Consider the following 263913-nt stretch of genomic DNA (forward strand, 5'->3'; position numbering starts at 1 on the left):
GTTCCTTTTTTCCATATGGAACTAGCTAGCTCATATATATGCATAATGCATGTGAAGCTAAGCTGATTCATTGCTCTCACATCCTCAGAAACTAATGCAGTATTTGCCAGTATATATATCATCATCATGGAAGTGAAGTCGATCATGTGTATGGGGTGAAATGTGAATTGATCTTTTCTGTGGCATGCATGATTTGAAACTTAAAAGTGGATGATCAAGTCATGCCTACTCAGTCATCACATCTAGAGAGATAACTCGATGCTCATCATTAGTTAAGTAACCACACAACCATGCATTGATGCATATATGCTGTATGTGTGACTGATGTGAGTCAAGTGACACTCTTAACTCTATCAGAAATAAGTATGCTTTAGGAAAATTAATTAGATAGATCGAAATTAGTTATAAATTAGGGGAAACATAATATATTTTTTCATATAATTAAGGGGAAGAATACAGCAATCAATAACTTACATCATGGTAACTTTACAGGGAGTTACCACAATAATCATCAAGAAGGTACTTAAATTCCACATCCTACATTATTCCAAACAGAAAGGATGAGAAGGGAGGAATTAGTACAGAGGTACATACTGATCGATCAGAGATATTGACGGTGTTAAAATTCATTTTGAGTACTATTGTTGTAGACCTCCCATGGTTTTCCAAAAAACTGAGAGCTCGAGTCCGCAAACTGATGTTGCTGCAAATTATTATGATGTTTGTCAGAACCGATCAATAGCAGCAGTGTGTAATACATAATTGTACGATTTGTACCTTATCTTGGACACAAGTAATTACAGGTTTGATTATACATGCATTTTTATTACACAGCACAAAAGAGTAATTGGGTAGTAGTACTACGTATATACCTCTTGTGAAATTGATCCAGAAGTGTTTTGCAGAGAATTGAAAAAGGAACAGGGGATCCACTTTCCCACTGTCACCAAGTTAGCTGCAGCATCATGACCATCAATTTCAATCAAGTCTTGATGAATTACTGTTGTAGTTCCAGCTGCTTGGAAGCTGCTTATTGGCTCTTCAACCTCAACAAGTGCTTCCAATGTACAATGATTGTTCAAGTTGTTGTGGCTTTGTGTCCCCCCAGATTGTTCTCCGGTTTCAAATGTACTCCAAGAACTTAATCGGCTCAGGTCCAGCTTTATCTTCTTTGCCTGATTAACGTCATCGCATGCCTGTAACTGTCTCCCCATCTTTTCTCTAGTTCTTTCTCTTGCTCTTGCTCTTGCCTTTTCCCTTGACACCTTTGCGAGAGGGTTAAACAATGCACTCTTCTTTGGTTTCCTGACAGTGCTTTTGGTCCGATTTTTAGCACAAGAAGAAGAGGGTTTCCGGCTTACCTTATCAATAATATCATCAGTTGCAGCCTCATCTATGCCGGATAAAACTTCACACTCGGAAATGGAAGATGTGGTTCTGGCTCCGACACCTGCACCTGCACCTGCGGCAGTAGTAGTGCTAGAGCTTTGGTTTTCGTTTTTCTGACTGTTCATTTCTCTTGTTACTCTCTTGATTTCAGCCGCTGACTGATTGAGCAACCACTCCACAGTCTTGCTCGCCTTGTCAAAGCCAAGCACGTCTTGCAAACCAAAGAACTTTCTGGCAACATCAAGAGACAGTCTCATTCTCCTGTCCCTCAGCCCTCGGGCAGTGCTAATTTTGCTGTGCCGGTCCTTCTTGCAAGACCTTCTCATCATGGGGATCTGTTTCTGGTGTTGTTGTTGCTCACCTTCCTTACTGATCACCGCCTGATTATCTTTGTTGGAATCCCACTCCACCATAGCAGTGAAAGGCGTAACGGTCTGATGATGGTGATTAAGATGGGCTGATAAAGTACTTTCATGAAGCGACAAGAGGTCATGGTGGTGGTGGAGTAAAACATCGTCATCTTCCGAGGAGGGGAAGTAGAAGAAAGGCAAAGGAGGATGAACATGATGATGGGCCTCTTGTAGATCTTGATCTTGTTTGGGATTAGAATTAACTGAAGCGAAATTGCAGCTCGGGTTGCTAGTTATTTCACTAAGAAAAGGCCTACTGTTGATCAAAAAGGACTGGTCATGAGGTAAAGCGGCTGGTTCGTAGTAATTGCCGGTAGAACCAGTGCTAATAACGTTTGAGCTATAAGGATACATCGAGTAATGTATATAGCTAATATCTGGTTGTGGTTTTCAAGTTGAAGCTCAACCCTAGTTAGCTGCTCGCTGCTAGTAGCGAGCTAGCTAGGTCGTCTCGGTCGGCTTGAAGTTGACGGATCTAATTGGGTAGGTCAAGTGCACCATTGTGTGGGAGGAATTTACTAGCTATCTTCAACAGCCAAGACCCGGGAAGAGGAGTAGCTTTGAGAAAGACAGCCATGTGTGTTTTGTAGCAAATGACGTTTTTACCAGCTGAGAAAGCTTGCTGCTAGCTTGAGAAAGACAGCTGCCTCCTCCTGCACATATACATAATACGACTGTCAATACTACTGCACCTAATTTCTGTGTGAACACTAATTCGTGTCTTATTGACTGTAAGCTTGCGTCAGAGAGTGAGCTAGAGATGGAGAGAGAGAGAGAGAGAGAGAGAGAGAGAGAGAGAGAGAGAGAGAGAGAGAGAGAGAGAGAGTGAGTGAGTGAGTGAGTGAGTGAGTGAGTGAGAGGAAGTACATGTTCATTAACCTTGGTTGAAGACCAGAAGGACTGAGAAAGACGCATGTTAGTGTGAGAGTTGAATGCAGCTCATATGATATGAGACACAGCAGAGATCGAGCTAGAGGAAGAAGGAGAAGGGAAGGGTAAAGAAGGTAGCAATGAGTAAGGAGGCAATTTATTGAAGACAAGGAGCTTTCTTTTTCTACATCTTTTCTTCATGATTAAAGGTTGGTTCCTCTTTAGAGAGAGATATTGTAGGAAGTGAGTGGATAAGAAAAAACACCCTAGTATTTGTATTGTACCACTTCACGTGGTTACCAGGTGGGAGAGAGTTTTCAATTATGAAATTCCAACATCTATAATTTTCCCAATCACGCTCTCGCTGCTCAACGAAGTCGACCTTGAATTCCATGGACTCCACAAAGAGGAGCATAATTTGTGTCTATGTTTGGTGAAGTATATGATTTTGTTTCTGAAAGATCCAAAAGTAGGTTCCATGCCTTGTCTTGTTTCTCATTTATACTTGTGTTTCGAAAAGATTAGAACTTCCTAGTTAGGTTAATATAATATCCAGCTGAATCGTAGAGCTTTCTTCCAACTGTAGACTTTTTCCATCGAAAAAACTGTAATCGACTTTCTAAATTGTTCATACTCGAATCATTTACTGTCGCAAACAGCTGATCTTAATGAGGAAAATGAAGAAACAGACTTAGGATCCAAGAATGCTTCATCAATATGTATCATAAATTTCAGTACTTTAACATCATAATCTGTTTGTATATACATATTCAATTCAACTAGCTCAAAAATAATACGAGCATGTACAATATCGCGTTCGCCATCTTTTCTTCTCTATGGAGTCTTTCCTCCAAGTTATAATAACCCAATCCCTCCACGTGGCCGTGTCTAACCCTAAATTATGAAGGACAATTATTTTCACACGGATGGGCAACACTGTGATGACTGCTCTCTCAATCTCTCATAGGGCAATACCTTTGACTGGGGAGGGCATCTAAAATTATGTCACTGTCACAGAAAAGGTTGAAAACCAACGAAAATTCTTCTATACATCAAGGCATCATGCCAAAGTGAGTAAAGTGACTCGGATTCCATATATACATTACGATTATTAATTTATTATGTAATCTCAACTATAATTACATATTAATTATTGATTATGTTTGATTAATCCAACCGTCCATTCGATCATGTTGGTGCAAGTGTATGTTGGATTGTTAAATCCTCTCTAAAAACTAACCGATCTCTACTAATTTTTTTTTTTCCAAAAGAGTGGAAATTTTTGCATTTGATGGTTTTATTAATTAAATAAGGAAAGAATGTACTTGCCTCCCATGCGTTCTTATCGGGTTAGCTTTTTCTACTTCGATTATTTCCTCGAAATGAAAGCTGAGAGATAGAGCTCTCTCTCTCTAGGTCGCTCACTCATTGTTGCTTATGCTTGATGCTTGTACTTGCCACTAACTAAACTGAAAACCCTATCTCATCTTACATGTAAATGGCAATAGTTCTGGTCCTTGGGCACTTGAAGGCCCTCTTTGATTTTATTCCGTTTTTGCTTTCTTTCTTCATCGACTTCTTCTTTCTATTTTTACAAGCCGTTCTTCTCCCCTCCCCCACTTATATGATTTAACATACATATTAACTAATATACCAGTGATGACACCCAATCTGGCCCTCTCTGTCTTTCTCTTTCTAGAGCTTAGCCTGACCTCTTTAAACTGGCATAATTACAAGGACCACAATACCACATGCATGATATATACTTATGTGTGTGAATATACATATAACATATGTATTATCCCAACTGTAAACTTTCATATGCCATGGATTGGTCTGGGGTTGCTTTCAATAGGAGGAGATAACTACGAAAGAAAAACAGAAAAAGAGTGATGAATCGAGTAGTGCCATTTTAAGAGTGGGTGATAGTGAAGGTGTGTACAACAAACCCTAAAAAGTGCTTAGTTAAGTGCTTTCATATCCTTGACTGAGTACTCTGTCTGTGTGTCTGTACCATATTCAATTTCTGTGGTAGACATTTGATAATACAAGCTGCCTGGCTAGCTTTCATCACACACATCTATGCATGAGTTCACTATTTTCTTTGTTCATCACCCCTTGCCCAGATCCATGAACGAGTTTCTTAGGGGATGGATCAATTTCCTCTAATAGCAAAGGACTTTGGACAAGCATGCTTTATTTGGCAATTTCGTATTGCCAAGTTTCACGTACACCCCAAATAAGCTTGATAGTTAGGTATCCATCTTTTGGTACTTTGTTGTTCGGATGGAAAATTAAGTTGCAAGGAATCGACCATGATTCTTTTATGCTTATTATGTCACTGATTGCTAATAGATTTTGAACCGAACATGTATTATTATGAAACCAATTTAACTAGACAGTCCATGTGTTTATTCATTCTTCAAACAATCAGTTGGATCATATATAAGCGCGCCGATTATCACTTGATGACTACAATCAAACAATTAATGAACGTACATTATGTTTCTTAGCAATTTCAATAATGTAATATGAATTATTAATGGTCCCGGAAAATCCCCAACAGAAACTAATTTCTTCGAAGTGTCACTATATATACAAACTACATGGTTTCTCATTACAACTCATGCACACCATGATTGATCGAGGTATTGACGTACTGTAATTACAACATAATACAAGCCAATGATGATGGTTGGATATGATTATGGATTGGTGTAATTTCATACATGCACGAGTTGTGCAATATAAATTGCTTAAGTTTTAGTCAATCTTATTTTTAAGAATGTATAGTGGTCGATCACAATTTTATTTAATTAAGAGTATATGCATCCAGATATAGAAGGATAACAAAATAGCAAGCGTAATTAATATTGAACAGTTACTTATCTCTGAGCTCAAGACTCATCAAAATTTACCCATGTGTGATAATGTAAGCATACGCTCTATGCTTCTAGCTAAGATTCTTCGAGCAATGCTTTAAATTAGCTTCTTTGATTACAGCTAGCTGATCCTCACAATTACGACTCAATCGATCTTATTTCAGAAGTGCCTTCTGATATTCTGAAAAAAAAAACCCAAAAAGCTTATTAGCCCATTAATTTTGAGATCGATACTGTCGAATCGGTAGGTCGATCTCTTTGTGTGTACGAGTGTGTGTATGAGCTACCTTGGGTTTATTTTCTAGGTTTCGTGAAATCATTGATATCAAATTTAAAAGTTTTCGATCACTTAGGGTTGCAGAATAACTATCAAAACGGTACGTATCGACGAGATCGACATGGACCTTTCCATAATTTAAGTTTCTTATCCAGAGTGATAGTAATTCTACTGTATATGCTTTTCGATCTGAATTGATGTCCAGATAGAGTTACCTCGATATCGTTAATGTACTAGAGGCACACTATTTTAATCACCTTTGTTTTGATTAGGACACTTTAACATTTTAGAAACTGGAGAACAAATTTTTTTTTTTAAGAACAAATTAATTTGATTGACGTGATATTGGCAACTTGCTATCTTAAAAGACCGGCATGACAAAGCAAACAAAAAGATAGAAAGCATCCGCCAAAAATCTTTCAAAGAAGTGAGACAACAGAGACAAGAATACATTTCTGTTTATATGTTTCTATGAACGTTGTCTTTTCCTTTGAGTTTTTGTGTTCCGATCTGATTCTTGCGGAATAGGAGAATCGAGCTATTCAGAAAAACAAATATTCGTCGCTTGTATCCGGCCTTCTTTATGAGATTTCTGTACCACTTAAATTGTCTAATCATAGAGAAATAATACAAGAGTCTTCAGTTTGCAGTGTTGATAACCCGCAATGTGAGGAATCTCGATCAGTAGTCAGTACATATTAATTAGCTAGGTAGCTGAATTATTTTTCAGCGCTCTTGTTATCTAGCCTAGTCAAAACTGTTAAGGGTATATCGTATATTGGATTCAGCATCTTCAACAACTTCTCTATATTTTCTCTAAAATAGAGAAGTAAAATTTAAAATATCTACAAAAAATTATGATCAAATTTTCAACAACTTCTTTATTTTACAAATTTTTACATTTATTACAATAATAAAATAGTCTATGTTCTTTTTTATTATAACCATAAAGTATCTCATATATTTATATTGTTGACTTTGAATAAATTAATTAGTTGTAATTTAAGTGAGAGTTGTTTTTTTTAAGTAAAAATAAGTGCATTAGATAATTACCTACAAGAGGCAAGAACTAATTTCACCAACGATAAGAGAAAAGTCTTGATCACCTAGGTGTTGTTCATTACAAACCAATTAATAAGAAGCTTGCATTAAGCGGAACACTATCTAGATCTAAACTTATAGAACTATACTTCCTAAGACTACATTACGACGTTTCTATACTAATTGTCATAAACACGTAATTGTGGCACAATTAGTACATAAACTATCATAAGAAATACAAAGCGTTACATTAGTAAATATACTAGACTCTACAAAGGTAAAAAATAAAGACTAAAGTAAAACTACCTCTGGCCCAAAGTTGAGCCCAGGCCCAAAGACCCAAACCCAACCCAAACTACGGGGAGAAGAAACCCTAGTCTTCATCACAGCTGTAACGACCCTAAAATTTCGAGCATAAAAACTCAAAATTTCAAAGTCGTTAAACACCGCACAATCTCAACGAATCGAAATCATTTAAAATGCCACAGCGGATCATCTCTGAGTTTAAAATACAACTCAGTCAAACCGATTATTACAAACCAAATTATAATTCAACATTATAACAAATGGAAATGTATAATTCTCACAACAACCTCACAAAATAGTCACACAATATCCTCGCACCAGCTGGAAATATATAACTTCAAGTTCTCTGAGCAGTCCGTCAATTCCCGCTAATCCACACATGCAGAATTATCCACTACACCATCGAATTGGTGCACCGGGATTGTAAACACAAACCCGGTAAGCTTTACAGCTCGTATGAGTAAAATAAAAACATAACTCGCATATCAATATATACGGGAATCCACAAATCAACAAATATAAATGCACCCATGAGTAAATGGACGGCCCATCTGGTTGTCCCAAAAATATGAAAATGAAAGTACTCATGAGCAATTGGGTAACCCCTATGTTTACCCAAATGCATTTATAATACGGGTACTAATGAGCGCTGGTACACCTCTGTTACCCCTCACGTAGTACACCGCCGGCATTGGGCAACCTCCTCGCTACCCAACGCCCGACATTGGGTAACCTCCTCGCTACCCAACGTTCGACTTCAGGCAACCTCCTCGCTACCCTAAGTCCGACTTCAGGCAACCTCCTCGCTACCCGAAGTCTGACATCGGGCAACCTCCTCGCTACCTGATGTCCGGCAGACAGACTAGAGCTCTAACTGTATCGTAACTTTCGCCCGACCAAAGGCTAGGTTCCGACATACCACACACGTCCGAAGACTGGTCCGAAGACATAAACACGTACAATAATCTACTCATTATTGTACAAATTTCATCACACACTCAATATATAATTCTCATCACCACTGTGATCATAATTCACAACCGAAATCCTAATAGTATATAATATAGCAAACTACATATATATATATATACATATATACATATTTACCATTTATACAATATATATATATAATCCACTTTATTATATACATGTCATATTTCATAAACACGTCCGAAGACAAAACGTTTTAACAATTCTCCACGTCAAAACCACGTACAATAATCTACTCATTATTGTACCAATCGCATCAATATGCTCAACATATAATCCTCATCACCACCGTGATCATTTTCACAAATGAAATCCTAACAGCATATAATATAACAAACTATATATATATATACTTATTTACCATTTATACAATATATATATAATCCATTATATCATATACATGTCAAATTTCATAAACACGTCTGAAGACAAAACGTTTTAACAATTCTCAACGTCACACCACGTACAATAATCTACTCATTATTTGTACAAATCACATCAACATGCTCAATTCGTAAATAAGTGAGATTTTACTCATCTTCTTTCCTGCGTGCAACTTCCACGACCCTGAAAGTAATTTCCTCACTCGTTTCGTCAGTCACCTAATAGCACGATAAATGCTTAGAAAATGATACTTAAAATATCAGGTGACGAGTTCAGTACAGCTAACTGTTGTTCATAAAACATTGTTCACGGAACACTGTTCATGTTTACTAATTACTGTTCACAGGTACGGTTTTTACCACAACACTGTTCACAGTTACTGTTTTTACCATGACACTGTTTACTAATCATTGTTTTTACTAAACCACTGTTCATAGTAACTGTTTTTACCACAACACTGTTCACATGTACTGTTTTACCATGACACGGTTCACATTTACTGTTACAGATCACTATTCACTGTTACTATTCACACGGCGTTACTATTCACATCCACTGTTCCTGCGGTGTTACTGTTCACCACCACCACCAATCATCACCAAATTTCACCACCACAATCTTAACAATATTTCCAACAACTTCCTAGTTGACACCAAGGTCTAAATCCGAGCCTAAACAGTCCAAACAACGAAGAACATAAATTCGGCACTATTCACAAACCCTAGAAATTGAAATTTTGATTCGGGTACTTATACTTCGATTTGGCTCGATTCCTTTTGTGGAAATGTTGCTGGGACTGAGACAAGCAAAACCCCCCAAGAATCTCGAGCTATGGTGGCCGGAGGAGGCGGCGCCACCACATCAGTAACTTCTGGCGGTTGGTGCACCGTGTGTGGATGTCGCCGGAGTGCAAGGCGTAGCCCAAAAGATGGAGATCGTCGAGCCCGTCAGTTTGATAGGTGGCACGACACGAGGCGACGTCGGATGATGGAGAAATCGGCCGGAGAAGATTTTTGGGTCGGGTGAATAGTATCCGAGCTGATTTTCTGGTTTTTAATCTCCTCTCCTTCCTTTTATACTATTTCCAAAATCGGAAACGAACTTCCAACGTTAATAACTTTCACGTACGACGTCCGATTCGAACGCGTGACATGTCCACGAACTCGTATCGATGAGCTCTACGACTTTTGTGAAGGAAGTTTTCGCAACCGAGGGACGGAATAAAAGTCGATCTATACGTTGCGGTAATGTTACGTTTTCTAATTAAACGATCCGAGAACGTTTCCGTTTTCGTTTCGAAATGTCGCAAACCTCCAATTGTCGTCTTGAATTAATTTCACAAGTTTAACACTTTGAAAATATTCGACATTTAGTTTCTAAAAATTCGGGTTATTACAACAGCCACCACCTCCGCGGGCACAATTTTCAGCGGTCGTTACTTCCAACACCACATCTTCATTGTGCCACCGAGTTCAAAGACCATATCTCAGCGCTAGGCTCTTTACGACAAGTCCACTACCCTGTCGACTTCCTCAAATTCCTTTAGATTATGCCAACCTAGCAAATCTTGTATTTCCACCGCTGATAACCGCCACACTTGACCTGTTCACTTCATATCCCGCCGGCCTAATAAGTCCTTTGTTTTTTCGATCTTCAAACTTCGCATGCGAGAGCTCCCAGCCCACGAACCACTACCCAGTGTTTAGCGTTGATGGTATCAGGCCACCCAAAGAAGGTGCAACCTTGCTAGAGACGAGGACAAAGAGAAAACTTTTGATGTCGTTTCTCTGCTTGAAACCTAAGGTTTCGCTCTTAGCATGTAGCTATTGCATTTTATTTTTAAGTGTGAGTTGTTGGAGAAAGTGTAAAAATTTAGTATTTGGTTATGCAAAATTTTACTAAATTATGTAAATATAGAGAATCATATACTCTTTCATCTATTTCTCTATTTTAGAGAATGAGACGGAAAAACTATTAGATTGAAAGTTGGGAATTTTTTCTCCAAAATGCATAATCTGTTAGAGATGTTCTAATACACTGCTTAAACATGCGTCTTTATAGATATATTTTTTAATCCTCCCGTAGTACCACGTGGCAATCTCTAGTGACCTACCATTGCAATCACAATTTGACACACAATATTTAATTATAAATATTATATATCAACTATTTTGTCAAATACTATTTTGGCTTTCTTTCTAAAACTTTATACCCTACACTCTCATACCCTAAACTCTAAAACCCTACACCTTAAACCATAAACCCTAAACTCCAAAAAACCCGAAATCCTAATTCATCATCAATACACATGAAAGTTATTTAACTAATTATAAAAATATGTTAAATTATAATTTTGTAATAAACTCACGTGTCGAAATATAACATGTAAGGATGACCACTAGGTATTGTCATGTGGTATTATGGGAGGATTGAAAAAATTATCGTCTTTATATGCATATAAATTAGAATTACATTGTCATTTAGTCATTCATTTATGTCGAGCGTATATATATGAATTGTGTGCCGATAATTATCCAATTTGGACACAAAATGGGTGACCATAGTATCACATATGGTCCCTAGTTGTTTGGATGACTTTTGCAGTGATGATTGTTGACATAGCTTATACCCAACCATAATCAACACACAATAAAACTAATATAATGTACTTAAAAGTAAGGACTAACCAATGACTAAAATGACACTAACACTAGCACTGTTGACATTTGGAATATATGATGCGCTATTACTATTTTGTCAACATAAATACGTTGATTAATTATGAATTAGAGTATTGAAAACAACCAAGGATATGTCTCTTCTTTTGACGCCGTTTTGTATTTTACTTGACAAGTAGTAGACTCTAAGCGGTGATTGCCAAAACCATTATTCACTCATATAAGCTAGCCATGTGGGATTAAGTGTTCATTAACATGCAACATTAACTAATTAGAGATATGCTCTAAAATAATAGTTTTGGTTTTAAAAGTGTGTATATAATATTTAGAAAGTCCAACTAAATTGTATTTCAACAAACAAAACCATGATAATCCATCATAGGGCGGACAATAAGAGCTATCTCTTCTTACTAAATAAATTAGTTATCCCCAAGTAAAAGTAGCCAATAACTAGCTATGCCTATGTAAAACTAGCTAAGAAAGCCAAAATTCACCCACTTTTTCATAGTTATGTGTAGAAGACAAGATCAATATTTCACAACCACAACATTGTAAGACTGCGGCGCGATTCAATTTATGTATGGTCAGTAGAGAGAGCCCACTCCTGCTCTACTGAGACAAGCACTTGAGGAACTGCCACTGGTTCCCTAGTTTTTGTCACCCTGAAAATCCAAACAAACCAGATCCAGGACAAGAGGGAAGCCCACACAAGGCCAATCACACCAAATCCCAAGAGAGAGTCTTGGAGCACAGAGAGCAGTTGTAACGCTGTTGTCAGCCTCAGGCAGGCCACTCCATCAGCCAAAGACCTCGCGCTCCAACTTGCCAATTCGTCGTTGGTAATAAGGATTGGCAATATACTCGCCGCCGCCACAAATGTCACCCCAATGCCATCGATCAAAGACTGACCTTCAAACATGCTTCCAAGCACAAATTCAATAGCCATGTCGCCCTTTGGCCACAAACCCGGCTTCCAATCCATTGTCAAAACCCATCGATTCATGAAGGAATATACTCTTCCCTACTAGCAAGAACAACAAGCCTTGACACCACCTTGAAGCCAAAAGATTGGCTCACAAGAACCCGACAATCAATTAGGCCAACATGGTTGAATCCACGATGTGCCGAAGTAACTTGCTAAAATTGAGACCCAAACAAATCTGGATCATTAAGGCCACCACCAGACTTGCCATCATTAGATCCATAAAAATAAAAAACAAAGATATCCTTGTAGCCCGATGGAAGAAACCATAAGGGGAAAGAAGTTTTTTATGGCTGACACCGTATATTTTGGTGTGTCGCCACCAACTTCCCACACGACTTCAAGAAAATAAACCAAATCGGCATCACAAAACCATCTTTGATCAAGTTAAGAGAGAGGGTCTTCCCCCAACATAAGACCCTCACAAGATCTCTGATCTTAACCCGGATCCAAGAGATTGTCCTTGACAAAGACACCATCGCCGATATCAAAGGTAGAGAGGATTAGCAGCACAGAGCCTGTTGTAATCTCCAAAGAATAGAGCAGATTTTGTCGATCTTGAAACCCTAGCCGGAGAGAGAGAGAGAGAGAGAGAGAGAGAGAGAGAGAGAGAGAGAGAGAGAGAGAGAGAGAGAGAGAGAGAGAGAGAGAGAGAGAGAGAGAGAGAGAGAGAGAGAGAGAGAGAGAGGGGTTTTAGTATTGCTCAACTTTTTGTTTTCCCCAAGTATATGATATTTATTAACCAAATGTAATATGAACCTAACTAAGAAGAATCATTTATCAGTCTAACTAGCTAAATGCATTCGATCTCTTGCTCATAAAAAGAAACTAAGACTTCGTAGTTCATAAGCAACTAGTATGTGACATATTCCAAGTTTATGAGACATGTTCACTCCATACATAACGTTATGGAAATGATTGGATATACCAAAATAATCCTTTCTTTTTCCGTGACCGTGTGAAAATGAGGACCAATTTGAATATAGTTACCTCTGTTTATTAGACCGGCCCAACTCCACCATCCATTACTCCACGCGCCCACGCCACGCGGATTTTCACACGAACCAATGTGGCATGCACGCGCCCCTAATATGCCCCATGCTCTGTTTCCCGCCAATCTGAAACCCAATTCGGCGCCACAAATTCACTTGACTCTATAAAACCCACTTCCCCCAATTCCATTTTCAGAGAAAACAAAGAAAACCCTAACTGCAAATCAGCCATGGATCCCAATTTCGAGGACCAGAGCAAGCTTCCCGAGCTTAAATTAGGTCAAGCCGGCAAAACCTAAAAACCCTAGCTTTACTTCTGATGTTCCATTTTTGATTTAATTGCATAACAATCTGAGATTCGCTCTTCCCTATTTTGCAGATGCGAAGCAATCTCAAGGGTTTTTGTCATTCTTCAAAACCCTCTCCCGTGTAAGTTTTCTGTTTTTGAAACCCTAGCGGTGTGTTTGGGTCTTCTTATTTAATTGCTTATTTACACATATCTGTTTAAGAAATGAGAGACTATTTACAAGTTGGAGATTAAATGTGATGGAAATAGGAGTGTTAATTGAAACATTTGGATATGAGATGATAGCCCGGTCATGATTTTGAGATAATGAGCACTGTAAAATGACTTGTATACTTGTATAGAATGTGTTAGGGGATGTTTATTCTTATTGTTGGCTTTGTTTTTCTGTTGCAGGACCCAAGAGCTATTCGCTTGTTTGATCGTCGGGTCAGTTTCACTTCTTGGTTCTATTTCCTTATGTGGGGTGCTGTAATTCTTACTTATTTGTATCGTCGAGGATTTCGTATAAGTTATGGCTATAATTCCTCAACAGGAATATCGTATTTCGCCTTTAACTATCTTGTATAATGTCGTTGTTTCACCAAATTACTCTCATGTCCTGAACCCTATTCCACAGGTATGCTTGAAAGGAAACACGCACACTGCGTATGTTGAGTTTAAACATGCACATATCTGGCTGTATCTGTATAATCGTATCATTTACAAATAGGCACGGTATCTTTTATCTGGTTATTATGACTAATTTTTAGCAATGTAACTCTTGTATCCTCTGCTAGCTACCTAACAATCTGTACTGGATACAATTCATATGATGTATTCTATCCCTTGGTCTTTGCTAGTGGCTAGAGTATTTGTGATGATTTTTCTCTCCATTTCAGGTCTTTGTTAAGTTTTGTTTTATGTTCTGTGAATATGTCACTTGATGTTTGTTCCTAATATATGTAACATTCCAGGACTACTATACTGCCCATGGTGAAAATGCTACTTTCATTGCAAAGACCTATTATCGGACCACCACTGCCATGCGACAATTGGGTAGTGGATCTGATGGTCTTTCGAGTGTGAGTGTTAGTAAGAACATGTTTGAAACAATTGCCCGTGATCTTCTACTGGAAAGAACAGATCATACTCTTGAGATCTATGAGGGCAGTGGCTCAAATTGGAGACTTGCGAAAAGTGGAACGCCTGGAAATCTTGGAAGTTTTGAAGATGTTTTATTTGCAAACAATGAAATGCAGGATACTCCAGTGGTTGTTGCACTATTACCCAACTTTCGTGAAAATGGTTGCACAGTGGGGCTAGGATACGTTGATCTAACTAAACGAGCACTTGGATTAGTTGAATTTCTCGATGATAGCCACTTTACAAATTTGGAATCAGCTTTAGTTGCACTTGGTTGCAAGGAATGCCTTCTGCCTATAGAGAGCGGAAAAACTGGTGAAATCAGAGCGCTACATGATGCATTGACTCGATGTGGTGTGATGTCGACTGAGAGGAAAAGGAGTGAATTTAAGATGAGGGATTTGGTTCAGGATCTCAGTCGGCTTGTTAAGGGATCTATTGAACCAGTTCGAGATTTAGTTTCTGGATTTGAGTTTGCACCTGGTGCATTGGGGGCATTGCTCTCTTATGCAGACCTACTCGCGGACGAGAGTAATTATGGGAACTATAACATCCAAAGATATAATCTTGACAACTATATGAGGCTGGATTCAGCTGCGATGAGGGCACTTAACATCCTGGAAAGCAAAACTGACGCAAACAAAAATTTCAGTTTGTTTGGTCTTTTGAATAGAACCTGTACTGCTGGAATGGGTAAACGATTACTACACATGTGGCTAAAACAGCCTTTATTAAATGTAGATGAAATCAATTCCAGGTTAAATTTGGTACAAGCATTCGTGGAGGATCCATCACTACGCCAAGATTTGAGGCAGCATTTGAAACGAATCTCAGACATTGAACGCCTAGTGCACAATCTGGAAAAGAAAAGAGCCGGTTTACAGCATGTTGTAAAACTTTATCAGGTAGAATCGATTACAGCTTTATTATTTTTTCACATTTTGTATATTAGTGATGTTGGTTTAACCTGATAACTGACTTCTTTTGCTTCACCGAGCAACCATAAGAGACCATCGAGCTGGCTAACATTGTTCCTTAGTTTTGGTTTCCTGTGCATGATAGGAGCTTGCATGTATACATAAAGTAATGATTGATAAAAAGAAATTTAATTTTACTAGTGGAGAATTATGCTTTGTTTAGAAGCCAAATATTGGTGCATAATTTAAACTTATTTAGCTTATAGTTGGATGCATCTGTCATTTGACTCGTATTTTCTGAATGCAGTCATGTATAAGGCTTCCATACATCAAAAGTTCCCTAGAACGGTACGATGGGGAGTTTTCCTCGCTGATCAAGGAAAAATATCTGGATGATCTTGAATTATGGACTGATGATGGCCACTTAAATAAGTTTCTTGCTCTAGTGGAAGCTGCTGTTGACCTTGATCAACTCGAGAATGGAGAGTACATGATAGCATCTAGTTATGATCCTGCTCTTTCTGCACTGAAGAATGAGCAAGAGTTGCTGGCTCAGCAGATACACAATCTGCATAAGCAAACTGCTAAGGATCTTGATCTCTCTGTAGATAAGGCCTTAAAGTTAGATAAAGGCACACAATTCGGACATGTCTTTAGAATCACAAAAAAGGAAGAGCCAAAAATACGGAAAAAGCTTACAACACAATTCATTGTCCTGGAAACCCGAAAAGATGGAGTAAAGTTTACTAATACCAAGCTAAAAAAGTTAGGGGATCAATATCAGAGAATCCTTGAGGAATACAAAAATTGCCAGAAAGAACTGGTCAACCGAGTTGTTCACACTGTATCCACTTTCTCAGAGGTAGACATGCTTTGATATCATTGTGCATAATGCAGTCTCTTGCTGCGTTTGATTAATGGATATATTATTTGCAGGTGTTCTGTTCTGTAGCGGGTGTGTTGTCTGAATTGGACGTCTTAGTTTTGCTGATTTGGCTTCTAGTTGTCCTACTCCTTACACGAGGCCACATATCACTTCATCAGTAATCAATTTTTTTTCTATCTCTTATTTGTATCTTTTCCATTATTAATCTGTATTTATTCATAAATTGATTATAAACTCATTGGCTATAATAGGATGTGGGGGATATTATACTAGAAGGGAGTAGACATCCTTGTGTGGAGGCTCAGGACTGGGTTAATTTCATACCCAATGATTGTAAACTCGTAAGTGTTCATGACACCCAATGATTGAATAACAATAATAATAAAGAGTTATTTGCATTTATTCTTGTTGGAGTGACTCATGGTATGCTTTTAAATTCTGCTGATCAGGTAAGAGGAAAGAGTTGGTTCCAAATCATTACAGGGCCTAATATGGGTGGAAAATCCACGTTTATCCGGCAGGTATGATTTTAGTGACATTGTCGATGCTCTTTTCTACTACTTTCATCGGCTTAGCATTTCAAGTAACTATGACAGTCACTTTTGATATACTACCCTTATAGTAGGATCTATAACACTACTCTTACCATTTTCAAGAATGCCTCATCACATCATTGCACAATACCAAAAACAGTTCTTGTTATTGTTTTATGAAATCCAATTCTAGTTTAATCACAACGAAATTCACTGGATTTTGTTTGCACTGGCAGGTTGGTGTGATTATTCTAATGGCACAAGTTGGTTCTTTTGTTCCTTGTGAGAAGGCTAGCATTTCTATACGTGATTGCATTTTTGCTCGAGTGGGTGCTGGTGATTGCCAAGTGAGTTCCATATCCGGTGAAGTCTGAACCTCATTTAAAATAGAAGTTAGTTATATAAACTGATTTTACATGAGTTGAATGCTATGCTACTTGACTGACATATAAATAGAAAAAGAACTAAGATGTAGAAGCACCAGCACCTTACTAAAGATAGGGATTAGTTAGCCTGTTTTCAATGTTTAAGCTACCATTATAACTTCTAATTAACAATAATGGTGGGTCAACATCAGAACAAATGTAAATGCACCTGTCTATCATCGCCAGTTATTTATCTGCATGTGCGATTTTAATATTCTTTGAACCAAAATTTAGATTTCTTAAACAACTTGGATGAAAACTAGTTAAGCAGGACATTTCTGCCAATTTTGTCTATCTTCGTCTTATGATATAATCTCTGTGCTTAGAATTATCTTGAGAAATGCATCACACTGAAATTTCAGTAAATGTTTTTTGTTTTCAGAAAATTAACTTTCCCTTATATAGGGAAATTATTTGTTCAAATCAATGAGAATTATTCACTGAAAATTCACAAAGCATTTCAGAAAGATTTTACAGGTATTTAGAATCTTGCCATTATATACATGCAGCTTCTAACAAGTCTTAAAGCCGATCAACTTGTCCAGGTGATGGCGTGGTACATACATCACTAGTTACCTCAGTTTAACCTGTGTTGACCCAAAATTAATTTTTGTTGGATTGTTGTCTTGCATGTGTTTAGTCACACAGTCATATACATTATCTTGTATATATTGCTATGGAAATGGTCTGTGATTGCCTTGTTAGGAGAACAGGGACCCCCTTCTTATTTTTATCTCGATTATGCATATTTAATTCTTTGTGTTCTTTATTCTTTCTAGCTACGTGGAGTTTCTACCTTCATGCAAGAAATGCTCGAGACTGCATCTATACTGAAAGGATCTACAGATAAGTCACTGATTATCATCGACGAGTTAGGCCGAGGGACATCAACTTATGATGGATTTGGTAGGTTTTACTCTTAAAAGTTTTTCTGGTGCATTGATGCTGTCATGTTTCAGTACTTCATTTAAAATTGTGGGCCAAATGGATATCTTCATTATTGCTTTTACACAATTCAATGGTTTATTAAGATAAGATAACCTGACTTCTACTCTCCTTATTGCTTACTTTGACCACTGATCACTAGTTTCAATTCTAACAAAACTACCAGAGTTCCGTTTAGGTTGTGTTTATGTAGGTTGTTTTCAAGTCATGTTCGTAAGCAAAGTCACAGTTTTGCCGACAATTTTATCAGAACTAAGAAATAGTTAAATACTTTATATTATCTCAATTCGGGAGCGTGTTATGTATGCTGTGAGGTATATACATGAATCAAGAACTAAAGGCATACTAGCAGGAACAGACCAATGAGCAGTGTTCAGGGAGGATCTATGATATCCGTGTTGAATTTCTGGTGGAAATTGTCTTCCTGTTTTAGAGTTGGCATTTTATAAGATATTATGATTTATGATCTAGTTTGTGCTTTTTAGAGGTTATCGATGCCTCATTTAGTTTAGTTACACTTATGAAGGTGTACACATTGATCTTATCAATATTTATTTTGGTGGTCAGGTTTGGCTTGGGCGATTTGCGAGCATCTTGTTGAAGTGATAAATGCACCTACTTTGTTTGCAACCCACTTTCATGAATTGACCGCGTTAGCTCAAGAAAATGCCATTCATGAGCCTAATATGAAGCAAGTTACTGGTGTTGCTAACTATCATGTTAGTGCACATATTGACTCATCAAGCCGCAAGTTGACTATGCTGTACAAGGTAGATGTATTCTCTTGTGGATTTCCGAGTTAATAATGATGTTTTCACAATTTATACGTGATGTATTTTTAAACTTGATCTTAATCTGTAATCTTTCTCCCATCTTCTCCTTTACTTTTATGCTTGTACACATGTATCTCGGTTAAGCAATTCACTGAACCCACACTCATTTCTTGTTGTGTTTGTTCTTTCCAGGTTGAGCCAGGGGCTTGTGATCAAAGTTTTGGTATCCAGGTTGCAGAGTTTGCTAACTTTCCTGAAACTGTTGTATCCCTTGCTAGAGAAAAGGCTGCTGAATTGGAGGATTTCTCTCCCACTGCCATCATTCCAAATGATGACAGACAAGAGGTACTTCAAATATAATCTTGCTTTCTGAATTAATTTATTTTCTTGTAATAAAAAGTACATGGCATCCCAGAAAACAATTATGGTTGGTAGGCAAATAGCCAGTTTCAGTACTTGTTTGGTCGGCATTTCTGAAACCTATGATAATCCTATAAATCTTCTAATCGAGATCCGATAGCCTTGAAAATGAATATAGAATTGATAATATATGATGAAGCATGCAACTAGGCTGGAAACCATTTCCTAATTTATAAACTATGATGTACAGGTTGGATCCAAGCGCAAGAGAGAATATGATTCTGATGACATGTCCAGAGGAGCTGCTCTTGCGCCCAAGTTTCTGAAAGAGTTCTCTGAAATGCCATTAGATACAATGGATGTACAGCAGACTTTGCAAATAGTTAGCAAGATGAAGGATGGCTTGCAAACGGAGGCAGTGAACAGCCAATGGCTACAGCAGTTTTTCTAGTCGGTCATCTTCAAGGAGGTAACTTATATTTTGGGAAGTATGTAAAGCTCGTCTCTGTAGATAGGTTGTTTCTCAGTTAGTTCCCCACCAATTTTGTGCCTCTATCAATGTCTCAAGTGCTACTGCACCAGACATCCGATGTGATGTTGGGGTTACTTTTCAAGACTCTTTTTTACGTCCGATTTCTTAATGACAGTAAGTTTCTCAGAACTGTTAACAGTGTTGATTACGTGAAGTTCACTTGCGTGTGCTATGAAGAACTATATTCATTCAGGTTTGAAGAATGAAGGCAAAGTGAGAACTCACAAGCAAACTGGGCCTTTTGAGTTGGACCTGGCTGGGCCCAATGGCCAATTACAGGTGCGATTATACCTACCTTCATATCGACAAACTAGTCCACTGTCCAGCTCTTTGATCTCGTCGTCAGTAGGACCACCAGACCCACAAGACAAGCATCTATGTTGTTCTTTGAGTCTTTGACTCATTCCCCTTCCTTATCCATTCGTTAACTGATCATACGACGTGCCGTATATTGAAGCAGACAACTTTGTCCCTGGATAATACCACCGTTGTCCAATTACAACCGGGCAACACTCGAATAGCATGTTGGCCCAATTTCCTCTTTGTGCCATGTTTTGGATTATGGTCGTTACGCTAGAAATTTAGCCAAAAAAGAAGAAACTAAATCAATCACACCACTTTCTGGTCATTCTGATAAGTGAGAACCGAGAACTGAGAAGCCTCAAGTTTTAGCGGAGAGTGCTATCTGTCCTTTTCAGTTTCGTGATATCATGGGATTCCCTTGTCTGCAAAGTACGTTCAGACAGACTCCCATGGAATCTAGTTTGTCATTTCAGCACTCCATATTGTGATTGGAGCACTCTCGTTCACAAATTTTGTGACCAGAACATTCTAGCTTCATAACATGTAACATGTAGAAATATAGTTGCTTGTCGTTCGAACCCTGTCTAGTGTCTTTACTTTAGTTTGTAAATCCAAATGGAGGACAAACTGGTCATTTCAAACAAAACATGAGGAACAAGTGAACAACCCAGAGAGTCAGAGGTGGGTGCCCGAATCAGCTTACTGTGTGTTACTTTAGCCGTGGAGTGAAAGCCAAAGGAGATAAGAGAGGAAGGAAACAAAGCTTTGTTGTTTGAGAGAGATTGAGAGTAAATGCGTTTTGTTTTATATTCATGAAAGCAGCAAGGAGCGAAAGCGAGAGCAGGCACCCAATTGCTTCACTGTAAAAAAAAAAAATCCCACCTTTTTCTCTTAGGACTTGATTCCCCAGAAAAGAAAGCTCATACCTTTATGCATATAGTTAATTAGATTCAGAAGAAGAAGAAGAAGAGTAGGTTTGGGGTTGCGATGATGAACTGGCGGAGAGTGTTGAATTCGGTGCAGGCCTTAGCAGCCCACAGCCTGCTATTCACCTTTACCCTCCTCCTCCTTCTCAAGCTCGACCACATCGTCTCCTACTCTTGGTGGTCCGTCTCCTCTCTCTCTCTCTCTCTCTCTGGGTTTTCATTCATGTGCTTCTGTGTTTGTTTTGATTTCAATGTAGAATTTGGGTTTTGGAGTTTGGAAAGTTTGGGAATTTATTGAATTTGGTGATGGGTTTTCTGTTTTGGGTTTAATCACTTTAATGGGAAGTTGGTTTGCATGTGAGTGTTGCTATCATTTAGTCATTAGTTATAAAAAGATTGAATTTTTAGACTGATGGTGAAAGGAATAGGTGAGAGTTCTAATCATTTGGAGAAGCAATTTGATTGGGAAATGAGTTCACTGCTGCCTTGTGTGGTACAATACGGATCAAGAAGTGTTGTTTAACTACCAGCTTAATTACATGGGATTGAGTGTACCTGTACAATTCAGTTCAGCATTATCAACTTTTAACTAAATAGTTGAACATGTGATAGAGAACAGGTTACTTTCATATTTGTTTGAATCACTACCTTGGGGAACTTGTTGAATTTAGTTTGTCAGTACTTTTGATTGGATGCAACTCTCTGGTTACTCAGGGCAGTAGTTGTTTAAAACAGGACCATGAAAGTTTGAACCATTTCCTTTAAGTTGTGATCTTTATGGTGAGTTACGATTCTGTCAGAGTAAAAAAAATTCAATCTTCATAATCTTCTTACTATTACCACGAGCACAGTAGGACTAGGATAATATCTCAATGGGTAAGCTCATTCCTTATGGTCGGATAATGCTTCTAGACACAATATCTTCAAGCAATTGATTAAATGTTGCCAGTAGCTCCAAGCATAAAATTGTGTTCTCTTATATGGTGTGAGTTGTTGGTTGGACAAACTTTACACACTTTTCTAACTAATTGAGTCATGATTATGGTCTGCTGGTGCTGGTAAATACAGGTTAAGACCCCTTTTTTATTGATTTTTTTGGCTTAGTTCGTTCCAATCTATATTCATCAACTATTGGATTTGATTTTGATGCTTTGAAAAGCTGATGTTGTAGCCGCTAAAATATTGATATAAATGCATGGTGTGACACACACACACACACAGCAAATAGACATACAGACTTCTTAATGTTATATAATCAGATACCTCTCTGAGTATGTTTTGCTTGGCATGCAGGGCAATTTTTTTTCCACTTTGGATATTTCATGCAGTTGTTGCCCGAGGAAGATTCTCACTACCTGCTCCATCAGTTCCGCACAGTCGTCATGTAAATCATCACGTTTCTTTATAACTTCGGTTATGTATTTAATGAAATCTGATACTCTACTGATGCTAAATTTTCTCTGTTGGCCAGTGGGCGCCATGTCATGCTGTTGTGGCCACACCATTGCTTATTTCATTTGAATTGCTTCTCTGTATATATCTTGAAACTCTTTATGGTATGCACCCTTCTCATGTTTTAACTTCACTTCAATTTCCAAAGAAAATAAGCATTTCATGTAGAAGAGGTAGAGCTGAATGAGGTTGAGTGTTTGGTTTGTCTTCCCTTTTCATTTCTTCTTTTTTAAGCACCAGAAAAATTTATATAGCCAGTATGGCTTGTAGTCCCTAGTGTAAGTGCTGATAGTTTATATCCTTACAGCTCAGGGTTTTGCAGCTGTCAACTTAAGGGTTGTCTTTCTTCCCTTACTGGCATTCGAATTCATTATTCTAATTGACAATTTCAGGTATCTCCTTTAACATTCTACCCTTTCGTATTATCTTTCAGTAATAGACTATAGGTTACTTGTCACTCTTGTAGTTGGTTCTAGGATATAAAAAATAATGTAAAGATTGTTTGGCCTTCATCCAATTCGCCTTTGATACCGTTTGGTTCTATGTGCAAGTATCATTGGCTGCCTTTCTATGTCTCACCCCATCCTTATGTTGTCGTTTTAAATTGTCTTGTCTGGTGGAAAATTGTTTCCACTCTGAGCTAATAAGAATAAAGCTATGGAAAAGAATAATAAGCAAGGTCATTGGTTCCCCTTCGATACATTTTTTTAATACCTATTTCTTTAACAGAATGTGTAGGGCTCTGATGCCAGGCGATGATGAAACCTTGAATGATGAGGCAATATGGGAGACACTTCCTGTAAGTTTCATTTCATCGGTTGACTATCTGTCCAATTTTTTTTTTACCACATGAGGTTATATGTGAATGGGGATTTGATATAGTTTTTTCTGTACACACAAGATTTTTAATGTGAATGCTTAATCTGTTATGTACCACCATTGTATGAAGAAGATATGTCTTCTACAATGGATAAGAGTGATTAAGTCTAAATGAGTTTTTTAAAACGTTTTTAGTGATGATTGATACCAAAGTTTCCAGTCTGCTCGCAGCATCAACTTTGTTAGCACATTGCAGTACTAGTTGTTACAGGATACCATGTGTGTTTATATTGTCCTTATTGTCATCTGTAATTGTCAGATAATTCAGCATTTCAAGTGTGGTTTTTAATTAAAATGTTTGATGTAAATATAATTAGTAACTTTCAAAATGGAGTTGATTGTCATCCCTGAAGGCCTGTTTTATTTTCAAATTTAAATTTCATTTACACATAACTAGAAAGTATTGTTATGGTTTGTCATTCTGTTTCGTGTAGCATTTCTGGGTTGCAATCTCCATGGTTTTCTTTGTGGCTGGCACGGTATTCACCTTGCTTAAGTTATCTGGTAATTTCTCTTACTCCCAGTTGTAAATGGTAACAGTTGAAGGCATCTTCCTTCATTGCTTTTCTTTAAAACCCTTTCTGTGCATGCTAATTAAGAAATAATAACTAAAACTCAATTAACAATCTTTACACAATTGCTACTTATGTGTTTCCTTGCATCAAATTATGCAGGTGATGTAGATTCTCTCGGTTGGTGGGATTTATTTATAAACTTTAGGTACTGTTTCTGTGCCGATTGTGCAATATTTCCTCTTTAAAATCTGCTTCGGGGACTGAAATGCGCATATATTTAACAGTATTGCAGAGTGCTTTTCCTTCCTTGTCTGTACAAAGTGGTCCAATCCAGTAATTCATAGAAATTCTCCCACAAGAGGAGCTAGTTCATCTTCCACAACTATCAGATATCTTGACTGGAACAGCGTTCTAGTAGTTTCTGCAGAAGAGGATCAGAATCAAGATAGAATGTGTGGTTTGCAAGACATTGGTGGGCATCTTATGAAAATTCCTGTGATTGGTTTTCAAGTTCTTCTTTGTATGCATCTTCAGGTATGTGACGGTTGTGTTGTATCATGAGTCTGATAACTACTATTCTTATTTATTGACCTACCTAATTTAAAATTACAGGGAACCCCTGATCGTGCTAGACATATCCCACTTCCGGTACTGTTCTCTCCTCTTTTCTTGCTACAAGGTGTTGGTGTATTATTTGCTGCATCTAGATTGGTGGAGAAAATTGTACTTGTACTGCGTACTGGAGCTGGCACAGGATTATATTTTAGATTTTCTTCTAGAGCGCACGATTGCTTGGGTTTTTTGCACCATGGCTCCAGGTAACAAATTTGTTTACTTAAGAAGATCTTGGGGTACGTATTAAATGCCAGATTGTCAACCTATTAAATGCTAGAGGTACGTATGGTGAGTACTCTGGAATGATTCTTATTTGATAGTTTATTTCTGCAGGCTACTTGGCTGGTGGTCAATAGATGAAGGAAGTTGTGAGGAACATGCCCGCCTGTTTCATGATGGGGCTTCCGGGTTAGTACCTTAGTATTGATCTTTACTTCATTTGTGGTTATTGAACTATTAGACTCCAGGAGGTTTCATAGTTTTAGTTCAAGAAATAAAAGAAAATCGCTGCTTGCTATTAAAGACTTACAGATTTTCATTCTCATTTCACCTTTAAGACACTTAAGAAATGTGATAAATTTCCTATGTTTAGGTAACATTGTTAGTTATGTTCACATGCTTGTCGATATGTCAGTATTTATTTGTACAACTATGGATCTGTTGCACCCAGCCATGGTTTTGTATGATAAAAAATTTGCTATCTATAGATTAACCTAACTTGAAGCATTTTGAAAGCACAGCTGAAGAAATTTTTCTCCTAACTGGGTCATATTAAGGAGTTAGTGCTGCATCATATCTTAAGGGATTTTGACAATTTTATAGCGTTACAGACTTACAGCTGTACAACATCACACAATTTTCTCATTTATGTATATTTCTTCAATGTGCAGATACAACACTTTCTGTGGTTATCCACCTGAGATAGTGAAGAAAATGCCTAAAAAGGATCTCACTGAGGAGGTGATCATCATTTTCATTGCTTATGTGTTTGTTAGAGTTATGATTTGTCCGTTTGTTAGAGTTATGATTCCTTTCTTCCTCCCTGATGTGAGATATTCTACATATAGTTCTTCTTTTGCCACTGCCAAATCTATGTAATCTTAATCTATGTTTTGTTTTTCATCATTGATATATCAGGTATGGAGACTTCAAGCAGCTCTTGGTGAACAGACAGAAATCACAAAATACAGTCGGCAGGAGTATGAAAGACTTCAAAATGTAATGTATCTTACCCTTAATCAATTGTATTATAGTACTGTGAGTGTGGTGTAAATTTCTGCTGACTATTTATGAAAGGAGGCTTTCTTTTACCACTCCTTGTTCTTGTCATTATGTCAATTTTTGTGTTCTGCTGCTTGCTATATGTGGCAATATTGTAATATATTGACGCCAAGTATTTCACCAGGAGTTCAATAAACTTGACTTCTATCAAATTTCCTTATAGATTGACAGGCCCGACTGTCTTATTTTAAACACACCAACATTTTCTTGTATAGGTTAAATCATCAGCACTCGGTACATGCATATATATTTGTATGTGATTGAACTTTTCTATGATGCTACTGTCAGGAAAAAGTGTTATGTCGTGTTTGCTTCGAGGGAGATATCAGTGTGGTCTTGCTACCATGTAGGCATCGTGTCCTGTGCAGGTATAACCACATATCATCGTGCTTGTAAATTTGCCAATGTCCTTTGGATGGAATATAATGCTCATTTTTTTGCCAATTTGTGCAGTACCTGCTGTGATAAGTGTAAAAAATGCCCAATATGCCGTGTTTCTATTGAGGAGCGCTTACCTGTGTATGATGTCTAGCTTGGTTTTGAGTTTACCCCACAGAAGACTTTATGGGTGGCATGCAATTGGAGTACATAGGGCTGGACGGTAACCTCACTTGAGAACGAATTTAACACTAATTATACCCCATGATGGTGACTGGTCATTGCAGCTGTTTCTAATTTAGCAATGCTACGATTAGGAGATAAACGAGATGCAGTTCCTTTGAATATAATTTGGTAGCTACTTTCTCTTATATTTTCAGCTTTCAGATTGTAAATGTACAGGGACAGTTTGCTATTTAACAAACTAGAAGTTTTCAGATGAGTTGAATAGAGAAATGTGGTATATCGAAGACTAACAGTTCGGAGTTTTCGGATGAGGTCATGAGGTCATATGCCAAGCGTGGTTAACAACGCTCATGAAGGCACTAACTGCAGCATGTCTACTCATATGCAAGCAAAGCTAATGATGAATTGATGATGTCCATGATCACTTGCTAGTTGCTACAAGAGAGGTCAAATTAAGGGCTAGTTTGGTATAAATCTACTTATATTGTAATGTAAAAAAAAATCAACTTTGAATTAAAATAAGTTTGTGTTTTGTAAATATTACTTTTACAAGTACTGTTGATAAATAAATTATTTGTTAAATTCTATACAAAATTGTTGCAAAAAATGACATGATTTTGTTTTAAATATTAAGAATGATTATAGATAAGGGTGTTATTTGAGAATTCATCGAAAAATATTAATATTTATCGAGCTTTGAGTAAAAGCAGCTTCTGAAAATAACTTTTGTGTTGTTTCTAAAAGCTGTTGTGAGTGATTTATAAATTCTAAAAAAATTTTTTTGAAGTTATCAAAATTTAAAAAATCGACTTAGAAGATTTCTTTAGAAGTGAAGTTGTAATAAACTAGGTCTAAATCAAAAGACACTTGTATGCTTTCTCAATCAATTACAAATATTCTCCAACCAATACCTTGATTTTCACTTCATTTTTGGAAATTGTATGAAGTTTATATAAAAAGATGGGAGGGCGTTGCATCCATTAATGTAAGAAGAGTAGGTTACATTACATGAATCACAAACTGGGATATCCTGGTTATGTTAAATTGTATCAATATTTGGATTATAAATTTTCAATTTATGAGTTATTTTAACATAATCAGTTAAAACATCAGCGCGTATTAAATAGGTGATCAGAATTAGATGGTAGTCATGGTACTTGTCTTTCTAAATATGTAATCAGAAATAGATGGAAGTCATGATACTAGTCTTTCTCTGTTACTTGGTCATTGACTTGCGCCACAAACATAAACAACTAATACTACGCCGTTTTAACTTCAATGTAGATCAATTTGTTTGTCAAACAAACTTTCAACCAGAGTATTTACCAAAAAAGTAAAAAAACTTTTCAACCTAATTTTTAAATAAAATGTAGACGCGAAAATTACAGTAGGTAACCACAGTAGATGTGGATGAGGCATTATCATCTATTAAACATTTCCCCAATTAGGGTATAGTGCTCTGCTTTTGAAAGAGAGGACCTTAAAATCTCAGTTTCTGGAAATTTTGCTGTAATAATCAAGACATTGGTATATTTGGGATACCCTACTTTCTCAGGAGCAGCCCACCCACCTAAAGCACAGACCTTTATGCCCTTCAAGGCCAACCCAAACCCTTCCAAACCCTTCTTCTTCTTTCAGTTTTGGACACCGACCCATTTGTTTCTGGCCAATTGGGTGTCTATATCTCGCTGATCTGAATTGGTTCTGCGCAAATTGGGTTCTGGGTTTTCTAATCCAGGTAAGGTTCCAGCTACCCTTTTGTTTTCTGGATCGTTTTTTCTGAATTTGGTATTTTGATTTGTGTCTAGCATTTCAATGTGCATTGCTATTATGTTTGAATGCTGAGAAATGAAAGAAAAGATAGATTCTGGGATTCATAAGGTGCTGTAATTTCACCTGAAGTAAGAAAGAAACTAACTTTAGATTTATGTGCTGAAGTGATTTCAGGGGAAACTGTGATTAGTTTGTCGAATAGATTCCTTATTTTGATTAGTATATTATCTGGAAATTAATGAACCCTTGTTGGATTTATTGGTTAGGCTATGGTTTACTGTTCAAGGGAAGAAAAACCCACAAATTGAAGTGGAACAGTCTGGGATTAGCTCTTTGAAGAATGACTAGTACTGAAGAATCTTTGTAGGGGGAATGGTTGCCGAAGATGATAGGCAGTGGGATTTGTAGGATTGGAATTGAGCTTTGATTTTATTGGAAATGAGTCGTTCCCCTTCATTTTCAGTGAGGTCCGAATTTAGTCCAAAGCTTGATCCGGAATCTTTGCAGCAGTGGGTTGTGGCTTTTTGTATCATCAGGTTTGATCTCGAACAGGGTCAGCTTATCGAAGAGTGTTACCCACCTGGTGTTCTTACACAAGATGAGGAGCTTGAAATTGCTTTTAGTTCATTCCCAGATTCTGTTTCCCAGCATCAGAATCGCTCAAGCATTCATGACTGTATATTCTTTTTCCGGTTTCGAAGGCGGGAAGGTCCTCAAATGGACAATGTGCCTTCCACTGAGAAGTTACCTACAAACCTAAAATCCCCTAGAAGTTCAAAAAGTAACAGTAGTTCTGTTACTTCGAGATACATGTATGGTTATGTCTTTAATCGACAGAGACATGATGAGAGGCTAAAGCGAGGCGGTGAGCAGAAGTCTGTGGTAATTTTGTCACATAGTCCTTTCTCTAGTGTGTTTAGGCCTCTGTTACAAATTATGGGTCCTCTATATTTTGACATTGGAAGGAAGGCTCTTGAGCATATTGCTGCTTATGTTTCAATGTGGCCATGTCCTGTACCTGGTAAGCTAATGGAGCTTCCTATTGGCAATGCTGCTTTGAAGGTGAACTTGCCACCTGCGCATAGCTTGCCCTCAGGAAGTGGGATGTTGTTTGAGGAATCTGCATCCTCTATGGCCCCTTTTCTTCCTAATAATCAGTCAGTCCCACAGGGTCTTTTTCATGACTCAGATATATTTGCTATCTTCAGGGGTTTGTTGTTACAGCTCTGGGTTTTGTGGGAGTTGTTACTTATCGGTGAGCCCATTCTTATCATAGCTCCAACTCCTCCCCAATGTTCTGAGGCTGTTGCTGGTCTTGTGAGTTTGGTTGCGCCTCTACTTTTTAGTGTTGATTTTAGACCTTATTTCACCATCCATGACCCTGAATTTGCCCAGCTTAACTCGCTTCGTGATGGAGACACTTTTCCTCCTATGATTTTTGGTGTTACTAACCTCTTTTTCCTAAAATCTCTCCGTAATATGCCCCACATTGTTTCAGTTGGAAGCCCTGCTCCTAATACAAATCGGCTTGGTCTTGCTAGTAGGTCCTCTACAGGAAGACTTTCTGGTAAACCAGAAGGGTTTGGTCTTCAACAGCTTTCCCTTAAGAGATTTTCTCCTTCAAACTTGTTGAATGCTATCAAGTTAAGGAGAGATGGTCCTCTTTGTCTCATGACAGAGCATAAGGAAGCCGTTTGGAGCACTTACACCGCAACAACTAAGCCAGACACTTCTATCCTAAATAGGCTTATCGATGCTGGGATGTCACCACGGGTTGAGGAGTCAATGTCAGTTGTTAACAACGAGATACTGAGGCGTCATTTCTTGGAGCTCACCACCAACTTTTTGGCGCCTTTTGGCCCATATTTTAAGACTAGAACACCTTCAGAAGGATCTTCTCCGTTTGTAGACCCTCCTCCTCTCATTCCATTTAATGATGATGAGTTTCTGGCAAGTTTATCAGCAAGAGGACCTGGGAAGTTTTTATCAAAAAGGATGAGATCAAACTGGCTGGACTTATACAGGTAATAATTGCTAGACTATGTATAGTTAACTACCACAACTTTCACATCTCATTTCTATACTTGGTTCCCTTAACTTATGATAAGCATATATTATGTGTTATCTGTCTGCATAGGCGGTTCCTGGAAGGACCCAACTTCGCACCATGGTTTCAAAGAAGGCGTACTGTTGCTGAACAAGAGCAACATAGACTCTGGAAGCAGGCCAGAATTAACACCGACATACATCAGTTAATATTTAAGATGTCGGAATTGGAAGTTGTTGATTCCTTTGATGCTATTGAGAGACATATTCTTGGAGAAACACAGGTAAGCTGCCTTGCTAGGTATGTTATCTTGTATTAATACCTTTCCAAGTCCAACCAAAAATAAATATTCAGAAGCTATCTCTACAGATGGTCCACTTCAATGTTTTTTTCTTTATTAATTTTAATAAATTCAGGATAATTGGTCATCGTTATGTGAGATTTCAAAAGGCAGAATTGGTCTAGTGTCGTGGATATTTGGTTGACATATCTGCTAGGTTTTGTTTATCTTGTGATGTGGTTTCTTTTGTAGGAAATCTGGTAGGATCTGTTTCAAAGAATCCATGGTGTGGGTTAGTTTATACTTCCAATTGTGTTTGTTTTTATTAAAAGGAATTATAAAAAGTCCATTCTGATTCAACTGCGAACCCACACACAGACCCAAAATGGAGTTCAAAGGAAAGAAATATCTAACTACCTGAGAAGTATGCATAAGCTTATTTATCATTGGAACATACAAATCTGCATATATTGTCCCCATTTGGCGATATGTTGATGCCTCGTGATGCTTTCAGCTTACAAATTCTTTTCTCAAGTCTCAAACCATTTGCTTCATGTTTCTGTTACTTGTGTTAATGGATTGTTGTGTGTGATTTATGTATATTCCTTATTCCAATCTTATTCCCCTCATCAGCTGCAGCAATCTGGAAGCAATGGCTCTGATAGCACAGGCTCTGCTGCGACTTGCCAAAAGCTAAAGGGAGATCTGCAGGTAGTTTTTAATGTGCTTCCCAAGGATGTGCAACAACTCCTACTTCTTAACCCAGAAAGGGCAGCTCTTCTGAAAGGAACCTCTGAAGACACAAAACTTCCTGGGCCCCCGCATATACAAATTGGATCACCAACTTCACCTAGGTAGTGTGCGAAAATGTCTGGGAATCTGTTTCTTCTGATATCGATGGCCTGCTGTTGAAGAACAGGGCTTTTGATTAATTTGAAGCTTCCTTGTATTACTGAGCTGAGAGCATATTCCCCGACTTAAAGCACCATTTTAACCAGGTTGGTGATACTTGAGTCTTATTTCCCTGGTAATGATATGTACTGTTACAGCTTTGCATTCCTTTTCTTACTCCTTTTCCTAAAACAGCCATGCTGTCACACTTCTCCGGTACTAAAAAGGAATTCTCTATTTTCCGACCCAGAAGCAGCTTTGGGTGCTTATAATTCATGGGAAGTGAATTCCAGTGGGAGTTGAAGATTCGTGTTGTTGCAACTGTTGTAATCTAGTAATTTGTAGAATTGAAGGGGGAAATAACCTCTAACTTGTTATGTAGCACACAACAATTCAATATTGTCCAATCTCTCCCTCACAGAAAGAGAGAACGATATTTATTGTTTTGTTCAGGGTTAAAAAGATAAGGCGTTGCTTATAAATTGGTCTTGTAACCTTTTTTTCTCCAGCAATATCAATCATATGAACTTGATTCAAGCTGTACACAAACAACAGAACAAGTACTCTAATTTGTGTTTAATATCAGGGAAGAAACGTTTACCTAAACCCATTTCTGTTTAGAGCTCGTCTCTCCAGTTTCAACAGTAGTAACTTTTCTATACAACAAAAGTGAATCTGAGTAAGTCCAACTGAACAATCATCACTAGGTTTTTGGGACACAGACTTTGTGAAAAAGAAACAAAAAAGTATATATTATTGCAGTAAATTGGACCACAGATCAATTTTAACCCGTTAATTATATGTCACAATTCATCGCCGAATGTGACACCCTTCGTACTTGTCTGCCCTTAAAATCAAATATATCTTTAGATTCTATAACAGTCTCAACTCCACAATATTTTGTTGACCCACATTATCGCTCAGGTCTAAAATCAAATTGATGCTTCAGTTTTGAGGAATTCATATTTCCATACCATCATTACGGTTTATGTATGTTTCTGCATAAATATAACCCACAAACCCTTCCTCATTTATCAAGTGGTTAAGCTGATTGACATGATAGTTAGGATAACACCTCTTTTCTTATCCATATTCCCACTTCAACTTAATCTCAATCATAATCCCAACAAAGTTCTAAATTCAAAATCTTCTTCTAACTATCTACATGTCTTGTTGAAAATACTTTTTTTTTTCATGACATTATACAAAATGTTATCGCGAGTCTTAGTGAAGATTATCGGATTATCAAATGATTAAAGAACCATAAATTTATCAATATCTAAAGTTAAAATATCAACTTCATCACTGACGTGTATTGGTATATAAAAGAAGATGGTGCATTTGCTAATTTGCATTATACATGCAACCGTGTAGCACATTTGCAAATAATGCAGGACTAAATATTTGAAGAACTTTTTGGGGTTTTTGGACTTATACTAGGGCGCATTTTAGCGCACAACTTGAAATGCAGAATTGGCCACGTCTCAGTGATAGAAAGAGAATCTTTTCCCTCTCGAATTTTACCAATTCATAAGAGAAAAGGAAAAAGTCTGTACCCTTTTCAGAATTAAATTCAGAAAGGTTTGTTAGACCAGTCCAGTCAGTTTTACCACGATCAAGTTTAAAACCAAGATATGCAGCAGCGTCAAAACAGTTCACCCTCCAAGTCAGAAATACGCTTTTGAGGTAAATGTTTGGAGTTGTTTTATCATACTTTCTACTCATCAATAATCCGGCGACTCTTATTTACATCCCGACTATGTGAACTTTGAAATCACGTAATATAGAACTATATATCATTTTACCTAGTTCGATTCCAGGAATGATGATCAAATATTTCTGATTCTTCAACGACTCTCCTTGCATTCGACGATTGACGCGGTATAAAGCATAAAGTGGCAGATGTTTCTGCAACACCAATGAAATTGCAGCAGCCTTGTGAGATTGTTGGTAGTTGGATAAAAAATTCTCTGGGCCAATGTTGCAGTTCCTAGAATTCACCCCCCTCCTCTATGATTGCCATTGTCTTCACTTCACTAGCAGTAACTGATACACAAAGAAAGAAAGAGACTTTTCCTATATGACAAACCACACATCCCAAGTGGTCCTCCTCCATAATTTGACAAGCTCCTCCTCTCTTCTTACCCTACACACCACCCTCTCTAATCCTGCGCAACCCCTTCTTCTTCTTCTTCTTCTTCTTCTTCCTAAATAACCCAACAAAACACAAACCCTGAATCTCCAAACTTCCAAACCCAACTTCACCATTTCCAAACTGAGACATCATTAATTGCCGACAGAACACAAAGCAGTTGGAGTTATGCCGAGCAGCGCTGCAGGTTGGAGCCGGGAAGAAGACAAGGCCTTCGAGAACGCAATCGCCTTGCATTGGATCGACGACGATGAGGGAGCTTCCTGGGACAAGATTGCGTCTTTGGTTCCGACCAAGAGCATGGAGGAGTTGAAACGACACTACCAAATGCTAGTTGATGACGTCAGTGCAATTGAGTCTGGGAATGTTCCTGTTCCTACTTATGGTGGGGAAGAAGCTTCCACATCTCTGAGCAGTAGTACTGCTCGGGCTTCTTCTTCTTCTGGTGGAGCTTCAGCTTCGGATAAGAGATTGAGTCATGGAAATGGAGGTGGGTTTGCGGCTTTGGGTCATGAATCTTCTGGCCATGGAAGTAAAGGAGCGTCCAGGTCAGAACAAGAAAGGAAGAAAGGGATTCCATGGACAGAAGAAGAGCACAGGTATATATGAGTTTCTTCACTTTTTGATATGAGAAACAGAGAAAGATTGAAACTTGAAGCTTATTAAGTACAAAGCTTTTTGGGTCGAGTCAGATTCATTAACACAAACCCATCATCTTTTTTTTATGCAAAAATCATGAATTGATTAACTTGTATTGTGGGACGGACAAGAATTTGATTCATTCAATGTGGAGGGTTTACTATAAAAAGTGTATGCAATTTTTTGACATTATTGAATTGTAAGTTTCCTATTGATGGGAATATAGTTGATTAAAGAATGAAGGCTCTCACTAATAATGAATGTGGAGCAAGCTAATTATTATGCAGCACTTGCTGACTTGTTTGTTATTGCTTGTTTTTCAGGTTGTTTCTACTTGGTCTTGACAAGTTTGGCAAGGGAGACTGGAGAAGCATTTCAAGGAACTTTGTCATTTCCAGGACCCCTACACAAGTGGCAAGCCATGCGCAGAAGTACTTCATCCGCTTGAACTCGATGAATCGAGACAGGAGGAGATCCAGTATCCATGACATTACCAGTGTCAACAATGGTGGGGATGTCCCAACCCATCAGGCACCAATTACAGGGCAACAGAGCAATGCATATGCCCCAACTGCAGCCGCGATAGGACCTCCATCGGTGAAGCATAGGCCTCAGCCGCATATGGCGGGTTTAGGCATGTATGGAGCGCCGATGGGGCACCCAGTTTCTGCTCCTCCAGGGCATATGGCGTCCGCAGTTGGCACTCCAGTCATGCTTCCTCCAGGACACCATCCCCATCACGCCCATCCTCCCCCATTTGTTGTCCCAGTTGCTTACCCAATGGCACATCCCACAATGCACCAATAACAACAGTTCTTTTAGGATTTCAGATTTTAGTGGTTTTGAAAGGAATAATATTACGTAGCAGAGCAGAATCAAGAGAACTGGATTCACTTTCCTGCAGCATTGATTTATATTCTAATCATGTTTTTCGTAGAACATTTTCGAATTCAAAGTTGAAATCATTTTGTAAATATGAAAGCAGACATGATGTTGGATTGTTCATAATGCAATCCATGTTTTTTTGTAGGCAACTGGAAACCATACACGCCCTAGTAGTGTAAGCTCTCCTATCTCCTTTTAGTAAGAACAATTGACTGCCGCTAAAGAAAGGTTTGCAAGTATGTAGAGCACAAACTTCAACTCTTTCAACTTCGAAGGACATAAGCTGAAGATCTCATTCTATTGATTGTTCCAAAACGAAGTAGAAAGTTGTACTCGACTCTCAAAATATAAAGACATCATGGACAAGCCATAATAGCTTTCATCCTATTCTAGGGACTAGCTAGGATACAAAAATGCATTGAAGCATGGGTGTTTATCTAACGAGTCCATCAAACACCCTTTCGTTTCATATGAACATGCCGATTTTGCCCATTTAGAAAATGATACAGTAGACCTTTCCGTCCCCATTTCCACCACATCGGAGCCACAGCCCGGCGTTTCTTTTCTATTTGTTTTCCTGCAAGCATAGATGCAAATTAGTTAATTGAGGATCACTCCATTAACAAAGTCAAGATCTAGGGCCTCTCGGCCAAAGTGTATAGACTAAAAAAAGAAGACAGTTCCTCACTTTTGTTTCCAATAGAGTGCATCCTAGCTTGTGACTGCAATGTTGTAAAGTTGGACGCTAAAACAGGCCAGTACTTGCTTTGAATTTTAAGGACCTCTAGAACAGTTTGCAGACCAGATCTGGAAGGTGGAGTGCTGTCCAATTCACATCCAGGACCTTCACCCAGTAATACCTATCTCACAGAAGCAGAAGTCAGAAAGATCTCACATAATCAATATAATATTTTAAGAAAGCAAAACTCGATTGATTGTAAGCAAGTAAAACGGGAAGTACTGGCTCTCTTATGATGTAAGATCATGTGCTGTTCCAATGAAGACACATAACCAAATCACTTTATAAATAAATCAAATGATTACCTTGATTACTGAAGTAGCAGAAGATGATATTGACCGTAAATTATACCTGCCAAAAGAAAAATGTCAGCGAAAACAAGTTCTGCCAAATATGTAGAATGTAAAAGAGCAACAAACTTCAAGATGAGCAACAAACCCGCCCTCAAGAATGACCAACAACTTCCCTCCAGACAAGTCAGTCAACATGTCAGTCATCTTTGCATAGCCGGCAGGAGTAACCTACAGTAATAAAATCACTATAGTATAAGACATACTACAGGCAAAGATGCTGCACAACAAGCATTTTAATCAAATGACAGGGTATGCCATCATATAACACCAGCCGTAAGCTTATTAAAAGTCATCAGAGAATATACAAAATCCTTACATCACAGCATCCTAGAGGATCACCCCTCGCTGCATCAAATCCTGCTGATATGATGGTGATATCAGGAGCAAATGCAGATGCTGCAAAACAATAATGTGTTTCATAAGCCATTACTTGAATATTAAAGAATCAAACCATAACTGTAGATAAACACTTTAAATTTTTTGGTGTGAATCCTAAAAAAACCTCAAGAGTTCATGCAAACAGTGAAGATGACTATTATCAATATCATAATACTCCTTTTTAAAAGAAGATAATAACCTATAGGAAGCACAACATGTTGAAATGCAAAAAGATAGTCATTATCACCCACTCCACCACGACTCCATGGAACATTCACACAGTGTCCTTCAGCTCCCATGGTACCAACCTGATGTAACCATCACTCAAATAGCTCAGTTATATTCCAACACATAACCTGTCCAATAAATGAAAATGAAAACAAACATTAATAACAAAACTATGAGAAATTATGTTACCTCATCAGCAGCTCCAGTACCAGGATAGAACTTTCCCCCCTCATGTCTATGTAAAGATATATACAAGACCTAAATAAGGGGCCAGACTAATCAGCACTAAAAACATCATAAACCAGAGAGATGAAACCAAAAACTTAATCACTATGTTTCTCACCGATTTGTTCTGATCAAATATTTCCTGGGTGCCATTCCCATGATGAACATCCTGCAAATATTATTGAACATCCAGAGTCGAACATTAAACCAAAATTGTTTCAAGAGAAACATAACAATGAGATAATTAAGTTAGAGGAGTAACTTACCCAATCAACAATTAGCACTTTTTTAGCCCCAGAAACTTGAGCTGCTAATGCAGCAACTGCTGCATTATTATGGAGGCAAAACCCCATAGCCTGCTTTATACCAGCATGATGACCAGGAGGACGAACCTGAGACATTTTGAAAGGTAACTATCAAAATCTGGAACTCTAAAACAAACGACATATGAGTACATAAGTAACCGATCTTTGGGTAACTTGAAATAAAGTATGCTAAGCTGTAGCCTATGCAATAATCTACTATAATCTACGCCTTGTCAATTTAACAATGAGAATTCTGAAAAGTTCGGGGTAGTGGTTTGTCAAAATTAAAACCATAGGTAGTAAATTGTCCTCGAGGCTACAGTACAGAATAGTTTCATACCAGGGCAAAGCCGTTCTTGGTACGTCCAGAAACTATTGCTAAAGCAAGATCAGCACATAAACCTGCTGCAAGCCTAGCGGCACGTGCTGAATGTTCATTGGCATATGTGTCGGGAGTGAAATAACTGCCAATCATACATAACTTAGCAATCAGCAGAAATACAGAACAATTAATGCAAGCTGACGTAGCTCGCTAACGATAACAAACTAACACATTTTAACATAGGTCTAGGTCTAAAAAATTAATCGAATCTAAAGCACCCTTTCTTCTATTTATGCTCAGAATCATGATGTTACTTCTTTTATATATATATATATATATATATATATTGAGAGAGAGAGAGAGAGAGAGAGAGAGAGAGAATTGGAAAAAAGATTTACCTAGAAAACATATGGCCTGTAAGATCAACAGCTTCAACATGCTCCAAGGAATGGACCTTTACTTGCAAAAAGTAACCCCACAATTAAAATCAAAGGCGGAAAAAAAAAATCCAGTACAATTTACTTACTCTTAGAGGATAAACTACCCCACCAAATTCCAGTACAATTTACTTACTCTTAGCCTCCCAAGCCAAGATATAGGTTGGGTACTTACCATCTGAAGTTCTTCACGCGTAATTTCTCTAGCAGGAATCGGATAACATCGTCCTGGAAATATACCTGCAACAGTTAAGATTATACATCGCTATTAGCTTAAAACAAGATAAAAGTAGCATTCAGTTCTAGACAAACGAGCGCCAGTCCACAGTACAATCAAAATTAATCAGCAGCAATTGAAGTGCACAACATTTAGAAAAACTTTAATGAGGTAATCACCAGCTGTGGCAAGACTGGCAGCAATTGCTCGAATACGATCCGGTCTTTCTGGGTGTGGATGCGACTGCAATTGAATCTGCTCTAGCCAGGAATCACCAGAAAATAGGAACAAAAATTGTTAAGATTACGTAAACATAAATGAATAGTTATTAATTTGCCACATTAACGTCACAGAATAAGATTATATACATAATGCCAAAAAAAAAACTTTACGATGCATAAAAAGTAACTGGATATCAAATGCTCAGATAACTATTGATTGATATGTGAATTCTAGTAAAACTTCATTTATCTTGACTTGGAAGAATGACATGTATTACAGTAACACCATACTTCTGAATGTAGCAACATTCTCTCATCAAAACCCACAGCAGTGGAACTGCTTGATGCTGAATCTTGTGACCCTGTGTTGAGCAAAAAAAAAAAGAGATTGTATAAGAAAGTCACCAACATCACTGAGGAGTAATTTTGGCAGTTATTCTACCAAAACTGGATACCAATATACTTTACTGGAAACACACCCTTCCTTTTCAACATACAATGAACTCTTATAAAGGACGGTAAGTCGCTTGGTCTTAGTTTCAGTTCTGCTACAAATAAGTGCCTAAAAGCAATACTGACCACCAAATAAGGCAGCAAGACACATAATGGTTGCATCAATATGATTTCTTAAGAGAAATAATAGCAGATTGGCAAACCATGCAACATAAAATAAAAAATCCATAACCAATTGAGTACCCACCTTTATGTCTTTCCCTAATACCAGGATCAATCTCATTAAGGCTTGAATCTGGTAACAGGGGAGATGCCAAAAACCCATGCCTAAGAATCCCAGACTCCCTATGTTCCCCACATATCTGCAAGGAACAACAGCACCAAATTATCCTTGCACAACCATGTCTACCTAACAAAAAACAATGAGAACATATCAAAGGCAGAATCGTAACCCAGAGTAACTTACATCGCAATTGACATCATCACCGAGGTTGACCATTGTGCAATTGGTGCAGAACCACTTAACGAGTTCAACATTCCTTTGCAGGGGCTCCCAATCACTGTCATCTTCCTCGTCATCGAGGTCTTGGTTGTACACATCTTGAAAAGTCATTTCTTTATGCTGTCCTGGCTTTTTCTGCAGATGAATAATGTTAAGTAGAGAAGTACAGAAGGCCAACGGTCAATGCATGAACTTTTCCCAACCAACTATAATTCTTGAATGTCATATATCAACATGCCACTTACACTCTTTACTCTTTTGTAAAAGATGACTTACACTTGAATCAGGCAGGGTATCTCCATTCACATCATCTGTCGATGCACCTCTACCACAGACTTCATTGTTCGATTTGTGATGAGTTTTCTCTGCCTCCCCATTAGCTAAACGAGTCATTTGAAGAGTTTATGATCCTAAGTTCTGTTCAGTACTTGCATGTGGATTTTCAGCCACAATCATTCCTTCAACATATTCCAACCATCAACAACAATGCTCGAAATTTGTCCCAAAAAAAAAAATTAAACATTGCTCAAACATACCTCACACACTCATACATAAAACTAAAAAACAAAAACATACTATATTCAAGAAAAGTTCCATACTTTCACCAATGTACTTCCCTTTTCACAATCTGTCATCTTTTACAGTTCAACCAGACCTTTCTACAAAGAAGACCAAGAAAGATTCGACCTTGACATTCCCGCCAAAAAAAAAAAGCCAAAACCAATCACTTCAACAGTTCAACTATATACAGAACCCCAACAAAAACCTTGAACTTTAACACATAAACAAATGTACGCAGCAGAAACCATCAACAAGAAACTTCTCAAATTCTTTACTTTTTAATTTTACAGTACACTGAGCCTAAATAAAGTCTTATTTGGGTCTAAGATTTAACCTTTTTACACCCCAAGAACACAATTCTTGAATCTCTGTAAAACCCAGAACCAGAGAATGAAGAACCCTAACATGTAGGGAGTGTATAGATACAGTGGATGTAAATAAATATCTGTGAAGATACTTATGAGTATATGAAAGATTCAATAAGAAGGAGAAAAAAAGAGTGAGTGAGAGTGAGTGTTACCAGGTAGGAGAGGACAAAGGGGTGTCGCATCTAAAGCAGAGCTACAATTTCTGGGGAAAGCAGAAGAGACTGTTCGACCTATCAACTATCGTTTTTGACTCCAGTTTTTGCAGTGATAACCTTGTTGGTTTTTCTGTTTTGGTTCTTTGCCCATTTTGTGTTGAAGGTCGTGCCTTTGGTTTTTGCGGGTTGGCCCTTCTACTTCCTAAAGTTTTGCTGCAGATACCTCTTTATATGGTTGTAAATAGGCTCGAGCCGTTAATTTTCGGCTCGATTTTAGTCCGTTCGGTTTGAGTCGAGTTTAAACTCAATATTAAATCTGACTTTGAAAATGAGTCGAGTTTAAACAACAAGTATTCATCTCGTTCGACTCATTTAGCTCGTGAGCTATCTCAAACTCGTTTATTAATTAAGGTTGACTTATTAAATTTTATAGTATATATAATATATATATAATATTAAAAATATAATATTAGTTCAAAAGAGTTGAAAGATATTTTTCTATAATAAGTTAATAACTAATTAAAGGCTTTAAGTTTAATAACGAGTTTAATTTGTTTTTTTTACTATTACAAATAAAATGGATATTGTGTGATGTTTATGACTTCAGGTTTTGAATTTTCTTTTGAATTTCTTAATTCTAACATTTTTATTTCATATGATTCAAGCCGGCTCGATTCGAGTTTGATCTCGTCTAATAAAATGACCCGACCCGAGCTTGAACATGAAGCACTAAAATTAATTGTTAACCCGGCTCGAACTCGATCGAATAAAAATGAGTCAAACGTGAACAACCTACTATTCGGCTCGGCTCATTTACACCCCTACCTCTTTGCACCCTCACTAGTCACTACTCACTATCACTATTGGGAGTAATAGAGAACTCTAATTAAGTTTTTGGTTTACCTATAACTAGAAGAAAGAGGAAAATGGATGCCATCCAAAATCAATTTTGTGACACAATTAATGTAGGATGATTTAACTAGATTTGGGTGGCTTGTAGTATTGGCTCGCGCTACGTGTGATTCGATGGATTTTACTTAAAACATGTGACACGTGTGGTATAATGTGAGAGCTGTCATTACAACGTGATTAAAAAAAATTAATATGTGAATAAATTCAGATGTAGTAGTTTGCAAATTGGAAGTGATTCAGCATTTGATGGATAGTGAGATTACATCAAAAGGGTTCGAGGATTTAAATTTTCTTCCTCTCCAAACATCTAATTTGCGGATGTGTATTGTTCCTTAAGCATATGCAAACATCTTAAGGTTGAGTAACGATGTTTCTCTATCATCGAAAGTTGGAAGAGATAGGGACAGAAAGCTTGCAAGATGCAAATCATTTTAGTGATTATTCTCCTAGTAACAGGAGAGGTCTTGGTTCAACCCCAGCTTGGGAATGTTGATTAAAGAGGATTGAATAGAAAATTCAGTAAGGAGAAGTATGAGGAAAATAATTGTTTAGTTTCAATGAAGAATACATTAGTTTTTCGACAAAGAAAACAAAATACAACAGCAACTAAAGTTAAAATCCTAACACTAGAATTATCAAAACTTATGAATAATAGCTTATAACAAGTATATATAAATATATATGCCTTGTACATTGATTAAAAAAAAATCCTAAGTGACAAAAACTAAATAGGATCAGCTGCCTCCACGGCCCCACATGCGTCTGCCCCTGAGTAGTAGCTCACTCGGTCATTATTGTAAAAAGTCTTCCTATACTTAAACAATATCCTAATCTTCAGTTTTCCACACTTGTGTAGAGACCGCATTGCTTGATTAGGGATGACATATGTCACTTCTCAAGTTCCCTCTTCTATATTCCTCGATCAAGAGCTTTTATAGCGTCCATGATTCTCTTATATGTTATTTATCTTGATTATCTCTAATGTTATATATGCATCTTTCATAATTTCGATTTCTAGCTTCGGCGTAGAATATAAACTTCTGCATGATGTTTCTATGAGCAGCAAGAAGAGGGAAGATCTAAGAGTGCTTATTAATCATAAATCCAATCCCACCATGTTCAGATCTGATATTGAACCGCATCTGATTAAGCTAATCACTTGCTTTGGTTTGATAATGGGTGGCACAACTTACTACTACATACAGAGCTAATTCCTTATCTTATCCCGGATATAATTACATAGATTTGCTGTTAGCCTTATCATTCTTCATACTAAGCCTGCAAATCAACAAAAGGATAGGTATTGGTTTTGTTTATCTTATTTGATGCAGGGACAAAAATAAAGACGACCATGCTTCTCCCACCTGAGAACACAAAATCCATCCTGGGAATATTACACAGCTGTGGTTTGAGGGGCCAGACAGATGTGATCAGTCCCACAGAAAAGAGATCAAGATGTGAACATCTTCCCCGATTCTCATCTGTACTGTCACATTCCTTATTGGCCTTTTTTTCTGGACCAAAACCAAGATAGCACATACATGATACACCAAACAAGCACATATACTGTATATTCTCCATAACCAGACAAAGCTCATGTTCTTCATCTGTTTTAGGAAACCAGTGTTGAGCAACAATCCCACCCACCCACCATGATGATTGATTGGACCATACATGGTGAGCCCTATGGGGCATGGAAACCTCCCAAAAATGGACGAAACAGTAGGAAGAAGAAAAAGGCTTTGCAGATTTCAAGGGCTAAATAGTGCTTTTACTTCTGAAGTATGAAAACTCACCGTATCACACTTGTTAACTTCATTATATGCAAAACAGAAACAGTTTAAAAAGGATTAGGCTAAGATGGCCAGAAGATGGTAACTTGCTGCTGATCCATATATAATGCTATATTTAACATTGTGTTAAGCAAGAAACTAGTGGCTGATAACACAAAAAGAACCCATACAAAGGCCTTAGTAGCAAAGAGAGGTCCATAAATTCTAGCAAACTACTGCGCCAAAATTTAAACATCAAACCTCAAAAGGAGAAAGAACAAAAGGAGTCATTAACTCATAACAAAGAGTAGATTACTGTACATAATTGATAGTTCTACTACAGTACTACATATAAAGCATTGAAACGTGAAGGAGGAAACAAGAAAAGAAACAGTTTCAGGAGCTGAACAGCTAACTCAATTTAGTACACCAGCAACCGCAACATCCTAATCATGCCAGCAGAGAAGCATAACAATACATCTTCTCAAGATATACAGCCTTCCTTTTCCTTCTTTAAGAAACCCGCAGAATCCTTTACACGAAAACCTTCTCTTCGAGGCTTCATCACCAGTATTGCTCTCCATCTTCATATCCTAGCTACTTGAATGATCTGACTCTCTCTCTCTCTCTCTCTCTCTCTCTCTTCTGGTTCTGGGTGCAATCACCCCTCTGTGAACACCATTTTTGGCTATGGGGCGTTAGGCTCGCTTTGATTAAGTAGCATGAGTGAAAAAGAGCATGAAGAAACTGTGTTCTTATAGGAAAGAAAGATAGGGTGCGATCCAGCCAGCCTCAGTTGGGCCCCAATAAACTATATATGAAGCATCATCAAGGGAATAATGAAAAACGTAGTTAATGCCTGAGTACAACCTCACTAGCTAGTCACTGGTCAATCGTCATACAAACTTTGGCCCCCCACTCTACTCTCTTACTCTTTCGCACCCAAAATTCCCCTTCCTTCATAAAAAACAAAACTTAGCAAATCAAACAGGGACGAAATGAATTATGGTTCAGTTCAGTTCAACTAATAATCTGGGACCAACGAAGGAGAGGGAGTAGTCCAATAGTCCCATGGATAAGTGGGAACTACAATCACCTCTAGGTAGGGTGTCAAAACTTTCAATGCAAATAAGGGATTAAAGATTATCGACTACGAAAGCTAGAAGAAGATATGCTTTGCTTTCGAAAACCTTGTGTTAATGACCAAAACCATAACACTAATACGAGTCTAAATCGATAATGTGTAGCACCTAGTGTTCGACTGTTCACGCCAGTAAAGCTTGGGTCAAATTTATATGGTGTTGCATGATTAGGAAAGACTTGGACCAAAGATAATAACAACTATCAATATAGCAAAAGAGATAGCTGTATGGTACGATCTGGGCCAGGGATGCACGTGATATTTCACCGAAGGACATGGTCGTTGTCCTTGGCAAGGAAGACAAACTAGTTTCATTAGAAGGTTTTGAACCACAATTTTTGTTCTGGCCTTCTGGGGTTGAACTATATCCCCCTATAGGCCTCTACAGCTCTACTTCTGTGCGTGTCTTCTATTCCATATGGGAGCTTCGCAGTGATTTCCATTTTAGTGTATTGTATCATTATTCCTCGACTTCTCTACGTTGGTTGTTGTACCTGCTTGTCTGTACTTATTAGCTTCATAATCAATAATGGAAATCAAGAAAGAACGGAGAAACTGAGATGCTCATATTATGGCGGTGTTTCTATTTTGCTTCGGAATCGGGCAACTTCAGAGTGTTGGTGTAGAAGTCGAGTGCTGTTAGATTAGCTCATCGGGCGGAAACAGACTATTCTAAACTGTTACTTTCGTGCATTACGATTTACGAATCTTGACCGTTTAAAATGTGCATTACTTGCTGTTTCAGAAGCGTACTGCTGAAGATGGACCCCCGATCCTATCAAATTATGAAAGTGACAAAACAAGAACAGGTTTTTACTTGGCTGTTACTGTGAAATAGAAGGGCCGGAGTTGGACCCCTACCAGTAATGGGAAACCTTGATAGAACCCCTAAGAAACAAGCTTCTACCTTAAAGCAAATGACACGAAGAGATGAGAATCATGAGATGAATAAAAATCTAGAGCTTAATGATGCCACTCGAGATCTTTTTCCTGAAAGAGAAAATTTGACGTACACCCAACAAACCCAAAATCCATGCTGCAAAGATGGTCAAAATTTTGACTAGCTTTCTTTCTTTCAAGTTCTAATAATCCAAGTGTACTGTTCTCAAATAGCAAATGCTGCATGCATGACTGAAAAAGCCTGAAACCAGAAAACATTTATGAAGAAAAGCTTTAAACAATAAGAACAGGCCTACCAATTTGTTGGTACCTTTTCATCTTTGGCAGAAATGGCTGGAGGAACACCTCACACTCTTCAACTTACTGTAAGGTCCACGACCTTGCTCCTGTTACGTACATATCAAACTGCTCAGAATCTCTGTAGATCGAGATAGAAATACGTACATTGACGTGTGGGGTGCAAAACTACAAACATCAAGTTCTTGTAAGCCACAGAAATGGTGAGCAGAGAGGGATGTATAATGTAAGGTTTAGCAAAAAAAGAGAACATGCTTCTCCATTCATTCATAGTTCATACGGTACATATAAACAGAAGCGCGAGAACATAAACATGAAGCAGACAGACAGGCACGCATCTCTGCTCCCAGATATAATCTATTGTTTTGCAAACTTCAACTTCTTAGATCACAAAACACTAGGTTCGGAAACAACTGTTATGCTTGCTTATATCTGGGAGAGAGAATTAATAATTTCAGGACTTAATAACAATGGTTTCATCACTACTTTTAAATAGGGACTTTATTGAATGTAGGACATGCTTTTGTCATTTCATGAATTTATATAGAATAAAAGAGAATTCTGATTGGAAAAGATGGTTAATCGTCTCAAGCATACATATCAGGACAAAAAGCTTACCACTGTTATCTTCATATGCAAAACTTGAGAGCAATGAAGTTTTTATGTTATCAATATCCTTCAGCAATTTCTCATTCTCCTGATTCCTGTTCTGTATCTCAGGCTGCAAAGCTGCAATTCCATGATTTCCATCAATTTGCCAGAAATGACTGATTAGTAAAGATGATTCATCGATCTATAGATGGTTACACATAATCTCTTATATGCTGAATTGTACTGCGCTGAATACCAGCATAACTTGGCATAGCTTCACATAATTGCTTGTTATAAGTAAGGTCTTTCATGAAAATTTGCAATCTTGACTATAATTCGACAACATAATTAATAAAGATGATATTATGCAAAGGCAAAACTTTAAATGAGTTTCTATTGATTTTATTCAAAGGACAGATTTCTATATTTGAACTCTTTCCACTAGATAACTGCCATATTTTCCTGACCTTTTGATATCTTAATCGAAGGCAAAGCAGCAGACATGATAATAATAAACAAGTAGTTGATCCAACCAAAAGGTCCAAAACAGAAAGAAAGAAAAGAGAATCTTCAAAGCTAGGAGTGAATTTAATGCAGCAATGCCTTGATTAGTGAATCAGATACATACTTGACCTCAATAAAGACCTAAGACCATTCCATATAGTTTTGCAAGACATGAACTCAAACCTGGAATCACTACAGTTATCTACGCATTCAATCAAGCATTTAATACAAATAATTGACCGAAGACATGTTAACAGTTGACATGGTAAATAGTATATATAAAAAAAATAAACTGCATCTTTGAATGTGCAAAGATAAACTCACAAGAGTTGCCACTATTAAGATCTTCAAGAATCCCCTCAATAAATGCCATCATCGAGTTCTTCAAAGCTTTGTAGGGTATCTCATTTTGAAGGTACTCTCTCTCTCCGACAGTTGAGCCCTCAGTCGTACACTGTCACTACCCTTATCAATATCCTTCCGGAACTCCACCATGCATAATGCCATAAACCTTTCCCTACACACCAAAACCAGCAACCTTAACCACATATAGCCATCACAATTTTACATCTATGCAATCATTGAAATGATTGAATCACTACACACCGATTTTCATGGATTCCCTTAACTGTCTCATCCCGCTTTAACCTCTTGAATCCAATTGCCTCTCCAAATTATCCACAGAGCTTCTTAAATCCTCTAATCATAGTTTTAAAAAAAAAAAATCTGAATTAGGCAAAGTTCAAGTATGTGACAACAAAAATAGTAGAAATTTTGAGGTGTGAGTATCTGACTGGTGACGGAGACGAGTCTGATGAGCTCAAACTGCGACACGTAGAGCGTCTTGGTGAGATCGGAGTATTTCGCCGCCAGAGCGTTCTCGAACTCGGAGCATTTCACGATCTCCGACTCGATCTCCCACGTTATCTGAATGTTGGCCTCAATTTCTTCGTTCACCTGAAGCAAATCGATCGAAAATTGAGCTTCAATTACTCCGATTTGGATCGAAAAAAAAGAAGCTCTTTTACCTGATCGAGCATGGCCTTTAGGGATGAGATTTGACACAGTATCGCTCCCGAATCCTCCATTTCCCCCAATCTCTCTCTGTGTTTTTCAATTTTCGCGCTTTTATTAATGTAACGGGGTGTTCGTTTTGATCCATAGAGGGGTATAATTGTCTTTTCAATTATTTTACAGAAACGGATCGGCTCGTATTCGGCCATCTCCAGTGCGTTTCCAGTTGTATCTTGGGTAAAAAAAATATTATAAGCTCAAATTTACTTAGAATGCACGTCAAATGGAATATCTAACCTATACGCGGATGTATACGATACGCAGGGAATCCAACCGCATAATCTCATTACCACCACATTGTGCAAAATTTGACAACCCTAGTCAGCCGTTCAACACCTACAATATCAATATGGTATACAAACAAATGTACCCCAGCTGAACCCCCACGTCGAATAGGCTCTTCCGGTGCATTTTGACTGCCAGTTATGCTTGCGCAAAGACTCTTATACCCCTGAGTTTTATATGTTTGTAAAATAGCGCCCGGGCGAGCCAAAACGCAGCGTTTTAGTTATCCCCAACCCTACTATAAGGCCCTAAAACGCAGCGTTTTTGTTAAACCCTCCCTCTCTTCTTCTTCTTCCTCCTCCTTTTGTTTGGAGGCAGCGGCATCATACTGAATGAGAGCGGCTGCCTGTGTAGCATGAAATAGGTAAAACCTCTCTCTTCTCATCTCTTCTCTTCTCTACTCAGCTGTGCTGCTTCTCCCCTTTTTTATATTGACCATATTGCCCTCGCCGACTTCTTCCAGTGGTTCTCTCTCTGCAACTTTGGCCATGGGAGGTTCGCGGAACCAAGTGAACAAGGCTCACAAGACGCGCTTCTCGTCCAAGTCGTCTCGGAATCTGCATAAGACTTCAGGTTCCGTCCCTATATATATATATATATATATATATATATATATATATATTCAGCCTTCTCCTTCTCCTTCGTCCTCCCTTTTTTGTTTTGATATTTTCCATAGCGATTGAGGTTGTGATTCCGAGTGTTGTTGTGGTGGTTCAGATAAGGGCAGGATCGGAAAATCAAACCAGAATGTTGCCAAGGGAGCTCGCGCGGCTCGAATTCAGAGAAATAAGATGGTAATTTTGATTCTCTAAGCTAATTAATTTGATTCTTTGAGCTTTGTAAGCTTCGTAGTTGATGATTTAGAGTGATCAATGATGTAGGTAATGGAGCAGAAGCGTGCAGCTCTTTTGAAAGAGAAGAGAGCTTCAAGTGGATCGCATAGTCCTCCACGTGTCATTGTGAGTAGTTTACTCTTCTGTTTTGTCAGCTGGAATTGAATTGGTAGAGGAAATGTAGCTTCAGGATATAGGAATTGTAGCTGAATTGGTTTCCGATTTGATTTTGGTTAATGGCAGGTTCTGTTTGGGCTCTCGGCTGATGTGAAGCTAAATTCGCTTTCCGAGGATATTCTTTCCTTGCTGTCTCCACAAGGTTATGGAGGTGCTTTGCCGACAGTGGCGTCTTCGGAGTACAGGCTGAGAGCAACGGTTTCAAGCCTCTACTACTATCACTGTTATCTAAATGTGTTGTCTTTATATGTAGCTGACACAGTTTGTTATTTAGGTACTGCAAGCACCTCATGGGGATTTGCAATCATGTCTGGAAATGGCTAAGGTAGGCAATAATGCCACTTTGGGTATTTGTTCCCGGTCTTATTATGTTTTTCTGATGGGTTTACAATTTGTCTTGTAGGTCGCTGATCTCATTGCTTTTGTGGCTTCAGCAACTTCTTCACGGGAAGGAGAGTCTGACTACATTGACTCATTTGGTCATCAATGTCTTTCTGTGTTTAGATCTCTTGGTTTACCGAGCACTGTCGTGCTAATACGTGTATGTTGTTATTATGTTCTTTGCCTATTCAAAAAGTCTTTTTCTAACTAAAAGAAGTAGGAATGCAAAACTTGACATAGTATATATATTTCATGCATGTAGGATCTTCCTACTGAGGTGAAAAGAAAACATGAGTCAAATAAAACATGTACTTCTAGTCTTGCTTCTGAATTTCCTGAAGATTGTAAATTTTATCAAGCTGATACAAAGGACGAGTTGCACAAGGTAATCTCTAGAGCCTAGATTTATCTTAGACGATATTTATTAGTATATAGGATTCAGATGATATTTATTTCATGACGTGTTTAGATACTTCTAAGTGTCTAATGGGTCATTTTCCTTTTATTGTAGTTCATGCGGCTTTTTAAGGAGCAAAGGCTCTCAGTTCCTCACTGGCGAAGTCAGCGGCCTTACCTGATGGCTCAGAAGGTGGTAGCTTTGGATCTATTATTTTATTCTTGTATTTAGAAACATGAGTCTTTGTAATCACAAATTTCCTTGATTGTATGTAGGTTGAAATGGTAGTAGATGATATGAATCCAGGAACCTGTACCCTTCTCCTCACTGGATACGTGCGAGCTCGCAGTCTTTCTGTAAATCAACTGGTAACTAGCTGACCCATTGACTTGCCTTTGGTCACATGATTTGGAAGTTGTCTTATTTTCGTTTGTTTCAGGTTCATGTTTCTGGTGCCGGGGATTTCCAGTTGTGCAAAATGGAAATTCTGAAGGATCCTTGTCCTTTAAATGTAAGAAAAGAGCAGGATGTCATGGATGCAGATGAAGTGAATGATACAGTGGTATGGGCTGTTCCATGTTCTTATTAGCAGTAGATGCTTATATACAATTTTGAATTTTCTCTTTTTGTCATTGAAAGGGGAATTAATCCATTCAAGTTCTTTTGCTGTATTATTTATGTATTTCCAGGTTCTTTCTGTGGTTCCTGATCCGCTGAAGCAGGAGGCTTTACTTGTTGAGAATGTTCCTGATTGCCTTGAAAATGAACAGGTAATTATTACCTCAATTTTTGATTAAGTATTTATTTTACTTATCATCATAAGCTTGAATTATATGTAAAAGAATATAATTGTATGTCACTTATCTGAGTGTAATAAAGGGGAATTAATGGTGGTATATGAGGGAGTTTATATACATGACTAATGAAGAAGAATGTCATACTGGTGCTTAATTAGTCATGTATATAAACTCCCTCATATATATGATGCTATGTTCACTATTGCAAGTAAATTACAGGACTTTTTACTTACAGCATAGTTCTTTTTTGTCAGACATGGCCAACGGAGGCAGAAATAGCGGATGCTGAAAAACAACAAAAACAAAAAAAGAAGAGGAAAAGGATTCTTCCTCGAGGCACTTCAGAATACCAGGTCTGCATTTGTTAGTTTCAATGTTTCCTCATGTTGATTGGTAATGTTCAATTATGTTGGTGACAGAGTGAGTTTATCTTGCAGGCTGCTTGGATTATCAATGATACAGATGATGAGGAGTCTGGTACTGATGACGAAGTTGATGATATGGTAATGGACGAAACAGAGAGTGGTCATCCTGGCGAAGAGGGTAATCATTCAGATCTCAGTGATGATCAAGCTTCTTTAGACTTGAGGGACTCTGACGGAGAAACTGATGCTGATTCAGTGATGATGGTGAGTGTTAACCTTTATAAACAAGTAGTGAGTGAATTTTATTGTGTTACACTCTGGTCTCAGTCTAAATCATTGATAAACATGACTGATGTTATTATGTACCATCATTTGTATATGTGTACAGTAAGGACACCATATTCTAACCATGAAATTGCAGAACTCCATGGATGTGGTTAAGCTATTAACACACTATTTACCCAACAGTTTTTATAAAAAGATTGAACCACACCATAAAAATTTAGATTAGAATGTGAATAACATTGGTTCACCTGCGATTCGATCTATTCATCAGTGTTTTATGTATTGGCTTTTGTATGAATATAAACAGGTCCCTCTTTCAGTTTACACTTGGATATTGCACAGCAACACTCTTTAAAACTATACTAGGGATTGCTTTTGTCTGCAATAATACAATTTACGTCATACATGTATACTTGCAATTTTTTCTCCAATTGATCCCAGACTTACGTTTGGTTGTTCTGTAGGATGGCGAAAATTTGACCAAGGAACAGTTGGCGGATGAGATCAAAAAAATTAAGCAAGCCCATGCTGATGATGAGGGTACGAATCTTATAAAAAGATTTCAAGTGTTGTTTTTCTTTTTGAGGTTTATACCCTTTTCCTGCTAAATATGGTTCACATAGTAAGCTGTTAGCATACTGTAAGTTAGTGTAATCATTGACACTAGCTTATTGCATTCAGTGCATGTTAGTGATGTTATTGCTGTAATCTGTTGGCTGTTAATGGTTATTTGTTATGTTTCAGAATTTCCAGATGAAGTGGATACACCATTAGACTTCCCAGCTAGAAAACGTTTTGCAAAGTATAGAGGTCTCAAGTCCTTTAGGACCTCTTCATGGGATCCCAAAGTAAAATTCTTGTATTTCTGGATAGTAATTCTTATTATCTCTGGTTATTCAGTCCCTAACTGATGTACATCTCTAATGAACTCCAGGAGTCTCTACCTCCAGAATATGCTAGAATCTTTGCCTTTGACAATTTCAACAGGACCCAGAAAAGCATCCTTGCTAAAGCCCTAGCTTTGGAGCAGGAAAACAATGATGAGTGTGCAACAGCTGGCACATATGCAAGGTTGTACATCAAAGAAGTGCCAACTGCTGTTGCTTCTAAATTATGTATGCGCGCAAATACTTTGCCTATCATAGCATGTGGCCTTTTGCAGCATGAGTCCAAGATGTCTGTACTCCATTTCAGGTATTGATATTTTCACTATCATGTATATTATGTGGCATGCGTTCTCTTTCTTGCTTGTACTAATATTGTTTGCCTAGTTAGTTTTACGAGTGACAGTTGTCTCATGGTTCTTAATTGTCTTTGATTGCAGCTTAAAAAAGCATGACACTTATTGTGACCCCATCAAAACCAAAGATGAATTAATCTTTCATGTTGGCTTTCGCCAATTTGTTGCTAGGTAGTTTTTCTAACACAAATCAAGTGAACTTCTCATTGAATTCCTGCAAAGTTTTTTTATTTTGTTGCTCATCACTCAACAGGCCAATATTCTCTACTGATAACATGAATTCAGACAAGCACAAAATGGAGAGGTTCCTTCATCCAGGACGCTTTTCCATGGCGTCAATTTATGCTCCGATAACTTTTCCAGCTCTCCCTATGATAGCTTTCAAGAGCTCTAAAGGGGAGGCCACTGCACCTACAGTTGCTGCTGTTGGTACTCTCAGAAGCATTGATCCTGACAGAATTATTCTAAAGAAGATCATTTTAACAGGGTATGATCTCCGCAAGTGTTTATTCAAACAGATTGATGATATTACTTCCGTCCACCCCTACGTTCTTTCTCCTGTCTTGGAACTCTGTATTGTGAAGCTCCTGGTGAAATATATGTCTAGAACTCTATTCCTGTACTCAAGCTCGTATCATAGCTTGTGTATATGTTTTATTAGTTCATAGGAGATGACCTCTACGATTCATCTGTTTTACCTTGAAGTTTTGATTTAAGTTGAGTGCACATTGATGCAGGTATCCTCAACGAGTTTCGAAAAAGAAGGCTGCTGTTAGGTATATGTTCCATAATCCAGAGGATGTTAGATGGTTCAAGGTGAGGGAATCTCTTAACATGCCTTTCATTGTATAATTTGTGGTGCATCCTATCAATGGAATCCTTACGATTATGTTCCTTGACGTGGTGATGATGGCAGCCTGTAGAAGTTTGGTCCAAATGTGGCCGTCGAGGTCGCATCAAGGAGCCTGTTGGTACACATGGTAAGACAACAAACTTCCATCTCTTTTGATCTTCCTCCCATTGTGAAAATGCCCGAATAGTTCAAGATTAAGGTGGTATCTCTAATGCACACTTCTGTATCAGGGGCAATGAAATGTATCCTGAACGGCACCCTCCAGCAGAATGACACCATATGCATGAGCTTGTACAAGCGCGCCTACCCCAAGTGGCCAGACCACCGCTTTCCGCTTGATGCTTGATAAGTTGGTGTGTCGTGTGTGGACGTCGTCGACACTTCCTTACAGTGCTTCCCAATTCTTGATGTTTGATGGGAAAGTGTCCGGACTGTGACATTTCTTTCTTACAGTGATTGGTTTCAAGCACGGAAGAAGGTCAACACTTCATGGGAATGAAGCTCCGGTTCAGATTACTGATTACAGATTTCAATTTTGCTGCTAGGATTAGTGTAAACCCGTCATTTCAATAGAACAACAACAGTGTTATAGTAGAGAGTAGCCATTTTTGTTTGCCGTTTGTTACTGACTTACTGTTACATCTATTGAAAGCTTTGGTCTATTAGTTTGTTCTTCTTCAACTCCAGTCACTGATACATTTCTCCATATTTATGATCTCAAATGCAAACGAAACAACAAAGCTGATCACATTCAGGTATTCACGGGAGGTAAGAACATAGTGATTCGAAATTTCATTTTCTTTTCAGCTCCAGTTACGTTTTCTCAAAAGTGAAAAACCAGACAAAGCAGGAAAAACAAAAACATGGTAAAAAGACATTACAGAACTACAGAGACTCTTCTGCAAACTCATTCACCTTCTCCTCTTTCATCTTCAAATCATTTTGGTACTTCCTAAATCTCTCCTGCATCTTCTCCTGTAAATACCAAAACCCCAACAATCCGCAACGAAAATCAGATTCAACCACCAAATTTAGAAATCGGAAAACTCGATCAGTTCTGCAATCATTTGACTATTTTGCAACTGAGGACCCCAGAAGTTTCATAGTTGCAATTGAAATTTGCAGGATCCAGAGAGAAATTATAAAGAGAAAGAGAAATGAGAAATGACCTTGTAACTTTTTTCGAGGCGGTCCATGACGTAGAAGCCGAGAACGCCACCGAGAATGGTGCCGGAAATGATTCTGACGTAGGCCCATGTCGTTGAACGCCCCACCACCATGTTTCTTGCTCTCTGATTTTATCAAGCGGCGGCAGACTCTGCTTCAGTGCTTCTCACTTGTATACTCAACAAATATGGGTGGGTTATGCCAGTCCGGTCGGGTCACTGACCCGAAGTGCAGCTTCGGCCCAGTAAGACGAAAGCCATGGTGGGCTTTGTGGAAAGGTTTCCAAAGTGGACTTTGGCTCGAGGGCGTGACAAACAAGGAATGATGTATACTATCAATTATAAAACATGTGTTAGCAATTAACGAATCAAAATCACAAAATGTACGTAGTATGCCATAAGCGCACAAAATTTAATCTTGATTTTCCTCTTTAAAATATGCTTCAAAATTATAATCACTTTGACCTGGATCATTTCCCTTACTAAAGTTAATACTGCACTGTGCACACGTACACTCAAAGGAAGAAGAAGGTAATTAAGATCCATGCCTGTACTATATTTTGTGTAAGTTCTCTTTTCTTTTATGTGGATAAACTTAGTTTGCAGATTTGTTCCTTCCTGAGAAAATGAATGTGTGTCCACTTGGCGAAGTTCTTCTGCTATTCTCACGTACCTCCCCCGAAATACTCGTTTTCTTGTTATATACTCAGATACTTCCATTCATTCTCTTCAATTCCCACTGGCAAATTTATGACTATCATTTCTCTAGCTTTTATATTCTTCCTGAACCAATTCACAATTATATCCATGTATCAGGTAAAAGAATAACATATATATATATATATATATATATATATATATATATCAATATATCATGCATGCATCCTAACTCTAGAAGAATATATAACATATAATCGAAATTGTTCAGTACAACTCAGCATATATTCTTAATGTATATGGGATAAAATTTAATCTTTAGATATGACATCTAATTAAATGGAAAGGCGTGCATACACTGAATCGAGTGAATTAGATTCGGTAATATTTGTTAGCTAGGTATTGAGATGACCAAACAAGTTACTATTTTTTTTTCATATTTTCCAAATTTGAGGGCATCCTCGTCAAATTTTCCATAGTAAACTAGTGTAGAAGGAAAGGTGACAGCAAAGGAAAATACGTTTCACGACCACCCGGCCTGCACCACCTACAGACTTGTGAGTAATGTGAGTCTGAGATTTAGATTGTAACAAACTACAACCAAAACGGCACCCAGCTTTTCCAATTTTCAGCGAGCTCTTTATAGTTCATATCGATTCATCAAGCAGAAGCAACTTTTGTTTTAGTGATCGGAATCAATGGCTGCAGAAAAGTGGCTTACGGTGGTCGTCGACGGAACAACAGCTATGGGGCCGTACTGGAAGTCTATTCTTTCAGATTACCTCGAAAAGATCATCAGGTAGATTTTTGAGTTGTTCTCGACATTTGTGGTTTTTGATGTGTTTTTACTATGCATGTGGTCGTGTTTGTCTGAATTATCCGGTAGCTAGCTCCGGTATAGCGCTTGAATGAGAAGTCCACGTTTCGGTGCTTCAAGGTTTTTCCTAGCTAGGTGTACTGACCTGTTGAATTATACATGTTTTAGAGCAGAGATATGTATCTGAATTCTTTGATTTGCAAAATTTCTACCTATAGTTGTGACTTTTTCTCGTGTCCTTGAAAGTAGGCGTGTAAAGTAAATCAATTTCATTTTGCAAAATTAAGTGAAAATAGTGTTTTCTCTTTGGTTCAACGCAGAAATTTGTGGATTTTCATTTTGCATATTAATTAGTGGACGACGACTGCAAGAAAGGTCTGCTAAATTGCTAATCAGAACACAGTAGACCATATATAGTTGATAAGATTCTCAATTCACCAGATTTCATTCAGGTCTCTAATGTACGTATTAGCTATGATTTGAGTACGTTGGCAAGTTAATTGAGATCTTATCCTTTTACTGTAGTTGCATTTAGTGAGTGATATAATGAAGTGCATGAATTTGACATTTTTTTCGCAGTAAATGTACTTTGAAAACGAATAAATTTAGGGAATTATTAACTGTTTTATTGAAATATATATTGAACCAATACAATGGTACGTGTGTTTTCTCTGGTAACGTCTACAAGCAAGTAATAGTACGTATATGAAAAAGAAAAAAAAACAGTTGTTCTTGACACTTTAGAAGTGACAAGATAATATTCTGGGAAACTTGCTTAAGAATATAATTTTGAACTTCAATTGCATGAGTTAATTAATTCCATATATTTTCTTCATTTCCTTACATATTTTTGGCTAATTAGTTTTATTTACACAGGCACACATGTGGCCAATTGTCAGCTGATCAGGTAAATATCTTTATTTGAACCGATCGTGCACTTGCCCTACTGCCTTAGTCTCTTGTTAGCTCGGTGATAATCTTATAAATTATAATTATAATCAACTTCCTACTAATTTGATGAATCATGCTCCATCCATCTATAATGATATGTTTTTTAATTTATATCTAATTTAATAGGCTGCTTCAGCTGGTACAGCAGTATACCTCGCCATGGTTCAGTATAATTCTCACGGACTTGGTAACACTGGTATAAATGACCATATATACAGACCTTGATTTGGTAGATTGTGTGTGTGTGTGTGTGTGTCTGTTTTATTTTTTAAACAAGTAATGGTAATTAAACTTTTGAGCAAGCAGGCTGCTTAATGCAAGCAAGTCCTTGGACGAGAAATGTGGAAGGGTTTCTTGAATGGCTCTCGGCTTTACAATTTTCTGGTGGGGGTGGTCCTAATGAAGCTGCTATTGCTGAGGGCCTAGCAGAAGCACTTGTGGTACGTTTCTCTAAATCCATACGAACTTCCCGAAAGAAGGTTAAAATGCTTCATATTATGAAACTAACTATAGCTAGTTATATATGTAGAGCGTTCTTGTTTAATAAACTTTTCATTTCTACTGATCGATAACCTTATCTCTCAATTGGCGCTGTAATGGACAGATGTTTCCGAAGCCAACTCCGACTGGAACAGAAACTGAAACTGAAACTGCAACCTATCCAACTCAAGAATATTGTGCCAGAGAAAGGCATTGTATTCTTGTGGCTGCAAGCAATCCTCTGTTGATTCCAACGTACATTCAGATACCGATGATAAGTAATGGCCAATTTTCTCATGGTACAGAGACTCGATTGACTCTTGCAGATGCTCAAGATGTTGCCAAATTATATGCTGAGGTAAATATCAAACAGTATATGCAAGTAATGTATATTTCATCCTCACTTCCAATCCATGCATGAAGTTATCAAAGCTCTAACAACGTTCTTTAATTATTTCATTTGCAGTGCTCCATATCTCTTTCTGTCATCTCACCAAAACAGTTTCCAAAACTCAGAGAGATATACAATGCGGTAAAGATACTCTACACCTTAATTATTTGTTCTTCTTTTTCTTGGATTGAATTGAGTTTAACTGAATTGAATATATATAACCGGGAGCCTTCTCTTACACAAAGTAGAACTTTTAATTAGATATTATTTATAAGCAGCAGGAACGTCTGTTTTTTTTTTTTTTCACTTTGAGTAGTGAATAGAAACTGTTTGCTAAATTTCAATTATTACATGGCTCTGAAAATGTAGGGAGGAAATGGTCCTGAATCTGAAGGAATAGTATCTTCCTTCATAAATGTTAAGTACCCACATTTTCTTGTACTATTATCAAACAAGTTCTCAGAGGCTCGTGCTGCCCTCGATCACCCTCAGACTGTGATCAAATCTGAATACAATGTCTTTCACAGCTCACCATGTATTGCTTTCTCCAGAATTTTCCAGAGAGATTAAAGCGACCAACCATTTAGCAATAGCTAGTAGCTACTAATATTACTCAAAGTTTAGAATTCAATCATCTTGTCCTTCATATCAGATACAGCTTATGATTGTTGATTAGTTCTGCGGGTCTGCCAACACTGATTTATGCTTTATTCATATAATAATTGTCACAGATTCATCCTTTTTCTAATAATAGTTTAGTAATTACTGCTGACATTCTATATAATGAGTAATTAAGGATTTATTGTATACATACATGCACTGTGTTTGGTGTGTTTTTTTTTTTCCAATGGAGTCCTTTGATGAGTTGGTGCGATTGTACGTTACTATTTATTTTTATTTTTGTTGGATAAATAACTCAAAATTTCATGAGTCGAACACACACATTAGTCGGTGGAGACTAATTAAGAACTTGTATAGAGTAGTTGACTTGCATATTGTTGGAAATGAAGAGCATTTATCTGTATAAAATTAGTGAATTTAGACAATCGCATCAAGCTTAACTAATTTTTTTAGGGAAAAAAAAGCTTAACAACATCAACATCATTTCGGGGAACTAATTAAGAGATTTCAGGGAACTAATTATCTTTAATCTATTTTAGAAAGCCTGAAACTTTCAAAACAACACCGTTCTAAAATATTAAAACTTAGTGCTCGATCGAAAACGACATTGTTTTGAAGAACTACGATCTATAATGGTGATCTTGTAATGATGTTCAAAATAACTTAGTGCTCCAAAACGACATCGATTGTTTTGAAACCCAAAACTTAATGCTCTAAAATGACACATTTAAAAAAAACTACGATCTATATTCTAACTCACTAGAAAATAAAACTCTACATTGCACTATGCCACAGTTTTCTTCTCAAGCCTCTCTTGGTGTCGCTTTCAAATGGTTAAGGCTAGTACATGCGGATTCTCTCTGCTATGGTCTCCAATTTATATTGCTATTGCCATCACATTGTTTTCTCTTTTATTATTTCTTTTCTTTAAGAGAGCTTTTGGTTTATGTCTTCATGTCTTTGTATTTTTTCTCTATTTATTTTCAATAAAGTTTTAAATAAGAGTGACAGGCGGTGGGTTAGGGTATAGTGGTCCCCTCCCCCTTTGGGGAGGGTAGGCGCCTGGACGTTACCGAGGGACTAATATCGCATAATCTTCTTTTTTAATAATAGAGTTTTTATTGTAATCTTGTTGTGATGTCCAAAACGGAGTTCTCCAAAACGACTGGTTTCTGAAAAACTAAAGCTTAGTACTCCAAAACAGTTGTTTTGAAAAAACTACGATCTGTTCTAACTTGTAGTTGTAGTAACGTTCAAAACCACTTCTTTCCAGGTTCATATTTGCAAATCATTAAGAACCTTTTTCACCAACTGTTTGCCAAGTACATGTTGAGCGACCCTATGAGTTGAATAAGACATGATGAGTTGAATAAGGCATGAGGTCGCTTAACATGTAGCCTGACTTGAAGGGTATTTTAGTATGGTCGGTGTTGAGCATAATTACTTAATTAGATCATTTTAGATCGTCGAGGATTTGGGCCCGTCACTAGCTAGACTGGGAATATGGTAGGAGAAGGTGAACAATACAACTAAAATGTAATCCATTTTCAGTTCTTATTATTAAAATATTGCATTTTATATCTTAAACAAGATCAAGCTTGCTTCGCCACTAGTTCTAGTTAACTGGTTGTTAGCTTGATTAGTGTAATTAGCATGATTGAAGGTTGTGGGTAGGCTAAATTGATTATATATAGATTACTGATTAAGTGTAATATAGCAATTAAGATACAATTTGAATTGGTATCAAATCTCTTTTTTTGGAGCTCTGTTTTTCTGGGTTTCCACTGCGTGCTTGCGTGGAACTACACCTTCTCCATTTTTCACAGACGACGTCCTCTGCCCTTCACTGGTTGCCATGCATCAGCTAATCCAGTGAGCAAAGTCGTGCTCAGCATACGATTCATCGTCGTGCGGCCACCAATCACCCTCATTCTCATCAAAGCTCATTCCTTTACCCCGCTTCTTATCCTTCTTCTTTTTCTTGTTACTCAGCTCATCACAATACTCCTCCTTCCACCATTCCCTCGCCGGCCTCCTCATCGTTGCTCGGAACCTCCGCGACCCGCCCGCCGCTGCTCGGAACCTCCGCAAACGATGACAGCCCCGGGTTGCCCCGCAACGACGCCGACCCGTCCTTTCCGACGTCGAACCCGCCGTCAACTTCATACCCGAAGACGTGTCGCCGTCGATGACAACCCCTTGAAGTTCCGGTGAAGAAGAGGAGGTAGCAAAAAAGGAGTGCGACAACGAAATTATGACCCGAGTTTCGGCGAAAATCCGACCGACCCGACCCTTATTCACCCAACCCGACCCGACCCTTATCCACCGACCCGACTCGGCCCGAATTCGACCCGACCCGACAACCCAGATTCGATCCAATCCAACCTGATCCGGTCTGAATTTTGTTGTCTTGGTTGTCAGTGTAGGTTCACCGATAATGCAAGTGCACCCAAGACAGGTTCAACTCCGTTTTTTATTCTATTGTGTTTCCGCTACATCAATCCTGATTTTTCATTTTCAATGGGTTTTGGAGACGACACAGAGAGTTCTCAGATCAATAATGTTCCGCAATTTGAAGTATCTGTCAAGAATTCTGAAAGTGGTTCCTTTGGGGGCGCCAAACTCAATGGAACCAATTTCCGTAAATAGAAGAGAATTATGGCCGCTCATCTTCGAGGCATGCACAAGATGGGGCACGTAACCAGAATAACTACGACTCCTAGTGAAGATGATATTGTTGCCTACACTAAGTGGGACGACGATGATGGTCTTGTCATGTCAGTCTTGTAGAAAGTTATGAATGACGAGATCGTTGATCTGGTCGAGACATGTACCACTGCGCAGGCAATATGGCAAACATTGGAAGGCTTATATACTAATGACTCTGATTTCAAACAGGTTCATGAGTTAATGTGCACAGTTTTGGCGATGCAACAGGATGGGCAACCGGTGGTGCAATATTTCACCTAACTGAAAAATATTTGGGCGGAGATTGATATGAAACGTCCTTGCATGATCAAGCTCATAAGGATATTGTTTGGTACCAAAAAAGAAGGAATTTGAGCGAGTTCACCATTTCCTAAAAGGTCTTGATGCAAAGCATAATAGTGCGAAAGGAGAATTGCTCAGAAAGATCGAACCCCCTAGCCTAATCACCGCTTTCACATATATCCGTAAGGATGAGTCTCAGCAGGAAAGTCTTCATCAGGCACAAGTTGTAGTTTATAGCCTTACTGTTCATACTAGATCTCCAGCACCATCCCTTCCGCTAGCCACTTCGGTCCTACTTCATCAGAAAGGCCCACCACCAGGCTTCGGGAATCAACCCCGCCCTCCTTGCTCTTATTGTCATGATACCAACCACGCTCGGGCAACATGTTGGAAGCTGTATCCATACCTTAGGCCTAAGCAGCCTAATTATCATCCCAAGGTGAAAGCAGCCATTCAATTCGTCCACGAACTAGATATTTATGGTCTAGTTGGACATGATCATCACACAGCAGGAGAAGCAATACCTACAACATCCATAGATGTTCATAGTAAAATTGGTATGGTTTTAAAAATTTCTAACTTTGTTGGTTTTGATACATGGATTATTGATTCTGGTGCATCTGATTATATGACTTATGACAAATCTTATTTTACTGTATTGTCTCCTCTACCAGTACCTTATGTTATTAATGTTAATGGTGAGGTCTTCCCCGTATTAGGGAAAGGGTCAGTTCGTATTACTCCCACAATAGAGATTCACAATGTGCTCTATGTACCTGCTTTATCTCATCATTTAATATATGTTCCCCAATTGAACACTAACGCTAAGTGTTCTGTGACATTTTTTTCCTATGTATGTGATATTTTAGGATCTTCTCACCGGGGAGTTAATTGGTCAGGGGTATTTGAGGGGCCGGTTGTTTCATCTGGATCCAACATATGCGGGGGAGAAACCAGGGGCACAGTCTCGAACCGCTTTCATCTCTACTTCTGACAAGCTAAGTGAAGTTTGGTTATGACATCATCGCTTAGGGCATCCATCGTTTAGTGTCATGAAAAAGTCTATGCCTACTTTGTTTATTAATGTGGATGAGTTACTTTTACGCTATGTAGCATGGACACGGACACGAGTGTCTGTATTGGACACGATTTGATACGTAGACACGGCATATAGAAATTTTTTTGGACACGGACACGTGGTGGACACGTCAATTAAAATTATTTTAATATATGTTTATTTAGTAATTAAAAAATTAATTTAAAAATTTGAAAGTATTTAGATGTATATATATTAAAGTGTGCATAAATATAACAAAAACTGAATCTGTTGGAATGGTTGAGGATTTGTTGGGTCCTTTGGATGACCAAGGTTCGAATCCCACCACAAACATTTTTATTTTTATCATGAGTTTCTCTCCTTATATATATTAAAGTGTGCATAAATATAACAAAAACTGAATCTGTTGGAATGGTTGAGGAGTTGTTGGGTGCCTTGGATGACCAAGGTTCGATTCTCACCATAAGCACTTTCACTTTTATTATGAGTTGGTGCGTGTCCGCGTGTCCAATTCGGACACTCGCGTGTCCGATTCCGACACTCGCGTGTCCGGGCCGTGTCCAAATTGAGTTCGCGTGTCCGAGCGTGTCCGTGTCCGTGTCGGACACGCAATACAGACCATTGTCCGCGTGTCCGTGCTTCATAGCTTTTACGTTATGAGACATGTGTTTTGGACAAGAGTCATTGATCTACCTATTCCCCTAGTAATTCTAATAAACGTCTTATTCCTTTTGAACTAATTCATTCTGATGTTTGGGGACCCTCCAAAGAGTCTATTGTGTCATGAATGCGGTATTATGTGTCATTTATTGATGATTGCACCCGTCTTTCGTGGGTTGTTGTCCTCAAAACTAAAGATGAGGTTTTTCCGGCTTTTCAAGCCTTCTATACCACTGTTCAAACACAATATAATGCCACAATTAGAGTTCTTCGGTCTGATAATGGAGGGAATATGTGAATCATGTCTTTCAGGAGTTCTTTAACACGCACGGAATTGTTCATCAAACAACGTGTCCTTACACACCTGAGCAGAATGGAGTTTCTGAAAGGAAAAATTGTCATTTACTTGATATGGCTCAGTGTATTCTTTTTAGTGCTCATATGCCTAAGTACCTTTGGGGTGAAGCTGTCATAACTTCCGCCCACCTCATTAACCGTTTTCTTTCTTGTGTCCTTCAGGGAAAAGTTCCATATAAGGTCCTTGCATCTCATGTATCATTACCCTCTTTTCATAATCATCCTGCCCGTGTTTTCAGTTGCGTTACTTTTGTCCATCTTCCAAAATATCAGCGGTTTAAATTAGATGCCCGGGCAGTTAAATGTGTCTTTGTTGAGTATGGAAGACATCAAAAAGGGTACCGGTGCTATCATTCACCTACCAAGAAGTACTATGTCACTATAGATGTTACTTTCTTTGAGGACATGAGTTATTTTGCTTATTCTGATACTTCTCTTCAGGGGAGAATTCGTATTTTGAAGAATTGTATCTTGGAGAGGGGGAGACAAGTAAACCAGTAGATATGGTGGGTGGTTCAATTGAGATTACCAATGTGTCAGCTACACAGGCACCACCGGATGATTCCGGCGGTATAGTCACTCCAGAGATTCAGGTACCAGAAGATGACAACACAACTGCCCTCATGTCTCCCGTACTACTAATTCTACACCTGACCAATGCTCTCCTGGTACAGAAGATCACTCATATGAGGTTAGTCATCATATTGAGGCTAATACTAGTGAGGGTAATAGTAAACAATATGTCTTGCCAAATAGGTCTACTCGGGGTCAGCCAACAAAAAAGTATGAACCCACCCTTTAGGCTAAATCTAAGTATCATGTGGCAAATTTTATGTCTACCAAAAGGTTGTCTAAGTCATATGAATCATTTGTGAATCAAATATCTACTGTATCAGTACCTAACAAAGTGCATGATGCATTGGGAGATCCAAAATGGAGGAAAGCCATAGAGGAAGAGATGGAAGCATTACAAAACAACAATACTTGGGAGCTTGTATCTCCATTATATGGCAAGAAGACTGTGGGATGTCGTTGGGTGTTTACAGTGAAGCATAATCCAGATGGGTCAGTGAGCCGGTATAAAGCACGTCTAGTAGCAAAAGGGTTCACCCAGACATATGGCATAGACTATGATGAGACACTTGCACCTGTTGCAAAAATAAACATTATTCGAGTATTGCTCTCTTTTGCTGCTAGCTTAAATTGGCCACTCAGACAGTTTGATGTTAAGAATGCATTCCTTCATGGAAAACTTACAGAGGAAGTGTACATGGATCTTCCACTTGGATATGTGGCCGCTTCTCCAAGTAACTTTGTTTGCAGATTGAGAAAGTTTTTGTATGGTCTTAAACAGTCACCTCATGCTTGGTTCGGAAGATTCTCACAATTCATGAGGAAAATTGGCTACATACAGAGTAATTCAGACCACACATTATTTCTCAGACATCAACAAGGGAAGCTAACAACCCTACTTATATATGTTGATGATATGGTAGTTACTAGGAATGATACTGTTGAGGTGGATAGATTACAGAAACAGCTAGCCACATAGTTTGAGATGAATGACCTAGGTACACTCAAGTACTTCTTGGGCATTGAGGTAGCCTAGGGAAGTGATGGTATCTATCTGTGTTAAAGGAAATACATCCTTGATCTACTGACAGAGACAAGTATGTTGGATTGCACTCCCATTGATACTCCTATTGAGCAGAACCATCGGTTAGCAGAGTATCCCGATCAAGTGCCTACTGACAAACTCCGTTATCAAAGACTAGTTGGACGGCTGATTTATTTATCACATACCAGAACAAATGTTGCGTATGCAGTAAGTGTAGTGAGTTAGTTTATGCATAATCTCAGTGTGGACCACATGGATGCTAATGTAAGGATTTTGAGGTACTTGAAGTCAGCTCCAGGGAGAGAAATAATGTTCTCTAATCACAATAATATTCTTGAGATTTGTGGCTTCACAGATGCAGACTGGGCTGTTACAGATTAGAGATCCACATCAGGGTACTTTACCTTTGTTTGGGGTAATCTTGTTACATGGAAGAGTAAGAAACAAAAAGTGGTAGCTCGATCTAGTGCTGAGGCAGAATACAGAGGTATGGCTCAGGGAGTTAGCGAATTATTATGGCTTAGAAATTTGCTACAAGATTTGGGCATTAAGCCTAAGTGTGCTATGTAGCTGTACTATGACAACAAGGCGGCTATTGATATTTCACATAATCCTGTGCAACATGATCGTACAAAACATGTGGAGGTTGATCGTCACTTTATAAATGAGAAGCTAGATGCGAAGATCATCAGTTTTTCTTTTGTTTCTACAGAAGAGCAACTTGCCGATATGCTCACAAAAGGAGTGTCTAAGAAGTTTTTTTTATGACTCACTTAGCAAGTTGGGCATGTTTGATTTGTATGCGCCAATTTAAGCGAGAGTATTAGCGTGATTGAAGGAGGAAATCACGTCCGTGATTTCCTCCGTGTTTTGTGGGGGTAGACTAAGTTGATTATATATAGATTAGTGATCAAGTGTAATATAGCAATTAAGATACAATTTGAGTCTTTTACAGTTTTTCGGCAACACTTCAAACTGATTATTACTTGTTTCTGATACAGAGACACATCAACGATCTTGAAGGAACACCTTGCTACAGTGATGCAAACAATCGAGACGTGCTTCTTCTTCTTCTATCAAAAGACTTCTTAGATGCTCATGCTGCCCTCATTCAGTATGCTGAAGCGAGCAGACAATCAGCTCTGGACATAACATACTGTGAACTCGAATATATTGCTTCAGGTTTGTCTTTACATTGATTAAGCACCACCAGTTCATTTCACGGTTGATTCTTTCCTTCAGTACTAAATAAGTAAATATGAAATGTCTGACCTCATTCAGAACTACGCTACTGATAAAATTTTCTAATTTACCAGAATTCTTCAAAGAGCAAGATCACAATGCAACCAGGCAACCAGCAGAGAAATGGTACATATTCCCCTACAACTAGGAAATCTTACTCTAATATGCATGTTTCTAGAAAATCTATGAACGTACAATTGTCGTCTGTCGATTTTTACAACAGCTTTTTGAACATGTTGCAAAAGATGAGTCTTCCGCAAGCACCACCACCTTCTTTCACAAGTAACATCCTGTCGGCCGCCAGCCTTGTCTCGGATGCTTCACTTCCCTGTTGTGCTAATAAAATTACCGGTATTAATCAAAGACAACAGCGACTTTGATTCTGTTAGACATGTTAAATCTACTCGAGACATATGAGCAAGATAATCATGCGGGAAACACTCCCGATGAAACAAGAGAAATGGTAGGTATCTTTTTGTTCTCCCTAGCTACAGCTAGAAAAACATACCTCAATCTCAGGAAACCAAATAAAACCATTGTCTGTGGATTTTTACAGCTTCTTGTTGAACATGTTGCACAAGATGACTGTCTTTTGTCCACACCACTACCCCCCTTCACAAGTGAGATTCTTACCAATGCACAATATGCTGCTTCATGTGCTTCGATTCTGATATGTTACAGCCTTATTACTGCTGGATGGCCGCGATTGCTAGCTGATGATGGGAAATATTATACCACAAGCCACAGTCAGCAGGTTGTAATTGTATATCAAGACAAACTGCATATTCGATCCTTTCTTCATTCTCAGCTACTTTCTATATCATCATAATGATGTAACTATCTTTATTCAATTGTACAGATCACACCAAGGACAAACACATGATCTGATCTTTGAGGTTATGGATGACACCAAAATTTATAGCCTACTGCATGACGACGAGCTGGTGAGATATCGCAGCTCATTTCATTAAGATGTACTTCTTTTGGCTAATTGAAGTTTATGCTAATAAGGATGAGATGGAAGCAATAAATTAGCCACATATGTATGCATGATAAGACACCCAAGATTATGCACTACTAGACTGACTGATTCATTGCCTGGGTTTCAGTGTATAATTTACAGCATGCCTACTCAGTCGCTGATAATCACCCCTACTGAACACAACCACTTCACTGGGGAAGTGTATGCAGGTGAGTTAAGCTTCACTATGAACTATCCAGAACAAAACAACCACATAAATAAGCTCAAACTGAACTGACCTTTCTGTAGAGGGAGGACACCCAGTACAAAGCGGCACAACATCTCGATAAACAAGAGAATCAACAAACCATAAGCAGAAGCAATATGCCGCAACTGGGACAGGACTGCGCAGTGAGCTCTCAAGTATAAGAACAGCCAGCAAATCCTACATATCAGCTATTTATTTCTGCTTGGAAAGAGAAGACGCATAGAACCTGTAATTCCTGTGATTGATTTCCGGCCTTCTGGGCCTCTGGTTGCTACTTCACACAGTCCTTCCTTTGGGAAGCTGACCCAAGCGAATGGGTTTATGCCAATTTATCCCGACCTTAAAAGTAAAAATTAATTCCAGCAGTATCCTGTCATAACTGCAATGTACTGAAGAAATCATACTCCAACGATAGACACAGCTCTTTCATAATATAAAGATCAACAATCAGAAACAGATGGAATTCCCCCAAGCATTAAGATATGTTAATGACAGGAAATGACAGGTTAAATAACAGTCATGTTTAATTACAAACTATACAAAGGGGTTTTTGTACAAAGCTCCGCCCCGGCAACCCAGACAATTCGCTCCCCACAGAAAAAGTGGTGGGAAAGCAAAAAGTGGCAGTAACTGTAATCACTGGTTGCTCTGTGAGTAAGATACACTGGCATATTCAATCATCTATAACAATAATCTGCATCTGAAGATACATATGCTACATCGCACACAAAAACTACGAACAGCATGGTTTTTTCTCGAATTAACTATTAACCTGCTGTCCTTTCTTCTTTAGCTTCAGACCCTTCGGGCTGGACTGTTTTGACGGTGGCTCCACAAGCAAGCAGCGTGACATGACATAAGCCAGGAGTTCTTCTCGGTGGGAAAATGTGAAGTCCAAATGTGCATACTCAAACTCATTGTATGATACATTTACGCCTAAATTCTTCATCACCTTATAATGCTTCTTCACCATTGATGGCCTGATAACCTTGTCCTTCCGTCCAGCAACAAGATCAACAGGAATATCAATGAGCCCATAGTACTCTCCCAAGTCTAATGGCTCCGGCGATCCATAAAACTTGATATTACCAGATTTTCCATAATCAAACATCCTAAACCTTTTTGCACGCTTCATTTGTGCAAGATGAAGAGCCACTTGGAATGATACCCCCGGCATATCATTCATATTATAATGCGGTATCCCCAACACACCAACCCAATTTGAACTATCTCCCCCAACAAAATAACTCATCAGTGTCTGGACCAATCCTCCAACAGCAGGGTAATTATGGAAGTCCCGTGCCAACTTGTTTAGAAGCATGCGAAAAAATCTGGTTGGTATATAGATGCCGGGAACAAGGGGTTGCAAAAGAGGAGCCAATAGAAGAAAGGAGTATTGCACGACAGAAAACATGAAGGATGAATCTTCATGAAAGCCAGCAGGTGATAATAAAACCAATCTTGATAGTCTGTGGGGTTTCTCTTCTATCCTCTGTGTCACAACATACATTAATATAGCTGCACCTCCCAAGCTATGACAAACTGCACAGAGCTTATAAGGTTGATCACCATTGGTTTCTTCCTCGATATCAGGTTGACTAAGCTTCAACTCCGCAGTTTTAACTTGGTGGATCTTCTCAATCATTGCAGGAATATCCTGAGTCCCATGCTCATTGATCGAGTAGTGCCAGTACCTGCATAAGTAGATATATTTTAGTGATACTTGACGAGACCTGGTTTGTAGGCTTTAGGCTTTAAAGTGTGTGCGGGGCGAACATGTGGGCATGTGGAAAGAAATTTTAGAGGAATAATGTTCCACAAACAATAAAGCAGATATCATATGTCAACTTGAACTTACTGTCGTGAGGAAATGCTTTTGTCAATGTGTTCCCTAGAAACCAAGCCACGAAAGTTCCCAAGGAAGACATCATATCCTGAAACAGTAAGGTGTATTAGCAAAACTGTAAACCACTCAACCCAAAGATGCATCTGCTTTCAAATTAAAACATGACAAACCTTGATCATATGCGGCAAACGCAGGAGAACCAACAACCCCATTGGACACCCAACTGGACAAGGAAACAACCGTAAGCACATGAAGGTAGTATCACACAGTTGTCAGTGTGCTTGCAACACGAGAACATAAAACATATGTAGAGATGATAAAATGGCCCCTCAGAGGAAAGCTAGCATATTTTATATGGAGGTACGAATCAGCTTAGGTTAAGCATAGGCAAATAACATAGAAAGGTGCATTTCAAACTCTTTCCCCTTCTATTAGAAATAACACCAGCTCAATGTGGCCAATGCAAGACGTATTTCTGTATAGAGTGGATTTTAAGTTACCGAAAATACTGCAGTTGATCAATGGCAGGTGGTTATGCCACCTGAGCTTTACAATTTTTTGAAAACTACCCTTTTGTTATTCTTATTAAACAATGGGCCTCCTACTGAGAAACAAAACCTAGATAGAACACATAAAAGTAACTTACCCCATAGATGAATCTAGAATTCCATGTTGTAGATAAACAGCTTTCCGTGAATCACGTCTGCAGCATCACACTAACAGATATTATACACCATATATCATAGCAAACTTATCACTTTATGAGGGGAGAGTAGTATGGTATACCTTGGGATTCTTTCCAAAAGAAGAACATATCCATCACTAGTGACCACATGAATAGCTTCATATGGGTACCTAATACAGAAACATAAGTAAGAAAATTGTGCAACATAATGAATTTAAGGATTTTGCAACCAATACTTCAAGAAGAAGAAAAAAAGGTTCTGCAATCAAGTATATAGCTCACCCAAGCTCTGTAATCACATCCTGACATGTACGAGCATCAGTATTGAGCGCCTGAAATGAAGTGTTCCGTTCTGTAGGAGCTGCATCATCATCCCCAAGTGTAGCTGTGGGAACAGTAGCTTCCGAAGCATCATCATAAGCATCTTCTCTGTTGCTATTCGACGAGAACAACCCAAATAGAGTTCTCAGAGCAACAAATGGGTGAAGAACAAAATGAGCTGCCTTATGAACGACATCAAATACGGCTTCTATGAATATCTCAATCGCCAGATGAAGATCCTGTTCAGCATCAGATAAACATAAGAATTCATCTTGGATGTAGTTCCCGAAACAGACGGATAAAAGTCTATCAAACCTCAATGACTCCACGCCTCCTATCAGTAGTGCGCTGGACAATGTGATCCTTGAGAAACTGCACCTTGTTCAGAGAGCTACTCCGATGCTTCAGCTGATTGCTTCCTGGTGCAGTCGTGCCTCCAGAACGGTAAAGAATAGCTGGAAGGCCGAGCAGGAACCTTGCAGGTAACAAAATCCAATAGAACACGTAACTGATCCACATCCATCCTGTCTTCTTCCTAGGGGTACTGGAAGACCTGGAGAGTCTCGAACTTTGAGAACATGGCGACGAAGGACTCATGTCATCATCACTATATTCTTCCTCATAATCTAAACTCGAACCGTCCGTGTCGGAATCCACAGAAAGCTCATGAATTAGCTGATTGAAAGAGGACACCCCGCTGCAAAACAAACCACCATAACCGAATTTTCATTCACAAACTGAATGTGATTACAAATTGACAACACATTTCACAATTACAATAACTAAATGTGTCGAATTAAGGCAAAATCATGCACGCAAGCTAAATAGAGCAGATGAATCAATCATAAAACACACGAAATTAAAGCCGAGCGATAGAGGAACCCTAAAGCTTACTTCTCCATCCAGCGAGGGAATCGAGGTCCACGAAAGGTAGGCCTGAGCTCCCAGCCATGGATTCCTTCGAGAATATTCGCCTTCCCTGGCAAAAGCGCTAACAGCAAAGCCGAAACTCCATTGATGAATCTCACTATGTTATTCAGCGATTCATACGTGAACGTCTTCACTGACCTGAACAACGAACCACCCACACATAATCAACAAACTGAACCAAATAATAATAAGGATCAGAATCTAATCAAGTCAAACATTTTAAAAGAACGAATCAATCATCAGATGAATGAAGAAATGAAGCAAATTAGGGAGGGGACTCACTCTTTGGTGACAGCGATGGCGTTGTCGACGAGTCGCTGCATCATTTCACATCCAAGGCCAACAAAAAATCAGGCGGAAAATCTCTGAACAAATGGGAGATTGAAATCGGAAAAATCTAATCGGAGTGGGTGGGGATTAATTAGGATCGTCGGCGAGAGAAAAGCGAGGGAGATTTTGGGGGCTCCGATATTTGCGGGCACTGGAAATAGGCAAATGAGGATTCGTCGGGGGTTAAACAAAACGGCGATACGCTGGGTCGCCGTGATTGGTTGATACCCGCACGTGTCGCATTGTGGTGCCTCTGGGCTGCGGTTCACGAGTGTAAGGGCAGAGGATATAAATATTTTAAAGGTGACTTAACTATAAGGGAAAGCGCGTGGCGCGTGGGAGTAGTGGGGACGCTAGATTTCAGGCGGCGGTATCTATCTGAAGTCCGAACACCAAAATAGAAGCCGTGAAGGAGGGCGGAAGTGGGACCCAATTGTGTCTCGGTGGAGGGATGCTGCCACTGCCACCGCGACCTTACATGCTGTATAGCCACGCAGCCACACAAGCGTGTGATGCCATTTCTTTAAGTTAAATTTTCTTATTTTTTACCTTTGGTGAAAACTTCAAGTTAAAATTTATTTTTCTCTTCCTTCCCTGTTTAGGTTAATTTTTCTTCAAGTTTGGAGAATGAGATTGGAGTGTTGCGCATCCAAGGAAACCATGGTAGCTGTTAGTTTATAATGAATTTTATAAATTCTACTATATTTGGAAGTATCTAATATTATTACCATGGTATACTTGGATTTGTAGAATCAATGCTGGATAAAACATTAGTGCTTATAGATCTCAACACCTTACGGATTACAGAACGGAAGTGCATTTGCATACAGGTCTTTCAAGAACTTTACACTAAGGAAACCTATAATATTTTGTTGGAAAAAATTTGCGTACAAACTAGTATGTACGCGTGCGTCCAAACTCTCGTTTATTTGCACACTTTGGGAATATAAATATATGATTTTAACCGTTCAAAAGTTTAGTTTATTACTAAAGATCATTTATGTAAAAGATCAACATAAACAAAAATCATCTTCATAGTCGATTGCATCAAACAAATTAACGGTTATGGTGAAAGTTAGTAGTCTCATAATCAACCGTCAATTTATTTGATGCAATCGACTATGAAGACGATTTTTGTTTATGTTGATCTTTTACATAAATGATCTTTAGTAATAAACTAAACTTTTGAACGGTTAAAATCATGTATTTATATTCCCAAAGTGTCCAAATAAACGAGAGTTTGGACGCACACGTACATACTAGTTTGTACGCAAGTTTTTCTCTATTTTGCTCGCTGCCACACTTGGTATTATTTTTTCAACTTGCTGATCAATCTATGAATCTCTTTTTAATGAATTTGAGGTAAAATTCCAGACTACGCAAGCTGTTCAGAATCTGAAAATGGGTTGTGTATTTGGCGTGGCCGTGGGATCTGCTTCACAAGGATTTTACGCCGGAGAAACTTGCATGGTGTGCCAGCAAAATTTTGCCCTCCGTAAATGTTTGGACAATGCTGGTAAGAATCTTCAGATTGCTGATGCAGTTGTGTTGTTGCCTTCCTGTGTGCCTGGTGTGAAGGCAAACTCGGAAACTAAAGCCAGGTGGTCGCTGCCCACTTTCTATTTACAAAATACAAACACAGGAGAAAGAGAATTAGAGTGGAAGATAACATCTGTAAGTTATCAACAGCATTTCACAACCACAAAAGCTCATAAATCTTCAAGCCAACAGCAAAATCCAAACACTAGGCCAGGCTATATTGCAAGCTAGACCTTGTGGATGGGAGGGAAACACTTATCCATTAGGTAGAAGAATCCAATGTTTTCATACCTTGCAAGGAAGGCTACCAATCCTCTGGAGAGTGTCAAGTGGAACTGTATCCATAACTCCAGTGGGCACAAGACCATCCGAGTACCTATAATGAACACAAGCACTCCATAAGTTTTGTGTTGCATTGTGACAATCACCCCCACCAACATTAGAATCATCATTGTATTATTTAAGAGAAGGAATTCACCATAAGTAATCAACGGTTCCAAGAAACTTTGAGTGGTAGGAAGTAGCTATAGGCTCACCACTGGATCCCCGTGTTGCTGTAGAACCCTGAAAATATGATAGTAACCAGGAAATTCCTTACAATGCATGCAACAGGAAATTGAACAGAGCAGCCAATTGGAAAAGGACTAAACACTAGACCTGCACCATGGCATAAGAACTGTTAAGCTGCAAAGGATGCACAACTGAATGACTACCAGAATTTCCAGTTGCAACTCTAATCTCTTCATCTGTCCAGTCATGTTTCAACAACCTGATACAGAACATTTGACACATTAAGCTTTAAGATTTGTATTTTTTATACTTTCTATACGATACCATATCTAGCGAAACAGAAACGAAGTCAGTGTCACTGATATGAGGCATACCCATCTATCAAGCTCAATGGACTGCTATTTCGTTGTTTGACACCTAAAACTTGAGCAGGATGACAGCTCCTCTGCCCAGATAACTCTGTTCTGTCATATGACATTATATTTAGCTGTAAATAAGAGGCAAATATCAGATTTCAAAAATCTTGCATTTTAGATATGTACTCAGATTCTTGACATGACAGCGATCGCGCATCAGCTATGCATTCAAAATATTATTCACGTAGTAAACACCAGGCATGTAATCACCTCAGATGTTGACAAGAACTTGTATATTGCACTCTGCCAATAAGAATTAAAGCTAGTTAAGCGTCACTCAAATAAGCTGAAGGAAATACTGGAAAAAATATGTAAGCCATTTTCGTTAGAACATCACACCTCAGGAGTGCTATTGAAATCACCACAGAGGACAACAGGGGCATTGCCCCATCTCTCCGAGAGAATCTGCGCCTTTGATATAAGAAAACGGATCTGAAAAGGAAAAAGAAAAGAAAACAGTTCAAAAAATTGCCCAAAATATAGCATTTTCCTTTTAAAACAACAACATCCGAGATCCCATTAGTTTTTGGATATGTTAAGAATGTTATCCTAGAAATATCAGTCTGGGGGAAGAAAGCAAAGGCAGACAATTTGGACTTCAATGTAATAGAAATTACCTGGCCCAATTTAACTTCTCCTCGTTTAGGGTTGTAAAGCACATGGATGTTACCAATGACTAACTTTCTTGATTTTTCTTTATGCATCTGCCTGTATGGAATGAAATTAGATACGGAAAGGTCCAATTAATCAAATCACTACATTTATATCAATTCTATCCAAAGTGAAGTAGATCTCAGAAGTGAAGAAGCCTACAGAAGAAACCCAGAAGTGTGACTGGCATGTAACAAATTCGAAGCAATTTTGTTACCAGAGAAAGTTCCTCTTATAATAATAACTAGGAAATTGAAATAAGAAGAAGCAGTTATAGTCCAAAATGTTCTTATTGTTGAGCAATCCATTATTGTGATTACAATCTCAGGAAGTCTTTTCATATTGGCCAATGAAACTCTACTTGGTTGTTGATGCAACATTAGATTGGATACCAATCATGCCACCTACTACCTCAGAATCCATATTCTATTTAGCAAAGAAACATGCAAAGATAAACCCAAAGCTAATCATCTCTTGGACACATCTCAGAAGTATTGACTGATTTCCAAAAGTTTTACCTCAAAAACTGAGAGTTGGGCGACATTGTCACGAAGTCCGTATCCCTTGAATTCAATGCTCTCCTCTTCTAACATCCGAAAACTGGCAGAATAAGTGCCAAGGTTATTCAACTTCATGTTACATAAGAACATCACAAACACTATCAACTAGTAAAAAACACAAAAGTTGTGACGTCTTACTTATGAGATTTCCAGTAAGTAGCGCAACCATCTACAGTATTACCTGTGCGTCTCTACCATTATGAAATAAATGATTTAGAAATCCTCACTTTTAGCAAGTAGAACAAAGTCCAAATCAGAAGAAAAAATTATCTACATTTGAAAAAAACTCAAAAAGCTGCATTTGAATGTATTTTATAAGTTATCATTTCAAACTCATCATGTAATTCTCAAACTAGTAACACACAATAAGAATCAATCTGGTGCGAATTGCATAACATGAAATTATTGACCTTATAAGAGCCAGCATATCCCAGTTTCGCCAAATTGCCCGAAAGCTCTAAATACTTATCCACCTCCTAATCACACCACACAAAGAGCCACTTTTCAGTACATTACAAATCTACAGCTCAACTCAACTCAACTCAATGAACAAGAACAAGAACAAGTTTAAGAGCTTTACTTGCAAGCAAACAATATCAGAATTCCAGGCCGCAATTTCATCGCAGATGGCCCTTTTCCGGTGGTCCCACTTCAGATACATAGAAGGCACATTCCCGTACATGTCTCTATGAGCATAAGCATTTCTAACCCCCAATATGTTGTACGAAGCGGCCGTGAACCTATCTGCTTACATAATCAACCAATCAGAACTGATGCAAGCGTAAGAATACGGTGACGTGTGAAAAGAGAAGCAGACCTTGAGAAGCTAGCGGATGATCGGACTGGATCCAACGGCGGACGACGTCCGGAGCATGGTTGCCGGAGTACCGGCGCTTCAGTGGGTTGGGAGCGTTGGTGCAGCATGAGACGGTGGACCTGCAGAGGAAGAGGAACGATGTTCCGGCGGTGGGGACGGACAGGTGGCGGCCGCAGAGCCAGGAGGAAGCAGCGTCGCAGCGCATTGTGTGGAGAGTGAGGTGGGATTCAGGTGAAATAAAATGGAGGGATTGGGTTGTTTGTTTAAGCTGAGAGCCTGAGAGGAAGAGTTACCGAGTTACTGCGGTGGGCGAGTTTAACTGTGTATCCATCACTCTCGGAGCAAGTCCACCCGTCGGTCATCGTGGGTGAAGACCGGCTCACTCTAGGTCACTGTGACTGGGCACCAGTTTCCACCCGTTTGGTTGATGATCTGGTTCACACATTTATAAATTATTAAAAAAATTATTACTTTTTTTCTTGTTACTAATAAGGGATTATAAATAAATTATGATACATAATAAATAGTAAGTTTAAATTTTTTATATATAGAGAATACTCTAAAATTGTCTATAATCTTATTTTTAGCCCTTAGTAAAATTTAGAAAAAAATTCTCATTGTTTCATATTTTTTCTATGTATTTCATTACCATTATTATTAAATTTATTATTAATTCATGGCATTTGAATTTAAATATGAGTTAAATTGAATGGTCCAAATTAAAGACATTTATGGGCTCGGGCCGCATATGGCTGATGTCATCTCCAATTGTAGACTCGGGCTGACATGGCAGAAAAGAGCTGGGTCACAAAAAATGGTGGCATGGGTCCTAAGTCTGACCTAAGAAAAGCCCTAGCAAGAGCCATGTCCTTTTTTTAGTGGGTGGAAATTTAATTTTCCTACTTGGGTCTTGGGATGATACCCAGACCTAAAAAATGGAACGGGTGGACTTACTGGGGTGAGTACACTATATAGAGTAGACCTGACATTAGGGCGGGTTATGGGCAGGTTCGCGGGCGTAACGGGTTCAACCTGTTACAACCCGTTAAGTTTAGCATGTTATAATGGGCTCAACCCGTTGAGTTTACGGGTTGCTCGTTAATATTATTTTTTTACAAAATTATTTTATTATAATTTCTCATATATTTTTTCAAATTTGTAAATTTATTCTTTTCTCATTTAGGTTTTCTTTTTAAACAAGTACCTTAAACTCTAATATTATTTGGAACCCGTTAAGCAAGATAAGCTCGGAATCTCGACTCTCGAGGGAATAAGAATTTTACAGACAATGAGACTACAATAGTTCTAACCGAGACGACGTGTCGTCTAGTTCACCAATGAGCAATTACCTTCGACTAGAACATCGCGCGAGTTGGAGCCTTCCGTAATGACATATCACATACTCATGGAACTAGCAAAATGAGCTAAACAATGAACTAATTACATTATCTGCTCTAAAAACATGTGTCAAACTCTAATGGAATCAAAAGCTTGCATCAGTTCAGTTGCATGTAAGATTTGCAATCTGCAAGAACTCCACATCACACTGAGTATGATTTAGAAAAATCTTTGTAAAACAAATTTATTTTATCAATTTCGCAACGAGACTTCGAGCTATACCATTATTTAGTGAAATTACATCTTTTTCCATTGTAAAAAAAGATGATTAAATAATTTCACACATCTCTTATTATCGTGATTCGAACTCATAACCTAATAATCTATTTACGAGAAAATACATTAATTTAGATGGAAGTGTTATTTTATAACAAACATATAAGTGCTATTTTACAATAATCAACATCCGGCAATGTATTAGAACATGATTCATGATATGCATCTCTCTCTCTCACTCACTGGTAGTCTGCCTTTGATTTGGAGCGTCATGGACAACAAATGTGTCGGACACGTACCTTTATATTCCATGTGGAACTCAAACCTCTCAACAACAGAGGTTGTGATGGCTTTCATCTGAATAAACGCCAAGTCTGATCTTTCCCCAAACACATTCTTGGTTCGGCGTGAAACACTGGATACCGAAAGGCACGTTCCAGCTGACATGTTCCGTCTTCGCCGAGCCACCTCTCCGGCACATACTCACGTCACCATTCACTAACCACCCTTCCTTTAACAATGTCCATCCGTCATGGTGTCATCGTTCATGTACTGTTTTCACAAGAGGGTAAAGTCTTATGTCATCTAGAATCGCTACTTGCAAATAGTGCATATCTTTGAGCTCATCAAAGTCGTACAGTATTGGTCTTTTCACTAGGTATGGTAGCCGCGCGCTGTCGCAGTTACACTATTTCTTAACAATAGTTTATCAGTAACAACATAATTTTATGAAAAATTTACGTAGTGGTCTTTAGTTGATAGTTTTGAACATAGAAAAAACTCGCAAATAGCTCATAAAAAGTTGTTGTAGATGGTGTCTCAAGGAGTTTCACAGTAAAATCATTGTACCACTAACAAACTTGCTACATTTTATTGTACCATTAATCTCATTAATATGAACCACGAAATTTCATTAAGCAACCGTAAACGTAGTAATATCCATAAAACCACAATGGACGGTGCTTGTATATAATTCAGTTAGACACCTGATATAAAGCTCTAGAAAAAATAAATTATATAGTACGTAGATCTTAGATGTTCAAGAATGGTATTGTCTAATACATATATGGTCATCCTTCGTAAATTGAAAGTCAACAGCACCCTAATCCAAAAATAGGTACAAATGTACAATTGGTTAATTACTATCTTGATGAGTATCTTGAGCTAAATACACCATCAACATTTAAAATTTATGTCAATGAATTATGTAAAAACCTAATTGATACAACTGAACGTGGGCTGAGCCTCCCAGTTAGGCTGGATTCCAAACCTCTTTCAAAAGAAAAAAAAAACCTAATTGATACAATTGTACATTCTTAGATCAGCTCCAACTATTACTCTTAAAATTCTCTATTATAAATGATGAAAACACTAAATCTCTAAAAAAAAAGTCTCAACTCTAAGAGTTCCTTTATTTTATTGTATAAAATTAAATGCAAATGTGTATAATTAAATGAAAATCAAATTGAATCTCATAATGTCATAATTTATACAAAGACTAGAGAATGAATAATTTTTTTTGTTATTTTTTATGATAAAGAGTGAATTTATTTTGGTAAAAATAAAATTTATAAATTGTTTTAAAAATTATACAAATTTAGAGATTTTGTTTATCTCTTCTCATTTTCTTTATTATGAAAGATGGTTTAAAAGAGCTGTTAGAGCTAAAAATTAATATTTTTATTTCATAATATATATTATTTACATGAATTATTTGAGATGCTTTTAAAATAAACAATCTCACCGGTGGTAGCATGAGTCAACACAGTAGTGACAGTACCAAATAGTTGAAAGTGGTTTAAGAGGAGAGAGAGAAATTATAGCCAGATTTATAAGCAGTGGTAGTCTTGTAAATAAGTCAAACAATAGGGTATTTCCCGCATGATCCTATGAACAATGGACCACCAAATAATTAGTAGATAAATTTCGACATTGGATTGCTTCAAGCTCATTGAGAATGCTGAGTCGGATATCTGGTTTAGAGAATAGGATCCAGAAGAAACGAGATAGTATCTCGACCAGTAAGGATCATGCTTATGATGATATCACGGAGAAACTCAGGCGAATTATTGTTGTCATTTTCGGTGAACCTAGATAACAAATCTTCTTGTTGATTGTAGTTATGGTTCTCCAATTTCGACCTAATTATCGTGAACGGTTGCAATTTACTCCCGTAATTTTCTTTCTGATCCAATGTTGAAAAACTTTTTGAAGGCAAGGATAAATTGAGAAGCGTAAAACTGTAAAAGAACCTTCTGAAGCAAAGTGTGGCAGCATCATCGAAGGCTCGCATAAATTCCACAGTGGATTTCCCATCGCCTCCGAGACAAGCCGGGTCGACGTTGAAAGCCATCTTACAAATATTATCCAACGCAAACCGCTTCAAGACGTCTTGAAGGTCCAAACGACTCCTCGTTTCGGAGGCTCGCACAAATAGCGGAACCAACCTTGTCTCAATCTCGAAACTAACATTATCGATAACGAAGTTTCTTAAGGATTTGATATTGAATGCATAGCTGGTAGTCTTTCTCTGCACTTTCCAGAGCTCATGATTTCCGTCGCCGAGAAAATCCTTGAACATAGAGATGACTCGCTCTCCTTTCGGATAGTTTTCAAAATTTGTCCTGAGTATGTGCTCCACGTTTAACGGGTTGGCCGTGATGATGCCTTGGACTTTTCCCGGGTGGAAGAAGGCAGATGTGTTGTTGGGAGTTGGGGCTGTTGCGGAGAATTTATGTGGTCCAGTCAAGGAACTGGTCCTGGTTCATTAGAAACTCCGGTAGGGATCCGAGAATCGGGTAGTTTTTGAGGCCGATTTGTGTGGATTTTTTAAGTCGACTATTATAGAAATGAAGGTAGGCATAGATGGAGAGGAAAACTAGACAAAAGGAAGAAAGTAAATAGAATAATAGATCCATGGTAAATGGGATTTAACAGTACGTAATGATACTTATATAGTTATATAGACAATGTTACGACTATTAGACATGTATATCAACTCTCAACACTGTGTAGCCTTAGTAAAGAAAGAGTAAACCAAGAAAGGGTAACTGAAGCTAAAATCTGGAAAAAGCTTGTATTGATAATTATGGAAATCACATCCATCAACACACAGTAGAGGCTTTAAATACTAGTGTAGGGATTTGAAAGAACATGGCATATATGTCTAGTCTGTAATGAGATGAAGCCACGTCGATGATGAAGGAAATGAACGCTTAAGATTCAGTGTTCTGGAGCATAAGAAAGGATGTGAAATGCTGAGCCAAATTGTGGAGATAAGAACAAGTATTGGCTTCTTGTATAGGCATGGTACGGAGGCAGGTAGAGATATTTTCAGTTTGTGCCCGAGTTACGATTAGAAAAATTTGAGTTTGCTGATTTAGGGTTTAGCAGTAGTTTCTAAAAAATTTATTTTACAGTAGTTTCTAAAATTTCTATTTTATTGTAGTTTCTAAAAACTCTATTTTACCGTTTTTATAATTTGTTTAAGAGTTACATTGAAATTCGTGAACTTACGAAATAAACGGATTCACCAAACACTTTAGTCAGATTATTTGAGAATTTAAGCATATAATTTAGGCGAAACTCAGCCACAGTAGCCTTATTTGACGCATCAGTCTTTACACACCATTTGCTGTGAGCTCGTTTTGAATGATACCCTCTTCAATTTCTGTTTTAGCTATATTGCATTGTGTGACACTAACTGTACTAGTAGCACCTCCATTACCTTCAACAACGACTACATAAGCGTGAAGAGGGTGTAGGATTGTGGTTGTTGTGCTGTTTTCATGGATGATTTGAAAGGTCATGCGTTTCGTGTTTTTGCTTCCAACATTAACATTCTTAACTTTATAGTGACATAAATTAGGTTTAGAGCGACATAAATTATGGCAGTTGTAAGAAATGATTATGGCGTTACGAATCAAACTATTTCATTCGTCTATGGAAATATAAACCTCAAACGAATGCAACAGGTACGTAAATGCATGCAACTTCTCAGTCCTCGATCACTACTAGTGTTAGAATCGTCCGATATTCATACACTTGGGGTTTTATTTCTAGAGACGTCTAGTAATTTCCACAATCATACTTAAATTTAGCAAAACTGCGTTTGTACGTACGTTAATTAAACACTTTTTTACATAGCGATGTCTCTGTAATGATACAGACGAGAGGAATTACAGAGGAACAATACAACACTGTTGTCCGAATAAGCTAAGAAAATTGCAAAAGGGAGGTGAAAAACTAGGTCTAAATAGAAATGGTAGATCAAACACAGCCTTCACAAAACAACAAACTAGGTTGTTAAAGGTTAATCTATTATACATCAATATAAGTTATATTTTGAAATCTGACGGTTGATAATAAATATTATTTTTCTGATTCCAATCACAAAACAATATCGACCGTCAGATATAAAATATATAACCTACATTATATAAATATATTAGAATTTTCAACCTCACGTCAAACAAATAGGAAAACAGTAAAACACGATCATCGATCATATATTCATATTTGTCTCTTACTCACACTCACGAGTAGTCCCCCTTTGATTCGCAGTGTCATGGACAGCAATTGCTCCGGTCACGTGTTTTTATCTTCGACGGCGACCTCAAACCTCTCGATCACAGAGGCTGCAATGGACTTCATCTGAATCATCGCCAAGTCTTTTCCTAGACACATTCTCGGCCCGGCGTGAAACACCAGATACTTAAACGCACTCTCCTGCTGACACGAGCCGTCCTCACCTATCCACCTTTCCGGCAAGTACTCATCGCAGTCCTTCCCCCAAATCGTCTCCATCCTCCCCATCGCATAAGCATGGTACGTTACCAACCACCCTTTCTTTAACGCTGTTCCGTCCGGCATGACGTCATTGTTCTGGCAGGCCTTTGTGTCAACCGGCACAGGAGGGTAGAGTCGCATGGCCTCGGTAATCGCCGCTTGTAAATAGTGCATGTCTCTGAGCTCATCAAAGCCATAAGTATCGCCTATGCTTTTGCAGCTTTGTCCTCGAACCATTTCAAGCTCATTCAGAATGTTGAGCTGGACGTTTGGTCTGGATGACAGGAGCCAGAAGAACCAAGACAGTGCAGACGACGTCGTGTCTCGACCGGCGAGTATCATGCTTATGATGATGTCACGGAGAAACTCCGGCGAGTTATTGTTGTCATTTCCTATGAACCGGGACAACAAGTCATCTTGTCGTTTGTGGCAACTGTTCTCCAGTCTTGACCTTATTATGTCATCAGCGAAGTTATGAACGGTTGTGATTGAATCCTTCAATCTCCTCTCTGATCCAATGTTGAAGAACCTGTTGAAGTTGCGGATAAAATCAAAGGCGTACATGAACCTTCCGGAGCAAAGCGTGGCGGCATCATCAAACGCCCGCATAAACTCCGCGGCGGATTTCCCATCGCCGCCGAGACAAGCCGGGTCGACGTTGAAAGCCATCTTGCAAATGTTGTCGAAAGCAAACCGCTCCAACACGTCTTGGAGGTCCAAATGACATCCGGTATCGGCTGCTCGCGCCAAAAGTGGAAATAACCTCGTCTGAATCTCGAAGCTGACGTTATCCATGACGAAGTTCCTGAGGGACTTGGTGTTAAAGGCGTAGCTGGCCGTCTTTCTCTGGACCTTCCAGAGCTCACCGTCAGCGTTGAAGATTCCGCCGCCGATAAAGTCCTGGAGGAGAAAGATGAACCGCTCGCCTTTCGGGTAGTTTTCGAAGTTGGTTTTCAGAATGTGTTCTACGTTGGCCGGGTTGGCAGTGATGACGTGGTGGATATTTACCGGGCGGCGGAAGACGACGGTGTTGGTTGGACAGTGGCGGAGAACTTCGGTCGTCCAGTCGAGGAACCGGTGCCTGTTCTTGAGGAATTCCGGTAGGGATCCGACAATTGGGTAGAGTGTGTGGGTTTCTTTGGTCGACGTGTGCGAAAATGAAGGTAGACATAGATGGAAAGGAAAACGAGAAAGAGGAAAGATTGCAGAGATGAGTACAATAGATCCATTGCTAACTGGACATCACAGTACGAAGTGAATTATTCTGGCAAATTTGTATATAGAACTAACTAGGATTAATACAGTTCTGTATGGTGATCTACGAGTATTTTTGCCGACATAGTTTTCTTTTTTCATTTCCTTATACATGGTTAATGTTATCTTTATCCATATTTTGTCGTCTACTAATCATGTTCTTCGTTCTTGTTAGGTAGAATAGGTAGAAAATATCACTTTGCTCATCAAAATTTGCTTTTATTGACACTTTGTTCATCCACTTCTGAAAATTTCACTTTGGTTATCCAACTATGCTACTCGTATGTCATATTAATTATTTTATCAATCTTCTCTGTTAATTCAATATTATATTCTCATATGTAGGGTCATATTTGTCATTCAAATTAGAAAAGAATTAAACTGTTGTGCTAGAGGAAAAAAAAATTGTCGTTTGATTGCCTTAATCTGTGAACTACCATTCGAGTTAACAAAGAAAATGGTGAAAATAAACGGAATGACCAATGTGACATATATATAGTATAGTTAGATGACCAAAGTGAAGTTTGAGTGGATCTCTTATTGAGATTGGCGGCGAGTAAGGTATCGACTATTTCTGGATTTAGGTTTGATTGGTTCAGGATTTGGCTTTCTTAGCTCATGTGTATTGCTTATTGCGATAGTCATGTGACTAGTAATATTAGTCGACCAGAATGTAGGGAATCTAGTTATACTACTGAGTGTTCATTTGTTTTTTTATGGGAACCGAATATTCATTTGTTGTAATCTTTCTTTTGGTGAAATATATATTTCATTTTCTAAACAAAAAAATTATCGAGCGAAATATACTTTAATAATCAAAGTGATATTTCTTTCCGTAGAATATCATGGATCGCAAAGGCTTGTATGATTCTATATCATATCGCACTAATTGTTAGTTTGATCGATTGGTATTTACGTAATGTAACAATGGACTGCTTTACTAACTATTGTATACGGTTTAAAGTTGTGTGAAGTTTTACTTAAAAATCATTGGCATCCTTAATTATCTCCAACACCCAAAAAAGAAGCTATGACAAAAAGTACGTTCATGATTAAATAACTTAATAGAGACCACTATTACAGTGGTGGACCCAAGATCATGTATGAGTGGGACAGATTACTTATATAAAGTTATGAACCAAAGAAGGGGAAAAATAGTATATTTTGAAGAAAAATTGGCTAAAAAGGGTGCTTTTTACTAGAAAACATGGTAGGTAAGACATTTAAGTGTGGGCATCAGCACCCAATGCATGTCCGCCAGTGATTACATTGACAATTGTACGTGCAATGTCATATTACATGCTAACTAGTGAGAACAGTATAAATATAGTACACGCCCATAGATGTTCATACCTAATTTTTATACTTAATTATTAATTAATTAAATAAACAATATAAACAACGAATATAAGCAATGAATGCCAATGAAACAAGTAGTAAAATTGGAACAGAGATGGTAACGTACTTAGTTGTTTTTAATCTCGTCTAAAATTTCTTTCGAGTTCATTGCCTATTTCAGTCAAACAATGACTGAAAACTTTGATTTCAAAGATATGTTTATTGTAGCAACATGTACATGAACAGCAAAGACCAACCAAATGAACAAACTAATCGTATGAATCAGGACAATCTTTGTGTCATAATTCCATTTTGTTAGGTACATTTCAACCAAACCTGGCATGAAACGACTAAAACATCTCTTTCGTTTCAACAGTCACATATGGGCCAGAAGGCCCGGAAGGAATCGTATCTCCCACAAACAAAGATCCTCATACGACGTGTCGTCCACCAACACCATTAGCAAAATGAAAGGCGTTGGTCCCGAACCCAAAAACATGTATATGCCACACAATTCCCTTCGCAGCTAGCTATTGTGGCTCACAAGCACATAGAGAGTCGCGAGGCCCATGGCTGCCCTCTGCGGTCGAGTCCCTCTTTCACCCACCCAAGTTTTCAATCTCACTAAATCAGGTAAACTTTCTTCAATTTTCCATTCGAAATCTTCACCCATTGACCCAGCTTTGTGTCATCATAGAATGATGATTGTTTGGAACTGTATTGACGATCGGAATTATCGTTTGGGGTTAGTTATTGGTGGGATTGATGAGCGATTTAGGACATGGTAGATTTGCTGAATGTGTCTTGGTTGTGATTTGTGTAGGAGGAGATAAACCCTATTTTCATAAACGATGCCCGAATCGGAGCACGGTCATGACTGCAACAACCACTGTGCTTGGGAAAGGAGGTGGGTTGTTGGAGAAGCCTACCATAGAGAAGACCACACCTGGTCGTGATTCTGAGTTTGACTTGAGGTCTGTATATTCAAAACTTAGGATTCTGTTTCTGTTGCATGAATTTTCAATAAAAGATTCAATTGTCTCAGGATAGGTTTTTTGAGGTGTGTTAAGAACTGTATGCTATTCTGTGTTTCAGATAGAACTCAAAACCAGATATCTTTTTTTTTTGATTATTGAAAAGAGATTAGATATCTTAAATTTAAAGGTGAAACAATTGCGAACATATCCAGTAGTAAGTCCTAAGTAATCTGGCGGATAGTTTAATAGCAGAAGAGCTTATTCACGTTCATAATTGGCTAATTGCCTGGACACTAGAAGCTATGATTAGTACTATCCGACGCTTTAGTAGTTTATGCTTTTTTCCAATTTTAAGCGTATGGCCGAAAGTCTGAGACTAGAGTTTGGCTATGTTTCTATATTTCCCAGTCGCTGCGCTTTGTTTTTCTTTTTTGGTTGAACAGCAGCTTCTGCGCGAGTAGGGGAAACTGTAGACTGGGAAAGTCCTTAGAGAAATTTAGTTTACTTCTCAAATTTCTAAGAAATAAACAACTTCAAGGGGAGGTGGAGCATTTCTGCAGAGATTCTAAATGCTACTCGAAAGATTTCTGTACTACTTGAATACAGTTCAAGTGGTTGCATTCTGAAGATGGTAAAGTATAACTGTATAAAGCTAGTGTTTAGAAGAGCTGAAATTTGATTAATATAATTTTCCTATAGATTAGTGGATGGTAGAGATCTTGTAAGCCTAATCTGATAAGCAAATTTTGCAGATCTTTTGGAAGAGCTGTTTCAGTAAGCCTTAATGTTAGAATGTATATGTGATCCACACACACACACACACACTAGACCAGCATTGTGGTAGAAAAGCTTTAGATAACTAAGAAACATTGGTTTGCAGGAAATCAAAGAAAATGTCTCCACCTTATCGAGTGATGCTGCATAATGACAACTTCAACAAGCGGGAGTATGTTGTACAAGTTTTGATGAAGGTTATCCCTGGAATGACAGTTGACATTGCAGTCAACGTGATGCAGGAGGCACATCACAACGGCCTGGCAGTGGTGATTGTGTGTGCCCAAGTGGATGCAGAGGACCACTGCATGCAGCTGAGAGGCAATGGTCTTTTAAGTTCGGTTGAGCCTGCAAGTGATGGATGCTGATCATTGTTGACTAGTACCATCATCACCAAAAATCCAAATAAATAAAATAAATTATAAAAGGAATTGCAATGTCTTAGCTAGATCATATCTTTGGTTATATATCGGTTTGAGTAGTGCGAATGTGCATGTATGTAGTACCCTAGTAGTATGTACATAAACTTGCCCCTATTAACACGAACTGCTTTTAGGGCATGTTGAGTACTGTTTTCATCTTCTGTTCGTTTCATTAATTCGATTAGAGATAGCAGATGAGATGAAAATCAGAAGGAGAAATGGATTGCAAGATGGGAACATGAACGTATATACAATTGATTTGAAAGTAACAATAAAACAGCTCAGAGTATTTCTCATTTCCACTGTTATATGATCATATTTTCCGCAGTTACTAACAAATAATGGACTGGAACTTCCGGTCTGGAAGTGCAATTTAATTAGCCTTCAAAGAGAAGAAAGAAAGAACACCCAAAATATAAAAATTGAAAAAAACAAATTTGAAATTCACAAAGATGGAGACGCGGGGAATCGAACCCCGTGCCTCTCGCATGCGAAGCGAGCGCTCTACCATATGAGCTACGTCCCCTTGTTGCTCTCTGTGCACGCTTTGAGTTACTTCTACTAAAGCCAAAGTACCAGAACAACTCTTTAGAACAACTCAGAGAGTATATTACTCGGGATTAGTCAGAAAACCACAATGAAAATTGAAGTTGCAAGTCGTGCACATTAGAGACTGCAGAAAATTCATTGCTTTACATATCCATTTATTAGCACATTACATCCACAGTTTACTGCATCGTCAAAGTATCTATGAGCTCAAAGACATCTGAAGACATCTCCCTACGAAGCGTAGAAATGACCACCCTCCAGGTACCATCATCGAGAACATTTGCTTTTTGCAGACTACTCAAAACTGTCGCTAACAACTCCATATTACCTTCCTCACACAAACCCTCAACAAGTTTATGCGTTCGTGCATAATGGGGCGCATAGCCCTTAAAGATCATCTCGTCCAAGACAAATGCTGCTTCCTGAAACTGACCACAGTCACAAAGTCCACTAAATAGCATCCGATATGAAAGCAAGTCCGGATGGCACCCACGCCTCGGTAAATCTTGAAAGAACTGATGTGCTTCACTCCATTTCCCTTCTTTGCACAATGCATCGATAATCACATTGTAACTAACAGCATCTGGTCTACACTCTTTCTCCACCATCTCATCCAAAACTCCATATGCTGCTTCAAAATCCTTCTCCATACAACACCCATGAATCATTGCATTGTACGTCACAGTGTTCGGCTTGCACCCATGCTTACTCATCTCCTCCAATAGCCCCGGAACTTCTCCTCTCCTGCCGGCCTTAGCAAGCGCGCTGATCAAAGTAGAATAAACCGGCGCATCCAACCGAATGTTCTTCCTCACCATCTCATCCTTAAGCCCAAAAGCCAATGCCATTTCACCAACCCCACATAGTCCTTTCATCAACGACGCATACACGAACGCACTAGGCAGAACCCCATGAACGCGCTCCCAATCCTCTTTCAACTCCAAAGCCTGTTTCACCCTATGGTCAGAACAGAGCTTGTAAATCAAAGTCCCCAATGTGACATCCGTCGGCTCGACCCCCTTGCTGCGCATTTCATCGAGCACCTTCCGTGCATTCTCCAAATCCTCACTCCCACAAAACGCCTTGATCAATATATTGTAAGTACAAGCATCCGGGGTCCCATAATCCTCAATCCTCTCCAACACCTCCTTCATCTTATCAAAATGCCCACACTTGTAAAGCGCATCGAGCAAGGAATTGAATGATTTGATAGTCCGCTCGCAACGGAACGAAGGCATTTCATCGAACAGGTGGAGGGCACGGTCAGGGAGACGAGCCCGGCCGTAATACGACATGACGTTGCAGAAGATGATTTCGGTCGGTGCGAAGCGGGTTTCTTGCTTCATTCGGTGGAGGATTTGCTCCATTTGGTCGAACATTTTGGCGCGGCCGAGCTTGGAGATGATGATGTCGTAGGAAAGGAGGGAATGGCGAAAGGGCTTTTGGGGGTTCGCATCAGGGTTTGGGTTATGGAAGAGTTGGAGGGCGAGAGTTGGGTCATTTTGGCTTCGTAGAAGAGAGGAGAGCCTGAAGGGAGAGATGGATTTTGAAGCTTTCATTGTGTGTGCTCTCTTCTGTCACAAGTGCTTATCATATACGCGCGCGTTTGTGCCCGCCAAAATAACGGTAACGCTTTTGATCCGCTAAAGACTTAAACCATTAGAGCTTAAACACTATCTATCACTTCAAATGTTCTATTTACTATATGCTTGTCATAGCCATGAAATATTTGAGTTACTTAGAGAAATACGAACCGTAGTTCAACTGCTTGACTCGATCAATCTCTCATCAATTCGTACTATGAATTGAGTTCGTGACAAAATGATATGCACCTCTTCAAATCATCCATATTTTAAAAAATTAACCTTCGATGGTACATGAAGTATTGAAGGTGACCCAACATCAAATAAGGTCACCAAATTCAATATCTTATATCAACTTACATCGATGATGTTAATTGTTATCGAGCAAATAAAATTGACCGGCTAGTTTGAGTTTTTTTTTTACAGTTTTGTAGCTGCTATGAAGATATAGATGTTGGGTTCTTACACTTCCATTTCGCTGGGTGACATCCTTTTCATATCCAGCTGATAATAAGATTAAGATTTGAAAATGAAAACAAAACACGAGATCAGTATCTCATTCCTTTTTGGGCTGAAATATGGATCTCATTCTAGTGTTACGAATCAAGAGGGAAAAGATAAGGGATTAACTAATGAATGAAAAGACGTGGCTGCTGTCTTCCACTTCATATGTTTCTGTCGAGCTAATTATATATGCTATCTACCACCAACCACTTGTATGATGCCTCTGCACATCTAATCACCGAGTTCGACAATTTGATTTTCAATTCATACACAGTCTCTCTAAAACAGTTAAAAATTCAAGTTATGAAATAATGTCACCTTAGATACTGGTAAATGTGCTTGTCCAAAAAAGGACACCGGCAGATGTGGTGGATGCATGCCCAGCTTCTTGAACTTCTTGCCATGCAGTGATGCAGAATTAACAACGCTACTGAAGGGTGTTTTCTGCTGGGTCAGGTCAGCAAATCCAGATCACTTATAACATTTTACAAATCTAGTTGAAATTTTACTCACAACCTTCCGAGAGTAAGCTCTATATATGCTCGTACCACTCGTACGGATTAAAGAAAGAAGCAGAAAGTGACTGCTAAAAAAAAAGCCTGAAGAAAGAACCCACCTCACGAGATTCTTACCTTTACTTACCTATCCCCTGATCTGGTCAAAAACCTTTACTAAAGCGGAAGCAGCCGAGATTTCTGACCCAGAAAATTAGACAAGCGTTACCTCATTATTTTATATGCATCCGGAAAAGACTTGAACCCAGAGAACTAGAAAAGCGTTACTTCAACATAATTATGTATGTATATATATCTTGTTCTTCCTCCTTGCCCGAAACAATAAACTCTCCCTGGGCACCCAAATCAAGTAAAACAATGACGAATCCGGCTACGTACATACTACCACACCAACCATCTTAGATTTTCCACAAAAACGTAAACCCCAACCCCCTCCCCCTCTGGGTCCCTCCCTTACCCCACTTTCCACTTCAATGCTCTCTTCTTCTTCTTCCTCCTCCTTAATAAAAAGCCCAACCCTCACTTCCCACCCCACTTCCTCACTCTCCTCCGAGATCTCATCTCCAATGGCTCCCTCCTCCTTCTTCCTCTTCCTCTTCACCTTCACCTTCTCATCTCTCATCCTCACCACTCTCTCCCGCACCACCCTACTATCAGACCCCTCCACCACTACCCTCGACGTCGCCGATTCTCTCTCCCAGGCCCATGACGTCATCTCCTTCGACCCCAAAACCCTCGAGCCTCTGGACCTCCAAGAGGCCCAAGAAGCGCCGCTCAACTCCTCCTCGGTTTCGCCGCTTATCACTCTCCAGCTCCACCCCCGTGAGTCCATCTCCAACTCCCACCACAGCGACTACAAGTCGTTAGTCCTCTCCCGCCTCGCCCGCGACTCAGCCCGAGTCAACTCGCTCAATATTAAGCTCCAGCTCGCGTTGCAGGGAGTGGACCGGGCGGATCTGGAGCCCATGCAGACTTCTGAGATCCGACCCGAGGCCCTGTCCACTCCGGTCACCTCCGGCATCAGCTTGGGAAGCGGCGAGTATTTCACGCGCGTCGGCGTCGGCAGCCCGGCGAGGCAGTTCTACATGGTGCTCGACACCGGGAGTGACGTCAACTGGCTCCAATGCCAGCCTTGCACCGACTGTTACCAGCAGTCCGACCCGGTTTTCAACCCGACCGGATCCTCCACCTTCCGCCAGCTCACCTGCGACGCCCCGCAATGCGCCGCTCTCCACGTCTCCGCCTGCCGCAACGACAAGTGCCTCTACCAGGTCGCCTACGGCGACGGCTCCTACACCGTCGGCGACTTCGTCTCTGAAACTATGTCGTTCGGGAGCGCGATCAAGACCGTCGCGCTGGGATGCGGCCACGATAACGAGGGACTGTTCGTCGGGGCGGCCGGGCTTCTCGGACTCGGCGGAGGAACTCTCTCGCTTCCCTCGCAAGTTAAGGCCACGTCGATTTCGTACTGCCTCGTCAACCGCGACTCCAGCGCGTCGTCCACACTCGAGTTCAACTCCCCTGCGCCCGGCGACTCCGTCATTGCGCCGCTGCTGAAGAACAGGAAGGTCGATACTTTTTACTACGTCGGGCTCACCGGGTTCAGCGTCGGCGGCCGGCCAGTGTCGATTCCTCCGTCGATTTTTCAGATGGACGAGGCCGGAAACGGCGGAATCATCGTTGACTCCGGCACCGCCATCACTCGGCTGCAGACGGCGGCGTACAACGGTTTACGCGACGCGTTCAAGAGGCTCACTCCGGACTTGCCCTCGGCCGCTAATTTCGCGCTGTTCGACACGTGTTACAATCTCGCGGGAAGAACCAGCGTGCGGGTCCCAACGGTGTCGTTTTTGTTTTCAGGAGGAAAAAGCTTGGCTCTCCCCGCCAAAAACTACTTGATTCCGGTGGATAAGTCCGGCACTTTCTGCTTCGCCTTCGCTCCGACATCGTCGGCTCTGTCTATCATCGGAAATGTCCAGCAGCAGGGGACACGTGTCAGCTACGACATTGCAAACAACCGTGTCGGCTTCTCTCCAAATAAGTGTTAAAAACTACTGTAGTTAAAGTAAGAACACAGGTGAAAAGTAGTAGGAATTAAGCTTGGAATATGGTTTAGGTCATATCTTTTGAATAGGGTTTGAAAGCTTGGGTCCTAATATGTACCTATTTATTCCTCATAAACTGAAATGAAGAAGGTACATTTATTATTTACGTATCTAGTTGCATTCTACATACATAACATAGGTTTATAAAATAATATTGATGTTTATCTATAACTGAAATGGATAAGAGAATGAATGTGGCCTATCCATTAACTCTATACATTTTCACCGCAATTCAGGTTAGTGGTACGTAGTAAAATAGTCAGATCACTTTATTAATCTGAATATCTACTGTTTCACTGTAAAACTCAACCATGTTAGTCGAGCTATCTAACCAAGAACAGGACTTGCGGACAAACTCATACGACATGTGACACGACCGCTCCACTCATAACTTTATGGGTTTCTGGTGGATCATAAATGTAACTCGTAACTGTAATCAGAATAATTATTGTGTACCAAGTTTATTATATCATTTTATAGTATAGTAAATATACGTAAGGTAAAAATTAGACTAATAATATTAACTAGATATGTCATAGCCTATGTACCCATACATATAATAATTTTTTTCTGTAATCACATAGCACACAGCAAGTCCAAAATTGAGGGCGGGGTGAGGCTAATAAGTTAACGAAAATACGTTACAAAACAAAGGGTTGCATGTGTGACTCGTGCCATGGTATTTGTTTCTGTGTGGGTGTTTCATGTTTGCATGTGAGGTTTTTCAAACTTTGGGCGGGGGTAAATTACGAAATAGGCCGCTGTCTTTCATTTTCGCCGGTGGAGCAGAGATCACATGGAGAGTAGGGGCCACTCTGAGAGTGAACAACAACCTAAGTAAGTAGGAGCTAAAAGTTAGACTTGTGGGCCCAGGCCCGTGATTGTCGGCACATCTTGCTTCTTCTTATTGGGCCGTTGCGCTACTTCTCTGCTTCCCAGCCCAGCTTTGAGGTTCCCACAAACTTATCGATAGCTTTCAAGAGCATGTGTGACCAAAGAAAAAAAATGGAGGGGTGTGGAATCAGATAACTAGTAGATGTCACGTCACAATGTTAATGTATAGTAGTTTAGATGTTTGTACTAAAATATCATTACAACTTTGAATGGGATCGTAATTACTCTGATATCACTGCAGTTTGGAAGCACGTCTACACAAGATGAGCAGTGCGCAACAATTGAATGCCACAAAATTTGGGTCAATCATTAACTTGAGCTACCTTCTGCACTTATGAGAGGGTCGCAAAGTCGACGCAGAAATGTTATAGCACCCCTAGTCCTTTATCGATCTATGCCCATGTTCCTTCAATTTTGGTGCACAATAATTTGTATATAAACTCATCCAACCACAAAACCTAAACTGTAGACCAATTACGATTCAGAAGATTCTTTGACATGGTTAAATTTAAAATAGTTGAGTATTGCTTTGATTTAAATCACCGAGAAATAGGTCAACCTATTTATATATTACGAAGGCCAAGCAGTAGGAAGGTTTCTTTACCGAATGATCTGGTAAATGTGGTGAGTTGTAACTTGCAAGTCAAGAACATTTAAAATTCAAATTTTGGAATAAAACGGGGTAAAACAGAGAAGCTAAAATCTGTGACTAGAATAACATTTGCAACTTGTATTAACAGCCCTGACTTTCCTCCCTTCTCGGTAACACTAATAAGGCTCACTTTGACTTAGATAACACCATGTAAAATGAAATACTTGCATCAAAGATTCAAAATGCACTCTAAAACAGTCGGGATTTCTGGTTGTTGCTACAGATCAATCAATCACGCATGGAGACGACCCAAATGATTTGATGAGCCAACTAAAATGTCACTCTCATATTAATCAATTTAGTTCAAAGTTAAATGAAAAGGGATTGCCATAATTCATTGCAACCACTCTGCTTAATATACTTCACATCCCGTGGAGAGCTACAAACGATAGAGCAATACTCGGGTAATTTCCTGATACAATGATATGAGGTCTATAATGTTACAAAGATAAATGTTATACATGTTCATAAAGATGATATAAATTGCTGAAGCCAGTAAGGTAAGGCAAAAATATGAAGAGAACCTGTCATAGGGTTTCTGTTGTTCTAACATATTATTAAGTATAGCTGCAGCTTCTTTCAAAGAATCTAAAAGCTTGCAGATACCCAAATGGTATACGTATAAACAGATAAACTTGAGTGTAGCATGGTGGAGATAAATACTCCTAAACGAATGATGAAATGGATGATGATTTACTAAACAGAGAAGTATAAATGTAAAATTCTGCTTCTCATGGTAACCAAAGCTTGCAACCTGAAAGGAAATTAACCACATTGCTCCAAGGGTTTGGCTGTGTTAACAAATGTTGCCGCTTTGTTAAACCCTTCAAGCAAAAGAATCCGCACCGCGTCTGTGCCATGTTGAAATGTAAAATCTAACTGAAAATCATATACGAAGAACTGTCAGGCTCCAATTATTGTCAAGCCATGATTCTTCCAAATGATGCATCAGAAAGTTTATTTACAAACCTCTTCGCGTTCTTGCTTATTAAAGGGACGAAGAACAAAGTTGGACGGGTTCATTTTCCCAGGAGGCCGGCCAATACCTACACAGATTTCACCATTTTTTTTATAAAAAAAAATTATAAAGAGATTACCAACTCGGTAAGAAAACAAAAAAGTATTTTGGAAAGACATTCTAGTGCTCTAGGTAGGTACCGATTCTCAAACGTGGGAAGTCACGGCTTCCTTTAAAATGATCAATTATACTCCTCATCCTGCCACAAAAAGCAAATAAGGAAATCAATTGATGTTAAGGGCTCATTCTGACTCTCTCAAATATTGATGATAACAGAGGATCTCTTAGCCTGGCACTCGGAATATCTGAAAATCAACAAGATAAACAAAAAATAGATAAGCAAATACATGCAACGCAGCATGTCATTTAAACACAGGGATTCAACATCCACCATCCAGACTACAGGATCTTTCTAGTCACAAAAGTTGTTCTGGAGACAAAAAGTTTTAAAGTTTTTACATTATCTACCACATTTTAGTCCTGACAGGACGATGATCATAGTCTAGAAAATTTTCTGTTGTGTGCAAGAGACTTATATGTATCTGGCATTGCAGCAGAGATCAAAGTAGTCATTCATTAAGTGAGTGGTCTGTGGTGGATTTGCTTCCATTTGATTAGATTTCATCTAAGATATTTGAGTCAAATTTAATACAATTAGACTATAACAGGAATAAGTATGTGTTAATTACCCATTTTGTCCTCCATGTCCTCCTTTTGGCAACAGCCGCAATTTCGCAAAAGGAAGATCCAGATCATCAAAGATCTGAACATTATAATGAAACAGAAGCACATTATGGCTCAAAAGAAGATGAGGGAAGAAGAAAGAGTACGATAGAAGATACTGTAATGTAAAGATCAAGTCAACAAGGAAGAGAAGATATACCACAAGTACTTGCTGCAATGGTATTTTGTAATACGACACAATGGCTCCAACCTTCAGGAAAGAGTTCAAGCATCAAAAATCCATCAAAAAAACATGTTCACGAATCAAGACAACTCATGAGATAGCTTACTTACAGACTCACCACTTTTATTCATGTAAGTTTGCGGTTTCGCAAATATAACCGGGGCATCCCCAATAAAGCCTGCAATCAGAAACAAGCAAAACTATAATTTGCATAACAGATAGGTATGAGGTAAAAGTGGAACATGTAACATTATTTTTAAGTTGTAATCCATAAGATCTTATGAAGGATTGAAGGGCAATATCTGTTGTAAAAAGATATGTCGATGTATACTTTAGATTGGATAATAGGTTGTTAGTATTCAAAACAGTAGACACGTTTCTCTTGCAAATTTATCCCAAGCCTATTATAATTCCTCCGATACAACATACCTATCTGAGTAACTACATCCACAGAAGCTAGCTTTCAGAACAAAGGCAATAGAAATGGGCAATTCTTAGATCCTACATGGTGTTGTAAAAAACAAAATGATGTGAATTTGATAATAAAATATGAACCTTTTCCAATAAGGGCTCTGAAGTTAACACTGCTCAAAGCTATCCCTTCAGATTCAGCTATAGCATCCACCATCGCAAAACCCACCTGAAGAACAAAACGGCACCGTTTACTAAAATAGTCAACAACACAATCAATTACAGCAGATGAGAAAAAAATGAGGCGTCGTACGGACATTGTGGCGGGTGCTGCTGTACATCTTGCCGGGATTTCCGAGTCCGACTATGAGCCAGGGCAGCTTGGGCGGTTTCTTGGCTTCGACGGGAGCCGCGCCGGAGGTCGAAGGCAGCGGAGAAGTGGCGGAGGAGGAGGAGGAGAATTGAGCCATTATTCGAAGCGAGAGAGATGGTGAGGCGCGAAAGCAGCGGCGGCGGCGGCAACCGGGGAAGCGAACGGTGGCGATGGAGGATATAGAAGCGGCGACGCTCATACCCATATTTGATTGGTTTGTAAAGAAGAGTTATAAGAAGCAAAAGAGTTGCTTGAGTGTTTGAAAAGTATAGACATAAAGACTTTTCGAGGAAGATGACGACTGGGGATAGCCTCTCAGTTGCACTTTGAGGTTTCAAAGTACAGAAGGTGAGGCCTTCAGCTCAACAAACGACAAGTCGTGGGCTAAAGAATTGGTCCAGTTTCGTGACAATTATTATTGGTCCAGTTTCTTTCATGTTTGCTTATAATTTTCTAGGGTCTTAAACGCAGAATAGTTATCAAGCCAGAAGCAGGAAAATTGACCCAAAGATTGAAAGCAGCAGGCCGATATAAGGTTGAGAACTCAACCATTCCAACAGAAAATATGGCCATCTGAATGGGATCGACTTGATATGTCCCTATATATCTCTAATTTTACACGACAGGCTTTACAGCTAATGAGTGACGGGAAAATTTAAAAAAGAAGCCAAAACGCTGCCTGAATCGGTCTTTTATGATGTATATACATTCTGCAGAGCTTCAGAATGTCACAAAGCTTAGAGAGCGTGTGCATGTGGGAGATTCTGAGTTGTGTCCCCCACGAGGATATCCTCCTGACCATTGCTGCAAAACAGAGGAAACCAAAATGATATAAGCAAAAAGACTAACAAGTAATGTCATGGTTAACACATCAGAACAGAGCATACCTGAGATAACTCAGAGCTGACATTCGGTAGAGACAGGTGAACACCAGTATATGCAATCCAATGGTGTAGAAAAATGCGAAACCCCGAGCGTACCTGCAACCATATATAACACTCTTAAATTATAGAAGTGGAGTATGTTTCTTCTGAGTTCAAGAGAGTTCAAGAAAAGGCAATTAGTAGATACTAGACGAGAGACACTCTTTCAGCCTTAACAGATTCAGGCACAAATAAACCTGACGACTAAAATCATTGTCAAGCTTACATTTTTAGCGTCCAGAGACAAATTCACACTATGAAATGAAGAAATAAAAACGGAACAGCGACTACAAAAGATCGAGTAGTTGAAGCTAAGACTATGTATTCTTACTTGTTGCCAAGAAGAAAACGTCCACTGCTAAGAGTAATTCTGTCCCTGAAACCCAATTCCTTGTACCTTTGATCCCTTTCCTGAGTACAGAAATAGATTAATTCATGATTGCTAACAAACAAAAGAAAGCAGAAGGAAAATACTACTGAAACGAATATTTGCTAAGAAACTTCAAAGTTTCACCAGGAAGTAAACATTGCAAAACCTTTTTCGAGAATGCTGCGAAAGGATTTATGTCGTCCTCATAGATCTTCTTGTACTTAGATTCAACATCCGAGGAGAAGCCACTTTCAAGATCCTCCGCTTGCTGAAATATACCACAAAAAGAAACAAGTATTAGCAAAATTGCCATTTCACATATTTTTCTTGATGAAAAACAAACATATACAACACACAGGACAAAAGTCTGTTGGACTAAGAAAATAGCTAGCTAGAAAATATCTTAACAAGCTAAATGCACATTTTGAAAAGAATAAAGTGCCATATGTATCACCTTCCTTGATCCCCTCGACACTACTTTTTCAAGACTGTAGTCCTGAACATAGCGAATCTTTCCATACAGCTTGACATTATCAGCTTTTGTCCTTTCCAGTTCCCCAGTTAGAGCTCCTATTTTTTCCTTCAACTGTCTGATTTCCTAGTACATACAATAACAGTCAGCAAATTGAATTGATTAGATATAAGTAAAGATGATAAAAAATCAAAGCAATTTTGAGTGTTTCAAAATAAAAGACAAACTTCTTCCGTCTCTCTCAAGCGTGCCCTGAATCGATCTCGCTGATTGCAGATAACCTTGAGCATTGAGCTTTGGTCTTGGTCTGAGGAAACCTGCTTTTGTTCTGCATTCTGATTCAGAAAGGCTATTATGAATGAAACATAATTTGGAGCCAAATTGCAAAACCAAGAAGAGTAAGAAGCCGTGCAGTATCTATGCCTAGAAATTGCATCATTGCAGCCACAAAATATGGATTCATATAACTCTTTGGCTCTTAATTCCAACACTGCTTGTTGAATAAAAGAAAGGGAAAAGTTGTGATAGAAAAAGAATGAAAGATAGATATCATGAATGAGAAAGAGATGCAAGAGAGAAGGAGTACCTCTGATAGCTCTGTGCTCCTACCCTCAGACAGATCCCAGTCCTCAAATAAATTTCCTTTTTTATCCTTGGAGCTATAGCCCTGCAGCAGACAAGATTCAAATTTTAAGAATAATGGTAGGTGAACCTAGAAGTTTTGTTGTCTGTGCAAGTACATCCTTAGAATGTTGATTTGCATGTTTATGAAATCAAGGGCAACTCCACTTGTCATTGTTGCAAACACTAAATATGTCAGATACACAATGATGCTAAACACGTTAAATCAATATGCCTCTATTTGTGGAAGGCAAAAATAAACACTTATTTTGATGCTCACCTTCAGTATATCATCCTCTAGCTTCTGTATTAACCTTTTTTGTTCATTAACCTTCTCTGCAAGTTCTGATATTTCTCCATCAGCCTTTTCCAATAGAGATGACTTTTCTGAGAGTTGCACCTGAAAGCAGCACAAAACAAAAGTACATCAGGCTCAGTGAAATATTCAATAACCTAATCACAGACCCCCCACCAAGACATTATCTTCTCTATATAAAGTTCATTACAAAATCCTGAAGAGCCAGACTTATTAGGGCACGTGCATGTGCATGTAACCAGAAGTTTTTTGAAAAAGAAAAAAAATACAGAACTAAAATAAGAACAGGCTTCACTGGACAAGCTTCATACCTTCAATTGTGTGAGTTGGTGCTCCATTTTTCGATTCTTATCAAGAAGAAGAGACTCCATTTTGCTCATCTCTTCCCCACTTGTAGCAACTTCCCAATCTTCAGCCTCAATTGAATTATAACCCACTGCCTATAAATTCATCACATTGTTTAGTTCTGACGCAAAATTGTTTGGGCCAAAGAAATGAAGATAATGTTTACAGAATAGTTAGGAGTTCAATGAAAGCAAACAAGATGCAAGAGAGCAGCAGAAAGACAAGAGATAAAAAGAAAGATACAAGTAATGAAGTAATTACAACCAATATGGATGGGACGTAAAAAGTAGAACCAGGTAATATTATAATAAATAATTTAGCCATGGATGAGTTTATGATAGATGAAGTTTTAGTTGCCTTATATAATTATAAAATGAATAAAAAATTTAAGTGGTTATTCATTCATTGACATTGTCCACAGTATACAGTATTTTTAATAATTCTAAACAGCATCAACGAAAAGTCTAAATTTAACTAAATAGTCACCAAAGATTTCATAGCTTTTGATGACACTCTAAACATGCAACTAGAAATGAACTAAGCATAGCATTCAACTTCTCAGCTAAATATGTAGAGAAAATATTGTATTACCTGCAAAATCTTCACTTTTTTACGCAAATCATCAACCAGTTTTGTTGTTGGCCTTGCTTGAAGCTCTTTCTTCATCTCCTCAAGAGAAGCTTCCTGAATTTACAAGGCAGATAGAGAAGTAAATTATAGAAGTTACAAAGCCTTGGTATATAAGATACTGAACATATGAGACAAGCTTGCCAATTGTACCAGCACTGTTTTTCTTTACCCTTTCTATTTGTCTATGGTATCACATCGCTAAAAACCAAGCCTATGTATTAAAGGAAAAGGACACAAGGAGCGGAATTCCACCTACCCTAACAGTAGGTTCAGCTGAAGAACAAGTATGCAAGAAGGTAAATTTACCTTTTCACTGAGCAGTATATTTAACTTCTTGATCTCATTCAAGTGCTCCTCTCTTTCATTTGATAGGGTGGTTTCAATATTGTGAAGTTCCATGTTGAGTTCAGCTATGATCTTCTCTTTGGCACTTAAAGAATTCTCAAGGATGCTATTTGAATCTAAGTTATCACTGTGCAGATGAAACAATATAAAATAAATAATAGATCCCAATCAAAACAAAAATAATCTGTATGGACCTCTAAAAAATCACTGCGCAGAGCAAATTGAAAAATAAATTAAATTAAACAACAAAACTAATCTGTCTACAGCTCCAATAGAGGAGAAGAACATTATCAAAATTATCATAAACATATAACCCAGGTATAGATCCAGGGAAAAACCCAAACAAGAATAGCAGAGATACTCATTTATTTAGTTACTTCCACAACGCTCTTGTCCATTGTTTTAATTCCAGATGAGTTCTAAATTCAGCATATTACAATAGCATTACGACTCTAACACCACAGCTGTAAGTAACATACTCAGGTGACAATTCCGTAAACATGGTTTCTCCCTATTTAAATGGTTCATGGTATAAAGCAATTACCAATTCCAAGAAAAGTAAAGTAAATTGAACCAAAATTTCTAGGATCATGCACGAAGTATGATTTTTGAAGGCTGTCACCTTTTCTTATTATCAGTTTCTACATTAGCGGACTGCAACTTGGATCGCAAATGTCCCTGCAAAATTGTTCAATGAAAAAAAAAGTCATATTGCAGAATTGACTGATACAGGACCGTAAATCGGAAAACCAATACCAGTACCATGAAAATTTACAAGCAATAAAAAACTAGAAAGTATGATCCAATCTTGCCTCACTATCACTGAAAACTATACCCTCATAAAAGGTGAACTGTGAACAGAGAAAAATCTTTGTCATTGAAAAGCATTGGACGCACCTTCTCCATCTCAAGACTAAGAAGCCGTGTCTGAGCCCGTTCAACTTCATCCATAAGAAGATTGACCTCAGATTGCTTGGTGGCCTTCTCTTCCTCTGAAAATTTTAGGAAGAATGTGAGATGCCACATGAAAAGTGGCGGAGAAAGATAAGCCATAAAGTTCATACCATTGGACCTTCTCAATAAACATGTATAGAAGCATACACGCTCGTGGTTGCGCATACACGCGCACTAAAGAAGCTTTAGAGAAAATATGTGGGAACAATGGACTGACCTGACTGAGCACGAAGCTCAAACAATTGGCTTTGAGCAAGCTCGTGCAATTTCTGCATATTGAAAACACTGTCTTTAGCCTGTCGCAATTGATCCTGCAACATTTGTTCTCTGTATAGAGTGGAGAGATCATAGATCAAGATACACAAGAAAAGACATAAATTTCATTTCCAAATAGAGAAATGAAAAGAAGAAAATACATTCAATATGGCGTCAACAGGCACACACAAAATCCATTCAGAAAGATTATATGCAGCATCATAACATAGTTTTGTAGATTTAAATATGTGCAGAAAATTACCTCTCAGTCAGGACCTCAAGTACTTTCTGGTTCTCTTCTGCGAAACTCCGTTGCTTTATCTCCACAATTTCTTTAACTTTATCCTCCATCTAACCACATCGAAAATTGCACCAAAAAAAAAGCCATATTGAGAGACTGTAAAACTTCAAATCAATATGAGCGTATAGTATTGCTTTTCTGAATTTAAAAAGATACTAAAAACTGCTCACCTGCTGCTCTAACTGACGGTTACGCTCTTCCAGTCTTCTTATTGTTGCCTGCTGATTCTTTAGATGAGTTGCTTCTGTCCTGAATTCCTCAAGCTCAACTTTCATCTTTCTATTCTCAGATTCTAGCTCAGACAATTTAAGAACTTGCTCCTGCGGGAGATGAATAAAATTCACTACTAAATCATAGACACAGCATACTGCCACAATAAGGAGTGCACAGGAGGCAACCAGACAATATACAACGTGCATTCAAAAATGAAGTCTATAATTTGATCCTTCCTGTTTTCAGTTTATCATTACGTATCGAGACCCCTAATGTATTATATGATAAAAACATTTAGAATTTGATGTCATGGAACTCTAAATTAAGAATGCTGGTACTTACAGCAATTGAAGCAAGAGCAAGATACGGATCTGGAGCCTCGTAAAGCTTTTGATAGATGTTAAGAAAAGCATTTTCTCCAAATTTGGCTCTCTTGGTAAGATTATCAACTTCCTCCTGGTAACCCTTGAGTAAAGAATTGAAGAGACTTAGCTTATCCTCCGGTGAAGCTTTCTTGAAATCTGTTTGGCAACCCAAATTCTTGATTTAGAAACATGTTTTTCATGATGTAATGTGGAATGCAGGTTATAAAATCGGACGTAGCCCTTCCAACCGAATACAAATCAAACAATTATAGAAGATAAAATGGCAAACCTCTAGTGCTCTCTGCAAGCTTCCGCCTATTTTTCTGGCTGTTCTCCTGATTCTCAGCTATCCTAAGCCCTTGCTCATCCAGTACACTTTTCTCCTTCTCCAAATCAAACTCTGTAAGCAAAAAACACCATTAACAAAAAGCACTCACAATGATATCCCTCATTTTGCTAGTTTAAACAATACGACATCATTCGAGTTCAACAAACCAAAACTAATCCTGAATACTTTTAAAGCTTCGTCCCCAATGCTCCATTAGTTTCCACACTCACTACTAGCTTACAAACACTACCTCTGCAGTTTCTACAAACATCATCAAAATAAAGCGCGCATACGTAGATTTCTACGTGTATACATAATCAAACTACGCAAGCTAAAAATTCACTTCAACAATCAGAATGAAAATGTGACAGTAACAACAGCAATACGCAATGAACAGAAGTAAAAGCTAACGATTTCTCATACAAATTGAGCTATCAAACACTCGTTTTCCTAGAACCGCAAACAATTTACAGCCATACCTTTCCAGAAATTGGAGACGACGGGGATGGGAGACGACGACGAGTTCGATTTGTCTCTATCGGATCCACCTTCCATTTTCGCGACTTCGGATCTTTCTCTCTAAGGCGAGTCGTTTCAGCGATCGGAGCCGCCGAGAGAGGTGGTGGCGTTCCCTGAGAATTTCAGCACCGGAGAAAATGAGAAACGGATCTGAGCTTTTGATTTGGGAGAGTTTATAGTCTGTGCTGAGCTTTCTTCATGTTTAATTCATCAAAAACTTCGAGTTGAAAGTTACCGAATGACTCTAGCGAAAAAAAGAGATATATATATATACATATATATACATTTAATTTATTACGTTTTTGCCCCATTATTTCTAGGTGTTTGCAATTTTTACACTCAACTTTAAGGAACTCGCAATTTACCCCAATGTCTCCTTGAAGAAGAATTTTATCCTGAAAAGTGGAAACAGACGCACTGTTTTTACCCAAATCAAGAATGTTTAGGTCTTTGAAGATGGGTATGTAATATGAATTTCACAAGAGAACTTGCTAAAATATGATTATGAATGGTGCTAATGTTCCTTCAATCCCTTTTTTTTTTTCACTCTCTTCAATTTCTGACCGGAATGGGGAGCTTATAGGTACTTGGCCCTGCAAAATATTCAGTGAAAATGAAAGCAATAGTGGTGACTTGCAATATAAACTCTGACAACAGAAGATGAACCATTGAACCATGCACTGCAAGTAGATTAAAGAATAGACTTTCTCCTCTGGAAATTAAGCCCGATGAAATTAAGCCCTACATGTCCGGGTCTTTCTCACTTGATGTTTGCGGATGACACAATCTTGTTTACTAAGGCCACGGCTGATGATTGTAGAGTCCTGAAAAAGATTCTTGACTCGTATTGTGCTGCCTCTGGACAAGCCATAAATTTTCAGAAGTCCTCAATCTTCTTCTCTAAGAACACTCTGATGGAGATCCGATGTATGGTTGGGGAAGTTCTTCAGATCCCAATAGCAACACAACCTGGGATTTACCTCGGCTTGCCTACAATCTGGGGTAACTCAAAACATAATGCCATAGCCTATATTAGGGAGAGGGTTGGACAAAAGCTGGGGGGGGGGGGGGATGAAGAGCTAATGTCTTATCTCAAACTGGTAGAGAAGTGTTGATCAAAGCGGTTGCTATGGCCATCCCTGCTTATCCGATGTCGATCTTTCTCCTTCCAATTTCCTTGTGTAGGGCTCTTGATTCGGATATCTCAAACTTCTGGTGGGGATTCAATGATTCAAAGACTAAGGTGCATTGGAAGAATTGAAATCCTCTATGCAAAAGCAAGTTTGATGGTGGCATGGGGTTTAAGAATCAGCAAGCTTACAACAAGGCACTTCTTGGTAAACAGTGTTGGCGTTTGACTCGGAATCCAAATGCGTTGTGGTGCAAAATTTTAAAAGTAAGATATTTTCCTCATTCCAGCTTCTTAAGGGCAAAAAAGAGATCTAGACCTTCATGGATTTGGAATCCTCTTCTTGCAGGAAGAGAAACTATTGACAAGAATGCAATGTGGAGAGTTGGTAATGGCAAGAGCATCGAGGTTTGGTCGGATAGGTGGGTTCTGAATGATTGTGGTGGATTAATCATCCTTATCAACACCTCCAATAGATTCACTCCGCTAGCGGTGGAAGAGATTATTGATGATAATAAAAACTGGATTATTGAGCATCTTGTGCCGTTTGTAAATGCGAGTGATATTTAGGCCATCAAAGCTATTCCAATAGGTGGTGAAAAGGATAATGATGTACTTGTGTGGCCAAAAAGCAAAAAGGCTCATTCTCTGTTAAGAGTGGGTATAGACAAATCTACTCCGAGCAGATTAGGACGGTTGATAATTCGAAGGCCCCATCTTCTCACTCCATCAACACACAGGCCTGGAAGTTGACTTGGTTGCCTAAAATTACCCTAAAAGTCTCAAATTTTCTTTGGAAAGCTTTAAGTAATAGCCTCGCAACTGGTTGAAATATTTACAGGAGAAAGATTGTCTCAGTGCCTACTTGTAGTATTTGTGGTGAACATGAGGAATTGGTGGAGTATAGTTTATTGCTCTGCCCTTGGACTTCTAATGTGTGGTTTGGAGGTCTCATGGGGTAATTGTCAGCAAACGAAAAAATCGCAACTCTTGATGAGTGGCTCTTGGCGGTTCATAAGTGTACCTCTTCTCTTTATAGTGATCATGAAGATATTTTCATGATGATTTTGTTTTCATCTTCTTGAAATTTGGAACCAAAGATGCATCATTGTTATGAGAAAGGTGGTGCCAAATCCGATAGCAATAATCTGCAACATTAAGAGGAATTTTACAAGTTGGACTGAGTCTCATGAAAACAGAGGGGCATTCGGGTGAAATTAGGCTCATTACTGATGCTATCAAGAATTGGAGGCCACACTCCCCCCCTTTTTTGGCAAAAGTAAATGTTGATGTTGCTTGGAAGAAGGGTAACAGTAATAGTGGGATGAAGATTATAATCAGAGATCAAAGTGGTGAGTCAATTGTTGATGCTAGCCTTCTTAGATCTCACAATTCGGTGGTGGAGGTTGAAGCACAGCCTCAGGTCAGAGGCCTTCAATTGGCTACTCATGCTAAGTTGTCTTCGATTGTGGTGAAGGGTGATTGTCTTGAGGTCATGGACGCTTTAATGAACCCTTCCTTAGACTGTAATTGGAGATTTAGCTTGATAATTAGGAAGACTAGGCAGTTGACAACATGTTTTTCACTGGTAGAGTGGAACTGGGTTCCAAGGGAAGCAGCAAAGCTTGCGATGACGAGATTGAGTTCTTCGGACTGGGTTGGCAGACCCCTTACCTCTCTTGTTCATGTTCTCATAAGTGATGGTCTCAAAGAGCCTCTATTATTCTAGACTTTTGTTTTTGTTATCTTCTTTTTTTTACTCTCGTTCTTCGGTTGTTGTTATTTCTTGATTGGTTTATCCAGGCTTTAATGAAGTTTATCCATTAACTAAGAAAAAAAGATGTCCTACTGAAGATTGTCAACAAAATCTAATAATTGAAAGCTCTATTGAAGAAACTAATTGGGAAATTTGGAATCAAACTGACTTGTGCATCTCATGTAATTTTTGCATTACAGAAACAGATTATGATGAGTACATATATATTCACTTTGGATACTTCTATATGTCATACTGGCCCTGAAAATTATCAAAGATATATGAAAGCAATTCAAAAATGCAGAAACATAAACAAAACAGCAACAGACCTATCTGCCACAACATGATCGATCATCTCCCTGGGTGAGCAGGGCAGGCCGTCACTGAGTGGTGCATTGATTAATATATGACCTTTCCAAAAGATACATCTTACTCTTCTCAAGAGAACAAGAAATGATGATCTTCAATTGTTCTTACGTACTTACACCAACAACACACTGTAAGCTTATTCAACCATCAGAAGTAGAAATTTTTTGTCTATTTCAGAAGGTTTTACAAGACTTGGTCATGATACAAAAAGCTAGGCACTGCACTATAACTTCTCAAAATGGTAAAGCAAATCAATACTAGTCATAATTTATCCACAGAAATATGTGATTTCACTATTAGATGGCCACAGACTAACAACATCCAATAGCAAAAGTATTTGATTTTCATACAGTAAATTCTAGCTGATGTCACAACTGATTCCAATGATAATATTCAACAGCCTAACAGGTAATCAGCTATAATACTTACACCACCAATATTCCAGAAGATATACTAGCTAGGCTTCCCATAGCAAAAACATACCACGTATCCTAAATTCCTAATCAAATTCACTCAACCATTATCAGATACCATCTTGAGCTAAAGAAATCCCATTCCATATATGCTTTTTCTACAACTTCTCATTGCATGAGCTGAATCATAAGGTGGTGAAATACAGGATTAAAAAAGCAAAACCATTTAAGATCAACTACAGTTTTACGTAATAAGGTACGTCTCTTTTACCCTATTCGGTCAATGGAATAATCAAAACTCTAGGGACTAACAGTGGAGGACAATCAGCATATAACAATGATGATCAGAAAGCATACAGATCGCACTAGAGCACAGACTGTTGGTAATGAAAAGTAATATTCATTCTAATACTTATGGAAACAATACATGCAAAATTTCAGTTTGAGTTGAGGTGTAACCTTTCCATGAGGCACATTAGAAGCATCGATCCCTATGATACAGCAGATCACAGTGCTATCAGAAGCCCTGCAGAATCAACCAAACGAGAAAACAAAAACAAAATCATATATCCAGAACCTTAATAGCAAGTACTACTGTAAAGAACATACATGTGCTGTAGCTATATATGATATGACTACTGTAGATTATCATTCCTGTTAACGAAGAGTTATGATCATTCACAAGATAGAGCAAATTGAAGATGCAAACAAAGCCAAATTGCAGAAACAAGGGATAAAAAAAAAGAAAAAAGATATTTTTCATTGCACTTTCAATTTTCTTCAAATGAAACTACAGTACTGCTACTAGCTACACTACTTCTGCTACTTTTTTTTGGGCCTAAAAGATGGTGATCATCCGACTACTCAATCCAGCACAACCAACTTCTGATATTCAGGTCCCGAGATTGCTGCTTGCATGGTTGTGTCAGGGCGAATCTCCCCATCATTATCCAAGAACAGCTTGAGCAAATTCTTGGAGAAGCCACTCAGTAGCGCCACTCCTGGTTGAGTCCCAGGCACCGGGGTCGCCTTCGAGTCCCTCAGATTCCAAAAAACTATCTGTGGTACTGCATCGCCATACCCTTTCTCCCTGTACTTCCTTTGAATCACCTCATAGTCCGTCTCCCAACCCCTTGGAACATCATTCCTTCCGTACCCTCCATACCCTCCATACATTCCATATCCTCCATACATTCCATGACCATAACCTGAAGCCTGATCAAACTCCATGTCACTGAAAACAAACACCCTCTTGATCATTTGCTCCGGCTTCAAATTCCCCTTCACAGCAACTTGGAGGATCAGATCAAACACTTTCTGAAAATCAGTGTTGCCTCCCCAATCCATTTGCTTCACAAACTCAGACTTGGAGCTCAAATCATTTCCTTGTATCAAGTGAAGCTGAGGATTGGCACTGAATGTGATCACCTTCCCTTTCCACGGCTCCTCATTCAATTCAGCCACCAACATCCCCAAAGCAACACACACCTCCATAGGAATCCCATTCATACTTCCCGACACATCACACACAGCCAAGCAGTTCTTCATCTTCCCCTCCTTCAACAAATCCTCCACCACTCTCTTCCATTGAAGCTCGGCGACCTCCCCACCATCCCCATCCCCATCATTCAGTGAGGCAATGATCTCATGCGGAAGCAGCGCGCCGGCCGCAATGGTAGTCTTCCCAGCCTTCACATCCTCCAAATACTTCTTAAACCTCTCCTCATCATGCTTCAAGAACTTGTCCTTATACAGCTTCATCGCGACAGACGCCACTCTATTGTAAGGAATCGCCCCCCACAGATTAGCCCCCATGTAAACCTCCGGCAGATCCAACACTATCCTCAGCGGCACCAACACCTCCTTCCTCAACCGGTCTCGTACTCTATAAGCATAATGCGCGTCCTCAACTCCTTCATACTCCGGGTACGATTCTTTAGCGAAAACCTTCCTTGCAATGCTCTCACACAGCAGAGTAGCGCGATCGAAAGACGAGTCCAAGGAAGGACACCATTTCGCCGCAAGAGTGATCTTCTTGGTCTGATTAGCCTTCAGATTCTCCATATCAGACTTCAAACACTCTGCGAAAAGATCCGAAACCCTTTCGTGCAAGAATCTGTAGTCCGGGTCACGCTGGTACCTCTCCACTGCCTTCTTGGCCATGGCTGCGAACTTCTCCTTCCTCAAAACAGAGGCCTTTTCCTTTTCCGATTTTGCCCTCTCCATCGAATTCAACACCCTAACCTCCCTAGGCACACGGCTCTTGTTGTTATTGCCTCCCCTGGGGCCGGTACCCCTGAGCCTCTTCCCGCCGCCGCGGCCTCGCCTGAAAAACGGAAGCGCCGCCGTGCGGTGAGTTTTTCCCCCGCCGGACTTCCTCATCGTCCAATCGGACTTCTGCCTCTTCCTCACGTCTTCGCCTTCGAGAAGGCGGTACAGAATCTCCGGCAGGTCCTTGAAGTAGCCGAAGTCGGCGAGGGACGCGACGTTGCAGGCTAGGGTTTTGGGGTGGTGCTTGTGGAGCCAGAACGCCGCCGTGTAGAACCCTTCTTTGTCGGACTTTCCGGTGCCGCGTACGCCGCGGAGGTTACAGATCAGCTTGAGGGTGGTGAGGGCGTCGTGGGCCCAGGCCTTTGGGAGCTGCTGGTTCAGATACGACGCCGGAGTGTCGGGGACGACGTGGAAGAAGAGGTCGAGGCAAGGATCGCCGGTGGTGACGAATGTGGCGGAGCCGTTCTCGGTGAAGCCCATTTGGGGCCTGGGCGGTGGAGCCTGAGCCAGGTTGTTGAAATCGGCGACCAAGAGGTCGACGAATGGGTCGCCGGAGGGGGTTTGGGCCGATGGGGTTGGGGATTGCCTGAGAGATGGAGGTCCGATGAGAAAAGCCATTGTGATTTTGGGGGTTAGGGTTTTGGGATTTGATTTCGATTGATTTGAGGTTTGGAGTGAGTAGTTGAGGAGGAGAGCGACGTCGTCTGGGTTTATATACGAGTGTGCGTTACTTGGCGCTCAAGAAGTGGGCCCACTGTTACTTGCTTTCCAAGTCGGTTTATTTTGCTCGAGTCGGTCTGATTTCTTTTTCTTTAGCCTTTTCTTTTTTCTTTTTCTTTTCTCAATCGACTATTCTATGGCAATTGACTTGTCTAGCCAACTGGAATTGCAATTAAATCTTAAGGACTTCTATCTATATTATCAATGACCGTTTCATGAAAGAACAAGGCCGGAATTAGGTTGATTATTAGAAATACTGGTGCAATCCGGCGACTTGATTTCAGTTCACGTCAATTTATTCAACAAAAGATTTTACTGAGAATTCATCTCAGTATCGTATTTGATTTGCGATAACAATCTTGTTGTGGATCGGAGTAATCTGAATTGAATTCGATCTTTCTTTCATCCACTGTATAATTGGTAGTGGAATTGTATTGTCAAGTTATTAGCAATCTAGCTAGCTAGATGATTATAGGCTTGGAACTCATGGTTTCCTATGGTACTATGAATCTATAATAGACCAGAGTTGATTATAGGATTGGAATCAGGATTGCCTCTATAGTACTCTATAATTAATATATCAGAATTGATGGCTAACCCAAGTGAACGAAATGATATCGATCAGTCTCAGTCCTAGTTCTCTTTTGATTTTGTTATGGAAAGAACTGTTGATGATTAAGTGCATTTGCAAGCTCTAACTCTGCAACGATCAATTTGCTGAAATGTGTGCGTCGATCAGTCTGTTGCTTAGTATCCCATCAATTCGTTCTTCCTGGATAAGTAATTAGGAAAAGAGGAGGGGTGAATAAGAAGATCGATGAATTACATCGATCTATGCATAGATTGAGGGCATACATCATGTCAAAATAATTTCCAACTTCAAAAACCAAAGTTGATCCATTCTTTACCAATCTTCAGAAATTATGTACATGCAAGCATGTTATTGGCCGGGTGGGAGCCAAACTTAGAGAGTTCATGAAGAGTAATCTGTCAAACAAAGCACTTGAAATATGTGCAAGATATCTGAAATTATCTGTGTCCATTCGAGCATATGTATCAATTATCAAAAGCAACTCTTAAATAAATCTTCACAAGCCGTCGGTTAATAAAGTCATCAATGAAAAAAGTATCAAACAAAAGCAATTATAGATCCAACACAGGTAACTAAACACCCTTCTTCCTTCCAAGCTAATTATAGATCCATCAATAGCAAATTACCAAGATAAATTTGTCAAATGTCATCAACTTACATGCAGAATTCACATTAGAAACACAGAAGTGAGTCGCACAAACCCTAAAAAACAGAACAACAGAGAAAAAAAAAGCAGAGCATTACATACCAAACCCTTTTAAAAAGTCTAAGAAGAGCAGTTCAGTCTATCTTAATGACTCTAAAAATGATGTCTGAAGTCTACAAATGAACAAAAACAACGAAATCGGTAATTTAAGAAACATGAAACTAGATCATAAATGATAATTACGATGACAAATTAATCCACAACAACTAGATACTGATACTCTTTCCCAGAGATAGCTTTTTCCATGACACGGTCCGGCTGAATTTGGCCATCATCATCCAAAAACAACTTGAGGGCATTCTTAGAGAAGCCACTCAGCAGCGCCACCCCCGGTTGTGTTGCCACCACTGGCGTCGATGTCGAGTCTCTCAGATTCCAAAACACTATCTGAGGCACCGCATCCCCATACCCTCTCTCCCTAAACTTCCTCTGTATCACCTCATAGTCAGTCTCCCATCGTCGTGGAACATCATTCCTTCCGAACCGCCCAGCTGGATATGGATATTCATTCCGTCCATAATTTCCATACCCATACATTTCATGGCCATAACCTGAAGCCTGATCAAACTCCATGTCGCTGAACACATACACCCGCCTTATCATCTGCTCCGGCTTCAAGTTCCCATCTACAGCCACTTGGAGAATCTGATCAAACACCTTTTGGAAATCAGTGTTCATCCCCCAATCCCTATTCTCCACAAACTCACACTTGGAGCGAAGATCCTCCCCTTGAATCAAATGCATCAGAGGGTCCTGGCTGAAAGTGATCACCTTTCCTTTCCAGGGTTCTTCACTCAATTCTGACATGCACCAACAGCCCCAAAGCCACACACACCTCCATAGGAGGCCCACTCGTACTACCGGACACGTCAAACACTGCCACGCAATTCCTCAGCTTGCCAAGCTCCACCAAGCTCCGCCAAGTCCTCTACCATTCTCTTCCACTGAAGCTCACCCACTTCCCCACCATCTTCATCTTTCAGAGAGGCTATGATCTCATGTGAAAGCAAAGCACCAGCCGCAATCTTGGCCTTCCCTCCATTCACATCCTCTAAATATTTCTTAAACCTCTCAGAGTCCTTTTCGAAGAACCTTTCTTTGTAGAGATTCATTGCCACGGAGGCCACCCTATTGTAAGGAAGTGAATTCCACTCTTTATCAGTCATATATAGTTCCGGTAACTCCAATGCCCTCCTCAACGGCACATAAACCTCCTTCCTCAGCCTATCTCTCACTCTGTAAGCATAGTGTGCTTCCTCTAGTCCTTCATATTCAGGGTACAATTCTCGCGGAAAAACCTTCCTGGCCGGCGATGCTTTCGCATAGCAAAGTGGCCTTGTCAAAGGAGGAGTCAAGGGAAGGACACCATTTTGCCGCGAGGCTTATCTTGTTTCTCCGATGCTGCTTCAAGCATTCCATGTCTGATCTCAAGCACTCGGCGAAAACATCAGAAATCTGATCGTGAAGTGACTGAAAATTAGAGTCCTGCTGGTACCGGGAAACCACCTTCCTGGCCTTGTAATATATTTTTTTCATACCTCCATTCCCTGAATTTTTCTTTTTTTTGATCGGATCATCTTGTTCCTCGCGGCCTCCGCATCTGCTTCCATGGACTTCAAGCAGTCCCCAAACACATCCAAATATGTTCGTATAGGAAACTCAAATCCGAGTCTTGCTCATGTAGGGGTGGAGGAGGGCGAGGAAACTTGCAGGGTTCTAGACAAAAGAGAAAGGGACGTTTGATATCGTCATACCAGTACGTCATTACAACAGAATACAGCCAAACTAAGTGATTGGGCCAGATGGGCCGTGCAAAAGAGATTAGGGTAGGATTAAGGTGGACTTGTCCTAACAGCCTAGCCGTCTAGGGCTTAAGTAATTTTAGTCTTCATGTAGAGCTTCGCTGTCTTGATTTGGAAAACGGATTATTGGCCAGAAAACCAAAATGGAGAATTGGAATATACCCATTAATGATCACATATTATCACATACACTCGTATATATTTGAAAGTATATAGTAACTTATTACCATCAGGAGAAATTATATGTTAGTAACTTATATGTTCATGACAAGTGAGTGCACTGGAGTCATCAAATTCAATTACTTTGATCAAAATTCTCTATTACTTATTTTGATTATATTTTCCGGTATTCCAATATTTAGATGTCTAAAGTCAAAACCCTAGATAATTTTACAGATAAATCATATACAAGACGCCCATGTATATGCATGGCAGCTTCCGATTGACTTAATTTCAATAAATTAAGGACAATTTGTCATATTTAAAAAAAAAACTTCCAATACTAACTAACGACTTGAGATGAGTTGAATTGGCACATGTATGTCCTCTGATCCAACGTATAAAATGGGGTGAGATCATCTAATAGATTCAAGCGCAGATGACATACATGAAATTCGTTTTTTTACTCCAAGTCAGGTACGTACATATAGGGGATCAAGGCTTAATTATGGGGCACGCGTTAGATTCAGAAACAGAGCTACTGAACGCGCAAATATACAAGCTAGCTAGAGACCTTATATATCAGCTGCTAACTCTAAACTGAATCAATCGCGCGTCTCTCTCTGCGAGAGTGCGAGATGATGATCAAGTCAACAAAATTACAACTTTTACAAGAGATGTCATCTCTCTCGATCTGTTGATAACTGCCATTCTATCGCCTCCTGGTAATTAACCGTACGTATGCTGCTTCTAAATGGAGCTGATCGATACTCTAGAGATATACGTATATACTTGTGCTGAAAGTAACAAGACCTAGCTGGCATGCATGCAAAAAGGTTCGTGATCTATGAAAAATTGAAAATATGAAGACTGGTAAGTAAGTAGTTGTAAGCTAGTTATATATAATTTCAAGTGGCATATGGGTTTAGTTTCTTAATTAGCAATGCTCGAGTTGACTTACACCAGAGGTAGGTGGCTCAGCAATTAGATAATGAAACATACGCCAATTTGATGTATATAATTCTAACAATAACTAAGCAATTAAGTTCAGAGAAGTTGTTGGGTAGGTTAATATTATTAGCTAGCGCATCAAAATATCTCTGTATTGCAATGACAAAAACCCGTGGAGAAATTATTATATATATCTTATGTGGCATATCTCTTTTATGTTATTGGTCAATTTTTTACTGTTGTTTCTGATTGGTTCTTATATGTAAATAAATTTTTGTCATTTTCACCGCGTATATGTTAATTATATCATGACGTAATATAATTAATTATGTACACCACATGACAGTACCCGTAGTGTGGCGGATACACATAATAATTACTCAACCGGGTATGTACGTACTCCTCGTAATATTATTCCCTACACCTATGCTCCGACTCTTGCGGAGTACCATGGCAACACGAAAACTTTTCCTATATCGGCGGCGCGCTCCATGCTTGCCCAACCTAGCAACAAAGAGATGGCAACACCATGGTCTCAGAGGAGTGCTTTCCTAGGCTGTGGTGGTGCAAGCAAGACCTCTTGGGTGGTCAAACCCAGATCGGGTTGTATCGATTTGGAATTCATGGAGATGGCGGCTACTCTGCCTTCTAAAAAAAAGATCAAGCAAACGACGTTAGTTAGGCCGTGACCAATCGGAGGAGGATGATGGCATCTTGCGATTGAGATGGTTGGAATCAGCTGTCGGCGGTGACATCTACTAGGGTGCCAACATGAAGGCTTGCTCGAATTTGGACTTGGGCCAAGGTCTTAAGTCCTGGGTATGAGTATGGATTTGGAGTAAATAAGGTTTGGGCTTGAGTTTTCGAACCTCAGTTCAAGATGAAGATAGCTGCTGTAGATTTGGTTTGTCGTGCTAAGGGCAATAAGGTCGCTTAGATCTTAGTGTCCCTCACTTAAATTATGCTGGGGTAAATCCTGTTTGTTTTACTCTGTATGAAATTTGTTGCACACCATTTGAGGTCCTAGGTAACGGTAGTATTTTCTATAGGGGTTTAATAGACTGTTTGGTTCATCATTGATAGTTTAGGTTTATTTAGTTATTTGTCGTAGGTTGTTACTTGTACCAGGTGGTTTTGTTATCATATTTTTTATCTAGGTTCAAGATAATTTATGATGTACGTGTTTTGTGACCGGTTAATATAACTATCATTTGCTTTAAAAAAATACCGGGTACGTCCGAGTGCTTTTTTTAGCCTCGATGATTATAAGTCACACCCTTTTCCCTGTATTAGTTAACAAATAAATTATTTGGATCTTCTAGTATCCTTGACCATGGTTAACAAGCTTCACATATATAAGTCTGACATTATAGAATATGGAAATAGTAGATCAGAAATGAACCCAAAAAAAAAAAAGTAATGTCAAAGACATATCGATCTGTACAGTCCTTATATAAGATAAAATCATACAAGTGGCCAATATTGAAGGCAGCAATTGCTGAAAATGGGCATGAACGGTTCATCACGTTCTCATCACTACTTTCTTTCAATGAACTAATAAATCCAAAACTTCACCCCTAACCTATCAGATAGTCCAGGTCATAAGCACCTCAAATTTCATTGATAGAAACGACGAAGAATATATATGTCGACAATTGAGTTTGAAATGAGCTAGTCAACTATATTATATTTCCAAATCCAAATTGGGAAGGGTGGGGAACTACAAATGATTGTTTGATTTAATAATTCTAAGTCACTGGCTGGTAAGCCGCTTGTTGAGCCTAATTGATTTAACTAATACAGAATCAGCTAAACTAGATAAACTTCTACACGGGAAGCTTAAATCCAAAACATAACTGATCACCCAAATTTATTAATTAATAAGTTTCATATGCATGTCAAGAGCCAGAGTACTCTCATACATCAAGAGCCTGGAGCATATTACTAACACATCAAACCAAGTACAGAATTCGTATCGCTGCTAGCTAGCCAGCTAGGTCAAGTTCCAATTTCCCGGCCGTCCTAAACAAGCTAGTACTCTGCATTAAGCAAAATATCACAATCAAGGGAACTAGGTAGGTGCCTGGAAAGAATATATCTAATGATCGACATTCTGGTCAAAGTAAACCCCTTCCCATCTGCAATACATTCGATGAACATAGTTATCAACTTATCATACACTCTAGCTACCACTAACCACGACTTGCCCTGCTCTTCAGATATTGAACCAGTCAAACAATTGATTACATCCTCTCGATCAGACAGATATACATGTATATAGTTTTTGTCAAGTGCGTACTGTTACTTAAGATTCCATAGATTTTGACTAGCCTGTAAATGACAGATGTATATTTGACATTTTGCCTACAATAATTTCCTAAAAAAAAAAAAACAAGAAAAGAAATCGTAACCACAGTTGATAATCACTTGCTTGCTCAATCACATAACCCTAGTATTAGTACGTACGCGTAGTATATAAGAGTATTGCGTGCATTAGTTATTTCATCCCCCAGCTAGCCAGCTCTATATTCCTCTTTCGAGTTTTCTCTATCTCTGAACATACAAAGAGTACGGTAGAGGGCAATGGAGGAGGATCATCGTACTCCGGATTACGAAGAGCACCACCACGATGTTCAATCAGACGCTCCTAATGTGGAAGTACAAGTCGAACAGTATCAATATCAACAAGTAGTGATTGAAACCGCAGATGTTAGTGGAAACTACGATCCAAACCAACAGCAGCAGCAGCAACAACAACAGCAGCAGCAGCCACCTCAATATCAGCCACAACCTCCGCCTCAACAACAACAGTTCTTCCAGCAGCAGCAGCAGCCGCGTCAACCACCTGTACAATTTCCACCACAACAACCACCACAAGGACCGCGGCCGATCCAATACTTAGCTCCACAGCCGCCTCGGCCTGTGCCATTCCCTCCTCAGAGCCCACAAAACCAAAACTACGCAAACCAGCCTCCTCCTCCACAACAGTTTCCACCACAAAACCCTCAGTTTCAACCTCAACAGCCGCCTTATCAGCCACAGCCACCTCAACAGTTTCCACCACAGAATGGGGCGTCTAACCAACAAAACCACCCTTTTGGACAACCACCTGCTTCTCCTGCAAAGTTTCCTCCGCAACCACCTTCTCCGGTGAAATATCCTCCACAATCACCATCTCCGGCACAATATCCACCTGCAGCAGGCTACAATGACATTCCCCAAGCTTCAAAGCAGCAGCAGGCGCCGCCACCGGTGCAAGTTGGTTATAATAAGCCTCAGCCACCCCAACAGTACCAGTACCAGCAGCAGCAATACCAACCACAACAACCAAAGCATAATAATTATGCTGCTTCTCCTGCTCCGGCTCAAGGAGTTCCAATGCCGGGCCCTTACGGTCCGCAGGGAACGCAAATGACTATGAATATGATGAACCCCATTGGCACTGAGGCTTGGAGAACTGGGCTCTTTGATTGCATGGATGATCCAAATAATGGTAAGTATATTAGATTCTTAATTCCTCTAACTCTTTCGTCCATTAATCATCTAATCACTACTTCCTCATGATCACTCACAAAATATATGAAAATGAGGTTTATGACTCCAAATGTGTTGTGACATTTCAGCTCTCATAACGTTATTCGTACCATGCCTGACTTTCGGCCAGATAGCAGAAGTTGTGGATAATGGCACTACCTGTAAGTGATAATCCATCAAGTATAGTTATGAATTCTTCTTTACTCACAACATTAAGGTCTTGTTGTATCATTGCAAAAGATTTTTAGTGATCTATGTATAGACTAATTATAATTAATCAATTACTGGCTGAACTCACTAATTATGTGACGTAATGCAGCATGTGGTACGAGTGCATTGCTGTATGGCTTGGTTGGAGCCTTCATCGGAGTGCCATTCATAATGTCATGCACATACCGCACCAAGATACGAAGCAAGTATGGATTAGTTGAGACTCCTGCACCTGACTGGGTCACCCATTTGTTTTGTGAGCCATGTTCTCTTTGCCAAGAGTACAGAGAACTTAATCTGAGAGGGCTAGACCCTTCAATTGGATGGCAAGGTAATGTGGCAAGGGCCATGCAGCAGCAACAACCTAATATGATGGCTCCTCCGATGAACCAAATGATGAGGTGATCAATTGGTTGACTGATCGCGTGATCCGTCAAGATATTGATTAATTTCAGCAAATGTTCATGCCTCAATTAAGGCTATTGCAAAGATATATACTTTTTTCCTTTTTCATGTGATGTTTTCAGTTACTAATAATAAGATGGAAGCCATGTATGAAATTGTAGTGGTTCATCCTTGTAATGATATTCTGAACAGTTTGCCATTTTCATTTACTTGAATATTATGAAGTGAAGCTTTTGTTTTGGTAATGTATGATTAATTAGTCTTGATAGACAAGTTCATTGAACAATTCAAATTGCAAGGCTGGATACATTAGTATTTCTCTTTGGGAAACAGGTTGGACATATTGCTAAACTTTTTTCCTAACAAAATCATTAGTCTTCGTTGGAGTCTTAATTTGCACTAGTTCTTACCGCACAAATTAGTTAAGATTGTGGGTTAGCTTTACGTTGTACAAAGTGAAAGGCTATCCTTAGATCTCTCTTTGGTATATAAAAGAGGTGTGGGGGTTGTTGATCATTTGGGTCTATTGATGCTGTAACCCCCTCTTCCATCCACAGCATAGGACGTCCTGAGGTACGGTTGACCTCATGGGACGTCCTGAGGCAAATCAAGAACATCAAGCGTCGAGTTCCAATGACCAGGCATTGCATCAAACACATTGCGAACAACAATCCGAGAAGCCTGAACACCAAGTTTTGCCTCCAAACCCCACTCATTGCCGGACCTATGTCTTAGGGCGTCTGCCCCGGACAGAAAATGATGAGCATCATAAACAAGAAGAACAAGCCCATCACATTACACCCCGAGCCTCTTCGGCTAGTTCGCAAGAAATTCAAGCAATTCAAACACCTCCACAATCACCGCTGCTGCCTTATGACCACAATGTGCACTACTATTTCCCAACGCCTAATCCCCATCATTGTAATAATTTGTCAATGCATAATTTTCCTAACCAATATGCACCACCGTTACCCCAATTCCAGCCAATGCCTCCAGGTCTACGTCCACATCCGACCTTATATCCTACACCTCCCCCTCCTCCTCCTCCTCTTTGTCATTCTCAAACTTTAAACAACTATAGGCATCCTCAACCTTTGCACAATTATAGTGGACAACAGCACGTAGTACTATATCCTCCTCCCGCTGCCTACAGTTCTAGTTCTAGAAACCCCTATGTAAATTACAATAATGTTGCAGCAACTGGTATACCCATGATGCAAAATATACAGTACGTGCCGGTGCTCATGCCTCACTCCGGTAGCAGCGGCGAGGGTACTACTTGGAAAACAGGGCTCTTCGATTGTTTGCTTGACCCCCCAAATGGTAAGTTTCTATCAAGAGATTCCTTCATTATGGTTTCTTTTTTCTTCTTCTCTATCTACATATGCAGGAATAAGATTCATGAATGTTTAATACTGTATATTCCAGCTATCATGACGATGTTATGCCCGTGCTGGACGTTCGGTCAGATAGCAGAGATTGTCGATAACGGTCAAACCTGTAAGTCTTTCATTGCTTAAGTAGTGCAATTACAACGAGTAACATTCAGTTTGATCTAGTTCAATGGCTAACGTTCATCTATTTTGCCATGTACACAGCCTGTAGTTGCAATGCTCTCATATACATGATCATCTGGTGTTTCATCATGGTGCCATGTTTGTTGTCGTGCACATACCGAAGGAAACTACGGAACAAGCTTGACCTGCCGGAGAGCCCCGGTCCCGACTGCATAATCCACGTCTTATGCGAGCCCTGCGCTCTCTGCCAAGAACACAGGGAGCTTGAGCTCAGAGGCCTCGACCCTTCTTTAGGATGGGTAGGAAACATGGAGCAACTTCAGAGGTCGCAACGAAAGAGGCAAGGTACAGTAGTGGTTCCTCCGATGCCTCAAAGAATGATGGGCAATTGAGGAAGGAAAATTTTGTGATACGTCCCTGCTCATATCAGCATTATACATGGTTTTGTCGGATATAATTTGTATGCTTTATGTTTATGGGATGCGTTTTTTGGTAATCCATGCACTTGATTTCTTAGGAGTGGTAGTGAAATGGGATAGTCATTTCATATTAACGAAGAATGTGAATACAATATATTTTGTTCGGGTATAATTTCAGTTACTTCCTGTTCTATTTTAATTTTTCAGTCATAGCTTGCCATTGGCAAATTATATGAGAAATTAAAACGAATTACAGTAACCAAACAGAAACATACTGACAAGAAAGAAACAAACAGAAACACTGTCGACATCATACTGACATGAAAATACAGTAATACACTAATCAACCAGGAATGTAGCATTCGTATACCATATACTACAATGACCAGACAACTTTGATCTATTTCCACATTGTTTTCTGTTCTTTAAACTTTAAAGTACCATGACATTTACTATTTATATTCAAATATAATACACAAATGCAAGACTCAGATGTTTATGGTGGCTTCCCACAGCCTAAGCTGGCCCTTGCGATCACCACTGCATATCCTTTTCCTCTCGAGGTCTGTAGCGACGCATCTTACCTGGATAACAAAAGTTGGGAAACTAATTATCCACCAATTGATACATGAAGAGACTAGTATGTGCAGAAAGAAATAAATACAAATCGTGCTTCTAAGTGCAGCAAAAGCAAAGCGCTGAGGATATTGCATACCACAGCAGCTGTTCTTTGTGGTGTTCGGTATAGTTGCCACCCCGCCATTTTTGATCCCGTATTAGAGAAGCCGCCAAGCTTCTCTTGAGGCCGATGAAAAAGAGACATGGAATTATCAGCTGCTCCAATTCCTAACCAGTGTTCCGCAGCATTGATGGACAATATAGCAGCAGTGTGGACAGTAACATTTTTTACACATTTTATGCCTCCTGCATATCAATAACAGTTAGTTGCACACAGAACAATAAAACAAAATAAAAAATAATGTTCAAGTGAAGGACCCCATTTAAGGGTTTCAAAATAGAAAGTCGAATACCCAGATAGACTATAGTTATTAGTTCACTAATCCAAATCAACCTATTGCAGTGAATATTAACTTTTCAGTGAAGTGTCTGCTTCCAGTTATAGAAAAGTGAATATCTAATCTTTTTGTGGGAGAAAAGATATATCTAGAGTTCTAGACTAAACCAAAAGAATGAAAAAATTCAAAGGTTCAAAACATTGGTAATGTACCTTCCACATTTTCCCAAAAGCGAAGTAAGCCATCTGTGGAACCTGGAACCAGAGATCAGATAATACAGTTATTCATAAATGTGAAGAGTGAGGTACCAGAACAAATTTTGATATTATGAAAAACCAGAGTAGTGTGTATAATAGAGTACTGCATAAAATTGAAAAAAAAGAGGAGTATTGCAGAAAATACATACCTGTGATTATTCCTCTGTCAAGTTGGGAGTACTCAACAGATAATATTGGACCAGCATGGCATGCAAGAACAGCATCACATGTTCCTCTGGAGATGGACCACATTCTTGCCGTCCAATCGTCACTACCAGTAACCACTGTATCCCCCACCATTCTAATCGACCTGCATGATTGGCAATAATATTTGGCTTAATTAAGGCTATTTAAGTAAATATAGGAAATCAGGGAAAAAGAGAGTATGCTTCTTTAGCTCACCGGATCCATTTTGTGTGCCCTAGAAGCTTGTGCATTTGCCTACCGGCACGAATGTCCCAGATGTTAGCAATGCTGATCAAACAAGAACTCAATGGATTAGCGACAAGGATTTAGAATTCTAGAGAGATAAAATAATTTTATTTTGAAACTTAAAACGTCGAGATCATTATGATTTTCGATGTACATACGCATCTCTACCACCAGCTGCTAGGATTCCAGTAGAATCATCATATTCCATGCATAGGACGGCACTAGAGCAACGACCAACAGTTGCCACACAAGTATCAGTTCTGACATCCCACATTTTAACAGTTCCATCATGAGCAGCAGTAAGAACACGTTCCCCTGACAGCATGCGAGCACAGCTAATCTACAAGGACAAACAGCATATATTGAGTTTTCATGTATTCGTAGTGTGAAATATTAATGCTGATGGAAATAATGGTCAAATTTCTGGTGACGTAGATTAAATTGCACCTAGGAAACAGGTTGCCTACTGTTGATTATACTGTCTGCTATGCATATACTTCTGTGTTTTGACAACTAGTAATGTAAGAGGCAAATAAGTAGGCTAACCTGTGCATCATGGCCTTTTAACTCTTCCAGAAGCTGTGTAGTTTGCTTATCCCATACTAAAACGGATTGGTCATCTGATCCAGATACCACTTTTCCTCGATCTGAACTTATTGCACGGATGGTTCTGCAATAAGGCCAAAACCAAAAGCATATGAGAGGAAGGACACAAAAGCTATAACTTTGATTAGTCATTACAGAAAATGATACAGCCGTTAGGAAGAAAATGTAGACTAGCACCCACTTATATTGACAAATGCACACGCATGTGCTCGCAAATGAAATAACCAAATTAATGATAATTGTATAAAAATTAAACATGACAATAATGATAGCAATAACAATGAAAGTTGTACAAAGACTAACCTTGTGTGTCCTTTCAAAGTTGCCCGAAGTTCGTTACCACGAAAACTAGGATCCCAGATCTTAACCTGAATGGTTGTTAAAAGAATTAATATTACTATTTACAAGAGGGACTCTTGTGAAATTGTTGTGTGGTAGAAGAAACTAAAGATGTGAAGCTCACAGTGCAGTCTGTGCTCCCACTGATGAAGAAACCTGCATCTTCACGGTCACCCACAAGATCCCAAACTTCCCTCCTTGTTACACAATGTAAAGCAGTAATAGGGCCAGTATGACCTCTGAGTACTCGAACATTGGTTTGGGCTTTCTTCTGTCCAGTTGCTGACAACTCTCGCTTATGGGATGTTCCATTTTCATTTGTAGCTTAATGAAAAGATATAATGGTGATCCAGATGTAGACAACTGAATCAAACATAAAACACAAGCAACTGAGTTTGGCAACTAAAATACCTGAAGATCCACCATCAGAAGTCCATTTGCGAACACGACTGAAAGAGTTGAGTCTGGTTGAATTATCCCTGCTGAACATGCTCTGAACCCAGCTCCGCCCAACACCGGAGGCCTCGGCAGGTTGCTGACTCTCAACTGTAGCATCTTTTGAACGTGGAGATGTTAATCCATGAGACATCGATTGAGCCTTGAAAGAATTGATTCCCCAGTAACCAATTCGTAGTTGTTGAACGTGTGACAATAACCCCCTCAGCTTTATCTGAAAACCAGGAGAAAAGTCAAGGAACATCATCAGGAAAAGTGAAAGAAGAAGGAGCAATAAAAAAAATTACAAGGATATTAGTCATATTAAGTAGAAACCAAAAGAAAACTATTAATTTACTTACAAATTGTGTGTATCCAATGTTGTTCTTCTCAGCTAGTGTTTCAATTATGTACCATGCATCAAGATCAGGAAGTCCCAGTCCAGCCTTCAAATGATACAAACCACATTCTTTCTATTAGTCATAGTCATGCTTATATTACTAAAAAGCAAAGGAAATAATTATGAGGTGCAAAAAAGACATAAATAGAAGAAATACAGAACCATGTGTAATTCCATCAAAGATAGCTGATCAGTCACCAAAGATGCATAGTTGGCCGATCTGTTACAAGTAACAATAGATGACAAACAATTAAGCAAATAGAAGTTACTTGTTTTTTCTGCACTAAGCAGGAACGTAAATTATACTGTAGCATGGTGATCTAATTGAAAACATATAAAAGGAAATACTCAATCGGCACTCATTTCCATTGGTACATTTTATGTCAGAACTTACTAATCATACTTTTGGTGTTTGCAAATAAATGGTATTTTTCATGACATAATGGTAGAACACAAAATTTCATTGAATAATTCAAACATGACAAACCACTCAGTGGGCAAGACCACCTATAAGGCTATGAATATCTTATTGCTATAATTTGCATTCTGTGCACGCAAAAGCCCATCCAAAATATAATTTTGTTTTACTTGCACAAGTGTACATTTATATAATCAGATAGATCATAGGGCAGGACACAGAAAATATAAAAGCTCTCCAATTCTTACTTGTTTGCAGAACGTTCCATTAGATAGTCAAAGTAGCTGTCCCAAAAACTGCAATGATAAAAAAAAATAAACACGTTAAAGAATCATTTTTTGTCAGTAAGAGGGGGAGAGGAACTCATAAAACATCAGAAGAAAGTTCCCTAACATTAAAGGTGAACTGTCAGTCCACTTCGTCATTAACGAAGAAGACAAATAAACTGCAGGGCAATCAGATAGGATGAGATGGCAACCTTTAGAGAAGTTTGGGTTCAATGTGCTGCTAGTGTGTTGCTTATCAATAATATAACATTCATTTCTTCCTCTCACAATTCTCATATATCTCTGCCCTAATGATGAATTCCTCCAAAGCCATTTGTTTACTTACTAAACCTGATGGTATTATGTATAATTCTGCAGCTCTGAACACCTACGGAGATTGAAACTAAAGGAATTTTTCCATGTTTTGCATCTAATTGTCAGATGTAAAGACCTATCTCTTTAATTTGAGAATTAGCCTGAGCATTAATATTGATGATGTGATGGTCTAACAATAAAAATTAGCAACTAGCTTTTGAAATGGATAGGCAAATCTTATAGGCCTAGTGATGAAGAATACTAGCAGCATATCTAAGTCCAGTTTTGGGAAAGTTTTATGATATCTTCCTTATTATAATTTGCTTTATTATTAGACAAAATTTGCTGTATTATAGGAAGTCTTATGGATTACTTGATCCTAAGAGTTCTAGGGTTTTAGCCTCTTTATATATAAAGGCCTTTGTAGTCTTTTGCTGGCAGGTTCCAGTATGTGAAAATTGAAAGCTTTTGCTTCCTTCCAGGTTTGTGTGTTGCAACTTATCATTAGCTGTGATGCCTAAAACCTCTGGGTGTGATGCCTAGAACCCCTACAGGGTGATAGTAGCACCATCCTCTTTTTAATAACCTTATCTTAATCGCCCTTTCGTATGAGTACTTAAACAAACCCTATAGCAGGTTGTCCTGCATCACCAGCAATCAGTTGTTGGAAAAATTGGGGGCCATACCGTAATTCCTCCCAGATGGACAAAGATAAAAGATGGCGCTGAACATAATCTGAAACATTATTTCCATCCTTCTTGAACATTTCAGCAGACACTTCAAGGGCATCTCTGATGGTCTTCCAATCATTTCTGGAGGTTGCACGACTGATAGCTATTTTCAGCTGAACTTAAACAAAGTTAGTGTCTAGATAAGAATGACATGGTAACAAAAGATACAGTTTATACTTAAAACTCTGTGGAGGACAGAATTGTTATCTAGCTTGAATGGAAAACAAGACATGTTTTTTTTTAACTAAAAATTATCAACACTAATAAAAAGTCATGATGAAATCAGTGAAGAACAATTGTCAATACTATGGCTTTTCATTTTGCAGTCTCAAACTGTAACTATGCATTAATCAGATCACGGAGATATTCAGTAAGATTTGTACCAGTTCCTTCACAGCAATAAATTGTTCTTCAGTCAACTGACAGTGCCATCCCTGAGTGCATATAAAACCAGTATTACTAACTGCTTTATGAATCCTTCTGGATTGTGGAGAAAACTACAAATTCTTTCAAGAGCAACCTACCGAATTTATGTGCTCCCTTATACATTCAACAAACCCACTGCCACCAATTCCCTCCGCATCAGATTCAATTAAAGCTGCAGAACCAATATATTAATGGACAGGTCGTTGGAAAAGTCAAGCAAAATATACTTTTAAGAGATAGACATCAGAAGTTTGCCACATCATAAGAAATGTGAGAGTTCATTATTCAAAGAAGCATACCAAGGATTGTTCCATATTCAAATGAAGAAAGAGGATCATCAGTAGGTCCCAGTTTTAGAAGGCGCAGCCACAGACCCTGCACATCAAACATAATTTATCACAATATACCAAATATTGCAACTGTCAAAAGGACAACCATTAGCATTTAGCAACAACAGTTGACTAAAAATGCACACAAGTATGTAAATTTGACCCAAAAAAGTCAAAAACGACAAGGAAAATGTACCTGCAGCTTAACTTGTATGTCCAAGACCATACATTCCCTTTCAGCCTGAATGAACAATTTTAAGTCAGTTCACGAATGCTCTAAAGTACAAATACTCCCTACTCGATATTATGTAGAAAGAATCTAAGACTTACAGCGCGCTCCAATGGAGTTAGAGTTTCCGATTTGGGGTCTTTACCAGTATGGACAGAAGGTGAGCTGAGAGAACCAGGGAATTAGAAACAGCAATAAGTAGTACTTTACTCAGCTGCAATTCTATATTATATATAAATATTATATTATATATAAATGAAATTATAGTGTAACCGTTATACCACACAGAAAACTACTTGAGTGGCATGTGATTGCCTTTATTCTACAGTAGGAATCGGTAGCTAAGGTTTCAAACAATTCTGAACTGTCTAAATCCAACTACAATCTGTCGCCTATGGTTTTCAGATATTTCAAAAAGTACAGCATATGTTACAGGTCTAAAGCAGATTTATTTCAAGATTGACTAAAAACAACAGTAATGAGCAAAATTTGATATTCATCTACAATAATGTGCAATTTATACCTGGCAGATAAACCACTTGCTGCAGCGAGAATTTGCTTCCTCTTTTCTTCTTCCTCTTCTGTTCTAATGTTTGAGGGAAACCTGTCATAAGTGTATGTCCCACCTGAACCTAAGAATTCAGATAAAAGGAGATAAAAATAAGCACCTATAGCACACTTTAACTCTCTATGCTTCTCCTCGTATCTCTTCGAATCTTAAATCAACAGTAACATCGAATCTACCTGATGTTCCCACATCAGTATCCGCTATTGTCATAATCTCAGGCTCAACTATATTTGAAGGCAGAATTGAAATAGGATTCTGGCCCCTTCCCAGTGCATCTTGTAACTTGTCAAGTAGGTTATTGTTGTTTTCATCAGAACCTAAACCTCTTTCCAGATAATCCATGAAACCATGTGATTCCAAAAATTGTGTCAACTGTAAATTTTAACAAAGATATAAGCATACCACTAGCAGTGGAAATTCATAATTCAAGTTTAAAAAATTAAAGTTAATTAACAAATTAATTAGGCAGACCCATATTTTCCTTCTGGCAGTAAGAATAGTAATTAATTACAATTACAACTACAGTAATAAGGCCAGTTACTAGATTAATGAGTATAGCTGTTATATGCAATCCATAATCAAAAATCAAAGACCACAACAGGTGTGAAGAAGCATACCATGGGTTCAGGGGGTTGCTGAGTTGACCGAGAGCGCATCTTCAAGAATGCTTGAACGTTGAAGACGTGTGTAGCAGAAAGTTCCTTTGGGTAAAAAATTAACAATTCAATTAACTAATGTACAAATATGAACCAAAAGCAGATAATCAACATCAGATATAAGATGAAGAGTTGCATACTATGAAGTTCCGATAGCCACTTAAAAGTGAAGCAAAGAACTTTAAGAACACTAACCTGCACAAGAAATCAAATGCAAGGAATAAGAGTCCAAACTTTAATGTTGTATACAAAGTGCGATATATATATATATATATATATATATATGTGGAGAGGATCGAGAGCGGACGTCCACATTGCGGATGACGGCGATTCCGGCGACGCGCAACGACGGCATGGATGGTGTCAACCGTGCAGTTTAAGGGAAATTTGCAGATTCCGGCCGTTGTGGGCCGACAATGGAGCTCCGGCCGGCACAGACAGGAGCGCCGGGAGTGGGGGGAGCACGGCTGGCACCATCCACGCTTTCGTTGCACGTCGACGTCCGCACTTTGGTGCACTGCGGACGTCCGTCTCCGATTGGGCATATATATAAACAAGAAGTCTCTTACTCTTTATCAAGGATAATACTGCATGTCTAATCAAAGAAAAGCATTTCTAGTTCATATTCCATATAAGCGGAAAACACTAACATCAAAAGAGCGTAATCTTGGATTGCATTGTAATTAAGGCATAGACATCATAGAGTTTACACGGACAAGAAAATGACATCATCCATCAAATCATTCTACCGAAGTACTTATACACACAAGGGAAGTAATAAGGACTTCATAAAGATTTTGACTTGCCAACCAAGCTTACCTAAGTTGTAGGTCATGATCCTCTCCCCAAGGTTTGTTGCCAAGTTTAGGATATTGCTCAGATGAATTGAAAAGACCATCTTTCATCAGATCAATCCCCACAACATTGGGATACAATAGCTGCGTTATTTCCTGACGCAAACAGCTTAGTTCTGGCTCAGGAATAGAAGGTATATCTTCTGTTGTTGTGATACGATTGAATTCCAGGTCCACAATAACTACCTAGAACCACAGTGAAAGTCAAGAGAACAAACAATACACCAGGTCAGTTTCTTGTGTAGTAAGAAAACTTCATGCTTATGAAATTTGTAAAGACCCAGAAAGAAGAATTCACAGAGACCGAATAACCCAGGAAAAAAAAGTACAATGGATTTAAAAGCTGTAAGGAATATAAACGTTACGCAACAAGTACCATACCATGATCTGTAATACAAGTATAATATAGAAACAGAATAAAATGAAGAGGGATGCCTAAGATATTTTAACGAGCCTTAACATTTCATATACATAAGAGATACGTTTTTTTCCGCTACATTTTGTTGCATAAAAACATTCATGATAAACTAGACTATCGATCTACACAAAGTACTTAGATTAGCAAATTCTCCCTCTGTAAAAATGTCTTCAAAATAGAGCAAACCATTGGAAAGAACAAATACCAAAACTGTTCTTCTGTAAAGAATTCGAACAATATTCTCAGACTTAATCATTTCGAAGACAAAATAAAAGGTGCAACAGTAACGTTATGTTTACTAGAACAGCTAAAATATAGAATACATAAAAGCTAATAATATGCTTTTCACCCTAAATATCTATAAACAAAAAGGCAGTTTCTTGGAAAGAACTTACACCATCCATTGCTAGAAGAGATGTATCAACACCTGAATGAAGACCCATCATATACGGCGTAGGGGCATCAATATAGTCTACTCCACTGAAAAAGAGTAATGGAATGTAGACTTGCTTCCACATAGAAAAACATGCACAAATTAGACGAGTCAAAATACAAGATGTATAACAAAATACTACAGGATTAGCAATTTCAATATTCAAATATATATATACATATATAGGTACACACATCTATGAGATTATTCCTCTTTTTTTTTTTAAAGTTCAATAGAGGGAAAACATATATTCTTTGCAGAAGAAATGACACGTTTATCAGAGAAACAGGGGATATCATAAACACAAAATGGACAAGAAGTCCATCATGCACAAATAAACTAGCAAGTAGAATTTTCCATTAAGCCAGCCTAAGCTTACAAGAAACAAACTAAATGAAGCATATGTGTTGAGCAGCATATTTTCCACAGGAAACAAAAAGAAGTTACTAAGTATGAAGCTTACCTGCCACCGAAATGGATATATTAAATAGCAAATGGCTTCTGATGCAAGAGTCAGAAGAGAATATCTGCCAAAAGTAGGACAAAAGGTTAACTAAAGGATGCGGGAGTGCACTGCTGAGAAAGCGAGATGAGAATTTGCGTCAGATTCGTACTTGTGTGATCGAATCAAAATCCTCCTTTCAAGCAGCACGGCTGTGAAAAATTTAATCAAGTTGTCAACGTCTAAACACTGAACCAATGGCTGAAATGATATCTGCATGAATGAAATGTAGCACATTACAACCAAGTTAACAATCAACAGCGGCAAGAAGTATATTTACAACCAGCAACATCTAGAGGCACACAACTGAGAAAGGAAGAAAAAATTAGAGGCTATACATCAACATGGGGGAGCCCATCCTTCGGTGGAGTCTCCACAGAAAGCAGAACATTGTCGATAGCAAACAAAACTCTATCCTTCCCAGGAGCCGGAAGAGGTACATTGGACACCATCAATGCAATAATATCCCATAACGGTTTGCTGTAAATGTTGCACAAACGTGAATGCAACACCAGTATCAAAATTCCAACCAAAAAACTCACCACAAAGAGATTCTCACCTGCTTCCGGTAGAGGAAAAACAGAGCGCAAACAACTCCTCCAGTACATTTTTAAGTAAACGTAGACTAGGTGACCGCGAAACTAGACATATACATTTGTCAGCAAACGAATTCGCCGGTATACAATATGCTTCAGCAATATCCTCACTGACCGGATCCCGGAAAGCAATGCAGCTAACATAGATTTTCGATCCATCACCCTCTGCGCCAAATTACGAACCGCATTTAAAAACCAGTAACGCTTCTCTACAAGGACTCAGAAGCCGCTCTATTTTACGGTTCATCTAAGCATACTAATCGAAATAACAACTCATCTAATAGATCAAACTTCTGCTAAAGCTTAATCCTATCCTTAATTAATCTTCATTCTAAGCTTCTAAGCTCGCAACTCCAACTTAAACTATGAAATATGTAAAAACGACATCGTTTATGAGGATAGCTATGCAATTAGGTTAGAGAGCTCGAGCTATTCATACCAGTAAGAACAATGGGATAGCTCCGTGGAAGCATCGCCGCATCATTGGCATCGAATCCCGACGAGTAGAACGAGACGCCAGCTGGCAGCACACACTGGAAAAAAAACACAACGATCAGCTCAAACTGAAATTAAAAACTCGATTCCGGCGAGAGGGAAAAGAGGAAAGTGAAACGGCGTCGTTCTGGTGACTTACGGTGGGGAGCTGAGGCGGCGGAGAAGGATAGAGAGTGTGGTTGGCGGGAGGGAACTGGTCGAGCAAAGACGGCAGGTACATTTCGGCGAAGCCGTGGAATCCTCTGTCGCCGTCGAGGGTCCGAATCTCCGGTCCGATCCCGCAGACGACGAAGTGCTCGAAGATCTGTGCCATTGGTTTGGTCAAACGGTCAACGATCGTCCTCTCTCTCTCTCTCTGTGCAATCGGAGAGAGGGGCTCCGAGATCTGTCTAATAAGGATTTCGTAGAGTCGTAATACCAGAAGCAGGGTAAGATTTATGGATTTCAATGTAACTGTAACTCTGTAAATTTGAATTCTACGCAACTTACAACTATAAATTGGGTCGGGTTAGCGCCATACAGGTTTTCCGGTCTTGGGCCCAAATACGGTTGGGCTGGACTCCACTCGTGATCAAGCAAGCTACAATAAGTAAAAAACTTTTAACGACACATTGTCCATTGGAAATAAAATCAAACATAATATTTCGGACGGTAAAATCTCACGGTACTTATATAAGGAAATTTATTTGCCCTAAAAAATGCTCGTCAGAAATGAGAGCTTTTTTTGTAGTGGTAATCGAACTCAAATTTATATGGCCATAACTCTACTACTACAAATTCCAATTATTCATGTTAAGCTTGTTGTCTTTGGTGAGTTGCCGAGCAAAGAACAACTCCTTGCCTTATGGGAGAAAAAAGAAACTCCTTATCTTGAATGGACAAAAGATCGGAGATAACATACTTTGGTCAGAATAAGATAATTGATGACACTAGAAAGTTGATACCATTCAACATGGCTGATTTTAGTGTCATTTCATTGTTCATTTGATAGAGCGTACTAACTTGTTCACTTGATATGTTTGAACACACAACTAGAAAAATTTGTAATAGCGACCTCTTTTGGATACTCTTCTTCTAACAGTACGTATTGTTTGAGTGGAGTAAATGGCACCGTCCGTGCCTTCATCTTTCATCATTTTCATCAATGAGAAACAACCAAAAATCTACTTATATACGTACAATACTCATTTTTTTAATTACCAACATTTGGAAGACATTGATTACTACTTGCGTTTTGGTGTGAAATTTTAAGAACAAAACCGTGCAGTTCAATAGTCTCAGATAAGACAAGATTTCAGTTATTAATCACATATAGTGGTTTTATTGGTTTTTCATATCCACTTTTGTTTTATTTTTATTTATTTTTCAAGTTTTGCACATTTAAGGTTATTACTGGTATCTTGATTCTAGACACATACCTAATTAAAGGGCTCAAAGACTCATAGATTCTAAACCAGCTAACTACTTTTCTTGATCATAAGTTCATGCTACATTTATAAAAATGAATACAACTCTCCCACGCAAAAGTAATTTTGTGCAGAGATCTACAATTTTGTGATGTCCAACTCCCAGCTGAAAATTCATTTGCCTGGACTAGAGAGTTGAAACACTATAAATGAGCTGATCGAGCTTGTCATGCATGCACCATATTTTATTTCCCAGTTTGTCTCTCAAAGTCTCAACTCCACGTGCAAAAAACAGAAGCAATTTCAACAGATTACAACGGAAAATTTGGGACATTCATGTTGCGGGGCGGTTATAGGATCTAAAGACCATCAGATTTGATCAAAACTTGTAGGCTGAAGCAGCTCTATTTAAGCTTCATCTAGTTCTTGTATCCCTCAAGCAGCAGAACAAATTGAGCGCATTGCTCTGCCTGATGCAGACACATCTGACTCTCTTTTATGGCCGCACTCCTCCTCAAGAATTCTGACAGTAAAAGAAGCTTTTGTTTTATTCTCAAATCATGGTGAGCATAAAAATTGGGGTAAAGTGATCTGGAGTAAAACAATTCAACCCCGCAAAACTCTTGTTGTTTGGAGGACTCTTCATGGGCGTTTACTAACTGATGAAGTTTTAAAACGTTGAGATTTTTCATTTCCATCTCGTTGCTCCTGTTGTGGAAGTCATGCGGAATCGGGTACACATCTTCTTTTGCATTGTTCTAAAATTGTGGCTTTATGGAAATGAGTTTGCCTTATATTTTCTCATTCATTCTCGCCTTGGGGTACACTTGATGAAGTGTTTAATGGTGTTGGTGTTTCAACGTTCCCAAAACCTAAACGTCAACTTTGGTTTCTAGTCTCATGTAATCTAATTTGATTTATTTGGATCACTAGGAATCTGGTGTGTTTCGAATGTAAGATTTTTAATGTGTTGGAAACCCAATGTCATCTTTTGGAATTGTTCAGAGAATCTGCTATGCATTCTTTTCATCCTTACAAGAAGCATCACGATATGTCTATTTTCTCTATTCTTGATATCTCAAAATTGTCTGCCAATATTACCAGTTTCATCCCGTCGTTTAATTAAGGGTTTCTTGGCTGGGGATTTGCTATTTTCTAGGAGTTATATATATATATATATATATATATATATAGTTTTGCATGTGTGGGTGTACACATGTCGGATTGAGCTTTTGTTTATCCTCTTTGTTGGAGTTTATCAGACATAGGATGTCAGGTTATTTTGTCTCCCTCTTTTGTTAGTTTGATTTCAATAAATTAAGGGTTGTTTGCCCTATTAAAAAAAATCTTCTATCTCCTTAAGCAGATCCAAAAAGGCACGTACAATGGATCCTTGAACAATAATAGCCATCCTCCTGGTTCTCTTCACATGCCTTTGGTCGCTCATCTTTGCCTTCTCAAAACCAAAATACAAAAAACTACCACCCGGCCCTCGGCCACTGCCAATAATCGGAAACCTCCACATGCTAAGCAACCTTCCACATCGAAGCCTCACACACTTGGCCAAGAAATATGGACACATCATGTCCATTCGTCTAGGCAGTGTTCCTCTCATCGTAGTCTGAAGGTACATATATTGACCTCCATATAGTTGATGAATATCCAAAGGTGTGGAGGACAAGTCATGAAGATTTGATATGCAAAAGGAGAATTGAAGTTGTTTCCTAATTGGACTAGGAAAATATTACGGTTTGTTTTTCCTACCAAAGAAGTCTCCACCGATTTGATTATGGGTAGATTGATATATATTTGAGAATATATATTTAGTTAAATGGTGTTTGGGAATTGTTATAAAAAAAGTATTTTATTTTAAAAGGTGTATTCCATATTTATATGGATTTTTTCCTTTTCTATCTAAAGTTATATTAGGAAGGGATTTGAGCTTAATACATATTTGTGTTAGGGTTTAGATGATGGCCGGCTGGTATATATAGGATATATATATGCAGTAGGTTTGGAGCCTTCAAACACACACGGATAGAGAAGAAATAAGGTGAAACCAAATAGAAGAAATTTCACAAAAAGGAGAGCTCAGTTCTAAGAGATCTGTGTGACTCCATTGAAGACCTTAGTGACAACATCAACGTTCTTAGTGAGGTTGATCATCCATGTGACTACAACGATCTTAGTGAGGTTGTAATCGACACTTGAAGCAACGGTCTTAATGAGGTTGTTTCAACACTTGATTGTGATTATCAAGTAAGAAGTATTTTACTTTGAGAACTATATTATCATAGATTAAAATGTAATCTTTGTAATATGAATTGTTCAATAGAAAAGTGAAATTCTTCTATATTTTCCGCTGCTATTACCTCTCCCAAAGCCGCAGAGCTTTTCCTCGAAACTCATGACACTAATTTCGCCAGCCGTCCGACAGACCAAGCCTCGGATTACTTGTACTACGGCTCAAAGGGCATAGTCTTTTCGCAGTACGGTCCCTTTTGGCGCCAAATGAGGAAGGTCTGCATGCTTCAGCTATTCGGTTCAGCAAAAATCGAGTCTTTTGCGCCGTTGCGGAAGGAGGAGCTGGGGGCACTGGTGTCGAAGCTGAGAGTGGTTGCAGAGGAAGGTGGAGTCGTGGATATTAGTGAGAAGATTGGAACGCTGAATGAGGACATAACGTACAAGATGCTAGGTTTGATAACTTTGATTTGAAAGCCATTATTGAGGAATTGTTATCCTTGTTTGGGACTTTCAATATATCTGATTATGTTCCTTTCCTTGCTGCACTTGATATTCAGGTATGCTAGCTATTCCCACAAGTTCCCAACTCGATCTTTTACCATATATACGCATTTCTCTTCGATGATTAATTGATATAGAACCATAACCAATATGCATTGATAGACAATCTCGAACCGAATCTTCTTTATTCTAGATTATTAATTGTGATATTTATGTATTTATATTTTGAAAATTCGAACCCATGAACTACTTTAACCCTTTGGGATCAACAAATTAACCTACTTTTGATCAAATAATTAACCAGCTAGTCAGCAGCAATTAGTCATCGATCGGGGGTACTTATCATTTTGTTGGACCCCATCTAAAAAAGCCAGATGATCGATCAACTGTTAATTCCGGCGATATATATCCTTTCCCTTAAGCAGTTGATCTTAATTGATTTCATATCTAGCTAATATAATGAACCAGATATCTTAATGACTTAATTTGTTTGGATGGAAATTATACTAATTATATCCAATATTGGTCATGTTATATGCTACGTACTGCTAATACGTACTTTTGATCGATGATAGGCATACATGTACGTACGTACGTACGTACGTACTTAATTAAGATGCATATGCATGCATTTGTTGCCTTCCAGCCAAAGTTTATAAGCAGAGGATTCCAGAAAGGCTGACCTGATCTTGGAGTAGATACGACATTAATTAAAATTAATTCAATGATGCAATGGTTCCATTCTACAGAATTACAAGTACTTGATGTGGTGAGTGGTGACACACACACATATAGTATGAATTTGTCTTAATTAATGATGCAATGATTCCTTTGTCTCAGGGATTGACCAAGCGCTTAAAGAAACTTAGAAAGCAAATCGATCAGCTCCTGGAGAAGATAATAGACGAGCATGAACAAGTTGCCAAGACCAAGAGTGGGAAACATGTGTTGTAATAACAGTGATATATTACATATATAATTAATAAATTGAATTATAAATAATTATAAATCAGAAATGAAGAACACGAAAAGAAATTCAACAAAAAATACCGAACGATTTGTGATGGAAGAACTAGTCGAGACGTGTGCGATACCACACTGTCCTTAAGACATTTACGCCTCCTTTACCGGTGCAAGGATGCTTGGCGCTTGTCTCCCAGGATATAACGACTAAACAATTCTAGAAAGTTGCACTACTAACTAGAACCCTCAACGAACTCGAAAGGTACCTCTATCTATCACCAGAGAAGAACTAAGAACTTTGAGAGTGGGAGAGAAATGTGTTTCGAATGGGATGATTTTACAATGAAAGGATGGTGGCTATTTATACTGTGAGGATTTGCAATCAGCAATAAATAAGATGGCGGTTATAGAAATCAAAAGATCATAACATATATGAGTTACATATGTTACAAACATTGATTTCAATTCTGTTATAATTCTCCATAACACACAATAACTCAGTTGTTACAAAAGAAGAATTTGAACAGTTAAGAGAATTTGAAAAGTCAAAACCGAATTTTCGGAAATGCAAAAAGAATCTGCGTTCCGACCCTCAATTCGGTGTTGCATTCGTGTCCGCAGGTCGCACGGGCATACACGAGTTTCCCTTGCGACCTAGGATTTGCACCCCCCCTACGCGTGCGCGAGAGGGTATAAGGGGGCTTACACACTTTACAATCCATACACAATGGATTCTATATAAAGTCTTTTCAACACTTCTCTTTTCCAATGCGGGACAAATACTTTTCCCTCATTCTAAGTAGCCATCTTTGAGTGACAATTTCTTATTCACCCACAAACCAAATTACACAAACAAACATATGATCTTGTAGCCCTCATTATGGAGAACTCAAATCTATGTTCACCTTTGATTAATTATAAGTTTAACTTAATTTAATTAATCAATTAAAATTTAGTTTTAAATGGTTTTTCCAACCATTTTTTCCAACAATTCCCCACATGAATGAAATTGACCACCAAAGACTCGATAGAATTTGGTGATAGATTTCTACGGTTGAAACCTGCATAGGATAGGTAGGTTTGACCCTTTGAACCTTCCCTTATAAAAGTATGCTTACTTTACTAACTAAATAATAGACGCGATGTCTTTGAACTATTCGTCATTTGTGTAAATGATAACATACTTTACACAGGAGTCTCCCTGGTACACTTCGGTTCTCATTTTTGTGCCCATTTTGGCCATGGAACACACGCCTGGTTCTGCAAGTAGTTTGATAAGAGTTATGCCCTCATTAACTCCCCTAGAAGCGGCCCCACTTCTCTCTTGCATAGGTGATCTCTTAATTAAGAGTAACCCGCATTACTCTGCTCGATTTCTCAACGCATAAGAATCATTAAAAGTTTTAACTTAACCTCATCCTTTACGGGTATCACTGGTTTTTATCATAGGAATGGACTTGGGGAACTCCCCACAGTGATCCGAACTAATCTCTACAGTTTGGTTTTCCCTTTTGAACCTAGATTTTGGGATCTCCAGTCAGCTAGGTTGGGTATCCACTGTAGTGATTTTTAATTTCCAATGGGCTTTAGTCTCATTCACTTCGATGATTTTTCAACTAACTCTCTGTTTAACCCTTTAGTTAAAGGATCAGCAATATTATCCTTAGACTTTACATAGTCTATAGAGATAACTCCAGTTGAGAGTAGTTGTCTAATGGTATTATGTCTTCGACGAATGTGTCTAGACTTATCATTATACATCTTACTCTGTGCCCTGCTAATTGCAGATTGACTATCACAATGTATACCGATCGCAGGCACAGGTTTTGTCCATCTAGGAATGTCCTCTATGAACTGGCGTAGCCATTCTGCTTCCTCCCCACATTTGTCTAGTGCTACAAACTCAGACTCCATTGTGGATCTAGTTATAACTGTTTGTTTTGAGGACTTCCAGGACACGGCTGCACCTCCTAGCGTAAATACATATCCGCTAGTAGACATTGAGTCTTTCATGTCAGATATCCAGTTCGCATCAGTGAACCCTTCTATAACAGCTGGGTATGATGTGTAGTGCAACCCGTAGGTACGAGTATACCTTAGGTATTTGAGTACTCTTCCAATCACTTGCCAATGCATAGCTCCAGGATTACTCGTGTACCTACTTAGCTTATGAACCGCATAAGCTAGATCTGGTCTTGTACAATTTGTTAAGTACATTAGACTCCCAATTATTCTTGAATACTCTAATTGCGAAACACTTTCACCTTTATTCTTGGACAAATGTAGATTTAAATCTACAGGAGTTCTGACAATTCCAGAACCTTCCTTGTCAAATTTCCCAAGAATATTGTCCACATAGTGTGTTTGACTCAACACTAGCCCTTCTGATGTTCTCGTAATTTTAATTCCTAAAATGACATCAGCAAGTCCCAAGTCATTCATGTCAAACTTAGAATTCAACATGTCTTTAGTAGACTTGATCATCTTATCGTTGCTCCCAACGATAAGCATATCATCCACATACAGACATAAAATGATATATCCATTTTCAGTGTCTTTGATATATACACACTTATCACCTTCATTTATTCTAAATCCACTGGTGATCATGGCATTATCAAATTTCTCATGCCATTGTTTTGGTGCTTGTTTTAAGCCATATAATGACTTAACCAATCTGCACACCTTCTTACTCTGAGAAGGAGGAGAAAAACCTTCTGGCTGTTCCATGTAGATTTCTTCTTCTACATCTCCATTTAGGAAAGCCGTCTTTACATCCATTTGGTGTACTTCAAGTTTGCGCAATGCTGCAATTGCAAGTACCATCCGTATGGAGGTTATTCTCGTCACAGGAGAATAAGTATCAAAATAATCCAAACCCTCCTTTTGCATATAGCCTTTAATAACAAGTCTAGCCTTGTACTTTGTCTATTGACCCATCAACTTTTAATTTCGTTTTGAAAATCCACTTGGAAGTCAAAGGCTTACATCCAGGTGGCAAATCCACTAATTCCCAAATGTGATTTTGCATGATGGAGTCAACCTCACTTTTGATTGCTTCTTTCCACAGAGGACCATCGGTAGAGCTAACTGCCTCTTTGAAGGTACGGGGATCACCTTCAACCATATATGACAGAAAGTCAGGTCCATAGGACTTTGCGGTCTTTGCCCTTTTACTTCGTCTAGGTTCAACCTCAGACTTAGATTCGGACTCCAACTCAGATTCTTGATCTTGAGCATCATCAGTTTCGGCTCGGTTGTCTTCACGTGCCCGTTTAGAAGAATTAAATTCCTCTCTAGACTTCCGTGGAAATACATTTTCAAAGAAAGATGCATTTCTCGATTCCATTATCGTATCCTTATGGATTTCAGGAATATTCGAATCGTGGACTAGGAATCGATAAGCCGAACTGTTATGTGCATATCCAATAAAGATGCAATCAACCGTTTTAGGCCCATTCTTCACCTTTTTAGGCTTAGGAATTTTCACTTTTGCCAAACATCCCTATACTTTTAAGTATTTGTAGGATGGTTTTCTCCCTTTCCATAACTCATATGGAGTTTTTTCTCTTCTTTCCTTTTGGGCACCTTATTTAAAAAGTAATTTGCCATGAGAATCGCGTCTCCCCACATGTTGGGTGGCATCTCAAAACTGAGTAGCATAACATTCATCATATCCTTTAGAGTATGGTTTTTTGTGTTTTGCTACACCATTTGATTGTGGTGAGTATGGAGCAGTCCTTTGATGTATAATCCTATTCTGAGCACAAGTCTCAGCAAATGGCGATTTATACTCACCCCCTCGGTCACTTCTTAGTGCCTTAATTTTCTTGTTGAGTTGGTTCTCAACCTTTTTATAGAGAATGAACTTCTCTATGGCCTCACTTTTGCATTTTAGCAAATACACATAGCAATATTTCGTGCTATCATCTATGAAGGTAATAAAGTATTTATTATTCCCTCTAGATACCGTTGATTTTAAATCACACACATCTGTATGAATCAGATCAAGGGGTTCATTGTTTCCTTCAATACTTTGGAAGATGATCTAATCAGTTTTGTCTCTACACAAGTTCACACTTGTGCATGTTAATTGACATATATTATATTCTTCACTACCATAAATTAGGAAGACTCATATAGGTGTAATAACTAGTTTTTGACAATAAACAATCCACCACCCATGGCTCTATGTCAATTTCAGACAAAACACATTTGTTAACACGGAGTTTTATACTCATAAAACCCTTAAGAACATACATCAATTTATTCGATAATTTCAGTTCTGTTCTACAGATCAATCTAAAAACTTGGCTTGGTCATACCATAGCTCTAAGTCATTTAGTCCCCAGTCATAATCACTGACTTTTTCCATGCTATCATCTGATATCATACAACAGAGGTTCATGTCTGCAACCTCCTGAGTGACGGCTTCAATCAGGTTTGCCTCTCTCTTTTTGTTCCTCTTTGGTTTGTTGCAGTCCACAGACTTGTGACCAGTCTTGTCACAGTTGTAGCACTTGCCTTCAAACCTTGGCTTCTTGGATATGCCTCCTTTCGGCCCCAGTTTGGACCCATGATACTTGCCTTTCTTGTTTTTGGAACCTTAACCATGTTCCATCATGTTTGCCTTGGCAGAGACATCATTGATCCATGCTTTCTTTTCGGATCCTCGGTTGTCTTCCTCAATGCGAAGTCTAACCTCTAGATCCTCCATGGTCATTTCCTTTCGCTTGTGCTTCAAATAATTCTTGAAGTCCTTCCAAGCAGGTGGTAACTTTTCAATAGCACATGCCACTTGAAAACTTTCACCTAGTTGCATTCCTTCAGCGTGAATCTCATGCAGGATTAGCTGAATCTCAGAGAATTGACTCATCACAGTTTTCGAATCCACCATTTTATAATCAAGGAAACGGCCCACGATAAACTTCTTGGCGCCGGCATCCTCGATTTTATATTTTTTCTCCAAGGATTCCCATAGCTCCTTTGCCGTTCTCATGCTAATGTACACATTGTACAATGAGTTGGCTAGACCATTCATGATATAATTCCTACATAAGTAGTCAGAATTATTCCATGCATTAACATCAGCAATCTTTGCTTGATCGCCATGGTCATCTTCCTTTAACTCAGGAGCATTCTCCGTCAAAAATCTTGCAAGATTCAGAGTGGTTAGATAAAACATCATCTTTTGTTGCCAACTCTTGAAATGCAAACCGTTGAACTTCTCAGGTTTTTCCCCATGGGATAGTGAGACAGGTACAACGGGAGCAGTAGGTACAGTTGGCACCAAAGGTCCCTTGCCATTTCCAGAATTTTCTCCGTTAGTCATTTTTAGAAACGAAACACACACACAAGGTGTAAGTTTACTTGAAAAAATTCAGATAAATATCGAATACAAATTATATAAGCAATATCAAAAATAAATGTCTTAAGATTGTTGTAATAACAGTGATATATTGCATATATAATTAATAAGCTGAATTATAAATAATTATAAATCAGAAATGAAGAACACGAAAAGAAATTCAACAAAAAATACCGAACGATTTGTGATGGAAGAACTAGTCGAGACGTGTGTGATACCACACAGTCCTTAAGACATTTACGCCTCCTTTACCGGTACAAGGATGCTTGGCGCTTGTCTCCCAGGATATAACGACTAAACAATTCTAGAAAGTTGCACTACTAACTAGAACCCTCAACGAACTCGAAATGTACCTCTCTATCACCAGAGAAGAACTAAGAACTTTGAGAGTGGGAGAGAAATGTGTTTCGAATGGGATGATTTTACAATGAAAGGATGGTGGCTATTTATACTGTGAGGATTTGCAATCAGCAATAAATAAGATGGCGGTTATAGAAATCAAAAGATCATAACATATATGAGTTACATATGTTACAAACATTGATTTCAATTCTGTTATAATTCTCCATAACACACAATAACTCAGTTGTTACAAAAGAAGAATTTGAACAGTTAAGAGAATTTGAAAAGTCAAAACCGAATTTTCGGAAATGCAAAAAGAATCTGCGTTCCGACCCTCAATTCGGTGTTGCATTCGTGTCCGCAGGTCGCACGGGCATACACGAGTTTCCCTTGCGACCTAGGATTTGCACCCCCCCTGCGCGTGCGCGAGAGGGTATAAGGGGGCTTACACACTTTACAAAATATACACAATGGATTCTATATAAAGTCTTTTCAACACTTATCTTTTCCAATGTGGGACAAATATCTTTCCCTCATTCTAAGTAGCCATCTTTGAGTGACAATTTCTTATTCACCCACAAACCAAATTACACAAACAAACATATGATCTTGTAGCCCTCATTATGGAGAACTCAAATCTATGTTCACATTTGATTAATTATAAGTTTAACTTAATTTAATTAATTAATTAAAATTTAATTTTAAATGGTTTTTCCAACCATTTTTTCCAACAACATGGCCAGCATGAGGATTTTGTAGACGTGTTGCTCTCGTCAATGACCAAACCGTTGAACCCCAATGATGAGCAAGTACACTATCTTGATCGAATAAATGTGAAAGCCATCTTACTTGACATGATTGGCGCGGCTTTTGATACTTCAGGGACATCTATTATTTGGGGCCTTGCAGAGCTCTTGAGGCATCCAAGGATCATGAAGATTCTCCAAGAGGAGCTCCAAAATGTCGTCGGTATGAACCGAATGGTGGAAGAGTTTGATTTGCCAAAGCTGGATTACTTGAGTATGGTGGTCAAGGAGAGCTTCAGACTACATCCAGTTGCTCCGTTACTAATCCCACGTGAATCCATGAAGGACATATCAATCAATGGATTCCACATACCCAAGAAGGCGCGGATAGTGGTAAACATCTGGAATGTTGGAAGAGATCCTAACGTTTGGTCAGAAAAAGTGGAGGAATTTTATCAAGAAAGATTCGTGAACAACAACATAGACCTAAAGGGACATGACTTTCAGTTCCTCCCATTTGGGTCTGGCCGGAGAGGGTGTCCTGGTATGCAATTAGGCCTAACCACAGTTAAGCTAGTTCTGGCACAAGTACTTAGTATGGGACTATAAGTAGATGCTATTCAAGGAAAAATAAATAAAACAAATACTGTGATAGCTTTTTACTGTCTAGTAACATGTATTAGCTAATACAAGTATCACTGAAATCAAAAGTACCAGACTGAACATCAAAGTTGAGAAACGTGACTTCATCTACACAATTACCTCACAAAATTGCCTTGCTGATTCTATCATTTTACCCTTTTCCGTTTACAATACCGATAATCTTCTATCTGATCTTCATCTAACCCACTAACCATTTTCCACCTGTCATGACCCGGCTCATCAGCACTAGACTTAGCTTTGTGCTCAGATTTTTTAAAATCGTGACTACTCCACTTATCGCTGGATATACTGTGTCCTAAACCAGATCCCGAGTTAATGTGATGTTTCCGCCCTTTGAAATCATGCCGATTTCTCTCTCATCATCTTTCTCACTGATATATTGATGATGGCTCCGACTAGAATCACTACAACACTGCTCTCTCCATTCCTTTTGATATCTGGAGCTTCTATGATAGTGTTTGTGTTTGTCACTGTCACACTGCTCTCTTATTTTATTTTCCTTTCTCGAACTTCTATGATAATGTCTGTGTTTCTCTTCACTGTGCCCACTGGAGCACTCGGCATATCATCCGTTTCTGAACTTAATTTCTCATTGCTATTATACAGTTTCCCTTCCCTATGACCGACCACCAAACGAGAAGTCTTCCGATGACCCAAAACTATGTGATCGTCATACATCTCATTACGATGGCAATCTTGTCTCGGAGACCTTCTAGTGGAGCCGACACTGGAGTAGCTTACACTCTTTTCCTTATTAACATAAGATTTACGGTCTTGCAATCTTGCAGCCCCATTATATTGTTGCCTCTTCCAGCCTTCATCGTCATCACAAGATTGATCACTCCTTATATTCTCCTTTGAAAGTTTTCTGATGTGGACGCTGTTCTTGGCTGAAGAATGAACCCCGGAATCACATACCTTTCAAAAATAGATTTCACTTCCCTGAAAAAGTTAAACAATATAGGCAAAATGTTCTAAAGGAAAAAAGACAAAGCACATATGAAACTCGCTCTAAATGCAGGGTGATGTTGCCAGCTGAACTAATTAAGGGTGAAACTTGGTGTCTTGGTCCACAAATATAAATGATTCACCATGAACGCCAGTACGCCACAATAATACAATACTTGGTGTCTTGGTCCACAAATATAAATGATTCACGACCCACATTCACCGTTATCTCTCTCATGAGTCTCATGACTCTCATCTCAAATTTTGGAATGCCAGAAACAATGAGTTCTTCAACAATAACAGCAGCCATCCTCCTGGCTCTCCTCACATGCCTTTGGTCACTCATCTCTACCTTATCAAAACCAAAACTACCACCCGGCCCCCGCCCGCTGCCGATAATAGGAAACCTTCACAAGCTAGGAAAGCTTCCCCATCGTAGCCTCCAGCACTTGGCCAAAGAATACGGAGACATCATGTCCATTCGTCTAGGCAATGTTCCAGCCATAGTAGTCTCTTCCCCAATAGCCGCAGAGCTATTCCTCAAAACTCATGACACTAACTTCACCAGCCGGCCCAAAATACAAGCCACGGAGTACCTGAGCTACGGCTCAAAGGGCATGATCTTTTCCCAGTACGGTCCCTACTGGCGCCATATGAGGAAGGTTTGTACGCTACAGCTCTTTTGTCCAGCAAAACTGGAGGCTTTCGCGCCATTGCGAAAGGAGGAGCTGGGAGGGCTGGTGAGGAAGCTGAAGAAAGCTTCAAAGGAAGGTGAAGTTGTGGATGTTAGTGAGCAGATTGGCGCGATGAACGAGGACATAACCTATAGGATGGTGTTGGGCTGTACAAGGGATGACAGGTTTGATTTGAAAGCCATTGTTGAGGAAGCGTTGTTATTGGAAGGGGCTTTCAATATAGCTGATTTTGTTCCTTTCCTAGCTGCACTTGATATTCAGGTAGTTCACCATGTCTGCCACTTGCACTTGCAGCTCTGCCCAATGCTCCAATATGCTCATATGCTCGAATACTAGCTATTCCCATGTTCTCAACTCGATCTCCATAGACATTTCTCTTCGATGATTAAGAAATATTTGAAGTTATGAATTAATATGCAATGTCAGACAATTTTTGAACCAAATCTTTCTTTATTCTAGATTATTGTTTTATTATATACAGAACCGATCAAGAGAGGATGTCCTCACGCCCCAAAAGTGCGGATGTTTATGTTTTCACCGGAATTCATCACCGGCAACGATTCTTCTCTTGCCAAACAAAGCCCGGGCTATGATTTGGAGTTTATGCTTGCGATCAAGTTACCGGAGGCCGATTTGCAGTTGATGTTGATCAAGCATGAATTTTCCAGTGAGTTAGCTCCTAAGACATTCGAGCTCGATCTCTTTGGCCCTTATCTTCTTGGTGACGTTGTCGGGATAGTCCAAGACTGTTCGCAAGAAAAAACGTCGTCGGGGTGGTTGGATTCCGGTGAAAGAGCCGACATCCGCACTTTTGGTGTGTTGCGGATGTCCGCTTATATATATATATATATATATATATATATATATATATATAGTCTCTATCCAGAGTGAAACTTCACTCTGAAATTACAGAGTGAAGTTCCAATTTTGGCACACTTTTCGGTCAAATTTTTTCACCATAAGCGATTCAATATTTAGGTATGATATTCAAGATCATCTATACAAAATTTCATCTAATTTGGATATCGTTAAGGTATTGAAATTAGATTAAATCAATGAATGAATTAAAACTGTTCAACGTGAACCGTTCGTGTAAATCCCAATTTTGAAAGCTCAAACCATTGTCAAATTGGATGAAATTTTGTAGAGATGATCTTGAATAACATACCTAAATATTGAATCACTTATAGTGAAAAAATTTGACCGAAAAGTGTGCCAAAATTGGAACTTCACTCTGTAATTTCAGAGTGAAGCTTCACTCTGGATAGAGACTGTATATATATATATATATATAAACATCAGCGCTTTCACCATAATCCCTCTACCCCGATGACGTTTCTCGTGCCGAACGAAGCGCAGGACCATCTCGACGACGTCACTAAGAAGTTAAGGTCCAAAGAGATCAAGCTCAAGCTCGAACGTTTAAGGAACTAACTCACCGGAAAATTCATGCCCGATCAACGTTGACTGCAAATCTACTGCCGGTGACTCCACCAACAAGCAGAACCTCCAAATCATGGCCCGGGCTTTGTTTGGCAAGGAAAGAGTCATTACCAGCGCTGAATTTCAGTGAAAAGCATGAACATCCGCACTTTTGAGGGGTGCAGACATCATCTCTCTCGATCGTATATATATATATATATAGGCCGTTTCAAGTGTGGATTTAGCTGTTCTGGCGACCGGCGACGCGCAACGACGGTGCGGATGGTGCCGGCTGCACTCCCTCCCTCCTCGCGCCCATGTCTTTGTCGGCCAGTAGTTGCCGGAATCTCGAAAATTTTGGAAATTTAAAGTTTATCGGCACCGTGTATAATTTTCGAGATTCCTACAGCCGTGACCGGCGTTGCAGATTCGGCCAACACATACAAGATTGCCGGGAGAGGGGAGCACGGCTAGCACCAGCCGCGCCGTCGTTGTGCGTCGACAGTCGCCGGAACGGCCGAATCCGCACGGTTCAGACGTCCACACCCGATAATCCTCCTCTATATATATATACACACATAGCAGTCAGCTAAACATTTTGAAATTTGGTCCATCAACTGTCAATTCCATCGGATATATATCCTTCAATTAAGATAATGCATTTTTTGCCTTCTTGCTAAAGTTTATAAGCAGCATATACTTTTTTTCTGGTGACCCGCTTGATCTTGAAATAGATAATTAATGATCGACACTGCATAACATGCTTGATTTGATGATGAATGACAAATGATTGATGTCAATGCTTGAATTTGTCTAGTTGATGCAATGTTTCCTTTGTCCCAGGGATTGACTAAGCGCTTAAAGATTGTCAGCAAGCAGATTGATCAACTCCTAGAGAAGATAGTAGACGACCATGAACAAGTTGCCAGGACCAAGACTGGGAAACAAGATTGGCATAAGGACTTTGTAGACGTGTTGCTCTCGTTAATGAACAAACCATTGAACCCCAATGATGAGCAAGTACACTATCTTGATCGAGAAAATGTGAAAGCCATCTTACTAGAATTGATCATCGGCGCTTTACATACTTCAGCTAGCGCTATTATTTGGACCCTTGCAGAGCTCTTGAGGCATCCAAGGATCATGAAGAATCTCCAAGAGGAGCTCCAAAATGTGGTCGGTATGAACCGAACGGTGGAAGAGTATGATTTGCCAAAGATGGATTACTTGAGTATGGTGGTCAAGGAGAGCTTCAGATTATACCCTAGTGGTGCGTTACTACTCCCACGTGAATCCAACGATGACATTACAATCAATGGTTATGACATCCCAAAGAAGTCGCGGATTATAGTAAACGCCTGGAGCATTGGAAGAGATCCTAACGTGTGGTCTGAAAATGTTGAGGAATTTTATCCTGAAAGGTTCGTGAATAGCAACATAGACCTAAGGGGACGTGACTTTGAGCTCATGCCATTCGGGTCTGGTAGAAGAGGGTGTCCAGGTATGCAGTCAGGCCTAACCACAGTTTGGCTAGTTGTTGCACAACTGGTGCACTGCTTTAACTGGGAGCTCCCAGATGGATTGCTACCTCAAGACATAGACATGTCCGAGGAATTCGGTTTAGCAATATCAAAAGCCAAACACTTGCTTGCCAAGCCAACTTACCGTCTTATCTAGATAATTTTTTTTTGTTTCAATGTAATCTTACGTGGTTTCTTGTATTTCCACACCTTTCTTTCCTTCAATAAAGAATTAAATAAAGTCATATATATATATATATATATATATATATTTTGGAGTGTTTAGAGACGAACGTCTGCACCTCCTTATAGTGCGGACATCTCAACTTTTTTTCACAATCACACACCGGTGACTTTGTTTTTGTTGCCGGATGAACATCAAATGCATTCTAGACGTCAATATCATGAAGTGGATCATGTTCGATGGTTATGGGCAGCAATCTCACATGACATTATATATATACATAATCTTGCAGGTTAAATAATTGTGCGCAATGCAACTAAGATATGATTTTATCAGTATTACTGTTTGTATTATGCAACTATATTTTTATTACATGAACACTGGATTGAGCTAGCACAAATTTATTTGGTCAGAATTCTACTTATTCTACTAATTATTATCCAAATCAATGAGGTTTTAATATGTCAAAATGTCTCTTTTTTTGTTGACTGTGGATACGGACAGTCAAACTATGTCCAAAACGGACGAAATTTTTACGGGGTCCCTAAATATATATACCGATCACATCTGCTGGTGTCGATCGTATTTAGAACCAAAGTTGTCTATCGCCGGAGTGTCTACTAATGTATCATAACCTTTATACTAGGTTTAAAATAAAACTATCACATTATAAAGTGACTATATGAATGAAACTTCTCGGGATTAATCGACACCAGCCAATGTGATCGTTACTTATATTTAGTAACCTCGTTTGACCTTCAGAATTTCCGATAAACCGAAAACAACACTAATATGCCCTAAAGGAAGACCCATTACAAAGATGCAAACGTCAAAAACCGTTTGCATATCTGAAATCACCTAATTTTTGTTACCTATCGTGTGCGGTAGCACTGAGAAAACACATTTGACAAAGCCCCGGTCAATGAGATTTCAATATGTCAAAACGTCTTTTTTTTACCGTAGGTATGAACGGTCAAACCATGTCCAAAATAGACGAAATTTTTACGGGTTCCCTAAACATATATACCGATCACATCTGTTGGTGTCGATCGATCATATTTCGAACTAGAGTTATCGATCGCCGAAGTGTCCACTAATGTATCATAACTTTTTATATTAGGTTTATAATAAAACTATCGCATTATAAAGCGACTATATGAAAGAAACTTCTTGGAATCGATCGACACCATCTGATGTGATCGGTATATATATTAAGTGACCATTTTAAAATTTCATCCAATTCAGACCTCGTTTGATCGTCAGAATTTCCGGTAAACCAAAAACACCACTAATATGCCCTAAAGAGATGACTCATTATCAAGATGCGAATTCCGAAAGTTATTTACATATTTGAAATCACCTAATTTTTGTCACCAATCGTGCATGGTCGCAACAAAGAAACCTATTTGGCAAAGTTCCGGTCAATGGTGTTTTATTATGTCAAAACGCTTCTTTTTGGTTGACCGTAGGTACAGACGGTCAAACCACGTTCAAAATGGACGAAATTTTTACAAAGTCTCTAAATATATATATATATATATATATCGATCACATTTATCGGTGTCGATCGACAATATTTCGAAACTAGAATTTATTTGTGACTTTTTTTTTGAATGTTTTTCTAATAATTATTTTATTGTTCCAAACCCTTAAATAAGAGTATTATGTTTTTTTTATACAAGCCCGTAGAGTCTGGCCCGCAAAAACCCGTTTTAGGTAGGCGAGCTTAGATTTTCATATTTGTGAAAATATCCGGCCCGTTATTTATTTAAATTTACTAAGACCCAGCCCGAGCCCTACATATAAGGTTATTACTGGTATCTCGATTGTGAGCCACATACCTAAAGGGTTCATACACTCATAATTAGAAATTTAGAACCAACTAATTACAGTTCTTGTTTTTAATCGTGTTCAAGCTGCATATATATATATATATATTTAAAAAAAATGCAACTCTCCCACGCAAAATTAATCTTGTGCAGATAGAGTGCAGACCAAAAGGTCGATTAATTTGATTTTCATATGACTTCATCTCTTCAGATACGAAAATATATAGTTGTGTACACCATGCAAGTATTTAACCAGATCATGTGTTACCGTAGAAAGAACAACTTATACTTTTAAAAGTAAAGAAACACCTTTGTTATGTGACTGATGTCCAACTCCCAGGTTTTAAAGTCATTTGCCTGGACTAGAGAGTTGAAGCACACTATAAATGAGCTGATTAAGCTGAGTGGCACATATCCCATGCATTTCACATTTTATCTCTCTCAGTCTCAACTCCACATGAATCAGAAGCATTATTTCCTTCAACAGGCCATTGATGTTGCGGGATCCAAGCTTTTAAAGCCATCAGATTTGACCCAAGAGCGAGGCAGCTCTATTTAAGTTTCATCTTGGTTTTGTATCTTCTCATCGATCTGAAATAGGCACATGCAATGGATCCTTCAACAATAATAGCCATCCTCCTGGCTCTCCTCACATGCCTTTGGTCATTCATCTCTGCCTTATCAAAACCAAAACACCAAAAATTACCACCCGGCCCCCGCCCGCTGCCGATAATAGGAAACCTTCACAAGCTAGGAAAGCTTCCCCATCGTAGCCTCCAGCTCTTGGCCAAAGAATACGGAGACATCATGTTCATTCGTCTAGGCAATGTTCCAGCCATAGTTGTCTCCTCCCCAAAAGCCGCAGAGCTATTCCTCAAAACTCATGACACTAACTTCATTAGCCGGCCCAAAATGCAAGCCACGGAGTACATGAGCTACGGCTCAAAGGGCATGATCCTTTCCCAGTACGGTTCCTACTGGCGCCATATGAGGAAGGTCTGCACGCTACAGCTCTTTTGTCCAGCAAAACTGGAGGCTTTCGCGCCATTGCGGAAGGAGGAGCTGGGAGGGCTGGTGAGGAAGCTGAAGAAAGCTTCAGAGGAAGGTGGAGTTGTGAATGTTAGTGAGCTGATTGGCGCGATGAACGAGAACATAACCTATAGGATGTTGTTGGGCTGTACAACGGATGATAGGTTTGATTTGAAAGTCATTGTTGAGGAAATGTTGTTATTGATAGGGGCTTTCAATATAGCTGATTTTGTTCCTTCCCTGGCTGCATTTGATATTCAGGTACGATAAGCTAGCTATTTCGATCCCATGTTCTTAACTCGATCTCCATAGACATTTCTCTTCGAAGATCACGTAATATTTGAAGTTGTGAATTAATATGCAATGTCAGACAATATCCAACCAAATCTTCTTTATTCTAGAATCTAGATTATTGTTTTCTTATATATATATATATATATATAGGAATTTTCTTATATATATATGGATTATGGTAATATATCCTTCAATTAAGATGCCTGCATTTGTTGCCTTCCAGCTAAAGTTTATAAGCAGCAGATCCTTTTTTTCTGGTGACCGGCCTGATCTTGAAGTAGATAATTAACGATCGACACTGCATAACATGCCTGATTCGATGATGCAATGATAAATGATTGTTGTCAATGTATAAATTTGTTTTGTTGATGCAATGTTTCCCTTGTCCTAGGGATTGACTAAGCGCTTAAAGATTATCAGCAAGCAGATCGATCAACTCCTGGAGAAGATAGTAGACGACCACGAACAAGTTGCCAGGACCAAGAATGGGAAACAAGGTCGGCATGAGGACTTTGTAGACGTATTGCTCTCGTTAATGAACCAACCGTTGAACCCCAATGATGAGCAAGTAGTCCATCTTGATCGAGCAAATGTTAAAGCCATCTTACTAGAAATGATCGCCGCGGCTTTTGATACTTCAGCTACCGCAATTATTTGGACCCTTGCGGAGCTCTTAAGGCATCCAAGGATCATGAAGAATCTCCAAGAGGAGCTCCAAAATGTGGTCGGTATGAATCGAATGGTTGAAGAGTTTGATTTGCCAAAGCTGGATTACTTGAATATGGTGGTGAAAGAGAGCATGAGACTACGCCCAGTTGCTCCGTTACTAGTCCCGCGTGAATCCATCAACGACATATCAATCAACGGATACCACATACCCAAGAAGTCACGGATCATAGTAAACGTCTGGAGCATCGGAAGAGATCCTATCGTTTGGTCGGAAAATGCAGAGGAATTTTATCCAGAAAGGTTCGTGGACAACAACATAGACCTAAGGGGACATGATTTTCAGCTCATGCCATTCGGGTCTGGCCGAAGAGGGTGTCCAGGTATGCAGTTAGGCCTAACTACAGTTCGGCTAGTTCTGGCACAACTAGTGCACTGCTTTAACTGGGACCTCCCACATGGCTTGCTACCTCAAGCCTTGGACATGTCTGAGAAATTCGGTTTGTCAACCTCAAAAGCCGAACACTTGCTTGCCAAGCCAACTTCCCGTCTTACGTAGCTTGTCCACCTATCTATCTATCATTCTATCAAAGCAATATCTTTGCTTCAGAATAAATAAATATAACGCTTTCACCAGAACTATTGAATGCACAACCCGCAATCATGATAGAATTATTATGATAAAAACCACAAAGTATAACCATGATCATTGAAAAGTAACTATACTATTAAAATTTATGAGCATACTCTGCTTAATATTACATAACCATCTCAACATATAAAAGAAATTGCTCAAACTAGACTCAAATGTTCACTATGAGATTACATTCCCCACTGGTAAATAAAAATAGCGCCTACTTTCTGAAAACAGAGCATCCTTCCGCTCACTTGTCCCGCTCATGTTTTATCTACAAAAAAGCAAAGCACCCATTTAATGTTTGGTAATCTGATGAAACAGTACTGCAAACAGAATACTGCACAATCATATTACAGTACTGCAAAACAGCGGGGAAAGAATAAAAGGCTCCCAAGAGTTTGGCTGTTTGAAGAAAAGAAAATGGAGAAAACCAAAAAACAAAGAAATTGCAAAACAAGTTCATGTGAATGTTTGACTCTCCTGTAGTATCTCTTACCAATTTACTGAAAGACAAAAATCAATCGACAAAAGTGCATCTGCTGCCAAAAGGATGATTCCTCCTAGTCTCGCAGCCTGCTTATCGAATCTGAGATGGAGAACAGAGCAATCCGGAAGCATCTGCACCAACCAACGCAAGATCACAAACAGTACAGAGCTTCCCTTCCTGGCTTGGCACAAACCGTGAGCTACAGTAAGGGCAAGAGACATCCTTCTGTCCTCGGTAAATTGGTACATATGTTGCTCCACAAGTCACAAATGGATTTCTGAAGTCATAGTTCAGTTGAGAAGCATCAGTCATATTCTTCTCTGCAGCCTGCAGCACCTGCCTGGCTAACCTTACCTGACTCTCAACAGTGGGGTTAGTCTCCAACAACCGCCGGGCAAAGTTAGCAGCAGTTGCAAGGTTCTTCCCCTTGTAGCAAGCTGACATTGCACTTTGCAAGGCAAGCCTTAAGTGAGGCAATTGAAGATTGCAGTGTGTGAAATAAGCTGCAAGCTCCTGCAGACGTACTGGATCATCTCTAATTTCCCTTCTCTTCAGCTCCATTTGCAAACCCATAACATATTCCTTGACTATTACAATTAACTCCTTGACTTCATCAACTTCTCTCCTCGAATCAACAACGATCAAAGGTATTGTATGAAGAATACTAAGAAAGAGCTTTAGAGCTTCAGTGAACCTCCCTGCAGTAGTGGCCCTGTAACCAGCTTTGAGCTTTTCTTCCAACTGGGAAAAATTGAACACAAGTGCTGGTGGATTTCTCACATTTGGCGTGGCTGAGTCATTCCACCCACGCTCAACTGCTAGTGAAATCACAGGAGCAGACGAAAATGCCCGTAAATAGCTGTGGCTTCCAGAGTGAAGATCAAGGAACAATTGCCTTAAAGGAGTGAAGTTTTTAATTCCAAGTTGCCTATTCAGCAACCTCATTGCAGTATCAAAATGGCCTGCAGCAGCATGCTCAGCTGCAAGAGATGATCTCTGGATCCAGATCTGGCTTACAGGCATGCCAGCAGTTGGAGCGACAAACCCTGATGAATGATTATTAACAGAAGCCCTAGGTGTCTCAGCTTCATGGGGGATATCCAGATCTTCAAGCTCCCATCCTCCTATCTCTCCATCTGGACTAGCGGGCACTTCCTCATCTTCCAAACCTGGAGGGACAACAACATCATGTATAACCATATCCTCCTCAACCCAGCCTACACCACCCTCATCATCATCATCATCCTCCACAGGTCCCCTATTATCCAACGCACCTTCAAACATACCTCTCGTTACCCTGAGAAGTGGCCAATCACCACCACACATTATTGGCGCTGGGGGAGTCAAAAGACATGGTGGTGCTTTACCCTCGGGCAAAGTCGGAAGATTATCCCCCAACTCAGCTGCTAGCCTTTCAGCAATATCATGCAGCCCATGATTTTTCGCTGTGATATAAGCAAGGGGCAAGTGGCCAACATTCTCTAATATCTTAATGCGCTCCTCAACATTCCCCAGATACAGTGCATTGTGAAACTGACCCATGACATCATTCTTGACCTCAGCAATTTTCAGCATCTTGGACAGTTTCTGCGTGTTACCATTTATGAGATACAGGAAAGACAGCCTCTCAAAATTTTTGGTCCTCTGGTAGGCAAACTCAACAATACCTGCATTATTTACAAGGACAGATACTTAGATAGAACGAATGAAAATCAACACAAAACAGAGCACCACAGAATCCAAAAACAAAAAAGCCTTCTAAAAAAACGTAAATCCAGAAAATTAAACAAATTATGCTGTGTTCCACAGTACCTGCATTGCCCTGTCGAAGAGCCTCAACACCCAACCTGTACCAATAATCTTTCTCATCAATTGCCGTAGCAGATTCAACCGCAATTTGAATATTGCCACTCTCTAATGCCAGATTGAATCGAGTTCTTTCATCTTTCACAAAATGAAGAGCAACTTCAGGGAACCCCTTCTGTTGCAGATAAGCTATCATCGCCTGCCCACAGAGCTGTGAGTTCCTTATCATGTTCATGACTTTGTCATATTTCTTCTTCAAAAGGGATAGCTTAAAAATGTATTCTGTGGCATCAATAACTATGGCCTTATTTTTCCCATCCCGATCTAAGCAAAATATGGTATTTTCAGAAACTTTCGTAATGTAAATAGGAACATCAAGGGTTCTGATTATTCCACTATCTCCATTAGGCAGACAATACTTGATGTGATTCAGAGTTGAATAAATGAAAACACCTTTGTCATCCCAACCACCACTCTTTACACGGATTGTCTCATGAAGAGTGCATTGGTGCACTAGCCTCTTGCTCGCAATAATTATGGCATGTTTGCTCAGCAAGGCAACACTTTCCATGTCATTAGACCAAACAACATACTTGATGAAGGGGGTTGGAAGTTCACCAAGAACAGTTCTCTGGGGAAGATCAAATATAAACACTCTGTCCTCTGACCTACACAGCAAACTACCTGTTCCAGCATAGAATATTGCATCAGCAGCAAAAGGGAGGAGAGTCTTTTTAACAACCTCATTCTTCAAATTCTTTACAAAGACATTGTTGGTAGTTTTCTCAAGCACAGCAAACCTATTCCGCCCCACAAAAACAGCTGAACCACCAACACCTCTTTTAGCATCTTGAGCGCTGTCACCCCTAGTAATGCTGTCTTTGGGTATGAAATACAACTCATAGGATCCCCCATCCAAGTCTGAGCAAACAAGAACGGCATTTTCTGAAGGACTGTAAGAAAGGGTCCTTGGACTTTGGTTTAAAGTGATGGAACCAGGTCGTCGAATTGGAATAACTTGTGTATCTCTTTGGGTTGAAAACTCATAGTACTTCAAAAAGCGGTCTTTAGCATAGAACAGAGAATCACCACTGACGGCAAAGGCTGGTCTTTCCCTCTCTAATTTGAACACAATCATCCCACTGTCATGACCTGCTGCTAATAAATTCATTTCAGGGTGAGATGAAAGTATCCAAAAGCGATCATGCTCTCGTCGGAAAGTTTGGATTCCGGTTCGTTTTGTTACATCCCAGACACGGATACTTTTGTCCTCAGAGTTGGATACGATAATATCCTGCTTGGCGTGAAACATAACACATGAAACATTATTCATGTGACCTCTCAAAGTGTCCACTTCCCAAGCCTTAGTATCTGAAAAACCAGGTGAACAATTCAAATCAATAACTGAAATAATTTCAGGCAGTATAATAATTGCACAGGTTACACAGCAGCAGTAAAACCTCTTGGATTCTAAAGAGTGCAAACAAATTAGGTATCCAGGCAATGCCCATGGATTATGGTGAGTATACATTTCATAAGTTTAAAATTAATAATTTCATGGATTCATATGAAAGCATTATAGTTTCATCTAAAGTCCCTTGCAGTTGAACGAAATCCTCTTATGCAATAATTGACAGTATATTACTCAGTCAAACTCATAACTTGGTTCTATAAGAAAGGAAAAGATATACATAAAATTGTGAAGGCATAAGACAAATCTGCTCAAGAAAGCAGGATAACAAATTGTTCACTTTTAGATCCAAAGTCAATAGGAATATTCAAAGGAATCTGCCAAAGAGCCATTAGCCTAGTAATTCCAACAGACACTGAATTAACAAAGGTCGCTCCTCATTAGTGCAGAAACAACAGATAAGGAGGGAAGAAAAATTAGCATTGCATACCATTCATCCGCCACAGTTTAACTTGGCGATCATCTGCTCCTGAGACAATGAGAGGCAGGTTGGGGTGGAATGAAGCCCAATTGACACCTCGGTCATGGCCTTCCAGGACATATTTGACAACAACATCAACACCACCAAAAAGATCTGTATTCATCTGACTTAGTCGCAGTATGTCATCCGCAGGGGACACGGTTTTCTTTTTAAGAGAACCAATATCCCAAACACGGACAGTCTGATCCAAGGAGGCAGATACGACAAGGTCTTCTTTAGGATGAAATGAGGCACACATAACATAATGATTGTGGCCTGTCAGAACTGATATACAAGTGCGTGACTGCCAGTTCCATATACGAATAGTCTGGTCATCACTGGCACTCACAATCCAGGGGTTCTCATGGTGAAATTGCACGGTACGAATATAATCCAGATGGCCAAGAAGAGTAAAGAGACATCTATGCATCTTGTAGTTCCAAACTTTAATCTTGTAATCATCCCCTGCAAAATACAACGCAAGATTGCTTAGAATACAAACTGTACCATCTACAACTTGATGATCTTCTATAAATATAAAATAAAGAATCCCATATCCCCAGGGGCAAAATGAAACTGTGTAACGCAAAATTGTATCAACTAATAAAGGAAAATGGGCTTGCTGCCATAAAATAATCATTCTTGTTCAATTTGATGTCATTCATGAGCTATCTTTAACTTTAAACTTAAAATACCATCTAGTTTCCAGGAACAGGTCTTACTGGATCTGATAGTAGTTAAGCTAAAAGCTAGCATTACAGCAAATGTGATCTGAAATACAACTTACACTTCTCTTACATCAATCATAAGAAGGCTTTACGAAAGCAAACAAGGAGGTTGTACAATAGCGCACAATATAATTGCTTAATGCTTATCCTATTATTAAGAGAAAAAAAGAATATCCATGAAATCACAAACACAAATGATTAGATAAATCTTCCTCCAATAATTGTTATACATGTTCGAAAGTGTTACGTCTCAATACGATAAACCAGTCCATTACTTAAACTACACTCCAGCACTCCATCGCTGCTACTCAGCTCGATGCATCTCACATTATCCTGTCATCCAATTCAATATTTGTCTTCCAAATTTTCTAATTACAGTGTCCTTCAACCTAGATCTATACGATTCTCAACGACACCGAACCGAATCAAGATACTGGAATTACTAAAAACAATTACACACATCCAATGCAAGCGAAACCGAAAAAGGCAAAAACACAGACAAAAATCTGTTACCTCCAGAAACAAAGAGAGGCTGAGATTTGTGGAAATGAACACCGCGAACAGGTCCATCGTGCTCATCGAATCGATCAATGAGAGCCCCCATGCGATAGTCCCAGAGCTGGATCACACCACTGTGCAGACTCGCGAGGATCCATGGCCTCTTAGTGTGGAAGCTCAGCCCCTTCACTCGATTACTCTTCGTCTCAAACTTGGTCAACATCTTCACCACCGCGATCACTGTCAAAACAAACAAATCCGAATCCAAATTCACCACCGCATCAACGAAATTCACAAAACCAAATCGAATCCCTAACAGTTTTCTCTACGCAGTGAACAGCCACCTATCGCGAAATTGATCGAACGATAGAAGAAGGAAGCGAATCTGAATCGGAAAAGCGTACCTTAGATCCGATCAGTGAGAGAGAGAGAGAGAGAGGATCCAAATGAGGCTCTCTAATGCATCCAAAATTTACCTCCGGAGGCAAAAGCCGATGTGGTTCTCGGTATTTATATGCAGTATGGGATTGTGTATATAGGGGAGAAAGTGCTGAGAAGATTAATGAAGAGAGTGAAAAATACAGAGACGGTTGAATTTATAGGATAAGATAAAAGACGGCCAGTAAATTTGGCTCCACAATGTATGGGATTACTGTGGCCGTCTGATTGGCTTCTAACGGGCCTGATGGTATTTGATTGCGTGTCCGTCCAATTGAGACTTATGCAAGGTGTTTTGAATCACCAGCATTCGTCCAAAGAAACTGACCATGCTGGGTCGGCATTCGCCCAATCGAGACCGGTTTAGAATTAATCAACTGGCTTCTTCATGTGTTATACGTATAGGCACACTCTATCCTAAACTTGCAAGAGTTCTGGCTGGAAAAATGAGCTCCACTTTTCCTCTGTCCATCAAACATGTAACATTAATAATGTTAACGTAATCAATGAATGTTGTTGATATTGTGCTTCTGATTTCTGGAGGCCAAAAGAGAATTGTTCATCAAAACTTTAACCACAATGGCATGTAAGAATACTATTGCAAACGCAGACAAAGTACTACAAACAAAATTCAAATCAATGACAAAATGACTAGGAAACCTCTGCGTCTTAAGTAAGACATTAGATACAGGAGAATTGGACTCGACATATAAAGAAAACAAAACAAAAAACAAAAAAGGTAAAACTTTGAACAATATCGAATGATTCGAATCTAAGATAATTCACTAGTTAGACATCATGACATCACTTGACTGTAGGGCTTGGGTGGCAAAAGACCTTACATCCACGTCTGGATCTTCACTGAGCTCAACCAAACAAGGTCGAATCATCTTCTCCACCACCTGTTGATTAAGACACCATTAAATTTGCATATGTATTACAAAGCACTTCAGCAATGAAATTTCCAATGTTCTAAAAATCCCCGCCTAGGACCACCTAGGCGCCCGGAGACCCTTGGCCGCCTCAATTTTGGGCCGATTAATCCCCGATTAATCCTCTGGGCGCTGGTTTTTAGCTGTCCGCCCGATTAACGCCTAGCGTTTTTTAGAACCTTGGAAATTTCCATGAAGCAATTTTCTTCTTTGTACTTTTATATACATTCTAAGCGCATGTGCATAAAGACAGTATTTACTTACCGATTGATCAACTATAGGAATAAGTGACTGCAACACCTTGGCGACATTGAACTTGATGTTTGGTACCCTGAAAGAAGCAATATCAGCAGAATAGCCAAGATAAATCAGAGAAACCATAATATCCAAGTACGATAGCTCGTAATTTTTACCTATCTTTTGATGCGGTAATAACCACCGGTAGAAGTTTGGAACAAGTAATTTCTGATCCCATAACAGGAGCAAGTAGGGAAATTGCATGTAGAATGGTCATCCGATACAAATAGTGAGGGTTATTAATCATATCCAAAACCTGTCAACAAATGCCAATTTTTTATAAGACTAACAGATATCTAAAGATACCAAACTAGCCTTTGGTGCTATAATACTACAAACAAAGTCATCTCTACATTTAATTCTAAAATAAGAAAAGAATAGAAACCTGTGGGACTATGTGCTTCATGGCCCATTCAGGACCAAATTCTTCTGCAAGGCGCTTCACATTATTGGCAGCTGCATCACGGATTGAGTAAACCTACCATCAACAGCAAATTATCAGTAAGTTTCTACAAAGAGGTCTCCCAGCGTAAACTGCATGACAGATTACTACGGTAACATAATTTTAAAAACCAGAGGATGTCATTCACCACCAGATAAGATTCCCGCGTATTTGCTTCTTAAGAAGCAAAAAATAATAGGGTAACATAATTCTTTCTGATGATGAAATAGAAAGAATAAAAAGCAGAAGCATTATATATTTCTTCTTTTTCGTTTTGGCATCTGGAAGCAGTAAAAAAACCAGCATGAGATGTTGACACAAAACTAATCAATCTTAAGGCTGTACAAACCTTATCGTTTAACCACTGCATGCAAAGAGAACCAAGCTTATCATCGAAAAACCCTACACCCAACTGACTGGCCAACAAAGGGATATATTCTATTATTGCAAGCCGAACCCTCCAATGTCTATCCTCTGCTAGTTCCACAATTGCTGGCAGTAAAGACTGGGACAGCAAATCAATTCCAATCACCTACACCACGAAATTTAACAATAACACCTCAAATTCAATAAAAACATGCCAACCAATATCCTTTAGGCAATAGTCTTTTCAATAGTTTACCAGTAGGTTATAAGTAAATTACTCCAACATAAAATGAGATGACAATGTAGGACAGAAGCATACAGATAGGTAAAACATCTAAACATACCTGGTTGACTTGATCAAGCTTACTTATAATGTTCAGCCGGACATCTGGAAACTCATCTTTTAGAAGAGAAAGAAAAATGGGCAGCAGTTGCTCTGTGGTTGCATCCTGCAAACGCAACAGAAATTGAATTAATATAAGGATCAGGAGAGCACTATTACTTTTTATGAATTATATAACAGTCAACAGAAGATTCTTGCCTTTCCTAAAACTGGTGCCATTCCCATTATCACAGAAGCCAATGCAGAGCGAACATGCTGGGATGAATCTGTTGACAATTCCTATAGCAGGCAAACTTTTTAAGTTCCAGAGCTTAATACACTTATCTGAACTGCATCAAGACCTAATTAAACAAAAAGAGATATAAATTAAACTGTGTACCTTAACAAATGGTAGGATCTGCTGAATAGCAAGTTGCGGGTCTAAAATTCGGCAAAATTTAGTTACTTTTCCTGCAGCAGCAATTCGTACTTCAGCCTCATTGTCCCGAAGAAGACGAACATAGGCAGGCACCAGGTCTGACCTAAAGAATGTCAGCATCACCAGAACTATCAATTAGAAGTCCAGTGGCAAGTTTCAAACTATTACTAAGATATTGGCTGAAATCACAAGTATAAATATAGAGAAGTCTATTAACTACTGGTCTGACTTGAAAATATATAGCCAAACTTTGTGGTATGGAAACTAGTCGTGCACAATTTTAGAGGTCATACAAAAGAGAATATACGCAGGGACGGATAAAGAGATCACACAGTATATCATATCATTCAAGTTATACACAACACGAATAAGGACTTCAAAATGATATATAAATTGATTACCTGGTAGCTTCTGGACCTACAGCTTCACAAAGCTCATACAATTGATTTGCAACCATGTAACGAACACGCCAAGACTTATCCTGGTTAAAGGAAAATATTTGCATCACACGTATTGCAAAGAGTATATAATATGTTAGCAAAATGACAAAACGAAGTAATATGTTGTGTGCTGGTTGTCATGTACAAACTAACATTCAAACATGTCATACCTGTGAAAAATTGACAATGACAGGAAGAATATGGGCAACACAATCTTGGGGTTCCAACAACTTCCCAAGAGCCGCACAACCCTCGACAGCCAATAGACGAACAGAATCCTGATCTGAAAATACATAAGTGATTAGGGTCAAGTTCATACTTCATGCCAACAAATTAACAACATCATCTTTAACCAACAAGCATGAATTAACACAAGACAAATGCAACAAACTATGAGTGGACTACCATCTTGTGTCAGATCCTCAAATATAGACATGATCTCAGATTTGAGGTGGGCAGCATCAATAGTCGCAGCAAATTTTCCCAGGTTAGTTGCAGCAGATCTTCTAACCATGGGCATGTCATCTTGGCACAATTGATTGTATATAGTTCGAAGTTCAGTTTTTATAGACTCGGGGGCACTAGGGTATGCAATATGAAACAAACCACATGATGAAACACGAGCTGTAAACCACTCGCCAGCAGCCAGCCTCTGTATAATTGAGATAATAGTAGGCAAAACAAAGATACTTTTAGTGACTTATATCAAGGTTGCCTATTTTTTTTTGTCAGAAAGTTGTTCTTATCATAATCTGTTTTCAAAATACTTATTAATAACCGTGCAAGCATTTTCAGGATACACCAACCCCTCTCAATTAAAAAATATTATGTTAGGAAAATACTTTGAAGCATTTCATATTGAGGTGTCTTCTCCTTCCCTACCAACTAATTACCATTACATGATACAGTTTCTTGATAACTAATTGGAAATTACAGGGAAAACTACACAATGGAGACAATCAAACAGAATCAACCATCATACCTTGACCAAAGGAACGAAATACTCAACCACGTCCTGTTCCCTCATCTGCACCCCAATTTTACCCAGTGACTCCACCGCCTTGTCCCTCACACAAGTTTCCTCAACCGTGCACAGGGTTTCCAGCGGTGGGAGCAGAACATTGGCATGCTCTACACCGCCAACATAGGGAACAAACACCCCCAATTCTTCCGCCATTGCAAGAAGCACCTCATCGTCGTCGTCATTGTTCTCACAGAGGAAAGGAATCAGCTCCCTCCTGGTCCTGTCCTCCCCCAATGCACGAGCAATGGTCGACAGCTTGCGGATTGAGTTCAACCGCAGCTGAATGTCTTCGTTCTTGAGCTCATCAATCAAAACAGCAATTGGGTATAGAGGCTCATCTACCATAGCCATCTCCTCAACACAGAACTACCCTAAATGAAATCGAAAACACCTCAGCACAATCCAATTCCACATCAAAACACTTCAAAATTCCGTCTTTGTATTTCCTTAGCATTAAACTGATTGCTTACTAACTTAAACAAACCCCAAAACTAGCAAAATATTACTACAGCTGAGAAACCATCAAAAAGACTCGAAATTTAACAAAACCAAGACTACCCATGATTAGAAAGATTGATAATTACCCAAATTAACTATCTTTGCAGTGGAAAAATGAAATCTGAGAAGTAAATCTTCATGTGAACTTAATTTAAGGCAACATGCGAAACTGATGGAACGGAAAACGAGCAAGTTAAGCAAGAGAGAGAGAGAGAGAGAGAGAGAAGCTAAGGTACCTTAGGGTTTATTGGGTCGATCTGAAAGAAAAGGAGGGTAGTGATAGAAATGAGAGGGATCAAGTGGTCGGGAAGAACTAGAAGGAAGAAGAGACACCAGATCTGCTGCTGCTGCTCTCTCTCTCTCTCTCTCTCTCTCTCTCTCTCTCTCTCTCTCTCTCTCTACTTTAATCTAAGTTTTTTTTTTCGGTTACTAATCTAAGTTTTTCTTATTTTGGACCAAGCAAACTGCCGGACCCTGCCCGACCCGATTTAGGTTTTCCGTTGACTGACCCGAGATTTCTTTGAATCTTGACTAACAATGGTCTTTTTAACTTTTTTTTTAAGAAAGTTCGCACGAACTTCATTTCCAAAATGGTTTCCTGGTTAGAGCTTCTTTTCAGATAAATTAGTATATATATTCGCTACATATTACACGTAACGTATTTTTTTAATATTTTTGGTTTATTTTTTATTGTGATTGTTTCTTATTAGTTCTTATATGTAAATAAATTTTTGTCATTTTCACCGCATGCATGTTAATTATATCATGACGTAATATGATTGGCTAGGTACCACATGGCAGTGTCACGTGGTGTGGTGGGTACACATAATAATTACTCGTATATTCATATCTCCAAAAACGGTATTTATACCTCTTTAGTAATCAGACCTCCAATCTACTTTGATAGACAACTAAAATAGTATTTAGACCTCCTTAATTTTCCCAAAATGCCAATAGAATAGTCCAACAAAATCAATAAAACTCTAGTTTTTATTTTAAAATTTATTCAATTGATTCAAAACTATTATAATTCATTTGATTCAAACGTATTATAACTATATCAAATTTCTCAAGCTTAAGTATAATCATAATACAATAAAATTTATATACAATTCATAACGACAAATTTATTCAAATAGATGGATCACATAAACTAAAAGAATAGAAAATGAGAACAATATTTTTATTACGATCCGTATATGAGAAATATAGCTAGATTTTCCTACGTTTGAAATTTCTCTTATTATTTTATAAAAAAATAAATTGAGAAATCAGATATATTGTATTGAAAATTTTTTTTGTTTATTTTTATAATTATCTGTATTGGTAATTTCACATCTATTGACAAAGTCAACACCAAGTTGAAAAAAGATGGATGTCTAAATGTTGTTTTATGAGGTATGAATAGAATCTCCTTTCCTGACTTTTTAACAAAAAAGTTTTTTGAATAACCTTTTTTCACAAAATGTTTTTTTTATGAAATTCACAACGAACTTTCTGTATAAATGGGTTTTCCAAAGGGAGTTCACTGTGCACAATCTGTAGAACACGACCTCTATTTTTTAATAAGCAGAAGGAGGGTTTAGAAGCCGGAAGATGCTTCTCAACTGTAGCGATGTCTACTGTAGATTAATGAAACTTTGAAAATACCAGTGGTTGCCCTCCTTTCGTTCAACAATTTACCCACTACATTGTAACGAAGTAGTTGTTCAATTCTTTACAATCTCTATTCTCTAATACCCACCTGAGCATCCCTCGAGCTCTTTCTTTATGATCATTATCATTACAACGAAGGAAGCAGTTCTTGATACCCACCTGAATTGTCTGGGCTGGTGAAACCCATATGGATTCGAGTTGGTCAAGCAAGAGCGTTATTCTGAGGTTACCTCTGCAATTTCAACGTCTGCATTTCAGGTAAAGTTCCTCGTTTACTGATTTAGAGTCAGTATTCGGCCCTGTTTCTACTTGAAATAAATTTGAGTTGCTAATAATATGAATAGATTCGGCTTCCATTTTGATCTTGATGTTACTTTTAAATTGGGTGATGGGTAAACAACTTGAGTTCGATTTCCATTTGATGTTGATATCAACTTTGCTAAACAAAATGGGTTCGATTTCCATTTAATCTTGTTGGTATTCGAATAAGGTAAAGATACAGATTTGATTGTGGGAACAAGTTCGGTATCCAATTTGATATTGATGGTAATGCTACTGATATGATAATTGAAATGGTTCAATTTCCTTTTGATCTTCATGTTAATTTTATATGTGGTAATAAACTAATGATAGTGATTGGGTTGAAACTTAGACATGGGTTTGATTTGCACGTGATGTTGATATTGATGGGTTATAATGGGTTCGATGGCAAATTCTGAAGCAATAAACCGAGATAGGATCAGTGAATTACCAGATGAACTTGTTCAACACATATTTTCTTTTCTTCTTATAGTAGATGATGTCAGGACTACCGTTTTGTCTAAAAAATGGAACATAATGTGGACTAAGCTTCAAACTCTGGACTTCGACAGTGAAAGGGATTTTGAGGAGCACACAAATTTGAATGCTTATGTAACTTTTGTATTTTGAGTGCTCTACTATCGTGATGCAACACCTATACTTTTGTTTCGTCTGAAATTGTCTCATTACCCTTATTTACCATGTGTTGGGCATTGGATTCAAGCTGTTGTTAGGCGTGGAGTAGTTGAGCTTGATCTGCATTTAAATTTTAGTAACTGGGCTAATTTTGAGTTGCCTCTGCATTTTCGGGTGCAAAACACTAGAAGATTTCTACACTTCCTTTCCTTTGGCTTCTAGTTATATCACAGTAATCACACATTGATGTTACCCTTAAACCTAACCTATTTGTTACCCTTATTCCTGCTTTCATTGTTGTTTTGTTTCGGTGTAATTCATTTTGTCTTTAGGCAACTTTTTGAGATTGCTTTGCTTAATTATTTTCAATTATATCAAACATTGGCATTATGTACAGCAATATTAGTAATTTGCCTACTGAAAGGAGTGGCGCTGTCATCAAAATCTCATCCATTATCTGATGAAGATCAGGTAAATTCTCAAGTCATAATTTTAGTACTTTTTAAAATTGTTCATTATTCTTCTAATGCTTTTGTGGTTTACAATAAATGGAGACATATATCTACATGGACTAGAGTTGGAAAGGCAACGTAGAAATATGCTCGGCAAAGAGAAATATGGCATTAATATGGAAACTGCAAATTCCGATCAAAATCAGTTGGTAGTGAGAAGCTTTTGTAAGTGGAGATTTCATTGTATATTGTACGAATCCCAACAATTAGAGTGGAGGTTTCTCATAAGCTTTTTTTTTAATTCCTTGGGGTGGAGATTTCAAGAGGGTAAAGGTTGTTGTACACCCCCGGACTAAATGTATTATTTTTCGCTTTATTAATAAAATAGTCGGTGCTCAAATTAGATTTCTCTAACTAAATTATTACAAAAACCAACCTCAAAATACTTGTAACAAGACTGGTACATGCACACATAATGATGAATGAGAAAACGAAACAAGCACCCGCATGAGAGCGGTCATTTCACAGGCACAAGGCGGTGCATGAATGCTAGTATTAAGAAACATGATTGCTCAAAATTTGATGAATCCGCGTGATTGAGTTTATGTATTGACATGATTCTAATCAAAACCGAGTTATTAATATATATTGATTTAAGATAATTTAAAAACTATTCAATATTAATATGTGATATATTTTTAGGCATTGTCTTAAACTAAAATTGACCCAAAATTATCTTACATGTCCAAATTGGTTATTTGACAAATTAAAAGCCTAAGTCAGTTTGAGTTTACCAAACGCTTTGTCATTGCTTTTGCCACCAATAGCCACTTATATAAGCCAGTTTACCAAATAATCAGCTACTTTATTTATCAGCAACTTATTTTCAAAAATCAGCATAAACCAATTTTTTTTATAAGTCTAGCTGCACCAAACACGGTCTTAAAGCGCCGTTGTCAGTTTAATTATCTAGAAAATAAAGAAGAAAAAAGTAAAACTTGGTTTTGGGCACGTAGGATTTGGCTTAGGAATATAACCCAAATAAATAACTATACATTGTACTCTAAACCAAGTAATCCACAGTCTATACAATTAGATGCCCGCAATTGTAAATGGTATGGACTAGCCAGTTGCACACTGTTGTTTAGTGCCTACAAGAGTACATGTTTGTCAATTACACAAACGTAGTTCTTTTGATATGATATCATTAACATGAGATATGATATCATTAACATGAGATATGATATATGTACCATGATTATAAAAAAGACATTCCTGAATTTTCTTATTCTTGTGACATTAAAATTGTTGTGTAAGGGATTAATTCTATGATTAAAGAATTGAAAAGATAAAGAGTACACTCTCTTTCATTCTCATTTCTAAAGATCATTTTGTCACGGTCGTCTCAATTTATCTCCCATCATGCTACAGCAGGGGAAATTGCACATAATCTCTGCTTCAGATTTGAAATGTAACAAGAAGAAATTGGAAGTACTATTAGAAGTGCCAGACTATAGTCCATCGGTCCTCTTCATGGTAAACTTTTTAATCAGACTACAATAATAGTTAAAAGCTAATCTGGTAGTTAATCTGGAAGCCTGAGAAAGCCTTATAAATAGTTGTGTATTAACAACTAGATTACTGTTACTGTTACCATGAAAGTCTGAAACATCAATTCAAGCCTTCTTGTACTGTACCTTATCCCTTCTCATCGTCCCCTTTTGCTCCAAGACTCGGGAGTAATACTGATAGCAAGTTATTTATCAATGCATAAGTGTCAGCCGATGCTTGTAGCCATATCTTATCAACGAAATAGAGGACAATCACCATTGACAAACACGAAAGCAAACTACCCATGGGTAATGTCAGCAGTACATCAGCTCCATTGTACTTCAGAATGGAACTGATGGCATATTTCAATGAAGTCAATTGGCAAACTATATCACAAATTCATGACTTCAGACGGTCAAGAAATCTGGTCCAGAACCTGCCTTGTGACTCTAACGGTTCTGGCAAATCAACAGGTTCCTTAAAAAGTGCCATTTCACCCAATTCTTCAAAGGAGTCAACAAGATTTTGGAGCCTTGCAACAAATTCTATCAGCAGTGATGTGAACGTGGCCAACGACAATTGACTAGCATTTTCATAAGTACTTGATTCTTCCACTTGTGGCTCTGCTTGAGCCTTAAATGTCATCCCTGCAGGCCAAGAGATCTGTTTCATGAACAACTTTCCTGAGGGTACTGGAAGATTGGAGGGTTTTCTATCATGAGGTGAGGCGTTCAAGCTGGCAGGCTTCGCTGGTACAGGATCATCCCAACTTTGTGACCCAGGAAAATTTCTGAGATCAAGTACCGCTTCACTGAGGGATTTGTATTCATGGAATTTGTTCCCTTCATCATTCAAGTCCAGAAGGTCTTGAATTTCTCCCAGCTCTTTCGGCCGATTGCCTATCTCCCAGCTTTCTGAATTGACAAGAAGATATGATTTCTGGTCAATTTTCTTTTGCAACTCTTCTGCAGCCTCATGCACTTCATTGAGTATATCTACTGGACCTATTTTCTCCATTTTTTTCAGTTTGTTTCCAAGTTCACGTAACACTTTAGCACCTTCATAACCTACTCTTTGAAGCTCCCTACTAAATACTTGTCTTCGGTCAGCCGGAGCCTACAGATACAAATATTAAAAGTTCAATATGAAAAAAAAAGTACAACTTCAAAATGAAAACTTTCTTGCTGCATCTATAGCCACTGATAAGTATCACAAAAATTAAAACCACTTCAAAAAGTAATTCAAATGAATGAAATCATTCTGGATGCAAACCCCTAAAACAAGTTTTTTAAAATCCAATGAAACAACCGAAATTTATATCTTAATCTGTGTAAGAGTAACAGCGATTTACATTCAATTCATATTAACTCAGAAATATAGTGAATATGATACATTCAAGCTACGAAATTGACAGAGTATCTATAATCAAGCAGATGGGGAAATATCACATGCACACAAGCACAAGGAATATTGAGACATCTATCCTGGCCTTAAAATTCAATCCACTCCTTTTACAAGAAATACAAACCAGAAGGTACTATTTTGAAATGAACAAAATAATAACCCGGTAAGGATAAGCATCATTACCGAGGACCATAATACAAAAGGCATGAATGAAATTACAATGCTATTATTTTGCTGTTAGTAGCCTAATATTGGGTTTAGAAAAGGAAATTCCTAGTACCTGTATCTCAGAAAGTACGCATCCATGCAATGCCATAACCGTAAAAGCACAATGCCTTAGTGCACCACTGACTTTTACATAGTTCTTCCATGGATATCTAAGCATTTTGTAACGACCATGAGGTGGCTCCCAGATAGCAAATCCCATCTTTAGACAAAATAAAAGGATATTATAATGTGTTTATATCACGTTCTTAAGAAGGGCATGTATATACCACTTCTACTAATGCAATGAACTATGCATCATTATGAAGTCATAAGAAAAAATACCAGAGTATCCTCTTGGCTTGTAGATTCTACTGCAGATCTGTAACCACTGTAAAGAGGGTCATCAGAAGCTTGGTAGGTAAGAATTTTGGAAGGGATTCTCGCATATTCAATACAGTTGAGGTAACTACTGACGCAACCTAAAAAGTGCCCAAATCAGTCAACAGAAGTAAATCGAGTATATAGCAAAATCAGAGGAGTGGACAAATTGAAAAGACCAGAATATATCAATATGTCTGAACCAAGTTTAAAAGCAATGTGTAAACTGCACCTTCCAAAGATTTTGCAACGCCCATGAAATTTTTTGCCACCAAGTTGTGTAGATCTTCACCAGCCCAGATGGGATAAATCAATATATTTACACCCAAACCAACACCAGCACCCAATGCAATGAGCAAGAATCGTGACACAGCAGTATGAATAAATTCCCTCGTCCTATACCCCGACACCATGATGAAACAATACGTCAACAAGAACACCCGGAATCCATACTCATACGGCTTCATCGTTGGGTATAGTTTTGCATAAGTCGCAATAAATCCTGGCAGCCACGCAACATGACATGAGCATTTGAAAGAAACAAAATAAAAATAAAAATAGCAATACTAACTGAGTGAACTATATACGAATCTCCATCCTCATACCTATGATAAAGATACTGGCAACAATAACAGCTTCCTCCCATTCTCCAACTAATCCTGATAACTCTGCCATACCCAATGCAAGGCCTCCAGCAGACAATGTCCCCAAGCCGCGGTTAAGTCCTTTGCTCAAAGTAGCTCCTACAGATAAACATATCCATCGAAAATAATAAACCAAAGTAGTTCATACTTCATACACAACAAACAACACAAATGAAAATGAAAAGATACACAACAAAGTGAAGAAAAGGTAACTTAAAAAGCTACTAGAACAAAAGAATGATGAAATGATAGTGCATAATCTAATAATCCGATCAAAGACAACTTGATAAATAAAGACAAGTAGCCCTGCCCCAGATAAAAACTGCATCGTTTTTATTTGGTTACAGATAAAAACTTTATGTTTACTTCATTATTACAATCACAAGTTTGCCAACTACGTCACTTCATAAAAAGCTGCAACTACTCCATCACTGCGAGAATGAAAATCTTAAAACTTCAAAGAAAACAAACATGAAACATATGCTAAATTGACAAAATCATGACATGAAATTGAGGCTATAAACCCAAATAGAGCCAAAAAGAGGTAAACGTGTACCTATGCTAAATTCAAATACGACGACAACAGTGAGAATAGCCCAAACAGAGTAGCGACCGAGCTGCTTGAAGGGCTCCTGCTTGAGGAAAATCAGGAGAGATATGAGCGTCAGAGCCAGACCCATCTTGGCCGAGAAGACGATCTTTCTGGGGTCAGACTTGCCCATCTTAATAGCCCGGTGGGCAACACCTTGCACGGTCCGGCACCAGCCTACAATCTTATCGGAAAGATACCGGAAACTGCAACAGCAACGGCGAGACGAAGAAAAGGCATGAGGCTCTTGTTCTTCGATTGGGAAGAAACCCATCTTGTTGGTGGAGAGAAGCCTCTCTCGTTTCTCTTGGAAGCTGTGCTTGAACGAACCCATCTTGGCTGCCATTGTCGAAGATTGAAGTGGTGTGTTATACCACTTATATGTAAGCTTAGCTTTCTCCTTGATTCTTGGGATGTGGAGTCTTCTGTTTGGTTTGGATCTAAAGCAAATTAAATTAAAGAGAGGTGCTTGTGATCAAAGGAACTGAATTTTAATGTCTGGTTTTTGTTTGAAAGCGAATTGAGGATAATTTAGGCAGATGGCGAGTGAATGAAGGAAGCAACTCAAGGAAGGATGAGGTGAACTCAGACACTCGGTGGGGAAGGAAGAAACTAGCTTGCAGTGAAACTCGATAGATAAGTTTGAGGGTGCTGAATTATTATCCACCATATTTTGGATTTTTTTTTTCCATTATTGGAAAAATGATGCAAGTGAAATCATAAGGAAGAGATGAATTCTTATAAAACTGAAAAATCTAATTTGACTAGTATTTGTTAGCGTTTAGACCTCCATCACATGACCAAAAACAAAAAACCTCCATCAATAAATCAAGGCATAAATGCTAATTTGTACTCCAAACTTAGCTGAAATTGTCAATTTACACTCCGAACTTACATTTGAGTCAATTTACCTCCTAAACTTGGTAAAAATTGCTGATTTACACCCCGAACTTGCATTTGAGTCAATTTACCTCCTAAACTTTGTAAAAATTGCCAATTTGCACCATATCCGTTCAATTTAATGTTTTCAATCCAATTTTAAGTCACATGTCATGCATTAAGGGGTAGTATTGTCATTATATATTTATTCATATTGAATAATGAAATAAATTAATAAAATTACTTAAGAGTAACACTTGCTACAATGTTTGTTTTTTCGAAACATGTTATTGATTTATATACTTATTATTTTATGTGATATGGTATGTTAAAAGATATTAGAAAAAATATAAATAAATAAATACATTGAAAATTAAAAATAAATGTGTGTTCCAAGAGAATTACTATTCTACCATTGCGTGTATCTTAGCCTTATTAGGTTTCCTGTTAGAGATAGATTCGCATCTCTGTAATAGATTAGGACTCTGAATCCTATGGGATTGTGGTTATGTAATGCATATATATTGGCATCATTATCAATCAATAAACAGTTATGTTTTGTTCTATTACGTCGTTATTATTCTCGTTTTGTTCATCCTCCAACAATGTGTACATATAAAAATATATTTATACACAACACACTATATTTGAATGGGTGGGTATATTGAATATATAATTCAAAGTAGGGTGAAGTAGGTAGAAAAAAAGATGTAAATAAATAATTTGATTAACAAAATAATCCTCATTTTAAAGAATATTTTTATTTTTTTTAGAAAAATATAAATAGAAAATGACAACATTACCCCTCATGTGCATGACATGTGACGCAAAATTGGATAGAAACAGTTAAATTTAACGGATGGGGTGCAAATCGGCAATTTTTACCAAGTTTAGGAGGTAAATTGACTCAAATACAAGTTCGGGGTATAAATCGGCAATTTTTACCAAGTTTAGGAGTTAAATTGACTCAAATGCAAGTTCGGAGTGCAAATTAACAATTTCAGCCAAATTTAGGGTGCAAATCGGTATTTATGCCATTAATCAATGATTCGATTTTCCATTATTGACAAACTACTTTAACTAAATATCATATTTGACTTTTATCACGCTATATTCATGACGACTTAACAAGTCTATAATTTGTTTTAGCTAAAAATGAAGACTAAATTCGAGCGTTTTTCACTCTTCAACTAAAACAATATTGAGACCGTACCGAAATTGAAGTTTGAACTCGTAAACTTCTTATTTGAAGATAATCGTTACCAATATTACTATAAGTATTTATCTTCTAATGTGTTTAATTTATGAATTGATAGATTTGGGGCCAAACTGCAGGCACAACAATCACATCGGCCGACTTGTTTTGAATAGACGTATGCATGACTATGTTGTACCATACAAACAGCATTACATGCGCACCTAACTTTGAAGCCAGATTTTGCTGAATCATAATTACTGAACATTTTGTATTCAACGTGACATACCAGTTGGTTATACATACTTGTCAAACAATCAATGCAAGCTAGAAAAAAAATGAAGATTACAGAAGCATGATGCAGCAATCTCTATTCGTTCCGCGGGAGTAGCTTCCCCATCCTTGTCCAGTAACCTACTTGCATTTCCAATGGAACCAGACGATTTTAGATATATTTATCGTTGAGTATACGAGTTTGGATTCAGTTATCACAGCTGTTGGATACGAGATTCCAGTTAGAACTGAGCAACGGTCTCTTCTGCTCTTGATGTTGATCTTCTTGCTCATTGTCATTGGTGTTATTGCTGACCTGAAGTTCTTGTATGTCGAGTATTTCAACTCTGCGATTAGTCTTCTTCCTGATCTTGATTGCTACGTCTTGTGGGATGAATCGACCATACACGCTCACCCTGCACTCCTTTTTCTCTATCAAATGTGTCTCCAGTTCTGTAAAAATTTATATAATCATTAATCATCATGATGCATACAACTAGTCCTTATTAGTACTTGAAAAAACTGATGGTGGATGAAATTTCTTACCTCGCATATCAAGAAGGGCCCTCTTTACTTTCCTGTAACAACCATTGCAGTCGATGTTGATTCTCATTAGCATGCAGCAGAGCTGAAGCAACATGAAGATAAATTTGTATCAGATTATGCGGATACTAGTAAATCGAATGAAAAGTTTGGTTCGATTAGATTGATGAGCATACCTTGTCTGCCATGAACTTGCGATCAGATTCGAGAGAGGTGAAAATGTGTAATGTAGTTGCTGCAGAATCCGGAATGGTGGAATATCCGAATAGACAAGAGCAAGAAAGTTGACAGTGAAATGCAACAATGCATGAGATAATATAAGCAAATGGAAAGGAGTATCATATATGAGCTGGTTAAATGCTGTTATGTTGATTCATGGTGTTGTATATCTGTTAATAATCTTGGAATCTGATTCAATTCCATTCTGGTTTAGTTTTTCTCATTATATATGCACCTAATCTTGCTAGCTAGAGCATCCTTTTCTTTCTTCCACAGATTCCTGTGAAAACACAAAGGCATCAGTTTTCTCAATATTCACTTTTCTAAAGGTAAAACCTTCGGTCTATAAAATTAAAGTTCAAGAATTGTTCTGTATGCACTTCTCATTTTGTTTATTTACACCAAGAATTTTCTTTTTTAGGATTCCTAATTTCCCTTGGCGGATGATAAATCTGCCTTTGTAACTAAGGGAAAGGCCAATGCGGGACTTGGCTCCAAGGATCACAATCACATTCGAATTACTAAAGAATAAATCAGCTTAAAATGCTTCTGTGTACAACTTATACAGTTCTGCCATCAGAGCACAGTATAATATAAGTATATAACAAATCCACATCCAAAATGAGAGATATATTGGGGGAGCTAAGAATGAGAACCTTCTTTTTATAGTTTACTTCATATTTCACTTTTGCATATTTAATGGCCTTCGGCTGATAGAGGGGGTACATTTCAAAATAACATGCCAATATTTGAGGTTAATATATGCATTCTTAGTTTACCTTGGGTAAATGGTAAACAAGCAAGAAATGTCATTCTAAACAACAACAAAAAGAGAGAGTAAGAAATGCATGGAGATCCAGAAGCGCGCGCACACCCCAAGCATGTAGCAGCAAACGCTCAAAAACTGCCTGCATTTATATAGGATATATATTACAAGCATGAAATCTAACAGAGCAAGAAGTTTATGCCACTCACACACCATAAATGTTACAACTTACAAGTACAAGCAACTCACACTAAGAACATGCAATTCATCTATTTACTTTGATCTTGTTAATCTCAAACTCTTGTACATCAGAACTTACACAACAAAATATGGCTTCCCTTCCTCTTGCCATTTCCTCTCTGACTCTGCTCTTCCTCACTTCCCTGTTTCCATCACCCACCGTATCGAAAAATCTTAACTCCTCAGTCCCTACCGTAGCACAATGCGCTTCTCGGCTTATTCCTCTGGCCACATGTGCACCATTTGTGCAAGGCACCGCCCCATCACCTGGGCAGACATGCTGCGACAACCTCAATCTAGTCTATAGCCAGCAGCCTAGCTGCCTTTGCCTTTTGCTCAATAGCACCACTCTCAGCTCTTTCCCTATAAACACCACACTAGCTCTCCAGCTGCCTGCTCTTTGCACCATTCCAGTGGATGCCTCTGCTTGCTCTGGTAAATTCTTCTCCATATTCCAGCAAAAGAAGCTTAACCTGTGACAAGTTTAAGTACACTTTTCTCATTCTGCAACTGTTGCTGATTTTTAGCTATAGGAGCACAGGTGCCACCTAGTTCACCTACTTCCCAAGTTTCCTTTGGGGCAAACAACACCTCACCTCCTACCAACTCGACAGTGGCTGGTATGTAAAAGCATACATTTCTTAGTTCTTCTTATAATCCCTCTAATCTATATAATGATGCCTTCAGAAATTATTAACTAATTTTTACTTCGGTTTTGTTATTTTCTCTTATTGGGTCAGCCTCTCCAATAGTTAAAGCTCCACCGCCAAGAACCGGCCCAGGGGTAGGGTTTCCCAAGAGTGCAAGCACTAGTCTAAAATTGAGCGCCGGAGCTTATGCAGTGTCGGTGATTATGGCTGGATTTCTGATGCCAGAAGTTCTGCTATGAGTGAGGTTGTAACTGTGCACCATTATTCAAGAGTATGAGTGTACTTACGGTGTGTTTACACTTTACATACATTATGAATTACTTAGGATCAGTATGAGATATTTTTAGTTTTAATTAGTAACTTCTATCAGCACTGCTTTCATTATGGGATTATATTAATGATGTACTGAATTTAAATCAATGCAATAGTGCAGTTTTAACTTTAAAGTACACCTTAACACCCTGCAATTTCAAGATCATTCTATCCAAGTGATAATTCAATGCAATGAATACTAGGTTAACTCCAGTGAATTTCTCAAAGAAATGCATCTTAGATCGATCAACAATCTGAAAGAAACCCACATTTGACTACATGTTTCAAGACAATGTGCCAAGTTCAGAAAGCTTTCAGAAACATAAGTTTTAATCTATTGAAAATTGCCTTACAAAGTTGAGATATAATCTCTAACACAGTTTCTTTGCCTAGGACTGTATCATGTATCATCTGATGTAGAGAGTCATTGTTCTTTCATTCTACAAACACTACTATTCCAAACTAGGAGCCACTTCAGTGGGGTTGGATTCAAAGACATCTGGGCTAGATCCCTCTGGTTCTTCTAGAAACTCGCGAGACTGGATTGAATCTTTGTAAGCAGGAGTCTCCTTGAAATCAGTTGCCCCTTCATTGAATGTCGCGGCAGCCGCAATTGCTGCAATAACCTGCCCAAATCCAAATGCAGAGGGAGGGATCAAACATAAGTCTCACATGTATCATAGACTTCAACCCCAACACTAACAATGAACACATCCCCTGCCCAAAGAGGCCTTTTGTCTCAAAAGTTAAACCAATTTTGCACGGCCAGACCTTATCTATGACCCCTCACCAATAAGTAATGTTCAATCTAACATTCAAAATTAAAACTGAACCAGTGCCAATTCACTAGGCAGCTCATTTCTTATAAATTCTTATATAAAGTTCTACATTTTCGCACCAGATAGCATATTACTACCTGATCAAACTACACAAGAATTTGATCTCCCCTGAGCCTATAAGTTTTACCATATGCAACACACAGAACCCATGAAAAATCAAGCAAGTCGTAACAGTTAAAAAAACATCCACAGGTTCATGCAGTGAAGTCATAGGAAGATCAAAACGAATTCAAAATGAAGAAACTTGACATACCGCAAAGCCAAAACCAAAAGCCCACAAATACTCGACGAAGAACCCAAGAGCGTCCAACTGTTCACCTTCCCAGAAATCCGGCTCATCTCCCGGAAGCTTAGGCAAGAAGTAGCCATCATCAATGTTCTCCGCCGCAAGGCTTTCAAGCTCAGCCGTCCGTGGGTCTTGTTCTTGGTCTTTGCTCCTCTTGAAGTTCCTATTGTTGCTCTTGTTGTCCAGCCTCCCGGTTCTGGAGGTGAAGCGCTTGGCGGACACCACGTGGAGGGTTCTTCTTGGCGAGAGCGGGGAGAGGACGTGGCGCTGGGAGGAGAGGCTGGTGTAGGGGTGTTGTGTGGTGGGGCTTCCGCAGAGGACTCTAGCTCCGCCGGTGGTTAGAGCCATGAGTGGAGGAGAGTCTCTCAGAGAGTGATCACTTCTCTGCTACGATTTAGACGTGAGCTATCTTTGCGGATGAGTCTTTTGATAAAATAATGGAATTGGGCTTATAAGGGCTCAGGTCAAGCCTGCTTGGCGAAAATGTAGGGCTCATCTCCGGTCGGACAGGCCTTTGCGGACGGATTTATCTACTGTACACTGATGCAGGTTATCGTTATTATGCATCTCAAAATCAACGGTTAAAATTTGATATTGTTTCTTTAATCTCACGTCATAATCACGGCTGACGGATCTGAAATATATAGTATTTATTGATGTGCACTAAAATTTTCTTTTCAGAGACTACCTAGCACGGCTTTAAAAATGTAAAAAAAAAAAAAAAAAACTCGAGAGCCATGAGATAGACGAAGTAGAGCAACGAGTTGGATGTCGTTGTAGCTAAAGAGGCCGATGACATTTTTGTGATTAATTGAAGAAACAGTCGGACTTTGTACGATAAAAATAGGATGTACAAAATGGGTTTAATCGACGACTTATTAAACCAACAAAATTACTGTTTGCAGAAACAAATGCCAAAAATCAAACATGTTCCCGTCCAAATTTCATGTTCCCGTTTCATCTCTTTTCTTTCTTTCTGAGTTTACTTACAGTTACAACCTCTCTGATATCAACAACTACAGCTCTCTACCTATCGAAACCGTTCACGGGTCGCGTGCAAAAGCAACCCAGAAAACCCGTTCAAATATTTAATTTCTACAGAGCAGAAAGCGACTCCATCCGCCACGGCACCTCCGACGCGCCGCCGTCAGAGTAGTCAAACAAGCCACCTAACGGCACGTACTCCCCGACGCCATTACTCTCCGAGTACCCACCCATTCCGAAATCGAACGCATCGTAACGCGGAATGATGTCGTTCTCAAACCCTAGCATACCATCCAATGCGGCCGCCGGAGGTCTTGCCGTGAAATCCGCTGCCTCCATTTTCCTGTCCTCGCTCGGAGGTTCATTGTTCGTCGGCGGGAGTCCGAGCTCGTCGTCCGAAGCCTCCAGTAAGTAACCGAGATCAGGCTGCGACGACGGCGACATCTCTCCCGAGGCCGACGTAGTTTCAACCGGAGGAGCAAATGCCGGTGCCGGAACTTTTATCTCCTCCTCAAAGCTCTTAATCAATGAGTCCAGCCCCTGAATCGCCGGGTCATGGTCCGTCACGGTTTCCGAGTCGTTCAGTATGTTCAGCAGGTCTTGCTGAATTATCTTCGCCTCGGCCGAGCCCATGTCGAACTCCTCCGAGTCAACAGGGTTAACTCGGGCAGCGGACTCGCCGGAACTAGCATCGGAGTCGATCGAGCTGCTCGAATCAACTCGGATGAGTTTCGCCTCAGGACGGAATTCAGCTAAATCGTTCCGTCCCGAGCCGGCGGGGTCATCATCATCTCGGGGTCTCTTCCGATTGCCATTAGGGTTACTGTTATCCATTTCCAAAGGGGGAGACAACAAAACCCAAATCTAGAGGCGATGTTTCTTAGAGAGGGAGAGGGAATCTGAGTTTTGAAAAGCTATGTTTCTTGGTGGGCAAAGTATGATGGAGTGAGGTGGTGGAGATGGCTATGTATTTATAGTCGGGAAGATGCAATAAGATTAGTTATTGCTTTCTTGAGGGAGAAGGGAAAAAAATAGTTGTGTTTGATAAAGACGGGTGGTGGGTGATGGAGATGGAAGAGGTTGGGAAAAGAAATTAGCAATATTTGGAGGGTCCAAAACAGAAAGCAGAAACAGAAATGGGTTAGGGTTTTAGATTTTTAGGGTTTGTTGAAGAAGAATGAGTGATGGGAGTTGTGAAATGCAGGGTGTGCTTTATATAATGGAAGGTTAAGAATTTTTTAATTGGAGGATATTGGAGAAGATAACGATAGGCGCGATAGAAACCCCTTACGGAAGTCTCGCGCTTTTTTTTCATTTTTTTAAGGAAAATAAAAAAAAAATTGGGAGATTTGAAATCTGTCAATTAACTAAATTTAATACTGGACTTTGAGGTCCGTTGGGACCCGACCGGGTTGGGCGAGAAATCACGTGGTTGGTTTTGATTTTGCTACTTTTCTCATTTGAGTGTGCCTTGCTGTCTTTTTCTTTTTCTTTTTCTTACGTTCTTGACAATGTCCTGCTTTGCTTAAATTAGTAAAAAACTTAACCCAATCAACTAAATCAAGTAGTGCTTTACTTGATCAACTTCTTTTTTTGGACCTCCAAATTAGAGACGACGATCAGGTTCTAGAGGCTGTTAATGTTCATCTTTGAGCAGGATTGTTATTACCGTCGATCTAACACCAGTGGTTCTAAAATTACTATTGACTAGAGCACCTGAAAATAGACAGTGAATTAGTAAACATGTGCGAGAAATAACAAAAATGTGTGATAAAATAAGTGCGAAATAAACGTGAGTGATAGAATTGAAAATGCACGTGTTTAAATGTATAAGTGTTTTCTAACTTAACTACAACCTTACATAAGAGGAATTGCAGTAAAAACGTGTGAAATAAACTTAATATGTGACACCAAATAAAAATAGTACAATCGAACGCGCACAAGATGGACGTGCAAGACTATATTTTTGTGTTTTACTGTCAAATATGTCATGCCATAACGAAACATTTTAGCTAACGACAATTGCAACTTCATTTTTTGTGAAAATATTGAATTAAGACACATACATAATCACAGACGCGGATTTAGGTGTAAGACCGAAGAATTTCAATAAAAATTACTAAAGATGGATGATACCATGTGATCAGTGTTTCTTGGGGTCTTTTATGTTCATCAGCATGGTACCATGTTACATATCATCATCGTTACTGGGGATGCTACAATGAGGATAATGGCAAGCGACCATTTCTCGAGTTCTCCATGGTCTGTTTTCGACGTGCGTATCCTCATCAAGAGGTAATTACATGGGGACGTGGATGAAGATACTCAGTGGCATAGTTACAAACCACCGGATTAGATTACCTTGAGCAGGCAAAACTTGGAACGCAAGCACCTGTTGGGTGAATTTCCAACAGATTTAGTGCTTGAGGAGTGTGTTACCTTCAGCCAAGTGCTTGAACAGAAAAATTGCTAAGGATGGATGATATCAACAAGCTCACCCAAGTTCAATTCTTCTCAAATGTAAATCTATGATCTAATTTCTATTTACTTCATATCTATCTCTAATTATCTATTACATGTAAATATTTTTCTTTTACTCAATTGGTGTTTTTAGTCCTTACAAGAATAAATTTTTTATTTTAGTGTTCATTTTTATTAAGTTCTATGCTCAATTTCAAAAAAATTATGTTCATAATCGATGATTGAATAGACATGTTCGATGTATTTTTATTTTTCAAACCGATAAAAATATATATTTAGTATACTCAAGTTAAATTTTTAACAAGCACTATATTTTTTTGTACCACTATCAGTCATGAAAAAATTCAAGCCCCCCTCCCATAATATGATTTATGGTTCCGCTACTGCCTAATCATCTAAACAATCAAATTTAAGTTGATATGAGAGCCCAAATTATAAGTAGGCGTCCGCAATAAAAGTGTGAACTCAACGCCGTGTTCATTTGTTCGCCTCAATTACATATTAGAGCATCTGCACCGGCGAGCAAGACGAAGAGAGCTGCTTGAGCAGGAGGTGGGACCGCCAGGGTTTGCTCAAGCAAATCCAGTTTGGAGCTCGCACCGGTAGCAATGACGCTCGCCCAATCAACCTTCCGGTTTTGCTCCATCTTCCGCTCGAGCAAATTTTGCTCGATCTGTTGCTCGACCAAATGGTGGAGCCCACAACGTTCCAATTCTATTTTTCTGTCAAAAACTCCTCCAATCCTCTTCAAACAGTCACATATTGATCGCCGGGGAGGTGAAGGACGCCGGTCAGACTTCAATTTATTGAATTCGGTTGGAATCGAACCAGAAATTAAGAAGAAAGATTGGGTTTACCTAGTGAAGGTTGACGAGATCGCTGGAGTCTTAAATCGTGGCCGGGATCCTCCAAAGCTCCAAGTCAGTATTTTCTCCGATTTGGGTGAGAAAGGGCTTGTACGAATAATCAATGACCATGATCTGATAGAGGAAGGGGAGGCGAACAAGATAGAGTGGTTGCATGTGTGAATCATGGCCAGATGGCGGCGACACGGCCTGAGGAAGGTGCGACTGTTTTCTGGGTTTGTTGGGAGAGTGGAGACGCGAGCAGAAGAAGGTAAGAAGAAAGAAGAAAAGGAGATGGGTCTTGGGCCGGACTCAGGTCTTGGACTCTAAATAAAGACAAAATTGAATTGCTCAAGCAAATTGTTAACGGGTGTATGTAAAAATCGATTTTGCTCGAGCAAATATGAAATTGATTTGCTTAGAGCAAAATTTGCTTCTGTCCCTACCATTTGCTTGAGCAAATCCAATTTATGGGTGTGGATGCTCTTAACAATTCATCGATCTTGAGCTTCTTGTTGCTTAGACTCATCGACGATGACTATACAGTGATAGTGAGGTGACGAGTCAATGGCCATATACTTTTAATCTTTCTCAAATGGCTATTTTTTTATCCATAATAACACCGCCTAAATACGATGCTATGATGAGCAGTGTGGTAATAACAGCACGTAATGAAATTTAAGAATAGCAATCCTTTTTTTGTTTTGAGGTGATCAGCTTTAGACGTCAGTAGTGCAATCACATATAATTAGATATATGCATAATGCACATTTGTGTGCAATTTGTAAAATAATTGTGAACCTCTTAATCTAAATAGGTCCCTACGAATATTATTGAGGTGCATAAATATATCATGCACCATAAAAATTAAAAAATCATGCATTAAATTTAAATGTGCCATAAACTAATTATGTATGTCTAACGCATTGAGTGGCTTTGATCTATTATAATTTTCAAAAACCCACAACGTTACTCACATTATGTATAGTCCACCACCTGACCATCGCCTAAATGAGCATAACATTTTTCCTAGGACGAATATCCTCCAATTCTAAAATAAAATAAAAAGTAATACGTTGTGGATCACATCGTGATCATTGTGTGCGATCGAAAACCACTAATAGAGTCGGACAAAGCACTGATATAATCGTGACGCTCATCAGCTTGTAGAACTCTTCAGCCCACGTCTCAACCTCTCCGTAGGCCCCTTTGATATTTTCTGTATGAGCGCCCACCCTGTCCCTCGCACCACCTAATATCTCCACCTGTTTTCGTACTCGTTAAAAAATAATCAAAAACAGTGGGTGACGTGATTATTGCATTAGATTGGTGGGCCCAGGATTTATAGGAAAGCACGGGTGTACGTGACACGACCTCCTCGGAGAGGCCACCCGACCACTTGTCAAAGCCGAAACTCCGAAGCCGACTCCACCCATACGGCGCCGACAACATTAAAAAGTAAGGGCTGCATTTCACGACTACCGAGGAAGGGCTTATAGGCGGCTTCGGCGCATGCACATGTGACACCTCACCCAGATCCGGCCACGCGCCTCAATCACCGCCCTGTGGTTATTACTAAAATGAACGTCATGGGCCGAAAGTGACACGTCGCCTATTGTCCTGTGCGGTGGTGGCTTAAGCCGCGCGCCAAAATATCTAATAAGGCGGTCATATAGATCTGGGTTTTTTATATTTATTTATGATTTTTATTTTTTTAAATAGATTTTGTGGTTGTTTGAACTTATTATTTTTCCTAATTTTTCATGTCCTGGATGAGGCTACTGCACAGGAAAATTATATTATGAAGTAAAAAATTTAATAAAATAAATTGACCTCAAAATGTAATAAAAATTACTAAATGTTAGAAGCTTAAAAATAATAGTGAAGATTTTAAGCTCCGTAATGAATACTCTGCCCTAGACAAATCCCACAGCACGCACCAATTAAAATCAGAAGATGGGATTGGGAAACTGGACCAGTCTTTACTAAGGTATTCCTACCCTTTCTGCATCTGGAAAGATGGGGAGTACAGGACCAGCAATATGGTTCGATAATATATCAGAATTTTCTTTGAAATGACATTGTGTTATGTTGGAAATTTGATAGAGAGATGGAATTGAAGATAGTGACAGTGTTTTAATTGGTACAAACAATCCACAATGAGGAAACTTGGCATTAAAAATGAAGCGTACTAACGTGAAACTCGTTAGCTTCATTGCCAATTACGCTCACAGTTAATTGCGCTAACAACCCACAACAAGATTATAATCATAGACATGGAGACTGACTAACTTGGAACTCAAACATCTCTTGAATGGTTTACTTTCTCAGTCACATTGTGCCAACAACCACTATCAAAGGTCACATGCCCCCAATTTGAAGTCTATGATGATCCATTTTGGTTCTGTTTCCTCAAAGGACCACTTGTGCTTGTTGGATTGCTTCTTTGTGAAAGATCTCTATTCTCCAACCAAAGACTTTTTCCCACAGTTTCCACCACCCAACCCACATCAGCATATCTACAATTCCCTTTACACAGGGACGTAGCTACAAACGGGATATGGTGAGCTGTAATTTATTTTAAATTATTAATTTTTTTTGTTTTTTAATTAAATTTTAGTGTAAAAATTTAAATTTTAAATATTAATTCATCTCAAATTTATGTATATATTTTATAAATAATCGTAATTTTTTTATAACTCAATTAAATTTTTGCTCCGCCGTTGACCGTACGGTACATCATTTTCATAGCAATTCCAATATCAAAAGTCACAGGCATGCTATAAAGGTCCTGTGTTTTGCCACGTTGCGTTAATTTAGCCGGTGGTTTTCTTTTTGTTTGAGAAAAAGATGTATTTAGCCGGTGGTTTGTGGATGGTTGAATCATTTGAATGGTTTATACAATTAGTTAGTCAAATTCTAAAGTTCGGAATCCATGTTTTGCTTTGCTAAGTGGGTTGTACTAATTATACTTTACTCTTTTGGTACGTACCAATTTGGTTATTACTTGGAATATACACGCGCGTGCCAGTGTACTACAAAGGTAGCTGGATTTGTAGTTACGTACAAAGGAAAAATTGTCAATTCGTAACATCATCTATCTTCTTTTAAAATGAATTTTAAATAATCTTATCTTAATTTTTTGAACAGTATGATCCTAATTTAAGAGCTGCAGAGCACGATTATACTGATCAATTTATATGACTAAGGTACAAGAAATTTCATCTCTCACTACTGATACAAACGTCATATACAGGCTTAGTTTGAGATTGTTGTGCTGTGGGCAGAATTGATTTTGAAGCTGTTGTGGGCATAATTGTTTTTAAAGCTGCTACGAGAGGAATCAGCCGAGGTGTTTGGTAAACTGTTTTTGAAAAGTGTTATGAGAATTGAGATTGAATTATTTTGAAGGGGCTTGCTAAAAATAATATTGTGGTTGTGTATGATTACCATATTGGACATGAATCAAATTATAGCTTGGATAATTCCAACTCAATTCCAACTTTACACACTATCCAACCTTTTTTTTTCTTTGAATAAACACTATCCAACCTTTTATGCACCAACCAAATGATCTTTAACTAAACTTTTATAAGAAATTATGTCGATGTCATAGATTTCCAAGAACTATTTGATATTAATGAAATATATATATATATATATATATCGTAAATTTTAAGTAATATTTAGATTTACTATAATTATGTTAAAAATTATTTTTATTTGTAAATAAATACAATTGTCCTCTGTCCACCCTTGCATTACTTCTTTTTCCATTCTAATTTCATTCATATTCAAATCATGATTCTCGAACCAGCGGACTTTAGTTGTATTAAAGAATGAGAAGTATCTGAATTGCTAGCAAGTAATAAAACCTCAATTCAACAAATATCCGCATAATTAAGATTTAATCAACTCTACGACCTCTTTTAAAGGTAAGAAAGAGGCTGAATAAAAAAAATTCAAATTCAAATTCAAATACCAATAAATTGAAGAAACAAAAATTCACAGGAATGAGAATCAAACCCCAAGAAGGAATTTTTAGGATTGCAATGAAAATAACAAAAACTCATAGCATATCTAGAATTAGAGCAACAGTGCAACGAAGAGAAAAACTTAAATTAGAGAGAGTGAGGACATAGTTGGTAGTTGGGTTCAAATTTGTAATAACCCTATTTTTCAAAACGATATTTGGGTTGATTTGAATTCAATAAAGTTGTGAGATTCAATTAGAATGAATTTGATTGTTGATGACCTTATGAAACGAAAACGGAAATGTTCTCGGAACGTTTAATTAGAAAAACTTTACGTTTCCGAACGAATATATCGACTTTTATTCCGTCCCTCGGTTGTGAAAACTTCCTTCACGAAAGTTGTAGAGCTCGTCGATACGAGTTCATGGACGCTTCACGCGTTCGAATCGGAAGTCGTACGTGAAAGTTATTAACGTCGGAAGTTTGTTTCCGATTTTGGAAACTAGTATAAATAGAAAAATTTAGGGATTAGGGTTTCCATTTATGGAAACCCTTCACCCGCGCCTCCCTCCTTTCTCTCTCCCCCCTCGCGACTCTATCTCCCCGACCCTCTCCTTCCACGCCGACGATTTCCCTCCACCGGCCTCCGTGCTTGACACCGCCGGTGTCACTGAGACCGCGCGACCGGTGGTAGCGGCGACGCACCCCGAGCGGGGATCGAGAAGCGCCGACGGAGTTCGACCTCAGGTTCGTCGATTTTGACGTGGCCGGCATCGCGGGAGCTCAGTGCCACCACCACGAGCTCACCCTTCTCCTCTTCCACGACACGAATCAACCCACTGTGAGATTCACCTCGAGCAGCAACGCCAGCGATCATCTTCCCTCGAACCCGAGCCCTCACGGCGATTTTTGGAACTCCTCCGATGAATCTGACGGTCAAAAAGTTGATTGAGGTAAGGATTAACCTTGTGTGATTGTTGATGATTTTTGGAGGATTTGTGGGGATCAGAGGATTATGAACACCGCCGCCTTAGGCGGCGCGTGTGGGACAGTTGAGGGGTCTAGGGGCGGCGTGAGGCCGTGGGGAGGAAGAGGAGGAAGAAAAGAAGAGAAATAGGGCAGCGGTGGCGTGCTACGCGCTCGTTTTAAGCTCGGTGCGTGAGCCCCACGTGCTGCCACAATGAGTGGCGCATGAGTGCCACGCGCGGCCTGCCGGAGGTGGCGCGTGTACCCCACGCGCCGGCACGTGAACAGTGTTTCCGAAGGGTAAATTTATAATTTATTTTTTACGTACGGTAAATGTAAATTTTATTTACATATGGTAAATATAAATGTAAATTACTTTCAGTAAATGTAAAAAGTAAATTTAGAAGGGTAATTCAGTAATTATTATTTACTGCGACATTATTTACATTTAAATAGTATTCGCACATACATAAATACGTAAATAGTATGTACATGTACATGGATACGTAATTGATCTGTATTTGTACAAAAATACGTGAATATTAAATACATGAATAGTAACCCCGTGAACAGTAAATTCGTAAAACCAGAAATTGCTGAACAATAACTTATTATTACTGTTTCGGCATTTAAGGTTTACGAAACGATTCTAAATTCTTTTCTTATTTTTTCAAGGTGATCGATAAATCAAGGAAATGAATTATCTTCGGAAATTGTGGATTTACGCTAGGGTTGATAAGGTGAGTAAAATCTCACATATTTACGAATCTACCCTTGTGGAGATTCAAGATGTTGCAAGAGTTTTTAATATTGAATTACGACATGTATACGATATAGTGGATTACATATATATTGTATAAATGGTAATAAGTACAGATATATATAGTTTACTATATTATATACTGTTATGAATTCATTGTGAAAATGTCATTTCAATGACGAGAATTATATAATGAGCATGTGATTTAATTTGTAAAATATGAGGTGTGATTATTGTACGTGGTTTTAACATGGAGTTTGTTAAACGTTTTGTCTTCGGACGTGTTTATGATACATGACATGTATATGATATAGCGGATTATGTATATATTGTATAAATGGTAAATATGTACATATATATAGTTTGCTATATAATGTACTGTTATGATTTTATCTTGATGATGTCATTTTGATGACGAGATTTATATCGAACATGTGATTTTGATTTGTACAATATGATGTGTGATTATTGTACGTGATTTTAACATGGAGATTGTTAAAATGTTGGGGACTCGATTTTGGTACAATATGAGGTGTGATTATTGCACGTGTTGACAAGTGGGAACCTAGCATTTGGCCGGGCGAAAGTTACGATACAGTTAGAGCTCTAGTCTGTCTGCCGGAGTACTGCATGAGAGGTAACATGTGGTTATCTGCTCATGAGTACTCATATTGTTTTGATATTGGGTAGCAGGTGGTTACCCAATATCGGCGGTGTACTACGTGAGGGGTAACAGATGTGTACCAGCGTTCATTAGTACCCATATTATAAACGTATTTGGGTAACCAGAAGGGTTGCCCGATTTCTCATGAGCACTTTCATTTCATATATTTTTGGAACAACCAGATGGGTCGTCCATTGACTCATGAGTGCATTTATATTGTTGTGTTGTAGATTTTCGTATATATTGATATGCGAGTTATATTATCATTTTACTCATACGAGCTATAAGCTTACCGGGTTGTGTTTACAATCCCGGTGCACCAATTTGATGGTGTAGGGGATAATTCCGCAGGTATTTATTAGTAGGGATTGAGAGACGACTCCGGAGACTCGAAGTTGTTCATTACCTCGCTTGTGGTGAGGTTTCTAATGCAGAAGTGTGTGTGAGAACTTGTGAGGATTTATTTGTGAGTTTTGTGAGAAATTATGAGGATTATTACATTTCCATTTTATGTAATGTGAATCATAAATTTGGTTTGTAATAATTAGTTTTCTGAGTTGTATTGAGAACTCAGTGATGATCCGTTGTACATTTATAATGATTTCGATTCGTTGAGATTGTTTTGGTGTTGTACGACTTTAATATTTTTAGCTTTTATGCTCGAAATTTTTGTGTCGTTACAAAATTCATTTAAATGAGTTATTGTTGCTCCTTGTTTTCCAAAAGCACCTCCAAAAGCAACCAAAGGGCAACTTCTCAAAACAAGCTGTTAGGAGAAGCAATTTTGACCAAAAACTGCTTTAAGAGATTTTACCAAATAGCATACTTTAAGTCTGAAAACAGAAGTAGTCCCAGAAACAGGTGAGGAATCAATCTCAAACTAGGTCACAGTATAATGTTTACTATCTATGAATTTGCTTCTCTACCAGGGAACTTACTTTCTTGTAGGTAGGACCATTATCATCTACAAATATTTGAACGACTACATTTCCAAATGACTTCCTTTAATTGAAGCAATCTAGGAAATTAAAGTAGGCGTACGAGATTGGTTGTAACTGTACGAGTTGATGAACACTTGCTTTTCGTACGTATAATGTCTCAAGTTCGAATCCTTCGTTATGAAAGACTTGAGGAGATTGACATTTACAGGTGTTGAATATATGGGTGGCAAAAGCCATGAGGCCCATGACCACTTTATCCACTAATGGGGCGGCTGGGGGCCCATTTCTCACCAGCATCATCCATATTTTATCCTTTTCCTATGAAGACGTACACACGTCATTCTTCCACTCTTTCTTTTCTTGGAAAAAAAATTCTCTCGTCTTGATAACTTGATTGGTAAAAACCTTTCCCAATCCATTTCACAGGTCTAAAATGACCTAGACTTTTCCACTTTGGAAAAGGAGACCTAAGTTCCATGCAAAAATTTAATTCCCTGTGACTTTGCTTCGACTTCACGTTTGAAGGAATCGTATCGTTTACTTTGAGCAAAAAATGAAAATGCTTCAGGAAAATTTGAGGGCTCTGAACCAATCAATCCCTCCCAACCTTATTTCAAAGGCAGCTTGATCAGCTAGCTGAAGAATCTCAATCACACTCTGAAGCTTAGATTGGTGAATGGTGATGTTTGTTTTTCAAACCAACTCATCAAACTTTATTGTATGTTAGAAAGCTTTTTCGCTTGTAAGTGTGTTTTCATATAATCAAAACAGATACAACAATTTATATCGATTGATTCAATACTTGTATATGATGATAGTGATATGTTAAAATATGCCAGTATCTTCTATAAGTCTCCCAATATCGATGTCTATTCAAACTTGCTGGAGGGTTCACGGATATGGTTTCATTGTCTATAACTGGAAGAAGGTAACTGAAAGTTTGAATCACTCTTCGTTTATTGTAAGAAATATTCTACTTCGAACAAGCTAGTCTCTGTCAACTCAAGCATCACTTTATATACAAAGCCAAATATATGAACATTATCCCTTTGCTGCGTTTGTCGTGCGAGTTGCAACTGCATAATGACCACATTGTGCTTTACTTGATGAGGATTTAGACTTAAAGAAGGTACGTTGATGAGGGGTTATAATCAACATCAACATCTCAAAAATCCAAACAATAGCATATATCAAATTATCAATTAATCTAACAAATGACATTTCATAATCTTCTCCTTTAATTATCAGAATAGATGCTGGTCTCGATTTCCAATCTGTCTGCGACCTCTGTTTGCTTTTTATATTTTTGGTGATCAACTCTGTTTGCTTTTTAAGTACTATAGCTAGCTCCTTTTACGTACTAAGGAGTATATTTCATATCAGGAAAGCATGATGCGATTACCATTCTTATAAAAAACGAAGGGTATATGTTCGATCATCCCTGTATTCTGATAGTTGGAACTTAATGTTGGTATTCATTTGCACACTAGTGGGTTTACGCGCGTTGTCTTCCATGATCGATCAAATCCTTGATGTAAGCGATGTACGTAGTATTTCTAACTTGCTAATCTCCTGTTCACATAAACATCTTTGAATTCCAAATTTCGCAATTGTCGAAAATTAAGATTAAAAAAAAAACTAGGCACAAGTTTGGTAAATCGAACATCATATCCCAAGTAATATGATCCTCCTACCAAGACTTATATTCTAATTGATCTGTTCACAGCCTCCGGCCTCATCTCTCTCAAATTCAAAGAGCAGCAAGACACGATTCATGTATCTAATATTCTAATTATAAGGAGGATACAAAGTCATAATGTATTTGTAGGTATTATATATACGTACGTACACGTACACCATGCATGCCAGTTTTATATCGATCAACAAGTGATTGTCTGAAATCTGTATACCTACTATATATTTTGGTTCTTTTATAAACGATGGTTAACACGTCTCACGTACTTTGAAAGCAAATATATCGAAGCTTCTCATCTTAATTTGGTCAACTCTTGTGTACATGACTACATGCATGTAGATTTTCGAACGAAATCCTTTAAACCCTAATCAGAAAATTGACAAGGACAAACACAAGTAGACGCCAGAAACGCCGGAAGCTAGCCATATACTGCTCATATAATCTGTGAGTCAACAACAGCAAATTAACCAAGTTTGAAATGACGAACTAATTTCTCGATCCAGTTGGTTGCATTTGCATGTTTTCTACCTTTGTCTTTGGTGCTCGTAATGTAGTGATATTAATAAATTAAAATAGATAAGAGGAGAAGATGGTGACTAATTCCACCAACTTCATCACGAGTCTTTAATTAACAATGATAGATAATCTACAATAAACGATAGAGTAGGTTTCTTTGATAAAACAAGTCTACTTAATATGATGTTATGTATTGAACCCAATTCAAGTTATTTCCAGAATTTAGTGGGTTTGATTTGGTTTTTTACGTACGTACACAGCGACCAGAGAATTCTGATACACCAACTAAAATTCCGGTTTTTATGACAGGGGTCAATCGAGAACTCTCAAACATCTTCTATTCGGGCATGCATTGTCATCACATCATTGGCCAAAATTGTAATATGGCCAGAATTCATGGAATTTAAAACAGCCATTTGGAGTACGGGAATCTCATTTTCAAATGATATGGATTGAAGGCCGAAATGGAGATAGTGTCGTGATGCTCATATATATTCGTTTGGTATTCGAGTATAGTTATGTTTCACAGAAGTATTTTGTACTACCATAGTACCATCGTTTGTGACGGATAGCAAAGGACGTGCCATTACATGAAATATGCAACTCGATAGAACTATATGTATCAACTTGTTTATGTTTGAGACTTTGAGTGATATTTATCTCCTTTTTCATTACATGTTATAATCAGTCATAGATGCCAAGGCATTTTCCACATACCTAGATAAGTAACATAACCTACCTTAGTAAATATAGTCACAAATGTACAGTCATTGAAGCCCACCCCTTTTCACGTTATTCTTCAGCAATACTCGAGTGACAACTACCAATCTTCATCTCAAGCCCTTGATAATTGGGCTTTTCTGCTCTTTTTTACCCTAACACTTTGGGCCTTTGAAACACTAGTAGGACCAAGAGTTCTGCAGATCTTGGTCTTTACCTGAATCAATGAATGCTTTGCGCTTGACAAGTCGACGTGGTTGTCCTTACATGACTTGCGCATCGGTGTGGCTTATGCTGTATTTTTTGCTGATTAACAAATTGAGGCTGGCGTTAATTTTGGTTAAGTGATAAGACAACTGACTGGAATTAGTGGACATTAACAATGACGACCCCTTGGGAGCCTATCACCTGTGCCCATTATTTATGTGCCAACTTGTGCCTACAATCAAAATTGGACACGTGGAATTTCATTTTAATACCGATTAGCATACAGAAGTCTAACTCTGTTATATAACTTATATTAGTTTTTCTTTAATATTTTGATTATTTACTGGAGAAAAAGAGAAAGAAGAAAAACTCTTCAAATCAGTGTGTCGGCACGCCTCTCCATCTTGTCTCACATAAGGTGCGATTTCAAGAATCAAATCTTTTCATTCGGTGTTTTGTTTATTTCAGGATTTCTTTGTAGTTTTGATTCCACTATTTGTTTCATGTTCTAAAAAAGATTCTTTCGAATTGGCCAAGCATAGTGGTCAGATTCACACTATTTCTTATTTCTTTTCAGATTGGTTTTCGATTGTATCATTTTAACAAAAGCTTCCAAGGATAATTCAAAAGGCATGGAGAAACAAGATACAATTTGAACCCAGATTGAACCTCAAGTTTATTGGGGGATCATGAAAGGTTTCTGGTGGTAGTGGGACTCAGAGAGACTGAAGATGAGGACGATGAACAAAGTTAAAAGGAAGAAGGAAAAGAATTATTTTGTTAAAAAAAAATCTAACATAACAGAGAATGACATTCGTTAAGTAGGATTGTGTGGACTTCCACGTGTCCAATTTTGATTGTAGGCACAACGTTGGCACATGAATAATGGGCATAGGTGATGTGCTCCCTTGGCATTTGCCGAACTCTTTCTCGACAAGAAATGGGACAACACCTTTTCTATTTTATAAACTCCCCAACTTCCCAACTCCCGATTCGATGTGGAAAATTTCGTAAGAAACAATTGTTCTTCAAGAGTTCAACTACCTAAACTGAATGAGTCAATTAAGTCGATTATTATAACTACCCAACTACACTACAATGCTCGAGCTCCCTTAACTGGACCACCTATTGTAAATCGCACTCAAAATTTATGGACGATTGAAGAAACTAAGTCGGAATCATGAAAAACCTTGCAAGTTCGTATACCAAAAGGTTCTTCTGCTCACATATTCAATTAACTTTGTGCTTTGTCAAACAATACCACAAAAAACAATTATCAAACAAATTACTGAAAATGATTTCTTTTAGATCGAGTTATAGAATAGATGCATATAGCACTGGTAATATGGGTAGTACAAGTAAGTAGGAATTCCATTTACTTTATAGTGTAGAAATTTGATCATGCATACATGACATTTTTTTTGCTTAATCTGATGCATGTATTGCGGTAATGGCACGTCCTTTGCTATCCATCACGTTAAGTTCATAAAGAGGTGTCAGAGAAACAAAAACGACTAATAACCGTACTTTTATACTAAAGATAAAGAGCAGATATGAAGTTTTGAGAAAACATCCTCCCCCCTAAAAATTAGATATGATTGAAGTACAGGAAATAGCCATCAGATTATATAACAGACTAATGATCTGTACCAGGAAACATAATGTAGTGGGGAGGAGTGAAAAACAGAGGAAAATTATTAAAGAAAATTGACCATTAAGTTATACGATGAACAATCAACAGTGACAACCTGTGCTCGCCGACCGGGGAATCCATTGACACGACATCATATCGTTCGGCAATTAGTAATCAGCCAAAGCCATTTGACCGAAAAAAAAATCAGCCAGAGCCAGCTTGACGTAACTACGTAGTAGTCTCCGCCTCCTCCACCGGCACCTCGTTCAAGTCCAGAGCCCCATTATGGTCAGCTATTTCAGTTAGAACAACCACCTCCTCATGATCATCATCGTCAGAAGTCGCGCTCTTTACGTGATCGCCGGCCGCCGTAACGACCGGCAGAGCTGACTCCAGCGCCGCTCTCCACCCCACCGGATCCCCGCCGTTATTTATATTGTTGCTGTTACCTTGCTCAAAGTACTTGACGGCCGCTTGCATCCTCCTCACTATGGCGTAGAACTCCTCCACCTCCTCCTCCGTCGCCGCAGCCGCCTTGGCTGACACCTCCTTGTCGTCGGCCTTGATCACCTGCTGAACTTTCTTCTTCTTCCTCCTCCCTCCTCCTCCGCACCTCCCTTCTTCCTCGTCGCCATCTTTCTCCCTCCTCTTTCGTCTCTGCTCCATTTCTGCTTGGTCCAAATGAATTTAATTAAGCAAAGACATAAACTCTTTTAAGCCATGGAAAATCTTATTCGGTGATCACTGTCAAGGTGCTTTCGGTGCCTGGATCGACGCAATTTAATAGCAGAGAGAGAGAGAGGGGGGTGTTTGTTTGCCAATATTCTCCTTCTCTCTTTTTTGGTTGTGGTTGTACTGATTACGAAGGTGACTTCCTTGTTTTCTAGTTAAAGATTTCTCATGCATTGGGTTTCTGCCGTTGGATTGATCTTGCGATGATGACGTGACATGACATCATGGAATTCGGCGTGCTGACGATGCCTGCCGCGGTCGTCTATGTTTATGGCGCGCATGCGTTGCAATCACGAGAGGCCTCTCCGCCTCTGCCTTGCGCGCTACCGGGCAATTACAGTCGCACTTACTATCTTTACTTTTCCTTTTGTAGTCTATTATTTGGAGTTATTTATACCAATTTTTTATGATGTACACATAAACTACGGATGCGTAGTAACCACATTCATTTACTTTTCTTAAAAAAAAAACCACATTTCTGTTTTTGTAATAATATTGATAATATTATCATCAACGTTTATGTTTATATCATATAAATAACGCACCAAAATGAACAGTTGAAGACTAGAGCAGTTTTAGTTAAATCATTCAAGTGAAGACTTTAAATTGAACAGTTGAAAAAATAAAATATATTCATTAATGCGATTGGAGAAGAGTGCACATGGTGGTGCGTTTAGGATGGTGGGTAGACTAGAGCAGCTTATGGTCTCTTGGCAAATAACCATGGTGGGTAGACTAAGTCACCTAACCATGACTCGCTAGTCGCTAGTGCCTCAACATTTTCTAATCAATGAGCCTCACATTCGGTGAAGCAACGGACCAAATAATTTCCTTACACCAAATATCTGCCACGTGCTTTAAGGATTCCTCTACTGTTTTTTTCGATTTTATGCTCAGCTCATACAATTAGGGCGGGACTTTATGACACCGAAAAAACTAAAACCGACCATAACCGAACCGCACCGAAATCGAGAAATCGAAACCGGACGAAATCACTGCGTCGGTACCGGAAACCGAACCGAACCGAGCATTTGGTGTCGGTTATCGGTTATATGCTTTTAGAAAACCGATAAAAACCGAACCGAACCGAGAATTGGGAGTTAAGGTTATAACTTGTATTTGGTGAACATATATAATCGGGTACTTATACAAATAATATATTTAGTAATAAATATATACATGCAAAGATATGTGATTTTGATATTTGTATGTGCACAATCATGCATGCAGAGATCTAATGTAATGCTTGAGGGTTTTGTTAATTAACCCTCATGTTAAGACAAGTCTGAGCGTATAAGGAAAAAGCTCATGAGGTTTAATGTGTATTTTTGGTTAACTTGTGTTTCAACGAAGTACAATGTTTTTGTTTAGTTAATATTTGAGTTCTTGATTATTCATTTGGTGAATGTAACTTAATTGAAGTATTGAACTTGTAGCTTACTCTGTCACTTTTAATCTTTTTATTTTCATTAGTCAAGTACAAAAGGTCAATAAGGATATTAGGTTTTGTAACCGAAATGAAACCGAAACCGAACCAAATTATATGTTAACCGAAACCGCGGTTTATATATATATTTTTCGGTTTCGGTTTTAAAAAATATGAAACCGAGAATTCGGTGTCGGTTTTCGGTTAATGCTCATAAACCGAACCGTTGACACCGAGTCCAGCCCTACATACAATGTTAAGAGATTTATATATATATATATATATATTTTTTATTCTTTTTTCAAATAAGAAACAACTCAAATTCAGAATAATTTGAATTCAGAACCTCCCTCCACTCATCATCAAACTTGACTACTGCGTAGAATAATTTTCCTCTAGCCTCTAGTCAAATGAAGCTGTCATCAACGGGTCTCTAGATAAATAAAGTTCATTGTCAAAGCACTCTTTTGGAGAGCATGTTGTACTTATTTATGTTATGGCAAGTGCAACACTTGCAAGTAGTCTTATACCAGATCCTATGGCATCGTAATGAGGGAACAATTTTTGTGCTTAGTGCATCACCACATCACTTTATTTACTTTGCTTTCTAGCCTTACATTTTTTAAGGTATAAATACGTATAATTGGCAACACGGTACTTGAGATTCTAAATGGGCGATTGTACCAGAGTGTATTCAGTGCTTCAGTGGTGTGCGGGCACTAGCAGCATGTGACTCATCACGTGACTCCTTAAATAACAGAGGCTTGTCTCCGTTTATTCACAAACCCCAAACTCATACCCAAATTGGAGTTTGCAGACCGCCACATCGGCAAACTGAGAATGATAGAATCCTCCATGTTTGTAGACCGCCACATCGGGCTGCGCCTCCATCTTTCCATTCTTACCATCACTCCAATATTTCTCGTGTCTCCTTTAGTCCATCCCCCCCCCCCCCCGGACTACATCTGATCTAAAGTAAAAAACCAAATTGGATCTTGTTATCCAACCATGGAACATAGAACAATTGTCCTATTTTAAAGCCTGGGTTTTGTTTATTCCCTAACTTCTTCCTTGCTTTCTTTGCTTGGTTGGAGTTTACCTCGGCCTTGCCATGAGATTTGTGAAATGGAGGTGGATCCGGCAAAACCACCACGAAGTGCCAGAGAGCCACCACCACACCTCCTATATTCCGACTGGGTTTACAACTAGGGCTGGACTCGGTGCCAACGGTTCGGTTTATGAGCACTAACCGAAAACCGACACCGAATTTTCGGTTTCATGTTTTCCAAAACCGAAACCGAAAAATATACATAGAAACCGCGGTTTCGGTTAACCTATAATTCAGTTCGGTTCGGTTTTGTTTCGGTTACAAAACCTAATATTCTTATTGACATTTCGTACTTGACTAGTGAAAATAAAAAGATTAAAAGTGAAGGAGTAAGCTACAAGTTCAATACTTTAATTAAGTTATATTCACCAAATATCAAGAACTCAAATATTAAGTAAACAAAAATAGTGTTTTGCTGAAACACAACAAGTTAACCAAAATAAACATTAAACCTCATGAGTTTCATCACCGGATGTTCAGACTTGTCTTAACATCAGGGCTAGTTGACAAAACCCAAAAACATTATATTAGATCTCTGCATGCATAATTGTACACATACAAAAATCAAAATCATATATTACCTTGTACAAAATCACATATTTATACATGTATATATTTATTACCAAATCTATGTTTTGCATAAGCACCCAATCGATTACATATGTTCATCAAATACAAGTTATAACCTTAAATGTCAATTATCGGTTCGGTTCGGTTTCCACCGGTTTTTTGAAAGCATGAAACCGATAACCGGCACCAATTACTCGGTTCGGTTTGGTTTCCGACACCGACGCGGTGATTCCGTTCGATTCCGGTTTCTCGGTTTCGGTGCGGTTCGGTTATGGCCGGTTTCGGTTTTTTCGGTGTCAAAAGGTCCAGCCCTATTTACAACCCATCTGACACAACAGCGTCGACCCCTCTTCTAAGTTTTATCTCTTTTTTCAGTCAACAAACGTTGACTGTTAAGGGCTTCTAAAAAACAAAACAAATCTGATGGCTAAGAATTTTCTTCACAAATTAAAGGATGAGATTATCTCGATATAACTAAACTATTTGACGGTGGTTGCACATCCTGGTGCATACAATCCGTTTTCCATATTCAATAATGTATTAAATATGATCATAAATTTGACTATAAACTTCTTTGGCTAGAGTATTCTAAAATAACTAAGGGCGAGTTTACCCCGATGTGAGTTTTTTATAATCAGCTGCAGCTGAGCTGTGAGAATAATCAGTTGTGAGTACTTTAAGTAATTGGTGAATATTGGTATAAAAGTGTGGTAGTAAGGTAATAGACGTATTATAATATATTCCTCATAATCAGAAGCTTTAATTTGTAGTTTTTCAAATTTGTCTCGGTGTGTGCGAAATTCTCATATAATCACCTATAATTTCTATTTGTCAAACACCTCAGTTAGATTATTTGAGAATTACAACTCATAATCTGGCAAAAGTTCGGGCCAAACGCACCCTTAAATGAGTGAATCTCTCGGGAAACTCTTAATTGAGTAGCATTTTCTTTTACTTATTGATTTTTTTTGCCGTGGTGCTGGTCCGACAACACAGGCAGGTCAGCTCCAACCTTTGCTCTCTTGCTTGTTACTGGGTTTGTCATTCTCCTTCTAATTGTTAGTCATAAAAAACTGTTATTTCAATTGTATAATACATGTTCGTCGCTTATGAGAATCTCAATTGGACAACATCCTCAATATGAGCTGATGTGTAGGCGTGCCATTACTTGTGTATGAGAATGGGTGAGCTAACTGTGATTTGCGCTGTCTTGACTTCTAATGCCAGCAAATGTGACGAATGTCAAGAACTTTCCTCCGCTTAGTCTGACATGGAGGTCACCTTATCTTTCCAAGCTTTATTTTGCGTCTCACTACGAGTTGCTATCGATACTTAACCGGTGAGATGCGAGTAAGTAGAGCTTTAATAAGTAAACTGGGTGATCTTGCAAATGACGTGAGGTCTTTAGCGGTTTGGTAGTTGTTCACAAGTTGCCTCGAAGAGGTCATAAGAGTAGGGTTTTCCCGATGAGTCTTGTTTAGTAGTTGTATTGATTTGTATGTTGAGAGTTGTGTTATTATGTGTTCTTCACCCCTTTTATATAATGATCCAATTAGGATTTCAATAATTTATTCGTCTTTAAAAATTATAGATTTATGTACGTATAGAGTTTGATTCTTATTACAACAATGGTTTTTACTTCTTTACTCACTTTAACAACTCATGATTACCTCCAATTTTAGCAAACAATTTCTTTATGTAAATAGGATTATGCGGATCTTGTTAAATAAAAATAGTTTGGGTTGCAGGTATTGGCCTTTAGGCTAAATCACATAATATTTAACCTTTTATTAAATTGAGCTCAAACAATACAAGTAATATTAGTTATTTAATATGGACTTGGCTTTTATGCTGGTACTAAATCTATATAAGGGCAAGGTGGGTTATGTCTAGAGTACATACATTCACTGCCTTGGTTGCTTTGGACAGGCAGCTCTTTTTTTTTTTGCCTCATCAAAATAGTAGGGGTGGGCACGGGACGGGATGAGACGGGACGAGGCTCATCCCATGTCCCGTCCCACTCTTTTGAATCGGGCGGGATCGGGACGGGACGAAGATTTTTAAGAATGCATCCAACTCGGAATTAATCCCGGTTGAGACGAGACGGGACGAGACAGATCCCACCTTCCTATAAAGTTAAATAAAAACCTATATTTTTACTTTTTCATTAACAAAATAATATTTAATAATAAAATTTTAACTAAGTACACCGGGTGATTTCTTGAGTGATTGCATATTGGGAAAGTTGGTAATTTATGGCGCCACATGAGAAATTTTTTGTTGATGTATTATCACAATTGTAAAGTGAACAGAGTAGCCGACTTCAATATTAGAGCAACTCCAGCAACCATGTCCAATTTTTCTTGTCAAATTTGAATTTACCAGCTTACGTGGAAAATAACATTTTACTTCAAATTCTACTCCAACCCATTTGTCAAATATTTATATTATTTTATTCTGTTTTGTTCTTCTCATCCTATATTATTCTCCATCTATTTCTTCTAATCATCCGTTTTGCCCGGTAGCTTATATTGATTAAACTACAATCTCCATATATTTCACCTATTGTTTTTGTGCATCTTCTCCTTCTCACCAAAACCCCTCACTCCTCTACGAACCTTGGATCTCAGTCCCTCCCAAAATCCCAGATCCCAAATCTCACCACCATTCATCTTGACTGAGGAATATGGACTGGTGTTCCACATCCACAATCTCTCTCCATCGTCTTCTCCTACTCTCTCTGTTGAATCAGATACCAATCCACTTCAATTGATGGATGAGCTCTGGAGATATTGATACAAAGTGTTCCGGGGATGCAGTAATGCAAATTGTGCAGTACAATAAAACGAGAAGAAGAGAGTAAAGGAGAAGCAAGAGAAAGAATAATACTATAATCGTAAAGAAATGAAAGACAATTTCAATTGAGGCTGTCCAATTTGACAGTGTTGCCGACAACTGTCAACCACGTGTCTGCCATGTGGATTTGACATTTGGGTTGGAAACGATATCTCCCGTCAATTATAAATGTTACACTATCAATTTGGCAAAAGAGCATGCGGATACAGTTGGAGTTGCCGATACTTGTTAAAGTACATTCTATTTACATAGTTACATATAGGATGATTTTGACTCAAATGTGAGTTTTTTATAATCAGATTCAGTTATGTTGTGAGAATAATCAATTGTGAGTGTTGAAGTGTTTGATGAATATTAATATAAAAGTGTGGTGAGTTTAGATAAAAACTTAAAATGACATGAAACTTTAAAGGAGATAAGATAAAGGTAATAAAGTAAAAAATGAAAATAATCTCAACTTTTATAATCAAAAGCACAAAAACTTAGTTTTTAAACTTATTTCATAACTTAAATCCATAATTTGTAAAAAACATTCGGAGCCAAACTGGGCTATAGTCTCTTTATTATCTCGACACGTTCTCTATACACGTTCATCATGTCTACCTCATGTACTCCACAGTTTGGTTGTACTTTGGTTAATGGTTAATAAGCTTGAGGGCAGCCGTACTCTTCTTCCCAAAAAAAAAAAAAAAGTGTGTGTTCTATGAGAGGATGAAGAACAATCCCTTGCATGGGCTGGGTCAGATGAGTTGAGAAATCATTCTTCTGAAAAGCCCTTCTCCAACAGAAAGGAGAAGTTAACCAAAAAAAAAAAAAAACAGAAAGGAGAAGTCATCAAACCTCCGACGGGCCAAGACAACCTTCATTCCTTCAAACTGTCTTCCAAAAAAGGCATTCCCCCTCTGTAAAGAAGTGTCCCAAAAAAAGGGTGTGTCCCAGTTTTGTCTCATTATTAGTTTTTGGTCAAATAGTTTTGTCTCATCACAGTGAAAGGAAATCTGAACTGTAACGCATAAGCCAAAGCAGGCAACAAAAGCCGTTGCCAACTTTGTCCCTGCCCTCTTAAATGGCCCCTGGGGCATTTTAGTCCCTTTGTGAAACAAAAATATAAAAAAACAGAGACACAGCACAGAGGAAGAAGAGTGACACAGAAACACTGGACTAGTGTGGGAGAGGGAGTAGGACTCTTTCAAAGAGATAAACCCAACACAACAGCAAAAGAAACCAGAATCATCGACACAATCATCATCGAAATCTTGTGTAAGAATCAAGCTTTCCCATCTTTATAACTTCATCTGATTTTTCTTGGTTCTTCACTTCTTTTGGGAAAACGAAATCTTTGGAAAATTTAGCTGCCTTTTTTGGTTCCCAGTTGCTTAATTTTCTGGCAAGTTTTGGTTTTTCCTTGGTTTAGTTTTGATTTTATTTTCGTTTCTGTTAGTGATTCTTCAGATTCTTTGCTTTTGTTTTCTCTTTAAGCAAGAGAGGTTTTCCTTTTGAAAACAGAGAAGGAGACAGGGATTTTATGTCGTCTGGAATTGATATATTGAATGGAGCTCAGAAGAAGCTCTTGACTTGTTGTGATCACTCTCTCTTTCACAAAGTCTCCAACTTTTGCATGCAGTTGTGCGCTCCCTGTCACAGGGCTTACAGGCCATTTAGATCACAAAGGTATGTGGGTTTATAACTTTGGCAGGGTTTATTCACTCTATCATGTTCAATGTTATATTGAATGTTCGCAAGTTTGTAAATTTGGGTGTAATGGGTTGGCATATTTTTAATTTTGTGGTTGGTTTTGGTTGTTTGTTGTGATTTATTTGTTTATTTTGTAATCTTGATAGAGGAATTGTTCTGGAGTGAAGTGCTCTAGCTATTGTTTGTGACCATTATTTTCTTATTCACTATTGAGACTTGGGTGCTTCAGGGTTTTGGGGATTTCTTGATACTCAGTTTCGGAAGTAATTTGGGACTTTGCAGCTTCGTTCACTTGGAGTTTAGCGATTTAAAAATTTTAAGCAATGGCAGGGATTAGAACCCAAGTCTTGAATCAAGATTTGTATTGTAAAAAACTGATGGCAAAGCAATCAAGAAAAGAAGAGGATACACGTTCCAAGCAGAGAGTTCGAATTATGTACAATGATCCCTATGCTACTGAATCTTCCAGTGATGATGATCAGCAATGCAATGTGAAAGAGAATCAATCTGTGTCCAGAAGAAAGGTCTTTGTTTCGGACATTGTGGTTGGCAGCACTCGAGATGAAATTGGTGACACCAATGGCAGTAACAGAAATCAGAGATCCTCTTCTATGTACAAGGGAGTTCGGCGTAGAAAATGGGGTAAATATGCTGCAGAGATTCGTGATCCCATTTTAGGGAAACGAGAGTGGATTGGCACTTTCAATACTGCAGAGGAGGCTTCTGTTGCCTACCAAAAGAAGAGGCTTCTGTTTGAAAACATGAAGTTAGAGTTGAAGAAGAAGACTGAGTATGAGGATTTGCTATTATCAAACAAGTTGTTTGATAGTTTTCATATAGCAGATAAGAGCAATCTTCAGTTCGAGTGCCAAGGGGAGGGTCGGGATTCACAAGTAGCTGCCGCAGCTGCTAAAGAGACCTTTTCATATGAAGAGACGCCAAGTTTGTTTTCTCACCCATCACCATCATCTGTGCTTGATCTGCCTCCTAGTAATGCTGCAGTTAGTGGTGAAGAAGGCTGTGTGCAACCACTCCCTGAAGAAGCACTATCCGTTTTGAAATTTCCTGAAGTGCCAACATATTCAGCAGTAAGTGCTGAAGAGGTCTTTGTTGAAGAAAAGCTATCCGATATGAAACTTACTGAACCGCTAATATGGTCACCGATAGGAACTGAAGACTGGGGATCTATGAATCTGGGATTTGTGGGCAATGACATGATTGATGGTTTGGATGATTTGTTTGGTGGTAGGAGTGACATAGTTGATCCCCCTGTGCATTGTGATGTAAATGGTGAGAATATCAGTCTTCCTCCTAGAAAGTTTTGTACGAGTGACTTAGCAGGGTTTTGCTGGAATTGAATAAACCCGGATCCCAGTGCTCGTAAAATTTTGTAGTCAGAAATTACTAGTAGATAAATGTTTATATTCAGTACGTGTTGAGCAGTTTTAACTTTTAAGGCTATCGATATATCGAGATACGAGGCACGACCATCTTCTTTGCCCGTGGTATCTGTTTCACAATTATTAGACTAAAGACTTTTTTTTTGGGTCGAAACATTAGAGACTCTAAAGACTTGAATTGCTAAGAAACTGGTTCAATATACGTAGAAACTCGAACTCAGAATCGCTTGCATTCGACAGAATATTAGTTTCATCTATGAAAGACTTGCGATCTGAGCGACGAGTTATTTGCCTAATCATCATCTCTCCTATGAGTGGCGGAATGCTCTGGCGAAAGTTTTTATTTCCCCTTAATTAGTTATTAATATCATAATTAATGATACATATAGTGTAACATTACCACTTCAACAAAATTAATTCATTATTTCTGCTACTGAATACAAATTTAGCCCGTTTGAAATCTTTCCTTGACAAACAGGAAAAGCCCCTAGCTGCCTTGGAAACCTAGTCCACTTCGAAACATGGAAGCACACCGAGTTCATAGCCCAAAATGTCTGCTAATCGAGACGATCAAGGTCACTAACTATGGTCGACACTTCCTGGGACGTAAAGGTTTATGGGCTTTGGGGAATGTATGTCCTAGACTGTACGGTTTCGCTCTCGGGAAGGAGAATCGATAGCTGTGCGGTTTTTGCGCTTGTGAATTCGGCAGAGGTTAACGTCCTTGGAATTTGAATGTGATAGAGCAATTGCAGCACAATGTTGCATTAGCTTAAGAGGTGTTGTAACATCACCGACCTTGGACTAGAGTTCTTGGCAAATCGGCGCATCTCTAAATCCCTGAAGAGATTGATGCTTGAGGTAATCGATGGGATCACTGATACTGGAATTCAGTATTTGCGCAACTTCTGTAGCTTGGAGCAACTAGATGTGTCTTGCTATGTGTCTTATTGTTGGCCGGAACCGAAGACCAGTGATATAGGTGGTCTGGCAATAGCTGAGATTAAGTCTTGAGGGCATCTCAGACGCCACCATTGTTGCTTCTTCTGAGAATTGCCATAACTTGGAGGTACTTGATATAAAGAGTTGTTATGAAGTGACTGGACTTGGCATTCTTGCATTTTCAAATCATTAATGCTTGCAACATTCCAGAAAAATTGCCATCGGATTGTTTGATTTGTGGGATTATGATCTTTACGACGCCGAAAGTATAGCGCTTGGATGCCCGTCGTTGGAGTCCGTTGTGGTTGATTGGAGCTGGTGGCTGGATCCAGCTTGGAGTTCTAAATTGATGCATCACCCCTGACCACCAAAAAAAAAAAGAACAGTCGGTTAGGTTCGAATCCTGTGGACCGCTGCCAAGCCACTCAGTTCAGTTGAGCCGTGCCGAGAAACTTGGTTTGACTTCGGTTTGGCTGGTTTCGACAGGTTCGCCAGAATAAGCCAGCCCTAACCATACAGTATGTTCAAAGACTACAAGTATACAGGTCATGTTCATAGAATAATTGATAATACAACCATAATGTCACGAATTCCACTTCGGCCTGAAACAATAATTATTACTGTTAATGTCAAGGATCTTGGTAACAATCTCACAAACCCGGGTTTCTCATGATGATGCAAAACTTTTAGAATGTAGCCTGCCAGGCTAGGGCTTGAACTGAAAATGGCACTAGTAAAGGGCTACTGCTGTGAGTGTTGTCACCTACGGAAAGCCATTTCACATACAAGAGCAAGATGATCGCTCCCCCATTTCTGCCAAGAAAAAGTGAACTTGAGAAATGCTCAACAATGCAGTAAAAAAAAAAAATTAAGGGTAAATGTTGACTTAGAACTCTTTCTCTCAGCCCCTTACCACTTTATCACACCACGTTTTCAGGCCAAGGTTTTTACAAAGAGTAGTCAGGTAACCACTTCCCTTCTTCTATACCAAAGAAGTTTATATTTTAACAACTGAATTGCTTTAGAGTAGCACTTGACAATGACTTACTACCTTCATTTAGATTTCTTATATTTATTACGTTTAAAAATGATTTCAATCTACATGACTGAAGATGAATAGAAGAATCGGCTATAAGTGGTACCTTGTTGGGAAGTCCACTAGTTCTTTTTAAAATATCAATGGGTAACGTTTCAAGAACTCTGACCGGAACAAGATCCTCTGTATGCCTGCCATCCAATGGTTTCAGCAACCAGAAGTATTTAGATGTAAACAGTAAATTATGTGCAAGATGAATGAAATACCAAATATAATCAACAGTTCCCAAAAACTCGGAGTGGTATGTTGTTGCCAAGGGTTCTCCACACCTGTCTCTTGTTCTGTGACTACCCTGCAGAAAAACAGCAAGATCATGAGACAAACAAGGTATATAAAATAACTTCCAATCCAAAGTCATAACTTTGCTGGATACTCCAGGATCAGATGATTACAAATGTGTCACAGGCATGCCTAATTCTCTGATCCAAGGTGCATAGTAATACTGATATGGTAGAATAAGTTCTCATATTAATCTCAATTAAGGGCTTGAAGATTTCTCTGAAGATGGACGAGTTGGAATTCTAAAGCACAAATAAATGAAATGCAAGAGAAGAGTTAATGTCTTACAGGTACTCCAATATATGCACTGCCTAGCTTCAGATGGTGTTGAAGATGAGTGATTTCTTCACTGCCCGTTGCAAGCCTCACTTCTTCTGCATTCCATGGCTTTCCATACCTTCTTGCGTTATACGTGAAGTTTTTGAACTGAGATATATGTTCAATCTGCCCCGAAACACGTCTGCAGTCATGTTTTTGGATGTCTAACTGCAACGAAATTCCAGCAACAATTTCAAAATGAAAGTCACACACAAGAGAAAAAAAGAGAAAGAAAAAAGGTAAAAATAAAAAGAGGAGGCGGAAGAGGCAGAATATGGACTCACCTTAGATGAAGCTAGAAACTGGTAGATAGGACTCTGAGAATTTGACATCGAAGAAAACGTAAGTTAAGATTAAAATGAGGAATAAACAGTATATGAAGCAACTCAATGACACCAATAAAACAAACGATATTATCACTTCAGATCTCACATGTGGAGTGCTATTTAGGTCCCCAGCAACTATAACAGGGATAGATCCCCATTCTAGTGATAGTTTGTAAGCCTTTTCAAGAAACAGTCTGACCTACAGCACAGTTTACAAGAATGTATAATAATAATCAAATTGCGGACATTACAAGCAATAATATTGCATAATTACAATTCATGAAATAATGAAATATAGAGCAGACAATACCTGGCCTAGCTTAATATCGCCACGCTTAGGATTGAATAGGACATGTATATTACCAATCACTAAGCTCCTACTTTCGGTACATGGCCTCCTATATCTATGAATATCAGTCATTAATAAGACCACACTAGTATGTGATGTTAATCACATTCGACAAAAATGATATGCTAACATTACAAGTAAAACTTACATTGATGTTTCAGGAGGTATAGCTGACTCTAAATGATCTTGCAACTAAACAACAGCCAATATTAGACAATCCTGTACATTAGAAGAATAAATGGACCTGCTCATAAAATGAAAATACACAAAACAAACGCGGTTGTTGACATCCACTATCTGAGATGTCACTAGAAGTCACAGATCTAAAACAGCACAATGCAAAGCATAACTGGACTGATTGAATAAACATGTACCGAGTTCCAAAGGGGAAAAGTCACCTAACAACAAACATGTACATACTCAATAGAATATGCAACTTAGACAGGGTTGCTAAACAAGTACACAAACAAACAGTACATAATGGCTCATCGATGTGCAATTTAAATTTATGGATACAGTACATAAAAACTAAAAAACCCCTAAATGGGTTAAAGTAAGTCCAAGTACCTTCAAAACACAAAATTGCGCAACATTATGACGAAGGCCAAAACTTTGGAACTCTATACTTTCTTGATGCAAAAGGCTAAACCTGTGTTCAAAATATGACTTGGTTAAGAACTGGAGATGGAGATAAGTCGAGAACATTAAATTGTGACTGTAGTAAAAGCAAGTGTTGAACGAAAATCTACAACCATCCATCAGGTTTCTTTTCGACTAAAAGCTGTCCCCAAGCACTTAATGCTTTTCTACCATGAGTATCAAAGAAAGCCGGATCTAGTTTGAGCAGGAGATTCAAGAATTCAAACATAAGTGACATGGCAGGAACCTGAGATTTTCAAAGAGATTAAGGCCCAGTTTGGGAGGGCTTTTGGAATGGCTTTTGGGGTGGCTTCAGCTTTTGGGGTTGATATATGGTGTTTGGTAAATCCCCAAAAGCAGCTTTTGGCTAAAATTGATTTCCCCAACAGCTGAAATTCAAAAGCTAGGAAGAGGTAGCTTTTGAAATTGAAAGCAGCTTTTATCAGAAAACACGGAGCTACTGTAGCAATGATTAAATGAAATTTTCAAAATCTCACTGGGTACCCTATGAAATTACATGATGTACCCCAACCTAAAAAAACTCTCTCTTCCTTCACGGCTTCACTCTTATTTTGGTAATTATACCTACTAAAAGCTCTTTTGCTTACAACTTACTATAAACGCAAAAAAAATGTTTTTCGCTCTTACAACACTTATGAAAAAAGTTTACCAAACACCTCAACTACTTTCTCTCACAGCAGATTGAAAGGTCATTTTGCTCACAGCAGATTCAAAAGTCATTTTGCTCACAACACAGCTGTACCAAACTAGGCCTAAGAAACCTTACATGTCTTGTTTCCAAAATATAGCACATCCATCACTCACTTCACCCGTACGTGCCTGAAGTTTATAATTCATAAAAAATATATCAGTAGAGTAAACTACTTGATAACTAATTACACAATAAAATATTAAAGCTACCTACCTTGTGCACACCTTCAAACCCATCTTTCCGGAACTTACGAGCTAAATCATCGAAACGATCAACCTCCTGCCACCCATACAAGTAACATATAAAACAATCCCACTGATAACAGTAAGCAGCAAAGAAAGTACTCAAAGTAGATACTTAATTCACAGTAAATACCTGAAAACACACAATGCTAGCATTGTAACTATTGACCTCTTTTCGTATAAGCCTCTTGCGGTGCTTCCACTTCATGTATCTGGGTGGCACATTACCATACATATCTGAGTGACTGGATGCATTCTCAACACCCAGAATGTTATAAGAAACAACCACAAACTTCTCTGCACAAAAAAAAAACACACACACACACATTCAACAGATCACATCACTAAGCTAAAGACCAATACTTCAATAACAGTATAATACAAACATAGCCAACAATTAAACTGAGCATATCAAAACAATCCTATAGTAAAGATCCAATTTTTATAGTGAAGTTCCAATCTTTACAGTAAAGTTTCAAACTTTATTTGGATATTTTTACCTCCATAGGCAGAAGAGGGAGAAGAGTTGCAGACCCATTCCCGGGAGCTCTCTGTTTCTTTCTTGTGAGATGTACAAGACAAGCGTCGAAACCTATTTGAATATGACGGGTCGGGTTGTCGGGTCAGCTTTTCGGTTTCGGACTCCACAGTTCTGCGCTTTGTTTTGTGAGGCTCAGGCTGTGACTGCTGTTGTTCTGCTTCAGTGTTAAGTGGCTGTTTCCGTTTGGGACGCACTATGTTGATGGTTTCTTCCATTCTGAAATGAGGGGTGGCGCGTCAAACGAACGCGCCCGTGGAGTTGCACAACCCCACGAGGTTGAGGGCGGCGGGTTGCTCGGTAAATCTGGGTCAACTCTGATGACAGGGTTTGGATTTTGGAACGATCAACATGCTTAAATACTATTGGGCTCAACCATTCAAATATAGTGTGTTGTGTATAAATATATTTTTATATGTACACATTGTTGGAGGATGAACAAAACGAGATTAATAACGACGTAATGCCTATATATTGGCCTCATTATCAATCAATAAACGGTTACGTTCTGTTCTATTACGTCGTTATTATTGTCGTTTTGTTCCTCCTCCAACAATGTGTACATATAAAAATATATTTATACACAACACACTATATTTGAATGGGTGGATATGTTGAATATATAATTCAAAGTAGGATTAAGTATGTAGAAAAAAAGATGTAAATAAATAATTTGATTAACAAAATAATCCTCATTTTAAAGAATATTTTTATTTATTTTTAAGAAAAATATAAATAGAAAATGACAACATTACCCCTCACGTGCATGACATGTGACGCAAAATTGGATAGAAACAGTTAAATTTAACGGATGAGGTGCAAATCGGCAATTTTTACCAAGTTTAGGAGATAAATTGACTCAAATACAAGTTCGGGGTGTAAATCGGCAATTTTTACCAAGTTTAGGAGGTAAATTGACTCAAATGCAAGTTCGAGTTGCAAATTGACAATTTCAGGCAAATTTGGGGTGCAAATCGGCATTTATGCTATTTTTTATTTATGGGCCCTTGATTTATTTGTCTTTTCTTTGTAGCTTTTTAAATTTTAATAATACAAAAATAAAACATAAACAGTGTAAAAATTAGTTATGATTTAAATGAAGGGACAAGAACTGAAATTTGGAAAGCAAGACAAAGATTTAGCTCAAGCACATCCCAATTTGCTTCCCCCATGACTATTTTATAAACAATGGCATGGGAGATGTGTAAGAATCTAACAGATTGAGAGGAGCAGAAGACTTTAATATTGCTCAATATGGTCACACACTTACACCAAGGGTCTAGACTGGGTGGTCCAATCAATTGGCCAAGTGCTTAGCTAAGAATCAAACTCATATCAGTTCACAAAAAAAAAAAATCAAACTCATATGTCATTAAATTGTGTTTTCATTTCCCAACCACCCCAGTCTTTGCCAAACTCATTAGAAATTTGGACAAAAAGATGAGATCTTGTTTGCTCCAACTTCTCAGCACAAACTAGCAAACCAGTACTTTTTCAAGATGAAAAACCAACTTGCTTCTGTACTCATATTGATCTGCATTGTCTTCTCCAAACTAACACATGCCAAGTCCATAATAGAACCATGCACCTCTTCAGGAACCTGCCCTTCTCTCCTCTCCTATGTTCTCCCTTGGGACTCAAAGCTCTCCGAGATCGCCTACCGCTTTCAGGTAAACGTTTTTGATATAATGGCAGCCAACTCCATCAACATCACCACATCATCATCAGTGGGGAACCGGATTTTAGGTGCAAGGTCTCAACTCAAAGTTCCCATTTCGTGTTCATGTGTGGATGGTATCAGGAGGGTTATGTTGTCCTACATGGTTCGAGCAGCTGATAGCTTGGATCTGATATCAGAAGGTTATGGCAGGCTTGTGAGTGGTGAACAACTTAGGACTCTGAATGGGATTAGTTCCAAGAATCCACTGACGAGCGGTCAAAGCATTTTGGTGAAGTTGCCATGTACTTGCTTTAACAATAGTAATAATGGGGTTACTTCAGTGTTTATGTCGTATGTGGTGCAGAGTGGGGAGAGCTTGAGCAGCATAGGAATGGAGTTTGGGACAACTGTGATGGAGTTGGTCACCGTTAATGTTCTGGGCCAACCGACGGTTGACCCTGGTGACATATTGGCTATTCCAATTTCAGGTTAGACTGGTTAGTAAATTTATATAACGGTTCAAATTCCTGAAGCGTAGTAGTTTTTTTTGTCTGTCTTATTGAGAATGAGAATATTTGTGGCAGAAAGGTAGGTTTGTGGTTGCAAGTCTTTTATGTCGAAATTGTCTGCTAGACAGTTATTTATTAGTGTACGAAATGCAGGGTTCGTTACAGTTTAACCATCGAAGTATAGTGTGCTTTTCATATTGAATCACGTTGTGCAGAGTGATAAATAATTTGTATATGTATACATTTGCAGCATGTTCATCTGTAAATCTTAACTGGTACAATGAGAGCTTAATAGTTCCAAACGGTTCATATGCCATAACAGCCAGCAACTGCATCAAGTGCATATGTAGGCCGAGCACCCTGACGTAAGTACATGTAGTAAGGTACTCAAGCTCTTTAATAGCTAGGCCAACAATAGAAGAAAGTTAATATCCTATGATGATTGCGATTTATCTGTTCTGAAGTAGTTCATGAATCATGATCAGCTTGCAGTGTTTCCCATCTGGGATTGTCAATGGATGCTCACATTTGCAATGCAAAGGATCTAATCTTTTCATTGGAGATGTTTCCATTGACCGAACAGCTACTGGTTGTAATGTCAGCACCTGTGTGTATAGAGGCCACAATGGTGGCAAAATTTTCAGGGGGTAAGTCCATAAATGTATTGTATCACTATCACTAAGTTCTAACACTCGTAAAATCAGATTTATTCACAGATAAAATTCAAATATATGGTGCAGATAACTACAACTTTGAGACATTAAGCATAGTGAGTTTATGTTCTTTCTTTGCAGCTTAGTAAATTCTTCTCAGTCCCATTGCTCAGGTAAGTACTGTCTTCAGTTCTCTTTGCTCCCATTCCTTCATTTTTGGTTCGGTGTAAACGTTTGACCCTATATATGCAGATGACGAAGATTACAGCAGAGAATCACCAGTGGCATGTCCTAATAGTCCTGCAGTCCCATACATATCACTACCTCCTTCACAATCACCATTTCCTAATCCAAATATTGGAACAGCTGCCTACGGTCCTTCAGGTGAACAAAATCCCAGTAGTGCACCCACGTACAGCAGCTTGCTCCATAAAGCTCCATATTATAGTTTTTGGGTCGTCCTCTGCTTTTTCTTGATATAAGTTACGTGCTGACTGAAAAAGCGCATCAACTCCAGCATTCCCTACCGTCTGGTATCCCCAAAATATAAGCTCGGAGAGTTTGGGACATCCAGTTGCCAAAGCATGTCGACCTTTCTTCCCCAACTGAAGAAATTTAAATTTTCCAACTTTTTTCATAAAATAACATCTGCACGTAAGCAAGTCCATATATATATATATATAGTATAGATTCCATTATGTAATTCTTCACCTAGTCACTTATCTATCATAACATGTAATATTTGCCTATCCTTCGTGAACAATATTTAATAACTGCCCCATTGTTTCTAGTTCATGCGTGCGCCTACAACAGTGACCCTAACTTCAGATATTAAAGATCAACTGATCAACAGAAAACAAAATGTGGTGTGAGAGTTTCCATGTCTTCATAAATAGCATAGATTATGGCAGAATGCTTATTAAGATGATCCATTTCACATATAAAGAAGATCACTATGGTGAGTGAACTTAAGCATAAAACATGCATCATCAGTATTTTTAATTTTTAATCAGTTCGACACAGAAAACAGAATTGCTCAATAGTACGAAATTTTAACGAACACAAAACTCTTGTATTGTCCTGTATCAGTAATCATTGGTTCTCAACTTTAACATTGCAGGCTTGGAGTGATCAAAGATGTTTCCCATCTGGGACTGTTATCTATGCTCTCATTTTCCATACAGAGCCACCAAATTCCAAACTGCAATATTACAGCAAGCAGAGGATAGAAAATGCAGACTGCACTTTATCTTAGCAGACAATTGAGACATGAAAACCTGAACCATGAAACCAAGAATAACAATTGTGCACATGCTAAGAAACAGCAGCAGAAAGATGTTGGGCACAATGAAACGCCAGTGGACAAGAGTCTCCATGAACTCATCTGGGAAGTTCAACTTTAATCATAATATATCCCCTTACATGTGCTCAAAACTCATTACAGATTCATGTCCCACCTGGAAATAGATTCCAAAATCCGAAATTATAACATGGGTAGACACAATCTACTAACTTAGACATCATATAACTTTTAAGTACAGAAACTACAGTAACATGGAGAGATCACAATCTTCAACAAACTTGACAACTTTTTTAATTTTGTCGTGCATCAATTCCTCGCTCCAGGTTGGATCAAGCCTCCTACGTGAATCCACCACCACAACAGAATCCAATGACGGGCATGTAATCACTATCCGTTCCACATCAGAAAGATTGATGTTTAACTTGTCTAATATAAAGTATTTCAAGCACTTGTGACTGCAAAATGCACAAATGCCAGCTCCAGTTACCTTCTCACAACCCCTTATATTAAGTATCTCTAAGTTGCGGCAATTCTGAGCTAGAGCGACCACGGTACTGTCTGATACGTCCGCAAAAGTCACTGTCAATTCCTTGAGAATTCGAATTGCAGAGATTCCCGCGCCTCCAATATCAGTGATATTACTCCCTGTTCCCCAGCCGGACAACTCCAGAAGCTCCAGGCAACACATTTTGCGCAAAAGCTCGACCCCAGTATCCGTGAATTTATTCTTGCAACCAAGGCTCAACTATTTGAGGGTTTTTGAAATAGATCCATTCGCCAAACAAGCCAACCCCTCATCAGTAATGATTTTACAGCCTACAAACTCTAAACTGCTAATGGAAGATGTGGACCCAATTCCTCTGTAGGCTTCTTCTGACAACTTACAGCTTAACAAAACCAGGGACTCCAAGTTATGTGCTGAATGTACAAGCTCAACAACTCCAGAGTCCCCGATTGCCTTTTGCCCGTTAATCTCAACATGGGACAATTTGGGACACCCTTCTCCCAAAGCACGTAGACCCTTTGGGCTCAAAATACCACTATCTCCTCTATACTTCTTGTCCCACCATCAAGAGTTTTGGGACACGTTCGGGCTATGAATTCAAGGTCGGTGTGGGTGTTGCAATACCACATTGACAAATTGACTACATTTGGGAATCTAGCAAGTGCGGGAAACGAAAACCCGGGATGTGTAACAAAAAACACGAGTGATGATCGGTCTAGACCTTCCACTTTGAGCCATTGCTTGCAGACCTCGGAAAACGATTTTCTATCTTGTTTGTTCTTGACCTTGTTAACGACTTGGCCAAGTAAATCGTCACTCAAAGATGAAAATATCCCACATTTCTTTTTGGGGTGCACACTCATCTTTCCCTAATGGAATAATGCTCCGCTAATCTATTATCTATGTTCTAAAATGAAACTAGGAAAACCGAAACCAGGAAACCTGAGAAATGAACTACCTGAGCAGGATCTTCGACGCCGGAAGCTACGGAAGTAAGACGCCTGAACTACACATCATATATTCTAATAGGGGTGGGAGTCGGTACCGAAAAAATGGTACCGAAACCGACCGTCTCATACCGAATACCGACGGGTTTGGACGAATCGGTAAAATGTCTTCGTCCCGTACCGAACTTAATACCGAAATTTTATAAACGGTACGGTTCGTTATATGTATAATTCGTACCGAATGTATAAAATATATTAAATATATGCATTTTCAATATTATTTTTAGTTTTTTAGGTCTACATTGTACTTTTAAATACTTAGAATGTTAATTTACATTAGCTAATAGTTATAAATAAATAGAAATACATGCAAAAGTGTACAATTTTACCGAACCGAACCCATCCCGAATCGATATGTACGAGTTCGGTTCGGTATTAAGTTTCAAATTTACGATCCCGAACCGAAACCGAAACCGAATAAATTATCGGTATCGGTATCGGCCGAATCCTGAACCGAACCGTACCGGTCCCAGCCCTATATTCTAATATTCACGTTGGGCATTCTTAAAGCAGGATAGATAGTTTTCAATTTTTTACTTTACATTTATGTCGACTATTTTTTATTAATAAATCTATATTTATTTCTATTCTCTCCTCTTTTTATTTTTCTCTTTTTTCAGATTTTTTCTTCTCCTCCCCAATTCTTTCCTTTTTCAATCATTTTTTTGTTTTCTCTTTTTTCATCCCTAATTTTTTCTTCTCCTTCCCAATTCTTTTATTGTTTAATTTTTTTCTCTATTCTTTTACTTTACATTTATGTCTACTATTTTTTATTAGTAAATCTATATTTATTTTTATTCTCTCATCTTTTTGTTTTTTTTTCATCCTTGTTTTTTTTCTCTTCCTTTCTAATTCTTTCATTTTTCAATTTTTCTCTATTCTGTTACTTTACAGTTTTGTCTACTATTTTCTATTAATAAACCTATATTTATTTCTATTATCTCCTCAATTTTCTCACTATTTTTTTTAGTTACAACATATTCTTTACAAATTCTTTAGATATTTAATTTTTTATCAAAAAAATATTTTAATGCCTTAAACCAACCATACTCATTCCCCATTCCTCATTCCTAGTTCTGCCCCTGTCGGTGACACCGCTACAACTCTTCAGCTTCAGAATTGTGATCGAACATGCAATTGCTCTGAGAGCTGGATCACCAATCAAGTTATGTCCCAATTCCAACGACGATAATCTCTGAGCCGACTTCACAAGCTCCACAACTGCGGCATTGCCAATCTTGTCCCCGATCAGCAAGACCTTGGACAATTTGGGGCACCCGTATCCCAAAGCCGACAAGCCTTTCCGTCCTAAGAAGCTTTGTTCACTCGAAGTGAAGTCAACAACCTTGACGTCTTCGATTTTGGGACATGTCCGGGCAAGGAATTCAAGGTCGGAGTCGCTGGTGAGCTGGGTGGTATGGAACTGAACTAAATTCGGGAACCTATTCAGTGTAGATAGACGAAACTTGGGTTTGCAAGGAAGAGTGATGATCGAGTCAAACCATCGAGTCCGTCTCAAGTCTCAACCATTGCTTGAAAAACTAGGAGCACCACACTCTTGTGTTTTTGGTCGGTGATCTTGTTCATGATCAAAGCAACTAAATCATCAGTCAATTGAGAAATTGGCCCTGCGTTTTCGGTGTGCGCCACCATTTTCGCCGTGAAATATGGCGGATTGTGCAATTTCTCAGTGATCTTCATCGGCGGCGAGCTCTGTCGAAGCAAGTACGGCGGATTGTGAGTTGTTGTGGAAATAGAACTCTTTATAAATAGTGTTCTTGAAGATGGGAGTCTAGCAGATTCATCAGATTCATCATGGCCCTAAAGAGAAAATAGTTCTGATTAATTCTTCCCAATTCCACAATATATTAATCGCCTTTCTCAAACAAAAACCATACTGAATATATTTCAAGCTTAATTTCTTTTTCTCTGTTCTTTTCCCTTTTTGAAAATATTTCTAGCTTGATTTCATTAACTTTGACAATCTTTGTTTTTTGGTGCAAATTGGGATCGAGAGTCTCGTTCTTTAGGGTCGCAATTGGTCAGTCATTAAAGCTATTAAAAGATATTGGATTAAATAGTGATAGAGCTATTAACCTTATCTTTTTTAGGCGCACAACAAATATTTGGCGGTAAAGATAAAAGTTCGGAAATAGGACACAAAACTTTATCATTTACCTTTACCCTTTAATTATCGGGCGCATTTGCTCTAACAGAATACCAATTTTGCAAAGGATAGCCCTGGATCTTAAACTTTTGAAGTCAGTAAATAGCTAAAGAGGGAAAAGCTAAAGGCTGAGGCCTAGAATTAAGAAATTGAAAGTCCTAGTCCTACAACTCAAAGTATTAATATGTCAACTAAAGGCTAACTTGATAATTTTACACGAAAATGCACAAGATCCCACCCCAGCGTATACAACCACTCTTTTTATTTTTTGACATATGGATATATCTTTTACATACTAAACATTTTTTCGATGAAAATTTTCAAAATTTCCTGATATATCCGGAAACTTTCGAAATTTCCCGATATTTTCAGAATATCGCCTTGTTTCAGGCCAACTTCAAACAAAATAAAAAATAACTTGTTAGAATAATCGAACCTCTGATTCATCCTTTGTAAGCACAAAAGTTATAGTCGACTCTACTACACCGACTTGTTGTTATATATGGCTTTTTTTAATATATATTGCATTTCATGTCTCCACATTCACATAAAATTGAAATAAACTGAACTAGTTGTTGAAAGGAATCAAACCCCGTTCACCTCATTACAATCTTAACAAAGCTATGGTTATGGTCAAAGTCGAGAAATGTTTGATCCGAACGAGAATTACCAATACAACTACCCATAGTTAATCACCCACGACTCTTATGGTTGACATTTAAGTCAGTAAATGCAAAATTATAAAGGGGATGTATCATTTAATGACTATTCTTCACAATATATTTAGGGCTCTACTTAAGGACATGATGACGATAGTGAAGATTTTGTACCTTATAGATCCTCTATGTGGTTCTAAATCACTCATATAATTTCATGTTTAATGTATCGTATATGAATAAGACGTGATGACCTAATCTCTCTTTGGGTTCCCAGCCATAAAAAATATATATTTTAGGTAGATTTTTAATGACTCTTAACGATTATTTAACTTTAAATTACTACAAATCACGATAAAATAATAGTTATATAATGATTTCTTATGACACATAACATATAATTGATTAAATAAATCTCTTAAAATTTCATTCAAAATTTGCATGTTTTTATGTAAATTTCCATCAATTTACTTAATTATTTTTTAAAGTCGAAATTTCCGTTAAAAATTTCCTATTTTCAGACCCTTAATATTTCTATTCGCATCGAAATTTTAGTCATTGGTACCATGTGGACGGCCTAAGGGCTCCTCTAATGAATACCTTGTCGATTGTCATATATATACATATATATATATATATACATATATATATATATATACATATATATATATATATATATATCAGTGTTCTAAAAAGCGGCCGCCTAGGCGGCGTCTAGGCGCTAGGAGGTCACCCACCGCCACGCTTTTTGCCTCGGCGGTCATCTGTGGCGTTTTGTGAATTAAGCAGCCGCCTAGGCGGTCCTAGGCAGCCCTATTCAGTCCTAGGCGGTCTAGGCGGCCCTATTCAGTCATAGGCGGTCTAATCAGGCATATTTAGTCATAGGCGGTCAACCATCACTTGACATTAAAAAAAAACTAAAAGATGTTGCAGCTCTCACTCTGTCTATTTTATGAAAATTGAATCTCATCATCTCATCAACAAAAGAAGAGGAAAGAAATATGAATATTAAGTTTGAGTCCGATACTGAATAAGTTAGGAAACAATTTGGAGAGAAAGAAATTGAGATTTAATATTATTACATTTGTTTCATTATTTATCTTTTCTTCAAATATTTTTTTATGGACTTTCTATTTAAGTTATGTGAATTTAGACTATTTTAAGTATTTTTAAAATTAATATTAAACATTATTAAATATTTTAATCATTAAAATAGTTTAAATATATGTATAAAAATAAATAAATATTTAATAATTCGAAACCGCCTAGGCGCCGCCTAGGAGGCTGCCTAACCGTCTAGGCGCTAGGAGGTGGCTGTCCGCCTGCATACCGCCTAGCGCTTTTTAGAACCTTGATATATATATATATATATATATATATTTGTATGACTCGTGTCGTATTACTGTGCTAAATTTTTGTAAGAATACTTGGGCTCAACTTCGGACCCGAACCATTTGCTCACATTTGGCGAGTTAAGTGACGATTGCACGTTTTCAGTTTTCTTATAATGAGAATCCCAAAATGGATTGATTAATCAAATTTTTCTTTGAAAGCATAATCGTAGATTGATATAATTCTGATTGAATGCTTGGATATGATATTTGACAATCTGCGCGTGGATAATTACGAAAGGAAACTACCCCGAACAAAAGGATCGGACTTTTACGTTGGCCTATTAGTTAGGGCTAGCTTAAGGTTCCTCCAGATCGTTATTCATTTCAGCGCACAGCCAAACTGCCAAAGCTAACTTAATTAGCAAAATATCAGGTGGGCAATGGCTGCACGCACCCAAAAGGCTACCATCGAAGAGAAACTGAATACGTCCCTGCCAAAAGACTGTACTTGCTTTAAACCACAAGAAGCTTAACACCGGAGAAGACATAAGATTATTCTCCGAGGTCTAGCTGCAACAATGTTTTAAGAGAAGATAGAAGATAATAATCTAAGCAGATCGACTAGCAGAGCATCACTTCACCTTCGCTCCACCGGCATTCTCCTTGGTCTACTATACAGATTCCCCAATTTGGTCGAGTTCAGATTATGGACAAACGACAACCCCGAATATTTAAGATCGAGCGACTTCAACTTCATCCCATCAACGGAACGCTCTTGTTCTTCTTTGGAGCAACAACGTTAACGTCGGCGTTGTAGTGGTATGTTGGGTCCAAAAGAGCTATTGGCTTTCGATGAAGGGGTGTCCCAGATTGTCTAGGGTTTTACTGGTCGGAGAAATGTCGGTAGAGACTGCATGCCGGAGATGTTGCACTATTACAGTCAGTTCATAACTTGACGTATTTGTAATTGGGCATTGAAGTAGCATGAACTCAAACCATGCCCTCAAATCAATTAATCGTCACTCAGAACTCTGAAGCTTTGAAGAAGTTATTCCTTAAGAGATGATGCGGATCAGTAATCACTGATACTAGAGTGAAGCATCTACTCAAAACGTTGTATTGAAACACCATAATTAATTTAAACCCAATTAGACGTACACATATTTTTCATTTTGAATGGTTTCACTTTTTTATCCTTCTGGTTGAAAATGGAAACAACTCATTAATTTGTGTATGCATTCATTTTAAATTTGCATTAAAAAAACAACCTTTATATATAGCCAAATTCTAAAATGTACAAATGCTGATACAAACATACAATTAATTTCATTTGAACTAGTGCAAAGAGAAAGAAGGTTGAATCAATTTGTTTGTTGTGAATTTATGTATCACACTATCATTCATGCATATCCATTGTCACATTCTCTTTGGTATCTACCAATAAAGTTTGTTGTTTTTGAGATTGATTTTTTAATTTTTTTATTGTAAGTATCTTTGTTCTAGGTATTTTTGTATATATTTTTTCATATAATTTAGTCTCATATGTTATCTAACATATATGTATATGCATATAAATCAACGTGTCTAATATAGATTGTAAGTAAAAGTAAAATATATTAGATAGGTTTAGAACTTTAACTTCTACTTTAAAGATTTTTTTGTTAATATCTACCTTTGCATTAAGTTACAAATAACAAAAGAGAAATCTTTAGTGCAAATTGTTGAAGATAACAACATTAACTGGGCACCAAAAGAAAAATAATAATTTACCTTTAAGATAGAAATTTAAATTACTCAAAAAAGAGTTTGACATTCATTATTTAAATCTATTAATCTTTTGAATTTATTAATACATTTAAAGTAATTTCCATAATTCTAGTAATATTGATGAATTAAGAAAAACTCTCAAAATCACGAAAAAATACCTTAATGGTAGATCTAAACTAGATTTAATTATGATAGTTGACAAATTAAATTTAAATAGTAGCAATATGTAATTATGCTAAAAACAGAAGGTAATATATTATCATAATTTGAAATATTTTAGTGTAAATTAAATTAAATTAAATTAGGGTTAATTTTAAAAATGTGTCTGAAAATTAGGTATAAAACGAATTCTCCCTTCTTCTTTTTTTTCAACCAAGTGATCTTAAATTGAACTTAATATACTTTATTTGTTCTTCTTAAAATTATTGAAGGAAAAAGATCTCTCTTGATTCTCTTTTGATTTCCTTGAACCAAATTTTATCATATTAGATACTAACAATCTCCAAGTCAGTGACCAAAAATTGAATCATCCCCTTCCCACTTAGAGGTTACAGGTGTCAGTAAGTAACTCGATCGAACCATTTGCTCAGATTTCAAGCTATCATCGTCAAATTGACAACAACAATTGTACTGAGATTCTCGTTGTTCTTGGACGTTAGATGTGTGTCCATATATATGTGTATGGATGATAAGCATGGAGGTACATTTTTTAATAGGTGTCAAAACGGCAGTAGCAATCACTGCTAGCATCCGCATCCGCATCCTCATCCTCATCCTCATCCTCATCCTCATTCCTCTATTTTTCATGAAGACTACTACTAAAGCAGATGTTGGTTCTATTATCGGTTTAGTAATTTTCCCATTACAAGCTTATTATAGTTTCATTTGTTGTTTTGAAAAGTCTCTAATATATGTGGGCGTGTGTGTGAGACTTAATAATAGAAGAAGAAAAGGCCGGTCAATTTAACAAGTTGATGTTAGGCAGAATGGTGGGGGAAGTAGTGACAGAAGATATATATATGGATGAAATTTAGCAGCAATGACAGTGAAATAGAGCTGCAACAAGGCAATGATCGATGATCAAGGTGTTATTAGTGGTGTGAGTCGCCTACTCGGTGAATGATTGATATCTTTCCGATTAACCAAAAGCCAACGATATATATTTGGATTTTTGAGGAGTGGTGGAACCAAGACGACTTAGCTGATTGCCAAAAACTAAAACATCAACCTGAGTCATCCTCATTGTACAGTAAATTGCACATGTATAACAAAATTCCCAAAAAGAGATTTCATGCATATATATGTTATTCCTCAAAGTACTTGTTAAGTTAAAACTTTATGCCAATAAAAACAAAACAAAACCGTGTGTCAGTATCCAATTTGACGAATCTAATCCCACCGCTGATGCTATTGCACACGAATATTGTTGAATATGTATGGTGTCCGAAATTTCTTAATAAAGTATTTCTTAAACTTCATGACGACCTTCAATAAACTCTTTGATAAATTTTGTTGTTATGTAGATGTATTATGATTTGTTTACCCTTTGACTATGTGCGTGCGTGAGACATTTCGAAATTAATTGAGTAGTGGTCTGAAACTCTAAATCAATCAACAAATCACTAGTTTGAAAGTGAGTGATTGCCTTGAGGTTGGGGAACTTAATCAACAAGACTCAAAGTTAATTATGTATCAGTCATTGCTTCATTGGGTCAATTTACACAGGGAAGCAGGTTAATTTTTCTCCCATAAAGATCTGGTTGAAACTTAAAAATATAGAGCATTTCTCATCTCATTGATTTTGAGTCATTTCGTTACAACCTAAAATCAGTAAAATGCGTTCCATGAAATACTTAAACGAAAAGTAATGCATTTAACTTGTGGAATAATTTGTACCAAAAAAAAAACTTGTGGAATATCGATCACCTCTAATTTGAAATTTTTTAGCTCAGGCACCTGACCAGATGATATGCTGCCCTAGCTGTTGAACACCTGATCATACTGATCGGTCCGGCTTATCTTCTGCCGGTCCGGCAATAGCTGCAGCAGAAGCTAGGTGCCAATCGAAGCTCTATTAATATACCTTAAAACATATATTTCCACATCATCGGCATTCAGGCATGGGCTGTACTTATGTTCTTATGATTCGAATTCGTTTACAAGTTTTAACAATACTAACGACTTTATCTGAATTCACCAGTGGATACATCTGCAGCAGAATGCAGTGACTGAGAGTGAGAGAGATGTAAACCACAAGTGGAGCTGAAAGCAACCATAGCCATGGAGGGGACCAAAAATAAGAAGCTTTAAAACTTTTGTAAGAAATTATTGAATTTCCAAAACAAACCAACAAAACGGTCTTTCTCAAATTTTTACACAATTCTAGTCTCCAATCCCCACCAACACATGTGCACAAAAAATACGCAGAGACCAATCCCAGTTCTATCTTATGGTGCACATGGATCCCCCATTAGATTCGTAGCCAATGAGAATTCAGAGAATAAGATTGCGTTCAGAAGCGTAGCCAATGAGGAGTCAGATTCGAACGCCTCGTGGGTCCCCAGAAGCTCGTCGACATCTTCCTTCCTGTATGTAGCTAAAAACCAGAAACAACAGCATGGGGCTTATGGTAGACTGTGGAAACAGTAAAAGCGCTGCTGCATGGTGTGGGTCTAGGGCACTCTTAGCCTCTCTCACACTCATCATTTTCAGACCATAACCCCACATAAAATTATTGAAACGCTTGGGGCCCTAAATAAATATATGACTCCACTCCACCTCAAAATTCCCCTGCATTTCATCAAACAATTAACTTTAGCTCAGTTATTTCACTCTCTGCAATTGCGCAATTCCATCGATCCCTTTAACCTTTTCAGCTGTTTCAGCTGTTACAGTACTATGATCACCGATAAAAAAACTGCTAATGCCATGGGAGGCAACACGGCGCGAGCCTGCGACAGCTGCATGGTGAAGAGGGCTCGGTGGTTTTGTGGAGCTGACGATGCTTTTCTCTGCCAGAGGTGTGATGCTTCTGTACACTCGGCGAACCTCTTAGCCAGCAGACACGAGAGGGTTCGTCTCAAGTCTTCGTCTCACAAGCTCGGTGATCACTTGGAAATCGAGCCTCCGGTCCCAGCTTGGCAGCAGGGGGTCACGCGAAAGGCACGGACTCCTCGTGGCCATGGGAATCATAAGAGCGGCAAAGATGAAGCTGGGAAGGTTTTACAGCAGTCTGTGCCTTTTGTGCCGGAGATTGGGAGCGAAGAAGTTGATTACTGTTGCCTTGAGGATGATCATGAAACTGAAGATCTTGAGCAGCTGCTTTATAGGGTCCCCATATTCGACCCTTTTCAAGCTGAGCTTTGCAATAACATGACAAATATCGATCATCATGAGGTCAAAATGGGAATTGGTCATGAAGATTTTGGAGATCGGAGTAGTAGCCCGTGCGACGAGTTGGATAACTTGCAGGGTCTAATTCTACCTTCGGATATGGAGCTCGCGGAGTTTGCTGCTGATGTTGAGAACATGCTTGGGAAGGGACTTGATGAGGACTGCAATGATATCAAGGAGTTGGGACTAATGGATGGGGCTAAAGAAGAAGAGGACTATAGCATGGATGTTTGTATTGGCATTGAAGAAAGGAAGCTGGTGAAGATTGAAGAGGAAGATCAAGGAATGGAATGTGAATTCAATCCTTCAATGCTGGATTGGAGCTTGGATTATGATGATGAGTCAGCTGCGGTGTTGCTTGGGGGAATTACTACTAGCACTGATCAGGAGGAGGTGGAGGAGAAGGTTGCGGTGCTCATGGAGGCCGAGAAGAAAAGGAAGAAGATATGTCTGAGGCTGAATCATGAGGCAGTCATCAGTGCCTGGGCAAGCCAAGGCTCTCCGTGGACCACCGGAGTAAAACCGGAGCTCAACCCCGACGATGGCTGGCCCGACTGCATGGTAACAATCAAAACTAATTTCCTTGTCTCTATTTAATTTGTTGTCCTACTATTATTTTGTGCTCTAGCTGCTATAAAACAAACTCTACTCGTTCAATCACTCAAGTAATACATGTTCATGTAGTTCATGTTATTTTCATTTTCTAGTACAAAAGAACTCATGTGCTTCAATCTGTGTCATTAAGTATGTACGTAGTGGTTAGGACCAATCAGATGCTACCATTACAAATTTACAATACGAAACAAAAATGTATAGAACCTAAATAAGAACGATTTTTTAGTGTCAAATTATCTGGTGATTTTCATGACTTTGCATTTTAGCTGATGTTGGAACATTTTCAAGGGTTCACAAAGTAATTAACTTGGTTATATACTTAAATATATTGCAGGGCATATGGGGTGCAAATCAGATTATGAATTTGCAAGGACATGGAAATAGTAGTGCAGCAGCTTACAGGATGGGAATGAGAGTTGATACTGAGCAGCGACCAGGAAGAGAAGCAAGAGTTTCGAGGTACAGAGAGAAGCGAAGGACACGATTGTTTTCGAAGAAGATTAGATACGAAGTGAGGAAGCTCAACGCAGAGAAGAGGCCTAGAATGAAGGGTCGATTCGTTAAGCGAACCTCCTTCCAGATGGAGATGGGGGCTAATACTACTACTACTACTACTACTACTTCTAATGCACCTCCCTACCAGAAGCACCAGCACCTCAAAAAATAACAGTGCTGCATGTACCAGGGAGTACGGACTGATCATGAACACCTCCCAATTTTGCTTGTTTTGTGGCAAAATTGGTCTGACCTATTAATCATGTATGCATGCATGGCCTGTATGTCATATTCCATGATATATCACGTTTGGTCTGCCTTACAATAAATGAAGTATATAACTTGGTAGCTCGCCTTACCTGTCTCTCAGTCAATACTAATGGCTAGTTCTGGCAAATCCGAAGCAGTATGTACTGTGTAATGAAGCATAAGATCTTGTTGTAGAACGAGGATCTAAAAACAAATAAGAGTGCAAACACGTGTACAAATAAAATGTGATTTATTGATAATCAAGTGCGGGGTTACAATCTTTGTGAATTCCTCTGATTCTATTTCCGTATGTAACTTGGCTCAAGGGTGACATGCACTTGATCTTGAGAATTTGAGTTTGGATTTAGATTTGATGAAGAACGAGCGATTTGATAGCTCGATGATTCTTCGTGGAATTGAGTTTGGATTTAGATTTGATGAAGAACGAGCGATTTAGTAGTTTGATGATTCTTCGTGGACTTGAGTTTGGATTTGGATTTGATGAAGAACGAGCGATTTGGTAGCGTGATGATTCTTTGTAGACTTTGGAGACTTCGGGATTTCTCGAGAGTGATATTACTCAAGTGATTTTCTCTATTTTTCTCAAGTCTCATTTCTTCATGTTGGAAGAGGTATTTATAGTGTCAAGGCTTCTTTTTAATAGAATATTTTAATGACACAAAAATAATAATATTTCTTTAATTATATAATTAAATCAATATGTATTTTCTGATTAATTTAAAATTAGTTATTCTCATAACTAAATTAAGCAGAAAATAATTGATTTAATTATAACTATTAAGGAATTTATTAATTTAATCAAATGTCCGATTACCATTTCGAATCGTCAATGACATTCAATTTCCGATTTAAGTTGGAATCACGTAGATTCGATTACGATCATCCATTTATATGCTGACACGAGTTTTGTTCGGATCCGCACTAACTTTATTGACTTTTGGGCCACTTGTGCAATTTTGTCGGGTTCTTGGTCGAATTAATTATTTAATGAAGATGATTTACTTCATTAAATTTCATGTGTATGCACTTGTACTTGAAAATAAACGAGTGCATTGTGCTTTAACATGTTGTGAACCCAATTTCATCCGGAGATGTTGATCAAAATGTAGTGGTCCTTTATCTTTATGAATGACTGTTCATGAAATGCAGTTGTTTTAAGGCCAAGGTATTCCAGCAATATGGGGATTTGCTTTTTTTATTTGTGGACAATGACAGTATGTCATAGGTAACCAAAGTAGCGAGTAAGTCTCATCTGTTTCATATCATTTGCGGGTGTGGCCGTGTAGGGTGAACATGTTTGTTAGATTCTCTCAAACACTTGATTCAGTTGATTGAGAATAGTCCTGAGCTAATTGCTTCAAACGACCGAGTCAGATGATTAGACAAGCAAAAGCTGGGGTGTGATCTCAGGAAAGACTATGTCATCAAAGCTATTTCCCTTGAAAAGACAAGGACAATAATTTCCAAGACCTATGGAACGACCTATGATTTAGATGCCTTCAAGGAGTGCCATCAATTGCTGTGGAGTTGATAGTTTCCGTTTGAAGAAAATCTAAATCAATTTGTTCACATCAAAATTTTTAAGAACACTTCAGATGATGATGATGTACTTGTTGGTAAATTATGTTGCTAAAAATTGTTTCCCAAAATTTCTCAACACTGCCCACAGCTTCATTGATGGCAAATCCTACAAGACAAACCCTATCATTTCAGCAATAAAAAGAATCTTATCACTAATGATTACTCATGAGCTAGATCTAGAGATATTTTTTTCGTTAATACTCTGAAGTCGGGAAGAAAAGGTTTTGCCAAAACATCTTGTTAGATATTTATTGCAATCTTCCACAAAAAAAGTCCTCTAAATGCATGTAGAAGATGATATAAAGAAAACAAGTCCAGCACAAGCATCAGTGATGAGTTGTCAGTTCAATTCATCCCTAAATAGTAATTTCATAATGGCAAAACAGCATACAGATGCAAAAGAAAATTCAGGGATGTAAAAGTACACATACTCTAATCAAAACTAGGAAAGTTAACAGCTGCTAATGATGACTGTTGTTTTATAAGAGATTTATGAATCATCAACCAGAGAGAATTTATTTTCATTTGTCTAAGCATAATAGCTCAAGCCATATCTCTTTCAATATTTGGAAGCTAACAAGTAACAAGCAAGATAATCTACAGAAAAGTCAAAGCCCAACATCTGAACTTCATCTGTGACAAGAAAGAGAAAAGAAACAACCGTTCTTCCCAGGGTCTAGTTAAGACAGATCAAGAAAACAACGACAATGCACCAGATGATGTATGTGATCCCCAACTTCCCTCCAGATTAAGCTTACTCTGCAGGCCAAACTTATTCACCTGCATGAAGTAAACATGAAAAAGATCACCATTTTTAGCTCTGTAGAATCCTTCAATTCAAGTGAATGTGTATACATATGTGTCATCTGATGCTGATATATGAGTACCAAAATACTTTCAATTGTCTTCAACAATATTCAAATTTCAGATTGCAGAGATGCCAACAAGATTGGGTACAAGAGCTCCAACACTAATCGACAAATTCAATGCAATGTGATAAGCTAAATTAAAAAAAAAATCTCATTAACCTCAGCACCGCCAGTGAACCTTAACTGTTTAATTTCTGTTGCATAAAACTTGAAGTTGGCAACTCCTTCTGAAACTATGCTCTTTGCCCAATAAAAACTATCAAAAGTGCAGTCTGAAGAGCTTTCAACTTTCGAGACTGTTTAGTGACCCTCTAAAAGCTTTGATGCGACAAAATTAAACCCGATTGTGCCGGGACATGCACAATGCGTCAAGATACTATATTTTATACCTTAACTAACATAACAGCATACCAAAAAAATTCCGCAATAATGAGAAACAAGTAATAAATGTCCAAAGTTCTAGTGACCCTTGTCACTAAGCTCCAGTATAATCATGTAATTTTCTTATTAGAAGTAACTAAAAGTCACAAAAAGTTATCTTAATTGGTTTCACCATTCAGTCAATCGTCCTCTTAAGTTAAACTAATTAAAAATTCAGTCCAGCAGGAAGCCTGTCTGGATTATCCTAACCCCAAACTAAAACTTAACAATCATACCAACGCAGTTCACATTGAATTGAGAAAACAAAAAAAAAAACGAATCTCACTTCCAGACAATGGTGGAATCCGGTTGGTCCCTTGTGTCTCTTTATCAGTGTATATTACAAGAGTGTTCTGTCACTGAACTTAAAACTAATAATCTAGATGTAACTACCACCATCCTTTCTAAGCTTAACCAAATCAAAAACTCTAACATTGCTCAGCAACTAAATTGAATTAATAATGCAACAGATCTATTCTTCACTCTAACAAAAACCAGAAAAAATCATAACAATTTCAATCACATAATCAAATCTAGAGCTTCAGAGCAAACAAACAGTACCTGAAGCCATCACTCCGACTCGGCCTCCTCCACTTTCTTAGGGCCTGAGAGTTAACCAAAACCAGGGTCAGCTCATAATCCAATAATCAAATTTCAAAAATAAATAATCAGAGAAAGAGAGAGGTAATGTTAGGGTGCGAGTGAGGACCATGGAATTCATATGGACGGTGGTCCTTGCCCCAACCGATGCCGCGCGTGGACTCCAAGTACTGGTCGCGAAGAACGCGGCACTTCTGGAGGTGGTTGATGCCTTCGACGCGGTAGCACCACCGCAGCTTCTCCCGGAGAATCTTGGCCTTCTCTATTTGGATCCACTTCTCTCTCACTATGTGCTCCCTCATCTCCAGCATCGCCACCGGGTCCTTGTACGGATTCGCCGGATCAAAATCGTCCGGCGCCGCCTCATCGAAATCCGCCACTCCTTTCTTCCTTCCCATTTTCTCTCTCCTTGTGAATTTCTGATCTTGTTGCAGCAAGCTGTAGCTACTACATTAGGTTGGGTCATACATTAAAGCTTATTTGGGCCAATAACTCTGGGCCTCGGCCCACATTTTACTATGGTAATATTTTTTAGGAAACTAAAACTTCTATCCCTAACTGATTAGGAAAGCCTTTTAGCTTTCCTAATCTTTCACGGATTATGCAAACCGCAACTTTATAAATACCCTTCCACTTTCCAGAGACCAAAACATCACAATCTCTTTACTCTTCTGAGATCAATTAATTTTTGTTGCAATGGAAGTTATGCGGTATGAAACAGCAACAGTAACACCATCCTCGTCGGTGTTTTTCGACAGCACTGACGACACAGCTAGAGAGATAGGAGCTGCAGAGGAACTGGACTACAATGATGATGATGCAAGCAGCAGGCTAAGACAGAATTTTGCCGCGATTATGAGACTCCGTGGCGCTTGGTATAAGAAAACGCTCAAAGTTAATGATGTTAGCGAAAGCCGGAGTGCGGTGGCGGTGAGCAGGAGGTGGGTGGTTGAGCAGGTCTTGCCTTTCTTGGAAGAGGGCGCCGCCGCGAGAGTGGTGCGTGGATGGAGTGAGAGAGTTGTTGTTCACGACTGTGAGCTAGACTCGCTGCATGTTTTGTACTTGAGGAAACTGAAAACGGGGAAGTATGTCTTCGCTGGGAGGTGGAGAGATGAGTTTGTGATTAGGAGAAATTTGAAGAAGGGTGATAGTATCCGTCTGTGTTGGCACAAGAAGAAATCCATGTTCAGTTTTACTGCTTTTTGTCGGACCTAGCTTGGTTCTCTTTGTTATAGACAGATTGATGTTGAATAGAAAGTGAAATTGCAGCTTCTTCATCCATTAATTGTTATGGATGAAGAGTATTAACCTTTGCCATAATATAAAGATACATCTATACAGTTCATAACATACCAACAATATGTCATTGTCCATGAGAAACATTGTTAAGAATTGAATCACATTTTCCACATAGCGAGAGGGAAATTACTAGGAGTATTACATGGACTATCTTCGACCGCGTTCAAAGTCATCATATTAAAATCGTTTAGAAAGGTTGTCAAAGATGTCTAGTTTGTTACAATTTTAGTGAATTTACATATATTGTATTTCGGCTCGGAGCCTTGACCCGATACATACGGGTCATGGATAGTGATCACTTTCAAGTTTTCTACCAATCATTGACCACCGTACCAAAGATAGCAGAAGCACACAGAAGATGGACCGTCACCGTCGGGACGAGGACACGTGGCAGCTACCCACTAAAAAGATCGAGACGTACAGCTGAGAGAGTTGTGCTCCTACTTTCAAGGGCTGGTGACTGGCCCTCAACTCGCTTTGAACATCAATGGGATACACGGCAAAGACCAAAGAAAAACTTTTGAATTAAAAAAAAAACAACGTGCAGGTTAAGAAATCAAAGTAAACGACCAAAGTTCAATTCCTCCCTTTCCAATAAGGTATGACCTAGTCATAATCAGATCAACCATTAGCTTAATTGGTATCTCAGGTTAGATTTTGGTTTCTGTTGTCCCATTCTGTTCAGTTTTGCTCATCATATTGTTCTGATGCATGTATAAGATCATAGAATGTGACAATTGAGTCTGGTGGATTTTCATCTCACTTCATGTGTATTATATCTTCGTTTTCAAGCTTGCTGTTTCAGATGAATAGCTAAGTCCTTCAAATACAGGTTCTTTTGTAGGGCGTCAAAATCCATCAAACTAAACCCAAAGAACAACATATCAAAATTACATAATAATTTGTAAGATTACTTTTTTTTTTCAGCAGTAGCTACTTCTTGACATTTTGTTGCTTCAAATGTTGATGGTTAATTTCCTTGGTTAATGAATGATTAATGACCAGCAGCCGTGTAAGCTGTAAACGATAACCAGTGCAACACCTCATTACTTTCTCTTATCATGAGCGTAGATGGTTTTCCGAGGCGCTTAACGGACCCTTTAAATCTTATAAAAGCCTTTTTTTTGCTTTCACAGTTTTGGTTTCTCAGACTTATACTCAGGTTCACAATCCAAGGTATGCTCTTGCCCTCTGTAGCTGCATTTGTCAATTCTGTTCTTATGTATAATGATACTTATCATCTGTATGTAAATGCTAGTTGGCTATCATATATCAGATTGAATTTGTTTTCTGCTTATTTCAATCTTGATTCCTTTAGTTACCAATAAAGAAGATGTACTTAACCTAGCAGTTGATTATCTTTGAGTAATTATATAGCTCGTTTTTTATTTATCAATTTGAAGTTCCCATCTTTCTTGGCTAGTACCCTTACATTGATATTCAGTTATAATTTTTTCAGGATTGTTCTCATAAAATAGAGAAATATTGCCTGCTGAGAGGTTAGTAGACTTATAGTTGAGCTCCACAGCTAGATGTCACTCCCAAGTTTTTGATAATGGAGTCCTCTTCAAATCACCACAAAACTGAAAATGGAGGAACCTCAAGCTCTAGTGTTCCTCCTAATGGGGATATGTCTGGACGAGTTGTCAATGGTACTGGTGAGACTGAAGGTAAGTATAGCTGGCCTAATTTACTTTTCCGCTACATTGTGAATCAATCTTAAACAGTTAAACCTTGCTCATACGTCTGTAACATACTTTGCAGGCAAGCGTCTAGCTTATTTAGTGGAGTGGTTAAAAAGTTTACTTCCTGATTTAGACTTACCAGCAACTGCTTCAGATGAAGACTTGAGATCATGCTTGATTGATGGTACCATCTTGTGTCGGATATTGAATAGGCTTCGACCGTGTTCTGTTGATGAGGTTGATATCCTAGTATCCTCACTATAAGTTGTTTACAAGTTGGATTGAGTGTCGGGTTTTTACTTTCAATGTGCATTTTCTATTATAGGTTAACATATCTAATCAGAACTCAGCTCCAAGCTCAGAAAATGTAGCAAAGTTTTTGGCCGCCCTTGATTCATCAGGCCTGCCCCGGTTTAATATATTGGACCTAGAGAAGGTATACCTATATGTGAATTTTATGCAAACAGATTTCTTTGCATTGTGTCGATGTAATTCAGCTTTCAGTACTATGTTCAATTTAAGTTCCCTCTTACTCAGTTTCTGATTTATATTATTGTGCAGGGATCTATGAAAACAGTCATAGATTGTCTTTTAACACTTAGAACGCGACTTGGGTCAAATGTTGCAGCAGACGGTTTATCTCTGTTTAGTCCAACTGGTGATTATGACAGCCCTCGTAGAGATTTATCTTCCCGCGGATTTGGTTCTCCGTTATCTGTAGAAGAGAGGCAAAAGGTCTTGTCTGAATCAAAATTTCAACGTGCATTGCGTAGTCCTATTATGTCAGGTACAGTTATTCTCTTGCACTCAGATCCATCACGCTTGGTAACAGGCTGATAATGATTGTGCATAAAAGAAGATGGTACTGAAGCTCCCATACCAAATTTTGTTTTCTCTGATATAGGGTTTATTTGGTTCAGTTGACAAAATGTTAGATGCTGTTTTCTTCTACCATTCGATGTTTGACATGACTTTACTTTCCACAGAGCCATCATCAGGATTAATGCATCATGTTGGACATAAGTTCCATGAGATGTTTCAGTTGAAACAAGGACGCTACGCCGATCTTCCTGCTTCAAAGATTTCAGAAATGATGAAATCCAATAGTTTAGATGTATGTTATCAATGTAGCTGGAAGCTATATCAGGATTTTGTTTTGTTGTCTCATCAATTTTGATGCAGCTTTAATGCATTTCAGTATCTCTTGTTGCAGAATGCGCCAACTCAGTCCCTTTTGAGCGTTGTAAATGGAATTCTTGATGAAAGCGTTGAAAGAAACAATAGTGAAATACCTCATGTATGACAATCTTCTTTTTTCGTTCTTTTTTCATTTCTGAGAAGACTTATGTATGGCAATCAGAAAGCACACGTACTGTTGGGAAAAATATAGTTCCATCAATACAAATACAGTAATTTCCATCTGAAATTGCCTTTGTTTTGCAGCGTGTAGCTTGTCTACTGAGAAAAGTTGTCCAGGAGATTGAACGCCGTATATCAACACAAGCGGAACATTTAAGAACTGTAATATGTACTCAGAAATATTTTTGCTTGTGATCCATTTAAGAAATGCTTTGTCTAAATTTGTTTATGGTTTTGTGGATCCAGCAAAACAATGTTTTTAAGGCACGCGAAGAGAAATACCAGTCAAGAATCAGAGTACTTGAAGCCCTTGCATCCGGAATCAATGAGGAAGGCGAGGTACGAAGGATCATTCAAACAAATATATTAGTATTTGACAGCTTCACACAAATGTTATGTCTCATTCTTTAAATGATTCATTTGTTACAGCTATTCAGGAACCATATTCAGCAAATAAAGGTATAATTCAGAGACAATGGTATTATTTTTATTCATTCATTCAGCAGATTTTCTTCACATGCTACTTCAGTACTTCTTCATCACTTAAAGTACATGAATGCTAAATAATCATAAGAGATTTTACCATGTGAGCAACTATCAACTAACCTTATATCAGTGATTCAAAGTTTTTTTTTTCCTAAGGGTCAGTGATTAAAGACTGTATACTCTTAAAAGAGAATCCAGAGAACAATCTTTGTTAATTTTAGATAAATTTCACAATATGTTTTAGTTGGAATGGTTACTATTGGCAGAATGAGAGGACCAAGATCGAAGAAAAGAAGAAAAATGATGATGAGGAAGTGATCAGATTGAAGAAAGAGAAGGAGCATTGCAACCTTGAAATTTCAGGACTGAAGCAAGAGCTGGATATAGCCAAAAAGACATATGACTTGCGTTGCTTGCAAATGGAAACTGACGTGAAAAGTGTTAAAGCAGCGCTTGGAGAAAGGATAAAAGAACTCGAACGCCTCTTGGCAGATTCAAGGAATAAGGTAAAAGAGCTGGAGGAAAACTCTGAGTCCAAAAACAAGGTTTCTAGTGAAACCTTAAAGCTTGAATTTTCAAGAGAAAATATAAAGCTTGAAGAAAAGGTAGAAGAACTCGAACACCTCTTGGACGCTTCAAGGAATAAAGTGAAAGAGCTTGAGGAAGGCTCAGAATCAAAATATCAGTCTTCTCGAAGCCAACTTGAAGGACGGGTAAAAGAACTTGAAATTCTCTTGGCAGATTCAAGGAAAAATGAGAAAGAGCTTCAGGCAAATTCTGAGTCCAAAAGTCAGAGTTGGATCAAGAAAGAGTGTGTTTACCATAAATTTATGGAAGTTCAGCTTGGTTCTTTGAAGGTACTTATGCTTTGGATCAAACTGTTTTTTTAGCTATAATATCTGATGAATAGTCATAGAATTTTTCAAATTCATGAATTATTCAGGAATTGAAGCTGTCATCTGTGTCCATTAAGCAAGAAATAATGAAGGCAGAACGAAGCTACACGAGTGAATTTGATCACTTAGGTAGGATTGTGCTACTGAAAAGTTGTATTCCTTTCAGGTGATGGAAGATTTTTATGCAACATTGCATGACCTTTTTCAGGTGTGAAACTTCAAGCTTTAGCAGATGCTGCTGAGAACTATCATTCGATTTTGGCTGAAAATAGAAAGCTGTTCAATGAAATTCAGGATTTAAAAGGTGCCACAAATTTTATTTCTCTACTGAGCTTATATCTGAAATAAAATTATTGAAGTTCACTTCTCAGTTTTCTTACTCAGGAAACATCAGAGTATATTGCCGAGTAAGACCCTTTCTTCCTGGACAGAAGGAGAAAAGAACATTGGTAGAACATATTGGTGACAATGGGGAATTAGTAGTTGCAGACCGCTCCAAACCAGGAAAAGATGGTCATCGATTGTTCAAGTTTAACAAGGTCTATGGTTCAGATGCTACTCAAGGTTCTCCGATACCTTTTCTTTATATGTCTTCATATTGTTTGAATGATCTGCATTGATGATCCTTGCACTGATTATACATGAAAATGATTGGGTTAACATGTAGCCCTGTTTACTGTTCACAGCTCAAGTATACAATGATACGCAACCATTTATACGATCTGTACTTGACGGATATAATGTGTGTATCTTTGCTTATGGTCAGACTGGATCTGGAAAAACTTACACCATGGTATGGAGCTCAAGAAAGTAGATGATAGTGCACAAATTTTTTCCCAACATGCTAATGCTGATATTTGTTTCTTCTCAGACTGGTCCTAACAATTCAACTAAGGAAAACTGGGGGGTCAACTATCGAGCCTTAAACGATCTCTTTGATATCTCTCAGAAACGAAAAACCTCCATTACGTATGAACTTGGTGTTCAAATGGTTGAAATATACAATGAACAAGTGCGTGATTTGCTATCAACTGATGGTACTCCGAAAAAATATCCTTTCCCAAATTGTTTTGCTTCAAATGGAGTTTTTCAGACACTTATATTCTGCTCCATCGCATGGTTCTAGCAAATGATATATTTAGTGTCATTTTTGACATTGCTTAAAATCAGCATTTGTCAAAGTAATGTGAAATGAGAATTCTTTTTATTGGTTTTAGTTACAAGCATTTGTTTCCTTGACTTACACACACTCGGGATTATGACTCATTCTCAACCCAATGGGTTAGCTGTGCCGGATGCTACTATGCGCCCTGTCAATTCAACCTCAGATGTCATGAAATTAATGGATACCGGATTTAAGAACCGAGCTGTTAGTGCCACTGCCCTCAACGAAAGAAGTAGTCGCTCTCATAGGTTTGTGCATCTCAACATTGATGACATATGTCTGCATCTTATATATTCTTTAGGAGTGTGACACTTAAATGTGTTTATACAGCGTTCTTACAGTTCACGTACGGGGGACAGATTTGAAGACTAGTACTGCTTTGGTTGGTAATCTTCATCTTGTAGATTTGGCAGGAAGTGAAAGGGTAGATCGTTCTGAGGTAACTGGAGATAGACTTAAGGAAGCACAACATATAAACAAATCACTATCTGCACTTGGAGATGTCATATTTTCTCTTGCACAGAAAAGCCCTCATGTACCATACAGAAATAGCAAGCTTACTCAAGTACTTCAAAGCTCTCTCGGTACTCCTCTGCTCCTAGAATTATTAATCTCTTGTTCTCATTGAGATTTGTCTTCCATAGCTCAAACAACAGTTTCTGTTGATTTATACAGGTGGACAAGCAAAAACACTTATGTTTGTGCAACTTAATCCTGAAACAAATTCATATTCTGAAAGTTTAAGTACTCTAAAGTTTGCTGAGAGGGTTGCTGGAGTTGAGCTAGGAGCTGCAAAAAGCAACAAAGAAGGCAGGGATGCTAGGGAGTTAATGGAACAGGTCTCACTTTATACATCAGTTTTCTTGCATCACAAGCAAAACGGGTTTCTGAATTTCTTTTGGCTCTGCAGGTCGCAATTCTCAAAGACACTATATCGAAGAAGGATAATGAGATCGAACGATTGCATTTACTTAAAGAAATCCAAGTTGAGAAGCGTGGGACACGCTCAGTAAGGTATGAATCCTCTCACCTAAGCACGCAGACTCTAGAGGTAGGACTCCTTAATCCTCAGCTAGCAAAGCTAACAACCGCCAGGCGGGATAGGCTTAGGACTTAAGGCTCTTCTGATCCTGAAAACTGTGTTTTTGTACAGTTCTGATACTGATTCCCAGCAGTCCATGCATGACCTTAAACACCAAACTAATATACTCCGGCGATCAAAGGTTGCCGGAGATGAAATAGGTCAGAATAAATCTGGGGGTGCTGAGATGTTAGGATTTGGAGAGGTTGATTATGAGGAGAAATTAAGTGACTTATCTGACGGTGCTCTTTCTGGTGGAACAGAAACTGATGGCTCTGCGTCTGCTGACAGTTTGAGCTATTCTGAAAGCACAAAATCAGATAGCTTAGAAAAGTGAGTGTTCATTTATTACTTTCTTCTCCAGTTTGATACATAGGATATTTTAAATTTTCAGCGTAAATTAACATTTTGGTCTACTCATCAACTATACTCATCATCAAATTAAACTCGATCACAATTTTCTGCAGGCCTAAAAGGTCAGTTAGGATTCCCCGACCTTCAAAACCAGTAGTACATTCCTCATCTACAATATCAGGATCAAAAAGCCCTTCGACGGTTTCATCAGGTAAGCTTTTCTCTTAGTAGAATAGCAAGTAGTCAATTCCTTAAACTTGATGGATTATATATGACTATTATCTCTCTCAAACTATCGCAACAATTTCTTATTTCAGGTCTAAGAAAAAGTAGTAGCTCTTCTTCACTGAAACCAGCTTCTAAACGGTGGCATTGATTGATAATGTGTAGGTCTAACAATTTCTTGATGCAAGTAGCCCAGACGTTACTATTTCTGCTTTTCTCTCATTTTCCATATACAAATGTATAGTTTCTCTTTGTCTAGCAATTCTTTTGTTACTTTCCAATCCCACTTGGTGATTTAGGTGTAATTATTCCCGAGGTTCAAAGATCTTTTAGCTGGGGAATAGCTGCTTCTTCTTTTACTTGGAAATGAGATGTCTTCCTCTATTGTTCTGATTACAAAAACGAACTTGTGTTTATAGCGTTCAATTTTGAACTGATGATGAAGTGAAATAGTACAGGCCATTGTCTTTGATACGTGTGTACGTAAAGGTGGATTCTATGGCCATGAAACCTCACACTAAAGCCTTTGCATTACCTTCAAGACGACACTTACCCAAAACAAGTATCAGCACTACTATAGAATGGACCTGCCGAGCTATAACAGGTAATGCAGTAATGGAGTTACCTAAAAAATGCACCAACCTAATGCATACAAGGCAAAAGTTTCCAAACTATAAGTTCGTCTTTTACGGTGAAATGATTATCTCTAATAAGGGCTGCTTTCTTCTTTAATCTTTACTCGCCTACGAGATTTTGCATGCTCCAATAACTTCACATCTTTTCTTCAAGAACTTGTTGGAAAAATGGTTGGAAAAACCATTTAAAACCAAATTTTAATTGATTAATTAAATTAAGTTAAACTTATAATTAATCAAAGATGAACATAGATTTGAGTTCTCCATAATGAGGGCTACAATATCATATGTTTCTTTGTGTAATTTGGTTTGTGGGTGAATAAGAAATTGTCACTCAAAGATGGCTACTTAGAATGAGGGATAGGTATTTGTCCCACATTGGAGAAGAGAAGTGTTGAAAAGACTTTATATAGAATCCATTGTGTATGGATTGTAAAGTGTGTAAGCCTCTTTATACCCTCTCGCGCACTCACAGGGGTGCAAATCCTAGGTCGCAAGGGAAACTCGTGTATGCCCGTGCGACCTGTAACAACCTTAAATTTTTCAATACATTATTTGATTTAATTTGAATTCTATAAAGTTATGAATTTCAGTTTAAATGAATATAATTGTTTGCAACTTTACAGAACGGAAACGTTCCGAGAACGTTTAATAAGAAAAACGTTACGTTTCCGAACGAAATTATCGATTTTTATTCCGTCGCTCGGTTGCGAAAACTTTCTTCACGAAAGTTGTAGAGCTCGTCGATATGAGTTCGTGGATATGTGACGCGTTCTAATCGGACGATGTATGTAGAAGTTATTAACGTCGGAAGTTAGTTTCCGATTTGGAAACGAGTATAAATATAGTGTTTTGTGATTAGGGTTTTCCATATTTGGAAACTCTCACTCTCTCTCTTCGATCCGCCTCCCTTCTCTTTCTCTCTTTCCCTCGGTTCTCTCTCTCACCCGATTCTCTTTTCCTCTCTCCAGTCTGATCGCTCTCCCTCCCCAATCTCCGCCCTCAGCCCTTCGTGGCCAGCACCGCCGCTCCCTACGGCCTCGCAAGCTTCCCTACAAGCGACCCTGAGCTTGCGGCGCTCTACCTCACCGCCGAGAGCATCGCTCGTTCCCCGAACTCCTTCGCCGACACCGTCCTCCTCTTACCTCTGGAGCCTCCACGATAAGGGTTGAACCCCGATTCACCACACGGCCTCACCTCCGCTCGCATCGACTGCGCCGGCCTCTCTAGCATCACCAACGACGAATCGAAGCCTTCACTGTTGAGCTAGGTATGAATCGATGATTTTGATGTTGTGTGTGTGCTTGTATGATGATTTGGGGGTGATTGGGAGAATTGGGATTCGATTTGGAAAGATTGGGGAAGAATCGGAAGTGAAGGAGGGTGGGAGATACCGCCGCCTACAGGCGGCGCGTGAGGGTGCTAGGGAAAGCCTAGGGGTAGTCGGAGGCCGTAGAAAGGAAGAGGGAGAGGAGGGGGAGAGTTTGGGCACAGCGGTGTCGAGACACGCTCCGTGGTTAGCATCGGCGCGTGTGTCCCACGCGCGGCCTCCCGGCGGGTGGCGCGTGAACCCCACGCGCCGCCACGTGCGGCGGCCTGTGAATAATATATCAGAAGGGTATTTTGGTAATTTACTGTGTACGGTAAATGTAAATGTAAATTTTTATTTACGTACGGTAAATGTAAATGTAAATTATATTTTACGTATGGTAAATGTAAATATAAATTACTTTCAGTAAATGTAAAAAGTAATTTGTGAAAGGGTAATTTAGTAAATTTTATTTACTGAGATTGTACTTGCATTTAAACAGTACGTATACGTACAAAAATACGTAAACAGTACTATACGTACAGAAATATGCAAATAGTATGTATACATACAGAAATACGTATCATTTTGTGTATTTGTACAGTAATACATGAACATTACTGTGAATAGTAACCGTGAATAGTAACTGTGCCCAGTAAATTCGTAAAACCGAAAATTGCTTAACAGTAACCGATTATTACTGTTTCGGCATTTAAAGGTTTACGAAACGTTTCTAAATCCTTTTCTTATCTTTTCAAGGTGATCTATAAAGCGAGGAAATGAATTATCTTCGGAAATTGTGGGATTACGCTCGACTCGATAAGGTGAGTAAAATCTCACATATTTACGAATCTACCCTCGCGGTGATTCAAGATTTTTGCAAGAGTATTTAATAATGAATTACAACATGTATACAATTTAGTGGATTACATATATACTGTATACTGGTAATAAATACATATATATATATAGTTCATTATATTATATAATGTTATTAATTCATTAGAAATTGTCATTTTGATGACGGAAGATTGTGTATTGAGCATGTGTTGTGAAATATGACATGTATAAGATACAGTGGACTATATATATATTGTATAAATGGTAAATAAGTACGAATATATATAGTTTGCTATATAATATACTGTTATGATTTTATTGTGATTATATTGAGCATGTGATTGAATGGTACAATATGATGTGAGATTATTGTACGTGATTTTTAACATTGAGATTGTTAAAATGTGAATTGTCTTCGGACCTGATTTTTGGTACAATATGATGTGAGATTATTGTACGTGTTTGGCAAGTCGAAACCTAGCCTTTGGCCGGGCGAAAGTTACGATACAGTTAGAGCTCTAGTCTGTCTGCCTTAGTACTGCATGTGAGGTAACGGGTGGTTATCTGCTCATGGGTACTAAGATTGTTTTGGATGTTGGGTAGCGGGTGGCTATCCAATATCGGCGGTGTATTACGAGAGGGGTAACAGATGTGTACCAGCATTCTTGGTACCCGTATTATAAATGCATTTGGGTAACCAGAAGGGTTACTTAATTTTCTCATGAGCGTTTCATTTCATATTCCTTTGGGACAACCAGATGGGCTGTCCATTGACTCATGAGGGCATTTATAATTGTTGATTTGTGATTTTTCGTATATTTTGATATGCGAATTATATTTTGATTTTACTCATACGAGCTATAAGCTTACCGGGTTTGTGTTTACAATCCCGGTGCACCAATTCGATGGTGTAGGGGATAATTCCGCAGGTGCTGATTAGTGGAGATTGAGCGACGACTCCAGAGGCTCGAAGTCGTTCGTATCCTACTTGTGGTGAGGTTTTAGCGTGGATTTGTGTGTGAGAATTGGTGTGGTTTTATTTGTGAGATTTGTGAGTGATTTGTGAGGAGTATTTCATTTCCATTTTATGTATGGATTATAAATTTGGGTTGTAATAATTGGTTTGTCTGAGTTGTATTGAGAACTCAGAATTGATCCGCTGTGACATTTTAATGATTTCGATTTTATTGAGATTATTTTGTGTTTCACGACTTTAGAATTTTGAGTTTTTAAGCTCGAAATTTTGGGGTCGTTACACGACCTGCGGACACGAATGCAACACCGAATTGAGGGTCGGAACGCAGATTCTTTTTGCATTCCGAAAATTCGGTTTTGACTTTTCAAATTCTTCTTTTGTAACAACTGAGTTATTGTGTGTTATGGAGAATTATAACAGAATTGAAATCAATGTTTGTAACATATGTAACTCATATATGTTATGATTTTTTGATTTCTATAACAGCCATCTTATTAATTGCTGATTGCAAATCCTCACAGTATAAATAGCCACCATCCTTTCATTGTAAATCATCCCATTCGAAACACATATCTCTCTCACTCTCAAAGTTCTTAGTTCTTCTCTGGTGATAGATAGAGGTACCTTTCGAGTTCGTTGAGGGTTCTAGTTAGTAGTGCAACTTTCTAGAATTGTTTAGTCGTTATATCCTGGGAGACAAGCGCCAAGCATCCTTGCACCGGTAGAGGAGGCATAAACGTCTTAAGGACAGTGTGGTATCACACACGTCTCGACTAGTTCTTCCATTACAAATCGTTCGGTATTTTTGTTGAATTTCTTTTCGTGTTCTTCATTTCTAATTATTTATAATTCAGCTTATTAAATTATATATGCAATATATCACTGATTTTTACAACAAAACTAAAGGATATTTACATGCACATTGCTTGCATGTTCAGGGCCTGTTTGGCTCTTGTGTTGAGCATATACAAATAATCAAAGGGATGTTCTAAAAAAGTGCTTGGAAATTTCTTTTTGCTTCAAACTAAAGCACTTGATTTTAATCAAAAATAGTGTCAAGCAAATCCTAGAAGTTTGTCTCAAAATTTAATCATCTCAATGTCCTTAAGCAGCTGAATTGTCTCAAAGAACTTAATAAACAAGTTCGATAACTAGTTAACTACTATAACTCACTATCACTGATGTTTGATCAACATTCAACTACTGATCTAAAATGAGGCCACCCAACCTGTGTGCCCTAGCGCTTCAAGCCTGCGCTCTGTCCTAGTGCGTCTAGCGAGTTTTCGAACTTATGAAGAGAATCTTTTTACCGCCGGTGGTGATCGGTTTGCCAAATTTACTTTTACCCTGCGCTATTGTTGTTGGCTCACCTCAACCCCCCACACCTAGATAGAACAAAAAAACAAAGGGCAAAAGGGATGCCCTATAGCCCACATCCCTGCCTGCTTACGCGCCTGATCACATGCAGTTATCAGTTGCTGCTGACAGCTTTGGCCAACAAAATGAATAGGCCGGCCAGCTTTAGGAAACCTCTCAACCACTCAAAAGCCAGACCACCCTCCTGGCAATTTCACATGCCTAACTGGCCCCTTGATGGATACACACCACCATCATCAATTGCACCCCTCAATTGACTGCGGACTAGTCACTATTACACTACTACATCACCCTTCCCTCTTATACCATTTCAAAACCCTAATAACAATCCTCCACGTCTTCCCCAAGTCAGCCTAAACCAAGCCAAACATATCACTACAACCAAACAAAACAAGCACTCCAATCCAATCCACCACATGTTATTATGTTATGCCATCGATGCTTCCAAAGTCGGAAACCAAATGCCCCACTCTTCTCGTCCTCTTCCACACCCACCCAAACTCCATCATACACACTTTCTATCCTTTCAGTAAAACACAAGCCACCTCAAAAGACAAAGCTATGTTTAATTCATTTTATTTCAAAGTCATTGACCGATCATGTTCATCCGTGGCTCTGTGCATAATAGAGAAACTAAGAACAATAACACATGAACTACCAACAATTTTATAAATTCCAAAAGATCTAAATCCTCGGTTCCTCCAAAATACACAATTACAAAGGGAGGACGACAGAGAACCAGACAAGGATTTTGGGAGATTACAAACTCGTCCCATGAAACCTCTATCTCCCCAAACAGAGATGGCTACAGACTCACTATTTCTTCTCTTTATTCCTCAAAAACCAACATCTTCATTATCTCCCAACTCACCATTCTTAATTTACATATACATTATCCTTCTGGTTTTACAATACAAAAGGAATAACATCAGATTGAGTGATTGACCATAGGACTCCTATATACAAAAAATTTACACACTCCAAGAGACCCAAAAACAAAAACAAAATTAGTAAGCTTCTCCTCTCTAGATTCCTCTCTCCCCAAACACCCTCTTCCATCACTTCTGATAAAAACGCCGATGCTTATGGAGGGTTTGGTGTTTCCTTCAATATTTTGTAGTCAGATTTAAGCTACAGAAGGGATGCTGCAGTTCCTGCGGTCCCTGCTAAGACAATCAAACCCTTCGATGCGCACAGCAACTGGCTTGTCCCCGGATTTCATCCGGACACAGCCTCCGTTGCGCCCCGCCGTCGGCGAAAAGGGCCCCACCTTGCTGCTCAACCCAAACTGCTCATCTTGGATCACCGGGTTTGACGCCCGGCTCGGCGGAGAACCACTAAAAAACGGCGGCGATAAAGCCAATTGCTTCATGGATCTCTCACCTCCGCTATCCCCCTGTAATACATCAAATCCAAACAGAACAAAAGATTAGTTTTTGAGATGAAATTTGTCAGACAAAACATTTCTGTAGAGCTTAAAATTACTGAAATGATGAAAAGAAGGGTACCTTATTGAGAATCAGGTCCAGAAGTTCAGACGCTGCCTGAGAATCTCCAACCTCTGATTGGTATTGGCTGTTAAACAGCAGAAGATCAAATATTTATCAGCAAAACAAATCATAAAGGTTAGATAAACAGAGAATCAAATCGGAAAGGTTCAAGGAAGCAGAGAAGAGAAACATAAAACATACTTGAAGCATCGATAAGGAGATCTGATAGAGTCATTAAGCGACGGATTAAAGGCGCTTAAACGACGTGGTTTTGGGCACACAACTGAATCCACCATCTTCATCCCCTCAAAGCCTGCCATGGCGTTCCGCTCGTAAGAAGCAAATTTGTTCATATCTTTATAAAGAACGCCTGCACAAAACAAAAACCAAACATCCCATCAGAAACCAAACTCAACAAACAAAAAAGCTTCCAACTTTGAAACGCAAAAACCAAACCCAGATTAGATCTAAGGCAGAAGACACGAACCTTGAGCTGCCGAGGCTCCGAGGAGGAGGAGGAGAGAGAAAATTAAGGAGGAGAGGAAAAAGGGGGATTGAAATGTGAAGCTTTGGGGAGATTTGTTCTTCTCTCTGTTTTGGGGTCAGAGAGAGAGATAAGGGATGGGTTCGCTGGCCTATTTATTACGACCAAACCATTGGGGTTAAAACTAAGCTGTCTCTCGTGCAGCGTTAGGAGAATCTAAGCCGTTGATCTGGTTGACTATATGAGTTGGTGGGACCGTGTCCTGACCCGAGTTGTTACCAATCCACGTGATGCACGTACGCCCTTGTTTCTGATTTGTGATTCCTCCGGTGATTCAATGAAAACTTTCTTTTTCAAGTGCAAGTATATTCTCTCAAAGGAACTTAACCAAAAAAAATAAAATATTCTCTCAAAGGGAAAATATCTAATTCTTTACTTATGTGCAACATGTGCATTATTTGCTGCCAAAAAATTTCAGATCAGTTCCTATATTTGGTTAATACTTGATTTTGGATGGATCATATTAACTTTGTAAACAAGATTTTGATTGAAAATTATGATTTCCTTGTTTTAAAGGTTATCAATCAACTGTGTTTCAATATAATGACAGTCAATACGTCAGTTTCTTTAGTCGCAGTGTTAGGGTTTTTAATCTCCTTCTTTCGGGTAGTTGGTCAAATAATTTGGATATAGGGATTATATAGGGTTACAATTTAGATTTTCATCGGGTTAATTTCAACTAGATCTCACTCTCTTTCCGATAAATTTTTCAATCCTCCCAGAGAACCACATGACAATGTCTAGTAGTCCTCTAATCCAATTACAATTTGACATGTGGATTTATTACACTAAAATTATAATTTTACATATTTTTATTACTTGTGAAATGACTGTTATGGGTATTAATGATTTTGAACTAAATTTCATATTTAGAGTTTAGAGTTTAGTGTTTATGGTTTAGGATATTAGATGCTAGGGTGTAGAGTTTTAGAAAGAAACCAAAAATAGTATTTGATAAAATAGCTTAAATATGATTTTTTTATGTTTAAATCATACGTGTTAAATTGTAATTAAAAAAAATGACCACCAGACATTGTCATGTAATTCTCCGGAAATACTGAAAAATCCATCCTCTCTTTCTCATTGCATTCAACCCAACCATGATAGACAAATTATATTTCCCATTTTGAGTGTGATATTCAAAACCATTAAACTCTTTTGACTAATTTGATGGGATGAACAGATTCTTTCTTCTAGTATTCATTGCTTGCAACATAATTTTTTTTATATGAGATCATCGTGTTGACTAAATTTTTACGAATAACTCTCTCACTCATTAGCATGAAAAAGATGTTTAAACAAGAGCGTGTCTAACACAATTATGTCATATCATCCTTGATATTATATAGGAGAACTTACTTATTGGTACTAGATCACATTTGAATTAACTAAAAACTAACTGTTTATATTCTTATACAAATTAAGACATAAGCCAATCTCAAATAATAAGTATAATAAAATTGATTAATTAATTAATGTAAAAATATCAAAAATACCAATATTTTCGTGAAAATTACCAAATAGCACTCTTAGATCTAACAAATTTCTCTCTCCTCATTTTTTAGTTTTTTCCGGCAAATTTAAGTTTTCCGGCCAAAACACCGGCAATTTGGAGGTGAGCCAATATTTAAGTTTTTGGTACCATATTGCATATGTTTTGAGAAATTTTGAAATTTCGAATTTTACTCACAAATAATCACAATAGTAGTTAGTTTCTCAGTCGACAGTAGCAGCTAGATTAATAGTCGACGGTAGCAGGTACCTTCCAAGTCGGCAATAGCAGTTAGATTTATAGTTGACAGTAGCATGTACTTTTCAAGTCGACAGTAGCAGTTAGATTTATAGTTGACAGTAGCATGTACATTACAAGTCGACAGTAGCAGGTGATTTTTAATTCGACAGTAACAGTTAACTTTATAGTCGACAGTAGCAGTTAGTTTTTATAATCGACAGTAGCAGATAAACTCTTAATTGATAATAACAAACACTATGGGTCAAAGATGGGTAAAAAAGTAAAATATTTTATGACATGTGACAACTTGCCATCATTTGGTCCTTATTTGTAAATTTTTGTCTTTATTTACTCTATCAAATTAAGTAGTGAGTTATTTGTAAAATAAATTGTTGTCTGGTACTTTTGAGTTATATGCTCTATTAAATAATACATTACGGCTTAATTTTACTTTTGTCATGTCGGTAAACAAGTGTCATTTAGTCATTGCATTAAATAAAAGTATCACCATACATAGAGAGTTTTTCCAATGAAGACCATCTTGTTGAAGACTAGTTAAGGACCAAATAGATTCACTCACTTTTCGATCTTATATTCATATTGGACCGTTTAGTTTGTAGATCTATACGAGTAAATCATCCTTGTAAAGTTTTGTTCAAATTGAAAATCGTTAAGACATTTATAAATATGAATTTTTCATTAAGAACTTGAACGGTTCATGTTTGACAATTTTGGTATGTTCGCTAATTTAATTTATTTTGATACCTTAATCATTATCAAATTAGCTGAAAATTTGTATACATAATTTACTTATATATACCTAAAATCTAAACAGTTGAGATAGAAAAAATATGTATAATTAACAATTAAATTTTTAATCCTCAACTAATCCTCAACAAGATAATATTCCTTGGAAAAATCACACTATACATATACGAGTTTGAAAGCATCCTCTCGATGTTCACAAAAATTGAAACTTAAATCGAAAAGGCAAACCCTGACATGTAATTAAGAGTAGAAACAATCCCACACGAATTTGACACTAAAACCAAGGATTTGAACAAGCATTTGTGTCTTGTAGGAAAAAGAAGAAGAAGCATCTATCTGAAAAGAGGAGATTAAAATCAGCAAAGTGTATTATGGTAAAGCATAAAATGCCAACGAGTGAGGTGGATGAGCCTCTCGATTCCAATCCAAGGTGTAAAGGACGGAAGAACATGTTTGCAAGTAGTGTTTGGAAAGTGGGGACTAATCCTACAGTCCTACCCTATTCCAATTAACCATTCCCATACCCTTTCCCACACGGCACTTTGCCTCGGCCTTCGCCTTGGGCTCCTAAACTGTTAAAAGGCTTTTTCTATTTTATGGGTCGAGTTCAATTGGGTTTGTATTAAATTCCATGCCAAGTAGTTGCAATAGTGGTCCATTGGAATTCATTTGATGGTTTGAAAATAGGAATATCCATGATCTACTAACTTCTTGCAATATGGTCACTAGGTTAGATGTTATGCCACTATCAAATGCCTATGGCGGATTGCTGTCCATTCTAAAAGGGTAAGGTGGAGTTACAACCCATGTGGCAATAAAATGCCGGTGTGTCCCGACCGGAAAGGAGAAGTCAATCAGAGGTCGAGAATTTAGGTGTTCTGTCCATAAGGTATTATGTGTTGAGCAATAGAAATAGTGTTGTTACAAGTTACAACTAACAAGTTCCGATTCAAAACCCTCTACAAGGCAAGTGTCACTAGGGTTCATCATAATTCAGAAATTCTGACAAAGATATGCAAACAAGATATGTATCGCATAATCAGGAAAATAATGCTCCATTTCTACTACAAAAAAATCCCAATAAAAAAAGTAATAATGAAAGATAAAAAAAGAACTTATCAAACCATTTATTAGTTGTTAGGGGTGAACATCGATTTAATATCTTACAAAAGGCGGCCCATGTTTTGGCCCGTTGTAGATCAGCCCACTTGATCTCCGGCACTGATAAACACTGTTTAAGATTAGGGCTCGAATTGGTTTGTAGATGGGTTCTCAAGTCCCTCGTGTGGCAATAGATCTAGGAGATGATATTCAAAATTATGCCAATATCATCAATGGAAACTCAGGGAATAATGATAATATCTATTCAATGTTTGGTTCTCCTGCATTTGGTGATGCTATTAGCTCTAGTCACAGCCCTATTTAAAGTCAAGTTGGTGTTCCAAGTGACCCCAAAACCAAAAGGAAAGCTAAAAGAGCCAAGAATTTTTCCATTCAAGAAGACAACCTTCTTGTCTTTGCCTGGCTCAATACTACCCTTGATCCAATAATAGGAAATGATCAAAAAGGTGTTGCATATTGGAAAAGGATCTGGGAGTATTTCCATGCTGAGAAGAACTTTGAAGTAGAGCCTGATCGTAATCCAAGTTCTCTCATGAATCGCTGGTCTGGAATTCAACTCGGAAGTGAATAAATTTTGTGGCTATTATGCTGAAGTTGAAAGGACAAGACCAAGTGGTACTACTGATCAAGAAAGGGTAATTTAAAATTACCAATGTGAATATGTGATATATTCAACTCATATATGTATATATATGCAGTCTCTGTAAAATGTGTCAAAATTGGAACTTCACTCTGTCTCTACTATATATATATATATATATATTATATAACAACTAACTATATATTTTTGTTTTTGTGTTTGTTCAGATTGTAGAAGCTAAACAAAACACTAAAACACTAACTTTATATTAGGAATGATTAAAGCACTAAAACACTTTATAATTGTACCACTATATATTATATAACAACCAAGTGGCACCACTTTATAATTGTACGTACATTCTTATTTTTCATGTTTGATATATGTACAGTTCATTACTTCGATGAACTTAAAGCACTAAAACCGAGAACATTTTTTACACCCCCAATCCAAGAAAATAAAAGATGACTCGCTACAAGGTCCCAATGTGTTCACCTCCCAAACAATATATATACTGTGGTCGCAAAAGGTTACAGTTTGTATGGGAATTATATTTATAAGTAATACACTATAAAGTTACAATTCCACTCTTGGAGGTTTGTTTTGTTGCCGATATCTCCTATAAGTAAGATCATGATGGGAGCTCTCCCTAAAGGTTGAGCTGCTTTTGGAGCATGGTTTCAAACTTCATGTCGGCCCATTATCTTCCTTTGTGCCCATCGTGTCCACTGTCCAGTCCAGCATGCCTAACAAGTTTTTTCGACAGTTCTCATTCTTTTTGGACTAGGCCAAATGTAAATAGCCTACTTAAGTGACTGAATAGTGCACACATTTCCTCATGTTCAGACTTATCAGTTCAGTTCACAGTCTATTAGTTTAAGCTGCAGGGCTCCAACCCTTGGGTCTTATGATTGGCGCAAATAACGCCTTTCAGCCTATTTTACAAAAAAAAAAAAAAAGGAAAACTCCGAAATTATTTGATAAGTTCTAAATAGATATAACCATCGACAAACCATGATAGAAAATGTGAAGGAAATCAATCACATGTGGCTAGATTTCATTTTTTTAATGGGCTATCAGCTACTCTCACGCCGTATCCATTAATGAAACCGTAGAATACAAGGAGAGACATTGAGCCTAAATCCTATGATGTAAGAACATCCCAAAATAATATCAGACGTCACATAACCTAAACATTCTAGCAAGCACCTTTTAGCAAGGTGTGCACCATTAGCACAACCATTTGCATTACAAATTTGGCAACATGACAGAAGGATAGTGCTCATCCAGAGCTATAAATTACCGTGTCTATCAACTTTCCTACTACGTTGCCATTGGAAATACTAATAACACTAAGTTTCATCCTGCTACTAAGAGGTTGCGACCGTTTGACAAAGTAAGAAACTCGCCGCCTCAATAGAGCAAACATGGCACAAAGAGTGCAAAACTAGGGCATAGCCCACGTCTTATTGAAAGCAATAACAACCTAAGAACTACTAAAACGAAATAGCATACCATAAGATGCTTAAATGCCCTAATTGGGCTACTTCTTTCATTAACCAAAGCCATGCCCAATAAAATGGACCCAACCTTAGACTTAGTCAACGCCTCACGCCAAGGACCATGGAGGGAAAAGAAGACCAAGAGAGTCTGGCTCGCCCCACCATCGCTGCCGCCGGATCGCCTTCCGTTCTCGCCAAACTGCCGCCATCACGCCATTGGTAAAGCTTTGATCCCACCATTCCTTTCTTAGATCGTATTGAAGAAAACCGATCCAGATTCGATCTGAGTAGTCAGAACCACCACAGGCCGCCACGAGCACTGCCACCGCCGGCTTCCTCAAATCACGCAGCACCCTTCCCTGTCGTCGCCCAGACCAGTGGGAAAAAGCCAACCCCTGATCACCACCGCCATCTCCATCTTCCTCAACACAAAGCTACCACCACATAACAGAAATCGAAGGGAACGATCCAGTCACTCTACCACTGCAACCAAGACAACAAGGCAAGTCCGACAACAACGGAAGAGCTCGCGCCGAAAAGGGGAACAAATCACCAAAGTCAAACTCAAGCGCGTGAAGACGCGTTCTATTCTAAACTTTTGTCAATGTTTGATTGTACACTTATGGATTTCAATTTTAATGATGAGGGTTCTTCACTTTTTTCTAGTCTCGCGTTAAAATGACTGAAATTGCATGTGTTGTTAGTTTCAATGTTACATAGATAGAAAAATTGTAAAAACGCAATCATGTTGGAACACAATTTGTTTTTTAATCAAATACCATTATGACTTCAAATTAATTACGTAAAAGTACATTGGTAATAGCCAGAAACAATATAAATTATATATTAAATGTAAACATGACAAACAAAGATGCAATAATTTAACTCAGTTTTAAGTGTAAATATTAAGAGGATGAAACAATATAAATTATCAGTATAAGTGTAAATTCCTAGCTTATACATATACTAAGGTATGTTTCCCGTGCTCTGCTGTGAGGTTTTTACCACTAAAAATTTGTCAGCAAAATAGAGCAGAACACAGATATGGTGGTCTTCTTTTTGGTAGCAAAACACAGATGGTAGTTAGATTTGCAAACTAACTCATATCTTTAAAGGAAGATTATAGGCAATTAAAATTAGTGTTTTTGTTGTTGAAATAATATAGTGATTAATTCAAACATTATTATATATGGCTTTAGTACTCTAAGGCTAACTAAATTGTAGTTACACAAAAAGGTTGGAGCCAATTACATACCGGAGTAACATGAACTCTGCATCTGATATGATCAAGCAACCATGGTGTTAATGTAATAACCCGATTTTTCGGGACGAGTTAATCGACTATTTCTAAAGTTATAAGTTTTCGAAAATATGAAATCGTGTTCGTTCCATTTTGTAACGTCGGGAATCGAAAACGAAAACGTTATCGGAACGCTTAATTTGAAAAACGTTACGTTTCCGTAACAAATATATCGACTTTTATTCCGTCGATCGTTGATGAAAACTTTCTTCACGAAAGTTGTAGAGCTCGTCGATACGAGTGCGTGGACATGTGACGCGTTTGAATCGGACATCGGAGGTGGAAGTTATTAACGATGTAATTTAGTTTCCGATTTAGAAACGGGTATATATAGAACTTTTTCTGTTAGGGTTTCCAATTGTGGAAATCCATTTCTTTCATTCTCTCACCGCCTCCCTCCTTTCCCCTCTCCTCTCTCTCTCCTTCGGTCCTCCCTCTCCCTCTCGACCCGAGCTCCTCCTTCTCCCTCTCGACCCCGAGCTTCTCTCTCTCTCTCTCTCTCTCTCTCTCACTCTCTCTCGGACCGAGCTCACTCTCCCTCATTTCTTTTCTCCTTCTGTTTTTCTTCCTTCACCGAGACCACACCGTCTCCTTCTCCTCCGCCTAGCGCCACCCTCCGGCGAGCCCAACACACGCAGTACCACCATCTTGATCGCCTTTTCATCCTCTTCCAAGCCATGTTCCTCGATCATCCGTTGCACCCACGAATTGGTGAGATTTAAATCAAGGCAGTCGAACACCACCGAGGAAGCTCATCACCCCGTCAGATTTCGACGATGTTTTCCTTCCTCCTTTGGGTGAGCTTGCCTAAACTATTCATACCCAATCTAATGTTTATTTCAATTTGATGAACCATGGACTAATCTCTCTTGTTCCTCCCCTTTTTCTGGGTTCATCACCGTCGGTACACCACCATCACCGTCACCCTTCTTCTTGTCGAAATTGAGAGCTCCTCTGCCCCTAATTGATCTAAAAGCAATCACAGCCATCCAAGGGACAGTGGCCATGAAGAAGGAGGACTGCAGCAACTCGGATTGGAGTCAAGGACAGAGCAGCATCCTCGGCTTGCATTTTAGTTCTTCAGGTGGCAATTCCGCTCCTAACCCTCTAATTGATGTTTTTCAGTTCTTGTGAAGGCTATATTGATGTTGTGTACCGAATTGGAAGTGTTAGATTAAGCTTTTGGAGGCCGGAGTAGTGATCGGAGACAATGGGGTGAATTCCCCTGTTTTTACCATTTTACGGTTTACCTTTTTACCATTTTACTGTGATGTGAAATGACAAAAATGCCCATGGCAGAAAAGTTACTGTTTTACTATTTACTTTTACGGTTTTATCCTAAAATTACCATCAGTAAAAGTAAAAAGTAATTTTGTAAAAGGGTAATTTAGTAAATTTTATTTACTGAATTTGTATTTACATTTAAATCGTACGTATACGTACAGAAATACGTATTAATATTTATACGTACAGAAATACGTATTAATATTTATACGTACGGAAATACGTATTAATATTTAATACGTACAGAAATACGTATTATTATTTATACGTACAGAAATACGTAATTAATATTTATACGTACAGAAATACGTATATAATATTTATACGTACAGAAATACGTATTAATTGAGTATTGTACAGTAACCGTGAATAGTGAACAGTGAACAGTAACTTCGTATAACCAAAATTGCTGAACAGTAACCGTTTATTACTGTTTTGGCATTTAAAGGTTTACGAAACGATTCTAAATTCTTTTCTTATTCTTTTAAGGTGATCGTTAAATCGAGGAAAGGAATTAGCATCGCGAATTGTGGAATTACGCTCAAGTCAATAAGGTGAGTAAAATCTCACTGAATTACGAATCTACCTTCGTGGTGATTCAACATTTTTACAAGTGTGTTTATCAGATGAATTACAACATGTATATAATTTTGTGGACTACATATATACAGTATAATGGTAATAAGTACATATATATATATAGTTCATTAAATTACGTACTGTTATTAATTCATTAAAAATAGTCATTTCGGTGACAGAAAAATTGTGCATGTGTGTGATTTAAATGGTACGATATGATGTGAGATTATCGTACGTAATTTTCAGGTGTTTATGAAATATGACATGTATAGGATATAGTGGACTATGTATATATTGTATAAATGGTAAATAAGTACGAATATATATAGTTTGCTATATAATATACTGTTATGATTTTTATTGTGGATATATCGTGAAAGTTTTCAAACGTACAATATGATGTGTGATTATTGTACATGATTTATCACGGAAAATGTGAAATATTGTGATTTGTCTTCGGACGTGATGTGTGGTACAATATGATGTGAGATTATTGTACATGTGAGGCAAGTCGGAACCTAGCCTTTGGCCGGGCGAAGGTTACGATACAGTTAGAGCTCTAGTCTGTCTGCCATAGTACTACATGTGAGGTAACGGGTGGTTATCTGCTCATGAGTACTCAGTTTGTTTGGATGTTGGGTAGCGGGTGGTTACCCAATATCAGCTTAGTACGGCATGTGAGATAACGGGTGGTTATCTGTTCATGAGTACTCAGATTGTTTTGGATGTTGGGTAGCGGGTGGTTACCCAATATCAGTTTAGTACTGCATGTGAGGTAACGGGTGGTTATCTGCTCATGGGTACTCAGATTGTTTTGGATGTTGGGTAGCGGGTGGCTATCCAATATCGGCGGTGTATTACGAGAGGGGTAACAGATGTGTACCAGCGTTCTTGGTACCCGTATTATAAATGCATTTGGGTAACCAGAAGGGTTACTTAATTTCTCATGAGCGCTTCGTTTTCTTTGGGACAACCAGATGGGCCGTCCACTGACTCATGAGTGCATTTATATTTGTTTTGATTGTGGATTTTCATATATTTTGATATGCGAGTTATATATTTTCATTTTACTCATACGAACTGTAAAGCTTACCGGGTTTGTGTTTACAATCCCGGTGCACCAATTCGATGGTGTAGTGGATAACTCCGCAGGTGTGGATTAGCGGGAATTGACGGACCGCTCAGAGGGCTTGAAGTTAGTTATCTCCAGCTTGTGTGACTATTTTGTGAGAAATTGTGAGGATTATTACATTTCCAACTTACGCAATGTAAATTATAAATTTGGGTTGTAATAATTGGTTTTCTGAGGTGTATTGAAAACTCAGTGATGATCCGCTGTGCACTTAAATAATTTCATTTTCATTGAGATTGTTATTGGTGTTCTAACGACTCTGAGATTTTGAGTTTTTAGGCTCGAAATTTTAGGGTCGTTACAGTTGGTATCAGAGCCTAAGTGCGTATTTGGCGATTATCAATACCATCCAGGAGCGATGATCCGACTGCAGGCGGGCTCCCATCACATGCTCCTCGGTATATATATGTTGTCGGGTACGCGAGAGTGTTAGGAGCCATACCTTATGGTTTGGTCCTGTAGAGAGTATTGTGACGATACTCCGATGATTCACCTTCTTCTGAAATTTCATGATTGATATTGGTTGGATCTATTTTGTCGAATTCGAGACTTCACATGTATGACTGAGTGTTAATTGTTGAATGGTGATGAATTTGGAAAATGGCCGTGGACAGGGCCGAGGACGGACGAGAGGTCGAGGCCGAGTTAGGGCTGCAGGCCGAGTCCGCAATGTAGAGAACCTTTATGAGGAGGCTGCTCCACTGGAAAGACAAGTTGATCTTGTTGCTATCGTTAGAGACGATAGTCGTGTGTTGAGGTTGGTCAAGGGCATGAGTGAGCTGCTAGTGCTGTCATTTCATGATGCTTGGATCATATGGTAGCGGACCATTGGATCGGAGTATCGGGACTTACTTAGTGATGATTGAGTACTATGAGTTAGAAAGAGGATAATAGCCATATTCATTTATTGATAGTTGGCAGTGGAGGGGTTAGGATTGATTCCTACGCCTATGGGAACTCTTTATGTGTCACTTCACTTTTGGAGTGTTCCTCGAAATTGGAGACAATGAAAGGCTTATCCTCTTATGATTGGAAGTAGAGAGTTCTCTGCTTATTTGATAGTAATTTCGGACCACACTATGATGTGATCTGAGGAATCGATTGGTTGAGGCCGCAGTACTCAGTGATGAGGTGATCTGAGGAATCGATTGGTTGAGGCCGCAGTACGCGGTGATTGATTGTTTTGACATGGTGGGTTCTTTCGTAGACCCAGGAAACCAGAGTGTCGTATCTCTGACTCGAGTCAGATAATGCCATGAGAGTTTGAGTCATAGCATATGTTGAGTATGGGAATCTGAAGTAGCTATCACAGACATAGTTGTGATGTCTGAGTAAAGTGAGACGTTTCAGGAGATACTGTGTGATAGCACCTATAACGAAGACGCCGTAAGGATGAGACAAATGAATTCAAAGACTTAATGACCGGTGCGATCAGCTTAGAGAGGCTACAATACTCTCTGAGTTTGACATGCGATCCAGATACTGGAATGCTAACAAGTTTGAGTATGTAGTTTCCTATCAGGGCAGAGAACTATCAAGGAGTCTTGATAGAGAGTGTTGACCCTATATTGAGGGATGTTCAGTGTTTAAATGTTGAGGACTAGATTTTAGTTATGCAACTAATCTAGAGATGTGTAGACCATAGGTTGGAGGTGGTTAACGAAAATTTTCGTGACTAGCATCTCTAACGTTATTGGTAACAGAGTGGTAGGGCGTGTGATACGTCCTTAGGGTGGTAATACAATTATTGAATTGAGATTCACATTTTGTCGACGTGACATTCCAAACTTGTTTTGGTTTGGCTATAGGCAATTGATGTTACGCATTGATATTGGCTGAGTAAGAAATATAAGGTGATGGAGAAATCTCAATGTGGCGATATGAATTAATTATTTGCTAGCTGAGCATTTAAATGAGAACGCTGGTCTTTCAGGATTTAATCATTTTGGTATTGAGGATTGGAACTTCACAATGCCACAGGTCCAAACAAGACGCAATGGCGGTGAAGTAACTCTATTAAAGGTAAGGTATGAGATGACCTTAGCTTAGTGGTGTTTTAACGAATTTCTTTTTCGTGACAAGCACCTTCCAACTGGTAAAGAAATGGTTGAGAACCAAATTTTCTTTTCAAGTACAAGTGGTGTTAGTATTGGAGACTTAGAGGTTCCTTTCCCTCTATGCATCCGATTGTTTATTGTTGGATAAGGCGAAGTTGACTGAAGTGTTCAACAAGGGATAAATTTTACAATAAAGAGTAATCAATTATATCACTGCTTGCAGAGAAGTTATTTTGGCCGAATGCGTTGGCCATGAGAGTTCTTAATGAAAGTAAAGAAACAACTGTTTAGAGTGGTGGTGTAGCAACCATTTTTGGGTTGATTTTGAGGAGACAATAGAACCAATAACCAGCTTCTGTTGTTGAATCAATTGCAGAACTTATTAGTACTACGACGGTGGGGGAAATCAATATGTTAGATAATGCCACTGGGGCGTTTGTGTGGGATCGTATGTCATGAATTTGAGGCATGTATGAACGAGGGGGTAAAGTATATCGCAGTCGCAGTCTTGTAGGATTTTGCGCAGTAAACTCGCTTAATTTTCATGTTCCACCGTTGTGGGATAAATACCACCTTGGTCTGACGTGTAAATTGTGGCACACCACTCAGGGAAGCAAGAAGCTGAAATTAATTTTCGACGGTAAGTTTTGATGAGAGGGGTAGGATGCGTGATGCATCTCTCTCTTGTGGTGGTGGTAGAATTTTCTACAACCTTTTGCGTATATTAGTCAATTCTCTGGTGAACTGTTTGAGAGTAATTCTTAGTCCAAGGTGGTGATTCTGTAGTGGTTGTGAACTCGATGAGTTAAGATTTCCTTATCGTGCTGCCGATACAAATAGGGTACTTGGGTGGGTATCATGCACGACAGTTACCATTCCAGCATCGGCATGGTACCCTATGAGGCACTTTATAGTAGGCCATGTCGATCTCCGATCTGTTGGGCCGAAGTTGGTGATGAGGCACTGATGGGCCCAGAGGTGGTTCAGGAAACCACGGAGAAGATCTCGATTATTCGAGATAGAATCCGGACCGCTCAGAGTAGACAGAAGAGCTATGCAGACTTGAAGACGAGACATGAGGAATTTGAGATCGGTGATCATGTGTTCTTGAAAGTTTCACCTATGAGAGGTGTAGTGAGATTCGGCAAGAAAGGAAAGTTGGCACCGAGGTACGTTGGGCCCTTTGAGATACTTGAGAAGGTGGGCGAACTAGCATATCGACTAGCCTTGCCTACTAGCATGTCGGATGTTCACAACATCTTCTACATTTCCAAGTTGAGGAAATATGAACCTGATGTGTTGCATGTGTGTGATCATAACACCATTTAGGTGAAGGAAAATGCCACAATCGTTATTAAGCCAGTGGTAATTTGGATAGATCCACGAGAAGCTTTGGAGGAATGAAGTAGAACTAGTCCAGGTGTAGTGGAACTATCATGATGAAGGTGATGCAACCTTGGAGCTAGAGTCAATTATGGAAACAAGATATCCACAGTTATTGTTGAGTAAGCTTGAATTTCGGGACGAAATTCCCTTAAGGGGGGTAGAATGTAATAACTCGATTTTTCGGGACGAGTTAATCGACTATTTCTAAAGTTATAAGTTTTCGAAAATATGAAATCGTGTTCGTTCCATTTTGTAACGTCGGGAATCGAAAACGAAAACGTTATCGGAACGCTTAATTTGAAAAACGTTACGTTTCCGTAACAAATATATCGACTTTTATTCCGTCGATCGTTGATGAAAACTTTCTTCACGAAAGTTGTAGAGCTCGTCGATACGAGTGCGTGGACATGTGACGCGTTTGAATCGGACATCGGAGGTGGAAGTTATTAACGATGTAATTTAGTTTCCGATTTAGAAACGGGTATATATAGAACTTTTTCTGTTAGGGTTTCCAATTGTGGAAATCCATTTCTTTCATTCTCTCACCGCCTCCCTCCTTTCCCCTCTCCTCTCTCTCTCCTTCGGTCCTCCCTCTCCCTCTCGACCCGAGCTCCTCCTTCTCCCTCTCGACCCCGAGCTTCTCTCTCTCTCTCTCTCTCTCACTCTCTCTCGGACCGAGCTCACTCTCCCTCATTTCTTTTCTCCTTCTGTTTTTCTTCCTTCACCGAGACCACGCCGTCTCCTTCTCCTCCGCCTAGCGCCACCCTCCGGCGAGCCCAACACACGCAGTACCACCATCTTGATCGCCTTTTCATCCTCTTCCAAGCCATGTTCCTCGATCATCCGTTGCACCCACGAATTGGTGAGATTTAAATCAAGGCAGTCGAACACCACCGAGGAAGCTCATCACCCCGTCAGATTTCGACGATGTTTTCCTTCCTCCTTTGGGTGAGCTTGCCTAAACTATTCATACCCAATCTAATGTTTATTTCAATTTGATGAACCATGGACTAATCTCTCTTGTTCCTCCCCTTTTTCTGGGTTCATCACCGTCGGTACACCACCATCACCGTCACCCTTCTTCTTGTCGAAATTGAGAGCTCCTCTGCCCCTAATTGATCTAAAAGCAATCACAGCCATCCAAGGGACAGTGGCCATGAAGAAGGAGGACTGCAGCAACTCGGATTGGAGTCAAGGACAGAGCAGCATCCTCGGCTTGCATTTTAGTTCTTCAGGTGGCAATTCCGCTCCTAACCCTCTAATTGATGTTTTTCAGTTCTTGTGAAGGCTATATTGATGTTGTGTACCGAATTGGAAGTGTTAGATTAAGCTTTTGGAGGCCGGAGTAGTGATCGGAGACAATGGGGTGAATTCCCCTGTTTTTACCATTTTACGGTTTACCTTTTTACCATTTTACTGTGATGTGAAATGACAAAAATGCCCATGGCAGAAAAGTTACTGTTTTACTATTTACTTTTACGGTTTTATCCTAAAATTACCATCAGTAAAAGTAAAAAGTAATTTTGTAAAAGGGTAATTTAGTAAATTTTATTTACTGAATTTGTATTTACATTTAAATCGTACGTATACGTACAGAAATACGTATTAATATTTATACGTACAGAAATACGTATTAATATTTATACGTACGGAAATACGTATTAATATTTAATACGTACAGAAATACGTATTATTATTTATACGTACAGAAATACGTAATTAATATTTATACGTACAGAAATACGTATATAATATTTATACGTACAGAAATACGTATTAATTGAGTATTGTACAGTAACCGTGAATAGTGAACAGTGAACAGTAACTTCGTATAACCAAAATTGCTGAACAGTAACCGTTTATTACTGTTTTGGCATTTAAAGGTTTACGAAACGATTCTAAATTCTTTTCTTATTCTTTTAAGGTGATCGTTAAATCGAGGAAAGGAATTAGCATCGCGAATTGTGGAATTACGCTCAAGTCAATAAGGTGAGTAAAATCTCACTGAATTACGAATCTACCTTCGTGGTGATTCAACATTTTTACAAGTGTGTTTATCAGATGAATTACAACATGTATATAATTTTGTGGACTACATATATACAGTATAATGGTAATAAGTACATATATATATATAGTTCATTAAATTACGTACTGTTATTAATTCATTAAAAATAGTCATTTCGGTGACAGAAAAATTGTGCATGTGTGTGATTTAAATGGTACGATATGATGTGAGATTATCGTACGTAATTTTCAGGTGTTTATGAAATATGACATGTATAGGATATAGTGGACTATGTATATATTGTATAAATGGTAAATAAGTACGAATATATATAGTTTGCTATATAATATACTGTTATGATTTTTATTGTGGATATATCGTGAAAGTTTTCAAACGTACAATATGATGTGTGATTATTGTACATGATTTATCACGGAAAATGTGAAATATTGTGATTTGTCTTCGGACGTGATGTGTGGTACAATATGATGTGAGATTATTGTACATGTGAGGCAAGTCGGAACCTAGCCTTTGGCCGGGCGAAGGTTACGATACAGTTAGAGCTCTAGTCTGTCTGCCATAGTACTACATGTGAGGTAACGGGTGGTTATCTGCTCATGAGTACTCAGTTTGTTTGGATGTTGGGTAGCGGGTGGTTACCCAATATCAGCTTAGTACGGCATGTGAGATAACGGGTGGTTATCTGTTCATGAGTACTCAGATTGTTTTGGATGTTGGGTAGCGGGTGGTTACCCAATATCAGTTTAGTACTGCATGTGAGGTAACGGGTGGTTATCTGCTCATGGGTACTCAGATTGTTTTGGATGTTGGGTAGCGGGTGGCTATCCAATATCGGCGGTGTATTACGAGAGGGGTAACAGATGTGTACCAGCGTTCTTGGTACCCGTATTATAAATGCATTTGGGTAACCAGAAGGGTTACTTAATTTCTCATGAGCGCTTCGTTTTCTTTGGGACAACCAGATGGGCCGTCCACTGACTCATGAGTGCATTTATATTTGTTTTGATTGTGGATTTTCATATATTTTGATATGCGAGTTATATATTTTCATTTTACTCATACGAGCTGTAAAGCTTACCGGGTTTGTGTTTACAATCCCGGTGCACCAATTCGATGGTGTAGTGGATAACTCCGCAGGTGTGGATTAGCGGGAATTGACGGACCGCTCAGAGGGCTTGAAGTTAGTTATCTCCAGCTTGTGTGACTATTTTGTGAGAAATTGTGAGGATTATTACATTTCCAACTTACGCAATGTAAATTATAAATTTGGGTTGTAATAATTGGTTTTCTGAGGTGTATTGAAAACTCAGTGATGATCCGCTGTGCACTTAAATAATTTCATTTTCATTGAGATTGTTATTGGTGTTCTAACGACTCTGAGATTTTGAGTTTTTAGGCTCGAAATTTTAGGGTCGTTACAGTTAACATCAAACATTCTTCAATTCATTAGGTCCTCTTGCTCAATTTTTCATAACGGCTTGCCCAACCATCTATCTGCCTTTAAAATCTTGTCAATAAAAATTACACAGGATCAACTCTTACAATATTCTAGACATGAACAATCAACAAAAAATATAAGTGTGAGAGCATATAATTGTGTCATTGGAAGTATATTAACAATGTCATCCATATTTATATTGTGAGATTATTCTTGAAGTAAAGTAAGATAGAAGATTGTAGAATATCTACAATGAAGATGAATAAGAAACCAATTTGTAGATTCAGCAGACAAAGCAACCAAAGTATCCTAAACTGAGGAGTTTTGATACTATTACTACTCACGTAAGCATATGATTTGTTAATGCATTTGGGAGTTCATCAATAAGTCGGGAACTACAAATCTATGAGATTCACTTTGGGATAGACATTGGATCATCAACAAATTCTTTCACTTGAACACCCTCTTTCATGGTCCATAATTGTCGCCATATTTTCGTTTTCTACTGTTTCAATTGCTAGTTGAGCTCCAATATATATTAAGACACACCAAGTCATAATCAATCAATGAAACAAAGATAGTCATTTAGCCATAGATATTGCAACTGAAATTGAAGGCCAAAATTCTACACTTAATATAAGTACAAAGGAGATCGGTCAATCTTACCAAATTAGTCTTCACCATAATTATAGATTTTTTTTTACATTGAATCAGAAAATAGGTAATTGTATCACCTAAAAATAAAGAGAAAATTAGAGAAGCCCCCAAAGTAGGAAAGCTATTTTAAGATAAATCCACACCTTTAATTTACACTTAATTCATATTTTTAACCTTCCATATAAACCATATGTTTGTAATTAATAGTCTAATTTGCCCGTTAGCATCTTTTTAGCATCTTCTTATTTGAAATTTGAAATTTTAACTAAACTTAAATCTTATCAACTCTATTTCCATCAATTTTATCCATTAATTTATCATAATTTGGTGACTTGAGAGTGTATATATACTCATTATACAAAACTATTTCATTTGTAACAAAAGTTTGTAGTTCTTGATCTATTTAGTATGTATATTTCTTTCAATATTGTAAAATTGAGAGATTTAATATGAAGGCGGAAAGATATGCTTTGAAGAAATGATGAGGTTAACTATGTATATTGTATTCCGCCATTCTCCGAGAGATAGTTGAAGACTTGACACTACAATAAAACACATCTTTCATAGCATATTAACATAGCGTTTTCTATTGAAGTGCTATCAATTGTGAATTCAGAATCTATCAATAGCGTTTTAAAAAGTTTAAGGTTGTTGGAGGTATATAAAACGTTGTAGATATAGCCCGAGTATCAAAAATGAGAGCGGGAAACAAAAAAAATGCCGGGTTTTTAATTTTTGAGTACAAACGATGAGCTATCTTCAATATGATAAAGAAATATTTCTCTGAGATCCCACAATCATAGCGACTTTCCTTATATTTTCTCCTTTCTCCCTCTCCTTCTCCCTCTCCCTCACGAGTTGCCCAAAGACAATTGCAATGGATCAATTGGTGTTCACCTTTGTGTTTTGTTGGTTTATGTTGAAATTGAGAAAGGAATTGGAATGTAAATTTATGATCATATATCATGTTTGAAGCAGAAGTAGTTATTAAATTTTAACTGCAATGTTTTGGAATACTAGTCCGTTATACAATTCATTGTCACCCATCATGCTTTTGAGGAGGCCATTGAACTTTCAGCATCAACAGAAGAACCAGTTAAACATATTCAACGTATTCAAGGTAATCAAATGTATTGATTATGTGTCTGTCGGTCACTTTCTATTTGACCTGGAAACTTTGAAACTTTACTTAAATATGTTATGTGTATTGCGGTTCTCAATTGATTATAGTTGGGATTTTTGCATACAAAATTGTGTTTTTATTCTGCAAGGTAGTACTGTAGTAGACAATAACTTGTCTTTTATCATGATACATCATACATCTGATGCAGAGAAAACAAGAAAACAATTGGACGATAAGAAGAAAGTGACAAGTTGCAGGAATGTTAATAGCTGAAGCTGGCTTTAGGGTTTCTCAAGGTAATGAATTTTTTTCTCTAAAAGAATATTATCATAAATTTT

The 263913-nt window shown here is 38.4% G+C and overlaps 36 protein-coding genes, 1 non-coding gene and 4 pseudogenes across 50 annotated transcripts; 18 read left to right on the forward strand and 23 right to left on the reverse strand.

The window, feature by feature from the left end:
- Nucleotides 1-619: 619 nt before the first annotated feature.
- LOC126795278 (transcription factor TB1) lies at nucleotides 620-2153 on the reverse strand. Its single transcript, XM_050522122.1, has 2 exons — nucleotides 873-2153; nucleotides 620-703 (listed from the first exon to the last, which is right to left on the reverse strand). Exons 1-2 carry the CDS (start codon nucleotides 2151-2153, stop codon nucleotides 620-622), a joined length of 1365 nt encoding a protein of 454 aa, XP_050378079.1.
- An 11112-nt stretch (nucleotides 2154-13265) lies between these two features.
- On the forward strand, nucleotides 13266-20124 carry LOC126793824 (DNA mismatch repair protein MSH2). The gene is given in 14 exon segments (XM_050520452.1): nucleotides 13266-13480; nucleotides 13581-13630; nucleotides 13902-13934; nucleotides 14462-15535; nucleotides 15855-16409; nucleotides 16484-16520; nucleotides 16523-16590; nucleotides 16685-16774; nucleotides 16883-16954; nucleotides 17203-17313; nucleotides 18171-18297; nucleotides 18904-19106; nucleotides 19302-19454; nucleotides 19720-20124. Coding segments are annotated over 14 exon segments (2823 nt in total). The 5' UTR covers nucleotides 13266-13431; the 3' UTR covers nucleotides 19921-20124.
- A 1093-nt stretch (nucleotides 20125-21217) lies between these two features.
- Nucleotides 21218-26825, forward strand: LOC126793465 (uncharacterized). Of its 2 annotated transcripts, XR_007672068.1 has the most exons (15): nucleotides 21218-21410; nucleotides 22524-22614; nucleotides 22702-22786; nucleotides 22990-23074; nucleotides 23412-23481; nucleotides 23996-24065; nucleotides 24236-24281; nucleotides 24361-24610; nucleotides 24689-24894; nucleotides 25025-25099; nucleotides 25582-25651; nucleotides 25829-25909; nucleotides 26261-26340; nucleotides 26426-26704; nucleotides 26789-26825. XR_007672068.1 is itself a non-coding variant. In XM_050519999.1 (14 exons), exons 1-14 carry the CDS (start codon nucleotides 21292-21294, stop codon nucleotides 26502-26504), a joined length of 1407 nt encoding a protein of 468 aa, XP_050375956.1. In that variant the 5' UTR covers nucleotides 21218-21291; the 3' UTR covers nucleotides 26505-26825. The 2 variants fall into 2 exon arrangements, 1 of the variants encoding a protein (XP_050375956.1); XM_050519999.1 differs by having other exon boundaries at nucleotides 26426-26825.
- Nucleotides 26826-28026: 1201 nt separating this feature from the next.
- Nucleotides 28027-32052, forward strand: LOC126793717 (uncharacterized). 2 transcript variants are annotated; one of them, XM_050520320.1, is made up of 5 exons: nucleotides 28027-28274; nucleotides 28576-30333; nucleotides 30447-30639; nucleotides 31270-31634; nucleotides 31755-32052. In XM_050520320.1, the coding sequence occupies exons 2-4, from the start codon at nucleotides 28748-28750 to the stop codon at nucleotides 31492-31494; spliced, it is 2004 nt and encodes a 667-aa protein (XP_050376277.1). In that variant the 5' UTR covers nucleotides 28027-28274; nucleotides 28576-28747; the 3' UTR covers nucleotides 31495-31634; nucleotides 31755-32052. The 2 variants fall into 2 exon arrangements, with proteins under 2 accessions (XP_050376277.1, XP_050376276.1); XM_050520319.1 differs by having other exon boundaries at nucleotides 31723-32051.
- A 1583-nt stretch (nucleotides 32053-33635) lies between these two features.
- LOC126793850 (transcription factor MYBS1) lies at nucleotides 33636-35354 on the forward strand. Its single transcript, XM_050520480.1, has 2 exons — nucleotides 33636-34278; nucleotides 34642-35354. Exons 1-2 carry the CDS (start codon nucleotides 33848-33850, stop codon nucleotides 35123-35125), a joined length of 915 nt encoding a protein of 304 aa, XP_050376437.1. The 5' UTR covers nucleotides 33636-33847; the 3' UTR covers nucleotides 35126-35354.
- Nucleotides 35355-35482: 128 nt separating this feature from the next.
- LOC126793849 (histone deacetylase 15) lies at nucleotides 35483-40782 on the reverse strand. Of its 2 annotated transcripts, XM_050520479.1 has the most exons (18): nucleotides 40665-40782; nucleotides 39860-40041; nucleotides 39548-39718; nucleotides 39329-39443; nucleotides 38920-38990; nucleotides 38587-38662; nucleotides 38366-38430; nucleotides 38152-38207; nucleotides 37772-37895; nucleotides 37393-37518; nucleotides 37245-37295; nucleotides 37091-37159; nucleotides 36873-36981; nucleotides 36612-36691; nucleotides 36381-36463; nucleotides 36248-36293; nucleotides 35892-36063; nucleotides 35483-35780 (listed from the first exon to the last, which is right to left on the reverse strand). In XM_050520479.1, the coding sequence occupies exons 2-18, from the start codon at nucleotides 39974-39976 to the stop codon at nucleotides 35653-35655; spliced, it is 1659 nt and encodes a 552-aa protein (XP_050376436.1). In that variant the 5' UTR covers nucleotides 39977-40041; nucleotides 40665-40782; the 3' UTR covers nucleotides 35483-35652. The 2 variants fall into 2 exon arrangements, with proteins under 2 accessions (XP_050376436.1, XP_050376435.1); XM_050520478.1 differs by lacking the exon at nucleotides 40665-40782 and having other exon boundaries at nucleotides 39860-40644.
- Nucleotides 40783-47427: 6645 nt separating this feature from the next.
- Nucleotides 47428-47872, reverse strand: LOC126794044 (uncharacterized). Its single transcript, XM_050520689.1, has 3 exons — nucleotides 47813-47872; nucleotides 47579-47741; nucleotides 47428-47483 (listed from the first exon to the last, which is right to left on the reverse strand). The coding sequence occupies exons 1-3, from the start codon at nucleotides 47870-47872 to the stop codon at nucleotides 47428-47430; spliced, it is 279 nt and encodes a 92-aa protein (XP_050376646.1).
- Nucleotides 47873-48429: 557 nt separating this feature from the next.
- Nucleotides 48430-54147, forward strand: LOC126793099 (uncharacterized). 2 transcript variants are annotated; one of them, XM_050519530.1, is made up of 22 exons: nucleotides 48430-48507; nucleotides 48607-48716; nucleotides 48861-48937; nucleotides 49025-49102; nucleotides 49220-49351; nucleotides 49428-49478; nucleotides 49557-49694; nucleotides 49797-49919; nucleotides 50046-50123; nucleotides 50207-50299; nucleotides 50371-50493; nucleotides 50621-50701; nucleotides 50983-51081; nucleotides 51166-51357; nucleotides 51843-51918; nucleotides 52123-52226; nucleotides 52313-52572; nucleotides 52703-52789; nucleotides 52872-53105; nucleotides 53356-53434; nucleotides 53535-53598; nucleotides 53702-54147. In XM_050519530.1, exons 2-22 carry the CDS (start codon nucleotides 48632-48634, stop codon nucleotides 53815-53817), a joined length of 2370 nt encoding a protein of 789 aa, XP_050375487.1. In that variant the 5' UTR covers nucleotides 48430-48507; nucleotides 48607-48631; the 3' UTR covers nucleotides 53818-54147. The 2 variants fall into 2 exon arrangements, with proteins under 2 accessions (XP_050375487.1, XP_050375486.1); XM_050519529.1 differs by lacking the exon at nucleotides 48430-48507 and having other exon boundaries at nucleotides 48533-48716.
- Nucleotides 54148-68160: 14013 nt separating this feature from the next.
- Nucleotides 68161-71961, reverse strand: LOC126793748 (uncharacterized). Its single transcript, XM_050520367.1, has 9 exons — nucleotides 71773-71961; nucleotides 71455-71628; nucleotides 70876-71257; nucleotides 70522-70799; nucleotides 70341-70409; nucleotides 70201-70257; nucleotides 69725-69777; nucleotides 69567-69642; nucleotides 68161-69402 (listed from the first exon to the last, which is right to left on the reverse strand). The coding sequence occupies exons 1-9, from the start codon at nucleotides 71814-71816 to the stop codon at nucleotides 68469-68471; spliced, it is 2067 nt and encodes a 688-aa protein (XP_050376324.1). The 5' UTR covers nucleotides 71817-71961; the 3' UTR covers nucleotides 68161-68468.
- Nucleotides 71962-73108: 1147 nt separating this feature from the next.
- LOC126794416 (carbon catabolite repressor protein 4 homolog 3) lies at nucleotides 73109-76660 on the reverse strand. Its single transcript, XM_050521129.1, has 13 exons — nucleotides 76314-76660; nucleotides 76077-76240; nucleotides 75907-75972; nucleotides 75635-75687; nucleotides 75455-75536; nucleotides 74903-74989; nucleotides 74625-74717; nucleotides 74496-74528; nucleotides 74244-74356; nucleotides 74017-74128; nucleotides 73838-73923; nucleotides 73651-73735; nucleotides 73109-73439 (listed from the first exon to the last, which is right to left on the reverse strand). Exons 1-13 carry the CDS (start codon nucleotides 76516-76518, stop codon nucleotides 73347-73349), a joined length of 1272 nt encoding a protein of 423 aa, XP_050377086.1. The 5' UTR covers nucleotides 76519-76660; the 3' UTR covers nucleotides 73109-73346.
- A 1480-nt stretch (nucleotides 76661-78140) lies between these two features.
- On the reverse strand, nucleotides 78141-80845 carry LOC126794047 (cytochrome P450 94A1-like; annotated as a pseudogene).
- Nucleotides 80846-82429: 1584 nt separating this feature from the next.
- On the reverse strand, nucleotides 82430-84128 carry LOC126794313 (cytochrome P450 94B1-like; annotated as a pseudogene).
- A 1659-nt stretch (nucleotides 84129-85787) lies between these two features.
- On the forward strand, nucleotides 85788-87627 carry LOC126794323 (ATP-dependent Clp protease adapter protein CLPS1, chloroplastic). The gene is made up of 3 exons (XM_050520999.1): nucleotides 85788-85940; nucleotides 86131-86281; nucleotides 87165-87627. The coding sequence occupies exons 1-3, from the start codon at nucleotides 85877-85879 to the stop codon at nucleotides 87424-87426; spliced, it is 477 nt and encodes a 158-aa protein (XP_050376956.1). The 5' UTR covers nucleotides 85788-85876; the 3' UTR covers nucleotides 87427-87627.
- Nucleotides 87628-87933: 306 nt separating this feature from the next.
- TRNAA-CGC (transfer RNA alanine (anticodon CGC)) lies at nucleotides 87934-88006 on the reverse strand. The gene has a single exon. It is a non-coding gene; the product is annotated as a tRNA-Ala (tRNA).
- A 105-nt stretch (nucleotides 88007-88111) lies between these two features.
- LOC126794315 (putative pentatricopeptide repeat-containing protein At1g53330) lies at nucleotides 88112-89628 on the reverse strand. The gene has a single exon (XM_050520992.1). The coding sequence runs from the start codon at nucleotides 89586-89588 to the stop codon at nucleotides 88209-88211; it is 1380 nt and encodes a 459-aa protein (XP_050376949.1). The 5' UTR covers nucleotides 89589-89628; the 3' UTR covers nucleotides 88112-88208.
- Nucleotides 89629-91168: 1540 nt separating this feature from the next.
- On the forward strand, nucleotides 91169-92842 carry LOC126794314 (protein ASPARTIC PROTEASE IN GUARD CELL 1). Its single transcript, XM_050520991.1, has one exon. The coding sequence runs from the start codon at nucleotides 91198-91200 to the stop codon at nucleotides 92677-92679; it is 1482 nt and encodes a 493-aa protein (XP_050376948.1). The 5' UTR covers nucleotides 91169-91197; the 3' UTR covers nucleotides 92680-92842.
- Nucleotides 92843-94607: 1765 nt separating this feature from the next.
- LOC126794318 (peptidyl-tRNA hydrolase, mitochondrial-like) lies at nucleotides 94608-97419 on the reverse strand. 2 transcript variants are annotated; one of them, XM_050520995.1, is made up of 8 exons: nucleotides 96936-97419; nucleotides 96763-96847; nucleotides 96318-96385; nucleotides 96184-96234; nucleotides 95990-96063; nucleotides 95438-95499; nucleotides 95252-95340; nucleotides 94608-95161 (listed from the first exon to the last, which is right to left on the reverse strand). In XM_050520995.1, exons 1-8 carry the CDS (start codon nucleotides 97194-97196, stop codon nucleotides 95048-95050), a joined length of 804 nt encoding a protein of 267 aa, XP_050376952.1. In that variant the 5' UTR covers nucleotides 97197-97419; the 3' UTR covers nucleotides 94608-95047. The 2 variants fall into 2 exon arrangements, with proteins under 2 accessions (XP_050376952.1, XP_050376953.1); XM_050520996.1 differs by having other exon boundaries at nucleotides 94615-95161; nucleotides 95252-95328; nucleotides 95441-95499; nucleotides 96936-97409.
- A 123-nt stretch (nucleotides 97420-97542) lies between these two features.
- On the reverse strand, nucleotides 97543-104172 carry LOC126794308 (protein CASP). Its single transcript, XM_050520984.1, has 19 exons — nucleotides 103909-104172; nucleotides 103391-103501; nucleotides 103079-103257; nucleotides 102694-102843; nucleotides 102485-102573; nucleotides 102185-102294; nucleotides 101911-102005; nucleotides 101636-101691; nucleotides 100975-101140; nucleotides 100630-100722; nucleotides 100005-100133; nucleotides 99658-99777; nucleotides 99343-99423; nucleotides 98984-99091; nucleotides 98739-98882; nucleotides 98451-98552; nucleotides 98246-98325; nucleotides 97879-97971; nucleotides 97543-97795 (listed from the first exon to the last, which is right to left on the reverse strand). Exons 1-19 carry the CDS (start codon nucleotides 103982-103984, stop codon nucleotides 97729-97731), a joined length of 2049 nt encoding a protein of 682 aa, XP_050376941.1. The 5' UTR covers nucleotides 103985-104172; the 3' UTR covers nucleotides 97543-97728.
- A 4213-nt stretch (nucleotides 104173-108385) lies between these two features.
- Nucleotides 108386-110552, reverse strand: LOC126794309 (uncharacterized). Its single transcript, XM_050520985.1, has one exon. It carries the CDS (start codon nucleotides 110502-110504, stop codon nucleotides 108480-108482), a length of 2025 nt encoding a protein of 674 aa, XP_050376942.1. The 5' UTR covers nucleotides 110505-110552; the 3' UTR covers nucleotides 108386-108479.
- A 1544-nt stretch (nucleotides 110553-112096) lies between these two features.
- Nucleotides 112097-113440, reverse strand: LOC126794068 (uncharacterized; annotated as a pseudogene).
- A 3896-nt stretch (nucleotides 113441-117336) lies between these two features.
- Nucleotides 117337-119204, forward strand: LOC126794316 (protein PLANT CADMIUM RESISTANCE 6-like). The gene is made up of 3 exons (XM_050520993.1): nucleotides 117337-118309; nucleotides 118440-118511; nucleotides 118670-119204. Exons 1-3 carry the CDS (start codon nucleotides 117400-117402, stop codon nucleotides 118963-118965), a joined length of 1278 nt encoding a protein of 425 aa, XP_050376950.1. The 5' UTR covers nucleotides 117337-117399; the 3' UTR covers nucleotides 118966-119204.
- Nucleotides 119205-120176: 972 nt separating this feature from the next.
- LOC126794069 (protein PLANT CADMIUM RESISTANCE 7-like) lies at nucleotides 120177-120874 on the forward strand. Its single transcript, XM_050520715.1, has 3 exons — nucleotides 120177-120288; nucleotides 120394-120465; nucleotides 120564-120874. Exons 1-3 carry the CDS (start codon nucleotides 120177-120179, stop codon nucleotides 120872-120874), a joined length of 495 nt encoding a protein of 164 aa, XP_050376672.1.
- A 316-nt stretch (nucleotides 120875-121190) lies between these two features.
- LOC126794307 (DENN domain and WD repeat-containing protein SCD1) lies at nucleotides 121191-132042 on the reverse strand. Its single transcript, XM_050520983.1, has 31 exons — nucleotides 131762-132042; nucleotides 131567-131660; nucleotides 131091-131292; nucleotides 130870-131011; nucleotides 130644-130744; nucleotides 130493-130556; nucleotides 129992-130105; nucleotides 129144-129364; nucleotides 128465-128519; nucleotides 128286-128369; nucleotides 127845-128040; nucleotides 127624-127732; nucleotides 127202-127265; nucleotides 127068-127112; nucleotides 126842-126917; nucleotides 126641-126714; nucleotides 126500-126550; nucleotides 126072-126229; nucleotides 125053-125100; nucleotides 124549-124606; nucleotides 124349-124432; nucleotides 123963-124221; nucleotides 123676-123875; nucleotides 123516-123580; nucleotides 123153-123276; nucleotides 122765-122946; nucleotides 122577-122648; nucleotides 122324-122484; nucleotides 122130-122171; nucleotides 121617-121825; nucleotides 121191-121485 (listed from the first exon to the last, which is right to left on the reverse strand). The coding sequence occupies exons 1-31, from the start codon at nucleotides 131933-131935 to the stop codon at nucleotides 121390-121392; spliced, it is 3624 nt and encodes a 1207-aa protein (XP_050376940.1). The 5' UTR covers nucleotides 131936-132042; the 3' UTR covers nucleotides 121191-121389.
- A 2255-nt stretch (nucleotides 132043-134297) lies between these two features.
- LOC126794071 (cytochrome P450 CYP736A12-like) lies at nucleotides 134298-143801 on the forward strand (annotated as a pseudogene).
- A 1280-nt stretch (nucleotides 143802-145081) lies between these two features.
- Nucleotides 145082-148597, forward strand: LOC126794317 (cytochrome P450 CYP736A12-like). Its single transcript, XM_050520994.1, has 2 exons — nucleotides 145082-145759; nucleotides 147764-148597. Exons 1-2 carry the CDS (start codon nucleotides 145085-145087, stop codon nucleotides 148595-148597), a joined length of 1509 nt encoding a protein of 502 aa, XP_050376951.1. The 5' UTR covers nucleotides 145082-145084.
- A 2461-nt stretch (nucleotides 148598-151058) lies between these two features.
- LOC126794312 (cytochrome P450 CYP736A12-like) lies at nucleotides 151059-153070 on the forward strand. The gene is made up of 2 exons (XM_050520990.1): nucleotides 151059-151743; nucleotides 152168-153070. The coding sequence occupies exons 1-2, from the start codon at nucleotides 151063-151065 to the stop codon at nucleotides 152999-153001; spliced, it is 1515 nt and encodes a 504-aa protein (XP_050376947.1). The 5' UTR covers nucleotides 151059-151062; the 3' UTR covers nucleotides 153002-153070.
- A 14-nt stretch (nucleotides 153071-153084) lies between these two features.
- Nucleotides 153085-159094, reverse strand: LOC126794306 (coatomer subunit alpha-1-like). The gene is made up of 6 exons (XM_050520982.1): nucleotides 158934-159094; nucleotides 158545-158769; nucleotides 157274-157768; nucleotides 155379-156743; nucleotides 153576-155233; nucleotides 153085-153350 (listed from the first exon to the last, which is right to left on the reverse strand). Exons 2-5 carry the CDS (start codon nucleotides 158750-158752, stop codon nucleotides 153657-153659), a joined length of 3645 nt encoding a protein of 1214 aa, XP_050376939.1. The 5' UTR covers nucleotides 158753-158769; nucleotides 158934-159094; the 3' UTR covers nucleotides 153085-153350; nucleotides 153576-153656.
- A 415-nt stretch (nucleotides 159095-159509) lies between these two features.
- Nucleotides 159510-164131, reverse strand: LOC126794311 (serine/threonine-protein phosphatase 2A 65 kDa regulatory subunit A beta isoform-like). Of its 2 annotated transcripts, none has more exons than XM_050520987.1 (13): nucleotides 163964-164131; nucleotides 163188-163600; nucleotides 162611-162857; nucleotides 162376-162488; nucleotides 162167-162246; nucleotides 161727-161868; nucleotides 161546-161626; nucleotides 161349-161453; nucleotides 160988-161170; nucleotides 160582-160674; nucleotides 160313-160452; nucleotides 160164-160230; nucleotides 159510-159869 (listed from the first exon to the last, which is right to left on the reverse strand). In XM_050520987.1, exons 2-13 carry the CDS (start codon nucleotides 163578-163580, stop codon nucleotides 159753-159755), a joined length of 1761 nt encoding a protein of 586 aa, XP_050376944.1. In that variant the 5' UTR covers nucleotides 163581-163600; nucleotides 163964-164131; the 3' UTR covers nucleotides 159510-159752. The 2 variants fall into 2 exon arrangements, with proteins under 2 accessions (XP_050376944.1, XP_050376945.1); XM_050520988.1 differs by having other exon boundaries at nucleotides 163188-163595; nucleotides 163964-164130.
- Nucleotides 164132-168205: 4074 nt separating this feature from the next.
- LOC126794310 (aluminum-activated malate transporter 9-like) lies at nucleotides 168206-172127 on the reverse strand. Its single transcript, XM_050520986.1, has 6 exons — nucleotides 171512-172127; nucleotides 170917-171054; nucleotides 170544-170813; nucleotides 170276-170412; nucleotides 170007-170153; nucleotides 168206-169438 (listed from the first exon to the last, which is right to left on the reverse strand). Exons 1-6 carry the CDS (start codon nucleotides 171888-171890, stop codon nucleotides 168722-168724), a joined length of 1788 nt encoding a protein of 595 aa, XP_050376943.1. The 5' UTR covers nucleotides 171891-172127; the 3' UTR covers nucleotides 168206-168721.
- A 1751-nt stretch (nucleotides 172128-173878) lies between these two features.
- On the reverse strand, nucleotides 173879-174721 carry LOC126794324 (heavy metal-associated isoprenylated plant protein 25-like). The gene is made up of 3 exons (XM_050521000.1): nucleotides 174611-174721; nucleotides 174438-174519; nucleotides 173879-174344 (listed from the first exon to the last, which is right to left on the reverse strand). Exons 1-3 carry the CDS (start codon nucleotides 174620-174622, stop codon nucleotides 174100-174102), a joined length of 339 nt encoding a protein of 112 aa, XP_050376957.1. The 5' UTR covers nucleotides 174623-174721; the 3' UTR covers nucleotides 173879-174099.
- A 985-nt stretch (nucleotides 174722-175706) lies between these two features.
- Nucleotides 175707-176548, forward strand: LOC126794072 (non-specific lipid transfer protein GPI-anchored 10). Its single transcript, XM_050520717.1, has 3 exons — nucleotides 175707-176094; nucleotides 176193-176279; nucleotides 176400-176548. Exons 1-3 carry the CDS (start codon nucleotides 175749-175751, stop codon nucleotides 176546-176548), a joined length of 582 nt encoding a protein of 193 aa, XP_050376674.1. The 5' UTR covers nucleotides 175707-175748.
- A 359-nt stretch (nucleotides 176549-176907) lies between these two features.
- LOC126794322 (uncharacterized) lies at nucleotides 176908-178154 on the reverse strand. Its single transcript, XM_050520998.1, has 2 exons — nucleotides 177714-178154; nucleotides 176908-177247 (listed from the first exon to the last, which is right to left on the reverse strand). Exons 1-2 carry the CDS (start codon nucleotides 178092-178094, stop codon nucleotides 177074-177076), a joined length of 555 nt encoding a protein of 184 aa, XP_050376955.1. The 5' UTR covers nucleotides 178095-178154; the 3' UTR covers nucleotides 176908-177073.
- A 504-nt stretch (nucleotides 178155-178658) lies between these two features.
- Nucleotides 178659-179897, reverse strand: LOC126794321 (uncharacterized). The gene has a single exon (XM_050520997.1). It carries the CDS (start codon nucleotides 179562-179564, stop codon nucleotides 178842-178844), a length of 723 nt encoding a protein of 240 aa, XP_050376954.1. The 5' UTR covers nucleotides 179565-179897; the 3' UTR covers nucleotides 178659-178841.
- Nucleotides 179898-201970: 22073 nt separating this feature from the next.
- LOC126794992 (uncharacterized) lies at nucleotides 201971-203895 on the forward strand. 3 transcript variants are annotated; one of them, XM_050521800.1, is made up of 3 exons: nucleotides 201971-202085; nucleotides 202332-202496; nucleotides 202669-203895. In XM_050521800.1, exon 3 carries the CDS (start codon nucleotides 202844-202846, stop codon nucleotides 203876-203878), a length of 1035 nt encoding a protein of 344 aa, XP_050377757.1. In that variant the 5' UTR covers nucleotides 201971-202085; nucleotides 202332-202496; nucleotides 202669-202843; the 3' UTR covers nucleotides 203879-203895. The 3 variants fall into 3 exon arrangements, with proteins under 3 accessions (XP_050377757.1, XP_050377755.1, XP_050377756.1); XM_050521798.1 differs by having other exon boundaries at nucleotides 201972-202085; nucleotides 202267-202496; XM_050521799.1 differs by having other exon boundaries at nucleotides 202007-202085; nucleotides 202278-202496.
- Nucleotides 203896-205389: 1494 nt separating this feature from the next.
- Nucleotides 205390-209676, reverse strand: LOC126793553 (carbon catabolite repressor protein 4 homolog 5). 5 transcript variants are annotated; one of them, XM_050520104.1, is made up of 13 exons: nucleotides 209324-209676; nucleotides 208957-209120; nucleotides 208795-208860; nucleotides 208657-208709; nucleotides 207798-207879; nucleotides 207379-207422; nucleotides 207192-207279; nucleotides 206988-207080; nucleotides 206840-206872; nucleotides 206526-206723; nucleotides 206165-206250; nucleotides 206005-206089; nucleotides 205390-205675 (listed from the first exon to the last, which is right to left on the reverse strand). In XM_050520104.1, the coding sequence occupies exons 1-13, from the start codon at nucleotides 209577-209579 to the stop codon at nucleotides 205622-205624; spliced, it is 1302 nt and encodes a 433-aa protein (XP_050376061.1). In that variant the 5' UTR covers nucleotides 209580-209676; the 3' UTR covers nucleotides 205390-205621. The 5 variants fall into 5 exon arrangements, 4 of the variants coding, with proteins under 4 accessions (XP_050376061.1, XP_050376060.1, XP_050376063.1 ...); XM_050520103.1 differs by having other exon boundaries at nucleotides 207192-207285; XM_050520106.1 differs by having other exon boundaries at nucleotides 207192-207285; nucleotides 208957-209035; nucleotides 209324-209512.
- A 1184-nt stretch (nucleotides 209677-210860) lies between these two features.
- LOC126794073 (lysM domain-containing GPI-anchored protein 1-like) lies at nucleotides 210861-212665 on the forward strand. Its single transcript, XM_050520719.1, has 5 exons — nucleotides 210861-211509; nucleotides 211781-211895; nucleotides 212016-212177; nucleotides 212325-212356; nucleotides 212436-212665. Exons 1-5 carry the CDS (start codon nucleotides 210861-210863, stop codon nucleotides 212663-212665), a joined length of 1188 nt encoding a protein of 395 aa, XP_050376676.1.
- An 11034-nt stretch (nucleotides 212666-223699) lies between these two features.
- On the forward strand, nucleotides 223700-226079 carry LOC126794172 (zinc finger protein CONSTANS-LIKE 6). The gene is made up of 2 exons (XM_050520830.1): nucleotides 223700-224876; nucleotides 225265-226079. Exons 1-2 carry the CDS (start codon nucleotides 223821-223823, stop codon nucleotides 225595-225597), a joined length of 1389 nt encoding a protein of 462 aa, XP_050376787.1. The 5' UTR covers nucleotides 223700-223820; the 3' UTR covers nucleotides 225598-226079.
- Nucleotides 226080-227613: 1534 nt separating this feature from the next.
- On the reverse strand, nucleotides 227614-229588 carry LOC126794643 (NADH dehydrogenase [ubiquinone] 1 beta subcomplex subunit 10-B). The gene is made up of 3 exons (XM_050521404.1): nucleotides 229275-229588; nucleotides 229127-229170; nucleotides 227614-228056 (listed from the first exon to the last, which is right to left on the reverse strand). Exons 1-2 carry the CDS (start codon nucleotides 229561-229563, stop codon nucleotides 229136-229138), a joined length of 324 nt encoding a protein of 107 aa, XP_050377361.1. The 5' UTR covers nucleotides 229564-229588; the 3' UTR covers nucleotides 227614-228056; nucleotides 229127-229135.
- Nucleotides 229589-229861: 273 nt separating this feature from the next.
- Nucleotides 229862-230380, forward strand: LOC126794075 (putative B3 domain-containing protein At1g78640). Its single transcript, XM_050520721.1, has one exon. The coding sequence runs from the start codon at nucleotides 229862-229864 to the stop codon at nucleotides 230378-230380; it is 519 nt and encodes a 172-aa protein (XP_050376678.1).
- Nucleotides 230381-231942: 1562 nt separating this feature from the next.
- On the forward strand, nucleotides 231943-238021 carry LOC126796479 (kinesin-like protein KIN-14P). 2 transcript variants are annotated; one of them, XM_050523311.1, is made up of 22 exons: nucleotides 231943-232134; nucleotides 232229-232386; nucleotides 232475-232585; nucleotides 232711-232936; nucleotides 233136-233263; nucleotides 233363-233446; nucleotides 233593-233670; nucleotides 233755-233847; nucleotides 233938-233967; nucleotides 234261-234851; nucleotides 234938-235019; nucleotides 235099-235194; nucleotides 235275-235454; nucleotides 235577-235683; nucleotides 235762-235940; nucleotides 236139-236303; nucleotides 236386-236639; nucleotides 236731-236894; nucleotides 236966-237069; nucleotides 237209-237469; nucleotides 237604-237701; nucleotides 237808-238021. In XM_050523311.1, the coding sequence occupies exons 1-22, from the start codon at nucleotides 232020-232022 to the stop codon at nucleotides 237864-237866; spliced, it is 3363 nt and encodes a 1120-aa protein (XP_050379268.1). In that variant the 5' UTR covers nucleotides 231943-232019; the 3' UTR covers nucleotides 237867-238021. The 2 variants fall into 2 exon arrangements, with proteins under 2 accessions (XP_050379268.1, XP_050379267.1); XM_050523310.1 differs by lacking the exon at nucleotides 231943-232134 and having other exon boundaries at nucleotides 232355-232585; nucleotides 237209-237297; nucleotides 237400-237469.
- A 5474-nt stretch (nucleotides 238022-243495) lies between these two features.
- LOC126794516 (uncharacterized) lies at nucleotides 243496-244961 on the reverse strand. The gene is made up of 4 exons (XM_050521260.1): nucleotides 244830-244961; nucleotides 244544-244712; nucleotides 244361-244427; nucleotides 243496-244248 (listed from the first exon to the last, which is right to left on the reverse strand). Exons 2-4 carry the CDS (start codon nucleotides 244693-244695, stop codon nucleotides 243979-243981), a joined length of 489 nt encoding a protein of 162 aa, XP_050377217.1. The 5' UTR covers nucleotides 244696-244712; nucleotides 244830-244961; the 3' UTR covers nucleotides 243496-243978.
- Between the last annotated feature and the right edge of the window lie 18952 nt (nucleotides 244962-263913).

Source organism: Argentina anserina, chromosome 5 (genome assembly GCF_933775445.1).
Source record: "Argentina anserina chromosome 5, drPotAnse1.1, whole genome shotgun sequence".
NCBI classification, from domain to species: domain Eukaryota; kingdom Viridiplantae; phylum Streptophyta; class Magnoliopsida; order Rosales; family Rosaceae; genus Argentina; species Argentina anserina.

Excerpts from the sequence above, each read along its gene's own strand:
- LOC126795278 (XM_050522122.1), bottom strand. The coding sequence starts at position 2,153 with ATGTATCCTTATAGCTCAAACGTTATTAGCACTGGTTCTACCGGCAAT. Across the intron at positions 704-872 it reads CTGGATCAATTTCACAAGAG|CAACATCAGTTTGCGGACTC; the intron begins GTATATACGTAG and ends AATAATTTGCAG.
- LOC126793465 (XM_050519999.1), top strand. The coding sequence starts at position 21,292 with ATGATGAACTGGCGGAGAGTGTTGAATTCGGTGCAGGCCTTAGCAGCC. Across the intron at positions 24,282-24,360 it reads GATTTATTTATAAACTTTAG|TATTGCAGAGTGCTTTTCCT; the intron begins GTACTGTTTCTG and ends TATATTTAACAG. Across the intron at positions 24,611-24,688 it reads TTCTTTGTATGCATCTTCAG|GGAACCCCTGATCGTGCTAG; the intron begins GTATGTGACGGT and ends TTAAAATTACAG.
- LOC126793717 (XM_050520320.1), top strand. The coding sequence starts at position 28,748 with ATGAGTCGTTCCCCTTCATTTTCAGTGAGGTCCGAATTTAGTCCAAAG. Across the intron at positions 30,334-30,446 it reads AACTGGCTGGACTTATACAG|GCGGTTCCTGGAAGGACCCA; the intron begins GTAATAATTGCT and ends CTGTCTGCATAG. Across the intron at positions 30,640-31,269 it reads ATATTCTTGGAGAAACACAG|CTGCAGCAATCTGGAAGCAA; the intron begins GTAAGCTGCCTT and ends TCCCCTCATCAG.
- LOC126793850 (XM_050520480.1), top strand. The coding sequence starts at position 33,848 with ATGCCGAGCAGCGCTGCAGGTTGGAGCCGGGAAGAAGACAAGGCCTTC. Across the intron at positions 34,279-34,641 it reads TGGACAGAAGAAGAGCACAG|GTTGTTTCTACTTGGTCTTG; the intron begins GTATATATGAGT and ends CTTGTTTTTCAG.
- LOC126793849 (XM_050520479.1), bottom strand. The coding sequence starts at position 39,976 with ATGACTCGTTTAGCTAATGGGGAGGCAGAGAAAACTCATCACAAATCG. Across the intron at positions 39,719-39,859 it reads ATACCCTGCCTGATTCAAGT|AAAAAGCCAGGACAGCATAA; the intron begins GTAAGTCATCTT and ends ATTCATCTGCAG. Across the intron at positions 37,296-37,392 it reads AAGTGCTAATTGTTGATTGG|GATGTTCATCATGGGAATGG; the intron begins GTAAGTTACTCC and ends TAATATTTGCAG.
- LOC126794044 (XM_050520689.1), bottom strand. The coding sequence starts at position 47,872 with ATGGAGGATTCGGGAGCGATACTGTGTCAAATCTCATCCCTAAAGGCC. Across the intron at positions 47,742-47,812 it reads TAAAGGCCATGCTCGATCAG|GTGAACGAAGAAATTGAGGC; the intron begins GTAAAAGAGCTT and ends GATTTGCTTCAG. Across the intron at positions 47,484-47,578 it reads CAGACTCGTCTCCGTCACCA|AGGATTTAAGAAGCTCTGTG; the intron begins GTCAGATACTCA and ends AACTATGATTAG.
- LOC126793099 (XM_050519530.1), top strand. The coding sequence starts at position 48,632 with ATGGGAGGTTCGCGGAACCAAGTGAACAAGGCTCACAAGACGCGCTTC. Across the intron at positions 48,938-49,024 it reads GAATTCAGAGAAATAAGATG|GTAATGGAGCAGAAGCGTGC; the intron begins GTAATTTTGATT and ends TCAATGATGTAG. Across the intron at positions 49,479-49,556 it reads CATGTCTGGAAATGGCTAAG|GTCGCTGATCTCATTGCTTT; the intron begins GTAGGCAATAAT and ends TTTGTCTTGTAG.
- LOC126793748 (XM_050520367.1), bottom strand. The coding sequence starts at position 71,816 with ATGATGCAGCGACTCGTCGACAACGCCATCGCTGTCACCAAAGA. Across the intron at positions 69,778-70,200 it reads ATTCTAGATTCATCTATGGG|TTGGGTGTCCAATGGGGTTG; the intron begins GTAAGTTACTTT and ends TTCCTTGTCCAG. Across the intron at positions 69,643-69,724 it reads GTTTGCCGCATATGATCAAG|GATATGATGTCTTCCTTGGG; the intron begins GTTTGTCATGTT and ends TTACTGTTTCAG.
- LOC126794416 (XM_050521129.1), bottom strand. The coding sequence starts at position 76,518 with ATGCGCTGCGACGCTGCTTCCTCCTGGCTCTGCGGCCGCCACCTGTCC. Across the intron at positions 76,241-76,313 it reads TCATCCGCTAGCTTCTCAAG|ATAGGTTCACGGCCGCTTCG; the intron begins GTCTGCTTCTCT and ends TTATGTAAGCAG. Across the intron at positions 73,736-73,837 it reads GGAACCGTTGATTACTTATG|GTACTCGGATGGTCTTGTGC; the intron begins GTGAATTCCTTC and ends TGTTCATTATAG.
- LOC126794323 (XM_050520999.1), top strand. The coding sequence starts at position 85,877 with ATGGCTGCCCTCTGCGGTCGAGTCCCTCTTTCACCCACCCAAGTTTTC. Across the intron at positions 85,941-86,130 it reads TTTCAATCTCACTAAATCAG|GAGGAGATAAACCCTATTTT; the intron begins GTAAACTTTCTT and ends TGATTTGTGTAG. Across the intron at positions 86,282-87,164 it reads GATTCTGAGTTTGACTTGAG|GAAATCAAAGAAAATGTCTC; the intron begins GTCTGTATATTC and ends ATTGGTTTGCAG.
- LOC126794315 (XM_050520992.1), bottom strand. The coding sequence starts at position 89,588 with ATGAAAGCTTCAAAATCCATCTCTCCCTTCAGGCTCTCCTCTCTTCTA.
- LOC126794314 (XM_050520991.1), top strand. The coding sequence starts at position 91,198 with ATGGCTCCCTCCTCCTTCTTCCTCTTCCTCTTCACCTTCACCTTCTCA.
- LOC126794318 (XM_050520995.1), bottom strand. The coding sequence starts at position 97,196 with ATGGGTATGAGCGTCGCCGCTTCTATATCCTCCATCGCCACCGTTCGC. Across the intron at positions 96,235-96,317 it reads TGAATAAAAGTGGTGAGTCT|GTTGGAGCCATTGTGTCGTA; the intron begins GTAAGTAAGCTA and ends TCTTTCCTGAAG. Across the intron at positions 95,162-95,251 it reads ATAAGCAAGAACGCGAAGAG|TTAGATTTTACATTTCAACA; the intron begins GTTTGTAAATAA and ends TATGATTTTCAG.
- LOC126794308 (XM_050520984.1), bottom strand. The coding sequence starts at position 103,984 with ATGGAAGGTGGATCCGATAGAGACAAATCGAACTCGTCGTCGTCTCCC. Across the intron at positions 103,258-103,390 it reads GCTTGCAGAGAGCACTAGAG|ATTTCAAGAAAGCTTCACCG; the intron begins GTTTGCCATTTT and ends GTTGCCAAACAG. Across the intron at positions 102,006-102,184 it reads TGAGCTTCGTGCTCAGTCAG|AGGAAGAGAAGGCCACCAAG; the intron begins GTCAGTCCATTG and ends TAAAATTTTCAG.
- LOC126794309 (XM_050520985.1), bottom strand. The coding sequence starts at position 110,504 with ATGGCTTTTCTCATCGGACCTCCATCTCTCAGGCAATCCCCAACCCCA.
- LOC126794316 (XM_050520993.1), top strand. The coding sequence starts at position 117,400 with ATGGAGGAGGATCATCGTACTCCGGATTACGAAGAGCACCACCACGAT. Across the intron at positions 118,310-118,439 it reads CATGGATGATCCAAATAATG|CTCTCATAACGTTATTCGTA; the intron begins GTAAGTATATTA and ends GTGACATTTCAG. Across the intron at positions 118,512-118,669 it reads TGTGGATAATGGCACTACCT|CATGTGGTACGAGTGCATTG; the intron begins GTAAGTGATAAT and ends GACGTAATGCAG.
- LOC126794069 (XM_050520715.1), top strand. The coding sequence starts at position 120,177 with ATGATGCAAAATATACAGTACGTGCCGGTGCTCATGCCTCACTCCGGT. Across the intron at positions 120,289-120,393 it reads TTTGCTTGACCCCCCAAATG|CTATCATGACGATGTTATGC; the intron begins GTAAGTTTCTAT and ends TGTATATTCCAG. Across the intron at positions 120,466-120,563 it reads TGTCGATAACGGTCAAACCT|CCTGTAGTTGCAATGCTCTC; the intron begins GTAAGTCTTTCA and ends CCATGTACACAG.
- LOC126794307 (XM_050520983.1), bottom strand. The coding sequence starts at position 131,935 with ATGGCACAGATCTTCGAGCACTTCGTCGTCTGCGGGATCGGACCGGAG. Across the intron at positions 126,715-126,841 it reads TGAATATGGAACAATCCTTG|CTTTAATTGAATCTGATGCG; the intron begins GTATGCTTCTTT and ends TTGGTTCTGCAG. Across the intron at positions 123,581-123,675 it reads GTGGGAGCACAGACTGCACT|GTTAAGATCTGGGATCCTAG; the intron begins GTGAGCTTCACA and ends ACAACCATTCAG.
- LOC126794317 (XM_050520994.1), top strand. The coding sequence starts at position 145,085 with ATGAGTTCTTCAACAATAACAGCAGCCATCCTCCTGGCTCTCCTCACA. Across the intron at positions 145,760-147,763 it reads TAGCTGCACTTGATATTCAG|GGATTGACTAAGCGCTTAAA; the intron begins GTAGTTCACCAT and ends CCTTTGTCCCAG.
- LOC126794312 (XM_050520990.1), top strand. The coding sequence starts at position 151,063 with ATGGATCCTTCAACAATAATAGCCATCCTCCTGGCTCTCCTCACATGC. Across the intron at positions 151,744-152,167 it reads TGGCTGCATTTGATATTCAG|GGATTGACTAAGCGCTTAAA; the intron begins GTACGATAAGCT and ends CCCTTGTCCTAG.
- LOC126794306 (XM_050520982.1), bottom strand. The coding sequence starts at position 158,752 with ATGTTGACCAAGTTTGAGACGAAGAGTAATCGAGTGAAGGGGCTGAGC. Across the intron at positions 157,769-158,544 it reads GCCTCTCTTTGTTTCTGGAG|GGGATGATTACAAGATTAAA; the intron begins GTAACAGATTTT and ends TGTATTTTGCAG. Across the intron at positions 156,744-157,273 it reads TAAACTGTGGCGGATGAATG|ATACTAAGGCTTGGGAAGTG; the intron begins GTATGCAATGCT and ends CTGGTTTTTCAG.
- LOC126794311 (XM_050520987.1), bottom strand. The coding sequence starts at position 163,580 with ATGGCTATGGTAGATGAGCCTCTATACCCAATTGCTGTTTTGATTGAT. Across the intron at positions 161,869-162,166 it reads GTAGGTCCAGAAGCTACCAG|GTCAGACCTGGTGCCTGCCT; the intron begins GTAATCAATTTA and ends GACATTCTTTAG. Across the intron at positions 161,627-161,726 it reads AGATCCTACCATTTGTTAAG|GAATTGTCAACAGATTCATC; the intron begins GTACACAGTTTA and ends TGCCTGCTATAG.
- LOC126794310 (XM_050520986.1), bottom strand. The coding sequence starts at position 171,890 with ATGGCAGCCAAGATGGGTTCGTTCAAGCACAGCTTCCAAGAGAAACGA. Across the intron at positions 171,055-171,511 it reads CGTATTTGAATTTAGCATAG|GAGCTACTTTGAGCAAAGGA; the intron begins GTACACGTTTAC and ends GTTTATCTGTAG. Across the intron at positions 170,154-170,275 it reads CAAGCCAAGAGGATACTCTG|ATGGGATTTGCTATCTGGGA; the intron begins GTATTTTTTCTT and ends TTTTGTCTAAAG.
- LOC126794324 (XM_050521000.1), bottom strand. Across the intron at positions 174,345-174,437 it reads GGCCCTTCTTGATATGCGAG|AACTGGAGACACATTTGATA; the intron begins GTAAGAAATTTC and ends AAATTTTTACAG.
- LOC126794072 (XM_050520717.1), top strand. The coding sequence starts at position 175,749 with ATGGCTTCCCTTCCTCTTGCCATTTCCTCTCTGACTCTGCTCTTCCTC. Across the intron at positions 176,095-176,192 it reads GGATGCCTCTGCTTGCTCTG|GAGCACAGGTGCCACCTAGT; the intron begins GTAAATTCTTCT and ends TTTTAGCTATAG. Across the intron at positions 176,280-176,399 it reads TACCAACTCGACAGTGGCTG|CCTCTCCAATAGTTAAAGCT; the intron begins GTATGTAAAAGC and ends TTATTGGGTCAG.
- LOC126794322 (XM_050520998.1), bottom strand. The coding sequence starts at position 178,094 with ATGGCTCTAACCACCGGCGGAGCTAGAGTCCTCTGCGGAAGCCCCACC. Across the intron at positions 177,248-177,713 it reads CTTTTGGTTTTGGCTTTGCG|GTTATTGCAGCAATTGCGGC; the intron begins GTATGTCAAGTT and ends GGATTTGGGCAG.
- LOC126794321 (XM_050520997.1), bottom strand. The coding sequence starts at position 179,564 with ATGGATAACAGTAACCCTAATGGCAATCGGAAGAGACCCCGAGATGAT.
- LOC126794992 (XM_050521800.1), top strand. The coding sequence starts at position 202,844 with ATGGCAGGGATTAGAACCCAAGTCTTGAATCAAGATTTGTATTGTAAA.
- LOC126793553 (XM_050520103.1), bottom strand. The coding sequence starts at position 209,579 with ATGGAAGAAACCATCAACATAGTGCGTCCCAAACGGAAACAGCCACTT. Across the intron at positions 208,710-208,794 it reads GGTTTGAAGGTGTGCACAAG|GCACGTACGGGTGAAGTGAG; the intron begins GTAGGTAGCTTT and ends TATAAACTTCAG. Across the intron at positions 206,251-206,525 it reads GTGCATATATTGGAGTACCT|GGTAGTCACAGAACAAGAGA; the intron begins GTAAGACATTAA and ends GTTTTTCTGCAG.
- LOC126794073 (XM_050520719.1), top strand. The coding sequence starts at position 210,861 with ATGAAAAACCAACTTGCTTCTGTACTCATATTGATCTGCATTGTCTTC. Across the intron at positions 212,178-212,324 it reads GGTGGCAAAATTTTCAGGGG|CTTAGTAAATTCTTCTCAGT; the intron begins GTAAGTCCATAA and ends CTTTCTTTGCAG. Across the intron at positions 212,357-212,435 it reads TTCTCAGTCCCATTGCTCAG|ATGACGAAGATTACAGCAGA; the intron begins GTAAGTACTGTC and ends CTATATATGCAG.
- LOC126794172 (XM_050520830.1), top strand. The coding sequence starts at position 223,821 with ATGATCACCGATAAAAAAACTGCTAATGCCATGGGAGGCAACACGGCG. Across the intron at positions 224,877-225,264 it reads ATGGCTGGCCCGACTGCATG|GGCATATGGGGTGCAAATCA; the intron begins GTAACAATCAAA and ends AATATATTGCAG.
- LOC126794643 (XM_050521404.1), bottom strand. The coding sequence starts at position 229,563 with ATGGGAAGGAAGAAAGGAGTGGCGGATTTCGATGAGGCGGCGCCGGAC. Across the intron at positions 229,171-229,274 it reads CCGTCCATATGAATTCCATG|GCCCTAAGAAAGTGGAGGAG; the intron begins GTCCTCACTCGC and ends GTTAACTCTCAG.
- LOC126794075 (XM_050520721.1), top strand. The coding sequence starts at position 229,862 with ATGGAAGTTATGCGGTATGAAACAGCAACAGTAACACCATCCTCGTCG.
- LOC126796479 (XM_050523311.1), top strand. The coding sequence starts at position 232,020 with ATGGAGTCCTCTTCAAATCACCACAAAACTGAAAATGGAGGAACCTCA. Across the intron at positions 235,455-235,576 it reads TGGTTCAGATGCTACTCAAG|CTCAAGTATACAATGATACG; the intron begins GTTCTCCGATAC and ends TACTGTTCACAG. Across the intron at positions 237,070-237,208 it reads CGTGGGACACGCTCAGTAAG|TTCTGATACTGATTCCCAGC; the intron begins GTATGAATCCTC and ends GTTTTTGTACAG.
- LOC126794516 (XM_050521260.1), bottom strand. The coding sequence starts at position 244,695 with ATGAACAAATTTGCTTCTTACGAGCGGAACGCCATGGCAGGCTTTGAG. Across the intron at positions 244,428-244,543 it reads TCTCCTTATCGATGCTTCAA|CCAATACCAATCAGAGGTTG; the intron begins GTATGTTTTATG and ends GCTGTTTAACAG. Across the intron at positions 244,249-244,360 it reads TGGACCTGATTCTCAATAAG|GGGGATAGCGGAGGTGAGAG; the intron begins GTACCCTTCTTT and ends GATGTATTACAG.